Source organism: Lissotriton vulgaris, chromosome 4_1 (genome assembly GCF_964263255.1).
Source record: "Lissotriton vulgaris chromosome 4_1, aLisVul1.2, whole genome shotgun sequence".
In the NCBI taxonomy this organism is placed as follows: domain Eukaryota; kingdom Metazoa; phylum Chordata; class Amphibia; order Caudata; family Salamandridae; genus Lissotriton; species Lissotriton vulgaris.
Window position 1 is genome coordinate 891,212,911 of NC_141691.1, and position 288,358 is coordinate 891,501,268.

General features: G+C 45.0%; 1 protein-coding gene across 1 annotated transcript; it reads left to right on the forward strand.

The window, feature by feature from the left end:
* Positions 1–25,568: 25,568 nt before the first annotated feature.
* RAB12 (RAB12, member RAS oncogene family) lies at positions 25,569–224,798 on the forward strand. Its single transcript, XM_086965178.1, has 6 exons — positions 25,569–25,935; positions 139,238–139,298; positions 151,523–151,661; positions 177,162–177,251; positions 189,545–189,649; positions 223,177–224,798. Exons 1-6 carry the CDS (start codon positions 25,713–25,715, stop codon positions 223,288–223,290), a joined length of 732 nt encoding a protein of 243 aa, XP_086821304.1. The 5' UTR covers positions 25,569–25,712; the 3' UTR covers positions 223,291–224,798.
* Positions 224,799–288,358: the final 63,560 nt, after the last annotated feature.

Here is a 288,358-nt window from a genome sequence, read left to right on the forward strand (position 1 = left end):
CCCTCCGCGCTGCTGGCCCCAGCACTGGTGGTGGGAAGTGCCGCATCCGATGTTGTGACGCCTAGAAAAAACATGTCATATTTTTTTTGATGCCATACACCACCCCCTATTTCGTCTTGTAATGGAAGAGAAAATGTTAATACATAATACAATTTTTAATTATTGGGACTGAAGAAAAGTCACGGTTTTGGGGAGGATGTTAACTTATATGCTTAGCCATAACATGCAACACTTTTTGGCACAACTGATGAATGCTTGCTTTTTAACGTGCATCATTTTTCAAATTACAGACAGAACCAACTACTCCTCTTCACCACCAGGAGGACTTGAAGTTCCAACAAGGTGAGGGCTCCCGAGTCCCGCACAGTTACTTCTGACTGAGGTATTTGGAAAGTCGAACCGCACCTATCATCAACAATGTCCTATTTCTCTTGTCCATACTTCTGTATGTGCAGAATAGTCCCTGAAACCCTAGCGGTATGGTATGTGTGCTACTATCAAATCAAAAAGCCAACTACTAGCTTATTCTTGGTTGACATTGACATTTTGTTGCTGGAAATTGTCAAAGCACTAACATTAAGAAGACTGGAATATACAGCAAGGGCAACCCAGAGGACTGCACTCGGTGCCTCTAGAGCTATTGCTGGATCAGAGTTTTGTTTAACACCGTTTGCCGACTGGGCAAGCTTAGCTACCTACACAGACCGACTCATAAAAATAGTAAATAGTAGTAGCACAGAGAGTGATGGTAGAGAGGCAGGATAAGAATGTAGAAACAGTCTACAAGAAGATCAAAGACTATTTTGTAAAAAATAGAATTAGGAAACAGTTTGGAATGAATAGGAGCTGTAAAAGTTAGGGAAGTATAATTATATTAACAACAGAACAACTTACTGGGGCCAGCAGAAGAGGCTGCAGAGTACCGTTCCTGCCCACTTTCTTCCGCCAGAGTTTGGGGTGTACTCTTCTTGCCCCTGGGAGGTGCTGAATGTGAACATGAAATAAACACAAACATGGATGATTGTTTTTTTTAAATATTTGATTTCTTTGACCACAATCTAAAATTATCTCGGGGAAACAAATTACCAACAATTGCACTACATGTATTGACCTATCTGATCTGGTCAACTAGGAGGATACTAGTACAGTATGGCTGGATTCGCAGACCGTCTACTTGGAAAGTTATGTAAATCACTAACTAAACAAACAACAACAAAAAGGTTCTACTATGACTGCCAGCACTCAGCAGCACGCGACGTGACAGACACAGTCCGTCATCATGATTGCAGACCACTAAAAAATGTCCTACTACTAATAACAAGTCATAATATACTCAACCTATCAATCCACCACTATCTCTTCTTCTTAGTGGCAGCAGGAGTACAAAGGAAGGACTAGACTTGAGCCTCTAGTTTCTCTAGCATTACGCAGATCTGTAAAGTACTACACTCATACATATTCAGGCCAAATGAGCACAAAGTTGCAAACAAGTAAGCATAGTAGCAACGCCACTGAGGAGGCGAGCACCTGCAATCACAGAAGCTATTTAAACATTATTTTACCTGCAATGTAATCGAATCAGCAGCATTCTTGCTCTTCGGGAAAAACATATATTAGCAATATAACACAGAGCAGAAGAAAACAAAGTAGTTATTAAATTGCTACTCACCAAGGCCAGGGATCTCCACGCCTAGCAGGTGGACCAGGCCCTGCTCCCCGTCAAGGACGTCTGCCCACCGGTGCGTCGCTTGGTCATAGGTGCTCCGGACCCCCGACTCTCTACGCATGGCCCGGCACACTTTATCCCACAGTTGGCAACGCTCCCAGAGGCCATACCCTTGACCGGGCCTGCCCCCTGCAGCCACGGTCTTTGGGAGGTGGCGCTGAACATAAAATATAAGTGCAGCCACCTCCACCGCGCTGAAAATCTCCCTGGCCACCACATCCTCCCCCCTCAATCGCCCGCAAGGGAGCCGGGTATGGGGTGCGGGACCCTTCTTGCATTTCCCGACTCCCTCTGCCATGGTCCTGGACAGCTGGAAAAAAAAAATAGGAAAGAATAGGGAAAAGGTAAAGAAAAGAAAAGAGTTAAAAAAAAGTAGCTTTAAAGTAACCAAAAGTAGAAAAAAACACAAAATATAGATGTAGAAAAAGAGAGGGATAGATAATGAGTAAAAAAGATCCAAAAAAAGTTCAAAGAAACAAAGGATTGCAAAGATTAGGGATAGGATTGAAAAGCATGCCAAGAACCATACCAATGACTGAAAAACAAGATGGCCGTGCCCATTGAGGACCGCGTGGGTAAGTTTGCACGATATTTCCCCCGCGAGCACTCAAAAAAAACGAACGTGAACACGTAATCGCGCCCCGCGCACAACGCGAGCATGCAACTAGCGCCAGGAAATGGAAATACGCAACGCAAACAAGATGGCCACGCCCATGTACGACCGCATGGGTAACTTCGCGGTCGATGTGCTGCAAGCGTCCCACGAACACGCAAAAAGCCCCACAAACAAGCAAAAAACAAAAATCCTCAAATTCGCATGAATTCGCGAATATTGCGTATCGCAAATTCGCTTTTGCGTGAATTCGCGTACGGCGAATTCGCGCATTTCGCCCATACTTAATCTATACTATAAGATTGCATTTTGGTAAAACAAGCTGCTTTACACTCCTTCTGGACTAAGCCTGAAGGCTGCTCTCCACAGCTACCACTTAGAGAGCTTTCTAAGGTTATCTAAGACCTCTTAAATCACCATTAGGGTTGTCTGGACTGGTGCAAGGTGCCCACTTACATTAGTGGACATCATATACCATCAGCTTCTCATAATGATATAGAATTGCACCTGGTAAATAAGAACAACAGATTTTTCTCCTTAGGAAGTGAGAGATTTGTCACTTGGAACTAGCTGAAGAAGTTTACGTGATCTGCTGCTCGTGAGGGTTTTTCAGGTACATGAACCTCATTACCTCCACAGAAAAAGTTGTAATTGTGTGTTTTTCATGCAATAGAAGGGGTGCACACACTTCTGGAGAGATTCAGTGGTGAATATTTACCCTCCCACCCCACATATTCGGTTTATGGGAAAAATGAGGTGGCAGATTAGGATGAAAGTGTCATCTGGATGTCTTCTGGAGCAGAGGGTCCCGTTTTTGCCATTGGGCCTACCATTTTTTTTCTAAGACTCCAAATACATACTACTGTAAGTAATAATGGTTGTGACAGGCTTGAGAACCAGGCAAACCATTTTTAACTCATGCTATAGTACAAGAAAGCAGTGTGTTTGTGTCTAACAAAACGATTCTCGATACCTAAGGTTAACCTTACTACTGCCAACAGGTTAACAGAGCTGGGATACTCTACCACATTTTCCTTCTATGCCTTCTCCTAGTCCAGCCAACCACACTCTGGATTTACAGAAATCAGCATTTGATAATGATGCACTTTTTAAATTTCTTCTCAAGCCCAATCCGAAAATCAGAAAGTGACAAAATAGGACTATAAAATGAAGGGACATGTTACCACACATGTGCTAAGGTGCTGGGGGAGCTGCTAGAGAAGCGCAGTCTCCCCCCTGCATGAAGAGGAAAGTCCCACTCTAAGTGTCTTGGGAATTTCAGAGAATAACCCCTCCAGGGCTCAGCATGCATTTTAAACCTTCTGGGCTGGAACTTTGGTTCTTCAGCTGAAGGTGATTTGAAAAGTGCTTCATGGAGTGCAGGGCTGAGGTGGTGGATGTCTGGAAGAAGGCATCCCCTGGAGGTGAAGAGGTGTAATTGCACCACAAATGCTTTTACTAATGTTATTCTTTGTAGAGGGACTGGAGTTCATGTGTCTAATGTGAAGTACTGGTGCAAATTGATGGCCTAAGCAAAATGGGGTTATGTATCAGACATTCCTGCTAGGGTGTTTGGCTTTATATGTATAATCCTGTGATCATCTGTGATGCCTTTAGGGGCTGTAATTGCAATGCATCTTTAATGATATCCAAATGATATGAGTACTGGCATTCTAAAGTGTGCGTACACATGTATTCTTGCTGCTGCGCTTAGGTGAAGACCCCAGACTGTTAGCCCTTAAGATGTAGATGTGTATACTTTATGGTCAGTAGGAGATGCTCAATCAGGGTCATGTGTCACCAAGGCAGGTGTACCCCTGGTTAATGCTTGATGAGGTAATGGGGGGCACCGCTTGGATGGTACCAGTGCGCAGGGCCCTTGTTCCAAGATATGTTCATTTAATGCCCATTAAATTTCCCATGTTAGACTAATGTTCTGATTTGTTACCTTTGCCTCAAATTGTAAAGCGTTCGGATATCCTTCGGGATCAAGTTGGCGCTATATAAAACTTTATGAATAAATAAATGACGCACACGGACTAGAGGCTCATTAGCCAAATGTTAGGCACTGCAAAACAGCTCATAGCTCTACCTGGAAGACAACCATGTACCCACCACAGACTGATGCCAAATTTGCCCATATCTAACAACCACTTATCGATTGCTTGTCGTGCCTTGAGTATACCTGCTTCACACCACCCAAATTTAAAGGACTACAACTCTTTGACCAGAAGCCTCGTCCAGCAACCATCCCCCCCTCTGCTACCTCTCACACTGCCAGAGAAGCCCACTAATTTGACACCCCAGGGCGCAGTTGTAGCTTGGGGACTCTTGGTATACAATTTTGACCTACACTTGTTCTACTTTTTGGCTTCAATGTCGTTAGAATTATGCCAAGTATATCTCCCAGAGGTGCCCATCAATGGGTATTCTGCTGTTTTAGCGCTCCTGTGTTATTTGCATATTTGCGTATTACTGCTTGCAACTGTGCTAACATATCGCACTGTGTCATTGTGCTATGGATGCAGCATTCATGATCATATTCTATACTGTTATATTGAAAATCTTTAATAAACAGATTTCAAGCCAGGGAAGCACCAGTCAGACTTTTAGACTATACGCCCTCATTGTGGTTTTTAGAATATTTGGTTCAAGGAGATGAATTCTCAGTTTATTGACTGCTAGTTAGGATATTTGGGGGCCCTGTAGCAGGAACATTAACCTAACAAAATATTTGACATACCATATGTGAAAGGTGAGAAGAGAGTTCATTTAATACCCCTTGAATTCTTGTCCTCTCAACTGTGACTGTGATTTAGTGTTGCTACCACTTTTTTTACATCTACTCCTCACACACAACAGTGCAGCATCCCTCATGGGTCCATCACATACCCTCTGTTATTCAACATCTACCTAACACACTTACCAAACCTGATAAAATTATTCAACCTCATCTGTTACAACTATGCGGATGACACCGAGATCATTTTAAAAATAGGTGACCTCAAGGACTTCTGCGATTTAAAATGTGATGATAGCCTTCATGCAATAAACATGTGAATAATGAATAACCATCTGAAGCGGAATATAGGATAGACAGTATATATGACCTGGCAAAAATATCAGCCTACTGTCATATGCCCCAAAGAAAATGAGACCCCTCCTTCAGTATCAAGAGAACTCAGAAGCCCAGAACTCACCATGGATTCAGACCTATACTTGGTACCATATCTTAAAAATGTCACATAGAGTGCCTTCTAAACAATGGAAACACTATGTTGCATCTTCACATACCTTGGATACTAACAGAAGCTGCAAGAATCTTCACAGTCATAATCTCCAAGTTTGACTATGTCAACAGCCTACACCGTGGTGCATCTGTAGCCATCATATGCAAAATACAACTCAATCATATGCTGCAGCAAGACTTCTTCTGCCTTCACCCAAGATAACACATGACTCCAGTCTTGCAATCCACTGGCTACCTATATCTAGAAGCGCAATGTGCAAGACACTTTGCATTGTCCCCAGACTCTCTCAAGAACAAGCATTGAAAATGCAATAGGTCCCCCCTTTGATTAAGTTAAAACCATTTGCTTTGCTAATGGTATTGTATAGCAAAGCAAATGGCTTTAACTTAATAAAAGGCGATACCTATTGCATTTTCAATGAATAATTGGGGGAAAACCGGAACTGCCCCTAAAGAGCTCTCAGCCAGAGTGGCACAAGCTCCCACTGTAGTGTAGTTCCTAGTTTCCCACTAGGCCCTGCGCATTGGAATAACATAAACAGTAGTATCGACGTAGAAGTGCGGATCTTCCAGGCCTCCACTGACTATGCTAAACTTAATTGGGTTTGTTACCAACTAGCTCAGAGGTCACTGGAAACTTTCTTCTCTGCATAGGAAGTGATCAGCTTCCCTGGCACAGACAAGAAGGGATTCAGCTTTCCAACAACCGTGCAACATGACAACTTTGCTCCTCAGATCAAGAGTCAATCTCTAGGGTCGTGCGAAACAATAGACATGTATTTCACTCAGTCAGGTTAGTGCAGTTTACTTTCACGATATGTAGAGAATAGAGAGACAGGCGTTTGTCAATAAAGGGTTAACATTTATTGAACAGTCTTTCTTCTCGTACAAGAGAAATGTATTGCCACAATTGCAAGACTTGTTATGACAAAAAGTACGTACAGTAAGATAAGTATTGCGAAATAATACTGTAAAAGCATTGATATGGTTTCTTAGCCATACAATGGTTTAAAAGTAATAAAACATATATACAGTCATATATACATTAGGCTAACATACTCAACTGGTGCTTCTAACTACGCCTACCCCAGTGTGCCTGACCTAAGCCTAACACGTGGAAGGGGGGTAAGTAAGTAGCTTTAAGTTAAGTTGGTTTTGCCAAGGTTTGCTTCAAGGATTCTCGTCTAAGGGTTTAGTCAACACCATACCTCTGAATAGAATGATGGAGGTCTGGTATCTCCTTCAGGAGGCACTCGGTATCCCAGTCACCCGCGAGGGCAGACTAGAAACGCTGGAGCTGGATTTCTCTGTTCAGCGCGTCGAGGAGGAGGAGGGGGGACAGCGTCCGCGGGCAGCTTGCTTCTGCTGGATGTCTTCGCAGAGGGACGGCTGTTCAGCTCCTAAGCTCACCACACCATCGTTCGCGCTTTAGCAGCGATAATGGTATCAGTTGCTTCACCAACAGCAGCGGGGCAGCAGGCTGCAGCAGCAGTCTGCATACAGCATACAACAGCTAGCAACAGGGTAGCAGGCTGCAGCAACAGGGTATTGCTTAAGGCAACGTTGGTAGTATTTATACCTGACAGGTGCCTGGTTTGACGCAAGTTTGCTGGACATAAGACGTCAATTAAAGATGTCACTAGGAAGTGATAGCTATCAGTTGCTCATTAGAGTTCCATTACTAATCAAAACACAGAAAGCGGGGATTTCCAGGTTTGCTGAGTTTTTATCTTGTTGTAGAACTCGGAGTGTTAATCTAGGAATATCAGATAGTGACTTCTGCTCTGTCATTGCACTAATTGGTTGCAAAGGAAGTGGCAGAGAACTATTCTGGAATGTGGCTCTGTTCGTGTGAGGCCAGAGATGACTTTCTGAATATCGCACTTGAACGGTTATGCCAATATAGGGAATAAATGGATTTATAGCCGAATAGGGGCATAAGGTCGCAGTATCGATCAGGAACCTAGATAAACACACAACACCCACTCCACGTTTTCATGTCCATCAAATTACTAAAACTAGAGCAATAGGATGCATGTGTAACATTGCCCACCCCAAAATACATAAATGCATTCGAAATAGGCGTATAATGTAATACGTGAAATTTAGGTACTGTACTTTTTTGAAGCATAGAAATCATTCAAAAATTATTGCATATGAAATCAATGAACGATTATGCAAAAAGAATTACACATGAAATATCTCTGAAACAGAAGAAGGGCGAGATAAATCATCACATATAAATGCATTGCAATAAATGTGCTAGAGGCTGATGTAAGTTTGTTATGTCTCTAGATGTGTTTAGAAATAGAAGTGTGAAGCTTCTGTTCTCTAAGAATAGTTTTTACGTTAAGCAAAGAATTGTTTGTGCCAAAAAAAGGTCAATATTAAAAAATGTCCAATTCAAAAGAATTAATGCTTGAACGGGGAAATAGAGTTCCAACGCTTTTCGCAGTTTTTGTTGATCAAAACTGAAGGCCGAATTCAGAGTTCATGGGAACGCTGTGTGTCGGAAAGCTTCTCCAAAGTTATTGTTTCTGTACGGGTGAGAACATCGTATCAGACAGGCTCTCAAAGAATTGGTCTACAAAATCAGGTGACAGTTCAACCAAATTCGATGCTGTAACTTGGCAGGTGTGAGAATGATTGCTGTCATCATAGTCAGGAGCAGCAATGCTCACAGAAGGTCGTACCTGGGTGATGTTGCTTTTGTCACTCGCTCCACTGTTACCACCTAGTCGTAGTACAGGAGTCTCAACGAATGCCGTCATCAGGATTGGTAGCCGCTGGGGACAACACAATGCGTGAGCCGTTATTGGACTGAGCAAAGTATCGACGTCCATTGGTACTGCTGATGGAAGTGAAAGACAGATGTCCAACACGCATTCATCTCCGCATAGCATACATCGAAGTACCGGTAAGATACAGTTCTGCCATATAGGTCTGAATGAAAGGAACCAGGTCATGTTTAGATCTCTCAGCCTGGCCAATCTGAGGACGTTAGTTATCCTGTCCCGGTAGCGCATTGCTAGGATTGTCTCTTCCATTCCCATGGGAGCTATGTCTGAGCTTTGGCTTGCCATAACGAAGCAGGAGGGTAAAAAATAAAATCCCTGCTACGAGTCCCAAAAATAATGGTATGCCGCCAAAAACAGAGTGTACAAAATTAGGAACGATTCCCAAAATTGCCTGAAAAGGTGTTAGCAGTCCCGTAAAAATCGTCTTATATATGCCTGGGATGCTTGTGGCACTAGACATGTTAAGGAGTTGGCTAAGCATTTCTACGAAATGCACGGGGCAATTTGTTGATAAAAGTTCATGAACTTCAGTAGCTGTCCTTGCAACTAGAAGATCATACGTCTCTTTTGATGACGTTATAGGCACTGTTGTCTGCAAAAGCACAGACTTCATTTTGCTTAAAGTATCAATTCGTATAGAATAGAGATTCAGACAAGGCCAGATGGGAGTCACTGTGTCTGCAGGCCCACTCGGGAACAATGCTTGCATACAGCATTTGACCATGGATGTTACGCTTACTTGATAACTTTTCCCTGGCACAAGGCCACAACATCTGTGATCCGTTCTAAGAATGTAACTCCCGTTTGCGAGTTGCATAAAGAAGGGCTCTATCTGAGTTGCAGGTGTGACTAGCTGGTGGCATGAAAGGTTGTTAGAATTTCCATCACATGCTCCGTGTAAATTAATACCCTGACACAAAAGTATACCGCTTAGTGAATGTTTACAGTTGTCACCACTAAGAAATACATTTTTGTCGCTGTCACTATAGCAAGAATGTGTGTATGGTAATTTCCATTCTGATTTTACATATCCTTTACCCAATCGTTCATACTGGCGCTGTTTGCGTGGTCCAAAAATGAAATCGCGCAAATCAGCACCATCTTTTAGTAAAGACAAGTGTTGCTTAATTTCAGCCAGTGTGGATGATGTTAGCCATTCAAGGCAGAGTTTCCCTACACTGTATGTTGTTATTATCCCTGGATGTTGTCTCTGGGAGTATCTCGGGTCTAGTCTGGTCATTTTTAACCCCTGTGTTTTATTCAGGAATCTATCTTGACAGCTGTTTGTGTCAGTAGGCCAGATTAACCACTTTTTCCAATCAGGATGTGTTCTGTTAAAATGTAAAATTTGTGATACGTCTAACTCAATATCTGCAGTTGTATTTTCAGGTATTGGCTTTGGAATAGACGGTGTTTTAAGGTCTTTGATCTTAGCTAGGCCAAGACAGGATGTTTGGTGTATTGTGTCATTTAAAAACATCATTTGTTCTGGTATCATGCAGGTTCTAAATAGTGCTTCAATGCCTTGTACCTGCCAATCTTTTGTACCCCAAATTGTTTTCGTTTCAATATTATTTTTCCAATAATCAAAACCAAATGTCATCATTTTGTCATAAAATGCTTCTGAATATATCAATTTAGAATTTGTCAGCATTGTTTTCATTCCTGTTTTATCTAACAGTTTGTAATAAAACGTTTCTGCATCACTAGTGTTAAACCCTGAGAAGTATTTGAATTTCTCAAAAAATGCATTAGAACTGCTTTTAGGTGGTGTAGCACAATGTTCCCATTGATTATACATAAAAACATTTCTAGGCTGTGCAGATTTATGCAAGTAATGATCACCATAGTGTGTGTAACAGAATAACTGCTCATAACTAGATGAACCTTGTAAATAATCATGATCTGTGAATCTAGCTGACATTACTAAATCAGACATCATGTCATTAATACTGTTAAAGTCCCAATCATCAGAGAATGTACTAGGTGTTACAAAGTCACTTAAGGAAACCTTTAGTTGATGAGGATACTTCAGGATTTCGACCGGACCATAGATCTCATAGTCAGTTTTCTCCCATACTACCCCACCAGGTATTGGAATTGCTGTGACATTTACTGTTGACAGTTCTCTTTTCTTCACATGGGATTATCTGTGTGGTTTCAGGACTAGGTTGATGTTCTGACTTGCTGTGTCCATTCAATTGTAATAAACTTTCCTAAAATTAAAACTAAAATCAGGCATAGTAGGAGTATGAATACCCCTGAAATAATCCAATGCTCAATCAACGGTGAATCCAGATATAATTCTTTGATTTGTTGAAGGAGTCCTGTTGTATTTTCTTTAGAATACTTTTTTGTTTCTGGCATCACTTCGGGGTCGTTTTGATCTTCAGAGAAGTTGTCGAAGTTGATGAAATAACCAGAGGCAGTTCTGTCAATTGTTGGGATTGGATTTTCAATCTGTCTTTCGGTAGCATTTTCTGATGCCACATTAGTGTAGACTGGTGTTTCTTGACGAACTGTTTCAATCTGTGTCTCAAGAGGCACTAGTTCCATGGCATTATTGCATAGTCCTTCACTGTGCACTGCAGGCTGATCGAATGTGATTAGTCTTTCTGTTTGAACCTCTTGGATTGTTGCAAGTTTGGGTATTCTGTTGTTTCTTGGGAGTCCACTGGGCCTACTGTTGATTATAGGCCACATGCTTGTGGTTTTACCAGGTCGATGGACACGACTCTGTTCTCCTTTTTACCAGCAAGGGGCGGTAGTACTACTGATCTTGTTCCGGTGATGGCCAAGACAGGTACTGCTTTTCTGTAAGAAGGCCCAAATTCCTTCTTCACCGCGATCTTTTCTCTGACTAGATCCCCAATCTTTGGAATTCAGACAGGCCTTGCTGGGGCTGTTGCTTGTGGTGCCTCGTCAGTGGTAGATGGCTGTTGCTTTAACTTTATGTTGCTTAAGGATTTTCTTGTTTCATTCAGTTCCTGTAAAACAGCCAAACGATCTTTGATGTCAAAGTCTGTTGTTTTTTCTTGTACCACTGACATCTGACTATCGAGGTCCTGAATGTTCATTCTAATTCCGAACAATAGTTCGTATGGGCTGAAACCTTTAAAAGAATTTCTTGGCAAGTTGTTAAGACTAGTCTGGACACTTATTAAATGTTTGACCCACCCAGCGCCTGAACCTAATACCTTTGCTGTTATAGATCGCTTTATGTCCCGGTTTTTTCTTTCTACCACACTATTCCCTTCGGGGTGCGACGGACAAGAATACCGCAACCCAATTCCCAAGCTGGCCATGGCCTCCTTATAAGCTCGAGAGCTAAAAGCAGGACCCTGGTCAGAATGGAACGTGGTAATTGCGTATGTGCCGATAAAGACTCGCAGATCTCTCTTATAACAGTTCTAGCGTCAGCCGAGCGCAGGAGGCTACATTATTTAAGTGTGTTTAGCCTTAACTATTAATAGGACGCAGGATGGGGTGTAGGCAGCGTTACGCTCTTTCTGACTGGTAGCCGGTAGCATGGTTCATTACTGCGATCCCTATTGCAGTTTTCACAGTTGTTTGCATATATTTGGTGTTCTACACTCATTCCCGGCCACCAGTATACTGATTGTAAATCAGTCAGTGATTCCTTGATCTCTCTGTGCCTAGGACCCAAACCCATGTGTGCGTCTGCTATTAAAAATATTCTCCTGTTCGTGTTTGGAATCACTCTGTCCCCCACTCCAGGGATTCGAGCAAAAGGAACGGAGTTTGCATCGATTATGTATGCATAATTGAGTGGATAGTTTACGGGTAGTGCTGCACAGTCGCCTTTTACAGTCGTTTTTACTGCCAGCATGGTTTCCCCGTCTATGTATTTTTCTGTACGCTTTTTTGTGGCTACGGAAGCCGGGTTAGTTGCTCCGCTGTGGCTGTATTAGCCAATGAATTCCCTGCAACGTGAACGCCATCACGTTGAAGACTCTGTGCGTGTATCACGTAAGTCTTTTGTAGTTCTTTGTATAAAAGAGCTACCTGTTTCCAGAGCAATTTATGCTTTATTGTGGCACCTGTGTCATCTTTGTAGTCATTTTCAATCCACCTCTGCAATTTATTGTTGTAAGAGTTGACGCAAAAATGAGAATCGCACACGATAAGTGTCGGGAATTCACGTTCTGCATTTTCGAGCGCCATCTTTAAACATCTGATTTCAGCTCTCTGAGCCGAACAGTTTCTCAATGATTCAGTTTTTGTTACTTTCGGTCTGAATTTACCGCACAGCCAACGACCTTTAACAATCGCACAGGCTGCATCGTAGGATTTTCTCTCTACGTTGAAATGCTGTACAAATCTATCTGTATAGATTATACAAGCGTATTGTGGGAGAGGCAGAAGTTCGATTGGCAGAGGATATTCTTCTTCATACTCTAAATCATTCAGTTCTTCGAATTGCGGGGCGAAATAGTATTTCACATCTTCCGCTCCTAGAGAATCTACACACTGTATCCATTTCGGATCCAGTGACACTGTAGGCAGGTTTACTGGGCTGAATAGCGCCTCGAAGGCGGATTCCGCTGTGAGGATATTAATCCTTTTGCCGTGTGCTAGTTCTCGTTCATTTGCTAATGCAATTTGCACTGCTTTCACAGTTCTTTCTGTGTGACTGAATGCTTTTTCTGCTTGTGTGTACAAGTGAGATTTAATTGAAATTGGTACCTTTTCTCCCTCATTAGAGGTCAGGTACATGAATCCGCATCTTCCTGGGATGACTCGGATTACAAGATCGATCGTGTTGTCACGTGTATCTAATTTTGTTTTTGCTAACATGTCTGTTTGCAGTGATCTCAAAATTTCTGTGTGTTTTTGAGTCCAATTGATTTGTTTAAAATCAGGTTTTATTAGTTCGTAGAGAGGTTTAACTCTCTCTGCGTAATTTAGAATGTAAGTTCTTCCAAAATTCAGAAAACCTAGAATGGATTGTAAATTCTTCAGCGTTTTTGGAGCTTGGAGTACAGCGCACTTCTCTAAGAAGTTGTCGGCTAGGCTTTTCCCTTCACTTGATAATTCGTACCCTAAGAATAGTACTGTCAGATGGGCAATTCGAGACTTTTTAAAGTTGAATTTGTAACCCTCTGCTGCGAACCCAAGTATAATGGTGTTCACTCTTTTCAAGTGAGCATCCAAGTCGTCGTCTGTGAGATAGATATCATCTACGTAAGATAATGCCTCATCATCATATATTTGTAGTAACTCTGTTACTCTAGCTGAGAATAGTCCTGGGCTGTTCTTGAACCCCTGTGGGAGTCGACAGAATTTTTTCTGCGACCCAAATGCAGAGAAAGCGGTCAAATATCTGCTTTCTGGTGCAATGTTTTGACAAAAGAAACCATTAGATATGTCTAATGTCGTTTTATATTTTTTCCTAACTATGTTATTCATTAGGGCTGTACTATGCGAGTTTTGTACTGCAAAAGTTTTGCAACATGCATTAAGGTGTCTGTAGTCCAAAACTAGATGATATGAATTGTCTGGTTTGGAGACAGGAAACAAAGCATTGTTCATTTGAGAGGTGCATGTTTCAATCACCCCCTGGTATTCAAGTTGATCTAAAATCTCCCTGACTTGTTTTTTAGCTTCTTGCTTTATGGAATACTGCCGTTGGGCAGTTGTTTCACTTTTTAATTGGATTTTGTGAGGAGTTGAGTCCTCATCCCATCCTACATGATTTTTATATAATGCAGGTGCCTGGGCCACTGCCCATTTCCTAGCATATGTATATTTTTTGTGAATCGGAATGTGATTCGAGAAGGCAGGCATAATCACTTCTTCGCCACGAGGGCACTCCCTGACAAACTCTGGGGGCCAATCTTTTTCAGCTAACAGAATATCATAGCCTTTTGAGAGTTTATCCCAAAATAGACCCCTAATTTTCCTAGTCTTATCACCCTCTATACGCAATGTTATTTCGTATATTTTATGGGGCTCGCTAAGTCTGGTGTCGGCAGTTTCAACCTGAATGTATTCATTTGTGTCCACTGTCTCCAGATGACTCATCAAGATCTTGCGCGCTATACTGATTTCTGCTGCACTGTCCAACATTGTCAATGCCCACTCCCCGTTTTTCAACTGTGTCCTCAGTATTCTCGGCATGGTTGATTACTCTAATACTGGCTACCTTCTTTTTTGAAAATCGAGATTTTTTACTCTGAGCAGGTTCCTTGTCTTTGGACTTGGTGTGCTCTCCTGGGTCTGACCGTCCTCTTCTTTCCGAATTCTGTGGAAAAGATCGAGAGGGACGTGTATCGATACTTTGATATCTATCAGGTTTTTTCAGATTATCCCGATTTCTAAGGTTATATCTTTTCTCAGAGGGCTCCCTCTGGGGAGACTGGCGTTCTCGAGTCGGAGTTCTTTCCCTCCGTCGAGGAGACCTTCCTCTGGACTGGAAAACTTTTTCCTTGGGAGTGGATTGTTTATTTCCATCCCAGCTCTTTTTAGGAGTGTTTAAATTATTTTTAAATAATTTTTCAGGATTTTCGAGCAGTTGGGGCTTTACCGGTTTCCCACCCAAGCTGTCTCTACCTAATTCTTCATAGCATTTTTCTATGATTTTGGCAAGCTCAACTGGCTGATCTTTTATATCTGTTTCCTTCAACTTCTGGCGGATCGCCACAGATGCTGCTTCTCCCTTTATGTTGGCTAATAATATAGCCGAGACCTGCTTGAAGTCTTTCAGTAATTTCATACCAAGATTTAAAGCGGGCTCTGGACCGTATTCATTTTGAATCTGTTTTAGCACTTCTGGTATTACCGCCATAGACGGAACACCATGTGTTTTTGTGTAAATGGAAGCAAAGACTGTACCCCAAGTGTCACAGTCCTCTATGTGTGGTGCGATTCCCATAGGAAGGCAGATTGTCAAGATTCTGTGTTTCTCAATAGGGGTAGTATCAGGAAATACTGCCTCTATTTGAGTAATTTTCTGTGCTAACCAGAAAGGAATTTGTTCCCGTTTTACGGGTGTTTTACCAAGACATGACTGTATGTTCTGTGGTGTAATTTTATTAGTGTTCCCCTGATGAGGGGTCAGCTGTGGTACATTAACAGCTGGCTGGACTGTTGCAGTCCGCATTACATATTGGACTAATTGCCTATGTATTTTTATTAATGTTTTTAGCTGTACTAACAGCTCTTCCTTTGACATTTTTACAATGTCCGGATGTGGTGTGTAGCTGGCTAGAACCGGCCATGTTGCTCCTAGTCTACCTAGTGGACCGAGCCTAGTTATGTGATCATTGTGTTTTAGGGCGCCATTAAACCAGAGCAGGTGCTCTTGGAATTTAAGTGGAATTTCAATCTCCTCGAAAGGAGCGTACTCTTCCGGAGGTTCCTCTATTTTGTAATAGTGAAACTCTTTTGTTGTAGCGTTTGCCGCTGGAAAGTTTATCCATGAATAGAATACCTCTGTCTGCCGATACTCGTGAGCCTCTATCACGAAAATTACTGTACCACCTTGTGGTGTCAGTCCGTTTTCTATAAGTTTTAACGTTATAGATTTTCTTAAGTGGACCGGGATGATAATAGCATCCGGGTCTGTCTGTAGGAGACTCGAGTCCTCCTCTATTAGTAGGGATGCCAGTCTAACTGCTTCCCTTTCTTCTTCACTGTCTGTCATTTTTTATAAATGCAGGCTTTGCAGAGTTGGTCTCCAAGGAGACAAAGATTAGGTGCACAATATTTTGGAACACTGTATCCTTCAACGTTGAATAAACCAGAGCTTTACATAGGAATCTCTTCCTACTAAGGTCGGGCGGATTTTAACCTTTCACCCACTCAGACGTCTATTGGAGTATTTACGGGAGAAAGGGGTCTGTGTGAAATATGCACGACTGAGTTACTCTAACGTCTTGCGTTAGTTTATCGCCTTACCAAACGTTGGGCGCCATATAGTGTAGTTCCTAGTTTCCCACTAGGCCCTGCGCATTGGAATAACATAAACAGTAGTATCGACGTAGAAGTGCGGATCTTCCAGGCCTCCACTGACTATGCTAAACTTAATTGGGTTTGTTACCAACTAGCTCAGAGGTCACTGGAAACGTTCTTCTCTGCATAGGAAGTGATCAGCTTCCCTGGCACAGACAAGAAGGGATTCAGCTTTCCAACAACCGTGCAACATGACAACTTTGCTCCTCAGATCAAGAGTCAATCTCTAGGGTCGTGTGAAACAATAGACATGTATTTCACTCAGTCAGGTTAGTGCAGTTTACTTTCACGATATGTAGAGAATAGAGAGACGGGTGTTTGTCAATAAAGGGTTAACATTTATTGAACAGTCTTTCTTCTCGTACAAGAGAAATGTATTGCCACAATTGCAAGACTTGTTATGACAAAAAGTACGTACAGTAAGATAAGTATTGCGAAATAATACTGTAAAAGCATTGATATGGTTTCTTAGCCATACAATGGTTTAAAAGTAATAAAACATATATACAGTCATATATACATTAGGCTAACATACTCAACTGGTGCTTCTAACTACGCCTACCCCAGTGTGCCTGACCTAAGCCTAACACGTGGAAGGGGAGTAAGTAAGTAGCTTTAAGTTAAGTTGGTTTTGCCAAGGTTTGCTTCAAGGATTCTCGTCTAAGGGTTTAGTCAACACCATACCTCTGAATAGAATGATGGAGGTCTGGTATCTCCTTCAGGAGGCACTCGGTATCCCAGTCACCCGCGAGGGCAGACTAGAAACGCTGGAGCTGGATTTCTCTGTTCAGCGCGTCGAGGAGGAGGAGAGGGGACAGCGTCCGCGGGCAGCTTGCTTCTGCTGGATGTCTTCGCAGAGGGACGGCTGTTCAGCTCCTAAGCTCACCACACCATCGTTCGCGCTTTAGCAGCGATAATGGTATCAGTAGCTTCACCAACAGCAGCGGGGCAGCAGGCTGCAGCAGCAGTCTGCATACAGCATACAACAGCTAGCAACAGGGTAGCAGGCTGCAGCAACAGGGTATTGCTTAAGGCAACGTTGGTAGTATTTATACCTGACAGGTGCCTGGTTTGACGCAAGTTTGCTGGACATAAGACGTCAATTAAAGATGTCACTAGGAAGTGATAGCTATCAGTTGCTCATTAGAGTTCCATTACTAATCAAAACACAGCAAGCGGGGATTTCCAGGTTTGCTGAGTTTTTATCTTGTTGAAGAACTCGGAGTGTTAATCTAGGAATATCAGATAGTGACTTCTGCTCTGTCATTGCACTAATTGGTTGCAAAGGAAGTGGCAAAGAACTATTCTAGAATGTGGCTCTGTTCGTGTGAGGCCAGAGATGACTTTCTGAATATCGCGCTTGAACGGTTATGCCAATATAGGGAATAAATGGATTTATAACCGAATAGGGGCATAAGGTCGCAGTATCGATCAGGAACCTAGATAAACACGCAACACCACGCCCTCAGCCAGTGTGGCACAAGCTCCCACGCCCTCAGTGGAGTTCTGGACTAATTAAGGTCCAGAGGTGCCAGGGATACACACCCGAAGACCCCTGAGTTCTATCTGTCTTGGTGCACAGATAAACAGAAACACGGGCTTCTCAATGGTGGCGTCAAAGACCAAAGGTTTATTACTGCAGGGATACAGAAGTCACAGAAACTACACACGGGCAGATTCTAGGAGCCTGTTCGATTTGTACTAAGTGGGTTGCTCCTTAAATACACAATTTTTAGCTGTAGGCAACATTCTTCACATACTCGTACATTTCTTAAACTTTGTATCCTAAACAATAAATATTTGGCGTCAAACAGGAACAGTCAACGAAGTTCTGGTGTCAAACATTACGAATGAGGGGTTCCCACTGTTCAATCATAATCTCATGTCATCTTCTCATTCAAGAGCCGGACCGCCTCATCGTAAATTTCGTTACCTCCCCATAATAAAGGCCCAGAAGGAAAGGAGCAGAGCCAGGTGTAGGAGATAGAAAAGCAGGATAAGAGATGTTTGTGGGTCGTAAATGGGCAAGGCTACTGTTTTCGGCCACCTAATCATGATCAGGCCAACGAGCACGAGAACCAGTATAGCAGGACTGGCCTCAGGCAGAGGAGGCAGCTTCTGTCGAGTCATGCGGCCACAGCGTTTCTGAACTAAGGTTTACGTGTCATTAACAAGGTGCATCGCCGGGCTAAAGCCTACGTGTCCTTTAGCGAAATGAATTGATCAGAGGTCACTGTTTGTTCATTGTCTATGTGAGGGCAAGAATACAAGATGGATGCCGTATTCCAAAATGGATGCCATTGGTATACCGGAAATGTGCCCATAACAAGAGTGCTCTTGCTCATAGCATAGCGAAAACACCAGGATATACTATATGGATCATTTACGGTTCACTGGTACCGGAATTATAGGTTTACGACAATGTCGAAAACATGGGTTCGAATCGTCACGGAACCTCATCAGCCAGTGTGGCACAAGCTCCCACGCCCTTAGCTAGTGCAGCACAACCTCACACACCCTCAGCCAGTGTGGCACAAGCTCCCCCACACCCTCAGCCAGTGTGGCGCAAGCTGCCCCCACACCCTCAGCCAGTGTGGCACAAGCTCACACACCCTCAGCCAGTGTGCCGAGACCTAAAAACATGAACATTTGATCGCAAATCCTTTTGCGAATTAGATTTTTGCCTGTAAACCTCCTACCATCAGATGCATTCTTCCAATATGTGGTTTCTTTATAACTTAGAAAACATTCAGAAGTCTTTGACAATTGTGAATGTTTAAATAAAACTTTACGAAGTTGCAGAGCATAAATATTTTTCTGGGTCTCCCACTTTCAAGGTGTTTTCACACACTCCTCTTTCGACGAGTCACTGCAGATGAAAAATAAATGCCCCTATGCGACTCGCCTGCTGGAAGCAGAGACTGGCGTTGCCTGAGCTTTATTTGGCGCTTTGGTACCCCTGGGCCCAGATCAACTGACATTCACTAGGGCCCGTGAAAATGAGCTGCGCAATGTTCCGCGAATGAATAACTGCGCAGCGCCGTATTACGCAAGAGTCTTATCTGGTTGGGGTAGGGTGGGGGAGGGGGGTCTGGGTCACTGTCCATTCTGGCACTAAAAAAAAGGTTTTAGCACTACTCTAAAGCAAGTTCTACGCTATACAGGTAAGGCGACCCAGAGCTGCCTAGTGTAAGATATGTACTGAATGTACACCCCCAGTACACAGTTCAACAAGATCACACACGTTAAGGAGTAAACTAAATACAGAATATGCAATTTTGATGCGATTACACATCATATGAGCATGACTATCACTTATTAATGCATGTGCCCTTTGTTTGAGTCTGGTTTTACTGTGTGATAGCATTTTACATGAAGCCAGCGTATGCTATTTCAGTTGACCTTGGTTTATATGAATACCTATGTGTGTTTAGTCTCTACCCGCCCTTTTGTGGCCCAATGCATAATAGATTGGAGGTGCTGTACTTGCTTCAACACCCCAATGCAAATATATTTTGGTCCAGAAAGTTGAGCAATGCTGGCTTTTACCCTGATTTGCAGCGGTGAACGAGATGCTTTAGGGTTAGGCGTTTGTGTTGCTGGTGATAGTGCAAGGTCACTTTCCTAGGCAGTATGCACCTTATTGGGTTACCCGTTCGCTGCACACGTCTGTGTACAACTTCTGAGTTACAGATTAGCATTAAAAATATAATCGAGTTAAGGCAGCTGCTGCTCAGATGAGGATATATATTCACGAAGGAGCAGGTTCTAAATCCTGGACTCGTTCTGGCGGAGTTGAGCAGTCGCGCGATCCTCCACTAGTTAAACAGCAACGCCTATTGTTTGAAAGTCGGGTACATAATGGCATTTCTTTATATGTGCAGCCATAAAGGTAAGCCCCGGCTATCCTCCCTGCCCCAAATCCTGAACCTAGTCACCCCGGCATTCACAGGAAGGCTCCTTGGCTCAGGTACTCACCATTTCTCCGTCCATCCGGGGTCACGTCAGAAATGTGGGCACTCTTTGGGGGGGTGGGTTATATATTGTCTCTTATCTGTTTCCGAGTTAAAATAGTCCAGGGACCAGGCGGCATCGCCAAACATGGCAGTCTGGAGCCAGAGTTATACCGTAATACAGCTGCAATACGGCTGTGCAGTAATACGGCTGTGCGGGGGTTATTGGAGCACAAGGAGGAGGGAGGGAAGGAGAGTGGGTGAGGGAGAGGCGCTGTGGCAGCCAGAGAGGAGACTGACTGCAAGGAGAGCAGGCAGCGCCGGCACTATCACTTGTTATTATTGCACGTGCCCTTTGTTTGAGTCTGGTTTTACTGTGTGCTAGCATTTTAGACTAAGCCAGGGTATTCTATTTTAGTTGACCTGGATTTATGTGAATACCTATGTGTGTTTGAGCTCTACCCGCCCCATTTATGGCCCCATAAAGATAGGAAAGCTTTCACGACGCACGGAAGACAGACACGCCTGTCCAAGCTGGCCGTCTCAAAAAGAGAAAAGAATATCTGTCACAAAAACTCCTTTCCAATGGCTGGCCACCGTTTAGCATAAACGGTGACACCAGCCAATGGAAAAGAGGGGCATGGCTTAAAGCCCTTTACAGAAGTTACTGTAGATCATTAAAACTCGCCGAGCAAGCTGGGCATGTGCGCAACCACGCTAGTCGAGACCTAAAAAAGGACTGCTATACCTACAAGTTAAAATCAAGCAATACAAACAGTACGGGACCCTGCACTGCGGGCTTGCACCACTTATCTTCATACCATCTTACCATAAGAAATCTGTAGGAGGCACTGCTTTCTTAGTACACGCGACCAAACTCTGTAACGGACTACCAGCATTCATTCAAAGCATCCAGGAACAATTACACTTCAGAAGACAATTGAAAACCATGTCTATTTCTAATACAATTAATCCACTCCATATCCCAACAATAGAACACAGAAACACAAATGCACCCTCATACTCAGTCTTGAACATACAGTCTTCAGAATAGAAACAACCCAACCAGCAAACTACTTTCAGTTGGCAGGTAAGTTAAGGAGGTCTGACCTATGGTTGGATGAATAATAATATAGTTAGGTAATTTCAGATATAGCATTTCTGGCCCACACTTATACTAACACATAACACTCAGCTATTGACCTTCAACTGTAACTTACACCTCTTACATTCACATAAGACATATCTGCTGCAAGAGTTGTCCATCACCAGTACTGTGCATCCAATAAATCAGCTATCACCAATGAACAGCCATGAAATAAAAGGAGAGATATGTCACACACTGCTAGCCAGAGGACTTTAACCCCTTCGCTGTGGCGGGAATTCCCGCCGCAGCGCTAAGGTGGCGGGGGGGCCGAGCATGCTTGTGACGGAGCCGCTCCGTCATGAGCCGCGGTTGAGCTGTGCTCATGACGGAGTGGTTCCGCCATGGCCCGCCCGCTCAATGGAACGTCCAGCGCAGGCGCGGAATTTGCGCCGCGCAGGCGCGCAGAGCGGGCCATGACAGAACCGCTCCGTCATGAGCACAGCTCAACCGAGGCTCATGACGAAGCGGCTCCGTCATGAGCATAGAAGGGGTTAATCTAGTCAATGAGGTCCCAAATACGTATACACTATGGCTGCTTCTTTACATCTCACTATGACACTTAGATATGGGTTGATAGTATCCATGTCCATCCCAGAAGATCTCTCCACCTCTCTTTCCCTCCAGCCATGCCAGCTCAAGGCTCACAATTATTGACACATTTCTGATTGGCCAACCCATTGCAGTAACCAGCTAGGCAGACAATAATCATAAGAAATACCATAAAGTGATCTGATGCTCTTATAAGCTGCTAGCCTACTGAAAAAACATATACTGTGCTTCTGTGTCTCTCACACCTCATCATCCACCACACTGCTGAATGCTGAGTTCCATTAACATGATAATTGCACCTCACCACGCATGACAGAGAAACACTTCTCATATAGAATCAAAAAACAAAGGCAACACCCTTCCAACCACACACTTACATGGGGTAACTTGCTGCCTGTTAATAAACGCTATGCATATGTTACAACACAATACAATAAACTATTTATCATTTGTGCATCACCATGATTGGTATTTATCCTAATAAAATCTTTGTTTCCATCAGACTTCAGAGTTATAAAACAAAATATGCTTCAGTTGTGCTTTCATAACTGCTGATATATTTAGAAATATGTGTGCAGTCCATTGACAGGCATTTGAATTTTGATGTGTGGTAGAAAAATAATTGATACCCTACAGTCTTTCTTTTTGGACTCCCTGTACCCCATTGAGATTATCACAGTTTACCTTACAAAATCCTCTTACTTTGCAGTCAGAGAAAGAAAGGTTAACACCTCCATGTTGACAGGATAACAATCAATTTGCCAGAAGACATAGACTGACAATTGACCTCTGTCTTTGAATGCACAGCAAATGTGAAAAGATAAAAATAAAATTTAAAGGCATTTTTATTGATCATTCACTTTATGAACGCCATCATGGTCATGCAGTTTGTTTTGATAAACCGAGCTTTTATTAAGTCCTGTGTCAACTGCCTGGCTCATTTGGTTCACAGATTAATAGAGGTTGGCCCAGCCCCAAATACCCATATGTGGCTACATCCCTGGTTTAACACTGTAAGGCCAAAAACAGTCTCACTGTGAATGGGGCCTTCCTGGAAGCGTGGATAAAAGAAAGGCCATGTCCACGTGCAAATAAAATTACCTTACCTTACCTTACCATGTCCACGTGGCACTTAACATTTGACTGTGACGCGGGCTCCTTTGAGGTGCACCCTGTGTCCTTTGAAAAAACGAGCAGACCTTTTAAGCAGGATGTGACATTCGAGCAGGATTCCACACTTTAATGTGAAAAGGGATCATTACAGCGCCACTCTATATAATCTGTCATGTTCAGGTGGGTCAATTCTGCCCTATCGAGTCAGCCTTTTGTTTGGTCCTAGGAGCAAGTTCACACCTCATTCATGTCTATTCAAATACTGGCAGAAGCGTGAGAGAAAAATTCAGATTTTGATTCCTAAAAGTTACGTTTCTGCAATAGATAATTCCAACTTCACCATTTAATTAGATTTTTGGTAAGTATTAAAAATAGTTGTTTGATTATTTTTCTATCTCATTCCATTCACGAGATACAGTATTAGTATTTAATATTTCATCTCAGTGTTTTCCAATGGAATAGCCAGCCTTGCTAGAGTGAAAATAACTTTGAGGTGATAGTCACTGTAAGGACATTTAATATAAACATTTGCATATCTCACTTTCAAATACCATGCTCGCTGCCTGATCATAGATTGATCTTGCCTGCTGTGGAGGACCCTAGAAGACAGTTGTTAAGCCACAGTGAATAAAGACTGCAGCTAGTCATTCATGCAACCCATAGTGGGCAGAGGAGGTCACTGATGTCCGACTTGTCTCCCGTTCACTGGAAGCCAGCAAATCCTCATGTTGTTATCTAATGTAAGAAATTAGGTAGCCCTGACTTCAGAAGGTTGCAACCACATTGTTCGTGTATGCTCACAAGAGTTCACAGATGGTTCCCTTTTCTCTCCTTCTGAACTATTACTCTTGGAGTTTGCGGTTTTATTCTCCTTTTTGGTGGCACTTCTATGTATAATGATTTGAGTTGCTTCACTGCATTGGTTTGAAGAGACACTTGATTGGAGGTTGAGCTTGTAGTGATTTTACACCGCTTAAATCCTTGTATATACAAATCAGAGAAAAGACGTATTTGTTCCTATTAACAGCCTTGAAAAAGTTGTTCTTACGACGAAACACGTGACGGCAGTGAAGTTTCTACAACGTCGTGTCAAATTTTATCTACAAATATATGCTGCTTATTTCTTGTTACTTGGATTGGAATATGTTATGTTTCACATGGGACATTAAAACACAAGTTTGACCTGAGTTGATCAGAAAGTAAAACATTTTTGGGTGCTGTGCTCTGTTGCTTAATGTATTAGATTGTATGTGCTTAGAGGCTTTGCTTCTGCGCAGGGGCACATTGTGGATGACACAGTGTTTTAACATGGAGCACGCAATAAGACAAGCTATCTCAAAACATATACTGTAACAGAGGTGCTGAATGTCTTTGTAACTACCATTGCCATCATCTTTGCTGCGTCTTCTTAAGGAGACCTGCCTTCTAATACATTGAGCTTTCTCTATGAAAGCAGTTTAACCGGCCCATGATGGAATGTAAGAGATTGTTAAAACAAAAATCTGGCTCCCAGGCAAAGTTTGGTTCCCTGGACTAGATGAGCTAGTAGAATGCACATTGACAGCATGTCCATACTGTAAGGTGTCCAAATGTAGTTGATTCTCCAGCTCCTGAAATGAGGGAGGATATCCCTTCACACCTGTAGGTGAGAGCAAGTGCAGACATCTGTAGTTTACCTGATGGACACTATGTGCTTATAATAATCGATGATTATTCAAGGTATCCATAATAAGAGATTGTAAATTCCACAACTGGCAAAGAGCTAACTCTGAAACTAGAGGACATGGCCACCCAAGCCGGGATAAAGAAACTAAGAACAGACAACGGGTCTCCCTTTTCAGAGTCAAAATTTCTCAGAGTAACTAATGTCTTTTTGCTGCAAACACCTTAGAATTACACTAAGGTGGCTGCAGGCTCATGGAGAAGAGAAAAAATATTTGAGGTCCAGCACCAAGCCCATAAGGGCAGAATGTAAAACGGGACATCTGTGCTTCCCTCAGAGGCACTAGGCAGCAGGCTCCTCATGCCATCAGTGGACAAGCGCCTAGACAAGTGCGCCTGGGATTCATTAGTGACATACGTCCTCATCCTCACTCATAGACCCCTGATCCCCTTATGAAGAAATGACCAGGGCACACTGGAAAAGGAGAAATGAATAATAGAAAACCTAATGTCGTCGAATCAAAGACTGACACCATGGCAGTAAATGTTGACTCCTGCTTCTGATATCTCTTAGGGAGGTGATGTGTGTACAGTGTATTGTGTATTTGTGTACGGTGGCTGCCAGGAGAGGGGTAGGAGTTGTTTCGAAGAACATTTACATCTCCATCAAGTTTAAGGTACCAGAGGAAGGCCTTTGTTTGTGTTCTGTGTAGGCCGAGGTCTTCCAGCCTGTAGAGGGAGCCGCGCCGGCTCTGCTGCTCCCGCCGCCCACTCTTGCACTACGGCTCGCTCTCCTTGTCTGACTCTTGCTGGTTGCACAGTCCGCACCGCGTCCAGGCAGCGGCGGGGGATCACTGTGGGAGACGCGGAGGTCCCTCCCGGTGCTCTCGGCAGGGGCAGTCGTGAGCGGGGCCACCGCATGTGGCCATGGACTCCCGGGCCGGGCTGCAGCGGAGGGGAGCCGGGGGCAGCGCCGGGGGCTCTCCGGCACCGGGCAGCGCTCAGGCCCGCAGGGCACGAAAGCAGCCGCCCCGACCGGCCGACTTCAAGCTGCAGGCCATCATCATCGGCTCGCGCGGGGTGGGCAAGACCAGCCTGATGGAGCGCTTCACCGACGACACCTTCTGCGAGGCCTGCAAGTCCACCGTGGGTAAGAGCCGCTCCCAGACCGTTATCTGGCGAGGAAATACATGCCCGTCAGACAGCCCTTCCCGCTGCCGTGCATTAACAGGGGCAGACTTTGGAATCTTGCTGAGCATTGTGCTTATTTAAGACCTCTTTTCAGATGAGACTTTTTACATTTATTCGTATATCTCCACATGTCCAGTGCATGCGTAGGTACCTCATTCAGTCCTGTTTTTACGTCAGTTTGGCCCATGTAGTTTTGTCTTAAGTAACAGGATACGAATGAGACCGCAGGGCTTGGTGAGCTGCCCACGCCTGACATGGGACAGTCTGGTTCTCTGATCATTGCACTATCTGCTCGCTTTCTCACGACCTAATTAATAACTTCTTCCTCCTTCCACGGAATTAAAATTTCCCATCCGGAAGCGATAACTGAGACGGGGGTCACTTCCCGCTGAATAAAGTCATTGCAAGTTTGCTACGATAAAAAGTCATATTTTTCCAGCACGAGTGGGCACTCTTACCTACGAAAATATAAACGTAATTATTGTTAATTAACTGGCAGCTTAAATTCATGGGCTCCCTCTGAACTCTCTGCTTATATTGCAACACTGTTTTAAATAAGTTAGCCCCTGGTTTGTGCATGTGTGGCTCACGCATGACCGTTTCATGCTTGTTTTGCTGTCAAGCCTCAAAGACCTACCTTAGCTGTCCTTATTTTTGTGAAACGGTGGCAAAAAGTAGACGTAGGACTTGTATGTCATATAACAAGCTGTAGAAGCGTTCATGTAATGAAAGCTAACAGAACCTGAGAAGCTCAGCTGGATGAGAGATTTTTAGTGTTCTCGACAGACTAAATAATACGTGTGCATTTGGTAAGAGAAATGCATTTTAGTTCGTTTTATTTTCAAGTAAGTTCACCAGAAATTCTTAAATTGTCTTTGGTACAATGCTTCTAAAAGAGTTGTGAAATGTTTACAAACATAACTTGCGTAATACGAGATGGAGCGTCATCGTTTTGCTGACCGCACTTGAGACACAAATAGACATTGCAATGTTGTGGTGCTAAATTGATATAGACAGATGAAACTTTTATGTGAGGGATACACTCGTGTATTGCAACACTAAGCGCTGCACGTGTGTAAGTGTTGTATTCAACTAAACTGCAAGTAAATCCAGTGACGCTATTTCAGAGAAACAGTAAACACTGAGTAAGCTATTGAAATGTTTGTCATGGTTTAATTTTATGGTACTGGTGAACCAATTCTCACACTCTGCACAGCACAACAAGTTGGGTTGCACAGTTGGCCGCATGATCTGCAAGCAAAGATGTTCATTAAAACGTTCAAGTCTTTTTGACTGGACAAAAGAAAATTCAGGGGCATATTAGCAAAAAGTTGCGCTATTTATCACAAAACGCGATTAGCACGTTTATTTTTATCGCTGCGTATCGCCGAATATTTTAGCGGAGAAAACATGCTATTAGCAACGTTTATCTCCACTGTGCTAAAATATCCAGCGATGGCAGGGAAATGCCTGAATATTGCTGGAAATCCAGCTCCCATTGGGGTATACAGGTAATCGCGCTTAGCATGACTTTTTTTATCACTTCGCCAGCGTCGCTAATAGGCGATAGCTGTGTTAGCGACTGCTTTCAGTCGCTAACAGTTTGGTTATGCCCACTTTGCATGTCATTGGCGATAAATATCGCTGACATGCAAAGCGGGCCCCAAACCGGTCGCTATCGCCTGAAAGCTGTCGCTAACTGCTGTTGGCGACAGCTTGCTGATATGGCGATAGAAATATCGCTGCCTTAGCCTCAAAAAGAGCAGCTAAAGCGGCGATACTGCGCTTGCTAATATGCTCCTATGTTCTTTTTTCTTAAAAATTGCACATACTCACAATTCCTTGTGGTTATTGTGTGTTGTAGACATTTTTAATGGTGCACTCTGTGAAGTTGTCTGAGTACACCCTCATGAGCTATGTGGTAATGTAGAGTATTGAGATTGGATTTGTCTGTCAATTTCGTTCTGATTTTTATTTCGTTTTCGTTCATGTCCGGCAGCCAATCAGATGGTTCAAACTCTGCTCTCCCAGTCTAGTTGGTTAGAAGGGTGGACAATCAAATTACTGAAAGGGAGAAACGCTATAATACAGGATGCCCACAACTCTTGTGCCTGTCGGCAATCATGTGAATGCTGTAGGATCCTGCTTGCTGTGCATTTTTAGGTCTAGCCTAGGCAGTGCATGCGCTGCTGCAAGGCATGCTGTATTAGAATATGGCTTTGAAGCCCCTCCCACTCCGCCCATATTTGTCACTGGCTTGTGTCATTGCCCTTCATAAACGCTGGCTTGCGAATTGTTATGAAGCTGCGAAAAACAGGGGGTGGTGGGGAGGGATCAATTTCGGACTTTGTTACAGGGACTATAAACTCCCCCTACAGTGAGAACACAATTCTCAGTCTTAATTTATAACTTTTTTTCCATAATGAACACATGCCATCTAGTCATCAAGATCACCTATTTTATTTATGGCAATCTGTACTTCAAAAAAGTATTCTTTTTTTTTATATCTGTACAATATTAATGGCCATACAAAATACGCGTATATATATATATATATATATATATATATATATATATATATACACACACATCATTGTTTTACAATGAACAAAGAATCCTAATCAGTAAACAATATTCTAAAGTAAACTGATACATTTTTGTTTTCTTATTTTCACCCAAACAGTCATACATAATCAAAGAGGTGTCCCCCTGTAGGATCAGGTGGTACACTCAAGAGGAAGTCGTGTATTCACACAATCAGTTCAGCAGTTCTGAACCTAAGTTCAAAGATTGTGTACAGCCAAATAATTAAATCAGGTACACTATATCAGAAAGACTCCTCTTGTCATAATCGTATGTCGACGCGGACGCGTTTCGGCCTCCAGGAAACTTGGCCTCCTGAGGACAAGGGTGAATAAGCACTGCTCTCCCAATCTTAACTGTGCGTCAAAAAAGCACCTCAGGGACTCGATTTCTGACACTGACCGATTGTCACAGTTATGGCCTGCCAGCTACGGGCCCTCTCGCAGCGGACCACCGGCTTCTCTTTTTTATTTCTATGTAGTCCGGCAAATCTTCTCCTTCCGTGAATGAATCGCGGTCTGTAGTTTTCCACTGGCGTAATCAACAAGGGCACGAATCGTTATGAGGCTTGTTAATCCCTCCTTAGTACCGCCTTGTCTGCATTTGTAACCTAGTCAATCAATAGGAGTGTCAGGGGGATGGAAGGTAAGGCCGCCCCCCACTCAATTCAATAACAACACTATGAAGCCTTACCCCTTTACAGCACCTGTATATAAGACCTCTCGGAGGGATTCAATATGTCATAGTATTTCAAATCCCACGGGTGCATAATTTAACACTAATCCCTTAGGTCGAGGTGTATATTTCAAATAAGACACTAGTCTCAGCAGGTCATATCCAACTAAGAAAAAATTAGTGAAAAGAGAGATAGTGCCTCACGGTCGCAACACCCGAGGGGGTTCCTGTGTAACAATTACCAGTTTACCCACTTCTCATCATCGGTCACTCTCTCAGTGTGCTGTGTTAAGAAAGGAAAAAAACTAAACCATGTGCATAAATAAAACAGTTGGTGAGGTGCAATAATAGTGAACCGCGACCAATGTGTGCACCAAATATATAAGCACCATGAACCCCCAAAAAAGAGCCAAGTGACTCGGTTCACAAAATAATATAAAAATCAGGTAAGGTTTGCCGGCTACCAAACTTTATTCCAATGCTGCAAACACTTCCAATTAAAATGGTTAACTTGCATACCTTATTCATTTACTTAATGCCAACATGTTTCGTTGCTCCATATTCCAGCAACTTCTTCAGGGAAATATGGGGTTCCATATGATCGATCTTCACACTTAGTTTAGTCAAAGGACCTGATGGCTGCCCGGTCAGTACATACCAGCAACCAAAAGAAAAATTGGACCCCGTGTCAAACGATCACGTGTCACCCAGTGGCTCGGTGTGTCTCAAGCCCCTGCAGCCGCGTCCCTCCGGCGCCAATGTCGCTCCTTCGCGTTATGCCGGGGGCCGGGCTGCTTCAAAGAAATGAAAATGCGGGCAAGTAGTCAATCTGCGCATGTAAAGGCTGCTTGAATGCAAAATGGGTGTTAATTGCTAGAGTTCATGTTACACTGCCTGAAGTGAAAGATTTCTTATTTCTGCTGTAACTGCAAATGCGGGAGCTCATCTCAAAATGTTTGCTAGGTTGGCTCACTCACTGCCCATGGCCCCCCCCCTTCATCTCTCTGACTTGCTTCTTGTGGCTATCTTGTCTTTCTCGGTTTGGATGTCCTACTTAAAATTAGGCAATGCAGTGATATGTTGTGATTGTAAGAAGGCATGCTATTTCACTGATGTTTTATACTAAGGCAGGCAAAAAAAGCTCCATTCTTTTGAAAGCAAATCACAAGCATAACGGATTAGAACACATACACAATTTTGAAACATCTGAGATGCTAACGGTTTACAGAAGGGCTGCTTTCTTTACATGTTTAGTTCTGCATCTAAAAGGTAATGCAAAAAATGTTTCACCATCAAGTACCATTTCTTTACCTGATGATTCAATATATTTGTCTGCCCCATGAGCTGCATATCGTTTCTATAGTTTGCGTGGCATTTCACAATTGCATGTAAAACTACTGCCAACATTTGCTTCTTGCATTAATCTTTGCTCAAGTTGGCCCATCACAGAAAGTTTCAGCAAATCCCACTGGCCAAAATAGCTTCAAGATCAAGGTAGTAGATCAGCGCGGTATCTCCGCAATTAGGATGAAGGAGAGTAAACAAGAGGTCTTGATTTACTGGAGTACTGTAGGTGGCATTTCTTGGGGAAATAGTGCAAGGTCGGTTGTAAGAAGATGTTTGTAAAAGTTTAATTGCAAAATATTAAGGAGGATGCTTTTATCAATTGTTTTATTTTTTATAACCACCGTTGCCTAAAAAGTGCTAGCTTTGCCATTACATAGAGCTTCAACATTCTTAAAGCATATGAAATACCACAAAAAGACCTGCACAGTTGCTTAAAGCTGCAGGCGTACCGAAAAACGTGAAGTGCCCGATGTCTCAACCTAACATAAACTTATTTTGATTTGTACTTATGTTGGTTGCCTATTTACTTCTATACTATTGCACAACCTCATCTGATGTGTCTATAAAACGTACCTTTTATTGCCAATTTTTGTCCTGAATTTTGACCTTCTGTCCTGAATTTTGACTCTTCGTCCTGAATTTTTACACTCACCGTCCTGAATTTGCACCCATGCCGCTTGGTCACCCCATTTGAGCTATTGCCATTGTAAATGACAATAGCTCACACTCTCATAAATGTGAGACCTATTGCATTGCAAATGCTTGTTTTTCTATTCTGTGGTAAGCAGAAGCAGTTTGATCTCCACATTTCTTCCTGCTTACTTAGGACGTAAAACATGATCACCCCTGCTAACAAAATAATACACTATGAAAAAAACTCGGAGCTTTTACTCTAACCTCGTATCCAGAGCTTGCCTTTGGTCAGAGAGCATTCTGGCGAAACTAAATTTGGTGTCCTCATCCAATCCTCATTAATTGTCTGTATTTTAAATTTGGGAGGAGTGAAAGGAAGTTGAGGGGAGCAAGATTAAGGAACACCATTAAAAGAAAAACTAAAGGCTGACAAGGGTACCAGCTGCCTTTAAAAAAAGTTTAAATACATTTTTATATGGACCCAAGTCGTGGGGGTCCACTCTGGAGGTTGGCACCGTGGGCCCACCTCGCCCTCATCATATCCCATCATTTTGCTTCTTGGGTGTAAAAATAGAAAATAAATTAAAAGAAGAGCACCACCACGGTTACAATGATATGCTGATTCTTTCAAACATTTTGCTTACTTTTTTAAACAAAACTGCAGCTTTACTGTGAATTACCAGCCATGTCAATTAAAAATGAACACATCCTGTTCCTTCACAGGTAGACAACACTTAATGTACAAATACAATATTGCCCCCCCACACCACAAAAAATACAAGAGGCTTGAGTTGTAGATGGAATTGAATATTCACATTTTTGTTTTTAAGAGCAATATTAATTCTGTGAAGCAAAAACAAGGAGCTGATAGACGGAGCATTAAAACTTTTCAGACACTCACCACAGTCACAGATCTGGGTTGAATCCATCATCGTTCTTTAGTTCCCGTCGCCACCCCGGTTCAAACTCAATTTGCAAATCAGTCTGGACCCTGTTCCTCATGATTAATTTGCATATGGCTGGGCCTTATGCAAGTGAGCTAAAGAACGATGATGGATTCAACTCAGTTCTGTGACTGGGGTGAGTGTCTGAAAAGTTTCAGCCCTCCGTCCATCATCTGCTTGTGTTTGCTTTGTTCGCCCTATGTTGGCAGGGACTGCCTAGACGTAGTTCTCTTGCTCACTTTACCACTGGATTCAAGCTAGCCTTGCTGATGAGGGGTGTTACCCTGAAACTGGTCCCAGACTGCCTGTTTCTGGTCCAGGGAAGACCTGGCTTGGCAGTTCTGGCTGGACTGTTCCATGAGGTCAAGACTGATTTGCATATGGCTGGGTCTGAACTTGGTTGGCAAAGTGAGCTAAAGAACGAGGATGGATTCAACCCAGATCTGTGACTGGGGATGAGTGTCTGAAACGTTTCAGCACTACGTCCACCATCTCCTTGTGCCTGCTTTATTAAATCTGTACCATTGGTTCATTTCTGCATCTAAGAAATAAGTCTCACTGAGAAACTAGAAACAAACATAGCCATTTTTACTTAAGGTTACTGAAAAAACTGTAATATGGAGGAAAATTGATAGCCCAGGAAAAACGACTTGCAGTTATACACAGGCACCAATTACAAACCAAGCAGAAAAGCAGCTTCTTGCCTTCCTATTACATAGGGTCTGCATGTTTGGGATGTAGATGGTTTTACTAATAGCTTCAGAACTGAATGCTTGATCTGAATGCTTGCTCCAAGAGTCCAAAAATCCAAGCATCTGGACTCATTATGATGATCTTCTCAGTTTTACTAGAGAATCCAGAGAGAAGTTCATAACTTGCTGTCTTTATAATGCCATCTCTTTTCCACTCTGCAAGGTAAACTTAGACATTCAGGTGCATACACTCAGCACAATTAAACATGTGTATTTCTGCCTGTCTCTTGACATATCTGATCCTTAGCAGTAAATGCTGTTGAGATACAATACGGGGCAAGTTTCAAAACTCTTTACTTGTGTCTTTGAGAAGGTGGGTTTCTGCTATGTTTAGCCTTGATTCATTTTGTGGTGTTCCCTGCTCCAACCTTGATGTTGACGATTAGCTCCCAGCTGTTGTAGTTGCTGTGCTGCTTTCCCTGCTGTTTCCTCTGACTTTTCACAGTGGACATTGTAGAGCGAGATCCAAAACTGTGATTTGTTCTTTGCTAGCAATAAACGGTAGATGTCCAGCGTAAATATTCTCAACAGTTAGTTGATGGTGGTGACTGTGTCATATGAACAATCTATGTAATTGGCAGTCACAGCTGGGCCACTTAAGCCTCACGGTTACAATACTCTACATTTTTTAGACCCAGCTGGGTCTGTAGCGTCTTTGACTGAGCTGTGGCAACTTGGCCACCTTAGTTCTGCCTATCCTAACTTTGGAGCCTTTAGAGTTCCTTAAGGTATCACTACCCACAATAACCAGGATCTGGTCTGCGGTGTCAGGTCTGCACTTAGTTTTGAAGGAGGTGTGCTGGTTTGCTGGAAAAGTCCCAAGCACAGAACAGGCACAACTCTGCTAATGAAGAGATATTTCCAGTGAGCATGCAAGTCCTTCATGAGGGAAAACAGGTTTAAAGATGTGGGTGCGAAAACCTAGACTTGAGTCAATTTTACAGCCTTCTTTCACCCGCCCATTGACTCCTGAGAGCTTGGGAAAATACAGTAGCTCATTGGCTGCTGAAATGTTTGGAAACGTTGTCCGGTCACCTCAGTTGCCAGGAGGTCTCATTTCTAATGTTAGACAACATTTTAGAAATGTGACTGTATACGATTGAACATGCAGATATTATTTGTAGACTGACACATTTCACATTCACCCTTTTGAACTTTAAGTTTTAGAAAGAAAAACAAAAGTGGGTGCTTTTATCCCATCACCAGCAAAGGAAAGCTGTGCTCCATTATATCCAAAATATGTAATATTGCAGGGACTCCATAAGTACTTTAAGAGCAGCCTTCTACAAAACAGAGGCACCACCTGCACTCCTAGTTTTCATCCTAAGAGGATATGGAACCGTGCATATTTCCCTTTATTAGGCCCTTATTATGAGTTAGCCACTATCAAATGTGATAATTATTGCACCAGATAAATACTAAGCACCTTACTGTCGGCTTTTTTTTTATCAGCTGTGTTAAAAAATCGCCTATCGGAGGTTTTTGGAATATCATGCATATTTTGGTGCTTGTCACACCTAAACTCGCTTTTACCCATGATCAATTTCCCCATGATCAATATCTGCAGCTTTGACCTATCGATATTTATTTAAAAACTCACTATTTCGATATGTGTGGTAGCAGCAGTTAGTGCAGATTATCCGAATTTGCCTGCCAACTCGTAATGAGAGCCGTAGTTCTTTCCATCCTTTTCCCTAACAAAGTTCAGGCCTCTGCTCTTCCATCTAGTGAAGTCCACAGACAACTCAGTTTAAAAATTTGAATGCTGATATTTTCAGAGGGATTTTTCTTAAGAACCCCATATTCTAGTTTAGAATATATCTAGTCTGGTTGAAACCTCCATCTCTACATGCTGACCTCTCTCGTCCACTAGTTATCCATGTTTTTTCTGTTTAACTGCTCTGTATCTGCCTGCATGTATATGCCTGCATGTTACATAATATTATCACTCTTCTTGTAATCAATTTTTATTTTCCCCTCTATCATCTCATGTCCATTTATATCTTATTTCCTCTAAGTTGTCTCCCTATAACACCAATTTGTTATTCCCCTCCATAGCTTGCCCTCCTTGCTTCCTTTCATTCCTTGTGATGTTGCTTATTTCTGAACCGGTCTTCTAACCCGTAGGATTGTTTTTATTACTGAATTTGATGAGGGTCAAGAAAATGGTGACCACATGTTAAGCCTAGGGAAGAGTCAAGTAATTTAACATGGTTTAGTCCGTAGTCGGAAAACAAAAAAGCTGTGGTTTTGCCATGCTTTAGAGGTAGGGTGTTTCATATAATTATTACTCAAGATTGTCTGTATAGGTGAACACTCCTTATGCCACTAGGTTTTAGGGTGTCTTCCCTTAGATGTTAAAGTTTCCAAGGAATACAATGTGCTTTGAGATGGCAAGTGCAGTACTGCATCCAAGAGCAGTGTTGGAAGTCTTTGCCTCTTTCATGAAGGGTGGCAGTCATTCCCCAGGTAACTCTGGATGCACTTCATGATGTTTTTTTTTATATAGCGCATGTCTTCCAATTACGTAGCTCAGCAGTGTGTATTATCTTGTATTCATTTAATACTGCTGAAGCACTGTGGAATGTTGTAGTTGCTAAGTGACTGCTGTTGCTTAGTGAGATGGAATGTACATGTTTCAGAGAGACTCTCAACTGCTGAGCCTGGTGGAGCATATTTTGTGCTCCACGACCTTGTAATCAGAATAAACCAGTTTTAACCGCAGTTGCCTCCGGGTAAATTACTACAAGATTACTGGCGACAATTTTTTTTTTTTGTATTTCGCTGTGTTGTACAACCGTAGAAGCAGGGGCGACGATTTTTGATTACTTGGTGTGGTAATATCCTTCTTTTCTTTCTAGCATTTTCTTTGATGTCACTTTTGGAATTGTCTTATGTATTAAAGAATGTTACTCATGTAATGGGGAATGTTGCAGTGGACCTGAGTTCTAGATCGGAGAAGCGGTTGGAGCTGATCTGATCTAGACGCTTTGGTTTGTGCCCCAGTGGGTCCTTGGATTTAACTTAAATAAATCCGATTTTAAACTTATACTGCCTCCTCCGCTCTTTACAATGGCGACGAGGTTTATTTAATAATTTATGGACCCACTGTGTTGCTGAGCGTCTGTTAACTTTCTTCGATTTCATTAAAAAAAAGAAACGGACCTACGGTGCGATCTTTTTCTGGTGCAGTCTGATGGGAGCTGTTGACGCTGCTTTCTTGTGATCTACAAGGTACTGTCTTTTCCTTAAATATTAAGGATTGCGAGTCGCTGTCTTTGAAGCGTCTCTACGGCAGTTGGTCTGCTCGTGCTCCTGTGTGCTTCCAGTGTGATGACGTCTGTGATTTACAACTGACTCCTGGAACGCACTGCTTGTCTGGAACGCAGCGCTTGATAGCACGCAACGTCACAGCCATTTTGGGACTGCTTTACTGACTCCTGAAACGCATTGCTCATCTGGAACGCAGCGTAGCATGCAACGTCGCGGCCATTTTCGGAGTGCTTTTCAGAATGTCAGCTGTTCTGTGATCACAGCATCGGCGATCGTCAAGCAGTTTAATGGCGTTTTACTTACAACGTCTCTCAATCGGCAACTTGTTATTCATTATCATTTTCACTGAGTTTTACTTGCGAATTCAGTGATTCGCTCACTTTTATTTAAAATAAATATTTCCTTTAGTATACATTTCGGGAAGTAGAAGTGTGGTAAGCTGGATATTTTCTTCGATCCTTTGTTTACTTCCGTGATGTGCACACTTTATTATTTTCAGAAGTGCATGTTGCAGTCTTATTTGTACTGTGATTTGCACACAATTTGAAGGTCATTTTCTTCCTTCTCTTTCACATTGTTCTGCACACGTTTTAAAAAGGTATTTGAGTTTTATTCTTTTAATCTTTACTATGGCTACATCTCAGATTTGCAATCAACCCTCCATCTTTTTGGAAATACCAGGAAAACCGAAATTAAGGTGGAAGAAATGGATTGAGACTTTTGATAACTACATTGTTGCCATTGATGGTACTGGGTTTTCTGTTGCAAGGAAAAAGGCTATTCTTTTCAGTTATTTAGGCACAGCTGCTATTGAAATTTTCAAGAACCTTATACCCATTTCGCCACCAATTGAGGGAGGTGATGGATGGAATGTTTTTGTTGAAGCTGTTGCTAGACTTGAGATACTGTTTGAAGATGAACCTAATGTCATGATTGAAAGGCATTCTTTTCATAAGAGGAAACAGTCTGCTGACGAATCTGTTGAAGATTATGTAGCAGCTCTGAGGGTTTTAGCTGCAAACTGCGATTTTGGTGCATATGTTGATACAGCATTAAGGGATCAGAGAGAAAGGGTCAAGGTGCACCACTTAAACGTTTTTAGAAACTGTTATCTCTGTTAAGGTAAACAGTAATGATCACATCAACTATTTCTTGTATTCTTGAGGTTTTTTTATTCAATTCAGTTGAAAAGCTATACACAGGGTCTGTGTATAGCTTTTCAACTGAATTGAATAAAGAAACCTCAAGAATACAAGAAATAGTTGATGTGATCATTACTGTTTACCTTAACAGAGATAACAGTTTCTAAAAACGTTTAAGTGGTGCACCTTGACCCTTTCTCTCCAATTCCTTTTATAGTTCATGTTTTGAACCTACACTGTAACAGTGGGTGTTGTGGAGTGTGCACACAGACTGCCCCGTGTACTAGGGGGTGGGCCCAAAAACATTTTCCTGGAGAATCTTTGACTAGGTGCTGTTTTCTTGGGAACCTTCCACTGTTGTCTTTCTCTTCAAGCATTAAGGGATCAGTTTGTATTTAATTGTGCAGCTAAAAAAGTACAAGGACGACTCTTAGCTTGTCGTAATCCTACTCTGGCAGAAGTAATTGATTTGGCCAAAGGGATTGAACGATCAATTGAGCCATCTAAGGTCATTGCTGCTAATGAAAATAAGAATACTAATGACAACTCTGTTTGTGCTGTTCAAATGCGTAGTAAGGGTAATTTTCAAACCAATAGAGTTTTAAGTTGTGGCTCAAAAGCACATTTGGCGAACTGTCCAGATTGTCCTGCACTTAAAAAAAGTGTACTAAATGTGGTAAAATTGGCCATCTTACATCTTCATGTAGGATTCAAAGGAAAGGTGGTAAGTCTAATTCCGCTGTTAGTAATATTTCTTATGTTAATGATGATTTGGAGAATTTAGTCATCACTATTTATGATGATTCCTTTGATAGTCACATAAATAGTATTTCTCTTCCTTTCAAAGCTCCTTTAGGGATAGTTCATGTTGGTAAGATTGCCTTTGAAGCTATGGCTGACTCTGGTTCGCCGGTGACGATCTTATCAGATGTTCTTTTATGAAAAATGGAAAGGTGTCAAACTTGCTAAATCCGATATCAATCCTGAAGCTATTGGTAATTTTGACATCAAAATGTTAGGTTTCTTTGAAGATTCATTAAAATTTGAGACCCATGTCATTTTTACCAAAATTTATGTTGCAATTGATGGAAAAAATATTTTTGGGTGGTATGATCTTGGTAAACTTGGCATTAATTTATGCCCAGGATCAGATCGTTTCATTCAGTTGAGAGAAATGCCTGTTAACAATGTTTCTTTGGAATATCCTCTATCTTCTATTCTAAATAAGTATAAGAATGTTTTTGAAGATGTTGTAGGTGAGGTCAAAGGTTTTTCACACAGGATTAAACTGGAAAAAGGAGCTTTACCTGTACAACATAAAGTTCGTATGGTACCTTTGGGTGTAAGGGACAAGCTCAAATCACATTTGGATGGTCTCTGTTCTCAAGGTATCATAGAACCTACTGATAGCTCAGAGTGGGTTTCGGCTATCGTTATTGTCTTAAGAAGAATCAAGAAATTAGACTGTGTGTAGATCTTCGATCTCTCAATAAAAACATTGTAGTGGAAACTTATCCTTTGCCTAGAATACAAGAAATGTTGGCTGCTGTCAATGGAGCGAATTTTTTTTCCATTATTGATTTGAAGGCAGCGTACCATCAGGTTACTCTGGATCAGGATTCTAAAGATCTGACGGCGTTTATAACTCCATTTGGGTTATTTAGATTCTTGAGGATGCCTTTTGGCCTGGCATCTGCTGCCAGTGTTTTTCAAAAGTTAATTGAAAATTTGTTTAGTGGAGTTAAAGGTGTCCAGTCTTTTCAAGATGACATTTTAATCTTTGCTAAGTCTATTGATGAGCATAATGTCACTTCGGAAAAAGTTTTGAAGATCCTAAGCAGCAAGGGCATGACGGTGAGCAAGGAAAAATGTAGATTCTTAGTTAAAGAAATTGACTATTTAGGTCATAAAATTACTCAGGAAGGGATTTTCCTAAAAAAGATATCATTAGCAACCTTGAAAATGCCAGCAAGCCTCAGGACAAGGATGCTTTACGCTCTTTTCTTGGGTTAAGCGAATACTATGCTAAATTTGTGAAAGGATATGCCTTGGTTGTTGAACCACTCAGACAACTGTTAAAGAAAGGTTCAAGATTTGTTTGGACTGATGTTCATGATTCAGCTTTTCAGGGTGTGATTAAGCTTATCGCTAGTGCTCCGGGTCTTAAAACTTTTGATCCTGAAGGGAAGTCTTTTGTAGCTGTGGATGCAAGCACGGTTGGTTTGGGGGCTGTTTTCACGCAGATGGTTAATGGCAAGGAGAGAGTTATTTAGTTTATCTTAAGAGCGATTAGAGGTGCTGAAGTTCATTATAGTACAATCGAGAAGGAGGCTTTAGCCTGTGTGTGGGCTGTGGAGAAGTTGAAGAATTTTTTATGGGGTAGGCCTTTTGTTATGGTGACGGACCATAAACCGTTGGTCTGTATGATGGATGGCGTGAGGAGTGGTAGAGCATCTTCCAGGTTGGTTCGGTTAATAGCGAGACTGCAGGAGTTTAACTTGGAGATTCAGCATATTTCAAGTGGTAGGAATTTTGCTGCAGACTGTTTATCTAGGATACCTCCACTGGATGATTCTTGTGATGAAGTCACTGATCAGCAAGAGTGTGTTGTGGCTGCTTTGGATGCTGTAGAGTCAAGCAATTTTGGCATTTATGAGAATGAGTGCAATGATCATGTTGGTAAAGATAATTTGTTAGCTAAGGTCAAGTCTTATGTTGTTAATGGATGGCCCTCTGTTAAAAATATTGAATCATCGTTGAGAAGTTTTGCACAAGTGGCGAATGAGGTATCCATTGAAAATGGAATTTTGTTGAGGAATGAGCTGTTTGTTCCACCAGGTAGTCTCAGAAAGAAGATTATCAAATTAGCACATTCAGGGCATCCTGGTGTTTCAGGTACAAAGAGGTTACTTAAGTGTCATTATTGGTGGCCTGGCTTGGATACCTCTGTTGAGAAGTTTATCAATAACTGTGCGGTGTGTGTTAGGTCTGACAAGCACTGGAAGGTTTCTACTGAACCTTTGTCAATTTGTGAAGCTCCTACAGGTCCGTGAAGCTCCTACAGGTCCGTGGGAAAAGCTCTCTATTGACTTTTCAGGACCTTATGATTGTCTTGACAGAGAAAATAGATTTTGAATTGTTCTCATTGATGATTTTTCTAAATGGTTACATTCTTTTGTAGAGCATCCTAGTACTGATGTGTTAATTAGTTTCCTGGACAATCTTTTCAGGATTGAAGGGGCACCCATTTCCATTAGGTCTGACAATGGTGTTCAGTTCATATCAAACAAAATGGAAATGTTTCTTAAAAAGTTTGGTGTGTCTGCTAAGAGGGCTCCCCTTTATAGTCCACGTTCCAATGGTCAGGTTGAAAGGGCCAACAGATTTTTTAAAGAGGGGATCCAAGCTGCTTTGGAGAGTAATTTGGATGTTTTTGTCTTTTTGAAAGACAAAATTTGGAGTTATCATCTGACTCCTAACTCTTGTACAGGGGTTTCCCCTTTTTGTCTAATGAGAGGCAGACAAGCTAGATCTTTATTTTTGCCACAAATAAAAAACAAGAGCAATTTGTCAGAGTATTGAGTCTTCTATCTCTAAAGCTAGAGATAACATCACTTCTGCAAGGATGTCAGGAAAGTTCTATCATGATGATTTTCATCATTGTAAGAGCAAGGTTGTGAATGTTGGTGATTGGGTTAGGATTGTCAGTCCCTCTCACACACCCAAAGGTATGTCCAAGTTCAGTAAGCCCTTTATTGTGGAACAAGTTTCTGATTCCACAGTTTTTCTCAAGGGCAGAGGGTGGTGGAGTAAAAGTTCTGTTGTTGTTCTAAAACCAGGCCAAGAATTTTATTTTGATAAAAGGGAAGATGGTGAAGATGTCTGGTTTGATGATTCCTGTTCTGGTCCATTACGAAAGGAACAGTTTGCTTGTTCCGGTGATGGTCTTGATTCTACTCCTTGTTCAGAGTCTGATCCTGTTTTGGGTCCTCTTGTTTCTGATGGTGATGCTGGTACTAGTTCTTCTGTTCCAGGTTCACAGGTTTCTCTTAAAAGATGTGTTAAGTTGCCTAAGAGATTTGATGATTATATTCTGGATTAATCTTTCTTTGTTTTGTTTTACTTTTGTTTTGTTGTATTTTATTTTATTTAGTTTTATCTGTGGAAAAGATACATGTGGTAATATCCTTCTTTTCTTTCTAGCATTTTCTTTGATGTCACTTTTGGAATTGTCTTATGTATTAAAGAATGTTACCCATAATGTTGCAGTGAACCTGAGTTCTAGATCGGAGAAGCGGTTGGAGCTGATCTGATCTATACGCTTTGGTTTGTGCTCCAGTGGGTCCTTGGATTTAACTTAAATAAATCCTATTTTAAACTTATACTGCCTCCTCCGCTCTTTACACTTGGTCAAACTTAGAAGAACTTTGCGTGCTACAATAACAAGTTACAGCAGTGACAGCTATACTTCGACTATTCAAGCTATCACCTATGCTGCCTACTACTTTCCAGCCCAACCTGTTAGTCCTTCTACCTTCATCAAGATATTTCGCTACTCTTCAAGCGTTCAACTTGCTAATATCTACTGACAAGTGACTGGTAGGCCGTTTCTGCGCTGTTTATTACCACTGTTGTTTTCTTTTTATCTATACTTTCTGGCTCAGCAGCGCCCCACAAAAACTTGTTATTTCAATAGTTGCTGCATTTCACAAAAATACCTAGAAGTCTCTTTGTATTTTCTTTTGAACATTGGGTCCAAACCGCCACTCACCGTCACGAGCTATGTCGACGCTTGCGCTTCACTCATTCTTCATCCACACTGTGACGCTGCTTGTGCTGTTCACCAACGTCATCTTCCCCTGCCGCCTGCATTTCAGTGACACCGTACAAACCTCAACGCTGCTTCCGCCTTCTCATCAGTGACGCGGATCACGTCTTGACGTCAGCGTCATCTTCTCCATTGTTGTGCGTTCTACTGTCTTGGCAACGGAAGGTCAACGCTTTGTTTGCGTTCCACTGCGTCTCACACAGCTTGTCTCCTTCGCTCGTCGCAGCGCTCGCATACACCAATTTGCGCATCTTGTGGTGATAGGCACACCATAAAGTTCACAACGTTTCTACGTTGTTCTTTGCAGCGCCTGCATTATTTGATTCTGAGCTTCAAACATTGATCTTTGCTCCTCATCCCTTTTGAAATGAGATAATCGTCTAAGGCCTTATTCTCCCTTTCCAATTTACAAAACACCATTGTTATATTCTATGGTTCAGTGTTGACAGCCTATCTTCTTAGTCTGTCTCTTTGATATTTAGATTGTTGTTGTGGGGATTCTATGTTCTGGATTCGTGGCTTGGCAGTTACGCCAGACCTCTGTTCCAGGCTGTTGTTCTTGAGTGATGCTATGAAGGAAATAAGAATAAAGAAGTCTTTCTTCTGCCTACTTGGACTTCTCTGATTATTAATGAACCGGATTTAACATTGGCGACGATTGGGATATTTTTCCTTCATCCTCAAGTGTCCCTCAAACAATTTGGGAACTGAAAAGACTTCGGATTTACAGATCTTGCCTGAGCGCTGCAGCAGAATAAGATTCCTGGTCAGGTCGTATTTTCTTACTTTATCTCGACCTCCGACTTTCTTTCTCATCCGTCAGCGCATTTCCCGGCCTCCAACATCAATTTAACTGCGTATTCACTCACCATTCGCTGTGATTAGAATCCTCAACCTCCGGAGTTCTACGCCATCTTCCACTCCCTCACAGCCCTGCTACTCGTCATCTCACTTACTCTTGGATGACGTCATACGTAAACAGCGTAACGTGCCGCCATCTTTGATTGGGTTACGGCAGCAATTTGAAGCCTTCGTGATGATATGCACTTTAAAATTATAAGGCTCCTTGACATAATTCTTACCTTATCGACTTCTTCGCATTATTTCTGTCATTCAAGGTGCATTATTTCTTCACTATGATGCACACATCACTTCTGGTTTAATAACACGTATTATTTTTTGTGCACATCTAATTTTACAAATCTCCTTGACAGAACTTATGTGTATTTTCGATTTCTACGTGCATAATTTTTTCATGATGATGCACACATCTATTATTTAAAGTTTCTTACTCAAGTTGCATAACTTTACATCGGTGACGTGCACATCTGTGGAATTCTTTGCGCACAGTTTCATCACGATGATGCGCACATCTCAACTTTAAAATTACTTGTTTTTCAGCTGTTCAACACTCATTGAGCATTTTAATATTCTCCTCAGTTAATTGAAGTTTTAACATAATTTCATGTTTTAGCTTTTTACAACTATACTCTCTGTTCTCTAGTGTTTATTTTTATTTTTTGTGAATTTTAAAGTGATTGAGGTCATTAATTTATGATGGCAAGTAACATAGTCGCGCCCCCTTATTTTCTAGCAGAACCTGGACTTCCGAAAACTAAATGGAAACAATGTTTTAAAGTTTTCGGAAATTACGTTATACCATTGGATGGTCCAAAATTCGATCCTGTTAGGAAATTAGCACTCCTCTATAACAGTTTAGGTTCAGAAGGTCAACGCATCTTTGACCATTTACCTCCAGTTGCTCAAACTAATGAAACGGATTTGGACAGTTTTAAAGATGCTTCTTCCAGACCGGCAAATTATTTCACTGATGAAACCAGTGTTGTTGTCGAAAGACACAAATTCTATACTAGACGTCAATTCGAATTTTAATCTATTGACACCTTTTTGACAGAATCAAGAGTATTAATTGCTACTTGCGAATTTGATGGAAATATTGATTTTTATCTAAGGGATCAATTAATTGTGAATTGTTTCAACAAAAAAGTGCAGGAGAGGTTACTTTGTTGTAGGGATCCTTCTTTAAAAAGAAACTCTTGAATTAGCCAGGGGTATAGAAAGGTCCGTCTCTTCTCAGAAAGAATTAAATAAGAACAAAATTGAGTCTCTTACTGAAACAGTAGTTAATGCCTTGAGTACAAAACTTAAGTTCTACCCTAATAAGAATAAGGAATGTAAAAGATAAATAAAAAACCTAGTGCATGTTATAGATGCGGACCACTTTCACATTTAGCCAACGCAAAGAATTGCCCTGCCCTTGGTAAAACGTGTTTAAATTGTAAAAGACAAGGGCACTTCACAAGAAAGTGTAATCGAAATCCTGTAAAAGTTAGGGCTATATAAAATGTAGATGATGTTGCAGTAAATAATATTTGTACTGTCAAAGGTTCTAAGAAAATGGTTTTATATGTTGACTCTGATTTGGATAATGGGGGTCCTGTATGTGATGTCACCATTGGTAATGTGAACTTACAAGTAACTGTTGATTCGGGTTCACCTGTTACAATCTAAATGATATTCTCTTTGAGGAACATTGGAATTCTGTCCAATTACTCTCTCCTGATATTCATACAATTTCTTTTGGTGGTCATGACATTGATATGTTGGGTTTCTTTCATGACAGTATTAAATTTCAGGACAGATGCATTTCAACTAAGATATATGTATCCAAGACAGGGTACAACATTTTAGGCCGGAAGGACCAAGGTAAATTTAAAATGGTTTTGAGACCTGGCACTTCTTGTCCTATCTCTTTAGGTTTAAATCATTTTATTAAAGCACAAAAAGACATGGGGAAGGGAATAGGAGGTCAAGTTAACATGCAGTACAAAAAGCTAGACGTTGCATCGATTCTGAAGAAAAGTAGGGAGGTAGGCAGCCCCGGAGGGGTACAAGGCATAAGTCATAAGGCAATAAGGTAGTGCGAATGACCCTCCAGTAGTCCCCCCACCCCCCAATCAAAGCTGAGCTTGAGTAACGTCTCGCAACCCAGTGAAAAATACACCATCCCCCCAAGCCCCCCTACCCCGGAAAAAATAGAAAGAGGAAATGCAAAGGAAAAAAAAGGAGAAGAAAACAACACCCCAACATCCCCGTCCGAAGGTCAACATTAGAAGTATGTAACCCCGCCCCCCCCCAACCCCCGATCCCACCTCTCTCATTCCGCTGGAGCCGGCGGCGGCGTCAGCCGAAGGAGTCGTAGGTACCGTGGACATGTGAGCTCGCGGAATTCCGTGGACAGTAGTGCTAAAAAGGGGTGCCAAAGCTCTTCAAACTGGTCTACATTCCCAGCCACTGTAAGCGACATCTTCTCCATACCCAGCACCTGCCAGAGCCTGTGTAGCCAGCCAGTGATAGAGGGGGCAGTGGGGGTGCGCCAAAGTACGAGGATGTTTTGAACCGCTGAGCCTAGCGCAATCGCAATCTGTCTACCCCTGCGGGACTTCAGCGGGTACATCAAGTCATTGGGGAGGCCTAGCAGGACATACGCCGGGAAGCGCGGGAGTTCGATCTCAAAATGCTTATCCACCTCATCCAAGACCTCCTTCCAATAGGCCGTCAGTACCGGGCACGCCCAGAGAATGTGCGTTAGAGTACCCTCCTGTCCGCAGCCACGCCAGCAACCCTTATCGCTGATTTTGTGCATTTCGTAGAGCCTCTCCGGGGTGTAATACCAGTAGGTGGACACCTTAGTAAAGGTCTCCGTCAGCCCAGTGTGGTACGCAGAGTGCCTCGCCCGATACGCGATCCTGTCCCACTCCTTATGGCTCAAGGTCCTGCCCAATTCCCTGTGCCAGCGCTCCCTCCCTGGGTTATGGTAATGAAACGGCGGGGGCTGGAGAAACTTATATAAGTCGGTAATAAGCTTGGCATCCGAGGTCCGGGTTACCAGCCACCGCTCATAGGGCGTGATCGAACGGGCAGCGACATCGCGCACTGGGGGTTGAAGAGCCCAGTGGCGGACCTGCATATAACGCAGTCTGTCCCCCTCCGTCAGGCCAAACTCCTGTCGGAGCTGCTGGAAAGGGAGCACACCCTCCGGCCCGTAGATCTGAAAAAGTGTCCTACATCCCGCACTCACCCAGTGGGAAAAGGCTCCCGGTTCCAGACCCGGAGTGAAGTCCGGATTGCCAGCAATGGGTGTGAACGGTGATGGAAAAGTGGTTAGCTCGCGAAGCTCACATACCGCATCCCACACTCGCAGCGGAACCCGGGTGACAAAGGAGGCGTAGAGATTAGGCGGGCGATGAGTGCGCCGCAGGAACGGGACTTCCTGGAGGGTACGGCCCGCCACTGCCTGGTCCTGAAAGAGCCAGTGCTTGTCCGACTCCCACCGGCTCCACTCCACCAAGTATCGGAGCTGCGCCGCCTGAAAGTACTTCCGGAGGTCCGGAACACCGAGACCCCCCGCCTCCGGGGCAAGCGTGGAGAGAACCCGTTTCATCCGAGGCTTACGGCCCTGCCACACAAAGCGGGAGATGTCAGCCTGCGCCTGCCGTATCCAACCTACAGGGGGCTGGAGAGGTAGAGCGCGAAAAAGATACAGGATCTGAGGCAGTATTGTCATCTTCACCGCTGCGATACGGCCCAGCCACGAGAGCAGGCCCTTGCTCCATCGGCCGAGTTCCTCCTTAATCTTTTTGCCCAGGGCGGAATAGTTAGCTGCGACCATTTCAGGCAGCGAAGGTGCAAGCAAAATCCCCAGGTAAGGCACCGTGGAGGAGGACCATTGCAGAGGGAAGAGACGCTGGAGGTCCCGCCTGGTGTCGATAGAGAGTGACACATCCAGGGCGGCCGATTTAGACATATTCATTTTGAAGCCCGCCACGCGGGCAAAGGCGTTCAATTCTTGGACACAGGCAGGGAGCGACCGCTTGGGGTCATCCAGGGTCAGCAGGACATCGTCCTCGTATAAGCTAACAGTATGAGTGTATTGACCCATCTTCACCCCAATAGCGTCCGGATTATCGCGAATCCTCTGGGCAAACGGCTCCATATAGAGGGCAAACAAGAGCGGTGAAAGGGGGCAGCCCTGTCTCGTGCCGCGCTCAATGGCAAAGCTGCTGGAGCTGTGTCCGTTGACACGCACCGATGCTGACGGCCTCCTATAACAATTAATGACCATGGTGCGGAACTTCTCGCCGATCCCCAGTTTCCCGAGAACCAGCTCGAGGTACGGCCAATGAACCCTATCAAAGGCCTTCTCCGCGTCGACCGACAGCAGCATCCGCTCCCCCGGGACGCGTGAGGCCTTTTCTAGCACGTGCGTCACCCTCTTGGTGTTGTCGACCGTCTGTCTACCGGGTACAAAACCAGCCTGGTCCGCCTCCACCAGGCCCGGTAGGTGCAGTCCCAGTCTGGCCGCTAAGATCCCCGTGTAAAGCTTGAGGTCCACATTTAGAAGCGAGATGGGCCGATATGAGCCGCACAAAGTCCGATCCTTCCCCGGTTTCGGAATAACCGACACAGTCGCCGAGAGAAGGTCCGGTGGGATGGCCCCCGGTTCAGAGAAGGAATTGAACAAGCGAGCCAGGATAGGCGCGACAGTGGGACAGAAGGTCTTGTAGAACAAGGCTGTATAGCCATCCGGACCCGGGGCCTTGCCGTGCTTCAACAGCGCAATAGCGGAGATAACTTCCTCCACATGAATGTCCCTCTCCAGGTGGTCCGCCTGGGCGGGATCCAAGGCCGGGAGGGTCACTGACTCCAGATAGGCCTCAGCCTCTCCCGGTGGGGAGGGCTCTGCAGCGTACAGCGCCTCGTAAAAGGCACGGAAGGAATCCGCCACCTCCGCGTCACCGGAAACCGGGATCCCATCTGCGCCCACTAGCTCCTTTACTACGTTGCGTTGCTGCGCAGCCCTGAGCCGGTGGGCCAAGAGCTTACCGCATCTGTCCCCGCCGGTGTAAAAGGCATGCCTCAGGCGCAACGCCGCATATTCCGCCCGGTCCAGGTCCAGCGCAGAGAGGAGTTTCCTCGCCGCCTTCAGCTGCCTCCAAACTCGAGGAGCCCCCGTCCGGCGGTGAACCTGTTCAAGTTCCCTGACTTGCGCCATCAGTTCATCCCTCTTACGTTGCCGCTCCCTGTTCTCCGCCGAGGAAATGGAGATAAACTCCCCTCTGACGACCGCTTTCAAGGCCGCCCATTGCGTTGCTAGGGACATGTCGGAGTTGTTATTGTGGGTCAGGTACTCCTGAATGACCTCCCCCACTCGCTTCACCACCGACTTCTTATGGAGAAGCGTGTCCCGAAGCCGCCACATCCCTCTGGAGGGGGGGGCCGCCGGCCAAGCAAATACTCCGGAAACCGGTGCATGGTCGGACAGGGACAAGACTCCGATGTCCGCCGCCGTGGCGGCCGAGCGAAGCGGGCCGCTCACCAAGAGGTAGTCCAACCGCGAATAAGTACGATGTGCGTGGGAGAAATATGAATAGTCCCTATCGGTGGGGTGCATAGTGCGCCAGAGGTCATGCAGATCCATCTCTGCAATCTGGTCCTGCACCGCTCTAGAAAGCTCCCCCGTCTGCGGAAAGCGCTGGGCAGACCTATCCAAGGCGGAGTCGAAGACCATATTCAGGTCTCCCCCCAAGATAACATGGCGATCGGGCGAGGCAGTGACGTCCACCAACACAGATTCCAGGAAACAATCCTGGTGGTCATTCGGGCTGTACACGGAGCCAACCGTGAAGGCAACACCTCCCAGCCGCATGCGATACACTAGGAGCCTCCCCTTCTGCTCGGCATGTTTATACAACACCTCGCCCCTAAAGGAGCTGGCCAGAAGAATGGCTACCCCCGCAGTCTTAGTCGCTGCCGAGGAAAAGAGTTGCGTGGGAAACTTGGCAGAGCGCAACCTATGGCAATCTTTAGAGAGTAAATGGGTTTCCTGCAGGAGGCAGATGTCTGCCTGCGAACCCTCTAGCAGGGAAAGGATCGCCCTACGCGTAACAGGATTATTCAGACCCTTAACATTAAGGGTCACCACTTTCAAGGACGGCATCGCTCCCAGGGAAGCAAAGCGCTATGTAGCAAGCGAGGGATCAGTGGAGGGGGCGCGCGGGGCAGGGGCGCGGGGAAGGCCAGAGGCGGCCTCGCATGTGCTCGGACAACATCGGACGGGACCCCCCCAACATCAAACCAACTCTTGAACCCCCCCAAAACCAACCCATGGCAACCAGCCAAAACCAAAAACAGGAAAAAACACCCCATTGTCTCAGTCTAGCCCAAGCGGGCGAGTCCGTAGAAAACAGTCAAGTGGACGTCCAGCCACTCACCTCCAACCTCTCCCCCCCAACCCCCAGCCCCAACCCAGCATCGTAGAGGCTAAGAGTCTCTCCCCCCGGAGTGAAGTTAGGCCGTCTGGGCCACGCCATTAGAGTCGGGCAAGTTCCTGGCCGCAGTCCTCAGGGCCTCCGCCATATCCGCCCTGATGGTGGGGGAGTCAGGGCGGCTCGCCGTCGCCGACGATTGGCGCCTCCTCGATCTCCGTCGGCCCCGTCGCTCGGGGCGCCTCCATGCGGGCGTCGCCCCCTCCTCCTCTGTAGCTGTGAGTCCCAGCACCCCACAGACATCCTGTAAGGAGCGCAGCTGGTGTAGCACCCCATTCCATCGAAAGATAAGACGGAAGGGGTGACCCCAAGAGTAGGCCGTCTCATGCTCCCGCAGAAAGTCCGTAGCGATGCGGAAAGACCTGCGCTTCTGCAGCGTGATGGCGGACAGATCTTGATAGAGCGCCACGGGTCGTTCTCGGAAAGATAGTGGCTGCTTCCTGCGGGCCTCCGTCATAATGCGCTCCTTTAGGGGGAAATCCGGCAGGATATCAGGTGGGGGTGCCGATGACTGGCGCTGGCGGCCCACTCGGTGCGCTCTGTCAATGCGGATCGGGAAGTCCGCTCCTTCTCCCAAGATGTCTCGGAACAGGTCCTGCAGATAGGCCACCAGGTCCGCACCCTCATCCGCGGACGGGGCGCCCCGCACCCGGATATTATTCCGCCTGGACCTGTTCTCGAGGTCCTCAGAGTGGGCCTGGAGCTCAACACACTGCTCCCGTAGGCGGAGAACGTCCTGCTGGAGATGAACTATCTCCTCATCGCGGCGTTGGGCCGCCGTTTCCACTGTGTCGACCCGCTCGCCTAGGCCCTCGATTTCTCTACGCACTTCACGGACCTCTCCGGCCACCTCGGTCTTGAGAGTCTGGAATTCCTCCTTGAGGGAGCTGAATAAGTCCTCCATGAAGGACCTCGTGACTGGTGGTTCGCCTCCGGTGGCGTCCGCTGAAGCCCGGGAGGACCCCGGGGACGGCTGCGTCCTGTCTCGCAGTTGCTGGGCCCTGCTGAGCATGTCCGGCAGAGTGCGATCCCCCCGTCTCGCGCCTCCTCTCCCAGTCATCTTGGCCTCCGCGGTGGGTAAAGCTTAGAGCCGGCCGCCCATGGGCAGCAGATGTGAAGGCCTCGCCGAAGACAAGGGCGATGCGTCACAGGCGACAAAATGGCGGCACAGGCCAGGGCGAGACGACCATCGAGCCAGTCAGGGCGGTGATCAGGGGCCAGGCCGGAGTCCTTCAGCCGTGTACTTCCAGGGAGGATGGCATAGGCGTAGGCGCCAGGATGGACTGAGGCGCCCGTATGACAAGGGCGCGGGCAAGGGTCGCCAGTACCAGTCTCTCAGTGACAAGATGGCGGAAGGGCGGAACCCGGGAGGGCAGCCTAGGCCAGCAAGTCTGTGGGCGACCCTCGAACAGCCATGGGTCGGGAAGGTGCAAAACCAGTGTCCCCCGGTCGCATCAGTTAGTACACTCAGATCGGTCGCCGGTCAAACTCCGCCGTCCCCCGCCTCCAGGCTCGGGGTCCGCATGGCGTCACACACCAACATCCATGGCAAGGGGGTAGATCGCCAACGCAGGTCTGGGGCCAGTCGTCCAGCGATGACTCTGGCCACAAGGGCGCCAGCCAGGAAGCCTCCGCACTCCGCGGAGTCCGTCGAGTCCGCTCCCTCGGGATCAACAGCATTCAGCACTCGGCCCGGCCGAGGCGCGCGGGCAGCGCCGCAACACGCTCCGCCTCCAGGCTCTTCTCCTCGGGCCGATCCAGGCTCCACTCCTCGGACCGATCGTTGAACAAGCTTCCCGGGCACTTCCCCCGGGGCAACAGGAGTCAAAGTGGTATCAAAATGTGCCCCCAGAACTCCGGCACAGTTCTCTCGCCCGCAATGCAGCCGCGGGGGGAGAGAAGCGCAGAAATCGGGGCTCGAGCTGAGCTGGGCCGGAGGAGCTACGGGAGGAAGCGTCCGCTCACCCCGCCATCTTGGCCACGCCCCCGTCCTATCTCTTTAGTTGATATCACTACTACTAATTTTTCATTAGATCAACTACTCATTAAACATGATGAATTGTTTGGGGACAAGTTAGGTTTGGTGCACAATTTTGAACATCAGATTGTCTTAAAGAAAGATGCTGTTCCTGTTCATAAAGTGAGGAGCGTCCCACTTTCTATTAGGGCTCAACTTAAACAACATCTAGAGCAATAATGCTTAGACAAAGAAATTGAGCCTATTAATTCATCTGAGTGGGTTGCTCCGATTGTTATCGCTAAAATAAGGGCTCTAAGGATATCAGATTATGCATTGATTTAAGATCGCTAAATAAAAATATTCTAATTGATTGTTTTCCCTTACCAAAAATACAAGACATGCTAGCTCAATTAGGTGAAGCTAAAATATTTTCTTGTCTTGATTTAAGATCCGCCTATCATCAGGTGGAACTCTCTGAGGATTCCCGTTCTTTAACTGCTTTCAACACTCCATTTGCTCCCTAGAGATTTCTAAGAATGCCTTTTGGACTGGCTTCTCCCGCTTCTGAAAAACAGAAGTTAATGTTTCAATTATTTGGTGAGTGGAGCGACGTTCTTGCATATCAGGACGATATCCTAATCTACTAAGCAAATACTGATGATCACTTAAAAAAATTATCAGAGGTTCTTTGCATTTTGGAATCCAATGGTTTCACTGTTAAACAAGCATTGGAAATGCAATAGGGCTCGCATTAGGAAAGTTTTGAGCTATTGGTCTTATAAATGATTTTTTTTTTATTTATGTGTTATGTTTTAAAATAGCTAAATTAATAGCTTTGTCATTTACAATGCCAATAGTTATAACTTTCGCAAATGTGACACCTATAGCATTTGTAATGTCTCTTGAACGAAAAATAAATTCTAACCCATAAGTTGTGCATATCGTGGACGATGGAACATGAGGTCCGTGCTACTTTGAAAGCTGTGGTGTGCAATTAAGGTGCAACAACGAGCATGGTGCTCACGAGTTGGTCAAAAGGTAATAGAAACTCGTGCTAGAGCGTGGTGTCCTAAAGCTGGTATCTGGTGTGAAGAAACCGTCGGGGGAATTAACAGGGTGATGACTGAAGAACGGAGTTAGTTAGAACAAAGGAAACCGCGTAACAAGTGTTAAGGGGCCGGAAGAAACGTCTGCAGGGGAACAGAGACAGAAGAGTGATGCACAGAGACAGGGGATGAGAGGAAAGGGCGAACGGGGGAGACGCAATTGAAAGCTAAATGCAATTCTGCTGTCATTTAACTTGAAGCATTAGATTGGCACAATAACCAAATCTGTCTTGGTTTCCTGTGCGTTGTCCAAATACATTTTGTATTGGGGCTTTTATCACTTAGAGAAGTGAGTAGAGCTGTTGTACACATGGCATGACTGAGCATATAAGCCCACCTATAAGACTTTGTGAATTCAACTAAATACATCTGAATTCTGCAGCCATCAGCCTCTTCCATTGTTCGTTTTAGAAACTAGGCCAATAGTGAGCATAGGTTAATTAAATGTTTAAAAAGCTGTTCTGTGATACCCGACTGCAAACACCACCAATAACTCCAGGGGTTAATTGTAGAACAAGGAGAGTTAAGTGGTAAGGTAAAAAAGTGTCGTAGAAACAAACAAATGTAGCCGTGCCTGGGCAGTGAAAGGGGAGGAGGGAGGAGAAATGCGAGTCACGGCAGCAGCAGCCTTTGATGTGCCGGCCGGCTCACTAAAGTCTCTAACATGTCCACTTCGGAACCAGAAGACCAGAATTTTGAAAGCCAGCATACCCTAGTGAGCAACTAACTTTAACTGTTAGTACCACACCCCATTACTTGCCAAAATTGGGAGTAACTAAATATATTTTTGTTTGTATTAGTCCAACCGTGTAAAGCTCGTTTATTCAGTTGCTGCTCTTTACTTTGTCATGATTGTTTGACATCAGATTAATAGACTTCAGTCAAAATTAAGTAATGTTAGGCTAAACGTGCTTCCCTGCGGGGCAAGGAGAGTTAAGTGGAAAGGTAAAGAAGTGTCGTAGAAACAAACAAATGTAGCCGTGCCTGGTCAGTGAAAGGGGAGGAGGGAGGAGAAATGCGAGTCACGGCAGCAGCAGCCTTTGATGTGCCGGCCGGCCGTGCAGTGAATAATTAGGGGAGGAGAAATGCCGGCTGGGGGAAGCTTGAGATGCCTGGTGGCTTTGATGTGCATGCGCTTTTTGCCAATGCGCTTGCGCATTGAGCTTGTTTTTCTCGGGCACTGCAACAAATCGCAGAGATGGTTAAACTCTGTTTAAAGGCACAATATAGCTCGCCAGCTATGCGCAAGCGCATCAGCAGGCGAGCCCTAAAAAGAGAAGTGCAAATTCATGGTGAATAACATTGATTATCTTGGCCATCACATTTTAGGCTTGGCATTTCTCCAAAACAAGATCTTGTTAAAGCCATTGTTGATAGTCCTTGTCCCATTATTAAAGACCAATTGAGGTCTTTTCTTGGTTTGTGTGAGTACTACTCAAGATTTGTGGATTGCTTTGCATTACAAACTGAACCGTTACGGAAATTTCTGAGGAAAGGTGAACATTTCATGTGGGATGATTCTGTAAACAAAGTTTTCATTGATTTAAAAAATCTTAATGTAAATGCTCCTGCTTTACATTCTTTTAGAGATGACATTCAGTCTGTGGTTACTGTCGACGCCAGTGGTGTTGGACTTGGCACTGTACTTTCTCAGTTGGTTGATGGTGTGGAGCAAACGGTCGGGTTTGCGTCTAGATCCCTCTCCTCCTCTGAGCGACGTTATAGCACCATTGAAAGAGAAGCCTTAGCTTGTCTGTGGGCAACTAAACATTTTGAAACTTTTCTTTGGGGGTAGGAAATTTATGTTAGTTACTGACCACAAACTGTTAGTTTTTCTTTTGTCTAAGAAGGATCACGACAATGTCATTCCTAAGTTAGTAAGGTTGCTTTCTAGGATGTTTGAGTTCAATTTTTGCATTAGACACATTCCAGGTGGGAAAAACCAACGTGCTGATTTCTTGTCTAGGTGTCCTTTAAGTAATTCTAGTAATTCTTTTCTCCATGATGATGACATTGATTGTGTTGTTGGTTTGGTTGATGGTTTAGTTGTTCTAGAAAGTACCATTAACAGTGCAGAGTGGTTGGAATTTTCCAAATTTGATGTTGTTCAAAATTTGGTGAAAAGTCACGTCATCAAGGGTTGGCCAAATGAAAGAAATCTGGATTTAGGTTTGCAACAATTTTACAAAATTAAAGATGAACTTACAGTGGAGAATGATTTTCTCATGAGGGGAACCTTATTGATACCTCCAAACAAAATTAAATTGTTAGACTTGGCTCATCAGGGTCATCTTGGTTTAACGGGCACCAAAAAGAGATTAAGATTATGTTACTGGTGGCCTGGGATGGATGTTGATGTAGAGAATTTTGTAGGACGTTGCACTAGTTGTTTGGATGCTGACAAATCTTTAAAGCTTCGTAATACCCCTCTTCATCCAGTCGCTTTTCCTCATGGTCCATAGGAAAAGTTAGGTATTGATTTAATCGGTCCAATGTATAATTTGAAGTCAAATATGAGGTATGCCTTAGTTGTTGTTCACTATTTCTCGAAATGGGTCGAATGTAAATTCATGTCTGACCTACCACTGTTGCTGTTATTGACTTTTTAGATGAGTTATTTTTCAAAGAAGGTATTCCAAAATGTATAATATCTGACAATGGCGTTCAATTCAAATCTCATGTTACACAAAAACTTCTCTCCAACTTGGGGATTAAACATCTCACCGTAGCCCTCTACAGTCCTCAAGGAAACTGCATGGTAGAAAGGGTGAACAAAATGTTGAAAGATACTATTCAGTTAGTGTGCATGCAAGATATTTCTGTTTTCAAATCAGTACAAGAAATACTATGGAGTTATAACAATACTCCACACTCCACGACTGGGGTCACTCCCTTTGTTCTACTGAAGGGTCGTTTTGGTTCTTCAAAACTTAGTCCTTCTTGGGTTTTAGATCAAACTAAAGTTCATGATAAGTTGCCATCTATCGATCAAGTTTGTGACAATGTGGAATGTAAACAGTCTAAAATGAAAATTAATTATGATGATAAGCTGAAAACAAAGGAAATACAGCTTAATATTGGTGATTTTGTTAAAGTAAAAAGACCTTTTAAAGGTAAAAATCAGAAAGCAAAATTTTACTCTCCTACCAGAATTGTAAAAGTTTCTAAATATTCTGTTTTACTTGTTAATGGTAAGTGGTGGAGTAAGAGAAATGTTGTTCTTGTTAACCAAACAGTCTCAAAGAACTGTAAAGCCCATTTGAATTACAAAGTTTCTGACTGCTTGGCATCTAATTTTTCAATCCTCTGTTTCTTCATCCACTTGTGTTAATCTTCAGTCTGCCGGTAGTGGAGATGCATCTTCTTCATCTTTGTTTTCTCTGGAGAGCACAAGGAGATCCACTTTCGAATCTTCTGTTTCTTCATCCAATTGTGTTAACCTTCATTCTGCCGGTGGTGGAGATGCATCTTCTTCATCTTTTGCCTTCCCGGGAGACTACAATCTGTTAGGATAGTGATGTTTCTATTGAGAATTTAAATTGTCAAAATGAAGTTGTTTTTTCTTTTGATGTGTCATCTGCTCCCAGAAGGAGCAATCGCAATACTCATGCTCCCATGTATCTTAAAGATTATATACGGTAATGTTTTTTTTATTTCTGTTTTCTTTGATTTTGGAGAGTGGGGAGATGTGTTATATTCTATGGTTCAGTGTTGACAGCCTATCTTCTTAGTCTGTCTCTTTGGTATTTAGATTGTTGTTGTGGGGATTCTATGTTCTGGATTCGTGGCTTGGCATGTACGCCAGACCTCTGTTCCAGCCTGTTCCAGGCTGTTGTTCTTGAGTGATGCTATAAAGGAAATAAGAATAAAGAAGTTCATTATTATTATTATTCATTATTAGATTTTATAAAGCACGTAGTCACCCGTAAGTATCCCAGCGCTAAGATCCACACAACTGAGGGTCACTGGGGCGAAGGGGGAAGTCAGATCAGGGGAAAAGGTGCGTTTTCAGCCGCTTCCTGAATCGGAGATAGTCTGGTTCCGTTCTAAGGTCGCGGGGTAGTGAATTCCAAAGACGGGCAGTGTTAACAGAAAAGCGCCGTCCACCCGTGCGCACCTTCTTAACTCTGGGGATGGTGATAAGGTATTCCTGATCGGATCGGAGGGATCTTGGGGCTTTGTAGGGCCTGATGAATTTTCTTAAAATAGGGGGGCCTTTGTCTTGTAGAAGTCTGTGAGACAGATAGAGAGCCTTGAACTTCACTCGCTCTCTCACTGGAAGCCAGTGGAGGAGTTTCAGGGCTGGTTTGGCCGAAGCTCTGGCCGGGGTATTGGTAAGGATCCGAGCCGCGGCATTCTGGATCCTTTGTAATTTGTTAAGGGTTGCCTCGGGAGCACCTAGGTAGATGGTGTTACTGTAATCCAGCCTTGATAAAATAAGGCCTTGGATTAACAGTTTCTGGGAGGCAGGAGGAAGTCTTTCTTCTGCCAACTTGGACTTCTCTGATTATTAATGAACCGGATTTAACAACCATTCTTCGCTTTCTCTTTACCCTTACTAATCAAATAAGCTGTTAACGTTCCTTTCATGTAAGTGGTTTAGACATTTCCGATCCTATTCCAGGTTGATCCTGTACTAGTGTCAGAATATTATTGGGTTTGTTGCACTATAGTCTCTTGAAAAGCTGTCTCTGCCAAAAGTATTGTATTATATTGGCACTTGTTGATCACATACCTCCCCTTTTCTGTGTCTCAAAGCCTTTCCTGAGTGGTCAGATCATATTACTAGAGAGCTTCTGGCGAGGTCAAAACACACTCCAGTTTGCATTGGATTCCTAGGTGCTATTTGGAGAGTATGGTTGAAGGGTCCAGCCCAGCCGAGCTGATAGAGATATGGAGGAGGTGAAGCAGTTACTTGCCGCTCGGGCACCAAAGGATGTGCAATGGGGGATATAGAGGACCAACTAAACTAGAGTGAATACAATAACCTTGATTGGAGCTCTGCAGATGGGTGCCCATTCTTGCTGCCTCCTCCTAACCTGCATGAGTTGTTACTTTGGGTCCCTCCTATTGGAGCTATTGGGCTCGATGTCTGTAGACAGACAGAACAGTAATGAGACTCACAAATTCAGCGATAGAACAGTGGTGCAGGGCATTACACTTACGAATGCTTAGCTCCACTGTTTGCATCATGTGAGGTGCTTGGAAAGTTGTCTAAAATCATTGGATATCCCTGCAATGACCGTTCGCCCAGCTGAGCAAGGAATTGCTTTGTCAAAGGTGACGGATAGGTCTACTATCATTGGACAGTTAGAAATGGTTGTGCTGACCATCGGACGTATAGAATATTTGTGTTTGTAATGGGTAATTGATAGACCCACTGTCTGCACCGATCGAGGAATTTATGAACGGATGTCTCTGCTGTCCCTTGTAAGTGGACATTTGCTCTTTTGCTGCTGTTTCTGTGCAGATGAGTTTATTCGCCATGCTGACGCCGGTGTGTTCTCAGAACGTTGGCCAAAATGAACTGCAGGAACGGCCATGTTCACTTTCTCAATCCACATGAAGGTCTTCCTGCTCCCTTTTATTATTAAATACATTTTGAGTCTAGAGTAGCCGGGGGTAGAGCTAGGTCACTCATTTCCCTGAAGAGTTTTTATTTCAGGAAGGATACCAACACCAGGATTTGAGACATAAGCCAGTTTCTGGTAGTCTGTCATTTCTAATCCCAGGCCAGCAGGGCCTAAGCTGTTGGCGCTCTCCTCCAGGCCCAAGCTCCAGGTTTGACGGCTTCAGAAAATCCACAGATGTCTTGGCCCAACTATGGCTGTGCATACATTGAATTAGAATAGTGGGCATAGAACCCTCCCTTACTGCAGAATTTCTGAGGAAACATGGATGGAGACTGCCAGAGTCCAGGTCTTGGACCACAACCATACCTGCATGCAAGCCTAAACACCTACCCTACCAGTGGCCAAGCTTCTCCTCAAAGGCCAGTTTTTTTCTACGCCCTGGTCCTTCTGTGTCTTGGAGGCACCTTTACGCAGAGATTGTGAACATGAGGAAGTACTCAAAATGCGGCCTGGCACATCACAGTCTGGTAAGATCACAGCCATTCCATTCCCTTTATCACCAGGGTGCGATTTTTAGGTCTCCCGACCTATCAATGCGCGCAAGCGCATTGAGCGGAGCGAGAATTCATGTCGGCAAAATCCTCGTCAAACCAAGGGCTTTCAGCCGCGGTTTTCTTGAAGTTCACGTGAATCACGTGAGCAACAAGCACGCGCATTCACGCCCAGCACAGCACATCAAAGGGCTTCTCCTCCCCTAATTATTCATGGCCGGCCGCAGGCCAGCCTTACTCCTCTCCTCCCCTAATTATTCATGGCTGGCCGCAGGCCGGCCTTACTTTCAGTTCCCTCCTGTATCACTTTCCCTGACGTCACATTCCCCCGCCCTGCCTCCACCGTTCCCTGCAAATGTTGCCCTATTTGTTTAATATGTGTTGTGGTTTTAAGTCCATACTTATGAGGGTGCCTGGGAAACTGCAAGACCCAGAGTACAAAGCGGTTTTGTTCTATTGGCCCGCAATGTCTATTGGAGTCTCACATTAGACGGAGCCACTTTGCTATGGCAGCTCCGAGGTTATGTTTTTGCCTCTGCCCACTTGTGCCAAGAAGGACAGACATAGATTTTCAAACCTCACTGGCCCGTGTTTGTTGTACAGTGCTAAATTGTGCATGCGCGCATCCTCCCCACTGATACACTTCCTTACGTGTTGCGATTAACTAACTATCTGATCGCAAACACGAGCATGCATGCGCGCATCCTCCTCACTGATGCACTTCCATGTACTTGCTGTGGTTCACCAACGTCGCAGGCCCCAGACAGCAGAGCTATCGCTAGACGCAGCCTACGTTGCACGGTAAGTAGTTATAGGAAAATTGTCCCCTTCCATCAGCTCTACTTGGGGCACAATCGCCCCACGCCCCTTTCCCCACCCCCTAGCCCCCGGTGCAACTACTGTAGTTATTATAGCTAACCCTTGTGCATCAGAGACACCAGATAGAGGGGTGTGAGGAAACGAGCACTGCACTCCCGCGCGTGCTTCTGTGCAGCGCTTCCTTAGTACAAAGATGAGTGAGTGACAGTGACCCCATGCTCTTCTTAGGAGAGACTCCGTCCCCCCCCCCCCACCCAACACCCCACACACACACTATCCCTACTCTTTCGCTTCAGAGGGGAGTTCTCATGTTCTCAGAGTGGGCGTCGGGGTCCCTCACTGATACTACTGGCAAAGCTGGATGATGAAGCATGCTCACTCTGAACACTCACCCTAAGAGGTCAGACTGCAGGCCCACAGACAAACGCCTACACTAGGTAGAAGTGCAGACGGACAACAAGACAGACGAAGCCGGACTCGCCGAATCTCAGTCCTAAGTGGGTCAACACCCCTCGCAGCCAGCCTTTCTTCCTAAACATTTTAAAACAAGCACTGGCGTTGCCAATAGGTTTGGCTTTTTGAAAGTTCGAGCTATTGGTTTTGTAAATGACATTTTATATTTAAATATCGTTATTGGCATTGTCAATAACAATATATAAATATAAAATGTCATTTACAGAACCAATAGCTCCAACTTTCCTACTGCGAGACCTATTGGCAACGCCAGTGCTTGTTTTTTTTAGGTCGAAATTGTAACAGTGGCCATAAGATGTGGTAGAAGTGAGAATGTTATAATTTGTTGGGTGGAGTGTGGACCTTTTCAATATTTACTGTACAATCTTGACCTGTCCACATACACGGTGATATATATTTTTCTTATGTGCTTACCTTACCTGTATTGGAGACCTTTGAAAACCTGTCTTTGTATATGTATCTAAAGGATTAACTGTCTTTTGGCTACTTTCCAAATAGTTGCATTAGGGGATTTGCTAATTCATACTGAAATGCAGGCAGGTTTCACGACTTAGTAATTTGTTTTTGCATGTATTTAAATTGAAAAATTAGTTAATCGGGTACCAATGCTATTACAACTAACTAAATAAAAATGTCAAATATTGCATCGAGGCAAATGCAGAATATGTAAGAGTTTTCTGCTAAGGTGTGAAATTTTTAAAAATAAATTAGATCACCTCATTGATTAGATTTTTATCATCCTGTTGTATTTAACACGCCTCCAGGCACAAGATACTCACATCTGCCCAATTATTTCCACCAGCACTATCTGTTTGCCAAACAGTGAGTCATTTGTTGCTGGAAGCCAAGCTTTTTAGGTCAGTGCCCATGGTGCGTTTTGGAATTTACATAGGAGGGAGTGTTTGTATTTTCTTTGTGAAGGCTCGCAGAATCGTTTTATTACTACGACATTTTTTGCATGAAAAAATGCAAGTTTACCAGATATTTTATTTGTATTGCTTCTCTGGGAAAAAAAAGATGACGGCCATCTAACAATACATTTACAAGTGAACTTTTTTTAGTTACCATGTGTTATTGGTAGTCTTAAGAAGTACTTATTATGGAAAATGTTTACTATTTTTTTAAGTTAGTAATTTTTTTTTAGGTTCTCTTGTGCTGTTGAATAGACGACAGCGGACTGATTTTTCCTTGAAGAAATGTAGTGCCACCCTTCTTAGAACCTTTTTATGGTTTTCACTTGAACTGAGCACATGTGCTGTCGGCACAATCTATTGATTTTTTTAAAAAAGGCTTAGAAATGGGTTAGACCCACCCACCCACCCATTACTTATCAATACTTGCCATTGATTGCCTTTCACGTAACTCTCATCTCCATGCTTCTTATTGGCCATACCTTCTGCTTTCTCCCGGCTGCTCGCCGCCTCCTGCTTTCTTCCTGGGGCTTCCGTCCCTGCTGTGTAGCATGGATTTATCACAGCTTACTGTTTGCAGCCAACGTCCTTACTCTAGCCACACGCTGCTTCAGGTACTTTGTTTGCCATGCACTCTTAAGAGAGTGCATGGCACTGTATGGTCTCCACCGTTAACCTCCAAACCCCACCGCCCTCTTCCCGCTGTCGCTTCTCTTGCACCCTCCCATGCACCTCCCTGGTGTTGCTTCTTCCTCACTGTGTTTGTTTCTTCCATCCTCCCAACACACCTGCGCCTTTTAAGACATATAACACAGCAGCGCAGGTTGCTGTGCAACATGGCTTAAAGAACAAAATGCAATGAGGCAGTCAACACTGGGTTAATCATATTGTTTTTTTTATTTTTTTTTTACTTTAAGCAATGTTGCACAGCAGCCTGTGGTGCTGTGCAACATGTCTAAACACATTGAGAAAGCCAATAGGTCTCCCATAGGTAAAACTAAGTTGGGTTTGCCAATGCTTGTTGTTTAGTCTGGGGAAGGGAGGCATTGTGGGAGGGGTGAATGGCATCTCCGAATTTGTGCCCATCCTCTTTTATTTTTTTCTTGTATGTGCCCCCAATTCCCAGACTCTATCTCTGCTCATCTAAGGTTTTTTCTTTATCTGCATGCACCTGTTACACTGTGGTATGTTGACCTACTATCTGGTGCAGATAGGGAACAGTCCAGCTGCATGTTGGTAGTTCCTTGCCTTTCCTTGTGTGAGGTCTTTGTTTAATGCATCAAATAAGAACATAATCAACAAATTTAGGACTTTAAGGTCCAACTGAAAGTTAGTTAAAAAGCTAAAACTAGACTAAACAAAATATTTCTGAATTAATCAGAATAGGAGCAAGTGATCAACATTTATAGCCGAAACAAATTGATCGATAATAAGGTAAATAATTGTACATTTATTTAACGTATAGCGCAGGAAAGTATTTTCCCACCTTAAATGTCAATGAGGAGATGTCAAAACTTGATTTAAATACATGGCGAATAGGAAAATACCTAGTGTTCCAGTAGCTCTCCCAATGAAAATCATGCCTCACATATATAGGGGGCCTATTATAACTGACAGGAGAGGGTGAAATAAGTGACCATGTGAAGTCAAAGTAGTGTTAATGTGGTCTTCACTGGATCAGAGTTTTTGCCTGTTCCTGTCTAGCAAAATAGGACCACACACACACACACACACACGTGGGGGTATTATTTTTATTAGGAGCTCTGGTTGGCAGGTCTTTTTCCATTTGCCCGAATATCTGGAGGGTTCTGTCACAGAAAGGAATTGCTAGTACCTTGGACCTGGTGCTGCCGAGCTGATGGAGGTATCGGACCACGGAAATGTTGTCCATCTGTAAGGGGATGGAAAATGAGACCTTGTCTCTTGTGAGAGACCGCACTTCAAAGGAGCCTGTGAGCAGTTCTAAGCAATTGATGTGCAGCCCTCTTTCCTCCTGAAACCATGGACTTCTGGTAGACGTACCCCCACATCGACCCCCCCCCCCCCCCTACCGGTGAGACTGGCGTCTGCCTCGATTACCTAGTCTTTCGCTGAACTGAAGATGGCCATGTCATTTTATGCAATTATGTGGTCTAACCACCATTGTAGCTCCACCCTGGCCTCCGTTGAGATGCTCCTCGAGTCACATAGGACAGACCCCAGCAAACATGCACTGCTTTGAGATGCTGAAGGGCTCAATGTAGAGGCGGGGAAAATTCCTATGTATTGGGGATGTGAGAAGTCCCACTATTCTGGCTAGGTATACCTGAGAGAGACAAACACCTTCTCTAAGGCGCGTCTCCGCTCCTTGCTGATCATGGACACTTTCATGTGGGGAAGGTTTAGGGTCAGGTCTACCAAATTTATGAGAAATCCTAGGAAACACATAGTGCGAAGGATTGAACGTGGACATATGTTAGTTGATAATGAAGCTGAGAGTCTGCAGATGGTGGCTTGCTATCTCCAGCTGCTCTTGTATTCGGGCCTTGTCTTGATGCAGGAGTAAAATGTAATCTAGGTAAATTATCCACTGAACTCCTCTATATCTCAGGAACTCCACCGTTTTCAACACCATGGTGAAGCACCAAGAGTGGAAGTTAGCCGGAAAGGAAGTGCTACAACTTCATTGACCTGCCTTTCCGCCTTGAATTGTTGGAACCTGCGATGAGGTGGGAAGATCAGGATCATAAAATAATCGTCATGCAGATCTATTCTGGCCATCCAATCGCCAGGCAGGAGGATATCTCTCAATATGAAGGCCTTCCATCTTGAAAAGGTGATAGATCACCCACCCGTTAAATTCCCTCAAGTTGATAACCAGGTGCAACCTGAGGGATGCAAAACTGACAGGACGATGGCTCTCTTGGCCAGAAGAGAGGTAACCTCCTTGTGTGATCAAAAAACTGTCGAGTTCCGAAAAGGTAATGGGAGCCAGCCCTTTCCTCGTTACCGGAGACCCAACAAATTGTATCTAGAAGCTTGTGACTGTCTGCAGCACCCACGTGTTGCCCAAGACGGTCTCCAGTTCTGAAGAAATAAGCCTAAACGGCCCTCTACTTTTTGATGGAAAGAAAGGGTATTCCTCACCAGAGTTTCCTCATGGGGGCATTGGTAGCACCATGGAAGGATCCTTGTCCACCATGGTCCCTGTTTGGTAAGAATCTGCCGAATTGTTTCTGATTCCCGATAATAGCCTGTCAAATAAACAAGCTTGCCAAATACTTTCTTCACATACTGCTGGGCTTTATCTAGTGATTAGAATTTGGTCACAGTCTTGCTGCGTTCTTTCACAAAGGGGTCCACCAAGAGGTCCCCTTCAGCTACCGTTTCCGAAGTTGTCAGCTCCGTTAATTTAGTGTAGGGATCGTCTCCTCTCAATGCAGATGGCACAGTTAGCTTTTCCAAGGATACGTATGGTACGTTGTGATCATCCCGAGAGAATCTTGGGCAATATTAGGTTGCCAGTTTCTTTTGTCTCTTTGTCCATGTAAAGTATTTTTGTGAGGGGCTCTAAAACATTTAGGAGCTTGTCTTGGCAAGCCTTCCAAGACCGATCAATCTCCTTCTTGGGATCTTTAATGAACTTAGCAGCTAAGGTGGCCATCTTGCTGTCAATCTGAGGCATGCTAGCAACTTTGCTCTCCAGGATGGTTGTGGGCACTCAGCCCGTAGCAGCCCCTAACCTCCTTATCTATGGGCTTGTGTGCTCTGCTACCCATGTATTGCGGCATTTTGGCTGCCTAAGCACACTGGATCTGGGGTAGTAGATGTTCTCCAGGTCCAATATGCCTTCGATATCTGTAGAGCTTGCCGCTCCCTTGCCTAGAGAAGAATCAAGCTTGGAAAGTTTGGTCCCTCCTTCCAGCCAACATGGTCAACTGGCCATGGTACGTCAGAATCATATGGTCAAAGTAACTCAAATCTTCATCATAGTCTCAAGGATCATTCGAAGGGAAGCTGCCATAGTCTATGGGAGGTGGGGCTGCCCAGGCAACAGAGCATCCAATGGTGAATGAGCATGACTGACTCTGATTTAGGAATGCTTGCTGCAGCTTCTCAAAGGCGTCTGATGGAGGGGGAGTCGCGCTTGCGGGCTGAGTCGTGGCTGGCTCTTTAGGAAAGCCCTAGAGGTTCAACAGCCTGTTGGAGGCCCAAGTGTATGCTACACTGCCAACTGCTGTAATTCTCCTTTCAAGAGTTCCAACGCTCCAGACGTAGCTCACTGTAATGATATGTCCACTGCATCTACAAATATATATATATATTATAGTGTGCTGAGATGTTCTAGTTGGGAAACAGCATTAAACAAACTTTAGAAATTCACTGAAAGAAAGCAAAGGTTACAGTGAAATTATAGTAAAGCTCACATTTCACTCGTACAAAACCAGTGAAATTCAGCAGTTCTCAGTTAACTATAACTTACGCCCCGCAATGCACTGCTTATAGGCGTGAGTAATATATCACTCATGTTGAGTCCCAAGTTTGCTGACAACAACCTGGTTGAAGTGTTGACAGCCTGTCTGAGCTCTGCAGATCCTTGCCCGAGCTAGTTATTATTCTCAAAGTAATCGTTGCCACAGATATACATGTTTGGATTTCATTTATTAGCTCGTAAACTACTGAACAGATTTACACCAGATAACAAAAAGCACAACCTGTGGACCAAAAGCTAGCTTAGTCCCCTATGTGTAAAAGCAATGCCGGCTCCTGCAGGAGGCGAGAAACCGGCAGGGACCGCGGGGGCCTTTAGGTTTCCCCCTTGGTCCCCAACATGAGAAACTGGGTGCCCTGGTTCGGACCAGGCTACCCAGTACTGAGGCCAGGCCTGGGGTATGGGGTCCCAGGGCTGAAATCAGCCCGGGAGGCGGGCTGCGCCTCCTTTCTCAACCACTTCCTGGTCAACTACTGGTTGGAGGATGAAGCCCACTTTACTCCTGAAGGACTTTGGGAGCCAAGAAGCCCTCCTGGTACCTCCTGTTAGTTCTACACAGCGGGATTCCTTAGAGGCCACACCCCCTTGCTCCACCACTCTTCAAACGCGACTATTGCTTAAAAAGCCTTAGAAATTCACTGAAAAAACAAGGTTACTGGGATGTTCTAGTTAGGAATTAGTATTTACCCCACTTTAAAAATTCACAGAAAAAACAATGACTACAGGGACGTTCTAGTTAGACTCAGATTTCACTTGTACAAAACCAGTGAAATGCAGCAGTTCTAGTTATCTGAGCTAACTCAAACTCGTGCCTCCCGCAATGCACTGCTTATAACTTCATATATTACATCACTCATGACATTGTCAGTGACATCACTCATGAAATCTCAAATTACGTCACTGATGTCATCATCCACAGAATCACTGACGCACTCATTCACACCCCCATAGAACCTTACATGCACCCACTCCACCATTCACAAACCCATTCACTGACCCATACCAGTACTTGCACACGACTCACTGATTCATAGATCTACACACACATCCACTCCCTCACCCACACAGCCACTGACATATCCACTCATACAACCACTCACACACTGAGTCAGTCACCCATAGAGCTACTCACACACCTAGTCACTCCCCCATAGTCATTCACACATCCACTTACTCACCCATATCTCTCTCTCTCTCTCTCTCTCTCTCTCTCTCTCTCTCTCTCTCTCTCTCTCTTTCTTTTGTTGGGACTTTTGCAGTTTATTTTATTTGCATACGGGTAAAGGACATGCATAGTGGGAACCTAGCTACAAAGCAACAGAGCATGTCTGTGATGTGTTTTCTCTGTAATTAGGAAATGTTGTTTAATTGGTGTATATTGTGTTGTCATGATGTAATTGATGCTTCTGTCCGTGACAAATTAAGGAAGAGCCAGCTTGTGACATGTTCACCAAAACATTACTAGTTCATTAAGAAGAAGAATTTAATTTCGGGTTTATGAATGAATACCAGGCGTAAGTGAAGAACGAATGGAAGGCGAAGGCGACAACATCAATAGTGTGCGAGGTGAAGCAGTGATGAGAGCAATTATGGGGTGAGTCTGTATAGCTGGGAGTGATTGAGAATGGATGGGAGTATGGTTAACGTGATAGTGTGGATTCAGTGATGAGAGAATAGATGGAAGCAAAAGATTGGGGAGAGGAGAGGTGAGAGTTTATTAATGAGGAAGACGAATGGCTGAGTTAGCACTTGAAATTCAGCAGCACATACAGCATGGAAAACAAAAATATTGAGTGCTAACTTGTTTTGGTTGTTTTTTGGTACAAAACGTGATTTTACGTTTCTTTGTACAGCTGTTTTTTTAACTAACCTGTAATTGATGGGTCCTAAAATCGTGTATTGATGCCTGCAATATTTGGTTTGGAAATTTACTCGCTCATGTAGCACAGGACATTTTTGGTTGTTTTTTGGTACATAACGTGATTTTACGTTTCTTTGTACAGCTGTTTTTTTTTTTTTTTAACTAACCTGTAATTGATGGGTCCTAAAATCGTGTATTGATGCTTGCAATATTTGGTTTGGAAAATTACTCGCTCATGTGGCACAGAACATTTTTAGCGTCCTGGAAGGTAGAATAAAAGTAGGTCTGTCAGCAAAAATGGTAAATAAGATTTTATGTCACTTTATTTGCAACATGTGAATGTTGCTTGTTCTGGAGAACGCATGTAGAGTAATTTGTTCTGAAGAACAAGATACATTTCTGTGAAACTGGAGGAACTATCCCATCAAGCTTTAGTATTCATGTCATCAGTTCTCAAAGTAAAAATAATTTCAAGAGAGTGGACTTTGGATCAGCTCCCTTCAGCTTTTGGCTTCCTTGGTTCAGCCTTTGACCGCCATAGTTTGATGGGTGTTGTCATTCTAGTGTTGGATCAACCACTTCCACCTTTCTGATGTAACAAGGGTAATGGTGTTTACTGTAGTGACCATTTTGAAACTAGGTTACAATGTCAAGTTTGGCACCATATTAATTTCTGCTTGCTGCTACAGTACAGTATTCATTCATGGAGGGCAAACATTGATGAATTGGCATTGTAATAGCTTAGGAATCAAGGTAGGTTTGAAATACCCCATCTGTGAAGCCCCCTTTTCTACCATGGCAGCCAAGTATTGTCACAGTGCTACTTGTACCAATGTAGACAGTGGAAACTGGACCAAGGAGTAAGAGCTACTGCCCTGCTAAAATGTCAGTCTCCTGTTACTTGAAGGAACGCTTCACTAATCTCACCTCCCTTTTGGTTAGTGTGGCCTACATATATCAGGAGATGCATCATCCTCATTATTAATAAGGATCCCAGGCAAAAAAAAACTATTCTAAAGTTAGACACCTTCCCATGTTAAGAGACAAATTGAAACTTTTAATAAAAGAGTAATCTGAATAGTTAGGCTTATACTCATCTCACTGTATTTCCTCTTATTTTTTAGAGCGAACATACTTGACAGTCCAAGCTGAGTGGTTGCAAAATACCTTCATCCTGTCCGTTGCTTACCATTATTCTTTATTTTTGCTCTCAAATGTTTTGTTCTTATTCAATGGATTCTCGTATCCTACACAGTCCATTTTTAACACACCCAAATCCGCATTGGTACGGCAACTACTGTACACTATAGGTCTGTTACATTTCGGCAGGCTTGACATGCCAAAATGTTATGATTGTGGAGATAATGAACACATCCGATAATTATCGAACACATTTAACAAACCAATATTTATCTCCATGCTATAAATAACTTTCAAATTTTAAGTCTGACCCTTGCGCAAACAGGGGTTTACACATGGGTCGAAATACACTTACCCATGCGTAATCAGACCCTCATCATCCTATCAAATGGATTTTATGCTTTGACGTCACACACATGCTCCTGTCTGGTATCCCAGCGTTCTGTTGTGAGTTTACCAAGAACTTGCAGGAGCTTATAGCCCATCCATTGCTTACCATTGGTTGGCTTTGTTGCTCTCATTTGCTTATTTCTTATTGAATAGTTTTCCTTGTCCAAGCTTTTCCATCTTGTGTATGTCCCTTCCTTGTAGCATACCCTCTTTATCGTCCCTTTGATTTAATTGCTTCTATCCTTCCATTTCTCACTGTTAGGGAATTACTTTTTTTCTTTTTGGGTAAGCACTTCATATGAGTGCATGTGTTTTCCAGCTCTCTCCCTCATGCTCTTCTTCCCCTTCCAAATACCTGCCCCCATGACCTGTGTTGCTAGCTCTCTCGCATGTGCTTTTTCCCTGCCAACCCCTGTGCTCCATGTTGCTGCCTCATTCTTGTGCTGCTCCTCCACTCCCTGTTTCTTTCTTCCACCAGTTCCTCGGATGCCATCTCAGGGGTGTGGAATTTATTAAAATATCTACTTGTCCATGGGGCAGGTTGCTTCATAACTCTACTTGTCCTGTAACAAAATCCACTTGTCCCTTTGGTGCCATGTAGTGCTGTCACAAATTATGGCAGCAATCTCATTATATAAGAGCTCTTAAATAGCCTCTCTGATTATGCCAGGGCATATACCATAGTAGTGTATCAATACTAGTAATCATCTTATGTTGCCACGTTTCCGCAGATCTACATACTGGGACTTATGATGGTGGTAAGCAGTTGTTCCAGGGTTGGAATGCCCTTTTGAGTCTGTGCAAACCTACTAACTTGCATATTTTAAGGGTTTTCAACAAATTTTCTCTCATCTTTCTCATACTGAGAAATGTTGGAAATTTACTCCTGAGTGGCAGACGTAAACCTTCTTTCAGAGTTGGAAAAAAAAGTAGTTGGAGGGAAAATGAACTTTCAAACATCCAGGTTTTCACATGAGCAAATCTACACATGCTTATTTGCTCATGCTAAAATGCAGTTCACAAACATTTTGTAGAAGTACTATTTCTTGCCCTACTAATGTAAATTCTTGTGAATTCACCAAAGCCATATACCAAAGGTGCACGTTTGAGACTTTCTTTTTTACATTGGGCCCCTAATTTGGTCTGGCGTTAACTATGACCTATTGTGTTTAATAAATTTCTCTCTCTCTCTCAGTATTGGCTGGCTTCACTGTGAGTGACAGCATTCTGCTCTTTCGCAAGGAGCATATCAGTACACAAAGTAGTTTTGTTCAGTTCTAGTAACTAATGTGGCAGTGTGTGCTTTTTGAGACCAAAAACAATTTTTGTGTTTGCCAATGTTTGTTATAATGGTGAGGGCCAAGCAGCTCTCACATCAATAAGGTTTTACAAAAGCCATACCAAAACAAGTCACGTATTGCCAAAACTAAAAAGCTGAGCACCAATGTCAGACCTACTGGCTTTGCCAAGGCTTGTTTATTTTTGTTTCCCATAATCTTATTGAAACTGGTTACAAGAATTTTCCAATATTAATATTTTTGAGAAATACTAGCATGCATCAACACATTTTACTAAATGATGCTGCAATGAAATGGTACCTGAAATTTTACAGTAGTTTAGCAGAATGTTTTCTTCCCTACTTCCATTTTTTAGGAACATTTTATATTGAAAGCAAAGAAACCGTAACCTTGCTTTCAAGCTTCTGAAATATTTGCATCTAATCAGAGAGCATTCAGTGAGCATCATGCATAGCCTCATGTTGCTAAACTTTGAAACCGTGTGTACACATTTTCATTCTGGAACCACTGTCAGTAGTGCAGTCAGAACGTACATTTACTTAGAGCGCTCACCCTAATAATAAAGGCTTTCAATTAATGAACCATAAATACAAGTTTGAACAGCATTAACACATGCACACAAATATTAACTTAACTACAGGCAGTACCCTTCCCTGATCCTTAATGTGGTACTGCAAACTGGCAGCCAAAGGGTTTGTGCGTCAGGGGGTTGGGCCTACTTGCCCCAAGGACAAAATACACATTAAAACTTGTTGCCCTTGACCCCAAACAATATGTCCTGGGAGTCGGGCTATAGGAATTCCACATCCCTGCATCTGCATCTTTTTGTTTTTTAATTATTTTATTTTTCATTTATTTGTTTTATGTTGAAGGGAAACCGTGCAGCAAATTGCTTTTCTACTTCTTTTTTAATTTTTAGGTCGAGCCTAGAGCAGCGCATGAGCTGCTGCTCGACCTTTAGTAAGGGGGTTTTCAAAAGAGCTGCTTGCTGGCCTCAAGTGCGCAGCAGCCATGTGTTTCTGTCAAGGCTCATTAAGCCTTGTTTGCCTCTCTCCGCCTTGCAAATCCCCCCCACCCCCATTCTGGTATCTGGGGAGTTGTGAGCACATTCTTTCATCCTTCACACAGTGATGAGCAGAGGAGCCATCTGGCTTTCCTCTCTCGTCATGGTGTGCGCGCGATCACTTTCACTTTACTTTCAGGGCCATTGCTTGTTATTAGGTTGGAGCCCGCACGTCATGTTTAAATGTGGCATTTGAAACAGCCCGCGTGGGGTGATGGGCGCAGTTAAGTGCTCCTGGAGAAGTCACTTCTTTCTGCAACACACTTCCTTTAACCCCACAGAGAATTCCCCAATATTCAAAAAATCACTGAAAACTCGCAATCCCTTAGCATACCAGACCTCCGTCTTCTGGACTTCTGGATGCTACTTCATCGCAGTTTCACACAAGGCATCCGTGCAGTGAGATTGTGTTTTCAGTTGACTTACATACCTGTTTGTAATGAACATAATAGTGTGGCATAAACCATATATAGAGATGTATGTCATTATCCCCGTTGTTGATGGATGTTGACACCAATTGACCCCCCGCAGGCTTTGCTACATGTGAGTCATAGTCCCTTCTCTACACTGCACAATGGTAATAACCTATCACTCTGCGGACATGAATGCATAACATAATGGCAACGTTGTTTATTCACACAAGCACATAGACCTGTAGCATTCATCATTTCATCACTTTCTCCACTGCGGAGGAGGGTGGGCGCTTATAACTATAACAGAGATAGCCCTACTACAGAACTGGAGTTACAGTTAAGAAACTACTCCTTCTGTAGTAGGGGATCTCTGTGTATAGTCATAATCTAGTGAATAGAATGGCAAGCCCATCCAAAAACAACCCGGCAGTGGAGAAAAAGACAACACCACTATTATGCGAACGAATTTCGCAGCGAAGCCTGTCCGACCTGAGCATCTGCCCTGGCATCAGAGTCCAGATAGTAATGCTTAGCAAAGGTATGGACAGACTTCTAAGTGGCAGCCTTGCAGATCTCTGCAATGGGAACATTACGATGCAAAGCAGTAGTGCCCGCTTTGCCCCTGGTGGAATGAGGCTTAGGCTTACCCTCTAAGGTCTTATTCGCTTTCTGATAACAAAGCTGGATACACGATACAATCTACCTAGAGATAGATTGCTTTGAAGTAGCCAGACCAGTCCTAACCGACCCATAGTTGACAAACAATTGGTCGGATCTGCGAATGTCTTTGGTCTTATCCAGATAGAATTTCAACACCCTTCTAAAATTCAGGGAATGAAGAGACCTTTTCGCTGGAGTGAAAGAATTCTGGAAAAAAGTTGGTAAAGTTATCGTCTGATTAACATGAAAATCACAAATCACCTTGAGAAGGAACTTAGGGTGAGTACGCATAACAACCTTAGCAGCATGAAACTCAGTATTAGGTTCTTGGCAACATAACGCCTGAATCTCACTCACCCTGCGAGCCGATGTAATGGCCACGTGGAACGCCGCCTTCCAAGACAGGTGCTGCAGTGAAGCCTTGTGAATAGGCTCGAAAGGTTCCTTCATCAGCCTGGACAGCACCACATTCAGTTCCCATGCCAGCGAAGGAAGTCAAACAGGGGGGTACACCTTCTTCAATCCTTCCAAAAAATCCTTAATCACAGGGATCTGGAAGAAGGACGTCTGCGAAGGGTATTTTCTGTTTGCAGTCAATGCAGCCAGATGAACCTTAATGGAATGGAAATTAAGGCCAGACTGAGCCAGATGCAGAAGATATGGAAGGATGACCTCCTCCTTGCAGGTCGTAGGATCATATTTCTTAGACATGCACCAGATGCAGAATCTCTTCCATTTGGAAGCATAAGAGGTCCTAGTAGACTGCCTCTTAGCCTCCTTCAATATGTCCATGGAATCCTCACGAAGATTTAAGTGGCCATATTGCACTATCTCAGGAGCCATGCCGCCAAACTCAACGACGAGAGGTTGGGGTGCACCATCTGCCCCCCGTAATTCGTGAGAATGTCCGGCCGACACGGCATCCGAGGCAGGATCGAGCAATGAAGCCGGTCCGTGAACCACCACTTCCCAGGCCATTCTGGAGCAATGAGGATCATCCGCGCCCGGGACTGGGCCAGCTTGATGAGCACCGCCGGAATCAGGGGAATGGGGGGAAAAGCGTACAGAAAGCTTTTCGACCAGTTGATCCAGAACGCGTTCCCCAGAGTCCCCAGTTGGTAATACCTCGAGGCGAAGTCGCGGCATTTGCTGTTTTCGGCGGTGGCGAACAGATCCACGTCTGGAGTGCCCCACACGACGAAGATGTCTTCGAGCACCTCGTCATTTATGACCCACTCGTCTTTTTCTTGCAGCAACCTGCTAAGGGCGTCCCCCTGAATATTCTGAACACCGGGCAGATGAGTCGCCGTTATCGTCAGTCCTCTGGCTAGCAGCCAGTGCCAGATTGCCTGCGCCTCCTGTGACAGTGTGTGCGATCTCGAGCCCCCTTGCTTGTTGAGGTAATACATCTTGGTCGTATTGTCCGTCTGTACAAGCAAGGAACTGGTCTGGAAGGACGGAAGAAAGGCCTTCTGTGCCAAGTGCACAGCTCTGAGTTCCAAGAAGTTGATGTGATACGTGGACTCCGCCGGAGACCACCGTCCTTGGATCTGCAGATGGTCTGAATGCGCTCCCCAGCCCAGGAGAGACGCATCCGTCACAATAGTCCGAGTCGGGATATCCTTGTGGAAATAAACCCCTCTGAGTAGATTCTCTGCCGAGCACCACCATCTCGGGGATTGTTGGGCGTGAAGGGACAACTGAATCCGGTCGTCTCAACCCACTTTCCTCTGGTCCCACTGGTCCTCCAAACATTCCTGTAGCGGCCTCATGTGTAGGTGCGCGTGTGGAATGAGGAAGATACAAGAGCCCATCGATCCCAGTAGAGAAGACACTGTCTTCACTGTTGTAGATGTAGCTGCTATGAGAGCCTGAGCCTTCCGAAGGATGGTTAAGTGTCTCTCCTCCGAAGGAGACACGCTTGCCGACAACGTATTGATGGAGGCTCCCAATTACTGCAGGCACTGCACAGGAATCGGGACAGACTTGGACAGATTAATGTGCAACCCCAGACTGTTCAATAGGACGTCCGTCCTGTTTAAGTGCAACTGCGCTTCTTGGAAGGTGGAGGCTTTGATCAACCAATCATCCAGGTACGGGTAGACAAACACCTTGTTCTTTCTCAGGTGCGCTACCACCACAGCCATGCATTTCGAAAAAGTTTTGGGCGCAGACTTCAGTCCAAACGGTAGTACGGTGTACTGATAGTGATTGGTGCAGACTAGAAAGCGTAGTAACTTCCGATGTTTCCGTGCAATGGGCACATGGAAGTACGCATCTCGCAGATCTATTGCGCACAGCCAGTCTCCCCTCTGCAGCTGAGGATAGATCTGGTTCAAAGACAGCATGCAAAACTTTTCCCTGCAAATCCACTTGTTTGCTTGTCGCAAATCCAGAATGGGCCTGAACTCGTTCTGGTCATCTTCTGTACTAGGAAGAAGCCTGAGTAAAGACCCTTTCCCCTTTGAGACAGAGAGACGTCTTCTATCGCCCTTTTTTAGGTCTCGCCTGTCGATGCGCATGCGCATCGAGCAAGCGAGACTATTGCGAGTTATCCACTCTTTATCTGCACTGCAAGGAATCGTGGCGATTCCTTGCAGTGCACGATAAATTTAAGGTCAATGCGCATGCGCATTGAGCTTATGCGCATGCGCATTGACCTTAAAAGCGCGTGCGCGTGCACGTCCGTCTTTGTTAACCCCTCCGCCCCCTCCCGCCGTGTCGCATTTCTCCTCCCCCTCCCCTCTCTTCCTTCCGTCTTCCTGCCGTGTCGCACCTCTCCCCTCTCCGCCCCCTCCCCTGCCCTCCGTCTTTGTTAACCCGCTCCGCCCCCTCCCGCCGTGTCGCATTTCTCCTCCCCCTCCCCTCTCTTCCTTCCGTGAATCAAGCGGTATGGTGGAAGTCTGGCTGCGGCCAGACGCAGAGAACTGAAGCCTCTCTTGTCGCCTGCGTCCTGGAAATATTTTATTTCACGGCTACGGTTGGACCCCCATCAAAACTTGGACGAGGTATGAATTCCTTGGCGTTAAACGAGGTGGAAATATGCACAGCCATTTTGTTTGTGTTGGCCATCATAAAGATGGCCCAAACCTCCCAATGCTCTACCGGGAACACTGTCCAATGCAAGGCGCGTGCTACTGACCAGCCAGAAGCAAGCACGCTTAGGTGTCGCATCCACAGACCAGCCGTCATCCGCACTAAATCACTGGAGGGAAATATATTACCCTGACTGACCCTGCTCTGAATCTAGATCCAGGCAAGTGTATCACCTTGCCATTAAAAGGCAAACATTGCATAAACTTATGAGAACTATAGAGCGGGGTAGAGCTAAAACCTGGAAAGCACAGTTCTCAGAGGGAGTCCAGAAGTTTACTCCACAAAAGAGGTCTGTGAATTCTACTGTGAGAAAGAAAACTCACTACTCGCTTAATTCAAACCAAGCCAAACAGTAATGGTGGCAAATTAAATTCTGCAACCGTTTTCCGGGTACAAAGGACTTTGCACCATGGCGAACTTGCTTTTTTAACCTAAAAACCCATAAAACATACATAAAGTGAGGACAATGGTGGGTATTGAATTTCCGTGCAACATTAAAAGCGAAAACAATTCCATAAGTAGTGAGACATTTTTTATAACTGCCCTTCTTGATGGCTTTGCCTCCTTGCTCTGACCTCCCGCCGTGTCGCATTTCTCCTCCCCCTCCCCTCTCTTCCTTCCGTCTTCCTGCCGTGTCGCACCTCTCCCCTCTCCGCCCCCTCCCCTGCCCGCCCCCTCCCCTGCCCGCCGTGTTACGGTGAAAGGCTTGTTTAGTTTGCTGCCCCAGAAGTCGAACAGAGTTTGAGATTGCTCTGGTTGGTAAGCCTCCTTGTTTTCCAATTGCATGCTACCTTCATCATAGGGAGTCGCAAGTTTTTCTTTGGTTGTTCGATTGCTATATTTTTGCAGTCGGTGTTGGTAACTATATTTTGAATGTTTTAGAAATTGTGTAAATATCTACTAATACCGTTTCGCGCAGACGGTTGTCTCTAAAGGAAAGCGCTTGTCATTCTCACGCTCTCTTTTGGTAAAAGTTAACAAAAGAGTGAAAGTGTGCTCACCTTCGTAGAAGTGGTTGCAGTGCCAAAGTTTGAATGGGTTACTTGCATTGCTTTTTCCCCAAACCATTTTGTTGTGGTTTTGCACATTCAGGTGATGCTTTAGCTAGTAAATGTTCGTCTTCTATATATCTCTATGGTATATAACAGCATGGGAATTGACAACGACATATACTTTGTAGAACTAAGAACCCTAAACCATTATCCCGCACCGCCCCCCTCCACGGAATGTCCATGACTCGCTAGTACTTTCAATCACTTTTTGACGTAAATGATGCCTTTTTTATGTCTCCTCTTAAATGTTGGTTTTATGAAACCTTAAAAAGAATTAGGAAGACGTTTTACAGTGAACTTGGTTGTATAGTTAAGTGGTGATATTCCCTTGTCGCCTCCTCGTCGAAAAGGTTAAGAACGGATGTATAAAGTTGGGTTAATTCCTATATTCCCCGCGCATTGGATATGTTATTCACTGTATGCCGCCTATATACCGAAACAGTGTTTCCCTCCCCTCCTCACGTCTTTAGATTTAATAAGTAACGTTTTTTATATCAAGGAATAGGGGTAAAATAAAGCAAACTGTGTTTTTTATCTCGCTCTTGGGGCGAGGGGCCCTGACCCCTCTCTCACGGTCTTGTATGTTTTCCTTTGTTTTTCTTCACATATGGCGCTCAAAGGCCTGTTTACATTTCCAAAGTAGATAGTCTAGGTCCCCTGCAAGGCAGAGACATGCAAATCAGTTTCTCGATCTGCTGCAATAATTACTGGCAATTAAGGGCCTGGTTCTCCCTTCTTTGAGGGCAACTCTGCGACACTACGCCGCCCTCAACCCCTCACTCACTCACCCTCACTCACTCACCCTCAACCCCTCACCCTCACTCACCCTCACTCACTCACCCTCAACACCTCACCCTCACTCACCCTCAACCCCTCACCCTCACTCACCCTCAACCCCTCACCCTCACTCACCCTCAATCCCTCACCCTCACTCACCCTCAATCCCTCACCCTCAATCCCTCACCCTCAATCCCTCACCCTCACTCACCCTCAACCCCTCACCCTCACTCACCCTCAACCCCTCACCCACACTCACCCCCACTCACCCCCACTCACCCTCACTCACCCACACTCACCCACACTCACCCTCCCTCACCCTCCCTCACCCTCCCTCACCCTCCCTCACCCTCCCTCACCCTCCCTCACCCTCACTCACCCTCACTCACCCTCACTCACCCTCACTCACTCACCCTCAACACCTCACCCTCACTCACCCTCACTTACCCTCACTCACCCTCAACCCCTCACCCTCACTCACCCTCAACCCCTCACCCTCACTCACCCTCAATCCCTCACTCACCCTCAACCCCTCACCCTCACTCACCCTCAATCCCTCACCCACCCTCAACCCCTCACCCTCACTCACCCTCAACCCCTCACCCTCACTCACCCTCAACCCCTCACCCACACTCACCCCCACTCACCCCCACTCACCCCCACTCACACTCACACTCACCCACACTCACCCACACTCACCCACACTCACCCTCCCTCACCCTCCCTCACCCTCCCTCACCCTCCCTCACCCTCCCTCACCCTCCCTCACCCTCCCTCACCCTCCCTCACCCTCCCTCACCCTCACTCACCCTCACTCACCCTCACTCACCCTCACTCACTCACCCTCAACACCTCACCCTCAACACCTCACCCTCACTCACCCTCACTCACTCACCCTCAACACCTCACCCTCACTCACTCACCCTCAACACCTCACCCTCACTCACCCTCAACCCCTCACCCTCACTCACCCTCAACCCCTCACCCTCACTCACCCTCAACCCCTCACCCTCACTCACCCTCAACCCCTCACCCTCACTCACCCTCAATCCCTCACTCACCCTCAACCCCTCACCCTCACTCACCCTCAACCCCTCACCCTCACTCACCCTCAATCCCTCACTCACCCTCAACCCCTCACCCTCACTCACCCTCAATCCCTCACCCTCACTCACCCTCAACCCCTCACCCTCTCACCCTCAACCCCTCACCCTCAACCCCTCACCCACACTCACCCCACTCACCCCCACTCACACTCACTCACACTCACCCACACTCACTCACACTCACCCACACTCACCCTCACTCACCCTCTCTCACCCTCCCTCACCCTCCCTCACCCTCCCTCACCCTCACTCACCCTCACTCACCCTCACTCACCCTCACTCACCCTCCCTCACTCACCCTCACTCACCCTCACCCTCACTCACCCTCACTCACCCTCAACACCTCACCCTCACTCACCCTCAACCCCTCACCCTCACTCACCCTCAATCCCTCACCCTCACTCACCCTCAACCCCTCACCCTCACTCACCCTCAATCCCTCACCCTCACTCACCCTCAATCCCTCACCCTCACTCACTCACCCTCACTCACCCTCACTCACCCTCACTCACCCTCACTCACCCTCACTCACCCTCACTCACCCTCACTCACCCTCAACCCCTCACTCACCCTCACTCACCCTCACTCACCCTCAACCCCTCACTCACCCTCAACCCCTCACTCACCCTCAACCCCTCACTCACCCTCAACCCCTCACTCACCCTCAACCCCTCACCCTCACTCACCCTCAACCCCTCACCCTCACTCACCCTCAACCCCTCACCCTCACTCACCCTCAACCCCTCACCCTCACTCACCCTCACCCTCAACCCCTCAGCCTCACCCTCACCCTCACTCACCCTCAACCCCTCACCCTCAACCTCATGCTAAAGATTTACAAAAAAAAACATTAACAATTCTAAAAGCACTAACTCTAATGCTGCGAGACCTATTGCATTTCTAATGCTTGTCTTAACAGGGTATCGGCCTCTGCCTGGAGCTCGCGCAGTAGGAACTGCGAGCCGACCGCTGGAATTGCTGGAGGCGGGCTGGTGAAACGAAGACTGTATCCATTGCAAACAATATTCAGCACCCACTTGTCCTGAGTAATGTTACTTCAATCTGCCAAATAATGTTGAATGCTTTCACCCACCGGAGCGGGTAACGGATGAAGGGGAAGTAACAGCTCAGGGCCCAGACCCAGCCGGGCCTTTGGTCGGGGATGAAGCCTGCTGACCACCACGGCCCCTCTGGTGCTTTTGGAACAGGCGCCGCTGGAACTGCTGATGTTGCTGCTGTTGTTGTTGTCCAGCCTGGCGACCTTGCCCTCTACCTTGCGCCCCGTACCGTCTCTGGAACGAGCGGAAGGTCTTCTTCTGTTCCTTCGGCTTCTCCAATCAGACAGCCGTCAAGGTCTCCGCCACCGCGTTCATACGGGCCATCTCCTCGTCTGCGTGTTTTCCAAACAGGGTCCCACCAGAGAAAGGTAGATTGGCCACCCTCTGCTGCGCCTCGGGCTTCAAGGACGTCAAACGCAGCCAGGCGTGGCGCCTCAGGTTGACCCCATGGCAGTATCCGTGCGCTGCCAGGAGGGAGGAGTCCGCAGCCGAACTGATCACCTGGTTGGAGACCATCAGTCCTTCATTAAGGATTTCCTGGAAATCTTCCCAATCCTCCCGGGGAAGACGTTCCACGAACCGTGTTAGGGACTCCCAGAGGGACCGATCATAACGTCCCAACAAGGCCGAGGCACTCGCGGCCTTCATAGACGTAGATGCCGTCCCGCAGATCCGGTGCAGGGTCCAAGCGAATAAACGCAGGGGCTGGGTCAGGGGCCCGATACTTCTTTTGCAGCCTGGAAGGCACTGCTTTAGTAACCGCAGGGGTGAGGAAAAGCTCCATGGCGGGTTCCACCAGCCCTGGCACCAACGGCAACAAGGGGCGAGACAATTGCTTCTTGTGAAGAGTCTCGAAAATGACTAAAGTCGTGGGCGTAGTGAGCGTGATGCCCAGCTTAGCCTCTCCTTGCTGCAACACCGCCTGGAAGGAGACAATGTCATCTATCGGGGACACCCTCATCCCAGGGGAGTCCGACAGGGTCAGCGAGTAGTCCCTGGCACTGGACAAATCCGTGTGGCGGGATCTAGATCTGTCTCTCCTATGGCGCCGTCTGGACCTCGTAAACGAGCGATGGCGACTCCTGTCTCCGCCTTGAGCGAGACCTCGATCTCCACGGCCTTAGACGGTCTGCGGCCCGGAAAGGAGGGTGCTGTGGAGGCCAAGCCGGGAGCCTAGGTTGTAGAAGCCCCGTATGCGGTGTCGGCAAATGAGATAACGAGACAGACCTCGGCGGAGCCGGTGGAGGAGGGCAGTGATGAGGACCCGGAGGTGGTGGAGGCGTAGGAGGTTGTGGAGGAGGAGTCTAGGTATGCGGAGAAGGAACCACAGGTAAAGGAGGAGGTGTAGGCGACCTCGGTTTGGAGGGTGAATAGACTTGAGAGTACTCCGAGCCCGGAGACTGTCCCACTCTCCTTTTCTTCTTCTTCTGACCAGAGGGGGGTGACCTAGAGGCCCCCCCTCATGGACGAGCGACGGCGTCGCCGCGACCGCATGCTCGCTGAAGCCGAGGACCTCTGTCCTAGTCCTAGAACGTCTAGTCTTCCTCCTCGACGCTGAGCATCCTTTCGACGTCGACGAGTGTCTCCTTGACGTCGACGAGCGTCTCCTTGACGTCGACGACCGTTGTCTTGACGTCGACGACCGTTGTCTTGACGTCGACGACCGTTGTCTTGACGTCGACGACCGTTGTCTTGACGTCGACGAGCGTCTACTCGGCGTCGACGATCGGTGCCTCGACGTCGATCGTCTCCTCGACGACGGCGACCTCCTAGACGACGGCGACCTCCTCGGCGTCGACGATCTCCGTTTCGACGCTGATCTTCGTCTCGACGGCGAGCTCCGGCGGTGTCGCCTCGACGGCGAGCGCCGGCGTCTTGACGCCTCCCGACATCGATGATAGCTCGACGACGAACCAGTCCTCGACGTCGACCTCGGCGGAGGTCTCTGCGTCAGTCCCCTCGACGTCGAACGTCGACGGCGCTTCGACCCGGAGCCCCAGGGAGACGGGGAACAGACTGTGGTCATTCCTTTCGACGCCGACGTCGAGGGTATCGATGTTGACGGAGACAGGTGGTGTTTTCTGGCCTTTTCTTTACTTGGGAGCCCCCCCCCCAGAGGCCGACGCACGGGCAGAGGAAAGAGCCCCTTCATGCCCAGACCCACCTTGTCCTTGCTACCTTCTCAGCTCCAAGCCATGGAGGCTGGTCTTCTCCCCTTTTTTGAGGGTCCTTTGCCGATAGATATCACACTCTTCAGGAACATGAGAAGAAGGCAGGCACAGGATGCACACCCTGTGAGGATCCGATTTTGCCTTTTTCCTGGAACACTCAGGACATTTAACAAACAATGCAGGCATATTTGATAAAAGAGCAGCCAAAACAGCAGAGAAACTTCAGCCAGATGAGACAAGGCAAAAACACGGTGAGTGAACACACTAACACTTTTAAAAGTGCACAATTAGAAAACAAACCCAAAAAAGGGAGAGCTCAATGCTCCAGGGTCCTGCTAGCAGGAGCCGGAAAAAAGAACTGAAAGTGGAGGGAGTTGCTGTGCATTCTGGGATACCAGGAGAGTTCTGGAAAGTTTCCTTAAAGGCATGGTATCCCTTTTGAAGCCACATAATGGCAGCCTATGGGGGCTTGTCTGTCCTGTCCTTCCTCTCTATCTTTCCAAGGATATGGTGAAGGGGGGGAAGTGTTCTCCATGGTGAAACCTGGCAGCAGGTCTAAGTGGGATATTTGTGGAATATCCTTGCATTTCTAGTTGAAGTACTGGAAAGTGTAGCCATGCATGTATAGGCTGCATTATTTGTCTTTAATTTTCTCTTTAGTGTCTATGCAGTACTGCAAAGAAGACAGCTTAAGAGATTATTTTTGATTGCTCCAGGGTCCCCGCACATGAGCGGGACTATTTACTAGATTATGACTTTAACAGAGATACCCCTACTACAGAACTGGAGTTATAGGTAAGAAACTACTCCTTCTCTGTCTATTAGCCAGGATCGTTAAAAGCATGCTACTTACTAGCTGGTAGGTTGCATAAAATTGTCTTCCTCCCAGCTCATACTGGTGTGAAACACAGTTGACATGTTTTCGTGCAAACTAAACAAGTGCATAGGCAGATTTCTAGAAGACATTGATTAACGTCTTCTAATTCAACAGGCTTCTTCCCCATCACTTAGTGATTTAGTCCAGCCTTCTACCCCTGTGTGCCCATTGGCCCCTAGATCACAATTTGCTGCTTCGCGTTCAGTCAACCATGACCATTGAGAAAGACAACTGCCTGGAGTTTTGCCTTCTGATTTGAAGAGAACCTGAAGCTCTCCATCTATATCTCCTCCAATGCTTCCTCGACCTGGTTCCAAGTTCTGCATTACCCATCTATATCGAGTGAGAAAACTCGTTAGCGCTGTGGTAATAAACGCGAATCTGTGAATTTCTTGTCTGCGCCCCAGTGTCCATTACAGTGTCTTACTCTCTCCCTCTTCCTCTCTCTCCCCCTCCTTCCCTCTCGTTCCCTTCCTCTCTCCCTCCCTCTACCTACTTTCCTCCCTCCCTTCTCTCTCCTTCCTCTTTCTGTTCCTCCCTCTCACCCCACCTCCCTCCCTCCTTCCCTCCCTCCTTACCTCTTTTCCTCTCTCTGTCCTTCCCTCTCTCCATCAATCCCTCTTTCCGCACCTCTCTCTCCCTCCCTGCCTTTCTACGTCCCTCCTTCTCTCCGTCCCTCCCTCTCTCCCTCCGTTCCTCTCTCCCTTCTTCCCTCTCTCCTCCCTTTCTCTTTCCTTACCTTCCTCTGTTTCTCCCCATCTCCCCACCTCCCCAGCTCCCTCCCTCTCTACCTCCCTCTCTCCCTCCCTGCCTTACTCTCTCTCCCTCTCTCCGTCCTTTCCTCTATCCTTCTCTTCCTCCATTCCTCTCTCTGTCCCTACCACTCACTCCATCCACCCCTCACTCCATCCCTCATTCTCCCCCTCCCTGCCTCTCTCCATCCCTCCTACTCCCCCTCCCTCCCTCCCTCTCTCACTCCCTCCCTCTCTCAGTCCCGGTTACACGCACAGGCACAAGCAGAGGCGCCATCTGGCTTTCCTCTTGCTCACCCAAGTACACGCGCCTCGCTCCGCCTCTCTGTGCCCATATAAGTCTCCCTTCAGCAGTCACCTCCCTGCTTTTCGATGCGCTCATGCGTTTCACACTTGAAAGGACCCTTCCCCTGCCAGCCACTCACCCATGTCCCTCCTAGCATTCACTACTCGCCCCCTTGGCACTCACTCTTCCCCTCCATGGCACTTGCCCTTCACCCCCCTGGCCTGGCAGCTAACCTTCACCCCTTGCACTCACCCTTCCCCTCCCTGCACTCACCCTTGACCCTCCTGACTGTTATGTCTCACCTCCATGGCACTCAAACTTCATCTCCCTGACCTGGCACTCAACCTTCACCTCCGTGGCACTAGCCCTTCAGCCGCCTGGCCTGGCAGCAACCCCTCACCCTCAGACTTCCCCTCCCTGGCACTCACCATTGACCCTCCTGACTCTTACGTCTCATCTCCCTGGCACTCATTCCTCACCTCTCTGGCACTCACCCTTCACCCCCCTGGCCTGACAGTAAGCCATGTCCCTCCTGGCATTCACTCTTCACCTCCCTGGCACTCACCCTTGACCCTCCTGGCACTAGCCCGGATTCCCCCAAGAACAAAAAATAACCAGCATTGACATAGCCAATAGATCTCGCCTTTGGGACCTTATAAGTGTTTAGCCACGCAACAGTTGATGTTGTTGCACCAAGGATATTGTGCTGCATAACTAAATACTTATAAGGTCCCAAAAGTGAGACCTATTGGCTATGCCAATGCTTGTTTTAATTGTATCTATCTATCTCTGTAAATAAAAATAAAAAATGCAGCTGCGTCATTTGTGGGTTGTATATGCAGGGGTCTATATGCTCCCCTATAAAATGACGGAGCCGATGTGGCCGTGTTTTCATGTTTTTTTTATTTTTATTTAATACTAAACAGCATCGGCAAACAGCTTTGCTTTTTACTGATGCTGTTGAACATTACCAAAAAGCATTGGTAAAGTCTGTGAGACCCAACGACGAGAAATATTGGTTTTGCCAGTGCTTGTTTTTGTTGTGCCAATACTGAGACCGATTCCACTTTTTGACAAGCTCAACTCATCTGAAACCTCATATTTAGTTACTTATCAACCACTTTTTAAAGCTGTAATATTTAGTTCCTTATCAACCCCTTTTTAAAGCTGTTATTTACAAAAGTAAGTTTGACAATTAAGGTGATTTGGGACCAGTGAAATGTGAATATTTGTATAGGAATATTAATTTGACCAGCAGGGAACCCGCTACAAACGAGCTCCATTTAAAGCTCCCCGAAGAGGCACAGCACATGAAATGTTGCAGTTAGAGCTAAAGTATCCAGCGTGATATTGTAAGTGGATGTGGCCTAGCCCTTTCCTGCATCCTGCTGTCTGTTATTTTACGTATGAATGTTAGAAATTCGTACACAAGCCAAGAAACTGCTCCCTCAACAAGAAGTCGAGCGGTACTTGCTCAGAAATAATACATTTAAGTACTGTTTCATAAGTACCCTAGAATTTATGTTCCTCAGACAATTTAGCTGAATAACAAAGGGTGCTTGTATTTTCAGAAAATTTAAACAGTATCAAGTTTTCCTCGTACGCCCCTTTCACCCCCATCTTAAAGAATTTAACAGGGAGTTTCCTTTTGTTTCTTGATCGTTGTCTGCAATTCTTGCTTCCTCTTTTAAGTTCAGATTTATGGTATTTCCAGAAGTCTTTTTTTGTGTGAGTTTTTAAAACAAAAATGCTATGGAACCTAACCACAAGACATCACAAAAAAAATTGGAAATTTACTCAAATATGGCCACTAACTTTTTCTAAATTACGAATATCCAAGTGTACTCCTGAATATCTATTGTATGTTATTAACACTCAATTGCATAGTACATTTTGGATGTAGAAATTTAACAGGTGGGCATGTTTTCCTTTTTTCTCTCGGTATTTTTTTTCTGTTGTGATATGCTCTCTTCCCTACACCCACCAATTAGCTAATATTCCCTCAAAACACTCTTGCTGCTGCTCTTAACATTAATACATTGAGAAGCTTTTTCGGGGTGGAGAACTATCTGCAAAATGTTGGTGAACATAGGCAAGCTTGAAGGTTTATGTACATTAGCCAGTTTTACTCGCCTTTAGTAGTAGACTTGCTCACAAAGAAATTCCGTCCCTGTAATTGAATTTGTGTGAGCAAATGTTTGTTCACTCAGGTCAGACTTCCCCTACAAGTAGCTCGTGAGCGACTGGCAGCTCTCCAGGTACCTGTAAGTAGGTCACCTGTGTGCACCCCAGACTACTAAATTAGAAGCTTATATTTGGTTAAATTAATATATGTATACTAACCTCTTAGCTGGGTGCATTGGCCAACTGCCGCCGTGAGCACTACCTCGGTCGTTAGTGCTGCGCACGTCCGTTGGGCGACGCGGCCCCGCCCACTCATTTAAACCGCCGTGGTTAAGCGGCTAAAATTTGGAGTGTATAGCTGAGACAAAAATGTGTATATTTTTAGAAATAATAAGTCGATGACTGAGTTTCCAAAATATTTTTACGGCTCATATTAAAGTGATAAATAACATGGCATCCGGAAAACGTTTTACAAAGTTGGTGCTAGGGGCATTACAGCTATGGCTGTTATGTATTGCTCATGTAGAGGCATTCCATATTGACAAAGCTTTCTGTACATTACTGCTTGCAAACATCCCTGATGGATTTAGGGGATCGCTGGTAGTAATCGTGCATATGCTGGCCACTAATGTAATCTTGTTTGATGTGGTCACTATTACAGCACTAATAATAGAAATCGTCTAGTTGAGTTTTATTGAACATAAGTAGCTCTTATTACTGAAAGGTTTGGAGAACCCTGACTTAGGCCATATTTTCTTGTCCAGAAGCTTTTGTAAATCAGTGCACAAGTGATTAATACAACTACAAATGCAAAAGCATTATGAGACTATATTTATTCTTACAAGTTATTAGTGACCTACGTCCACATGCAGGCTTCAGTGTTTGTTTTTTTAAAATATATAAATCAACTGTATTGATTTTATTGAAACCAAACCCAAGCAATAATAAGCATCTAATGGAGAGAATATCTTTGCTACGGTTAGTGACATTCCTAATAATAAACATCAAATCAATCGCGCCCATAATCCCGCCATCTGCCCCACAGATCCTTGGTTTTGCGAGATCAACCCCTAGACTTGCAAATGTTTTTATTTTATTTAGCACACCAATCCAATGCCATACACCACTGCACAATTGGCTGCAGTTCACTTTAAGGCTGGTGGTAAACTTTCTTTGTTCCGATTGCGAAGATTACTGCAGAAGTCACAGAATGCTTAGCAAGCATGCCTATTTGGGATACAGCAGATAGTAGCAATTGAACATGACGTTGACGCTCACTGTTAATAAGCCACATTATACTTCCCACCGAATAAACAGAGGATAATTAATTTATTTGTTTTTCTTTATACAAAATGACATTCAATTATTAATACAATAACGGATTTTGGCGCAGGTTAAAAAACTACTTTTAAGACCCATATTCAACCATTACTGACGCGTTTGACTGGCAGTTAAATAACCAGCAGGTTTTTCATTTCACCATTTAGGAGTCAAAGTGTTGCAGCAAAACACTAAATAAAAAAAATGTGTTCTTTTTACCAGATCCTGATTTAAAAGTTTATTATTCGTAGTTACGTGTCTTCTTGGTGCAGGGGCTGTCTGTGGTCCTGCTTGCCTTCTGAATGACTTCTTCTTTGTCACTTCTTTGTTTATTTTTTTTTTCATCTTGTCCTATTTTGTTTGTGTTTGATTGTCTGGACTAAAGTGTGAGCCATTGCCTCCACCACCTTTCCTACCACCATCACTAATGCAACCTTTACCAACAACTCCGCTACCACCAACACCACATTGATTTTCACCACCACACTAATTCTGCATGCATTTGATTGCCTGCTGGACAAATAAAGCCAAAGCTGTTGATTTTTGCCAGTACTTGCTTCTAGCCACATTCATTTTTCTGTTGTCTGTGAGATGAAGTCACCCTCAGAAGAGTTGTTTTCTTTTCCTTTTGACTCTGCCTTGTGATTTTTAAAGTGACGAGTGCCAACTCTGAACCGCCTGATTTAGATAAAGTTGGTGTAGGGATCACACAGAGCTGGCTTTAAGCTTAACAATTTGTGAATGTATCTGATTGTACAAGGTATTGCTATATATATTTGTTGAAGATTTAGGATTATTTTCAAAGAAATTGCTTGTTTTTTATGTGGTGCTCTACGACACACTTGTGCGTTGCCCAACACTGCAGTGAACAGATGTTAGTTTTAACCAGTGTAATGGTACTCTATTTACAGAGCTCAGAATGATGGAGGAAGGAAAGGAGTCTGCTTTGATGAAATCCCTTTAGATGTCAATGGCAAGTGATGTCTCACTGACCTATCTTGCGGGTTTCTTTCATAGGCTATGCAATTGGGCTTTATGTGGGACTTCACCTGTGTACAATTGCCCAAACCCAAGTCCTCTTCAGCAATGCCTTGTTTTCAGATCAGGAAATGCTGTTTTTCTGTGCATGATGTCATTGTTATTTCAGCCCATCTTCCAGTACTCTAGCCAACAGTCTAGAGCTTGACTTTTTGACAGTGCTGTATATGTATGTATGTATTTATTTATAGATTTGACTGCCCTACGAGAAAGAAAGTGCACTATTGTTTTATTTTTTCCATAAAGACTCTTTATTTCTCCAAACGCCCTCAACAAGCCTTGTTATGCTTCTTCGCTGTCCAATCGGATATCAAAATAACAGCCTTCATCTTCTGATAAGAGAGGCTAACCCGGATGTCATTCTAGCAGAAACCACATCCTAAGGATACAGTGTGGGTAACTGAGTTTAAGCAGATTTGAGATTCAGTCGTTGAAAAGCTTGACCTTGCCAACCGCAAAGTCATTTCATAAATACTGGCCTGCGGAAAGCTATTGATCAGAATTCGGTTCTTTCGCACGTCAATGCAGAAATGCAAATTACTATCCCGCTGCACATTATTGCTACATGCGAAAGCTGCTCTCGTGACCCAGTTTCTTCAATGATTCCATTAGACATCATGGGTCTGATTTTCAAACTACATATATCCTTATGTGGAAGTCAACAATGTTTTTCAATACCAGCGAGCTTAGTTTCTCACTCTCAACTGGATTTACTCAATGGTTTTTGTGTGACCAGAGGTTGGAAGTGGGCATAGGCATATCGGGTCCCGTCGATTTGTGCGCTGCCACAAACGTACACATTTGTGGCACGCCATAAATATCACTTTACTTTCTGGAAACTGTGACAAATGTACACATGGGTGGGCAGAAATACGCGCACTTTCCAGTATGCTCCCCCAAATTTAGTGGAGTGTGTAGACGAAAGTTTTTATCCACGGAGAAAATGCTTTCCTCTTACAGAAAAAAAATATTTCCCACATTCCGGAGGCATTACCCGTTTGTACATGACGTACAGTTGCACTGATAGAAAAAATGCTTCTCCCTGTGAGAAAACGAGATTTCACAATCGGTTTCCACGAGGGCTCTTTGAAACCTGCAACTGTGGTAAGGTCTCCAAGCTTAAAGTCAAAAACTTTAGAATTTCGAAATAGAACAAATATACCTCTTTGCAATGTTGTAAACGTTTGGGCGTAGATTTAACCATGTATTTATTAATCGGGCCCAATGCTATACATATTTTTTTAACCTCTGCGTATGCCAAGACTGCCATTCTCTGAAGTTTCTGTTTAATGTGTTCTACATTACCTCACACTTTTTCTTGCACATGTTTTTGAGATTTCTCACCTGTTTTGGAATACATGTTCATATTCCTCAATACTTTCAGCTCCATCTTTGTTTGCACCGCCGCTTTTACAACAGCAGGTGACGCGCACAAACCTTTTTCGGCTCATTGCTAAATAGGTTTCTTTACAATATCGCCAGTATCTGCTCGAAGCATAGATGCCCTTTTCCACTGCAAAATTCTGGCAAGTCTGCTATGCTGCTAAGGCTGCTAGTCTCTTGCTGCGCTACTCGGCAGCTCCTTCAGATATTATGTACTCAATGCATACAAAGCTTTTACTGGGACTTACTGATGTCTTTTAACATTCATAATGTGCATCTCTCACCTCACGAGAACTCTCGCCAGAGGGACTATCAGCCTTATTCATGAAGGGGCCGTTTTGCGAGCCCCTAATAGCGAATCATAGCGATTCGCTATTAAGGACTCGCAAAACGGTAATCATGTAGGAATCGCATAATAAAATGCGATTCCTACCGATTCCTTATTTGCGAATAGCAAATTGCTAATCGCAAATAAGGAATAACTCGCCATTCATTCCTATGGGCCAAAAGGCCCATAGGAATTAATGGGGAGTATTCCTTATTTGCGATTAGCAATTAGCTAATCGCAAATAAGATTGCGATTTGAAGGGTGCCAGGGGTGTCCACAGGACACCCTGTAGCACCCCTCAAATGAAATTTCACACAGGTGTTGCACACACACATGTCCAAAGGACATGTGTGTGTGTAACATGCAACTCAGAAAAATGCATTTAAATGCATTTTTCTGAGTTATCGCAATTTACCGCGAGGTCTGACCTCGCAGTAAATTGCGGCAAGAAATTGCGATTTCGCAAATTTAAATTGGATGCTGAATTGCATTTAAGGAATCTCTAATAGAGATTCCTTAAATGTAATTCCTCGCACATTTGCGACATCGCAATTAGCGATTTTTGCATTTGGGATGCTGAATCCCAAATGCAAAAATCGCACTCGAGCCGATTTAGCCTTCATGAATAAGGCTGTATGAAACGAGCATTGGGACGGTCAATTTTGAAAATGACCGCTAGTCTTTTGGCTTTGTCAATGCTTGTTTTGTCATGTTTTGTGCAGAACGTAATTATGGAACCTACAGGCCCTTATTATTTCTAAAAAATAAAAAAAAAACATTGTTTGGTCTGAAAAAGCACGCATTGCTATGATAGCCCTGGAACTGAAGGGAACTATTTTGTGTGTGGTTATGCTCCTTGTGAAAGGGCTGAATGCTGTCACTCATAGTGAAGTTTGCCTTTGGAAGAAGTGAACTGATCCATTGCTCCATGCTATAGGGGCGAAAGGAAAATTTGTATGACGCAAAAACAGATCAATAAATGAAGAGTGCTAGTTTAAAGCCTCTGTGAGTAGGTGTTTAGATTTATATAGCGCAGCTTATCACACATGATGGTATCCAGGCACTGCCCATGGGCATGGGAAGGTTAGGTGATTAACCCAGAATCACAGGATGTTGCGGCAACACAGAGACTCAAACCCTTATCCCCAAAACCTGAGTTGACGGCTCCGGCCGTTGCGCCACATACCTAAGGGCCCAATTGCGACTGGTGATGTGAGAGCGGGCTTCTACCCCTGCGCCCCGCTCCCAAACCGCCAAAGCCATCCGCACGCCATCCACCAGATTACAATTTTCCTTGTGGTCTGGCGGGTGGTGCATTGGCAGTCCCGCTGCGGTGCAATTCTAAGGTCCATATGTGAACCTTAAAACTGCAGCGCAGAAGGAGTGCCAAAGCCTGTTCCTGCCTGGCATGGATTGTGCAGTGCACCCCCATGCAGAGTGGCACCAGGAGGCCCTGTACGGCCCCTTTACTTTCCTAACCACCACACTTGTCATGGCGGTCTCACCACCATGAAAGATGGAGGTCTGGAAAGTCGTAATATGCTGGGCGGTGCCGCAGTGGCACCACCAGCATATTGCTGCCCCCAGACCACTGCCGAAGGAACGCAGATCCCCGGCGGTTGCGGCTGTCCCATGGTGGTCCGACCCACAAAGTTGTCATAGGGCAGAAGGACCGCTAAACTCCTAATCAGGCCCTCAGTGTGTTACAGAACCAGTGATTTTAATAAAAACAAAAGTTCTTACCTAACACTAGACCTAAAATTAACATAAAAATTCCACACCATCGGCCTTTAATCATGCAGAGTGTGAATGGGTCCTACAGCATGAACGATCAAAAGTAGTTCATAAAGCATAGCAAAGCCAATATTAAGTATAAATATGCTCTCTCTGACATGTACTGTTTTGCTTAAAACATTTTTTCTTAATTTTACGGTGAAAGTAAAACACTTTCAATCGGATTGAAGCGTTCCATCTTGCACTTAGTTAAGCACCCTCTTCTCTGAACAAGTCCCACTCCCTTCCTGACTGATTTTATTCTCCAGTAAACACACACTTTTACCGAACAGCATTTCTATTTTGAGCGAATCAGTTCAATACTATGCACATGAAGTAATACACGGTAGATGTTGTAGTAAGAGAAAGGCATCATCCTCTAAAAACGATGGCTAACTATATTCAGTGCTATCTTGGTAGGGCATTTCATATTTAAAAGTTGGTGTGTTAACGGCTAAATGCTAATTGGTTTATGCATAGCGCAGATACTGGTGAGATGTGCATGTGATAGAACATTTGTTATAGATGCTCTGTTGCATCTGATTCTTTGTATGATGGCTCAAAATGTCTAAGGACGATTAGTGCTGCTTATGCACATACGGAATCGTGGGGGGGGGGTATTTGAATTTCTTTGCAAATGAGGACTTTTTTGTTTAGTATTCTTTTAAGGGAATTATGGTCTGAGGCTCCTCGATTCTACATGGTAGGGCCTGCTTGATTGATGTCTAAAATATACGTTTTGAGCTAGCTCAAGTCATTCTCTGTTTCTGTTAACGTACATGGAATGATCACAGAAATGTGTGTTTGTTTGCGTAAAACGTTTATTTAATCATAATATGTATTTCATCTCTTCTACCTTTCCAGGGCAAGGGTGGAATTTGTATAGAGGTAGCATTCGAGCTATCAAAAGTATCAATATCAGATTTAAATAAAGAGTAAAGACAGAGTTGTAGTTGGCCATATAGTTATTTATTATTGTAGTTGCTGTTTCCCATTCCAATGTTGTGCAGTCACTGTTCATCAGAAAAACTGAGTAATAGCTTGAAGATTAGAGCGGTGGTTTTTGTAATGCATTAGTACACTGCATCAGGACTTGTCTCGGATGTTGCTTATGTGTTTGTTAAAAAGAAAAAGTGTGAGCTGCGTCATTTCAATTTCCACTTTAAATTTTGTAGTTTAACTGAATATTTCACTGATCTAGCAGTACGTCTGAGATTCAGTTTTTGAAGGGAAAAAAAGCTCTCAGAAGTAGTGGAAGAACCTTATTTAGATGCTATGTAATTGTCAAGACTGATTCCACTGTTTCCTAGTTGTCAACCTACCCTACCCACCCTTACTCCCAATAGCTCACATTTATAAACAAACGTACATGTTCTCCCCTGGTCTGATTAGGTCCCGGTCTTGGTACTCTGACCTTCATTGGTTAGATCAGTATGGAAAGGGTGCTTCTCTTATTCCGATACCTCGGACGTGGATCCTCCTTTGTCTGCTACAAGTGAAACAAAGAAACACAAGCACACCATGCGACTGTGCAAAGTGGTGGCTAGGTGCATCAGCCAATCCCCGCTGTAAAGCCCTTTGGCCATGTTTTTTTTCTAAATAGGATCTGTGAATCTGGTGCAAACTACGTATCCAAAAGATTGCATCGGGGTAGTCCAATTTGTGAATCCCCGACACTTAAACTTGCATCCGGCGACCGCAATATCGATTCAACTACTGTAATCTGTGGCTGCTGTTTTTGGTGTTGGGAATTCGCAAGTGAGAAATTGGTCTCACAAATCCCATGACGTTTTTTTTTTTTTAACCTATGAAAGTGTCCTATTAGGGTACCCCACTGTGGCCAGAGAATCAGTGTGACTACATTGCTCCCTCATAAGCCATTGGTTTGTGGTTTTTTTAATGCAGGACACTGGAACTCTGCCAACGTCCTATAGTGGCTGCCATGAGTGTTTTTTCTTTTGCGGCAGCCAGTCTGATTTTTATAATCTTCTGTAGCAACTCCAGTACCACAGATCAAAAGTTGATGATGGGAAAAGAGGCTCCTTCTAGTATGATTTTTTAATATATTTTTTTAATCTGGTCCTTGTTAATTATTAATACTAAAAGGCAGAAATAGACAAAAGTGTTAGCACCTTTTTTAAATGCCAATATTTCAAAAACTACTGAACAGATGTGCTCCAAAATATCCTATGAGAGCCGAAATGGAAAGCACTTATGTTTTGTAGTCGCAGAGGATGCCCATCGCTACTCAAGAGGAAGGTTTACTTTATGGCAAACCACAACTGGTGAATTTAAATGGTTATTACGTTTGAGCTAGAACTAGAACGCTGATTTTAACCATGGACCGATCGATCGACCGATCGGTCTGTCTGTCTGTCAGTCTGTCTGTCTATCTCGCAGTTCCATCCGTTAGGTGTGAGCTTTAGACCCCTGTCATGCCATTCAGTAACTTCTCTCGTCCTATACATAGCACTTAATGACACATCCTGCTGTATTAGTTGAAACTATCACGAAGTTTGGGTTACAAAGGGGTGCTGTAAAAATGAATTTCTCTTATTAATAGAGTTGACAAAGGAAAACATTTGGAGCATCTAATCTATCGTAGCTGTTAGGCGCCTTGTGTCTTGTTTATTTTTATTTTACTCTTTTTAGGTGTGGCTTTACGGTGCCGATGTCACTTGACCTCCACAGAAAAAGAGCATTGAGAAGCACTACTGAGCGAGGGACTTGACTCCGTCCTTGAAAGCCTTTGATTGGGCAGAAGTTGTGTACCTACATTGAAAAAGAGTCCTAATGTGTAACTTTTTCCTTTGTGGGAAAGCGTATATTCAGTACAGCATGACTTGATTGTTTAGCATTACCAGCCATTGTTCAAGACTATAGACTTCATCTGTTTATAGTGAAAAGTTGCGATAAATGGAGTTGGACTGACGCTTACTAAAAAAACCATATATTAAAACCAATAGACATTTAAGGGTGGTTTTTTATTACACTGTACTAAATCGTGCAGAGAGATATTTTGTTATATGGAATGTCATAGATCACTGTAGTGTGCAAGGGTGTTAATTATTTGTCTGACAAGCCCTTGGAGTGAAAAACTTGCACTATGAACATCCTTGTTAAGCCTTCTAGTGAGGGTTATATATTGTTTTGCAACTGTAATTTTGTATGCGTTAGTAATTTTATGACTGTATGCCTGAAGGTTGCCTTATTGGAAAGCCTGTGTGCATTACTTACTGTAGGCCTGGGTGGGTTTTAGTGATAAGCCACTTCTTTTAAACTTAGGTGACCATGTTGGAATTGTATTGTTCATAGTGCATCATTGTTTTATCATTCTAGAAGGTCAACATATTACATTTAAATGTGGCGGCCTTGTTCGAACTTTAAAATAATGATACATTATGTACGCTACCAACACAGTATGGTCAGCCTTTTCTGTTATATTTTATCAAGCATGTGTCCCCTCATTTAGGCGGTATCATGTATTCTTTTTTCTTCTCTTTTATTTCATCTTGAATATGTATATTGTCCTATCGTGAATGGATTAATGGGTAAATCCAAGAATGAGAGGGTATGTTAATGAACGATGCATGAGTACACAGTGCATTTATAGTGAATGGAGCGCCGAACCCGCCATCGACCGAAAAGGTACTTTTATTTGTAAGTCTGACCTATTGGCATTGCCACTGCTTGCTTGTGATTTCCGATTGAGTAATGAATTAAAAACATGGAGATATTTTGCCCAGTTCTTCTGCTAACTCAGAGAAGAGTGATTTGGATTCGTAGAGCGCCCCCTTTTGTGGATAGAAGAAACCAAGGTGTGACTGTACTGATTGTGTGCTGTGGCCTACAGCTGGGCCAGTGAAGCGAAGAATGCACTTAACAGAAATGAACAACCTCGCATACACTTCAGACATATTTATAGTTGTTGTGAAGCCTTTTCAGTGTGGCAACAAGACATCCATGGGCCGCTTTATGCAGCGCAAGAAAGCGAAAGGCAGAATACAGCAGTGACTGGCTGACGTTGTTGGGACAGCACTGAACTCTGGAAAATAGCTCACAACGAGAAAAATAAAGCAAGTCAGACCTAGGTTGCAAATTCCCCGTTTCTTTATGTGCTACCTCACTGTTCTTAGATATATTTTAACACAACTGAAGCAAGACAGCTTTGCATAATACATTTTATTAAGATAAAAATAAATGAGTGCGTTCATTTTTTGTCACAGTACAGTAACTGTGCGATGGTAAATAGACTTGATTTGTTTTCTTTGTAATTGTTTTACTCTTACCCGAGCGCATTGGTCGTTTCCTGGCTTGTGATTCTCACAGTGTGGGCGTGTGGCGTAAGCAGGGGTTCACTCCTGCCAGCACCCAAACAAACGGGCATTTGTGTGCCCCGAGGCCTCTTGCTGACAATTGTTATATTGTGTCTCCGTATTCAGTCCCTAACATGCAAGAGTCTCGGATCCAGTTGAATGAACTACTCCAAGCAGACGAACACGCGGCGCTGTGGTAAATATAGACCGATGCCACAGCAGGGGCGCAGCTGTCACGAGCCCTTGGAGGTGGCGAACAGCTGAGAGTCAGCAAAACCAAAACAACTCAGTACTCCAATTACAGAAGGGTTTTGTTAACGTATTGAAGTGGTCGAAAATCTGGATGTTCAGCCGCTAGGTACTATTGTGCAGATGTTTAAAACGTTGCCAGAAAACTTGGGTTGTGACCGTTTTTTATTTGGCGCGGTTTCTTCGCAAAAAGCAGCCACCTGTCTGTCACATCTCACAAGATTAACCCATCCTTCTATTGAGTACCTCAGTCACCAACTTGACGATTTCTTGATTGACTTGTGCTTATTTTTAGGTCTTGCCTGAGACAGTTCATGCGCTGTCGCTTGTGAAACATTGTGTTAACCTTAAGGGGACTTAGAGCCTGCCCATTGCGTACCTTTGGTTGGCTTCGTCACTTTTCCAACTTTGAGTGTCCTGCTGCTGGTCGCCCTTCGACAGCTACCATGTTTTTTTTTCTTTTGGAGTAAAAACTCCATAATACTACATTTTAAGGAAGCACTCCATAATACTGCAACTGTTCGAAGGCCAACTCTTTGCGTCCGGCTTCCGCTTCAAACACACTTCTCTGTGACAGAGAACGTTTATTTTCAGAATTCACATGTCCATTGTATTCTGAATTTTACTTGTGTTGTACTGACACACGTTGTTCTGTGTTGCCTTTGCACCTTTTTTTCTCTTCATCCGTCTTTCACTGCTTGAAACACGCTGCACCAGGGCCGGTCCTAGAACTCCTGGGGCCCCGGGCGAAAGAGAAGATGTGAGGCCCCTCTAATTTGCATATATCTTCCAGTCGCAGCCGGCATGACTCGCGGGTGGAGGATCTCGCGGGAGTTCGGAAGGGGGGGTGGAGAACAGTAAGCAGGCAGCCTCCCTCCCCTCCCCTAAGCCAATCATAATGCTGCAATGGCAGCGTTGTGATTGATCAGGATGCCGACCAGCCAGGCGCCTATTGGGAGGCCATTTTCCCCATGTAGGCTGCATTGCAGCCTACATAGAGAAAGGCCAGAGTGCGCATGACTGGTTTGGCCGAACAGTCAGCGCCCTTAGCAGTTGGCAAGGCAATCCTCTTCTGCCCTAAAACAGACCCGCCCGCCCCCAACGAAACACTTCTGCTTTCTCGCAGTGCTAGAAGCAGAAACATAAAATGGTCGTTTTAGCATTTTGTGTTTCTGCTTTTGCGAGAAAGTAGTGGGGCGTCGCTCCTCCGCCCTAGTGAAGGAGCCGCCCTTGGTAACATCACAAGAAGTGACATCATAGAAAGTGACATTGCAGGACTATTGATCTTACTTGGCATCCCTGAAGAGACCTAACGTGGATATCAGTAACATGGACAAAAAGATAAATATACAAATGAAATAAGTCCATATATTTTAAAACTGTTAAATGGATTACATTTGTCTCATTAGATGGAAAAGCTAGGTGCAGGTCTCACAAAGATGTATATTAATGATCACCGGAGTTTCATGACATTTTTGTTGTGGCTGAAAATTCCTGGAGACCAGGAAGGAGGCAGCAAGTGCTTTTAGAAACATAATATATTCGCAAACATGACCCAAAGTCAGCGCTCAATGCGATCTCACCGTTTGCACCGCCCTAGAGCCTCCCTGCTAAAGGGTCCTGTGACCTCAATGACAGAGTCACTGTTGCTCTAGGGTGTGCTGCTTCGTAGGCCTGCCCAAAAGACTTCCGGTGGGCTTCAATAGGAATTGTGGTAGACAGGCCTTCAAGGTTAACCAACACTTGCCACTACTCGGGTTCACCTGCTGGTGCTAAGAAAACAGGGCTTCTAAGGTCGTGCGGGTCCTTCCAAGGTCTAGCATGGAAATGTGCTCCCTCAGGGAGATTGGTCTGGTGGACTGGTCATGAAGGCTGAACCTGGCTCCCTAGTTCCAAATTCAGCAGCTCTGACCATAGTGCCACATCCTCTCTCCACTGAACACCATACTACCCCACTGAGAGAAACTCGCACTGCCTTCAACTACAACCCAATTGTGCCCCGCTACTAACACCTAGAGGCGACTCATTTCAAATTACGCACTAGACAAGAGCAATATGCTGCCTAAAAAAAAAAGTGACAACATTCTGGAAAAAGCAAACTCTCATAAGGAATGTAAGAATAATTAAAGCATGTGAAATGTAAACAGGAACAACATGGTTACCTTAACGCTTTAGCACTTATTCAGAAATGAATGAGTGCTTTTGCATGAAAAGTTAAGGCCATGACTACAGGGCTGGAATGGACCTGCTTCAATGCCCATTGAATATATCCTTACAAAACAAAAGCAATATGGTTTAAAAAGACCACATTTGTGAATACAGAGCAGCGGTATGCACTTTATTTTCCAGTCCGCCCATCAAGGAGGTATTGCAGTACATCCAGAAATGGTGCACTTCCCCACCGGGGAAAACAATGCTGTTTAGAGAAAGACAAGAAAACAAAAGTAGCTCTTCACTGGTAAACTCTGTGTAGTGGCACTAATGTGATTTGGGTGTAAATAAAATCAATCTGGCCCCTTTTCGACCAACTCTGTCTTGCTTTAGTTATTTTTTACAGTTTGAATTTTTTATTTCTCTCTTTCCCAAGGCTGCACTTTGGAAGTGAAAAATGTCACAAAAAAGATGACCTTTCCAGCAAAAAAGTTTTTCTTTTTTGGATTCATTTCACAGGGGAACAAATAAAGGAAAGGAAAAGAAAGAGGGAGTAGTGGATACAAGGCGCTGGGAAGGGGGCCCCCACACCCTGACCTTGCAGATTTCTATAGTGCTTAGAGGCCCAGGGAAAGGGGGCCCCACACCTGGACCTTGCAGCTTGCTCTAGTGCTTCGAGGCCCAGGGAAAGTGGGCCCCCTCCCCTGGGCCTGAAGCAGTAAAAAGGCCTTTCTTAAAACACTGCCCCAGCTCCAGTTTCTCAAGCTGCTCCCTCCTCCCCTCACCCACTGCTCCTTACCTGTGTCCGGCTGGCCCTGGAAACAAAGGGGCCTTCTGTCACCTAGCAACAAAATGCAGACAGGGAATGGCTGGTACTTAAGAGAGGTGTTGCCTCGCCCCTGAGACTCTGAGCCCTAATTGCTGGCCCTGCCGCTTTTACTTCCCCACTCTGTTTGTCCCTCCCCCCCACCCCTGCACCCCCAGGAATGCCACCACGTGGTCGTCGACACCAGACATCTCTGATGTGTATTGTAATGTGTGGGGAGGGGGCCCTGGTGGAGCAGGGGGGCCCCCTTCCTCTCACCTGAGCGCGAGGCCCTGGGCGGCTGCCCATACTGCCCATGCCTAGCGCCGGCCCTGCGCTGCACCATAGTTGAAAAACTTTGTTTTCGGAGTGTACGTGACACTTACAATTCTCTGACTTTCGTTGTTTTAGTTGCAGTGCAGACATTATCTTCCTTCGTGCTGACCTACCTCCTTCTTTCCGTCCATGTTGACTTTACCCCCTCCCTCCCCCAATCTGTTGTACGGCTTTTGACCCTTTATCTCCATGTTAGTTACTGCTTCAAACAGGCTATAACCCAAGTTGACAAAGTTTATTTTCAGAGTGCTAATCCCATTTTTCTGACTTTTGTTGTATTGCAGACATGGTATTCCTTGGTGTTGCCCTTTTTTTTCTCCGTCTGAACGTGTTGCCTTTACCTGCCACCCTTCCTTCCACCCTCCTTCTCTGTGGATTTTAACCCCTTCCTCTGTTACCTTACCATACTATACTGCGACAGGCCATGCTGTACCATTCTATAATACCAGGCCATGCCATAGCATACTATACAATGACAGGTTGTACCATACAATGGCCAGCCATACCATATCTTATTGTACAATGGCAGGCCATGCCATACTATACAATGACAGGCCACATCATACCTTACCATACATAGACCCGCAATACTGTACAATACAGTGACCGGTCTCACCATACTATACTATACAAGGACATACCATACCATACAATGACCGATAATGCCATTGATTGCAAGCCATACCATACAATGGCAAGCCATACCATATTATACAGTGACCCGCCATGCCATACAACATGGCTAAACAAATAAATAAACCACCGGGCATTAGCACGACCTATTGGCTTTGTCAATGCTTGTTTGTTTACAAATTGAATTTGTTTTATTACTCGATCCCCAAAACCGGGGCAGGGGGTGGGGGAAAGGCCTTTGTCTGCTTAGCACCTATTTGGAGCCTTCATTTTCTTTAATTTTCTTGAAGGCTGATGTGGCTGTGTACAGGAATTGTGAAGAGCTTTTTTGTGAGGACTTCTTCTGTAACCTACAGCAGACTTCTGTCAGCGTGATGTGTATGGTTGCTCCTGAGTATTCACTGATGGATGGATGTTAGCCCAGAGACTTTCCCCAAACTTTACCAGCCCAACTGCCTGACACAACCAATAGCAAAAGGCATAGGTCTTGTATTTGGGACCTATTGTCTTTGCCAATGGTATTAGCTATACAGCACAGCAGCTGTGATGCTGAGCCGCATGGTTATAGAATGTTAAAAAAAACGACAAAAAACTTTTGAAGTGGTTGGCTGCATCATTTTGTCAGCAAGTGCACCCACAAAATGCCGGAAGTCATTTTTTTTTCTAGTAACCGATCTGAGTTGGGCCTGTAACTAAAATGGAAAAAAAAAGACATAAGCGTACTTTTTTTTTTTTTTTTTAAAGCGTTTGGCGAAAGCAACATGTTGTGTGGGAGGGGAATCAAACTGGCGAAAGAACAACGTGGAGATTATTATTATTATTATTATTATTATTATTTGGAATCTTGTATAGCGCACGGTTACCCTTGGGCATCCCTGCGCTCGTTCATGACTCAAGGGAATGGAGCTAAGAAGACAGCATTAAGCGGGGAACAGGTGGGTCTTGAGTAGCTTTCGGAACCGAATAGTACCAGTCTCTACCCGTAAATTCAAAGGCAGCGCATTCCATAACTTGGCTGCGTTCACCGAGAATCTTTTACCGCCCGTCCGGGCTCTTTTCACTCTGGCCACTTGTAACAAAGATTTGTGGTCAGAGCGTAGGGCTTTAGTAGCCTTGTAAGGGAGCACCATATTACCCAAAATGGGAGGACCCTTCCCCCGCAGGATTTTATGCGCCGTACACAGAGATTTAAATTTTATCCTCTCCCGTACCGGAAGCCAATGCAATGCTCTTAATGCCGGTTTTGCTGACTGTCTCCTAGGAATATTAATCAGCAGCCTTGCTGCTGCATTCTGCACTTGTTGGAGTTTATTGAGCGTTGCTTCCGGAGCGCCCAAAAAAAGCGCATTGCTATAATCCAACCTCGAGACAATCAGCCCCTGGATAAGAAGTTTCCTGGAGGTCGGAGGTAGAAGGGGTAAAATCTTACGGGCTGATCGGAGCAGAGCAAAACAGACTCCGGCAGTTTTTTTGCATGGGTCTTGAAAGACAGGTCTTGTTCAAGCCACACACCCAGGCTTTTGATCTCCTTTTTGGGGCTTGGAGAATTGCCAAGACAACTCGGCCAGCTGCCTGTCGGCAAAGAAGGCCCAGCATGTCCCAGCAACATCAGCTCTGTTTTAGAGCCGTTCAGTTTTAATGCTGAATTGCCCATCCATGTGTATACCTTGGACAAGCAGGAATGCAACAGGTCCAGATGATCCACCAATTGGGAAAGGGCCACCACCAACTGGGTATCATCAGCGAAGCTGATAATTTTGATACCCAGTTGTGCCACCACATCCTCCAATGGTGCCATATAGACATTAAACAATGTGTGTCTCAGGGAGGAGCCCTGAGGCACACCACATTGAAGGGGGATGGGGGCAGATTGTGCACTACCTTCCCAGACTTGGTAGGTTCGTTGGTGCAGAAACGACGCGAGCCACTTTAAGGCCATTCCAGTCAGGCCTACCTCTGACAGTCGCTGGAGCAACACCTGATGGTTTACGGTGTCAAAAGCTGCACTAAGGTCCAGAAGGATCACTGCCACTGATCCTCCTGAATCCAAAATGCTCCTGGCTTCTTCCACGACTGCCAGAAGGGCAGTATCAGTGCCTTGGCCCGGCCTGAATCCAGTTTGGGAATTCCGCAACAAGCCATTGGACTCCAGGAACTGTGACAGTCGCCTGTTCACCAGTCTCTCCGTGATCTTACCGAACCCGGGCAGCAAGGAAATCGGTCTGAAATTAGCCAGGTCCGATCGATCTAGACCAGGCTTTTTCAGAAGGGCCTTTACAACCGCTTTTTTCCAACTGGGTGGAACCACTCCCTGCGCAAAGGATGCATTGATAAGATCTGTTACTGGTACAGCAACAGTGGTTGCAATCTGCTTGAGATATCTCATCGGAACAGGATCCCTAGGCGAACCACTCTTCATGGCCCCTAGAACCTTGAGAACTTTGTCAGTGGTCACTGGACCAAAGACGTCAAGCTTGATCTGAGCATCACCTCGCTGTTCGCCTATATCTGATTCCTGGGCTGGTCGTGGTAAGGAACTTACGATGTTTTCTACTTCCATGTGAAAGTAGTTAGCCAGTTCCTTACATTTCCTTTGAGGACTCTCATGGCTCACTGGCGGTTCCGGAGTTTTCAAGAGGTCTCTAAAGACCTTGAAGGACTCTCTAGAGGAGTTAGCCGAGTTGCCAATTCTCTCCTCATAGAACTTGGCTTTGGCGTCCCGGAGAGCGGCTTTATATCCTCTAATTGCCGTACGATACTCATTCCGGGTTGCCTCTCCCCAATCCTTTCTCCAAATCCTCTCTAGCCTTTTGCAGCCTTTCCTAAGAGTTCTTAACATCTGGGTGTACCAAGGGGCTAAACCCACTCTCTTCTCCCTCTTCGGCATTCTCTTTTGAGGGAGAATGGCGTCCAGGGACCTGTTTAGCCAATTTTCCAGGTTCACATCAGCAATTAGTGGATCCAACACCGGGCGCGGGCAGGTAGCATCTAGGTTAGCAATCCAGCGCTCTACTGGTAACCTGGACCAAGCCCTGTCAACCGAGTAGTTCCTAGGAATAGTTACATCCGTCAAATTGTATTGCCACTTGAAAGGAACCAGAAAATGGTCTGACCACGGTAAATTGAACCCGGAACAGGTAAAACCTGCTCAAGTGTGCACTGTTCCTAATGAACTCACTGTTCACATTTCTATCACATAATAAATTCCAGTATTAAATTATACTTAAACTAAATATACCACAAACTTCACTTATGTTTGTACAGTTGTTTACTTCATTATCTTTTTTTCAACATTTAGTCATATAACCTGTATTCATGCTGATCCTCAGTAGTTCAACATACAATTGCAGTTACTATGTTACAATGATTTTCCATATTATTTACATTCATATGCATTTCCTCATTGTATAATTTAACATCATTTTCTAACTAATGAACCACGTTTAATTGATGGCCCAATGCATTTCGGAACCAAGGTTCCTTCCTCAGGGGCTGTGTTCTGTAAATTAAAGAATTACAATTACTAAACGCATGTTACAACCATTGATATTTACAATACATGAATGCTAGAGCTTTTTGGAATCTAACAATGCAATGATCAAACCTTCACTTGCGTTCACAATATTATACCTAGATATCTCAGTTTGCAGTCTGTCAGTTCATTACTCCAAAAGAACATTAACATGTGCACAGTTCCTCATATTGGATTGTCCTTTAAACCTGCAATGCATCATCTTGCCGATGTCTGTCTAACTTATAATAAACAATCAATAATAGCTTTACACCCATATAAATTATACTAAACAACCAAACAATAATATTGCATCAAATCAGTAATATGCTGTATGTTCATTTGACAATGGATGCCTACCTAATGTACCCATCAATTTGCGTGACCTATAACATGCATGGAAGAACCTTTTTTCTAATTTCATAGCCTCATTGAATATTTGAACAAACATATGCAACTAGCCTTAAAAACTTGATGAATTCAACCCCAATAGGATGGTGTTGCTTCATAATAGCTTGCGTTGTCAACTGTTGGTAGAGTGATAACTTACTCTAGTGAGGGGGATACGGCTCGTATAGCAACCTAATAGCATGTGCGATGTAAGAACCCGGTCGTCAATTCCTCCTAATGACGTGCTGTAAAAATAGACGAGAAGCTGTTGTAGCTTACTGATTAAGTTGAATTTTAAAGAGTCTAGTAACTAATCTTATATGATGTGCACTTACTTGTGTGCTGTCGTGTGTTAAAATGGTGTTCAGCGTTCCGCGTCAGAGATCATGACGGAAGGCGTGCATACGAGTCGGTGTTCTACACGTGCTGAATTGAGTAAATAAATGATCGTATTACAGGCCGCCTGTACATTTTATTAGGTATTTTATATACCTTGTTGAAATAATTGTACTTACACGAAAAATCGCTCTGTTAAATCTCAGCTGTATGTTCCGTTGTCCTTCGAAAGACAGACGTCTTAATTGCTTGTAAGCTTGTGGAGGATTTAATTAGTTTTTTGTTTCTAGACGTGCTAGGCGAAAAAATAAACAGAAACCGCTATTACTGACTAGCGTTGCATATTGCAGTTGCAGCGTGGTGCCCTATTTAAAACTGTTTCAACTTACTTCATCTGTTTAGTTAGCGGCGAAGTTAATCCGCCCGGTGGGTAGTCCACGGAGTGACTGCCGTCCTAATGGTTTTTCGCGCCAGAATAGTAAGCCCCTATCTGCCCGACTGATTGTCATGTGAATAATGGGATTGTGGGATATGTAGTTTATTGCTGACTGATCTATATAAACCCTATATACATATGCTTTTAGGAGATAGAACCTAGTGTCTGATCATTTCTAAATCATGAGCGGAGTACAGTCTATCGCAAATAAGATATAATATATGGATTTTGTCCCTAAGGTCACGAAGCTCATATGTCAATAATAACGATTTCAGTGAGGCTTATGTATTCCACATATTATCATCATCCTTTCATCATGTTACACTTTGCATATATCATAATGCTCAATATGTTCATTTTTCAGTGAATCATGCATAAATGGCGTACTAAACATATAAAGAAATTATATTAAAACCAATCGAAGTATAAACTTTCATATGAAACGTGGTTTCTAGATAAATCCAATAGACAATATATTATTGTGTCACATATCATGTTGTCTCTTTCTCCCATATGAAATTATATATGAAGAACAAATTTTGTCAAGATAAATCAAATTGACAACATACTCTAGTGTCACATATCATTTTATCTCTTCCTAACATGTAGAATGGTATATCAATAACGATTCTTATTGCCATAATAGACTAGCTATATATATAGCTAACAATACAGTTGATCAAATAGACAACATACTATTATGTCACATATCATGTTGTGTCTTCCTGACATATAGAATGGTACATGGATAACGATTCTTCTTGCCATACTTAACTTGCTATCTGTATAGCTACCAAATCAATTATCCATACTCATACTGTCATAGTGGTTTACACCTCCTTATTAATTCCTTTTTTTTACCTGTGGTACTGCTACCATTATCACTTCACTTATTTGCGATAGACTGTACTCCGCTCATGCTTTAGAAATGATCAGACACTAGGTTCTATCTCCTAAAAGCATATGTATATAGGGTTTATATAGATCAGTCAGCAATAAACTACATATCCCACAATCCCATTAGTCACATGACAATCAGTCGGGCAGATAGGGGCTTACTATTCTGGCGCGAAAAACCATTAGGACGGCAGTCACTTCGTGGACTACGCACCGGGCGGATTAACTTCGCCGCTAACTAAACAGATGAAGTAAGTTGAAACAGTTTTAAATAGGGCACCACGCTGCAACTGCAATAAGCAACGCTAGTCAGTAATAGCGGTTTCTGTTTATTTTTTCGCCTAGCACGTCTAGAAACAAAAACGAATTAAATCCTCCACAAGCTTACAAGCAATTAAGACGTCTGTCTTTCGAAGGACGACGGAACATACAGCTGAGATTTAACAGAGCGATTTTTCGTGTAAGTACAATTATTTCAACAAGGTATATAAAATAACTACTAAAATGTACAGGCGGCCTGTAATAGGATCATTTATTTACTCAATTCAGCACGTGTAGAACACCGACTCGTATGCACGCCTTCCGTCATGATCTCTGACGCGGAACGCTGAACACCATTTTAACACACGACAGCACACAAGTAAGTGCACATCATATAAGATTAGTTACTAGACTCTTTAAAATTCAACTTAATCAGTAAGCTACAACAGCTTCTCGTCTTTTTTTACAGCACGTCATTAGGAGGAATTGACGACCGGGTTCTTACATCGCACATGCTATTAGGTTGCTATACGAGCCGTATCCCCCTCACTAGAGTAAGTTATCACTCTACCAACAGTTGACAACGCAAGCTATTATGAAGCAACACCATCCTATTGGGGTTGAATTCATCGAGTTTTTAAGGCTATTTGCATATGTTTGTTCAAATATTCAATGAGGCTATGAAATTAGAAAAGGTTCTTCCATGCATGTTATAGGTCACGCAAATTGATGGGTACATTAGGTAGGCATCCATTGTCAAATGATCATACAGCATATTACTGATTTGATGCAATATAATTGTTTGGTTGTTTAGTATAATTTATATGGATGTAAAGCTATTATTGATTGTTTATTATAAGTTAGACAGACATCGGCAAGATGATGCATTACAGGTTTAAAGGACAATCCAATATGAGGAACTGTGCACATGTTAATGTTCTTTTGGAGTAATGAACTGACAGACTGCAAACTGAGATATCTAGGTATAATATTGTGAACGCAAGTGAAGGTTTGATCATTGCATTGTTAGATTCCAAAAAGCTCTAGCATTCATGTATTGTAAATATCAATGGTTGTAACATGCGTTTAGTAATTGTAATTCTTTAATTTACAGAACACAGCCCCTGAGGAAGGAACCTTGGTTCCGAAATGCATTGGGCCAGCAATTAAACGTGGTTCATTAGTTAGAAAATGATGTTAAATTATACAATGAGGAAATGCATATGAATGTAAATAATATGGAAAATCATTGTAACATAGTAACTGCAATTGTATGTTGAACTACTGAGGATCAGCATGAATACAGGTTATATGACTAAATGTTGAAAAAAAGATAATGAAGTAAACAACTGTACAAACATAAGTGAAGTTTGTGGTATATTTAGTTTAAGTATAATTTAATACTGGAATTTATTGTGTGATAGAAATGTGAACAGTGAGTTCATTAGGAACAGTGCACACTTGAGCAGGTTTTACCTGTTCCGGGTTCAATTAGGTATATACATGTGGAGCCAACACATGTGTTAAGTGTAGCACCCTTGTCAAAGAGTTAAAGCAGGGAATACTATTTGAGTGCGCCTCTCAACCCCTTGTGGGTACACTTCTGACCACGGTAAAGCCAAGGGAGTCAAGGCTTCAATCCGGTCCATATTCGAAAAGACTGAATCCAGTAAGTGACCCTTGCAATGCGTGGCCCCTGAGTTGATTAGCCTCATATCAAAGGCTTTCAAATCACCCTGCAGGTCGACCGCGAGTGTGTCAGCAGGGTCGTCAAAATGGAGATTAAAATCTCCGAGTGCCACAAAATTAGCAGTCAACGATGCCAAGAGCGTAACAGTTTCCACCAATGAACTGGCGAAATTGCCTACACACCCCGGTGGGCGATACACTAGGAGGCCTGATATGGAGGTCGTGGCTGACATCCGTAGTGAGAATTGACAACTCTCACAGTCACGCACCCCCCCGTCCTGGGCTCTGCAGACCAGCGTGTCCCTATAAATAATAGCAATACCACCTCCTCGTCCAATAGGCCTATCTAGATGATAAATTAGATAGCCAGGGGGGAGTGCTTGCACCATATCTGGGCCCGAACTGGACGTAGTCCAGGTTTCTGATAAAAACAAGATATCCAACTCATGATCTTGTACGAGGGAATTGATTTCGATTGAATGACTAGGAAGGGACCTACAATTTGGTGAGGGGAAAGCACGTGGAGGAGAAAGCATAGTGGGGGCTGGGAGAAGCACACAGTCTAACAAGAGGAACACAGTATGGTTTAGGGGGATAAGTACACAAAGGGAACAGTGTAAAAATCCATGCAGTATTATAATGTGTTTAGAGAAAAAGAAGGTAGCACCTGAAAAACCGACCAGTGGAAACTCATAGTAATGAGTCCATGCAGCAGGGGCAAACACAAAAAGAAGGAAAAGTGCCAAAGCTGAACCAATAAGAAGCAAGCAAATGAGCTAGAGGGAAGCCAGCCAATGGTAAGCAATGGGCAGGCTCTAAGCCAACTATGGTAAGTGTCTTGCAACAGCTAGCGGATGCGCTGTCTTAGTTAAGACCTAAAGACAATCCCAATTCTGAAAATGTGGTTGATCAAGTCTATGTGACAAATTTGCTTTTCTCCGTTCAAAACATCTCCTGATGCAGTTCTTTCCTAGAGGACTTTGCAGAGAGGCTGAAGTTACAATTAAAGCTATGTAGGGACATTACTGACAAATGACAGCCTCGCAGTGGGAAAGGTAGTGCAGGGAATAATTAGAATGCTCTAGGCAGAAGGAACAAAAGCATTTTCGTTTAATGGGTAAATGTGTACATACGCCCATCCCAAATTAATGGGAAATAGTGATGCACAAGACAGATTCTGCAGAAAAGAATGAGTTGTAGTGTGAGAGGTAGCTGGGTGTACTCTGTTACAAAAAAAGTTAAAAGCTTCATTTAAAAACAATATAAAAGATTTGTTAATGTCTTTTAATATTTATCTTTGGCTTTCTAATGTAAAGTGTGGCTATAATGATTATTGCATCCTTTCTTTTATTCTCAGTATTTCAAATTTCCTTCATTCTTAGATTTTAAAATAATGATCCAGCACTATTTACATGTTGAATGAGTTTGGAAAATTTTTCTTTCCGTCTAGGTTTGTGGAATAAATTATCATTTTTTGATAAGGAAAATAGACAGTTAAATTTAGAGCAGCTGCAGCTTTCATTTAATTGCGGATTTGTCTGTGCGGGCATTTGGCATAAACCTGCAGGCTCACTTTCCAGTCCATGGCTGAGGTTTTTTCCGCAACCACAATTGTATATCGTCAATGTGTGCATTTTGTTTTTCCAAAGGTGGTTCTCTGGCCTGGGCTGCTCCATATCGAAGAGACAGCTGATGCAGCATTATATGCAGAGTGCACCAAGTGGGCTGCTCGGTGCCTGGCAGATAATGACAATGTGCCACCCAGCATGGTTTCTGTTAGACATGGGATCCTTGGTTGGCTGAAGTAGGTACATTAGGCCAAGTAGGGACCCGCGTTCCATCGTCAGGAAAAGGATGGTCACCTTTTTAGAATGCCCTGCCCACCCCCTCAGTAAGCTCCCTAGGGGTAAGGTTGAACACCCCCTTCAAATCGTTTGCCATACTCACCAACACTCAGTCATCCAGTGCGCGCTTGTACTCCTCCACACTTGGCACTGTCTGTACGCTGCCACTATTCAAAGTGAGCTCTGCCATTTTAACATTCATATCCCGTTCCTTCATGCTTAAATCATGAGCTAAAAGAATCTTTCAGGGTGGGAGCATTCCTGCTCGCCTCTGCTCGCTTTTCACTCTCAATAAGCAGCTTCTTTTCCTCCGTCTGAGTTTTGTTTCAACACCTCCAACTCATGCTCTCTGACCCTTTGGTTTTCCTCCAACTCCTCTGGTGAAAACTCCTCCCTGAATGGCTACTACCAGCCCCTGATGCTGGTCCCTCCACTGGCAAATCCTGTGGCCCAAATCCATTCCTTGGGTCATCCCCATCCACCTCCACATCACCCGCCTCCTGAGTCCCTTTGGCTTCCCACCAGGCGCTTCTCTTCATGGGACATCCCAAAACCCTGCAGAATTGCATCAACTAATCAACCTTGTAGGTAAGCAATACCTAAATGTTGTGCAAAACAAAACCAACAAATCAAGAACACAATATGTTGTTGTGTCATGGTCTGCGCTATTTATGATGTACACCAATCACTGTGAGTGAATTTGCGAATGCACATTAAAATCCCACACCGCTGACCTCCAAATGTTAGACCCGGGATCCCTGGTTGGCTGAGGTAGGTACCTAAGGCCAAGTAGGGACCCGCGTTCCAAAGTCGGGGAAAGGAATGTCAAATTTTTAGATAGCCGCGCTCACCCCCTTGGTAGCTTGGCACGAGCAGCCAGGCTTATCTTCAAGACAAATGTGTAAAGTATTTGCAACCAACAAATAGACTCCACACAAGTTTTATAAAACCAGTATATACTCTATGTAAAAAGATATATGATAAGACCACACAATATAAAACCAACATATGAGGTTGTGTAATATTTCTCCTGGGCGGTTGTTAGGCCTGCCAGCCCTTGTAAGTTCTGACGGTGTCAATGAGCACTTCTAAACATTCTCCTGTACTCCTAACCACATGTCATACGGTTCGTAATGCTAGAATCAGGTACTTTTGCAATGTAAAAATACTGTAATGCGTAACGTAGCAATCCGACACGCTGTAAAGAAAAGAATGCAATGCGTAACGCAACAATCAGGCACTTTGCAAGGTAAAACAATGCAATGCGTAACCCAACCACCAGATATGATGTTCTGCAATAATGAGGCAATGCCTATACGCCAATCGGGTAATTCGTTATGCAACAATAATTCCATGAGCAATACGCTAATCAGGTAGTTCGTTATGCAGGAAAAGGGCAATGCGTCCTATGACAATCAAGTAGTTCTTTATACAGAAATGTTGCAATGTGTAATACTTCAGTCAGGTACTCAGCTCTTGGAAAAGGAATACTACGTAGTACACTCTGGCCCATATCACCAGGCCTTAGGCGGTCTCTCCGCCTCCTCTTCTGACCTTCAGTCAGCTCTCACCGTTGCCCCCAACACAGTACAATGTAATTCGAAAGTTCAGCTCCGCACTCCGGCCCTGGTATCACCACTCCTTTTGGCAAAACGGGCAGCAATACGAGCCGAAGCAGAGGCTCACACTGCTAACACGAGAGAGAGAGGCCAAGAGTGTCTCCCTCCAAGCCCGCGCCACGCCCCAGGAGTCAACACACGTTACCTTGTGGGCACGAACCCACTCTCCTCTCCTCGTCCAGCAGCTGGGCCTCCAAGCAGCTTTGTGGAATGGCAACGACGGCTCGGGCCGGCAACTTAGCTCCTCTGGGACTGCCGGTTCACTTACGAAGATCTCAGGCTGCCACAAAGCACACACACACAACTTCGCTGAATCTTCCTTCACTCCGAGTGCACGATCACTGAGCACTCCACACACGAGTCTCCGGCTGCTTGAAGATCACACGCACAGTACTGCTGAGACTCACTTTACTCTGGTGCACACGATAACACTGCAAATCCTTGTGAAGATCTCCAGGTGTACAACGCACCAGCACACAACGGCGTTGAGAATCACTTGGATTCCAGTGCACACGATAACAAGGCGACTCCTTCGAGGGTCTCAGGCCAGACAGAGCACACGCACACAATGTTTCTGAGAGTCTTCTTTGGGAACTTTTGTGTTGCTGTGTTTGCGAACAGGGAGCCAGCTCATCTTGGGCCCTTGGGGATAGTTACTTCAGGACACCGCACACCACAAAGTCCTTTAAGCAGGGGGACAGCACACAGAAAAATCCCTTTAGCCTTTCCTTGGTTCAAACAGCAAACTACAGGCCAGCCCCAGAGCACATAGCAAGACCAATCCTATCCATCAGGCTCTACAGTTGTTTTTTCCTTCGCAAAGGTCCTCTTGACCACGAAGTAGATCCAGTCTTGTTCACACTTGATCAAGCCATTCTAAAAAGTTCAGGGGCTTCAGCTCTCGTAGTTATACCCCTCAATGGCTTTGAAGTCTTTGTGCTTCAGGGGGCACTGACTCCTGTCCAAACCAGTTCTGGGTGCCTCCCTGCCAGTGACACCTCTCTTCCTTTAATTATTGGCGGTCTGGATTCTCAAACACTCAGCAGGAGATAAGCCAATTGTTTAATAGCAGCAACCCAGGCCTCTTCACCTCTAAGGGCTTCTCTCTATCCTACACTCCAGATGCAGGTCAGCCGGTTGCTGTCTCACCTCCTCCCCTGGGTCAAGACATTTCCCAGATCATATCGCTTTCAAATACAGTCAATCCACAGCCAGGCAGAGAGACACAGAAATGTTAGAGCACAAAACTCAGCCACTTCTAAAGAGTAGCTTCTGAACGCAGAATGCAAAAACCACCTACATAAAATATGTGTAATTACATTGTGAGTTTAGGCATGCTAAACTTCGCCTTTCCATCTTAAGCCTTTGAGAGGACAGGCTGGAAAGCATATTACACAGCCCTCCCAATCTGTCCTATGGGCAAGATGGTCTTTCAACAGTGAAAAGCGAAATGGAGATTATTTCACTGTCAGGATGACAAACACCTTAGTACATGTCCTACCTTTCACATGCACTACACCCTGTCCAGGGGTGACCCTAGATCTACCTACCATAAGGGTGTCTTAGGTGCACAGAAAGGGAAGGGTAAGGTCTGGCAAGTGAGTGCACTTGACAGAACAACATGGCAGTTTCACAAAATGCGCACAGGCCCTGCAATGGCAGGACTGAGCTCCCTTTTTAAGGCTACTTGTGTGGGTGGCACACATAGTGCTGCAGGCCCACTAGTAGCATTTGCATTACCAGCCCTGGCACACACAGTGCACTTTACTAGGCACTTCACTTAGTAAGGCAAACATACCAATCATGGACAATCAATTACCATTACTTTACACAGGGAACACTTACACTTCGACACTGGTTAGCAGTGCCAAAGTGTCCAAAGCATCTAAGTTGGCAACACTATGTCAGAAAAAGGTCTAGGGGGAAAGCATAACGTTTAGGGACTGTAGCCAAAAAGGGCCAAGTCCTACAGTTTTGGTGTAAGCGGCCCTGCTCACCTTTGCTGCATTCTCCAGCATTGACCAAATTGACATTTCTGCCTCCAAGGTAGTGGGCCACCGTTTTAGTAGGCCAGACCCTTTAATGCCCAAGGCAGGCTGTAGAATAATGTGAATACATTGTTAAAGCAAGATCCCTCAGACACAATGACGTTTCTGTTCCTATTTCTCGTGTTAACATTGCCACCATCCTGGCGCTATAGCGGGGCAGAATGATCAGTGACTGGCGAGAGAGATGATCTGGAACCCTTTCTGCAGTTCATAATGCAATGACAAGCGCTTAGTCCGCTTGTCAGTTTTATTTTGGGTCCGTAATTTCTCTGGCTGGACCTGTGACAGTCCAGAGGTACGTCATCCTCTACCACCAATGCAGTGCCCCACAAAGTCTGCTCATAGCTGAACAGAAACAAGAAGCTTCTATTTTCATAACCTGTGATGACACGTAAGCAGTTTTCCTCACAGAAGTTAACAAAATATATGTAGAATAGCTGAAAATAGCACATATGGCTGAAGCCTGCTTTTCTTGCATGTGCTGAAGACAGAATATTTCATGCCTCCTGAATGCACAATATATGTTTTGTATTTCTGGCCTGCAACGATTGCCCAAACCTACAAAGCTCTCCTACCAGAATCCACAGCTGTGGCTTGCAGATGCAGTGCTTTGCCACAGGCCATTTAGAATAATTGAAACTGAATTAAAAACTGAGACTGGTGAATCTACACAGATGTCTGCCGAAAGCTTAATATGGCGGGGTGTCACTTCAGATCTCAGGTTCATGGCCATATTGATGACATTTCCCATTGCTAGCTAGTACTGTGCTGTATAATTGTGCATTCTCATGGCTTATTCACACACCATCTTGCGAAATTAGTACTGCCTATTCATACATTTTTTTTTCTTCACATTAACTGTATAAAAAAGCCCACGTTTTCGCTAATAGCGGGGAGAATTGCTCTACTGGGTTACATTCCGAAGATTTATGTGGCCATTGACTTTGCACAAAAGTGGTGACTGGCTCATGGAATGCAGTGCACCAAAAGGTGTTTGATGCTCTGTACATTCTCACGCAGGGGCGCAAAATAATAAAGGATTCTGTTAAATTGTTAGAAGATGTCGGTTATTTTCTTTGCATTCTTTTTTATTTGTTTTATTATCTATATAATATTTAGCTATGATTCTTGCTATGCAAACGAGTGCATCTTAAAATGCGTGGGATACCAAATTGTATTGTTACTTGTCTTATCAGAAAAAATGTTGGTGTGGGCGCCTAGAAGAAACCTGCTAGTTTGCAGCGTTTTGCTTCTCACCCACTAGCTTGTGGCTGACGCATTCACTCCTGGTGTCTGTTTGAATTCATGGTCACAGGTTCGGTCTCTTCAGCCTCTTATCCTTCAGTGGTCGATAAAACGAGTGTCATTGAATTGATTCACACCTAACTTCTGTTATAATGCACCACAGTTCCATGTGTGGGGAACATAGGTTCTGTCCCTGGCAGGTCTGTGCTGTCTGCATAATGAATCCTCCTGCGTAATAGTACACATGTGATTCAGGGGAGCCACTACCCTCACCGCATATGGTTTTTCCTCTCACAGACTATCCGGAAGCCAAACGAGTTCTATGGAGAGAGCCAACATGTTAGACTTACTCCAGCCGTCATGTCTTACAGCTGATAGACTCGACCAACAGATATTGCAGTAAGGAAGCTCAGTCAGTAGAGTAATAGTTTAGTATGCAGCCATATTTAGTATTTGTTCTGAGCGGCTTTGACAGGTTCCTATTATTAAAATTTAGATTGAGGACAAAGCATAGGCTTGTATCTCCCCAATTTGAATGATTGGGCAAGTAAGTTACAACCATGCTCATGTGATAACTCATTGCCCCAATCGTCTTTACACACTGTTTTATTATGTAAATTCTATACGGAGGTAAGAAAGATCTGGATAGTCCCGATATTACAGAAATGGGAACTGAGACAATGCCGCCCTGCTTTTATCAAGCTTCAGCTTCTAGAAAATGAACATGTTGCCTGCAGGATATCCATGTTTTTAAAAAAGCTCTCCACCTGAGAAGGTGTATTGTCATTTAGGACTTAGGTTGTGGCCCTTTTTAGATACATCTGCATTCATTCTTGATAGTTTTTAAATATGAGATATATTTTAGTTGAAACTCTTTTTATCTGGATATTGGGTCCAATTCACAGAACTAACTTAAGACAAAATCCTAAACTTACTACCATTTGGTGTTCTTAGAAGGCACTTACTCATTTTGGTATTCACAAAAGGCACTTACTCATTTCGGTTTTCACAGAAGTTAGGAGTCCTAACTTTAGGACTCCTAAATGCCGTCTGTGAATACCGAAAGTCTTAAAATTAGGATTTTTCTCCGTTTAGTACTAGTGAAGTTAGGACTCCGAACTTTAGGACTCCTTAATGCTTTCTGTGAATACAGAAAGTCTTAAAATTAGGATTTTTCTCAGTTTAGGAGTCCTAAAGTTAGGAGTCCTAACTTTACTACTCCTAAACTGAGAAAAATCCTAATTTTAAGACTTTCGGTGTTCACAGAAGGCATTTAGGAGTCCTAAAGTTAGGGCTCCTAACTTCTGTGAATACCGAAATGAGTAAGTGTCTTCTGTAAATGCCAAAGTGGTAGTAAGTTTAGGATTTTGTCTTAAATTTAGTTCTGTCAATCGGGCCTAACGTATTTAAACTCTCTGATGAAAATTTCTTGTATTCATTATGTATTTTAATTGAGCTTTTTATGATTTTATCACAATCGAAATAAAGCTTTATTCTGATTCAGTAGAGTAATATTCCTTCTGTAAACCTCTGTGTTCAGTTAGGAAGCCACCCGTTCATCTCTTGTTGTGGTCAGCTCTGTGCTTTTAAACATATTTAGCCTAAATGAGAAATGCAGGGGTGTATAATGTTACCCATTTGTAGTGCTACTTAATTGGAAGGCTGGTAAAAAGTGACACTTTAAAAGAAAGTGCAAATATCTGCGGATGTGCTGCTGTGTATACATTCTGTGTTCAAAATGATTGCGAGCGCGTGTGGCTTTTTAGGTCGAGGGACCTATAAGCTGCGCAAAGCGCAGCTTCCGGTCCGGAGATTTAATGTTACTTAGTAGGGCTTTAGAACCCGCCTCCCTGCCCTGTCTCTCCTCCATTGGCTGGCTTCCTAAACGGAGGCCAGCCATTGGAGGAGAGAGCCGTCCCTCCAAAGAAGCTCCGTCTTTTTCGGATTCGGGGGCGTGGTTTTTTGCGTTCTTTAGCCCTGTGACGTCATCTGTCACTCAGAGCGCAAAAAACACGCCCCCGAATCTGAAAATGGCGGCACTTTTCTTAAGGCCATTTCACAACGACCGCCGCCCCAAGAAGTCGCCGAGTCCTCGCCCCTGCTGCTGCATTACTGCAACAGAGCTCGCAATGGCCGGGGAGTTAGGCGGAGGCAGACAGATGACACGCACAGGATCACAGGTACGGAGCGGGAGCCAGAGCGCAAAAGCAGCAGCCTCACCACACCCCGTCCTGCAGCGCGCACAGCCTGCACTCCCCATGGCCACCAGCGAAACTTTTTTTAATAACACTATTTTTTTTTTTTTGGTTGGTCTCCTTCCTTCTCCGTGATTGCCGCCCAAGTCCCTAACGAGCCAAAAGAACCAGAAAAGGCACAAACCGGCTGACATTATGCCCCCACGGATCTACAAGAGGCCCCGTCATGCCGCAGGACCATGCCGCCGCCTCTTCTACCCAGCGCACATCGCGCTGCAGCAGTCTCGTTGGGCAGCGTAGGGCACACTGGCACCCAGCATCCTCCACCTAACAGTCTCTGTGTGCCCAAGAGTACACATCGCGCCGTCTCGTTTTCTGTGGGCAGACAGGCGTTTAGAAGCCTGACCGTAGCACACAGCCCTGGATGCTCGGTCCGATTCCGGATCTCCATGGACTCCGACCCTCGCTGCCCCGGACGTGCGCGTCCTTCAGCCTCAGGAGCACACATCGCGCTGCAGCAGTCTCGTTGGGCAGCGTAGGGCACCCTGGCACCCAGCCTCCTCCACCTAGCAATCTCTGTGCCCAGGAGCACACTTCACGCCGTCCCGCTCTCTGTGGGCAGCGCAGGGCACCCAGCCACCTCCACCTGGCAGTCTCTATGAGCCCAGGAGCTCACATCGCGCTGCAGCAGTCTCGTTGGGCAGCGCAGGGCACCCTGGCACCCAGCCTCCTCCACCTAGCAGTCTCTGTGTGCCCAAGAGTACACATTGCGCCGTCTCGTTTTCTGTGGGCAGACAGGCGTTTAGAAGCTTGACCGTAGCACACAGCGCTGGATGCTCGGTCCGATTCCGGATCTCCATGGACTCCGACCCTCGCTGCCCCGGACCTGCGCGTCCTTCAGCCTCAGAGGGACCCCGCGGGCAGCTGTGCTGCGGGATGTGAGGAGGGGGGGAGCCGTGAGTATCAACAGTGTTAGGTCCTGAGATGTCCCACCGCATGTGTGCGTCTGTATTTACATGTACCTGTGCTACACGGGTATGCTGAATGTGTGCGCGTGGTTGTACCAGTCTCTGCATGTTTGCCAGTATCTGTGCCCATACGTGCGTGTAACAGTGCATCTGCATGTGCACGTGTGTGTGCAGCTGCGCCAGTCCATCCATAAGTGTGCCTGTGCGCGTGCCTGCGGCGTGGTGTGTCAGTATCTGTGCCCATGCCTCCGTGCCTGTCTGCTGTGCGAACACTCCTGTAGCTGTGTGCCTGCGCTTGCACGTCTGAGTGTGCACGTCTGTTTGTTTGTGAATATTTGTGTCTTCATGTACGTCAGCATGCTGGAAGGGACAGGGGCCGCAGGGAGGGCGGAGGAATAATGAAGATAGAGTGGACAGCGGGTCCGTTTAGCATTACGGTTTTCTAGAATGTTATTTAAACATAATGTACTGAGTTTGATCTGTCTTAAATGGGCAACCATAGTAAATCCATACGTCATTGTTTGTTCTTAAAACGAAATGCAAGCCGGGGCCAGTATGGGAAGCAAGTGTTAAAGGTGGTGGTCAGGACTTGTTTCATCCGGTGCTCAGCTTTGTTCTGATACGTTGCATGTCCTGAAACCTGGACCACATGCATTTAAATCATATTGTTTATGTTGCCTGTGCGCCAGTGAAATAATACAGACCAGGTGTAACACTACAGACACCAGCCAAGGGCTACTTTGAAAATATATATGGGCATGTTACATTTACAATGCATCCCGTAAATTAAAAGAACATTCTCTAGTCATTGTTTTAAACGTGGTCATATGTATAACTATACATGTGGAATAAACAGATTTTGGAAGTTACCGATAATGTAATCTAGAATATGTTTCAACTGTTCCTAACTTCTTGTGTAGCAGTCTGCATCACATGGTAGCCGTATTGTCCTTGCTAGAGGAGTCAGTTGAGCCCGCCTTGCCAAACTGGTTAACCAGATGAGCCAGCAGCCTGTGAGTGGAAACACAGATCCAGTCATGGAAAGGAGCTGGAAAATTGACATTCGTGTCAGATTGCTCGAAAGTGATGCTTACTTGGCGGATTCCACGCTGAGATAAATCGAGGCTGGCCTTGAGACCTGCAGTTGGAGCTGCTTTGATCAAAGGTGCTGACCGTGCTTTCAGCTACTGATGAAGAAGCTCAGGAATTTCGGTAAAATGGCTCAAACACGTTTGCTGCATGGAAAACATTTTTACTGTAGAGAGTGGATGTTCCACAAACTTCAGCACTGCCTCCAGGAAAAAAAACATCTGCTGTAGCAGCTCTGGTGTGGATCCATCTCCCGGGTCTCTTTCTGGGAACAATGCTACTACCGCCCCTTCTGGGAAAGGGACGGGTTGGAGGGTGCTTTTGGTTAGGTGACCTGGGAGTGATAAGACTGCGCTCATCACGGAGTTGTTGTGGCCTAGCTCACCAGCTGGCTTCCATTTCTCCAGGGCCCAAGACTCTGATACACTGTGCCTTGGAGGCTTCATTCGAGGACTGGTAGCTCAGATCAGCAAAAGCGGGCTCATGTCTGGTTATGAGGAGAAGCTAAAAGACCCAGCCGTTCAAAGTCTCCTGCAACCTGGGGAATGTGAGGGGAATGCATCAGAGGCATTTAAAAGGTGCAGTAAGGCTTTCTTGTTATAATAGTGCAAGATTTGCCTTGCATGCAGTGTTCAACCTTTTAACCTGAAAGCTTTTTTGCCATTACCTACTAATATGAATGAATACAGGTGTTTCAGCGCTCTCAATCATTGGTCTGTTCAGGTGTCTCTCATATATTTCACTTTGCCCGCCTCATGGTACCCATGTTGCAGTGGGTCAGTACATTTCACCCATTTGCTCTCTTGCACTTTCGATTGGCAGCATTTTGCTTGATCACATGGCAGAGCTCCCTTAATACCTTGGCTGCTAGAGCCATTTTCCTCCTGTGCTGAATAATGGAATATCTCATTGTTCATGACGAGCTCAGCTCGTCATGAGCACAGCTCAACTGTGCCTCATGACGAGCTGAGCTCGTCATGAGCAGCGAAGGGGTTAAAGTAGTGCACTTCAGGTCTCTCCTTTTTTTTTTAATGTTATGCAATATGCAAAATAAAGTGCCAATGTTTGCTATACAGTTAAATGCATAAACAAAATAAAATGTTGCTTGCTTGCCAAGGCCAGACCATTAGACATTGCCAATGCAGGTTTTCTTATCCAGTTTCTACATAATTAAATAGGCTAAATTGGCTGCCAAGACATCTTAATGGCTTAAGTCGTATGTAATTGGTTTGGATGGTGATTTTATGAATCATTTCCCATGATGTATGTCGTAATGCATAGCCGTGGGTGAATATAACTATTTACACTATTAATATGTGTGTGGCTCTGTGTGTGTGGCTCTGTGTGTGTGGCTCTGTGTGTCTGTGTGGGGCTCGGTGTGGATAGCTTTTTTTGTAGGTGGCTCTATGTTTGGGTGGCTCTGTCTGTGTGAGGGTGGCTCTGTGTAGGTGGCTCTATGTGAATGACTCTGTGTGGGTGGCTCGTGTGGGTGGCTCTGTGTGGGTGGCTCTGTGTGGGTGTAAATGCAATAAGTCATGTATTTGCGAGCGATTAAGCTATTGGCATTGTAAATGACAATGCCATTTATTTAACGATTAAGCTATTGGCAATGTAAATGACAATGCCATTTATTTATGATTTTAAAAAAATAAATAAAAATAATGAGCAATGCCAATCGCTCTACCTTTAATAATGCCGATACCATTGCATTGTAAATGCTTGTTCCCATATGGCTGGTGGTTACACACCTGATCTTGCGTTAAACAGAGGTGGTAACTCCAGCCAGCCCTTCAGAGGCCGGCACGTTCAGTTCCCGGGGAGGTGATGGAGTCCTAATCCTTTTAATCAATTTGACGCCGAGAAGCAAGTAATGGGTAATCGAGTCACAATGGACGGCAGTTGTGCTGTTAACATGTTAGATAAACACATTTGGAGGAACTGGGTTGCATTTTACACTGATTTAAAAATTATCCTATTTGAAAAGCCGGACCGTCGCTTTACAGGTGACGGAAAACAGATTATTTGTTATGCAAGTGGAGTGTAAAATGCCAGCTCTAAGTTACAGCGTTTCCACTTTTTTTTTGCTGTCAAAATGTAGACATTTCCCTGCTTGGACTTTACAAAATATGGACCATAAAAAGTATGCCTGTTGCCTTGTAACGTTTCAGTGGAAAGTTCAGTCCCTTTCAGCGTGGAGTACCCTCGTTTAAACTTTGGAATGCCAGGGCCCAGGGGCTGCGGGGCAGCGATGACACGTGCAGATGGATGGCGACATTTCGATCGCTGGCTTAATTCGGTTCTCATGTGAGTAGCCTAGGGGGTGAGGAGGCGGTGATTCTCCGGTCTGCTGAGCGAAATTAATTTATTTGAATAGCTGAGTGTTCCTCTGTATGTACCTTGCCAAATGTCGTATTGATTGCTAGTCGCTCTTATTAAATGGGAAATAAATAGATAGTTAAATAAAATCACATTTTGCCCCTTTACTGCCTTTATAAAAAGGTGACATTTAATTAGCATATTTCAAGACCCAATAGTCCTCCAAATGTGGCCCTGAAAGTAAAAGTGATCTGCACACAGAATCACAGTTAATCTCCATTCTCTCACTCATAACAAGCATTGGGTAACACTTTTTTTTACAATACTGTACAGAATGGCTAACCAGTATTTGCAATGTAATAGGTCTCCCATTCACAAGAGTTTAAGCGATTGGCATTGTAAATGACGATGCCTTTTATTTCTGTTTTGATAATTAACACATAAATAAAAGGCATTGTCTCTTACAATGCCAATAGTTCAAACTCTATTAAACGTAAGACCTATTTCACTTCAAAGAAGCCGCCGCAATTGTCCCAGGATGCTTGGAAAGTGAAAGAGCGCATGGCGCGCTGAATGTTGCAGGAAAGCTGGTCCTGCCTACAGTACAGAAACTCATTAAAGAAAATAGTGCTTACAGACCAAGTAAGATATTCCGTGTAACAACACAAGTAAAAGGGCCAGTCCACATGGGAGGTTACAAATGAAGACAAGCCGGTACTAAGGAGGGACTAACAAGCCTATTAACAAATCAGAAGCCAGCATTTACTAAGGACAAAGACACAAGCCAATGAAAAATATGGATGGAGAGTGGGCGAGTTTAAGTCCATACTCAAATACAGCGTGCCTCGCAAAGCAGCATATGAACTTCCAAAGTTCGACCTAAAAATGATTTTTTAAAAGTGCTATTACACGCAACGGGTGGTGGCTGGGAGTGGACGGGGCAGCAAATGACAACAGACGGGGGCAGGAGGGGCGAGTGAAGCTATCTGACAGAAGAGGGCTGGTGGGAGGGCTTGGGGCTGAAAGATAACTGAGGGTGGGAGGAGTTGAGTCACTAAGCCTACAATGGAGCAGGCAATAAGGGCTAGGACAGCATGCTGACAACAGAGGGTAGGTAGAGCAAATGGACAAGGAGGTGGTGCGGATGCAGGTACAGCAAGGGAAGGTTGGCAAGGAGGAAGTGGGATGGGCAGGTGAGGGAGGAAAAGAAATAGGAACATAGAGGGCGGAGGTACACAAGGAAGATAGCTGTAAAACAGATTCTTATAGAGTGCTTTAACCATAAGAGAAAAGTAGTACCTGAAAATTGAGCTGTGGAATCACACATGCAATGCATCCATGACCTGGGGGAGGGACAAACACAAGAAGTGGAAAGAAAGCCTACGGAGGCTGACAAAAGGCAAAATAACGAGTTACAATGAAACCAACTAATGGCAAGCAGTAGGCGGGCTCTAAGCATGTGGTAACAGGTCTCGTAACAGACTGCGCATATGTTTTAGGCAAGACTTAAAAACAGTAAGGCATGCAATGGCCAGTGTTAGATTTGGGGGTCTCTAGTTGGCAGAGATGGGTACCTTTGACCAAAAAGGGACCCTTGCGTCTAGTCAGGGTAAGGGGGGTACCCTCCTAAAATAACCCCTGCTCACCCCTTGGTAGCATGGCATGAGCAGACCGGCTTATCTCAGAGGCAGTGTGTAAAACATTGATGAACACATACAGTAACCCATTGACAACACTGCAGATGAAATAAGTATTTTTATATAGACTTCACACACGACCACAAACGCCAAAAATCCACAATACTGTACTTCAAAAATGGTAGAATTAGCTTAGTTCTCTTAAGATGGTTAAATGCGACACTTTAAGTTCAATGTACCTTTGGATGCGTAACGCTATACAATGAAAGTGTTGCAGGGAAGGTGATGCGTTGGTTCCTTACACGCAAGAACGGTGATGCGTCGGGTCCCTATTGATGCGTAGGGGATTCATCGGTTCTTCTCGGAGTGGGGAGGTGATGCGTCGGTTTCTTACGGCGCTTCCGTGGCGATGCGACCAGCAGCGCCATGATGCGACGAAGATCCATTGCAATGAAACAAAGATGACGTCTTCTTCTGGATGCAACACGATGCGTGCACGGCCGGTGGCCGTGCGGCGACTCAACGATTCTTCTGAACGGCAACAGGCCCTGTGACATGCTTCCTGGTGATGCAGTGGCGTCTAATGCAACATCGATCCTCTTCTCTGGTAATGTGAGGCGCTTCGGCGATGTGATGCGACAGCTTCAGCGGCGGCGACACGCTTCTCCGTTGGTGTGGCGGCATCTGATGCAACATCGATCCTCTTCTCCGGTGATGTGTCGATAGCGGCTGCGGCGACAACACGCTTCTTCTTCGTGAGTCATGCTTGCGACACGCAGTCCCTCAGAAAGCCCAACACAACAGCAAGCACTTCCAAAGAACTCTTGGGTAGCTGGTTGGTGAAGTCTGTTGTCCCTGAGACTTCAGCAGGAGGCAAGCTCTATCTCAAATCCTTGGAGATCCTTCACAAGTTGAATGAAAGTAGTTAAAAAGTACTTTCTCCTCTCTTTGGCAGTCAGGCAACCACTGCAGGCCAATCCCTCACGCTTTGGGATAGTGTCTCCTCAGTCTCTCTGGTTCCTCTCCTCAGCAAAGGTTTCTTCTTGCTTCCCAAAAGTGATCTAAAGTTCTGAGGTCTGGGTCCCCCTTTTTATACACAGTTTCTCTTTGTTCCCTGAAGGCAGAGAAGCCTTTGCCTAGTCCAAACCAGTTCTGGTCAGTCCTGGTGCACTCTGTTTACATGACTCCTTCTTTCCTTTCACTGTGCAGGGCAGGGACATCAGATGCACCACAGGAGGTGGAGCCAGCATTGTGGCGGAAAGGCACCACCCTATTCAAGTCCCAGGTGCAACTCCTCCCACCCATCTACTTGCAGATCTCTCTATTCAGCCCTGTGCCGACTCACCCTGTCTCCTGGAACCCCCAGTCCCTGTCACTCAAACTCCAGACAAGGATTATACAACCTAGCAGAGGCAGGCTTGGATAGTTAGGCAAGAAAATACATACTTTCTAAAAGTGGTATTTTCAAACCCAGAATGTTAAAACCAACTTCACTAAAAGACACACTTCATCATTCTGAGTTCAGGCATACTAAACTCGAATTTCTATCTAGTTCCCTGAGTCAGTTAGGATTATAAGATGTAATAATCAAACTGCCCATTCTGGCCTATGGGGACCAGTTAGCCTTGCAATAGTGAAAAACGAAAATGACTGTAATTCACTATTAGGACATGCCACACACATCAGGGCATGTCCTACCCTTTACCTACAATGCAACCTACCCTTGGTCCTACCAAAGGGGTTACTAATATGCAGAAAAGGGAAGGTTTAGGGACTGGCAAGTGGGTGCACTTGCCCAGTCAGCATGGCAGTCCCAGACTGCACACAGGCTCTGCAATGGCAGACCTGAGACACACACATTTACAGGCTGCTTCAGTGGGTGGCACAACCAGTGCTGCAAGCCCACCAGCTATGTCCTTATTCCATTGGCTTGAGGTAATATTATACCCTCAATCTTCTGGCCATCACAGTTAATGCGCACACACAATATATTCACCTTGCTTCAGATTCCAGCATCGGTTATCTCTATGCCTCCACCACTTCAAACTACGTCCGGTTTTTTAATCTTAAATCAACCACCTTGCCTCGACCCCCGCAATTTAGCCCAATTCGTCCTCGCCTACGGCCACACTGCACACTGTGCATGTTATTTCACTTGTATTTGTTCTCTTCTCTTTTCCCAAAATAAATGTGCATGAACAGGACTTTCTTCCACGCCCATATCTCGCAGATAAACTAAATCTGTCCTTGGTATGATCTCATAAATGGGACTATTAATACAAATGACATGTTGCGCTATTACTAGTGTTGAGTATGATCGCCTAATGTAACCGTTATCTTTGTCTTCTTTTCACTCCATTTTTCCTTCCCTAATTCCATCATGATTTTAGTATGTTTTCTGTTCTGTATTAAATGTTATCTCAGGCTTACAGTATTACAGTCCTGATGATGATCCCAGTTACCCCCGAAATGGGATCGAAACGTCGTAGACCTTAAACAGCGTGCACACAAAACAATTATATTTCTATGTGTCACTGTTGTTTCTACGTACCATGCTTGTCTCATCATGTATAATTAAGAACAAGCAACCTTTCTGTTTCACCTGATTGTTTTACATTTTGTTTTGTTCTTTATGATTTTTTTTGTTATAATTATCACTTGGTCACCCTGTCACAACTGTTTGTGTATTGCTTTGCTTTGGATACAGGATTGTATCCTACTGGATATTGCAACTGTCCTTTGACAGAAAATCCATTTATTTACATTACATTTTCTATTGTGCTGGGTAGATCATATAGAAATGACTCTATTCTATATTTATTGCTTGTTTTTGATTCCATTGCATTTACATGGACCACTGTTCTATGAAATTAACTGACACCCTAGGTCCTTGGTTACCTTTTAGGGTTCCCTTGTCTTTAAATAAACGCAAGTCCACCAGCAGCATTTGGTTTACAAGCCCTGGGCACTCTCAGTGCACTGTACTAGGGTCTGACAAGTAATCCAAACAAGCCAATCATGGAGTCACTAATCCATACATCAATTTACCATAGGGAGAGCATATGCACTTTAGCACTGATCAGCAGTGGTAAAGTGCCCAGAGTCATAAAACCAACAAAAACAGGTCAGAAAAAATACAGGAGGAAGGCAAAAAATTCATGGATGACCCTGCAACAAGGGCCAAGTCCAACATGCAGACTTATTGACGTTGCCAGTGCTTGTTCACAAATGCCTTTTATGCTTCCAAGATAGTTAATTGTTGCTTCTAGAAGTGTGTACGATGCATTGTGATGGCTAATGTCATGAAATTGCTATTTGATATACTTGCAATGCCTGGCATCTGCTGTTGCTACTGTAGTGAAATGCTCCCTTTTTAGGTGCAAGAATTAGACTGTCATTCTGTGGGTGTATACACACTTTCGGAATGAACCGATATGGCCCAGTACCATGGTAAAGTTTATACCTGACAATTGTATGCTAAGATTTCTGTTTAAATACACTTTATTTGCTAGAAGTTTGTAATCAGTAATACACTTGCTGTACCAGACAAGTTCTAACAGATTGAGTGCCCTGCAGTGAGTCCAGACTGTCATGCACCAACACTACAGCCGGTGGCTTAAACGCTCGTGCTGAGACGTACAGTGATCAGAAGGTCATAAGTAAACCGGAGAGCCTTCTATGGTTCCGAGGTGGTTACATTGAGTATCATTACACCCAAGATAGATATGTGTGTGTGTATGTATATATATATATATATATATATATATATATATATATATATATATATATATATATATATATATATATATATATATATATATATATATATATATATATATATATATATATATATATATATATATATATATATATATATATATATATATATATATATATATATATATATATATATATTCGCTCCAACCACAAATTACAGCCGGATTCGCATAAGAAGACGAGGCAGACCCAACTTGGTGCTATTTTATTTTCTTAAAACGCCACCAAAACCCTCACGACGCGTTTCGGCAGATTCCTGCCTTGATCACATGACAACATAGTCGTGAAGCACACACCCTTTTAAAGTGCAAGTGCAATAATAAACATAAAAGAAATATTCACATGTTCTATGGTCTGGTTTTCTTTCTCGGGTTACATCAACCTTTTGATTATTAAAAAAAAGAAATGTTAAATACAGTATGTAATTTCTGTGATATACACGTAGATAGTATTTGTAAAATACATTGACAGCAAATAATTGTAAAATACAATTAAAAGGTTGTGCTGCAAAAAGGAAGAAGGTTTGGTGATACCTGTAAAATACAGTTTTTCTTTTTTGTAATGCTTTGCTTAAATGCACAGTCATATTGTCAGCATCACCCAGTGTAACATATATTTATTTTTTGTATGTACACATCGCCACTACCATTTTTATCTACAAATAAAATCACTGACTGATTTCCCAAGTACATGTGTTTTTTCAACTTTTCTTGTGCTCTGCTTCTACAAAGGAAAACCCAATGATTCACCATATTGGTGTCTTATAAGTGAAAAGTGCTGAAGTGCATAAATAATAAAGTGCATATATAACAAACTATCATGTTTTCTTCACCAGTATATGATCGTACTGATTGATAGGTATTATCATAATCTAGTACTTTCTCTGACTTTTTGATCGTCTTATTTCAATGTCAGCTAGTCTTTTTCGCAGCAACTAGGAACGCAGGCCAAATGGACAAATCATTAGTTTTATCCTAGTTCAAGGACATGATTCCCACAATTAGTTAAAAACATCCTTTGTGTTGAAAAAATGTTTTAAAAAACCAATTCATGTCCTAACTAAGAAAATTAAAAAATCCATTTATCCTAAAGTTATATACAATATAAAAAACCAATTGAAATCATTGTTAAAATTCATCAATTAATATCATCATCGACTAAAATCCTTAATAATTTATATACGATTTCAAAATAGTATTTGTGCAAATAAACCATTTTTAGAGACGTCATAGACACATATAAATCCATTTCCCCCCCCACACACATTTTTTTTGGGAATGTGGCCTGACCTTATTCCTCTTGATCAATCTGCTTGCTCATTCTTCTAAGACTGATATTTAGATTGTATGGCAATGTTGGTATAAGCGCTGATTTGTTCTTATGCTGGTTGCTAGTCTAGATATGTATATAAATCTTCACCCATATTTAACTCATTGGGCTGTTTACTATCCAATAGTAAAATATAGTGTGTTTCCAGACGATGCAGCATCCCCTCCCTGTCACCTCCTCTTCTTTAGATGGGGACACTATCTATCAGATAGTATTTTAGATCTCTTGTTTTTCCCCCATGGTGTTCCTTGAAGTGACGGGCTACCGGGTAGCTAGGGTCACTGTTGGTTATCGCCCTAATATGCTGTAATATCCTTTGGTGCCCCGGCAGTTTCGTGCTTCCAACATATCTGAGATTGCAGCTACATTGCAAGATGTATACTACATATTCGCTTTTGCAAGTTAAATGTTGTTTAATCATTTGGGGTTTTGAGCCAAAGGCCGTCATATAAGATGTTTTATTTGTACCAAATGTACATGCTTTACAGCTGATACATTAAAAAAAACCTTCCTTGCCTTAAGCCAATCTGTACTACTTTTACATTCCGGGCTACTGGTTACTAGAATATCTGCCATCGATGTAGACTTTCTGAATGTTATGGCAGGAAATTCAGGAAGTGAGTTGCCAATGACGGGGTCCTCCTTTACTATGTGCCAGTTATTCTGAACTATTTGGCGCAATATATATATATATATATATATATATATATATATATATATAAATATATATATATATATATATATATATATATATATATATATATATATATATATATATATATATATATATATATATATATATAAATACACATGTTATTATTATAACAAACAGTTAAGGGTTTTATAGTAGGGTGTCTGTGTAGGGGAATCTTTTATACAGGCGTGCCACTTCTTGTTATAACTTTATTGTCTTTCAAGCTCTACTTGAAACAGACTCCTTCACATATTTTACCGCCACCTGTCCGAAGGATAGCCATAATGCTAATGTTACACCACAGCCGCTTATCAGAAAGGTTGCTATGGTGGTAATGTGGCAGTACTGGCACTTCTCAGCCCTCCAAACCCAGTGAGCATGACTGCAATCTTAAATAACAAAAGTGTGCTGCCCGAAAACCAATGTTCAGGCACAGAGGGTCAACATGGCCATTTTTAAAGGGTTTAAAGTGTACAGGTTAAACGTATTAGAAAAGATTTTCAATGTACATTCTGTATGTTGTTTAACCGCATTTGGATGGGTGGTGGCATAGGGAAGCGTACAGGGATGACAGGTGGATAAAACATGCACTCTCATGGAGTGCTTTAGAAAAAGAAAATCCAAGAACAGAAGCACACTCGGTACAGTAGAAGGAGCCGTTCGGAGAGGTGGTAAAGAGGCTATCCTTTATGGGCGGGACAAAGACATTCTGGGCAGTCTAAAAGAAATAGAGCCTGCGAATAGAAAGTAGTTAGACAGTTGTTTCGGCTGGAGGTGCTTTAGGATTAGATTCTCAACGAAGAGGTCGGCCACTGGCCCTTCCATGCGCTTCGGAACTCCAAGGATGCGGAGGTAGTTGCGTCTAGCGCGTCCTTCATAGTCGTCAAGGAGCTCTCCCATCTGTGCCTGTTGCGTCTGCAGCTGGGACACTTGTTGCTGGAGAGTGGAAGTGTCATCTACAAGCGCCGCGGTCTTGACCTCCACATCTCGCACCCTGGAGTCCATTTTCCGGAGATCTGCTCGCAGCAGGGTAACTTCAATATTGACAGAGTCTATTCGGGTCTCTAGCGACGAGCGAACTCTGGCTATCGCCTCCATCACATCTTTTAGGGCAAGCTTCATTCGAACAGGTGCGCAGGGAATTATCTGAGCGTGTTTAGGAATGTCGCTTGGAGCAGGTGCATGGGGCGGTTGACAGCGAAGTTGCCATTGTTTAACAAAGTTTATTCTTGTTGACGGCATCAACTCAGGCTCACAGGAAACGGCTAGATTAGTTCACGCCTGGAGGTCACAGGAAGTTCAAGGTTATGTAGGAAGTCTACTTGGGGACTGGTTAGTAGTTGTAGTAAAGGGTGTATGAGATTAAAAGTCACAGTTACAGTTACTGAGCGGGTACAATGTTACTGTATTAAGTTATTTTGGGGGACGGAACATTTTAGCGGAGGCGGTAGATTAATATAGGTGAGTTAACTGTATAGTGAGGTTTTAGTTTTGTTAGGCAAAGGCCTAGTTTGTGTTGTTCACCTGTTTCAATAAAGACGCCTTTTTCACACAGCTCTGGTGTCAGTGGTCCGTGCTGCTCCCCTCTTCCCCAAGTGAGAGCACTGTGAGGAGAATGGCATTTACTAGGTTTACTTTTCCCAATGTATATAGAGCTAACTCTGGACTTCCCATTATATGAGAATGACTTCTCAAAAGCCTAATTGGTTGGTGAAGCAGAACCCAGGCCCCATAGTGGTTTTGGCTCTAAAAGTTAGAGCTCTGCTGGCAAACACTCAATTTTGATTTATTTGGTAGCATGCAGATTCTTGGCTAAAAAGTGCAAGTGCGATGGGTGGTTACGTTTCTGGCAAGCTGTCCTGTGAAATCTGTTTACCTGAAACGTCTTTTGACCTTACATGCCTCAATTGTGTCCAAGAGAAGGCACTAGGCACCATTTCCCAACCGATATCTGAAGCGCGAAGTAGCTGAAGCCATTTCTGATCTTGAGATTGGTAAGGTAAAGAAAATGCTTCAAAAATTCCAGCCAAATGTGTCAACGTTGTTCGGTATGGCATTTCTAACTATAGATGAACACTTCACTGTGAGCCCTATGTGATTCAAGTCGTCACAAACCAATGGTTGAAAAAGGCTGGTTGAAAAAAATCAATGGTTGCAAGGAGCAGACTGAAAGCCAGAAATATATATATATTATTTTTAAATTGTGATCAAGAGGAAACAAAATATGTAGGAATAACAATATATAACGAGTAAAGTTTAATACGTTGAATATTTTAAATGTACAAGGGTTAAAATATCGAATTGACAATATTCTAAGGTGCAGTAAACTGGATCACAACCACTGGGCTAAACTTAATACATTGAAAATATGCTTTTAATCAAAAATGCATTTTTATGTATTAGGTCACCTGTGTGTATCTTCCAAGTATTTATTGTACAAGTATTCAGAGCAAACCTTCATGTATTATGCCCAGAATGTCATCTGTTAACCACTCTTTTCAATCAGAAAGTTTAGGATTCCAACCTCCAAAACAGGATTTGGGTTTTCCTACCTAAGAATTGCCATATTTTATTATGCCTGTACTAGCTAAATTTTACGTCCAAGTGATTAAGACCTGCTCAACTGAGCCTGCAGAAAAATGTGCCCCCTCGAGTTACTATTCACAATCATTATTGCGTGGCTCAGTGGTTAGAGGCGGCAGACCCGGAAGCTGAGATCGGCCGTGGACCAGGGTTCGATTCCCCGCCTCGGCGGGTCTCGGGCTCAAAAATTCCACGGAGTCGACAATTCTCGCTCCGGTGCCTACTCGACTCACGGGGTCACACTCTGCGACTCTGGGCAATAGCTTGCTTAATCTCCACTACGGCCCCTCGCGGCGGGATGCCTGGCTTTCACCTTGTGGATACCTGGCCGGGATATCTCACAGGGGAATACCAGGACGTGTTCCCTAAGCAAGCGCCTTGGGACCCCTGGGTTAAAGTGCGCTATATAAATCGAAACACATTTACATTTACATTTACATTATTCACAGCTGATAAGTTCAAAGTTCATCTTTGAATTCTATTTGCAGTTGAGACAAATCACTTTACAGTCTTGTATATGTGCAAAAGTTAAGCTAGACTATAGATTACTCATGTTTTATTTGAGCCAATACTGCTTTGTTGGTAAGAGATTACATTAGAAATAGTGGATTAAAAAAGGTATACTTGTATTGAGCCACATAATGATTGTTTCACCGTTTCACTGTTTTTCGTAAAACGCACGATATCCTCTGCGTTAAGTTTGTTTACATGGACACTGTTTTCTGTAATCTCCCTGACATGAATCCAACTGGTGTTTTACTCCCTTATACCTTCATCAAGATTTATCAGTATGCCTATCTATGATAGACCACTCTGCTTTAAAGTTTCCCTTGCTTTGGATATCCAGTGTCTCAAACACTGCATGCATGTCATCCAGACCTGGATGTCCAGCACCTCCTTGAAGCGCAAACTAATAAAGACAGAATTCCTGTAATTTGCCAAGAATAACAAACAAAAAACAGTACAAACCTGACTCAGTGACATGTACCTTGACTTCTTCTGTCACTGAATGCAAAGTCACTTGGAGTCCCCCTGGACACCACCCTCACGTAACGCTTTGCCCAAAACAAAGAATGGCTGGTACCAGCTCTCTTCTAACGAAAGTGAAACTAGATCTTCCATAAAATGATGTTTATGCTGTTCCAAGTCTTTGTAGTCTTGATGGTGGAGATATCTTGCTCCATGTTTCCCAGACTTCATACTGGCACAATTTGAATTCATCCTGCATGTTGCAGCACATCTCATTGAGGACCCAAAGAACTATGACCCCATCACACTCATCTTGATGGGAATCTATTGGCTCTAATTGCATGCCAGCACCATTTTCAAACCTACTGCATTTTTTGCAAATCCATCGTGACCAACACCCCGCTTATGTTGCAGATAAACTCATCTTTTGTGGTTCTCAGCAAATCTAAGCTAGGACACCATCAGACTGCAGACTACGAAGTTTAAAAAAAAAGCAAAAAAGGATATTGTCTTTGCATTTATACACCCGGGATCTGAAACAACTTTCCCGTATCATTCTGGCCCTCCCTAACGCTGCTCTAATTTAGGAAAGAGTTGAACACTCCCCTCTTTAGGGAGAATACATCACAAGGTATTAACCATAACGACCAAGGTACCTCTCCTTTGACATTTGACTTGTATTTTACCCTGTACAGTTCTTTGCTGCCTTTTAGTTTGGTTTGCACTTTAGAAATACCACATACATACATACATATATAAGTAGGGAATTTAATCATTTTGCTAAAAGTTCTAATGGACTGTTCTACTCAAACGCAAACATCCAAAATATAAAAAATTCATCTCAGTAAATAGCACATAATGTTTTGAAAACGGGGGAACCAACTGAGAAATCGAAGTCTGAAATAGAACCTCATACGTGACTTCGTCAATTTACATTTGAATTGAGACAATTGTTATACATTTTGTATTTTCAAAAACTTTTTTTAAATCCTGCACCCTTTCCAAACAGCTGATGCGGAATAGTCGTCCAAACTATAGTGCGATGTAAGGGGAATCTACCAGATCTTCAAGAGAGGACCTTTTAGACTGCCAGCGGGTCCAGAAGTGAATGGGAGGGTGGCCCTCTTGCCACCGCTTTCTACTACCAACAGGGTTTATATGTATTCTCACTAGATGGCGCCAGGTGCTGTGGGCTTTCCTGACCTCAGCAGGCCAACCTGCTGGACTTCACAACTGTGAACTGGTCGGTGTCTCTAGAACCAGGGACCTTTGATTTTCACCAACACACATTCTGTCCTTTAGTGCTATAGTAGACATATTTACCCCTGTTCTTCAAATTACCCATGTTGGGCAGGTAGTAAGCGAAAACGGTATTTATCAGGGAGGAAATGCACTTACTAACTTAATTTTCTATTTTCATTTTTGCAAAATTAAATAATTGGAAAGATTTTCCATTCAGCTTTTTTTTATTCTAGACAGACACAAATAGATGAACATTTTAGAACGTTGTTACTGCATTAATAAGAGCTCCACTTGCCCCCTAATAAACCAGTTTCGTTCGAACCTATGTATTTGTGCATTTTCGCCCACTTTATTTTGACTTGTGATTATTCGGAAGGCTGTGTGGCTCACTTGACTATAATTAGCGCTTTCACTGTGGTTCCTGCTGACAATATTTTGTCTGCTGTTCGTTTCATGAGACAACTACATATGCTCATGCTCGCCTTTTACAATGTAGGGCCTAAAATGATCTAGTTGAATTTTCTCAGTTGTAGTCTTAAGGCAAAATATATCTTTAACGTGGAATGCGAATTTTCCTAGTCTTGGTGCTGGTAAGTTCCAATTCTATTAAGGACTCTGAGGCGAGGATTATGCCATTCTTTCATCGCTTTATTCTCTACAGCAGCAAGAAAAAATAACACAACTACTTTTCCCATGAACATTCGGGGGAAAGAATAAAGTCAAACATGAGTCCTATTACAGTGTCAATGTACATGTGTCTCCCATCATGCTCCACTGTACTTGTCTCCTCCTCTTTCTTCGCGCGAAGCCAGAACATCCGTCCACTCACGCATCTTGTTTAGAATTATCTGCTCTTGCAAAAGAACACACCATCAGATCCATCCTATATCAATAGAACGTCAGCTTTAAAACAGGAAGAGCAGTACACCGCAGAGCCATAAGCGCACATTCGAAAAGAACATAAACGCTTTACTTACATTGTATACGGGGAGGGTACACTTCCATGAAGTCACTGGGGGGGATAATCCTCGCCTCCGAGTCCTTAATAGAATTGGAACTTACCAGCACCAAGGCTAGGCAAATTCGCATTCTATGTCAGGACCGGAGGCTTCGGATTATGCCAGTTCAAAGCTTATCGACCACCAATCTGGCCACATCAATAACTGGCTTGAAATAGAACCTCTTGAACGTGGAGTCCGAGGACCAATCGGCCGCTCTCATCAGATACTCCAACCGAGCCCCAAGGGCAAAAGCTTTAGACACCATGGCACCTCGCGTGGAGTGAGCCCCAAACTGTTTAGTATCAATCCCCGCCTCCTGCATGATCCAACGCACCCAACGGGCGATCGTCAGTGAAGTAACTGCCTTATACGGTTTACGCAGGGCAATAAGCAGCTGCCGCTCACCCGGAGGGCGAGTATCTTCTGTCATATCCTCATAAGCACGGAGGCACTGCACTACGCACAGCTTAGGGGAGCCCTGAAAAGCCGGGTACGAAATGACCCTAGTATGCGTTTTGGTCCGTCTGCTGACGGTAAAGGAAACTCCTTCAGGAGAAAAAACCCTGGCCGTTACATCCAGCGCTCGGACGTCCGAGACACGCCTGCAGGACACCAGGCACAACAGCATGGCCAACTTAGCCGTCAACTCCTTACGTGTTAAAAACCTGTTCGGTTGCCAGGAAAGGAACAAATTCAGCACTCTGTTCACATCCCACAGGGCGGAATACCGAGGCTCCGGCGGCAAGGCAAGCCGTATACCCCGCAAGAGCCTACAGACTAAAGGGTGTTCGCCAACCGGGGACCCTTGAACCAGGTCGTGCCCCGCAGACACCGCCGACCGGAACGTGTTGATCGATCGATAGGCCAGGCCCTGATCAGACAGTTCCGCCAGGAAATTTAAGACACGCACTACAGGTGCTCCCACGGGATCCAAACCCCGTCGCACACACCAACGGCTCCACCGGAGCCAAGCCGATCTGTAGCGTTTGGTCGTGCTGTCGTCCCAAGCCGTGGAGAGCAAGTCCTCTGCCGTTCTCGAAAGGCCAGGCAACGTCCAGCGTCGCCGGAGAGCCTCCACGCCATCAGGCGCAACGAACCCTCCAGGACTAACCTGTGGGGCGCTCCCTCCGGATTCAGCAGAACGTGGGGAGACTGGGGGAGTAGGATCGGAAAATCCCAAGAAAGTTCCAGAAGAACCGGAAACCAAAATTGCGACCTCCACCACGGAGTGATCATCACTACCTGTGCCGACTGGCGGCGTAACAACGCTGACACCCGCGTTATCATTGAGAACGGTGGAAACGCATAGCCCTGTATTCCCGACCAGTCTTGGAGGAACGCATCCGCCGCCTCCGCCAGAGGGTCGGGGCGCCAGCTGAAATACCGCGGGAGCTGGTGGTCCAAGCGGGACGCGAATAGGTCCACCGAAAACGGGCCCCAAAGGTCCGAGAGCTCCGCAAACAGGGTAGGGTCTAACTTCCAAACGCTGGCGTCCAGGATATTTCTCGAGTGCCAATCGGCCACCTCGTTCTGACGACCCGGCAAATATTCCGCCGTAACCGACACCTGGCGGTCCAGACAAAAGTGCCAGAAATCCCTGGCCAGGTCCGCTAACATCTTGGACCTGGTACCGCCCAGGTGGTTGATGTAACGGACCGCCGACACGTTGTCCATCCTCAGAAGGACGCAGGATTGCACTCTGTCCTTGGTCCAACATTGCACTGCGAAGGAGCCCGCTAGCAACTCCAAGCAGTTGATATGCAAGGACTGCTCGAGGGCAGACCAGGCGCCGCCCGTGGAGAAGTCTCCGCACCGCGCTCCCCAGCCTGAACGGCTGGCGTCCGACTCTATCACGATATCTGGGGCGGAACCGAAAATCGCACGGCCATTCCAGGCTTCCATGTGCGTAAGCCACCACTGCATTTCGTCCCTCATGTCCTCGGACAAAGGAATCAGTTGAGAGTACGTCAGGCCCCTCCGCAGATGGTACGCCTTCAAGCGCTGCATGGCGCGGTAATGAAGGGGACCCGGGAAGATAGCCTGGATTGAAGAGGACAACAGGCCAACTAGCCTCGCCAGGTGGCGCAACAAAATCATCCGCTTCGCTAGGGGTTGTCGCAACTCGTGTCTGATCCGCGCCATCTTCCTGGCCGGCAGGCTCAAGGTGGCCGCCACCGAGTCTATGGTGAAACCGAGGAACGTAGCGCACTGCATGGGAACCAAGAGAGACTTCTTCTCGTTGATCACGAACCCCAGGCCTTGCAAAAGGTTGACCGCAGACTGCAACTGTGATCGCAGTCTCTTGGGGCACTGGTCCATGAGCAGCATGTCGTCTAGGTAGACTATCATCCTGACCCCCTGAGCCCGCAAGGCCTCCACCACCGGCCGCAACACCTTTGTGAAGCACCACGGTGCTGAGGAGAGCCCGAAAGGAAGAGTGGTAAACTCGTAAACCTGACCGTCCCTCCTGAACTGGAGGAAACGCCGATTAGGGGGAAAAATGGGAATCGTTAGATAAGCGTCTTTCATGTCCAGCCTGACCATCCAGTCGGACTGTCGCAAGACGTCGCGCAGTAGATGTATCCCTTCCATTTTGAAATGCCGATACACCAACCACTCGTTGAACTCCTTCAGATTTATTACGGGGCGACTGCCCCCATCGACCTTGTCTACTAAGAAAAGATTGCTTATAAAACCTGAGGGGTGCTCGCAAGCGCAACAAATCGCCCCTTTTTGGAGGAGGGCAGCGACCTCTTCGCTCACCAAAGCCGCATCGCGCTGGGAAAAGGTAATGGGGCGAGGACGCTGTAGCTGACACGGACGGCCATGGAACTCCATTTGGAAGCCCTGAACAGTCTGCAGCACCCAAGCATCGCTGGTAAGGGAGGCCCATGCAGGAAGAAACTGCGCCAAGTGCCCCCCCACTTTCAAACTCGCGGAAGGCAGAACACTCACCCCGGCCACCGCCTTGCTGTGGGCCACGCTGACCTCCACGACCTCCGAATTTCTGCCCTCTCGTGGGGTCGAAATTATTGAACTTGGCCCTGTCCTGGTACTGGCCACGTCCGGAGCCTTGACCTCGATCCAAGCTGGCGCCCCGGCCGAACGAGCGGCTCCTGCCTCGTCCGGCCTTGTCGAAAACCCGGGCGCGAAAACCTTTTTAATATTGGACTGGGCACGATCCAGGGACGTGAAGGTGGCCACAAACTTCCCCAGTTCCTTGATGAACGGGTCACCAAACAAGCCCCCCTGGGCTACAGCACCCGCCTCCGACGAGGCGAGGTCGCCCAGCTTGGGATCCACCTTGATAAGCAGGGAGCACCTCCGCTCCATAGAGAGGGCGCAGTTGGCGTTGCCAAGGAAAATAATGGCCCTCTGGGCCCAGTTGGAAAGGACCTCCGGGGAAATCGCGTCACCCGACACCTTGGCCTCCTCCGCCATATCCAGGATCTTGGTAAGGGGCCCGACAGCATCCAGAAGCTTGTCTTGGCAAGTGCGCCAGGATCTGTCGATACCCTTCCGCGGGTCCTTGACAAATTTCTGCAGGAAGGTCGCCATCTTCGGATCGATGTCCGGGGTCATGGCCACCTTGCCTTCCAACGACGGCCGGGGACACTCCGCGCGCAGGCGGCTCCTAGCATCTTTGTCCACCGGCTTCCTCAGCCTATTAGCGACGTACTGGGCCACCTTGTCACACGGGACCCACTCTGATGAACGGGGGTGGACGATATCGTCCGGGTCTAGCATGTCCGACGGACCTGCGGAGGATGAGGGCTGAGAAGGGAGCCACGACCTGGAAGAACAGGCCTCCTCCTCTGAGTCCGGAGAGTCGTCGTCGTCGTCGTCGCGCTGCGGGTCCAGAGACATCGCAGGTGGAGAAAGCGGTGGAGCCTCCGACGGAAGAGGAGCGGGAGGCTGTGCGTCCTCCAGGGCCTTGAAGGCACTCTTTACCCTGGCGAAAGCCGCCGAATCAACCCCCTCAGTGCAAGGCTTCTTGGGAGGAGGCGGGGTAGGGGACGAATCTGGCCCGGAGGCCGGGACCGGCGCCGGAAGCAAGGCGGCAAACTTGGCATAGGCCTCGTCCAGGCGCGCCGAAAGAGGTTGTTCCAGGGGGACCATAGCCTGGTCGACCGCGCGGTAGATGGAATCGTCGACCGCCTGGTAAAAGTCATCGTCCAACGAGACATAGTTCAGGGGGTCCTCCTCCGGATAATTGTCTGCGTTCCCCTGCATAGCGAGTTAAATTAGGCTCTAGCAACGGGGACGGCAGACAAGACCAATGACCCTCCTCAGGGCGCTCTATTGTCTGGGGAGTCCCAGCGATATGGGTGGCCAGAGGCACACAATGAACGGGCAAAGCCCTGGAAACGCTGCAGCCCACAGATTCTCGGGGCGCCTCCCGGCAAAGCGTTCCCACAGCACAATTACGACCCCGTAGGGTGTTCGTCAAAAGTACAACCCAAAGGGCGTTCAGAAGCAAAGGGGAAACCTAATTGCGACCCTGCAGGGTGTCAGAGCCGGGAGGCTAGGCACGAGCCCGCTGGTGACAGGAGCGCGCCAGAACACTCTAGAAGCTTCTGGGAGCGCCCCTTCAGCAACGAGACACCGGCCCCTGGTGGCCGCGCCACCACACCGCACACTACTGGGCAAAGATCGCGTAAGGAGCGCACTAGGCGTCCCGCGACCAATCAAGGGAATCTGTGGAGAAAGAACAGAAACCCGACACCCGGCCCAAAGGCCAAAGGCACCACTCAGAAACCCAAAACCCAGGAGAGAAGGAAAAAACCAACTTAACTTGCTGCGAGCAGCGAAGAAAGAGGAGGAGACGAGTACAGTGGAGCATGATGGGAGACACCTGTACATGGACACTGTAATAGGACTCATGTTTGACTTTATTCTTTCCCCCGAATGTTCATGGGAAAAGTAGTTGTGTTATTTTTTCTTGCTGCTGTAGAGAATAAAGCGATGAAAGAATGGCATAATCCAAAGCCTCCGGTCCTGACATAGAATTTGATTGTCTGTTTTGAACAAAATACATCTTAAAATGTTCATAGTTTTAAGCATATGGGTGAATCGCCGATTGCGAACACGGTTTTGACTGGGTCGATTTGCGTGAATATAATTACTTTACACTTAATGCCAGCTCACCATGAGGACTGCTCGTTGTAGAGAAAAGACCGGCCATTTATTTGCTGCGCCTTATGTATTGAGGGAAGTGGGGATTGAAGTCAGACTAAATTTTACATTACACCGTACACCCTTCTCCATTCTTTTTGCTGTGACTTATTTCTGGAAATGTCTCCGTCATTTGTGCTTATTGTTTTTCATCTTTTTTCAGGTGTCGATTTTAAAATCAAAACCGTGGAACTCAGAGGAAAGAAAATTAGGTTACAGATCTGGTAAGTGATGCAAAGCAGCATGCTCTGGTGCGTGTATACCAAATACCTGACCTCGTACCTAGGTTAATCAAGTGCCTCAAACCACTTCCCCATTTCTGTTTCTTAAATTAATTCATTCCAGAGGCACAACTTTGCAAGTTTTAAAAAAGCCTATTCAAACCAGCATTGGCAAAGCTAATCTGCCTGCTCTTGGCAAACTGGTGCAATTGTTATATATAACTAAGGCCAAAGAATGGAAAGAAAAAGCATTAGCAATGTGTTTTGTATTTGTATATATTTTAGCACATGAGGATAGTGAGACAGTTGAAGTGTTAACAGATGCGATCTGCGCTATTGTGGGCTCATCAAAATAGTGAGAGAAGAGTGTCTAATGTAGAGGTTTCTGCGAGGTTGCCAATCACTTGAGAGGTTTTTGAAGATGTATTTACTGGTTACTCGGGAAATCCTAAATTGTATTGAAGAGGCGTAATAAGCCTGTGGTTTGACAGTGGTCCATTTCCTGTTTTGCAGCGTGAACCTATTCTAGAATCACAGACTGTGTTATTCCTCACTTTAGTGGTTAGGAAAATATTCAGTAGTACAATAAGAAGTTGTTTTGGCCATTGTCCCTACGTTGAACCATCTTGCCCCCTAATTATTTTGATTCTAAGTCCACTATGCCCCTGTGCATGACCACAAGATTTAGGTAATTTTCTTCCACTGGTGGCTTCAGAAGTGAGGAGGAGAGCTACTGTTGGTTTTAACCAATAAAAAGTTTATAAAGCAACGAAATACATACAGATCTTGTCAGTGGAGACGCTAGATCCTGCCCTAGGAAGCAAACCATTAAAAAACTAAAACTAGACTCGATTTTCAAAATTAGCACACAAAGAGGTCCAGGTTGTAGAATATGAATGGTTACAGATATATTTTCTATGTTTTTTCTTTTTCAGTGCCTTTTCAGCATATTTAGTTATGGAAAGAGCACCCTTTATGCTTTGTCATGGAAAACTTGTCACGTGACATGCAGATGATGTGCAACTCACGTCTTTTTTCTGAAGACATGGTCAAGGATTACTTTCTTGTTTAAAAATGAAACCACATGCTCTAAAAGTGCCTCGTGAGCTACCAGTAGCTGTCCCGCTATTTGCAAGTATCTATTTTTTATGCAGCCCATCCTACTAAATTAGCAGCTTTTGCTTGATCTAGTTAATATGTATAAACCAAAATCTTGAGTGTATTCGAGATAAAAATGCGTATATTTTCAGCAGTTATGAGCTGATATTTGACTGAAATCATGTGGCATAGGGGAGACCTAGGCAGCAATATTACCTTGGTCTGCCAAATGCAATATAGCGGTTATGTATTACTCACGTAGAGCCACTTCACTCTGACAAAGCCTTTTTACATTCCTACTGGCAACCCTGCCTGGTGCACCAAGATGCTTTCCGCTACTAATCATGAATAAGCTGGCCAGCAATGTCTTCTTGACTGATGTGGTCACTATTACAACACTTAGTAGCGCAGGATGATGGTCTTTGCATACAAGTAGATCTTATTGCAGAACTGGTTGGATATCCCAGCTCTAAAGGCATAGCGTAAAAATCTGATCCCAGCAATCTTTGTGCATTCGGAGCTGAACTTGCAGAAATTGTGTTTTGCCTCTGAAGAGGGATACAATAATCTCGAAATGGGCAAAAGAAGCATAGGGTGAAATTGAAGCCACAGTGAAATTCACAAATATGGAGATTTTTTTTTCAAAAGGCTTTTTGTCACTTTCAAAAAATACTCAAACTGGCAATATCTAAATCTGACTAGCCATTACTGTCGAAAAAAGATGGTTTCTAAGCACAACATAGCATCTGCAAGATTGAAAACTACATCATTGGTTGAAGGCTTACAAGAACTTGTTGATGCTGTTTTTTTTTTAAAATATGAAACCCTTACTAACTGCAAAATAAGACGTATGAAAGATTACAGAGAAGAGCCACAGCACCACCTCCGCAGACAGTGAAACCAGAGGGTCATGCCTGTACTTCAAGCGAAGATCGAGGATAGTGGGATTAAAAATGGAATGATCCAAAGAGAACTTACTTATTTCATGAGGTTAGTAGTCTAACCAAGAGCAACTGACTTAAAAAAAGTTAATAAAAACATATTTTAAAAAGCCTATGATGCTTTCCAGCGGTACCAAAAAAAGGCAGGTCACAACAGGCAAACAGGTGATAGTGAGAATTACCAGCACCTACAGTAGGTTCCTTAACACCTTCTCCCCCCTTAGACATAGATGGAGTAGGTTGACGTATAGGGTGATCATACTATACCCAGAAGGCCTAACACTTGAAGATTTAGGAGGAGACCAGTAAGGGAGCAAGTGCATGCAAGCTCGTCTCAGCATGACAAAGAGACTTCTCTTACAAGACCATCTCTGCTAGAGGCCTTGTTGTCTCAACATAATGTCTTCAAAAGTACTGCAGACCTGTGGAGTGCAAATGGAAGAGGAAGTGGAAAAATCATGCTTCGCCATAAAATGCTGCACCCTCTACAAAACAAAACGATACTAATTGCTCATGTTATCAGGTTTAACACTGCAGGGTAGTAGGATACAAGGGCAGAAGTCTTTAGTATGCTGTGGGCCTTCTTCTGCTGCAGCCTGGCAAGTTTAGGTTGTAAATAATTAAACAGGCATAAAAAGTTGTCCCACTTCCAAGACCAATTTCCATGTTTCAAATGGTGCTTTGGAACTGAATCTTAATAATTTATTTATCCTTTGCAGGGAAGTATATCTTCAAGTATTAATATTTGTGCATGCGAGAGACTGATGCAGTTTGGTCACACACAAATCCATAGTGTAAGTGCCTTACCATAAAAACAGTGACGTTTCAGCAGTTTTCTGGATGTCTTACTCAAACAACTGTGATGAAGAGTGCCGTGGTTTTAGGCACACTGATTTTAACACAGCCGACTGCTCTGCATACAGATTTGGCTGTGTGCTAATAGTAGAGCTCTGTAGTGCTATGTAGTCTTGACAGTGCCCTTTTGGTTCTCGATCTGTTTGTTGGATCCAGACATGGACTTTTACTAGGAAGGCAGACAAAACTGTAAACTGTGCACAAAGACCACAAATACTATTTGCTCTTCTGACTCATCTGATTTAAATGAGTAAATCTCTTAAAAACTACCCCTTCAATTGCGGAAGATTAAATTAGAAAGCAGTACGGCTTTAGGTATGTGCGGCATACCAGAAATTGATGAGAAAAGCCCTATTGTGGCCTTTGCTTACAATGGACAGATTCTGCTTATGCATGCTTACTAGGGTTACAGACCATCCTGCTGATTCCATTTTTTTGTGGAAAAAGCTTCACCTAGTTTTCATAAGACCTTTCTCATGTAAGATCCCTTCTCTTCTCTCTGCTCACTGAGGGAGCTGGGACATGTTCTGTTGTACTAGTTTTGCCTGCAGGGCATACTCTTTTTTACATGACACAACAGAATTCATGTCTTCCTCCTGTGGCTGACAAGTTCATCATCATTCTGAATCAAGAGCTTTTTGTGATTGGTCTGAGAAAGGTAGCTCTCTCACTTTGTTAAAACCAATGGCTGACTTTGGATTATTAGTATAATCATATATATCATGTTATTTGTGCAAAGACTCAATTAGATCCTATATTCAAATCGGAATACATTATTGGGGGACTAATAAGGGTAGGTTCCAGTTTTTCAAGGCTAAAGAGAGACCTCTCTTTCTCATAATATCACAATGAGCTTTGTTCAAGACAGACCAAGAAATAGAGGTTAAAACTGACCGGATTGTTGTCCGACCAAAGTAGCTGTGTAACATCAGTGAAAGAAAATAACTTTGTAGGGGTAGAAACATAATCGAGAATATGGGCAGCTGAGTCATTGAGAAGAATAATACATTATTTGAAATCGAAAATGGCACATAGCTCGTGCAGCTGAGCTTCCTCGGGATGCCTGGGTTCGTCAGCCCAGAAATTATTGTTGCCCACTAGCAGAGAAGAGGGGACTTTGACTATAAGAGGAGCTAAGAAAAACAGTAAATCCATACCTGGTGAGGGTTCGATAAATCAAACAAGCATTTGGCTACAAGAGTCCACTGTCTTGCTTTGAGCAATTAGAAGTTCACCAGCCATTAAAGGCTGTAGTTGTGATAATAGAAATCCATAAAACCGCACGGCTCATAATAGTGATATGGCCAGCCTTTTGGGAGCCCTGGTCCACTGTAAAAGTTGAGTAGCCTTTGGGTACTGCAAGCACAATGTATGAGTCATAAACGTTGTGCAGCCACGTTTCAGAAGTCTAATGATATTTCCTCAGTGAGACTTTTTGTTCATTGAGTGTTCTAAGAATTGGAGTATATGAGTGATCAGGACTGCCTGTGAGAAACTAAGAAGGTTGAAGGCAATCGAGGGGGATTTCTGGGCATCTAGAAATGTTGACGTAACTACCATGTCTGGACAAGTTAGAATACCCAGAGGAAGGTTACTAGCCTAAACACCTAGAAGCGTGGAAGGGTAGTAGTTTTAACACATACCAAAATCAATGTCCATGCCTTGTGGCTTGTACAGCCGGTGTATAAATTGGCAAAGTCATTCTTGACAGAGGTGGGCTAAAGGCATGACAGTGACACGTTTGCTGTACTATTGCACACGCTGCATTTTTATTTTACTGCCAGTCTTTAGAGAAGGAGACTTCTTGACCATCGTTGGTTGCCACACCACCAGTATATGAGGTGGAGAGGAGAAAACAAGGGAAACAAATGTAATCAAAGTGGAGTCCAGCATCTCCTGGTGCAGCCATGAAGCTCTATTCTTACTGCACCTACTGGAAAAAAAAAAGATTGCTAGCTAAAATAATTGTGAGAAACTGAGTAAGTTGCATGTATAAAGGGTAAGCTAAAACAGCAAACGTGCATCAGTTGCTATAGCTACAACAAGCAACATAATCAAGGGGGTGGTGGCGGCAGACACCAGAACAGTCAAAAATATGAGTATTCCACAGTGGCTGACATTTGTTTTGCTGCACATTGGTTCTCGGTCAACAGGTTTATGATGCAGCGCTGTTCAGAATCTCAATCTACAAGTGAGTTTGTATACTGTTTTTCTATGATGTTCCTTCTGGATTTTTAAGTTACAAGGGGTTTCCCTTCATACCTACCTCATTTGTATTAGTACTGCGATATACTCCTTCAAAGATTAGGAATTTGTTGCAAAAAGAATCCATCAAAAGAACAAGTTTAATTTTATTTTGTAATGCTATTTCAAACTACATGAGAATCCCCTAACAATCCATATTGGTTGAGTTTTTTCCAGTCATTTTGAGAGTGGTCTAATGGTCACTTGCCCAACCCACACCAAAACTTGGCAAGTCAATATACACATGTAAATATGTACGATAAGAGGTTCTTTGAATAAGCAAAAAGGCTTCTATCAATCCATATAAAAAACCAAATAGTTAAGGCCCAGCATTTATTAGACCTAATGCTCTTAATCTTTCTTATCTCGATTCTTCACAGAATATTTGCTCTCTTGTTTTAGGATAATTCTATTTATCGTGTTTAATCCCTCCCAGGAAATTGGTAACATTCTATGAACAAATACACCATTTGCAGAGCCAGTGACTGGTGTTTTTTTTTTTTTTTAATCGAACCAGGTTTTTTGTTGAAGGGCAGTGTTCTACTCTGAGCATGTCCTACTTGGTGACCTGCCCTACCTGGTGTCCCTTTGTCGCCATGTGTAGCCACTGTTGCATCAATCACGTTTCGGTCTGAGAGGGTAGGCAAGGACTGCTGAGTTACTCAAGGTAAAGGAGAATATGTTTGTAATACAAACAATCTATGTCTGACTTCAGGAAAATGTTGGCTGAAGCTTGTGCCATTTTGACATTAAAGTCTTACACATAGACATCTGCAACAAGGTATAGGAAGAAGACTAACAAGATTATTTAGTCTTTTTTTGTCACAGCAACACATTTATTCAAGCACCAGATATAATATTGTGAGCAGTCATAATGTCTTTGAGCCTTTTAACTCCTTCATGTTTCAATTTGTTTGCCTGTTTTCTCCGGAAACCGTTTTGTTTGTGCTTATAACCACTTTGTATTGTGTTTTGTGCCAAAGATTAGGTTTCTCATATCTTTCAAGTTAAACCGCAAATTCGGTGTACGCAAAGAAAAATGGCATGCTGAATGAAAATGTATTGTCATCTGGTTGTCAGAAATAATGTAATGTGCCGCATATATGAAATATAGTCACTGTATCTTACTAACTGCTTTAGAATGTCTCCCACCTGAATGTTTTGCTGTGTTCATGATTTGCACCCGTCCTGGTTAACTACTTACTCTTTCGCCTTCACCCATTGCTTGATTATTTGTAGCATGCCTTCATCCCTCATCTGTGTCCCTGTCTGGAAAATTGTGGTCAGAATATTGGCTGTTTGAATAGCTGAGGTTATGCTGGCTCTAAATCAGGTAATATAATGGGATTTTTCTTCTAATCTATGCCTACCACAGAACCTTTCTTGAGACAGAAGAAACAATATTCAGTTTTGTTTAAGTAATGTGTTTGCTGGAGAATGAGACTGCCCTATTGCTCATTATATATATATATATTGTACTTTTTGTATCCTCTATTCTTCTCATTCAAAGATGTTGATGTCTATTCTGGTTGCCGACCTCAACCCGCATTTCAGATTTCACCTTCAGGTTTCTCTTAAGCCTAGCACTGTATCTCGTTCTCAGACATTTGCCTCTTAGCGTTATTTTCCTTTAGGTACCAAGAAGGTACTGGGCATCCAGATTTGGTCCAAAGCCAAATATCCTGACTGTTGATACATTTGAGTGTACATTAGGGCAGACCTCCCTTTACTATCTTGGTTAAGTAGGCTGGCGTTGTCTGTGACTTGCCTTGGGCTTTACATCACATTGTGGAGCATGTCATGAAACACTTCAATGGTACCATATTAAAAACTTAAGAACAAACCTTTATTTGCATTGCGATACATGTAAGTTATTTTAATGGCTTTTTTTCCGTGTAGCTCCTTCCAATTCCATATTTTGAGAAATCCTCAAGTGGCCATTTTCAAAATGATCGATGGTTGATGCTTGGTGAATTTCTTGCCTTTTGTCAGTTAGGTGCTTCCGAAGTCTGCTGACTGTAACTGCGTTTTGCATTTTTATGTCTCGCTTGGTCTGAGCAGGGCATGCATTGCTCTCGCCATGCGAGGGCTTCTTGGAATCGATAAGATTCCAGAAGTCGTGTCGCGGCTCCACCTACAATTTTGATTTGTGCGCGTAGTTTTGCATAATGGATGATGCAAAACACAGTGTAATGATTGCACCGAAGGCAATCCTTACACTGAGGGTTACCACCCTGTTCGCTGTTGGCTCAGATCACCGGGATTTGATCTTTTACTTGTGGCGGGAGACAGTGTCTCTTAATTAGCCGCTAAGCACTTTTTTTTACTAGTACTGAGTTTGCCTTCAAAAATGGCTGACGCCCTTGACCATATGTGCATGCTTTCTATGATGCTGTGTTCAGCGTCCACGTGAGCACGGAGTGTCCAATATTCAAAGCTTTCTGCAGAAACGCAGCGCTTTATAAACGTGTTCCTTTTGACAGATTTACAAACAAAAAAAATAGTCTCAAAGTTCAGCTGAAGAGTTTCTGTCAAATACTTGAAAATTGAGAATAATTCTGATCTGTAAACAAACGTGCCTCTAGGAGCCCAGTTCAAGATCTGGCTGCGGATTTGGAGGGTCTCCCTCGACTGCCCTTGAAGGCCCTCCCCCGACTGCCCTTGAAGGCCACAATGGCAATACCCCTGCTGCCCTCTCCACTGTACCCGCTGGAATTTTGCCACGTACGGGGTCCCAACCAGATATGGGGAGTAGTTGTGGAGTAGTGCCTGAACTGTTGACTTTGGAACAGAGATGCAAGGTTTGACATGCTCTGGTTCTCGGCAGAACATTAACACCCCCCCCCCCCCCCCCCACCCACCCTCTAGAGCACTCTACATGAGCTCCAGTTACGTTACATAAGGACACATGTATTCTTTAATAATGAATTGATGTGCCCAGAATCACAGGATGTTGAGCGTCGATGCCAAGACTCAAACCTGGTTCCCCAGCTCCAATATCGGCAGCTCTAGCCGTAAGGCTACATCCTCTGTCAACATCACTCAATATGCACGAAAACAAAGGGATTTACAGCGAGGCACGCTACATTACTTTGGAAAATGAAAAAGACCAGTGGAGCCGCTGATGGGAAGGGGAGCGAATGCAATTCGACCCCAACGTGGCCACAAACTCTTCCTTATTTTAGACCCCCTGGTGAGTAGGCGGAGCCTGCAAGCAAAAGCTTAAGGTGTTGGCTGGGTGTAGGTTTTCCATCTTCGTCACGTGTTTGCTGCAGGGGCGATGTGCCCACCTCAATATCAGTAAGGACCGTTGCGAGACAGGACTGAGGCGGGTGTAAACATCTCATGGGTACCATTTAGATACGATGAAAAGCCAAGCATACAATTGTTTTTATATGTTTTCTGAAGTGTACCACTACCCAGGTATGGTGCGTCCAGGTGCCGGAGCTATAGAGAGAGACCAATATACTAAAATGACGAGATGGCAAAAAGTATAACGGGAGGCTTTTAATTTCGTCTGTAAATTGTAATTGTATCTATATAGCGCTTATTGTCGTATCAGGGAACCCTCCTGCCCCCTACACTGCAGTCTGTGTGCACCGGAAATTTGAAAAATTCACCAGTTCAGTTGCTTTATTTAGAGATTTGCAAGTGTCCCTCCTCCTACAAAGGGGCGGAATTTGCATCAGAATTTCACGATTTGTGCTTGGTCAGACTCCTGCTGCTCGGGGTGAACCTGGGCAGTAAAGAAAAAATAGACCAGGGATAGACATGAGGGCATTTGCCACGAGAGAGAGGCTGCCAGATGGCTCTGTGATCAGTCCCTCAGTGTCCCAGTTCTGGACATTCACAACAGTCCAGTGATTCTGGGAGCTGTAGTCCAGGTTCATCTCACTGCAACCATTTGGACTGAGTCTCAAGGTCCTACTGATTTGCAGAAGGAAAAACGCATATGGGATACTTATTTAATTAAATTTATGTATATGTTTTATAAAAACACTTCTCATCGAGGTCACTGTAGCGGGTTTGAGCAAACAAGCATTTGCAATGCAATAGGTCTTGCATTTTCGAAACTTTGACCTATTTGTATTGTAAATGACAATGCCTTTTATTACAGGTTTTTTAAACACATAAATAAAAGGCATTGTCATTTACAATGCCAATAGCTAAAAATCTTGCAAATTCGAGACCTATTGCATTGCAAATGCTTGTTTTGCTTTAGGCTGACTAGACATGACTGGGTCCTGTAGTGCTGTTGTGTTATTTTGAAAATGTACTCTGCTAACGACGTTCTCTTAAGTTTTACCATATGTTATTGTCTTGCGAGACATTCTTTTGTTTTCTTGTTGTCTTTCATTGAATGCTTGTCAGCTCCAGTTCTATAGCGAAGAAGAGTTTTCTACCTAGATTTGGAGGCCAAAGGTCTGGGCACTGCTGTCAGACCTTCAGGTGGGCTACATTAGGCTGTCTCATGCTCTTGGACATGGGTGCGAGACTTGGAGCCTTGGGTCCTGCCCAACCGTAGCCAAGAAAATCGTCTTGCATTCAGGAACATGCTACCGATAACCTTTTCTGTAGATCTTTCATGTGGGTAATGAAGCAGATTTCACCTTCCTGCATCTACTGAGTAACAGTCCTTCAGACTTATTATCTCTGTTCTCTGAAGGAATTCTACAGATATGCTTACGGTGCTACGACAATAAAATTGCAAATAAGATTACTCCACGGAATATACAGTTTGGAGGAAGCAGTGGCCTTCACCGTGTCATTTATTATGGTTTACAAATAATTTCTTTTGTGAGCTTCCTGACAGTTCTTTAGCTGTGCTGGACATTCCCTTTAGTAATACCTGCAGAAGGCCACAAGAGACCTAAAACTCAAGCTCCTTAAACCAGTTGGGTTTGTCAGGGTGCACCATGTGAGAATTAGGGCAAGATTTCCACTTCTCCCACTTCTAGGGAAACACGTGGACAAGCAGTCATTTAAGCAACCGATTAAGGTACCTTTTTATTGGCTTGAGAACATTCGGTTTCCTATGTAAGTGGAAACTGCAGGCTCGAAACACCAGGACCCTAAACTGGAAGACGCTTTATTTCCAGTGTCAATGTATAGCTCCTTGACATTTTACAACTCTGAGCTCAAGCTACAGCAGAACCCATCACAAGGTGCGGCTTTGCTTTTTCTTTTGGAAATCTATGAGATCCCAGAAAGTGTAATTTCTATTAAACTTTTGAGTTTGGTCTTTTGTACCAATGGCACTTGTGGCTCGTTGTTGGATCAGCACTAGTGTGGTAGCCGATTGGCAGAGATATTGCTGTTGGGAGTTATTTGCAGTATCAAGGGGTACGGAAATGTAACCGCATGCGCGCTAGCGGAATTCCGCTCCTGCGCTGAGATTTTTAAAAACGCATGTTACGTGACGAGCTGGGCTCGTCATCAGCGTGCAAGGAGGCTACGCCATGACGAGCCCAGCTCGTCATCAGCGTGGAAGGGGTTAAGGGATTATTAGCATATCTGAGGCCAGTCTGTTGCTCTCATACATAGGATCTGTTACTCTTGGTTACTATCGATCCAAGCGTATCGGGAGATCAGTGGTAGCAGTAGTAGTCCCCAATTCCTTTTATAAATAGTAATCCTACTCCCTCCTTTTAGGATCCGTAGCTCTGATTTTAAAAAAGTTAACAAGAGTTGGAATGGCGCTTATCTAGAACCATGAGTAAACATGATCTTTGAACAACAACAAAAATGGAAGTACAAGAAGTACTGTGTTCAAAATACCATGTCTCCCAAAGGAGTAAAACAGACTGTTTCTCAAATAATTTACAAATCTTTGCGGGTTGAATGCAGCAAATTCTTATTTTACTTAGGGCTGTTCGGTGTACTTTATGGCTATCTAAGAACTACACTTTCCCTTTGCGGTGCTTCCCTTAAATTGAGTCCCGAATAGTTATGACTTTGACCAGTTAAGACATGGGTGGTTGCCCTACTGAACAAAGCAGTTTTCAGGGATGTGCATCAACTCCTGTAGGGGATCTAAGTTGCATAACCTGCATTGAATAGTTATTATCTTTTAAAGACCATCTGTTTCAGAACTCAAAGCGAGCGTTTTACTTCACTCTGTGTATTGCTCCCACCTAACATTTTCCTTTGTCATGATTTCAGTATTCCAAATAGTGGGAGGGGATTGTCTTGTAACTAATTGATAATAGTGATTTACCACCCTAGTTCTGTGTGTGCGTGTGACTGTGTTCTTATCCTTGCTCGCACTAATAATGAGCCAACCATATTAAACCAGCTAAGCATTAATCTAATGTAATGTGTTTTTTATGTTTTATCCCACATTGTCATCCAACTTGTAACCAGCAGTCTAATACTATCAAGGACGTGCATGCTGTTTGTCCTATTGATTTGCCTATCACTGTCTTTGTCTTTCATATCTTAACAGACTGCATGTTCATCACTCTCCTTTAGACGTGTCCTTCAGAGTGCAGATGCATCCACCAGCAGTATACGGCAGCCGCTACCACTACTGCTGTTCCTGACGATGGTTGCACTGTAAATTGTAAATTGTAAATTGTAAATTGTTGTGTCTTATAAAGCGCACTGCTACCCGGAGGCCTCGTAGCGCTATAGACCGCTGGGGAACCCGTCCTGGCTTTCCCTGTGAGATAGTCCCTCCTGGGGGTCTCCAAGGTGAAACCAGGCATCCCCGGCGTTTGTGTGGGGCCGTTGTGGAGATGAGGCAAGCTAATGCCCAGAGTTGCCGAGTGTGCTCCCTGGTCGGAGTAGGCACCGATGCGAGAATTATCAGTCCGCTGATCCTGATCCAAGACCCTGCCGCGTCGGGAATCGAACCCTGGTCCCGGGCCGTTCTCTGCACTCGGGTCTGCCGCCTCTAACCAGTGAGCCACACCTCTCCACCTGCACTGGTCCTGCATGGTCGCATATTAGCTGTTACATGGGGCAACATATGTGCTTGACCATAATATATTTTGGTATTTATGAACGCTAAAATATGAAGATTGAGTTGATCTGTTTTGTTCATGAACTCCAAGAATGCCTGTGTCAATGCTGGCTGCTATATTTCAGGGACACTGCAGGTCAGGAGAGATTCAACAGCATTACCTCAGCCTACTACAGAAGTGCCAAGGGAATTATATTGGTGTATGATATCACCAAAAAAGAGACATTTGATGATTTACCAAAATGGATGAAAATGATTGATAAGGTATGTAGGGTGTCATTCGTTTAACGATCTGTTTATTTAATATTAGTGCTTTTACAGTATTGTGTGATTGTAAAATGCCCTATGAAATGTGACTATGACCATCTCCAAATATTTCCACTCAATTCTATTCCTGACTGAGAATTCGGTAGTGAACTGCTGACAGTTCAATGCCCTGTGCTTCCAATGGATCCCATTCTTCTATTCCTTTTTTTTTTTTAATGTACTTCTGCCTCTACACGCATTTTGAGGCACATCTTTGATTTTTCAGTTCCAACATCTTGCTCTCCAAATGCATCATTACTTGTATTACTACATCCAGGAGTCTTCTGTTTGGAAATGAGTACTTGGCAGTTCGCTGGCATGGGGCCAGAAACCACCGCTTGATTGGTTAATAATTAAATGTGTGCGCAAATGGTACTGTGCACAAGTCCTTACATCCAGTCCCTTCCCTCGGACTTTCAGCTCCTTTGATTGCACAAATGGAAAAAACTTACTTTATTCCATTTTGCTCTTGTCACCTGAAACCTGTTTTTGTGTTTTAATTTATTTAGTGCCTCCCTTTTAGAGTGTGTAGAATGAGGGGCTTTGGTGTTCATTTTTTCTTTACCTATTTTTTAGCATTTTGTTTTACTATTACCTACATTTGTTAAGGTCCTGCTGTATTTATGCTGTTGTAACAGCCAAAGATCAAAACTTGACATAAGAAATAAGAATATGTTTTACATCCTTAATTTAGAGACACAACATTTGCTTGTGACGCTTAAGTGACCAGCCCTAAGCTCTTCATATAGCATTTCTTAATATAATTCTCAAAAGTGTCATCTAATATTGTGACAAATCAGGGGTTAGTAACTGTATGAGAAACTGGCCAGCGGTGGAATTTGAAGGGGTTCTGAGATCAGTATGCCATTCTTGATCATGAAAATATCTGGAAAAAGGCAGGTTTAGAAAACGAATACATACATCAGCATTTATTAATGATTCTATCTATTAAAGGGACATCATTTCAGTTATTTGACTTCTTTGTGGGAGTTATTTTTTCCCCACAGTGCATTAGGAACTTCAGTTTGAGATACCTGCATTGCATTTATCATGTTGGCCCATGCATGCTTAATATATTTTCTTCTTTTTTCTATATATTTGCATCATTGAACATCAACAAAATTATTCTTCCAAATAAACCTCGACATGGAATATTAACCATGGCATATTTCCAATCATACATTTTTATCTTTCTTCACCCAAAATAATAATGAATGATTCATTAAAATTGAATTGTCTCAAAACCTTCCTCTGGATCAGTGGACGTTTTAGGATCCTCCTCCCATTGCCATATCCAAAAAATCCAGCCCAAACTCCTGGCTTTAGATTATTTAGTTAATCCTTTTTCTTGCCTAATTGCAACATTGTGGTGGGATTTTAGCCATGCTCTCATTGTAAGTTTACTAGTATAAATCTCCCCATCATTGTTGATTCAATCCTAGTCTGGCAAATGTTTGTTGCATATCTGCATTTCTCACAATAAAAACACTGCCTAAAAGTGCAAATTCAGGAAACAAATGGAAGAACCACGCTTAGATATTTGAATGATCAGAAGTGTAGCCTGATTTTGGTTCTATTCACAAGCATGCTATAGATGCTTATATTCACCCTCTAAACCTTCTCTCAGAGCTAGGTTTTCCCATTAGAGTCCACTCAAACTACCGCTCAACCACTGCAAAAGCTTTCTCAACATCAAGGAAAATAACCAACCATGACCTTTGTTTTTCCTGAGCTATGTCAATTAAAGTAACAACTGTATTGTTATGCTTAAAACAGTAGCTGTTGGTACTGAAAACCATGTTATGTTCGACACCAATGAGAAAATAATAATACACTATCTGGAAATGGTTTTGCATGCATTTCTGTGTCCATTTTCAATTACGAAATTAGGGCTCAAGGAGGAGTCATTTGAAAGAGGATTTTTAATGGTATAACTTGCTTTATTGTTTGCTGTATTCTAGCATTTGGGAATCGGCCCCCACCCCGTTACGTCCCATCACATTCTTAAAGCAATGCTTGACTTAAATATTCCAGACAATAATTTGTTATTTATATATATCACTCTCGGAAAGTATCACTTACTCACAAACCTCGCGCAAGGAAAGTACCTTATGATATCTTTCATCTTATTCACGGTGATCTGTTATTTCTGTGCACTCAATATGGATTTGAAAGTTCTAGGCATAACAGTTAACATTTTTTTCCCTTATACTTGGTGCGCAGAGTGTTCTTACCAGAGTGGGTACCAAATTTCTAACATTGTAAGTCCATGCTCCCTGTCCGGCACTTATTTTACTTAGGAATTACTCTGTTCGTGGGTATGCTTCCTTGACAAACTTTGACTGAAGTCTAGACGTTAAATGTTCCCTAAAAACAGTAAACATATGATGTGCAACTTTTACAGCATCATTTTGTTTCTACACCACTTTTGCTTGTTCAATTTTAAAGGTATGCTACTCCGATTCCTCTTCTGTATCACTTTTCAAATCATTTAGCCCTTATGAAGTTATTGAAGCAAAGAATTTACTCTGAAGGAGGCCTTTGTTTTCCAAACCGTTAGTAAGAAGGCTGCTCCTTTATTCCTCTTGCAATACCAATCTGCTAAAGACTTCTAGCTGTAGATTTCTTACCTTAGAATTTTCGCCAGGCGTCAGACTGGATCTGGAAAGTTTTGTTGTGAGTAGTACCCATGCCCACCGGTAGGTGGCATATTTCTGCGCCGCATGGCGTCTACCTTGTCCGTCGCAGAAATGACGTGTTCAGTGCCTATCTAGTTGACACCCCAGTGCACTGACGTCAATTCTTTTCTCTCTGCGCCAGGCAGCGCAGATCTGGAAAAGAGCTACTCCTAGTCACTTTTTGACTGACCTTTTTCGACCTTTTGTCGAAGATTTGTTGAAGACCTTGTTTCCTGGTGTGGAAGGGATGTCCAAGTGAAAGGCTGGTTTTAAACCCTGTGACACCTGTCACCCCCAAATGTCCTTGACAAATCCACACCTAGTCTACCTCTAGTGTCTTGAGCACGACCATGACTCCAAGTCCTGTGTCAATAGTCGCACTATGCAGCCCAAGGTCTTGAAGGAGTGGTCCCTCAAGCTCCTTGCTGCTTGACGTGCGATGCCGTGATAGTCTTGATCCCAGTCGAGAGGAAGGTCCTAGGATCTGTCAAAGTCATCCGTATAAGTGCCATAAAAAGAAAAAAAAGAAGCAGAAGAAGTCTTCAGCTACGCCCTGTCTGACAAAGTCATCTGATGAGATGAGGGAACATCTGCATTCGAGGCCTGGCTCCTCAGTGGAGCCAGTGCCTGGCTCATCACTGTGCCTCCCCAAGTTTTTTGCAACAGAAGCAAACCCTGCCCAACTCTGAGTTTTATGAGGCCATGCACCTCATAGTTGGGCAACCAGCACCCACTGGTGTGCCCTCAGGCCCCAGAGGTACAGGAAGGGCCTATACGGTTTTACACCTCTGGGTTTGCTTCTGGTGCCAGTCCGGACCCATGGATCCATGGACAGTTCTGGACTGACGCCTGCCTGGCCATCTCAACCTTTGCTGGCGCCAGCCCCACTGCAGACTTCCCCAGAGCGAGTGGCTCAGACACAGAGCAGAATGGGCAACAGACTTCAACTGGAGGGATTCCATCCAGACCAAAGCCTGAGCCCTATAAATATTGGCTTCGACTTGGGGAGGATTGGGAGGGGCCACTAGATCCTTATGAATACCAGTCCCTAGACCCCAATGAGGACAACTGGGGTGAGGATTTAATGGAGGCCAGGGCATTGGCCACCTCCCCAGATACTGGCTTAGTCTCTCCTCCTACTGGGGATACAGATGAGCGAGCCTCATTTTTAGTGGGGAGGGCGGCTGAGGTCCTAGCCCTCCAGCTTCTTGATGGAGGTTCTTCAGTTGGGAGTCGCCCCTTCTGAACTGCTTTTCCCTTTTAATAAAGCCCTCACAAACTTCCTACTCTGAGCCGGGTTCAAGTCCTGCAGAGGGGCTCATGTGATGGGACAATTGCCAGCTGCGGTCGGCATGCCCTAGGGGTCATCAACTTCCTCATCCAACACCCCACCACGGAGAGATTGGTGGTCCAAGCCTCCACTTCCAAACGAAATCCTGGCACATTCCCTACCACTACACCAGACTGGGAATCCAAGAGGCTGCATACCTTGGGAAAGAAGATGTTTTCTTCCACCTGTTTGGCACTGTGGTTGGTGAACACTGTGTGCCTTTTGGAATGAAACTCCCACTCACTCTGATACTTCGTTGTGCAGTTGCTACCTATGGTCTTAGAGGAGGCCCAAGACATACTCTCCCAAGCTATTCCTTACAGGAGGGATACAGCTAAGTTTGCCATACCCTTTTGAAAGGATACTATGGTCTCACTAGGCAGAATGGTTTCATCGTCGGTGGCCCTTAGGCACCACACCAGGGTGAGAACTGCTAGCATTTCGGGGATGTCGGGGCCTTGCTCATGGACATACCTTTTGATGGTTCCTGTCTCTTCGTAGACAAGCCAGACTTACCAGAACTCACCAGAACACTGTCTGATAACAACCCACTGCTGTTTACTATGCATTTGGATGGCGGCAATGTCTGCCATCCCTACTTGGTGTCTACGACCTGAAACATTAGAAGATCCGATTTTTCAGAGAGAAGTGGGTGAAGGGATAACACATTACTTTACCGAGAATGCTGGCACGGCATCCACAAGGGCGATGGAATGGGACGCCTTAAAAGTGGTGATACGGGGGCTCTGCATCGGTAAACATGTAGGGGTGAGGAAGGTACTCTTACAGGACGTAGACCGGGCCGAGAGTAGATTGCGAAAGGCGGAATTAGCATGGCCTGGACATCCTGAAGTTCAAGCAGAGGTAGTTGCAGCTAAAGAAGAAGTGGCAATCGAGATAGAGAGATTGTGTTGCTTTGACCATAAAACTTATATCACGAAAGCACATGCGGAGTGGGATAAGGCGGGGACATTGCTAGCTTGGCTGGCCAATTCGACGAAACGGGGCTCACCTTTTTTAGCACTGGAGGATGGAGATAGGGAGGTGGTATACCCCCAAAGTGCGATATTAAATCAATTCTTGCAGTACTATGAGGCATTATATAGAAGTTCATTTGCATTTGTGGCGGGGGACTCTGAAATAGACTCCTTTCTGGAAGAGATATTACTTCCAGGGTTAGAGGAGGAACAAGCGAAATGCTTGGGCTGCGGCATAACGATGGAGGAAATTAGGAGCGCTATCAAGCACATGGCACGTAATAAAACAGCGGGAGTAGACTGGTTGCCGGTAGAGTTCTACTGGCAATCTGTGGATTTATTAACTCCACGGCTATTGGAGGTATGTAGGGAGGCAAAAGAACTAGGGCAGCTCCCTAGATCGATGCGAGAAACACTCGGAGTCCCCCTATTGAAGCCTGGCCGTGTAGGAACAGATACAGCCTCCTATCGCCCGTTGTCCATGCTGACTACTGATTACAAGATTCTGAGCAGGATTTTGGCGACTCGACTCTTGCAGCATATGACTGGTCTGATCCACGAGGATCAGGCTGGGTTTATCACGACAAGGAGCATGGCCTCTAATGTGCGGAGATTGGTGAGGGTATTGGAAGAGAGGCAACCGGAAGCTCAGCAACCTATGGTGCTTTCAGTGGACATAGAGAAAGCCTTTGATAGTTTGGAATGGCTGTATCTATAGAAGACGCTAGGACGCTTTGGAGTTGGGATTGACTTTGTGGCCTGGACAAAGGTACAATACACATCTGCAGTGGCTAGAGTGAGGGTGGGAACATTGATATCACCCCAATACCCAGTGGCCCGTGGGACGAGACAGGGGTGCTCGCTCTCCCCCTTATTATTTGCTCTAGCAATCGAACCACTGGCAGCAAGGGCCAGATTGGGAGAGAAATATAACGGCCTGATCGAGAGATCTGCAATATATTTCGTTATATGCTGACGATTTGCTGATGTTTCTGGAGAATGCAGGGCGGGCACCAGATGGGACTGCGAGCTTTCTCTCAGAATTCGTAGATATCTCAGGCCTGCGGGTGAATTGGACCAACACGTGTCTGTTTCCTGTGAGGCCCGGAGAGCTACCACCCACTACATCTAGGGAAGTGCGATGGGAACCGACCTGTCTGACATACCTGGGAGTACATATTTATCATGGAGCCAATGATATGCTGAAGGAGAATGTTGGGAGATGCGTGAGAGCATTGAAGGGTAGCATGGCCTTTTGGGCTACTCTCCCGCTGTCTGTGACAGTTCGGATAGCTCTATTAAAAATGGTAGCACTGCCTAGGCTGTCAAATCTTTTTAGAACGCTGCCTGTCTGGATGCAGTGCTCGCTATTTAAAGCATTGAAATCCTTGATAGTGGGGTTCCTTTGGGGATCTGGTAGACGGAGAGTGGCCCAAGCAACTTTAATAAGAACAAAAGCAGAGGGCCGACTGGCGGTCCTCGATTTCGAACTGTACTATCTGGCGGCCCAACTACAGATATTGACGCAGGCAGTGGCGAGGGAATTTATGGGCCTGAGCACTTGAGAGGTCATGCAACAAAAGCTGGACCTTAGGGATCTCTCTATGGAGGAATAGACGCTAAGACTGTGCTGGAATCGTGCACAGCGTAGAGCATGAGTTTTACATCCTTATGCGCCTGAAATCCCGTTGGGGATGGCTTCTGCGTTGGTCCCACGGAGGCGATTGGTTCGTCTTTACAGGACTGGGAACAGGCAGGGATCCAGGTAATTGGGGATCTCTATGAGAACGGGGCACTGCTGCCTTACCAAGCATTGCAAGAGAGATACGACCTGCCTAGGGGAGGATTCATAGTACACGCTGCGCTCGTTTCTGCACTCCGGGCACAGTGGAAAGAAGGGCTCACGGTACCTAAAACAAGAAAGGCATGTCCATATACAATGATGGCGGCTGGGACTTTTAAGGCGGTCACATGCCTATATTCTAGGATGCTGAATGAAGGGCTGGCACCACTGGACACATTGAGAGCAAAATGGCAAGCGGGTATTGGGAAGCCCATACCGGCGACAGCATGGGAACAGATAATGCGTAGGGCTTGGAAAAGCACGAGGAATGCAAGATTTCAACTGGTGCATTTCTATATACTACACCGAGCATACTTAACACTGGGTAAGATTAGGAAGTATTTTAAAGTGGAAGAGGCAGCGTGCCCCCGGTGCGCGAGCGAAGGAGTAGAGCTTGAACATATGCTATGGGAGTGCCCTAAATTAGGGGACTACTGAAAAGAAGTGGGAGACATACTGAACATAACCACGGAGCAAATTTAACTTTTGACATAGCGACATGCATAGTGCACTGGTTCCCTCACACTCCCAAGACCAAAGTGTCGAGTACATTTATAGATATGGGGTTACTGCTAGTGAATAGAGAAATAACGAGGCATTGGAAATCGAAGGATGGCCCTAATAGTAAGAGGTGGAAGGCTGAGTTCTTAAAATGTGCAAGCAGTGAAAGTGCACTTAGGTATCAGCAAGCGCTACGGCTAAATAATGACAAGGCACTAGAGTCAGCAAACGCATGGGAATCATTGGTACAATCGTTATCTGATCACCGGGCAGAGGAAGCATAGACGAAGGGAAATGGGTTCTGTGGGGTCCTCTTGCAGTTACGGGTACACTCAGGAATGCTTTTAGTAGTAGCTTCATCGCGGTAGGAGACTGAAAAGGATACTCACAGTAACACACACCGGTGGGGAGGGAGGGGGGGTGGAATGTTGGGGGTTGGGGGTAGTTTAATGTGTAGTTGAGGATTCACAATTTGAGATCTATAGTATGACTGTGTATCAATCATTAATGCACTATGTTATTGCATCAATATCCCACTTGATGGTTCATGTGGGTTACGGTGGGGGAAGAATCTTAAGATGTTTGATTTATGATGATGTTGAAGGGTTATGAATACTGTGAGATGCACATATGAAACCAATAAACTATGTTTAAAAAAAAATATATATTTGTTGACTTTTGTGAGAATTTCTATTTTCAGGTATTGCGAAGGGACACTTGTATTTTGAATAATAACTAGTGTGCAACTATGTGGTGCTCACTGTAACTAATACTTTATTACCAAGTTCAACAATTGCACTGAACAGTGTTTGTTTCCTCCATTTGGTTTTAGGTGCTTGTGATATTCTCTTGATGTGTGTCCTTTCTTTCATACTTTCATTTGTTCTTATTATATTATTTAACTATTTAAAAAAAAAAGAAGATGCAAAATATAACTGCACCTCCTGTTTCTTTTGTCATCTCCCGAGATCCTCCCATCAGATGGCAAAAATGGCATAAGGTGTTTGAGAGGTATGCGAGAGTGTGTGGGGCTAGTTTATGTGCAGAAAGGAAGACTGCATTATTGTTAGACTGCCTAGGTTCAGAGGGTCAGGAGGTATCCAATCACCTTCCTGAACTGGATGATAGAAGTTTAAATGAGTATGAAGTTTGTATAGCTAAACTTGATAAACATTACCTCCCAAAAATCAGTACCATCTTAGAGAGATATCATTTTGGTTGCAGAACACAACTAGATGAAGAGATCATTGAGAGTTATGTAACTGCACTAAGGAAACTGGCATCCACTTGCAAATTTGGGGCCGCTATTGATGAAAGAATAAGGGACCAGTTTATGCTGGGATGTAATATTGAACTTGTTAGGGAGGAGTTGTGGCAGAAAGATGAGCCTGGGTTGGATGATGTTATTACAATAGCGAAAAGAATTGAACATTCTATTAAATGTGTGAAGGTTATAAAAAAGAATGGAGAAAGTAAGGAGAAGAACTCTGTTAATGTTGTCAAAACCATACACATACATAAAGATGTCAGTAGTCAAAAAAGTGTCAAGAGAGAGACTTCATCTAACAAGATGCCTAGTGAGAAACTGCCAGGTAGATTTGACTTTTCTCAAATTAAATGTTTTCGGTGTGGAAAGATGGGACATTTTGCTAACGATAGGCAGTGTCATGGGTGGAAAGCCACATGTGGTAAATGCAAAAGGAAAGGACACTTTTCGGTTGCTTGTAAGGGAAAGAACTACAAAGGAAAAGTAAATTACATTTTTTATGATTTTGATGAGGCGAATGATTGTGGTCAGATTCTGGTACAAGCAATACATAGTCCTGAAGGAAAAAATAAAGCTTTTGGGTTAGTTTTGGGGAATGATCAATTACAAGGGAAGAATGGCCAGCACAAAAATCTAAAAATTACTGAAAGGTGATAGCATTTTGAGTTGGTTTGATCAGAGAGACTTGGGTGTAATATTAGACCCAAATTCCTCTCCTCCCATTGTATTGAAAGAGCCATTTGTTGCAGATACAAGAGTTATTTCCACGGTAGGTCAAGATGCAAGTAAGGATTTTCGTAGGAAATTGAAAGAACATTTTCCGAATGTGTTTTCGGAGGAATTGGGATGTTTAAAAAACTATTGTCATCACATTAGGTTGAAAGAGAATGTTACACCTGTTTGTTGTAAGGTTTGTAATGTTCCCATCACTGTTAGGGACCAAGTCAAAGCGGAGTTAGAACGACTTGTCAAGGAGGGCATCATCGAAGAGGTAGAGGCAACCCAATGGGTTGCTCCGATTGTAGCCGCCAAGAAATCGGACGGTTCTCTTCGTCTGTGCATTGATCTCAGGGAGTTGAATAAGAGTGTCGTGGTAGACCGCTATTTACTACCCAAAATTGCTGACATGTTAATGTTACTTAAAGGGGCAAAGGTTTTCAGCACAGTGGATTTAAAATCGGCTTACCACCAGATTAGACTTGATGAAGAATCAAAAGATTTGACAGCTTTTGTAATCCCGTTTGGCCTGGTTTCAGCCGCTTCGGTTTTTCAAAGGGCTTTAGAAAATGTCTTAAAAGGTTTGAAAGGTGTTAGAATATACAAGGATGACATTCTTATATTTGGATAGGATGATAAGGAACATGATGCTAGGCTTACCGATGTCCTCAACCATTTGAGTGAGTCAGGTTTAACAGTCAAAATTGAGAAATGCAAATTGAAGAGGGATTCTATACATTATTTAGATCACACTATTTCAAAAGGAAGAATTTCACCCAAAATGAGTTTAATTGCGACAATCTTAAAGAGGTCGTCTCCAACTAAGGAGGAGTTGATGAGTTTTTTTAGGTATGGCGGAATACTACAGTAAATTTATAAATGGGTTTGCTTCTTTGTGTGTAAACATGGGATCACTGTTGAAAAAGGGTTGTGAATTTGTCTGGAGTGATAAATGTGAAGAAGAAGAATTTATCATTCTTAAAGAAAAATTGAACAGTGCTCCAAAGGTAAATAGCTTTGATCCTGAAAGGAGGTCTGTTTTAATAACTGACGCTAGCTTGAAAGGGTTAGGGGCGGTTCTTGTACAGGCGGTTGGTGGGCAGGAGGTTGTTATCTTATTTCTATCAAGGAGCCTGAGGGGTGCTGAGTTAAGATATTCTGTTGTGGAAAGAGAAGCACTCGCAGTGCATTGGGCTGTGAGAAAGCTTAAAAATCTCTTGTGTGGAAGCACTTTTGAAGTAAGAACCGACCACAAGCCTTTATGTGAAATTCTTAATACTAAGGAAATTGATGCGGTGTCAGGTAGAATCACCAGGTGGGTTGTAGGTCTACAAGACTAAGATTTCGAGGTGAGGTATCTCCCAGGTGTAGAATACAAAGTTGCGGACGCTCTGTCCTGCCTTGTCCCTGGTGATGAGTTGTTTCAGGATGATGATTTAGAAGATGAAGAAGAAGAAATGGTATGTGCAATAGGTGAAAAGGTGATTGATAGAAACAGATGGGTAGAGGCGTTACAGGAAGATTTGAACCTTATGGAGGTTTTGAGACTGGTCAACGTAGGGTGGAAGGTTAAACCCAAGAATTATGAAAAATTAGAGACATTTTGGCATGTCAGAAACCAACTTTCTGAACATGATGGTTTACTTATAAGAGGTACTAGGTTTATTCCACCTACGTCCATTAGAAATTAACTTATTTCCTTAATGCATAGTGGACACATGGGCATTTCAAAGACTATTGGTGGCCAAGCATGGATTTGGAAGTGGACCTGAAAGTTAGGGATTGCATGGAGTGTGCTGTGAGTGAAAGAGTAGCAAAACTCAAGGTGCTGCCTATGATTATTAGAGACAGTACAGATAAGCCTTGGGAAGAGGTAGGCTTAGATATCTTAGGGCCTATATACTCTTCTGGGTGTGAATGGTATGTTTTTGTTTTAGTTGACTTCTTTTCAAGATGGCCTGAGATTGCCATCACTCTGGGCATTGAGACCAAACATGTTATAGCTTTTCTGGAAAAATTATTTGCTAGGGAAGGTATCCCAAATACCATTCTCACAGACAATAGCCAACTTGTTTTTAGATAGATGGAGACATTTTATTCCAAGCATGGTGTAAAACATAAAAGGTCATCTTTGTACCACCCAGAAACGAATGGCACTGTGGAGAGATTCAACCGTGTGCTCGAGGAAACCATTAGAATGGCTAAATCTGCAGGTTCTGATTGGAAATGTGATATTTGCAAGAAGGCTTATAGGCTATCACCCCCATGCTAGTACACGTAGAACACCGTTTGAACTTTTCAGATGTAGAAGTGCTAACATTTTGGTAACACCTCCTTGGGTGAATGACATGCATTTTAAGACAATCTCTGAGAGTGATAATTGTAAATGGAAGATGACCGAACATAAGAAAATTTAAACTAGGAAAAGACTTCATGGTATGAGGAAGAGTGTTAAAAAACAGTGGTAAAAGTGGGAGATTGTGTTCATCAGCATCATTTTTGAAACCTATTCAAGTCATCAAGGTTTTTGATAATGCGATCAAAACTGCAGATCATCGAATTTGGAATTTGAACAGAGTAGTGGCGATCAAGAAGGCCTTTGTACTTAAGTCTCTTGTTTCTTCAAGCGCGTTATCTCAAGTTCCACGTCAGATGAAAGGGGATTCTAATGTACGTCTTCACGATACATCTCACCAAACTATGGGTGTTCCACCCAATACAAGGAAATCTACGAGGGTTTCTATGGGTGTTGCACCCAACATAAGGAAATCTACAAGGGTTTCCCGCATACCTGCTTATTTGAATTTCTTTGTAAAATAGAACAAAAGTTATAATTTTGTAAAATATAACTATTATTTATTTGTTGTTTGTTACTGTAAGAAGGGAGATGTGTGGCATTCTGATGCTAGTTGCTAGGTGCTTTGGAATACTCTGTACTGGTTCTAGGATTGTGATGTTGAGAGTAAAGGCAGTTGAAGCTGGTGGTTTGTACAGGTGACAGCTCTCCTGTGGATGGGATCCCTAATGCTGAATAAATACTCATTTTACCCTAACCTTATCTTTGGACTACTTTACACAAGGTCTCTTTCAATTATGGGGAGAGCCTTGGTTAGATCTGTTGAACACTGCAATGTCTGCAGTTTAGCTCGCTGGAGTTTCCAGGGCGGCTATCGCATGGGGACTGTTTTTGTTTTGAGTGGGGCTCAGGCCTCCTGTACGCCTTTCTGCCCATACCACTCCTGCCCAGAGTTCTCAAGAACTACCAGGCCCAAGTCCTCCTTGTACTTCCGGACAGGGCTCAGATACCCTGGTATCCTGAGCTGTTGAGCATGGCCATTGATCCTCTAATAAGGTGCTCCTTGGGGAGGATCTTCTGTTGCTGCAGCAGGGGAGGGTTCTCAACCTGAACCTGTCAACACTGCCTTCATGCGTGGAGATTGAGCAGCAACAGTTAACCGCTTTCAGCCTTCTGTCCGAAGTCTGTTATGTCATCTTGACAGCCAGGCCTCACTCCACCAAACGGTATACACCTGCCATTGGAGCAAGTTTGTGGCATGGTGTGCATGACGTCTGCTCCAAGGTCGGTAGTCTAACAGGTGCAGTGTTGCCTGATGTAGTACTGCAGGTCTAGTCGTGTTTGCGTGGGCCAAGCTGCTCAGTTTTATAGGGTCCAAGCCCACGAACACTCCCCTTTAGGGTCGCTGACATTGCCCGAGTGCACATTGATAGAAAATACAGACCCCGCAGAGTGTGAAGTTAAAACTAAATATAGACCCCTTAGGGTGTCAGGCAGAAAAGAGGTGCACAAGGCGTAAGTCTCCAGGCCGGGGACAAGGCTCTTGATGGCAGCTGAAAGCCACGCTGAGGAAAGCTACATGTGGAGGGCGGAGGACCGCACGCACCATCCCTCGAAGCAAATTAAACGGACTGCTGCGTAAGGAGTGCATAAGCTTCCCACGACCCACACCGAAAAGTAAAATCCGCTCACAATATCGGGATTATTCACAGCTTTACACCATTCACATGCATAAGGGAGCAGTATCAAAAAAGGATTTAAATGTGGCTGCGAGCAGCGAAGAAAGAGGGAGCTTCAATACTGACAAGGGACTTTGTTTGGACTGTTGATTCATAATTGGTTGTGAAGGTTTGATGTATTCCCAAGTACTTATGGGAATGTTCGTTTTTTTTGTACTTGTTGAAACGAAAATGACTGCTGATTGAAATAGAGGAAAGGAAGAAGGCATGAGCCTCGCCTCCGGTCCTGACATAGAATTCCATTTGAGCTGTTCCTTTAATTGTTTTTCTTTGACTATGTAAACTCTTTGTTGATGAACATCGGTCTGCCATTTTATGGGTTTCAATTGCTTCTTTAGTAATTCCCTTTGCCAAAGCGGGCAATTGTATCTCAAACGTCGGGTATACCATCAGACTACCCATGCTGTTGGTCGTATAGACCTTTGTTAGTCGACATGGAGATGGGATAAGGAGCTGTCAGTTCAGTTCAAAGCTTTATTCGAATTGAATTTACAATTCATAAAAGTATACAGATGCATTCAAATAGGAGCTCACTGTGCTAATGGTAAGGCAATCATCTAAAGTCCTTAATCTATTATAGGCATCTCTGGCTTTTCTTAATCCCCAGACTAATAAGAGAGGTTTCAAAATTTGTCGCCTGGGGTGGCTGTATAAAGTGCAAAAAAGAGTGCAATGAATATTTAATTTGTATGATGTATCATCACAAGGACAGCGTATTTTTTCTCTCGCCCAATCGTTACAGATCGGGAATGTTACAAGTCTGTAAAAAGTTTCCAGGCGGAAGTACTTCAGGAGCCTACGATGATGCAGGGGTTGGTCTAATACAAGATACAGCTGAGTGCCCCTTTGGGAGGTCACCTCATCGTGGCTCATGACAGTTATTTTAGTCCTTTCACCCTTCCATCTTTGTAATTCCAAATGTTCTAAAAGAGTCTTTTTTTAGCATGGATCGTGAGAGCTGTTCCAGTGAGGCCGGATTGGAGAAATATTCAGGATGACCAATCTCACTGACAAAATTCTTGATGTACCTGAACCATTTAATGTTTTTTGCCCCATCACAGGCTAAACAGTCTTCTATGCTAGATCTATTCAATTCTGTGGCTGGGTTAGTCCAGACATTATGCCAGAGTAAAACAGGGGCTAATTTTATAGTATCTGTGATATGAAGGAGGGCAACTTCAGCGTGTAGCACATATATGGCGGTGTTCTTTGGTGTGGCTGTTAGGAATCGTAGAAATCTGTTCTCGATTCGCTGTATTGCATCTACTTGCTGCCAACCCCAAATACCCGCCCCATAAGTACCAGTGGCCACACATTTGGATTTGAATATTTGGAGGAGCTCCCTGACAGGCCTAGTCCCTATTTTATTTGCAAAATTCACAAGAGCATCAGTTGCTCTATTGAATGCTATGGCCCTTGCATTCACAGCGGGCTTCCACGTGCCCCGCCTATCAAAGTGCACGCCTAGATAGCAAAAAATATTGGCTAACTCCACCCGCCGATCGTCTAATTTAATTGGACATGGTGTTCTTTGTTTGTTTGGGCCACATGAAATGGTAAATGTCTTAGACATTTACACGTAGACCCCTGAGCTTCATAAAATTTGAGAAGCACTGTACTGCTTTTTGGAGGCCCACCTTTGTCTGCGAGAGGATAGCCGCATCGTCGGCATACAGGAGGATGGGGATGGGTTTGCCTTTGATTACAGGATAATCATAATACTTTTGTACTAAGCAGGAACCCACCCCGTTGATATAGAGGTTAAATAGCAAGGGGGCTAGTATGCACCCCTGCCTTACCCCTCTACTGATCTTAAAAGACTCTGTGCATTCCCCCCTCCTGCCGTATCTTACGTGTGCACCTGCCCCAGCATAGAGTTCTCTGATATAGACAATTATTTGGCTATCCAATCCAATGTCCCTTAAGATTTGCCAAAGATTGTCATGCAGGACGCAATCAAATGCAGAGCTGAGGTCTACAAATGTCACGTATAGGTTTTTTTTTTTGCGTGTATGTATTTGGAAACAATTAGGGAAAGATTTAACCTTTGCTCAATTGTCCCCCGCCCTCCCCTAAACCCATGCTGGAAGGGCGATAACACTTCCAGACCTTCCATCCAAACCTGAATACGAGCGAGAATGACCCTACCTGCCATCTTCATAAAACCATCTAACAATGAGATGGGCCGATAGCAGGCAGGATCATTCCTGTCCCCCTTTTTATATATCGGGACCAAGATTGCCTCCTGCCATGACGAAATGAAACCTCTTTTGTTTAAATGGTTTAAGACTCTAGTGAGTAAAGGGGCCCACAGGTCCGGGAGCATTTTAAACACAATAGGGACACAGTCGGGTCCTGGTGCTTTAGAAGCTGAGCTTTCCCTTAGAGCCTTATAGACCTCTTCCAGTTCAAACTGAATATCTATGGGGAATGGAGGGTCTGCTCCCTCAGCGGTTATTGCTGGTTGGTGGGGGCTGCTGGTGAAGCTAGCATGCCATAAAGGGCTTGGAAGTGGAACACCCACTCCTGGGCCGTAATAGCATTGTCTATACGCGGGCCCTGGTCATCTTGATAAAAGGGAGCATTCACAGCCTTCCAAAAGGCAACAGTGTCCTTTTGTGCGGAGGCTGCGTGAAGCGCTGCCCAAGCTTCAGATTTTATGTCTTTCTTCCTTCTGGCCAGGGCGACACAATAGTTTCGCCTTGCCATTTGTACCTGTGGTCTATCTATTGGTGTAACATGCAGAGCTTGTTTAAGTTCCCTCAGTGCCCTAGTGCAATTTGGGTCAAACCACCCAGGGGTTCTCTTAGCTACATTGCACAGGTTTCTTGTCAAAAGCTGTTTAATTGAGGAGCAGATTTATTTAAAGGAATCCAAGACGAGCTCTTCATCCTCTTCTAGGGTCAGCCACGTATTAATTTCCTTTAGGGAGCTAATTACTAGGTTTTTTAGAAAAGTAACTGGAATTACCTTCTCCCATTTAATGCAAAATCCATTTTGCTGACCAAGAATGGGATTAAGGTCATAGTTATAGTGAGTATTATGGGGTTGCACTTCCCGGTTTAATTAAAAAGTAACTGAGATAGGATAATGATCACTTATACCACTGGTAAGTGTCTCCCAATTAGTGACCAGTGGAGCATAACGGGACGAAAGTAAAGTAAAATCAATGATTGTTTTTGCCCCTCTTGCGTTGAAAGTGGGGGTGAATAATTTAGGCAGGGAGCAGGCCTCAATAATAAATGCCAGGGAATGATCTGCTAGTAGATTATTAAGCATATCCCCTAGTTTTGTGTGGGCAAAATGGCTAGACGCCCCCTGGTTTTCATCTTCCCAACCACACACTCCATGTAAGCTCATTGGACATAATGGACAATTAAAATCCCCTACCCACAAAAGAGCCATGTCCCCCGGGCAACTATCATCGATGTTCTTAAGGGTGCCTGACAATTCCTTAATGACAGTTTCCAGGTGTGCCATGGGGATATTGTTATTGAAATTAACAATAGCAAGATTTTTTAAAGAGCCCCATGTTACCATTAGTATTTGATAATAAATACTATCCAAAAAGCTCTTAAGGACAGTGGGGCCGGTGTGAATCGACGAATATATAGACAGCCCTCCCTTCTGTCTACCCCTTTTGCTAGGGACCACCGAAGTAAAAAAGGTTTTATATCCTAACAAATGGGATTGCTCGATGATAGAGTGGGACATAGTTATTGATTGCCAGGCCGCGTCATTGATTTTTGAGGCGAGGCCCGCTGTATTCCATGAGATTATGCTACCGGGAGTTTCAGTGTTGATTAACCATGTTGAATTAGTAGATGTTAGAGAAGCCAACACTGAGAGTTCTCACGGGGGTGTTAACCAAATGGGGGGGATGATGGTATTTCTTCCCCAAATACTTGTGTTTGAGGCTGAGGGACTATCTCCTTGTAAGATTCCTGTGTACATATGATTTGTACAGGTACCAAAGTTTGTTCTTGGGAGTTTAATTTAGCTTTTATGTCTTTATTCTCACCAGTCGGAGACATGTTAATAGAGAACCCCGTCCGTCATTCGCAGTCATCAAAACCTGAAAAGGCTTCGAATCTGTTAGCGACTTCCAGTGGAGTGAATGGCAACAAGTGATCCATTCTCCTGTTTTCTTGCAGGTGGTCCATGTTCCTAATACCATTACTATGTCCCCTGTAGGGTACAGTGTCCCACCCAAATACATTTTTAATAATCATAGGATTGGACAGTATAGGTGCCACCAGGGATCTTGGGTAAAAATAGGTCAGTTCACAGGAAACGATAGAATTACCAACGTTCCCTGGAATCCAATTTAGGATGTGTCTGACCGCTCCAGGATCTCTAAAGTTTATAACTATTAAATCGCCCTTGATGTCTTTCTCTCGGCTCCCCAACCAGGAGACTCGACGAACATGCATAATCTCGTCATTCATGTTAAAAGGGAGCGGTCTGTTTTGGCTGAGCCAATGCATGGTTTTATTTTTTAACTGGGTGAACCCTTCCCTTCTGCCCTCCTCTAATGTGGGAACACCCGTGAGCACAACTACAAATGGGACCGCTTCTGGGGGTAATTCAACTTGGCGGCCCCTGTGTTTCTCTGCTCTAGCCGGACTTGCCCCTCCCCCTTACCTCCCGCTTATTCCCAGTGACAGAGTTTTTCCCCCCCCTTCGGGGTTTCGCTAATAACAAGCGGCACTGGATGGTGGACTGTTTTAGGAGGATTTGCCCTCTGCTGGTTTCGATTCATGGGTTTACTAGTTGGATTTAGGCCCTTTTGGACAACAGGGGTAATAGGTATCTTTGTGGCTGCAGGGGGTAGGGCTGGTTTCACATTATCTTTGGGTAACCTGGCTTTGTTACTAATGGCCAATTCCAAGTCCCCCAGCCGTTGCTCTACCTTCTTCAACCTCTCTAATATGGGTAGTGTGAATGACCTGAGTAGGTGTTCAATACTTTCAAGGGAGACAGCAGACAATGGTTCATTGGACGTACAAAGCAAGGAATTTGGTGAACCAGACGGGAGTGCAGTCAGTGTAGGGGTTTTTGGGGTTGATGTTATTTCTTGGAGAACCATTTGGGTTGAATCAGGTATTAATCTCGCCTTTGGTGTGGATACGGATGTTACACTGAGCTTTGTAGCTTTACCAAAATCAGAATGGCTGATCTTGCCTCTTTGTGGGACGCCACCCCGCCTTCTTTTATTTGGTGGCGGACCATGAACTTTGGGCACAACTAATTTCCCGGCCTTCTTTTTGGTCGTCTCAATTACTACTCGAGAGGGCTCGGGTATAACATCTATCCCCATATTAGGGTTACTAACGATAGATACATTGTTTGTGTCCATATTATTGAGTGCATCCGGTGTGGGGGCGTATCTCGCAAAAGTATGGGAATACCCTGTGTATATAAAGGATCCTCATTTTCTGTGGCCAGGCCTGCACCAGATGGACTAATCTGAGGTGCTAGGGCCAAAGGAGGTCTACTTTTAATACATTCAATAGAGCGTCGTCGCTCCGCCCTACGCTCGACCAATGCGCACTCCCTTTCCATATCAGAGGCAAACTTTATAAAATATTTATCAAGTGTGCCTTTACTATTTCCCCCCACATTTGCAGGTGTAGTTATTTCAGAAGTAGTAGCCATGGTAGATGATCAACCAGATGTTATTCCCAACTTAATTTTAGAGCGGGGCTGCAGATGTTTTTATACTTCTTCTAAGTTACTTTCCTCCAGCACAAGCCACATGCAGTGGTGGCAAGGCAAGACCCCAAGTGATCTCTCCTCAGCGGCGACGCTCGGCTTGTGGAGTTTACTCAGGAAGGCAGCAGGGGGGGGGGGCGGACAGGGAAAATGTCAGCGGTGTGAGATAGTCTTTGGGAATTATTTTCCACAGATGGACGTATCAGGGCAATAGCTTGAATGGGAGCAAGAGAGTGGGCCCAGCCCGGCCTCCTTCGGCCACCGAACGGCCAAACAACGTCCCGCCCTTTGCTCGGGCTTCGCCCGGCGCCGCCCACGAGCGTCCCGCGACGCGAAGGGGGTGTTTGTTGTTATAGCGCCTCCTGGCGCGACCTCTGCCGGAAACGGCACTCTGGCCGCAAGGGCACCTGGATAGTGTACTCTGCCCCTCGGTCCCTCCCCACTGCGGCCGCACACGAGTGTTGCTTGCTGTGGCGGCAGGGAGAGACCGGTTACGGCGATGGGCGTTGGGCTTGGCAAGTTCAGATGCGGACCAAATAAATCTCCGGCAGCAGGATGACCAAAGGGAAAGTAAGTTCAATGAGGCCCCCGCTCCACCAAGGGGGTGTTCGTTGTTATAGCGCCTCCTGGCGCGACCTCCGGCGGAAACGGCACTCTGGCCGCAAGGGCACCTGGATAGTGTAGTCTGCCCCTCGGTCTCCCCCGCACTGCGGCAGCGCACGAGTGTTGCTTGCTGCGGCGGCAGGGAGAGACCGGTTACGGCGTTGGGCTTGGCAAGTTCAGATGCGGACCAAATAAATCTCCGGCAGCAGGATGACCAAAGGGAAAGTAAGTTCAATGAGCTGTCATTTATCTTACTTTCCATAAACAGTGGACTCCTATTGGGGTTTCACAGAAATCAACAAAGAGATTTAGAGTGAGTTTAAGATGTATATTAAAAAAAATGAGTTCAATTCAGATCATTCGTTTATTTAGTATTCAAAGTTTAGTGATCATTGTTACACATTTCAAATAATCTAATAATCGATATCTGAAAATATAGAATTACAAATATAATGCAGATTATATAGCAAATAAGTCCCATGAAGGAAATTACCTAATCTAAATTAAAGAAGGATGGCCATAAAGGCCTTTTATTCTTAAGTAAGTAGGATAAGGTGTCAGTTCAAAAAAACAAATTAAGATTTTTGATAGTGAATAGGAATGCATACGCATGACCCATTAGCACTCAAGCAATGGTGATTTGCAGGGCCGAAAAGGTCTTTCCAGCTCGAAGTCCGAAGCATTTCTTTGATGTGCCCGCTAAGTTCTGTAGCAAATTATCTCTCTAGTCTGAGGAACACACGCTAATATAATTCAACAGAACTCTACGTGCAACATGTTGTTTTATTCCTACTTTCAGGAACCAATTGTTCTTCTCTAAAGGCTGGAAACAGGCAAATTTACCAGTTTCTTACGCCTTCACAGTGGATAATTCACAACCATGTCCTTGACTTGTTACTTGGAAAAAATCTTGTGGTTCAGACAGTTCTTCTCATGAGTCGTACTTCCTACCATCTCCTGTCCACCCGGTGAGAACCTTACTATCAGTTGTCTAATACATAACAAAAAACGATTCATTAGTTAACTGAAGGATTTTGGAAAAGTAAAGCATCTGCAATGGGAAGAAAGAGAAAAACATCTCCTGTACAACACCAGTTTAAATGCGAAACAGACTTCTTAACCTTAATGTGTAAAGTCAATATTCAAAATGACATCGGCAGTTAAGCTAACTTAATTAAAATATATTAAATTTAGTGTTTGCTAATAATGGCTAATTGTGATTGCCTACTTCAAATGTTGCTTTAAATGTGTGTTATTTCGACATTGACGTTAGAACATTATGGTTAAATGTGTTTAATCTGCATAATGAGAAATTTCACTCTGTCACTGTCTTGATAGTTCATAAGCTTTCTGAATCACTTTTTCAATGATATATTCTCTGTAACCTCTTTTACCGAAATTCAAACAGAATTTTTCAAGTTCTTCTAGATGTGTTTAGTTGTCCAGTATGATCTTTTTCAATTGCTTCATATGAAAATTGTGAACGTGATTTTTCAAAAAATCTGTAGGTAAGTCTATAGCACGGGAAACAGTGTTTACAACACGGTCGCTACAATGAACGCGGTGTTAGTACGCAATGCCATTACATCGCAAGTCATTACAACGACTTGCTGTAGGGGGCGCACCAGTATTGGATTTAAAATCCAACACCTTCCCTGCTGTTGCACAAACTGGAGTAGGAATAGTAAATAATACTATTCCTAAGTCCAGCACACCCCCTACTGCAAATCGTTGTTATGACTTGCGATGTAATGGTATTGCATACTAACAACGTGGTCGTTATAACAACCGCATTGTAATGGCATGTCCCCCAAAGTACATCGACAATCCCGTTAAAATTGGATCTGGGAAGAAAATGTATAGAGGACATAGCAAGGCTACGCCCTCTCATATATTGGAGACGGATTATGGTGACCCCAGAACTAACCCACTATGCAGCGGCATTGACGGATGTCATTAAATTTGACCACTTTCATAGTATTCCATGGTTAAGGGAGCTTCGGGGACTCCTTATAAAATTGAAACTGGACTATCTATGGGACACTAAAGATGTAACTTGCTTCCCTACGAAGGCAAAGTTAAAAGACCTATATTGGGAAATGGTTTATCTTACAATGTTTAGTGACAGTACAAGCTCAAATTTAACATCTCGCTTTTTAAATGTAAAAATGTACCCTTCTTGTGAACCTTTTTGGGATATTATTGAAAAACCCCATGATAGAAAACTTTATTTTCAATTCCGCTTAGGTACACTCCCGCTGAACGCGTTTAAAAAGCATTGGTCGTCGGCATGGGATGATCATTGTCACCATTGTAATGAACAAATTGAACACATTTCCCATTTCTTGTTCTGTTGTCCACTGTACTCGTCCCCCAGACGTAAATGGTTAAAACCTGTGTGCTCAAACTTGGGAACCCGCAGCCAATCTGCAGCCCTCAGGATACTTGAAACAGATTGTTCCACATTGCTTGTGGTTGGGGTAGCAAAATTTCTTGCTTGGTCATGGTTAATCCGTACCCGATCATTAATGGCAATTGCATCATAATGAAACTATGTATACCTTTAACTTTGCATTGTGCCACATGGATTATTGCACTTTTTTTTTACAGAAAATCTATTTTTAATGAATTGTGACAATTTGATGTAACTTGATGTATTTTATAATCATGTATTTATTCGACATTTCATGTTTAATATGTATTTTTAGAGTATTTTTATATGTAGTATTTATTGTATTAGGGCTAGGTGAATGCTTTTATGACAAATGTCGAATAAAGCTTTAAAATGAAAAATGTAATGGCATGTGATCAAATCGCATGCGTTGTAAGGAGTTATATTCCTATAGCACATACATGGTAATTTCTATTCACCTCTTTAGTGTACAAGTTGGTTATCCACTTGCCATGTCTGTATGTTGAACGTACCTCCATAAAATCAGGTTGTCAGTGCCCAAAGTTATACAGAAATGAGATTTACATTTTGTAAGCTCTTACTGGCAACCCTCACCAAAATATATTATTGATACATTGAAAATCAGCTTTTCTGTTTTCTTTCCACCCTTCTCGTCAGTAAATTAAGGCCACTTTAAATTTTGCCATCAAAAGATTTGTGCAGAAAGTGGCTAAATTAGAGCCCACAGAAATGCCAGAGGTTTTGAAAAAAAAAAAAGTTTACAGCCCCTTGGTAGCTACTACAAATTCCATCATCCAACCGTTATCGATGTACACTGATTGGTTCACTTAATAGTTGTATATTACTTCAATATGCAATGTGATTACTCTTCTCTGTAGTACATGCATACCAGCAGTCGTCAGTGTGTGTCCTGAATACATTTGCCAACAGGGGCTAAGCACTGAATTATTATTTTAAATACTTTATTCCTCCAGTACAGAACACCTTTCTGATATTCTATACAGAATGGCACCTTTGTTTACATAAAATGCTGATCTATAGAAATCCTTCTCTGCTTTGATGAGCCCCACTGGAGCACATTCCAGTTCTATGCGTGGTTGAATACCAAGGTATGAGCTTAAAGATTGCTGCATCCTCCTCTGTACCCACCAGTGTTGCTGCTACACAGTCTGCTCATTAGTTTCTAACAAACAGTCCTTTGAGCACAGTTGATCACTCATGATTTGCAATAGCGAACTGCACCGTTTCTCCTAAATGTGCCTTGAGTGATTGTCTGTTCTATTGTCACTTCACTTATATCCTTGGAGATTGTTCGCAAAGCTTTCATTTTGCAATTGTCTTATGGGGAATCGGCAAGTTTTTATTGCTCATGAATGCATGAAATGTACACAGTTTATAGAACAATTCTGTAAACCACAATAAAGGCCACCACTACAATGCTGTTTGTACACTGTCAAAGAGTATGCCCCTTAATCCCTGATGTTAATCTTAGACGACAATCTTGATAAGGGCACCAAAACTGCAGAGTACTTTGGGAAGAACCTAGTCAAGTGGAATGTCTTGTTTTTGCTGCCAGGCATATGTGAATATTACGATATCCATGTGTAATATTAATTCATTATGTGAGAGACAAAGACACCATAATGTGATCTTCCTACAACAATTGTCCTTAGTACATTTTTGGTTGGTTGAAGACCTTGGCAGTTGGATACAGAGTTCAACAAATACATCATCTGGCACTATTCATTTCTCAACCGGCTCATTTGTCCTTGAAACTAGAAATGTAAGAGCAGTTAAAGAACTCTATTGGATGAGAAAAATCCCTTTTGTCTACCTGTGACTAGAATTTTACAGCACTGCAAACTGGGAGTGGCCTATGCAAAGTTACAGAGAACTTGCTTTCTCAGTTTAGCTAAGTCGCCACTCCAAATCCTGCTCCCCAGCTAAGGCCCCAAGGATCTTTTTAATCTGGTCAGTCCCGCAGAGCATTTAGGTGTTGAAGCTAGTGCACAGTCTCTGGTCATCCCCTGGACTATTTCACACCATGGGACTATCACCCGAGGACGGGCATATGCTTGAATGAATGAATGAATGTGTTATGGCTGTAAAGATAATTATGGATGGCATGTTGCTCTCTAAAGGAGATGATATGCTTCATTGATAGATCCTTACCCGAAAACTAGAAAAAAGCCGCGGGGCTGTATCTGTTGCCTCGAACTGAGCACTTGTGCTGTGTATCAGGGTTGTAGAAACAGAAAACTCCACTTTATAGCAGTGTTGCTTCCCATCATCGCAAGAGTATGCACTAGTGCTGCTAGGATGAACTCTGGCATCCCCTGCAGTCACCCTGATGTATCCAACCTCCACTGAATGCCACTGCCCGTGTCTACTATTGAAGGCGAGTGCCAGAGCAGCAGAGCTCTGCAAGGAGACTGTAGTTCTACATGAGAAACTTCTGCGCTTTTAATTTTAGGTCCTTTACTACATTGATGTACTCTTCACCTAAGTAAGCAACTGCTGTGCTCACAGTGCAAAAATAACAAATGATGGACAGAAAGCAGAACAATGTCATACATTCACCCCAGTACAGAGATCTGGGCCTAAATCCATCGTTCTTTTGCTCACCATGTCATTCCAGTTTGGACCCAGCCATATGCAAATCAGTCTTCACCCATCACCCAGTGGGAACAGTCTAGCCCGAATTGCCAGGCCAGGTCCTCCCTGGACTGGATACGAGCATCCTAGGACCGGTTTCGGGTTTCACCCCGCTTCAGCCAGGATAGCTTGACTCCAGTGGCATGGAGAGCGTTGAAACAACGTCTGGGCATACCCGTCCCACTCTGGGTGACAAATGAAAAAAGAATAATTGATGGACAGAATGCAGAACAAATAGGGTGGGCAAATTGGGTCCTACCTGGACTGGAAACAAGCATCCTAGGACCAGTTTCGGGGTTTCACCCCTTTTCAGCCAGTATAACTTGACTCCAGTGGCATGGAGAGCACGGGACCCACGTCGGGGCATACCTGTCCCACTCTGGGTGACAAATGCAAAAAGAACAATTGATGGACAAAATGCAGAACAAATAGGGTGGACAAATTGAAGTTTGAGGATATCTGCCCAAATAAACACCACTTTCTTTTGTTTTTTTTTACAGAACACATTAGGGCCCAGTATGAGTGGCCCAGTAACTGGTGTGATATTTATCACAGCTGATAAAATCTTTGGCACCAGTAGTCCTTTTCCTTTTTATTGATTACGGCATGTTTTGGAATTTACTTTTATGTTTGTATATCATGTCCTTACACTGATTACGAATTTTCTGTGAAATAATTGCACCTATCTACCTGGCTGTGAATAATGATGCGATATCCCTCACAGTATGCCTCTGAAGATGCAGAACTTTTGCTAGTTGGAAATAAGTTGGACTGTGAAGTTGACAGAGAGATTACACGGCAACAAGGAGAAAAGGTACAAGCAAAATGTTTTATTTAAAAGTTGTGAAAGAAAGAATTTGTTAAATTAACATGATGAATGCGAAAACCTAGTTTATAGCTATATTACTGTGTGGTTTGCACAGGATTCAGTGTTGGGGTATTCTCTGGTAGCAGATCTCATTGCATGAAATGTAGATCATGTTTTAAGTTGTGGACTGTTCTTTTCCTATTCTCTTGCAGGATTACCCTAACTGGATAGCTCCCAATTCACAGAAGCATACATTTAGATGGAAAGCTGAAGAGCATGTATACTTTGTCTACTCTCTTTCCCAATCTGCAGGCCCCGATTACTTCAATACTTTTACACTCCAGATTGTGTGATCTCATCTGCCAAGGTGCGCATTGTTCCCTGAGCCTCCTTTTCTTCAGTCACTGGGTGCTTCCACCTTCAGCATTCCACTGTCCTCCACATTTTGTGTTGCAGTTCCTCAGACTGCACAGTTCCTCAGACTGCACAGTTCCTTCTGCGTGGTCTCTGAAAGCCAGTATTATTTCATTAGCTTTTTATTTCTTATGACTACTGCTCCATAAGTTTAAGCAGGAATGTCTGTGGTGTGGCTGGTCACAACCTCATCAGCATTGTCCATTTCAAAACAAAAGTAATTAAGGTGTGCCACGTAGTCCAAATTAATGCCAATCTTCCAGACTTTCTAAAACTACTTATTCAGATGCCAATGTCCACTGGTGCACTTATTCTAAGGTGTCAACTGGCGGCTCTTATTAGATCCTTTGGAATGGCACTAACATCGGACGCAGTTGACACCCAAATCTTGGTAACCATCAGCAAAAATACATTAACACCAGTAAACAGATTTTGGGACTGTATGACAGCAGTCCGCTCATGGATGAGTTTGCACTGCCTTAAGCTAAATTCCGGGAAATCCGAGGGGTTTCGGTTTGGTAACTTTTCCCCTTCCTCGTCCCAGATTTGGTGGCCAGATGACCGGGGAATAGCACCTATCCCAGTCTCCAAAGTAAAAAACACAGGTGTGATTATAGACCAGAAACTGGACTTTGAAGCCCAAGTTAAGTCAGTGCCTTCATCAAGTTTCTTTATTCTTAAAACAATCAGGAAAATCCTACCTCTGATCCCAACAGAAAGCAGGAAAACTCCCCTTGTCATTTCCAGACTAGACTGCTGTAATGGATTGTATCTTGGCATACCCAGGAAGCAATTGCACAGGCTCCAGATGACCCAGAATGTGGCCGCAAGACTCCTTTTAGGGATTCCCAAATTCCAGTTGGTGGGAAGCCATCTCCAGAGTCTGCATTGGCTGCCAATTAAAAGTCGGATCAAGTTTAAAACCCTGTATATTCCATACAAGGCACTACATGGGACCGGCCCTCAATTTCTGAAACGTGCACTTCATTGGTACTCTCCAAATAGATACATGAGATCACAAGAGGCAACAGTGATACTTTCTCATAGGTTTTTCAAATCAAACTGGGGTGACAGAAGATTTGTGGGGGGAGCCAGACCGCTCTGGAACTCCCTCCCGTTTAACATCAGAAATCTTCCCTCCCTGACATTGTTCAGGAACGCTATCAAGACATCGCGGTTCTTCGATTAATACTTGGATTAATGCTTCTGCTTGCTTCTCGGTTTGCTAGCGCCAATACACCATTGGTATTCTATATAACATAACATAAATCTCCAAAAGCCCTTGGAAATGCTAAACCTCACCCAAATATACTGGATAAGGAGGTGAGCGACCCAATATACCCTTGCGGGCTCGGGCAAAACTTGTTATAAGGAAAATGGCCAGCAAGGGGTTTTATTGTTTTCTTATTTCTCAGCCCTGTTAGGACCTGTTTTGAATAATCAAAGTACCTAAACCTGAGTTTAATCAGTAGCTGTTCTGTGTTATCGAATTTCAAGAAAAGTCCCACAAAGTCAGAGCAAAAAGTGTTACCACACTAACACCATATGTACAATAAATGATTAATAAAATACAAAAAAACAGGATTTTGTGTTGTCTGAAAGTTATTTGTTTTCAAGACAGAATTTATATACAAAAAATGAGCATTCATGTAGAATAGGGTACATACATGGATATTATTTAGATATTCAAGGTATTAGTTATTTCCCCTTTGACATATCCAAATATTAAGTCCAGACTGCTTAAGCACAGTAGTTAATTGATTTCAACTTATAATCAGAAGAAAATCAAAAGATGACATAAAACAAAACGTGCAGAGTTGGACTAGAATAGTCGACGTTTCGGTCTTTTTTGAAGTTTTCATAAGACCATCATCAGGACAAAACTAGTTGTATATACAATTGGTGACCCTTTTTACTTTGTTAGAAAGCACTTCAATTTAAATTCAAGACTAGCCTCTACCGGATTCGTTTGAAGTTTGTCGGCGCGAGATTGAAAAAAATTTACAAGTGATTTGAAACTGATTGATTTTGGACAAATCCGTCAGAAATTGTAGACTGCACTCCTGTATTTAATACGAGTGAAAATTTGGGCATACAAGATTTACTTCTTTGCCCCACATCTACGCCACTATTGAAAGTGCTGCTGCCGTCTTGAATTTAAATTGACGTGCTTTCTAACAAAGTAAAAAGGGTCATCAATTGTATATACAACTAGTTTTGTCCTGATGATGGTCTTATGAAAACTTCAAAAAAGACCGAAACGTCGACTATCTAGTCCAACTCTGCACGTTTTGTTTTATGTCATCTTTTGATTTTCTTCTAATTATAAGTTGAAATCAATTAACTACTGTGCTTAAGCAGTCTGGACTTAATATTTGGATATGTCAAAGGGGAAATAACTAATACCTTGAATATCTAAATAATATCCATGTATGTACCCTATTCTACATGAATGCTCATTTTTTTGTATATAAATTCTGTCTTGAAAACAAATAATAACTTTCAGACAACACAAAATCCTGTTTTTTGTATTTTATTAATCATTTATTGTACATATGGTGTTAGTGTGGTAACACTTTTTGCTCTGACTTTGTGGGACTTTTCTTGAAATTCGATAACACAGAACAGCTACTGATTAAACTCAGGTTTAGGTACTTTGATTATTCAAAACAGGTCCTAACAGTGCTGAGAAATAAGAAAACAATAAAACCCCTTGCTGGCCATTTTCCTTATAACAAACCTCACCCAAAGCAAAACATGGCATTCCACTTCATATAAATTGTTCAGACCAGCTCCATATGTGGAGGATAGGCCTAATTGCATTAGGCAAAATCCCAAAGTGTCAAATAAGGCTTAGGTTTCTTGAGGGAAACTGCCTTTACCACTTCACCACACATCGATTACCACGCGATGCATTTTCCATACGTTTATACCACGCATTTGCTTTTACAATGAAATTGTAAGTATAAGTAACGTAAGTCTGTGTGTGTGTATATGTGTATATATATGTGTGTATATATATGTGTGTATATATATATATATATATATATATATATATATATTATACATCCAACAGCTAGTTAGCATTAAAACCCGCTCCGCTTGCAATGGCCGGATGTGGCAAGGTCGCAAGCCCTTTTTTATCCAACGAAAAAGTGCCGTCTCAACATATCAAAAGACAACACGCCGTGGCCCAAACTTTCTTAAGCGTGATATTTATTGCAGGAAAGTCACCCTACGCATTTTGGAGCGTCCGCTCCTTGCTCACGAGTAGTGTGAATGCAAAAAACAATAACATTATATAAACAGATCATGTGACATTCAAATTCATAGTGAGTGGAAACAGACTTCTTGACATGTTTCTCCTTTTAAACAAAGTTTACAGGAAAGCATAAAGGCTATTCTGCCATAATCAAAGCAACATTACATTTTTAGGATTTGTCATTGCAATACATTGGGTTATTTACATTTATTTACACATAGATGGTTGCAAGTATGTTCGTGGTGTTCAAACGGACTCCCACTTACAAGCCTCTAATCTACTTGTGAACTGCATTATCTACAATTCACTCTGGCATGAAGAAGGACTTGTGGTTGACAATGCCTTTCTTAATTGCATCCAGCACCTGGTACCAAATTAAACACGGCAACCGCCGCTACATCACGCTGTGACTTACTTTATTATATAAACACAACAATAGTCCCTGGCAAGAAAATAAGTGCCAATGAATATAGACTCAATCAGTACTATATTGGTGAAAACGTACCCAGCCGGGCAGAGGTTTTCAAAGTTTATGTTTCAGTCAAGAAAATGTCAAACATATAAACACCTTCAACAAATCACGTAGGTGGGGCACAAGCCTGTACCCAACCACGAACATACATAGACAACAACATACACAAAGGGCTTGCAAGGCAAAACCAACAATCTCTGTGAAATTCCAATTATGAACAGAGAATTACTTGTGGGTACCATTACATAATTATACATTGAGAGTTCCAAACGTATATGGTACACAGTGGGTCGACGACGTTTCGGACCCCCTTGTTAAATAATGGGGTCCATCATCAGGACAAAGCAAAATTCGGGCCTAAACCAACAAGAGGACTGGACAACACTAATCTGATTATGGACTTCATATTTTAATTACGTGAATGAACAGTCTGGCCTTCGCCGTAATACTGATGAAAAAATCAATGTACTCTGATGTAATTAATGTTGTTTGTAAATTTCACAGTCACTACCTTCACTAATGTCACTGCGCCACTTTTTCTCTATGATGTTTTTTACCCCCTTTTTAACCTAACTTCCTCCGCCCAAGATGGCTGCTGACATGGTCCCTCATTTATGTCCATCGGACTTTTTCAACTAAATCTAAATTCCCTCATCCATAATGTCCGCTAGTATGGTCCTTCGTTTATGCCCATGACCCTTTTCCAACCAATGGCTGAGCGCGTTAAAAGTACTCCACCCACATGACCTCACGAACCAGGAAGTCCAGCATTGCCGACTGATCCGGTATGCCCCGGTTATTCTCCCTGCTATTTGGCGCATAACTCTGCCCAAATGCCCCGTACTGACTTTTCCCCCCCCAATTCCTCTGTAGGCTTTCCCCCCCTGGTTCCAGGAATCCAGCGCGATTCGGCGCTCCCGGCAATTTCCGGCTCAAAAGGTAAGCCCATCTCGGTAATTACCGACTTATGCCTCTGTACAACTATTTTAGATTCCCTCGGTTTAGTAATGCTTTTTATGCAGGTACAAGCGGAACGATCCTCCTCCGCCCCTGGACACGTGAATTTACTTTTGGACACGTGGAATTAACCCTTGGTAAGCCGCCCCCCTGTCTTGCATTAACGCCCAAATTAATGAAAAGTTGCTCCTCGCCCTAACCTTGCACAACTTTTTCTCTCCCAGAAAAATCCGACACTCCGGATTCTCACTCTTCTGATATAACGAACCTCCAGCGCGCTTTTATTTGAGCCTGCCCAGTACCAATCTGGTGAGCCCCCTAACTCTTGTAAAAGCAGGATAGTTATGGATTTCTCACCACGACTCATATCGCCGTTTTTTCACCCGCTTTCATCGAAGCACTGTTGAGTTTTCGAATCTGCCAACAATCAATCCCACTGTAATTTCTTTAAAATTGAGCATGGTGCACCCTGAATATAATCTAGCAGCAACCTCCGCCTTGGCATTATTTTCACTTAAAATTGCTCAGTATCACCGCGTCGTTTTTCACCTGAATTTAAAAATCACTCACACCTAAAACAGTATGAGCACACTTTGTCACATGTCTCTTGACACTGGAACTAAGTCACACGCTATCTCCACCAGGATATTAGCGTTTTGGGTCTATAAGTCACGGCACAATGTCACCTACATTTAACATGTGATTTAAATGTAATGGACCTGTTTCTTCATCTTATTTCCCCTTAGGCTAAAGAGGCTTAAAATTAAAAAAGGCAACCATTGCTTTGTCCTGATGATGGACCCCATTATTTAACAAGGGGGTCCGAAACGTCGTCGACCCACTGTGTACCATATACGTTTGGAACTCTCAATGTATAATTATGTAATGGTACCCACAAGTAATTCTCTGTTCATAATTGGAATTTCACAGAGATTGTTGGTTTTGCCTTGCAAGCCCTTTGTGTATGTTGTTGTCTATGTATGTTCGTGGTTGGGTACAGGCTTGTGCCCCACCTACGTGATTTGTTGAAGGTGTTTATATGTTTGACATTTTCTTGACTGAAACATAAACTTTGAAAACCTCTGCCCGGCTGGGTACGTTTTCACCAATATAGTACTGATTGAGTCTATATTCATTGGCACTTATTTTCTTGCCAGGGACTATTGTTGTGTTTACATAATAAGCTCCCCGAGGTCCCTCGCTGATACTAATTGGGGTCCCCTTGTTGTTTAAAATAGATAATTTGCGCAATCGCTTGATTGCAAGGGTCTTCTTGTTCCCTTCCACTTCACCTAAGTGGGTCCTCCCCTCCCTGCCCCCCACCCCCCTGTGGTTCACTGCTCACCGCACCTTGTTATGTCTAACGACGCCCCCCTTTATTCTTTAGAGTATATTAAAAAAATCTGTGAAGGCCCATCTCTTTTCACTGATCTAGAGGAACCCACAACGGTTGCAAGTACTAATCTCAGTGAGGATTTGGAGAAACAGAAAAAGAAATATGTCCGATTGGAACTCATGACTATTATGCTGACAGACTATTTAAGGTCCAATACAATTCCGCTAGGTCTCCAGGTTAGAAATATACCAGGTGTGTTCACTGATAACCCTAAGTACATTCAAGGATTTAGCAATATAGGGACTACTTGTTCCCGACATTGGCTAGTTCTAGGGATTGAAACCGCATCCGAGGAACTCAAAAAACTAGATGAGATAATCAAAGATCTAGAGAAGCAAATATCCGAAAAAAACACCAACACTGAAGCTAAGAAACCCCTTGAGAAAATTGATAAAACAGTACAGGAGTTCCATAGAATAGAACAAAATAAAAAAGCCAACAAAGTAAAGAAGGATATTAAATCCTTTACCTCTGAACGGGCATACCCCTACCTTCAGAAGGATTTCTACACTAATAGGAATCTCAATCAAACTCAGTTTACACCCAGACCTTGGGGCCGCTATAATAGAAGAAACACAGTTGTTGGGTTCACAGACTCTTCAGCCGATTCTTCGGATAACTCAGACGGTGGGGAAGGCCCGAGTGCAGGCCCACAAAGACAACAGAATCATTTTTTTACCCAGAGGCCAACAAGAACCCCCCAGGAGAGGCCGTGTAAAACAACAAGCACGATGGCAGAACCCTCCGGGAGAACGACAGACCCGGAACAGATTCTACCAATGGGGAGAGAGGCAGTGAATACAGAACTTACAATTCCTCTCTTTAACCTGTCTAGCCATACACTTTCTTCTCATGAAATCTCTGTCCTTAGTAAGGGCTTATCTTTTGTCCCTACTACCTACCCTAATTTTCTTGATCTACAGTCTGAACTCATGTCATTCTTTCGGAAAATTAGGCTACGGGCATATTTTGAACTCAATCCTTCTGACCCGAAACCGGTCTCTACACCATTTAGACCACCTTCCAAATTTTCCCCCATGGCTGGGATGATTCCAAAGGAAATCCTTACCTTTGAGAAGGTGATTCTCAAAGAAACCACCGAATTGGCCAAATCTCACATCTTTGTCACATATAATATCTCGGTAGATGAGAAATCAGCCATCTCTACCCTCAAGAATAACCACAATCTAATCGTTAAACCGGCTGATAAAGGCGGTGGAATTGTACTACAAGACATTGATAATTATAAAAATGAGTTATTCCGTCAAGTTTCCAATACAGATCACTACTGTAGACTCTCTACAAATCCCACCAAAGAAATTCAAGCACAAATCAGAACCATCACAAATGAGGCTTTGGATAATGGATACCTAAGTAAACACGAATATGACTTTCTAAACACTCCTAATCCCAGAACACCAGTAATTTACACCTTACCCAAAGTGCATAAAAACCCTTAACCATCCCCCAGGACGCCCCATTGTATCGGGTTGCGGCTCTGTCTTGGAACCTTTGGGTCATTATGTAAATTTCTTTCTGAAGGACTTTGTCCCGACAACCCGTTGTTATATTAAAGACAGCACCCACATGATCAACCTTGTTGAGAATTCTCCATTTAACCACAACACTGAGACCCTCTGCACCCTTGATGTTGAATCACTATATACAAACATTCCCCAGAGAGAATCATTGTTTGTAATGGAAACCATCCTTAACCAAAGAACTCGTCCTCATAGAGTCCCTACACTTTTCATAATTCAGCTCCTTGAAGTCTGCCTGACACAAAATTTCTTTGTATATGATAACCAGTACTTCCAGCAGATCCGTGGAACCTCCATGGGAGCAATTTTTGCTCCCACGTTGGCTATTCTCTACATGGACTGGTTGGAGTGTCACACGATTCTGGTTGACAGTAACCCATTCCATCAAGGTATCCGTACGTGGAGACGTTATATAGACGATATCTTTATGATATGGGATAATGACACCGATGCCTTCCCAGCCCTATTACATTGGCTTAACAACAACTGCAGTGGGCTTACATTCACATTGACTCACAGTAAGACCTCTATCCCTTTTTTGGACCTGACTATCCAACACGAGAATGGCCTACTCTACACCTCGCTATATCACAAGCCTACTGAGAAAAACACGCTCTTAAGTTACGACAGCTGCCATCCTAGGGCCCTAAAAGATAGTCTCCCTTACTCACAATTCCTTAGGCTGCGCAGGAATAATTTCCATAAAGAGGATTATTTCCATGAAGCAGGTCTCCTAGCCACCAAATTGAGACAAAGAGGTTATCCGCGCCGCCTCATAAAAAACTCCATGAAGCGAGCATGGTATTGCCCACGTGAGACTCTTTTGACAACTAAACCCAAACCTACTACTAATAAATTGGTGTGTGTCACAACATTGTCCAGTGTGTCGAATAAAATGACAAAAACCATCAAACATAATTGGCACATTTTGAATTCGGGTCAATTAAACTGGGAGCGCCCATTGTTTGCTTTCAAAAAGAATAAAAACATTAAAGATCATTTAGTGAGGGCAGCTTTACCCTCCCCTGCCCCACTGAAAAGAACTATCAATGACCATTGGACAACTACACCGCTTAGGGGCCATGCGAAATGTGGTACATGTGTGGTATGCGAGTTTACTATTGAGAGCAAAGAATTTGTGTATAAGGAATGCAAAAATGTTTTGAAAACTTTTACAAACTGTAATAGTTGCAACGTTGTGTATGCGATACTTTGCCCATGTGACCTCCTTTATGTTGGTCAAACCAAGCAAAAAGTTAAACTACGAATTTCGCAGCACAGGAGCAGAATACGGTGTAAGACCCCTAATGCTCCCTTGGTTGAACATTTCATCTCCAAAGAGCACACGGAAAATGATATCCGGTGGACCATTATAAACCAAGTGACATTGCCACCAAGAGGAGGTGATCTGAGTCTCCTTCTCAACAAAGAGGAATTGAAATGGATAATACGGACTGATAGCCTGAATTCGGGCCTAAACCAACAAGAGGACTGGACAACACTAATCTGATTATGGACTTCATATTTTAATTACGTGAATGAACAGTCTGGCCTTCGCCGTAATACTGATGAAAAAATCAATGTACTCTGATGTAATTAATGTTGTTTGTAAATTTCACAGTCACTACCTTCACTAATGTCACTGCGCCACTTTTTCTCTATGATGTTTTTTACCCCCTTTTTAACCTAACTTCCTCCGCCCAAGATGGCTGCTGACATGGTCCCTCATTTATGTCCATCGGACTTTTTCAACTAAATCTAAATTCCCTCATCCATAATGTCCGCTAGTATGGTCCTTCGTTTATGCCCATGACCCTTTTCCAACCAATGGCTGAGCGCGTTAAAAGTACTCCACCCACATGACCTCACGAACCAGGAAGTCCAGCATTGCCGACTGATCCGGTAAGCCCCGGTTATTCTCCCTGCTATTTGGCGCATAACTCTGCCCAAATGCCCCGTACTGACTTTTCCCCCCCCAATTCCTCTGTAGGCTTTCCCCCCCTGGTTCCAGGAATCCAGCGCGATTCGGCGCTCCCGGCAATTTCCGGCTCAAAAGGTAAGCCCATCTCGGTAATTACCGACTTATGCCTCTGTACAACTATTTTAGATTCCCTCGGTTTAGTAATGCTTTTTATGCAGGTACAAGCGGAACGATCCTCCTCCGCCCCTGGACACGTGAATTTACTTTTGGACACGTGGAATTAACCCTTGGTAAGCCGCCCCCCTGTCTTGCATTAACGCCCAAATTAATGAAAAGTTGCTCCCCGCCCTAACCTTGCACAACTTTTTCTCTCCCAGAAAAATCCGACACTCCGGATTCTCACTCTTCTGATATAACGAACCTCCAGCGCGCTTTTATTTGAGCCTGCCCAGTACCAATCTGGTGAGCCCCCTAACTCTTGTAAAAGCAGGATAGTTATGGATTTCTCACCACGACTCATATCGCCGTTTTTTCACCCGCTTTCATCGAAGCACTGTTGAGTTTTCGAATCTGCCAACAATCAATCCCACTTTAATTTCTTTAAAATTGAGCATGGTGCACCCTGAATATAATCTAGCAGCAACCTCCGCCTTGGCATTATTTTCACTTAAAATTGCTCAGTATCACCGTGTCGTTTTTCACCTGAATTTAAAAATCACTCACACCTAAAACAGTATGACCACACTTTGTCACATGTCTCTTGACACTGGAACTAAGTCACACGCTATCTCCACCAGGATATTAGCGTTTTGAGTCTATAAGTCACGGCACAATGTCACCTACATTTAACATGTGATTTAAATGTAATGGACCTGTTTCTTCATCTTATTTCCCCTTAGGCTAAAGAGGCTTAAAATTAAAAAAGGCAACCATTGCTTTGTCCTGATGATGGACCCCATTATTTAACAAGGGGGTGCGAAACGTCGTCGACCCACTGTGTACCATATACGTTTGGAACTCTCAATGTATAATTATGTAATGGTACCCACAAGTAATTCTCTGTTCATAATTGGAATTTCACAGAGATTGTTGGTTTTGCCTTGCAAGCCCTTTGTGTATGTTGTTGTCTATGTATGTTCGTGGTTGGGTACAGGCTTGTGCCCCACCTACGTGATTTGTTGAAGGTGTTTATATGTTTGACATTTTCTTGACTGAAACATAAACTTTGAAAACCTCTGCCCGGCTGGGTACGTTTTCACCAATATAGTACTGATTGAGTCTATATTCATTGGCACTTATTTTCTTGCCAGGGACTATTGTTGTGTTTATATAATAAGCTCCCCGAGGTCCCTCGCTGATACTAATTGGGGTCCCCTTGTTTTTTAAAATAGTGACTTACTTTATTAACACAGTCAAGCCCCAGTGGGCATGTTTGTAACTGCAAATCCTATAATGGGCTATAACAACAAATCAAGTCTCAGTGGACAGATTTTTACTCGTAAATTACACCTCTACTGTCAACTTCTCCCAGTTCAAGCCCTAGTTGGCATTGTAATGCCTGGTGTATCAGTGAAATTAACTATCCCATTTCAGAGTAGTCATACAGCATAAGTATTATATTCTTCTTCTTATTCTAGTCTTGGTAGTTCAGAGAACACGGTCCTAAACCAACACTGTACAATTTGCAACACCATCACAAATCTATTCGTCCAAATTTTAACCGCAGTGGGTGTATATATAAACAAATAACACATATTCCAAAAAAAAAGTCCCTCAATACAAGGGTAGTAAGTACCCCATAAAAAAAGAGTCTCAATTGCTATGCAACTAAGTTGCAACACCCTTCCGGCAGATATTTTGCTCCTTTCGCCTTCCACTTGCTAATGAAACATGTCTGAAATCTGAAAATTTCAGACTAAGATTATAGCAAGACAGCCCTTCCGGCCATGAATGTGCTAGCCAGATTAGATTTAAGACAGAGTTGTGTGTGTAGTCATACCAGTGATTCTTCCAGTTCAATATATTAGACAAACTTCTAAAGGTGATACATTTTGCTCTCGGAATAGGAAGTCAAAACAAATTGAAGACCAATAAAAGGAACAGGAAGATGGTTACTGCTGCCTTCAAGCATAGGCATCTACATATTACATTTCTAACTATAGCTCGCCTGCCTACTTTACTAAATGAAGTGTTTAGTTCCTTAGAATTCTTTTCATTAACATATAATAATTTTGTTGAAATGTTACTGGGAATGTAGCTGACTAGCTGGAAACACAACCCTGTGAGAATAAGACTACATGTTCACATCTTGATTGTTGTTTTTCTTTCCTTTTTAGTTTGCCCAGCAGATAACTGGGATGCGATTCTGTGAAGCAAGTGCCAAGGATAATTTTAATGTGGATGAGATATTTTTAAAACTTGTTGATGACATCTTGAAAAAGGTAAACCGCTAACTGTGCTGGGAAGTCTATTTTAATTTAATCTAATTTATGTAGCTGCGATGTGACACTCTAACACTTCAACGGGATCACGTGATCGTTTAAAAATAACAGTTTTAATTCGGCACCTGGCAGATCATGTTCACTTCAGTATTGCTCCTCAGTGGAAATAGATGCCATAGATATTATTGTATTGCATTCTTTACTGACTGACCTGCTGGCTCTGTACTTCTTGATTAGTCTTAAGATCCATAACTTTTTTGCAAGGGTAGTCATAAAACTTGCCATTTCTTTTGATATTTTTCTGTGAGAATTTTCAAATTTTAATTTCTTGAAAGACTTTTATATACTAAATATCTGTCTGGGAGACTAACCTTGCTTTCAGTTGGGTAATTTAAAGGATTTATTTTTCTAGTGGTGCCTTTTGAAGTCTTCGATTGTAGTGTTAGTTTCCTTTCCTGAAAACACGGTATTATGTGCTGTAGTTTTAGTAATAAACCCATATATGATGGTGTGTCTTTTGACTTGTTGGAGCAGACGTTTATTATTCAAACTAGTCTGTATTTCTAGGATTCAGCATGGCCTGCTGGGTGTAAATTTCCACCCTTATCCTATGTGGAAAAAGTTTGGAGAGTAGTTGGTAATTACTCTCAATATGTTGTTGTGGATGTAAGCAGACTCACAGGTCATTCCAACCCTGGGTAAACTTCTACGCCCCCTATCAACCCCTATATGGCCCGATTATGAGTCACACGGTACAGGCAGGTCGGTACTCACCTACATACAGTCCCATGCAGTAATACTTTACCAGTACAATGCGATTACAAGATTATCCTCCTGGAATGGGTTATAACTGTTCAGAACCGCTCTTACCGGGCGGAACTCTGCACACTATTCCTTTTTCTCTGGGTATTGTTTTTCTCATTTACCACTTGCTCAGAGCATGGGGGCTGCTGTAGGGCTAGTGGGGAGGATAGTGAGCAGAGTGGAGGAGGGCACGGGAGACTGCAGTCTGGAAGGGGAGAGCACTACATGCTCCCATTGTGCCATGGCTGAGGGTAGGGTGGCGGCAGGAAAACAGCAAATTCAATGTGGGACTTCTGCTCTGCTTCTAATTGGGACCTATAAAGATTTACATAAAGGTGGCAAAATCAAAACCTTGTTGGGAACACCCAACTTTGATATAACATGCACCCTGGCATAATCAGAGAAGCTATATATACTTGCTTTTATATACTGAAAATGCAGTCATAATTTCAGTCCTCTGCATGGCACCAAAAGGAACATGTAGATTTTCTTACAGGACGGGTAGATATCAAAAGTACCTTGTCCATTTGCCAAGTAAATGTTTTAGAAAATCCCACTCACCTGCTTGGTAACGTCTATGCCTTTCTTTCCGCGTCTTCATACCAGATCCAGAGTTCACCCCCAATTTTTTCTTTGTGGGGGAAAAAGCTTTTCCTACCATATCTACCTTTTCCAGTGTACAAGGAAGCTACGTCCCTCCTAAACCTTGTTGTGACTCTTGTACGCAGATATTTGTGACAGATCTGCATGAGGTTTGCCACTGATGGTTGGGTTTGGGGCAAGACTTCAAGTCCTGTGAGGGGGTTGCTCTTATGAATCTGAAGGTGATTCTGGAACACTGAAAGAAGTCCCTGAAGTTCTGATCCCAATAAAAGTTGATGGCATGGGCACTAGTGGGTGCTCGGCAACATGGCTACGCCGTAGTGCAGCTCCGCCAGCGGACTCACTAATCAGCCCACTATCCTGCTCCCTAAACGCCATCCGTGACAAATAATGGAAGGTAATCGAAACTGGATGGAAGGACAGAGGGCTGAGGTGGTTTGTTCACGGGCATCGGTCCGGATTGCTGAGTTCTGCTGATTGCTGCGATTGTGGCATGGTACGAGACATGGCGGTCCTGTGATATGGCTGGGGCCTTCACCGTAGTCGAGCAGCTGCATGTGGATCAAACTATGTGTTGAGCTGATTTGATAATACCCATGCAACTTACCAGCGTTGTGAGCGGATCCGGACACCAGCAGGAACCTTGTGTGGAGCCGATCAGTACAGAGCCAGGGCATGAAACACTATTCTGAAGCGTGTCGGGTCCTCTCCACCCCTGGCAACTACTGCGTAATGCCAGAGGGGCTCTGCGAGACAATCGCATGGATTCAAGGTGAGGAGGACAGGCTTGACTAATTACGTGCCATGGAACGGGCCCCTTTAACTGCACTGAATCTGCAGGGTGGCACTGAATACGCATGACTAGCCCAGGATTGCTGAGTCCATGTGAGGGGCCTGCGTCTATGGACTGCATGTTTGTGGAGGCGCCGTAAGATTTCACTCCAGGCACCGCATTTCACTGCTGCACGACACCCTGTTGAACACGAATAAGCCCACTGGCAAGTGCAGCGACTCAAAAGCCTGGGGACCCAAGCTGTTTGCAGTGCGGTTTATGAATAAAGTTGCTTGTCACCCAGTGCTGTATGTCTGAACTGGTTCTCACATTTAGTGCTGTGGGCAGTTGCAGGGATGGCACTATAAGTGTTGCGCTGACGCTGGGTGCATCTCCCCTCCCCCAACCTGGCATTCGCACGGAGGCTATGAAGTACTGTGGTGTCACACTTGGGGAGCGCTCGTCCCGCAGGTGCAGGCTTATGCTAATTGCTGGAAATTGCTTCGGTCGCCAACGGGAGAGGAACCCAGCATGTTGCATGATAATTTGACACACTGCTCGCGGAGACGATAGGCACGGCTGCGCTGTACGGAGGGGCAAATATGGGTAAGCAGGTCAAGAATCAACCACGCCTCAATTTTGAATTGCAAAAACCTGGTCGTTGCAGAGGGCTACAAAGAATTCTGAGCTGGATGCACCTTCAGAGCATCCATTGTTGCTTGAGGCAACGCTCCTTGCTATGCAGAGCAGTCTGCAAACTATAGATGGCTAAGTTGATGCTCTTAACCTCCGGATGGATCATATGTCTGTGAAGCTAGACAAACATGCTGCCAGGCTGGGAGAAGCTGAAAAACGTATATCGGATGCTGAGAATGGCACACAGCATGTGGCTTCCAAATCTCTGGACATGGAGAAGGTGCTCGCTGTTATTCAGGCCAAAAATGAAGATTTGGATGCTCGGTCCCAGCGAAATAATTTACGAATTACTGGCTTACCGGAGTCAACTAATACTGGTAGGCTGGAGACCTATGTCGATGACATGCTACGGGAGATCTCTGGAGCGGAACACCTGTCTCTGTTGCTGATTATTGAAAGAGCTCATCACTCCCTGGTGGCTCCTCCTCCTCCAGGGACCCCATCATGACCGATTATTGCCCATTTGCTAAACTACAGGGACTGTGATTCTGTGTTGCGTATGTCCCGTGAGAAAGGCACCATAAGCGATCATAACTATTATGTGGCTTTTTATCCAGATTTCACCACCGCGGTCTAGGCGGCAAGAAAGAAATATCAGCCTGTGAAAAAGATGCTAATGGTGGAAAATGTGCAATATCCCATACTGTATCCAGCTCGGCTACTTATTGGACCATAAGGCAAAGCCAAGATCTTTACCAATCCCAGGCCGGCTCTGGTATATGCAAAATCCATCAAACGCAGCAAGCATGCGGCCTCTGATGCACCGGTGAAGAGCTGTAGCCTCGGCAGGACAAGTGCCTTGATGTACAGTAAAACGAGGTGAGACTGACAGTTTAAATAATCTATATGTTGTCACGGATGTGCTACCGGGATCTTAGCTCAATGTATTTCCCGCCTTTGTCCACGACCCAACTGAATACCAACGGGGTTGTGAGTATTGTAAACCGATATTACTGAATCGTTAAAATGTTTGTATCCTTCACAGACCTGATTTTAAAGTAGTTGAGGGAGACTTTCTAGGATGCTTGGCCACCTCCCTTTTCATCTAGGGAGTTAGATGTGCTCTGGCGTTCCCCAATGGCTGTACCCCGCATTTAATTATGTTCACATTGTACATTCGGATCTGCTTTTTAGTTCATGGTATGGCTTTGGCAAATTGGATATGCTGAAGTGGGTGGGGGGAGGGAGCGGGAGACCACGCTATAGGGGTAAGTTGTATGTAGTTGACTGGAAACCAAGATCACCATCACAATACTGCTCTTTGTCCTTGTACACGGGTGAAATATTTGTATCATCAGATAGTTTACATAACAATGCTGGATAAGGAACCAAACACTTGCATGACATGGAATGTCCGTGGGTTAAACCCCTCCCCCCCCCCCCCCCCCTCCCCAAAAAAATAGGGCAGATACTAGCTTATCTTGATAGGCATGGGGTCAAGATTGCCCTCTTATAGGAGAATCATCTGACCAAACAGACCAAGACCAAGATTGCCCTGACGTGGGGAGGGTATCAGTTGGAGTCTTCATATGGAAGAGGGGTCATTACACTCCTAATGAAAGGTTTTGCATTCACCATTATCAAAACATGCAAGGATGATGGGGGTCGATACACTATTGTTCATAGTAAGCTGGGGGATTCGCTTATAACCATTGTTAATGTTTACGGGCCCAAAACTGATAAACCCTAGCTCTTTCCAGACATTCTCATTGTGCTACGCGATTGGCCTGAAGCGGAAATTCTGTGGGGAAGCGACCTGAACACACACCTAGACCCCAACAAATATAAATCAAGTAAGCAGGACAGACACTCACCTAGGGCTGCCTAGATCATAAATGATGGAATGGTTGAAATGGGACTTGTAGGCACGTGGCTTTTCCATAACACCGATAACCTAGAAGGCATGCACACAGCAGCGCATGGTAGCTGGTCCCGGCTGGATTATTGGCTGTTAAGTGAAGGGGCGAATGCCTGGGTATCTACCATAGCTGCGTTACCCAGAACTTTATCCGATCACAACCCAGTCAAACTCCCTTTACATATCCCGACGAGTGGCCCTTGCCAGTTCACATGGCGGTTCCACTCTGAAGCTCTGCTAGACCCGCTATATACTACTAGGATTAGAGAAGCTATAGTCCACTATTTTGACTTAAACAAGGGATCTGTGGATAGCGCTGCAACTCTTTGGGAGGCCTTACTATCAGTGGCACTTGCATCAGTACAACTGCAGGTATAGTTAAGGATATTAGGGGTCAAATCACTAGAGTGGAGAAGGCGCTGACGAGACTTGAAGGGGATTATGAGTTGCTTATATATGCCCATACATTATCCCAAATTAAAGACCTAATATTAGAGCACAGCGAGTTGCCAGCGGGAGAGATTCAGTATCTTTCCAAGAGACGTGTAGCTTGAGCATACAGCGAGAGAGGCAGACCAGGGCATAACCTAGCCTCCAAGATTAAATATAGAACTGAGCATCATGTCCTAACAAAACTTACAGATGATACAGGTAATGATCACTATACACCGCAGTTAATAGTTGCACCGTTTCGAATCTGCTATGCTGGGTTGTACACTTCACAGGGTGATTCTGACCCCCAGGAATTAGATGATTACTTGGCAGATATCGCTTGTGCGTGGTTAGCTAAGGGACATCAAGATTAATTAAGCCAGACGATTGAGGCCACTGACATTTAAGAGGCAATTTGTTTGTTGCCAAACAAAAAGGCACCCGGACCAGATGGCCTCGCATCCGAATACTATAAAGAGTTTGCAAAGGAGCTAATACCTACTTCTGTTAGACATGTATGAGGAAGCATACGAGGAAGCATATGAATCAGGCAGGCTACTGCCAACACTTAGACAAGCCCTGATAATCACCCTTTAAAAAAAAAAAACAAGACATCTTCCTGCTGTGAATAATGCGGCCCCTGTCACTTATTAATTTAGATACGAAAATCCCTGCAAAAATTCTGGCCAATAGGCTTCTACCTCTAATGCCGAAATTGATCCTACCGGATCAGTCAGGTTTTATTCCAGAAAGATCCAGGTAACACAATTTGCGCGCGATCTTTGCGATATTTCATTTGTTCAACCCCGATCTCCAGGCTGCCGCAGATATGTTGGATGCGGTCCAAGCATTTGATGATTCTATTGAAAGGAGTTATATGTTACAAATACTTTAACACATGGGGTTCCCTGAATTTTTTAGTAGATGGGTGCGTTTGTTATACACTGATCCCTCTGCGGGGGTACGAGTAGATGGACTTGCATCTGAGCCATTTCAGATTAGCTGAGGAACAAGGCATGGGTGTCCTCTTTCACCACTTCTTTTCTCCATAATGCTGGAGCCGCTGGCTTGCATTGTAAGACAGAGACACAGAGAGGCCCCCCTCCAATTTGCACATCGTCCAGTAGGCATATTGTTTTTTTGCTGATGATATGGTGCTGTCCGTAAAGGAACCCAAGAGATATTTAGCACCTATTCTACGTGAGTATATTCGATTTGGTCGCATTTCGGGGATCAGCATTAACTAGAATAAATCTGTGTTGGTGCCTCGAACAGCGAATACTATTCATCATGCTCTGGAATACCATCACATGTGGTCGTCCGACCCGATTAAATACCTGGGAATATGGGTGCATCGTGATCCTGAGATAGTGGTCAGGGAAAATTACGGCACTGCATGCACTGTGCTGGAGCAACAGGTGGACGGGGATCCGGCTGTCCTCAGCTGATCGCATTGGCCTCATTAATATGGTCGTTCTGCCTCGCTATTTGTACCTGTTCAGTAACATACCAATAAAAGTGACCCAGCAGTTCTTTACTAATGTGCGCTCGCTGCTGGTGCAGTTAATTTGGGGAGGAAACAGCCCTGTGTGGGTTGGAACACACTTACCCTTGATTATAACAAAGGCAGCTTTAATGTGCCGGATTTGCATCTGTATTATCTCTGTATACTATTGTTATAGCCATCATGAATTTATTCCACATGTGGCGCTGGAGGATGGAGATGCACACCTGATTCCATTTAAGTATATACTGACACATTCACGTCGAGTTACCCCTATACATGAATTCAACACAATAAACTCCACAATTGCAGCTTGGCAGTCTATAGAGTAACTTGCTGCGAAGCTCCTACTGTATGCCCCTTCGCTCCCACTGGCACACCATGCAGCACTTTTGGTCACACAAGAGGAGGGTGCAATGCACTCCTTGAAACTGGCTGGTATAGACACAATGCAGGACCTGTACCCAAATGGTAGTTTTCTCACGGCATAGGAGCTGTGCTTGTCATCTGTCGGGCTGTGACATGGATGTCAGTACATACATTCACAAGCCTTCACAGCCAGGTCCCAAAAGATGGCATTTCGCTAGTTCGGACCTCCATGACTTTTTGGTGTGAGCCAACTACAGGCTCACCGCCTTCGGGAGGTACTGATTTGGTGGCCAATCTGTAGGTGAGTAATCTTCAGTCAGAGATATCATTCAAAAGAACAAGTTACTTACCTTCGGTAACACTCTGCTTGAGGCATATGAGCTGTAGATCATATGCTATGCATAGATCTCCATCTAGTGTTGGGTCCGGATTTTTGCACTTTGTTTTTGTTAGAACAAGTCTTTCCCGTCACAAGGTAGGTGACTCCTCCTTTCGGTGATAGTGCGCATGGACATCGACTCCATCCTTAGATTGTTTTTTTGAGCCATTGAGTTTGGATGTGTTCTTCTTTCCCCCCGGTTCAGCTCAGTTTCTCGGACCCCTTCGACGCGCAATCCACTACCCTCGACTATATTGTTATCGATCGCGGTTCTCTATTCGTCGCGTATCGTCTCACCTCAAAAACTTCAATCGGAAAACTCGTGGCAGGCCGTTGGTCCTACCCGCGCCGACCGTACTAGCAGTCGATGGAACGGACTCCCTTAAAGTTATGTCCCGGGTGTCCTGCTAAATTTCCACACACCGACTTGCACCAAGTGTGCAACCTTTACTTGTCCCCGGAATACGACAAGAAAGACTGCGACACGTGCCGATTGTTGCGATCGAAGAAGATACTTTGTGACCATCGGGCTCGAGGTCACGAGATGCAACAACAAAGCGGCTCTGCACCGGATATCTTCAGTGAAGATACCGACACAGAACATCAAGCTCACTGAGCCGAGGAAGAACAACATATCTCCCTGTCTGAAGTGAACTCCGACATGGAAGAAGAGGAGCAGGTTACTCGGGGACAACAAAGGCTCTGGTCCCTCCTCTGCCCTCGGGCCAAGGTCGACACCAACAAAAAGTTTCCGACGCCCCTCCCTCGGGCCCGGATCCGAAACAGAAAGAGAAGCCTTCCGGCTTGGGCTCGAGCCAACCCCACTCCGCAACAGACCCAACACCTTTAGTGCCGAAACTCAAATCCTGACATGTGGTGGTCACAATACCATTGTTGCTGAAGATTCCACCTTCCACAAAGAAAGGCTCAGGGCCCAAACCTTCGATACTGTCTAAAGAGCCTCAGACAGATGCCACGCCGTCGGATCCGAAGCAGAAAAAACTTGTGATCAACTCTGAAACAGGACATATTCATGCCACTCTTCCAAAAAACGGAAGATTGACCTACCAGAGGACTGCCATATTCCTCTTAAAAAGAAGAGTGTGGCTATTAACCCTTCTCCTCCTTACATTCCACCTCCTTCTCCCACTGATCCCAATTTGATTATCACACCATCAAACTCACCATCACTTTCACCTGACCAACAGGATGACTGGGATGGGGACGAAGATCAGGATAGGCCACAGGACACTGTCTCTTGGGAGGATTACCATGCTGACCCAGATACAGACAATGACCCTGATTTGTTACCCTGCCCACCTGATAATAACATTGGGTACATTGAGCTTCTTAACGGGGCTGCTCCATATCCTGGGGTGGAGCTCCATAAAGAGCCTTTATAATAGGATTTCCTCCTTGAAACACTTACTACTTCTCAAAGAGCAACTCCTACCTTACCAATGTTAAAAGGCATGTTAATACACACAAATCAGGTATTTAAAGATCCTGTACGGGCACGAATAATTACACCTAGGGTGGACAAAAAATATAAACCTGCACCCACCGACCCGGTTTACATTCGAGGCCAGCTGCCCATAGACTCTCTTGTCGTCTCCAACGCTTGCAAGGGAGCCAACTCTCACACCACAGGGGAGGCTCCTCCTCCTGATTAGGAGTCTAAGCTTATTGATGCCTCGGGCAAAAGAGTGGCTTCACAGGCTGCAAGTCATTGGCGTATTGTCAACACTCAAGCTCTACTGGCTCGTTATGATAGGGCTCATTATGATGAGTTGGAAAAACTCATACAATATTTACCTGACAAACACAAATCTAAGGCTACTGACCTTATCCAGGAAGGTAAACTTATTACTAATACATCCATTAATTGTGCCCTAGATGCAGCAGACACAGCAGCGTGTGCAGTGAACAGCAGAATACTCTTACACGGGCATGCTTGGTTAAGAATATCAGGCTTCAAGCCAGAGGTACAAGCCTCCATCGTCAACCAACCGTTCGATAAGGAGCATCTTTTTGGCCCAGTGGTTGATACCTAGCTGGAAAAAATGAAAAATGACATGGAGGTCGCAAAGTCCATGGGGCCGTTGCAGTTACCTGCCTCTAGAGGTTCCTTTAGCTTCTCCTTTTACAGGGGTGGTTCCAAAACTGTAGCTACCGGAAAATCCCTCCTCCTCTTATAAGTGCAACAACCAATCCCCCTCTTCAAGAGGTTATTTTAGAGGACGTTTTAGAGGAAACAACAATAAGGGAAGAGGCACGGGCAACTCCACACGCAGTGACTTGTGACTTCCGTCCGCTTACCCCCCCCCCCCTCCCGATCCTCCCCCGACAGGGGTGAAATGTCCCTCTCAATTCCTACGTGTCTGGAATTCAATCATCTCAGACAAGTGGGTACTACAAATGATCCAATATGGTTACTGCCTGGAGCACAGACACTCCAAATATTCTTCTAAGATTATATACAATGTCACCTGAGCTTCTTACCCTTCTAAGGCAAGAGGTTCTTTCTCTCCTGGACAACCACGCTATAGAGCCAGTCTCATTATATTTACTTTTTAATTCCGAAAAAGGACGGCTCTCTCAGGCCTATACTAGTCCTCAGAGAACTAAATCTGTACATTCAGTCGGACCATTTTCACATGGTCACACTCAAACAAGTGCTCCCACTCCATCAGCAAGGCGATTTTCTGTCAACTTTAAAACTAAAGGGCACCTACTTCCAAATTCCCATCCACCCTGCTCACCGGAAATTCCTCAGATGTGTGATGGACGGCCAACATTATCAATTCAAAATTCTCCCATTTGGAGTTACTACTGCACCCAGGGTTTTTTAAAAATGCCTGGCAGTAGTTGCGGCTCATTTAAGAAGACAGCACATTCACGTCTTCCCTTACTTAGAAGACTGGCTAATAAAAGCCAGATCGCAGCAAAGCTGCCTACGCCACACTCAAAAACAATCCAACTGCTTCATGACCTTGGGTTCACTGTAAACCTTCCAAGTCTCATCTCCAATCGTCCAACACACAAGTGTATCTAGGAGCTACAATAGATGCACAAACAGCTCTAGCGTGTCCCAAGCCACTCAGAATCCGCAACATGCAGATTCTAATTTCTCAGTTTCAGCCTCATAACTTGTTACCAGCTCGAGTGTTCATGCAATTGCTAGGAATCGTCTTGCATTTTAATTGTTCCTTACACAAATCTTCAAATGCTTCCCCTACAGGAATGCTTGGCATGTCATCAGTGGAACCAGGCTCAAGGTCAGCTATCAGATCTAGTGTTGGTAGACTGCCGCACCTATCGCACTCTGCAATGGTGGAACATACAAAACCTTTCCAACGGGCGGCCATTTCTCGATCCAGTTCCACAGATAGTGCTAACAGCAGACGCATTGTTCACTGGTTGGGAAGCTGATCTACAAAAACCTACCATTTTAACTTCATCTGGTAGGCAAAGCTGTCCTGATTCATACAGACAACATGACTGCAATGTATTAGATACAGAAACAGGGGGGGGCACTCTCTCCACCTCTCACAGCTAGTCCAGACCATCTGGAGATGGGCCATACCTCACAAAATTTATCTCCTTGCAGAACACCTTCCAGGAGTGAAAAACCAGATTGCATATCTGCTCAGTCGTCAACGACCACAAATCCACGAATGGGAACTCCATCCTCCGGTTCTCCTCCCATTCTTCCAAATATGGGGCTTTCCAGAGATAGATCTGTTCACCATCCACCTAAACGTAAAATTCCCAAACTTCGCATCCAGGTATCCACACCCATTGTCTAAAGGCAATGCACTATGGATGGATGAACTGGTCAAGGATATTTGCTTATACTTTTCTGCCTCTCCCACTCATTCCTTTAGTGCTTCTGAAGCTCAGACAACAGTCCCTGACACTAATCTTAGTTGCTCCAACATGGGCCTGTCAACCCTGATTCACAACCCTATTAGAGTTACCTCTAGTTATTCACCAAAAACTACACCTTACTCCCAATCTCCTCACTCAGAACCATGGAGGGATAAGGCATCCAGATCCCAGCCATCTCAACCTTGCAATCTGGCACCTAAAATCCTAGAGTTTGTCTATTTTAATCTTCCACCAAACTGCATGAAAATCATCAAAGAGGCTAGGCGCCCTACCACAAGAGCATGCTATGCAGCAAAGTGGAAGCGATTTGTGATTTACTGTGACAACAATCACATCAATCCACTCAACGCTTCAGTACAGAACATCATTTGTTATCTATTACATCTACAGCGCTCTAACTTAGCATATACATCCATATGCTTACATCTTGCTGAAATAGCTGCATATCTGCAAAACAGACCGCACTTGTCTCTCTTTAGAGTGCCTGCTATTAAATCATTTATGGAAGGACTTGTCATTCCCCCAGACTCCCACCTGCTCCAGTGTGGAATTCGGTCTTGCAAGGTTAAAAGGTCCACCTTTTCAGCCATTGCACAAATATGAACTACAATTTCTCACTTGGAAGGTAGCCTTTCTCATAGCCATCACTTCTCTGAGAAGAGTGGGTGAGCTTCTGGAGCTAACCATACAAGAATTCTTTTTACAAATACACCAAAACAAAGCGGTTCTTGGGACTAACCCCAGATTTTTACCTAAAGTCATTTCTGCCTTTCACATCAACCAATCTGTCTTCTTCCCTCAGCCAGATTCTGTGGGAGAACGTGCTCTTCACACGTTAGATGTCAAAGGAGCATTACTATACTACATTGAAAGGACAAAACCTTTCAGGAAGACCAAGCAACTTTTTGTTGCTTTTGCTCCACCACATAAAGGCAATCCAATATCAAAATCAGGTATTGCGAGGTGGATAATTAAGTGCATTCAAATATGATATGCAAAAGCAAAACGCACATTGACAATTCCTCCTAGAGCGCACTCTACCCGCGAAATTGGGACTTCTATGGCATTTTTAGGAAATATATCCATAGATGACATCTGCAAAGCTGCAACATGGTCTACATCACACACATTCACAAAAACACTATTGTGTAGATGTGTTAGCAAGACAGCAAGCTAGTGTGGACCAGGCAGTTTTACGGACACTATTTCAGACCACTGCAACAGCTACAGGTTAGCCACCACTTTGGGAAATAACTGCTACATAGTCTATGCATAGCATATGATCTACAGCTCATATGCCTCAAACGGATCATGCTACTTAACCAGTATGCAACTGTTCTTGGCATATAGATCTGTAGAGTCATATGCGCCTCCCCGGGTACCTTTACCTGTTGCAGTTACTTAGATACACTATACATGGACATCTCTCTTTACTACTCTTACTAACTCAATCATCACCCTCTGTGGCAAAGCAATCTAAAGATGGAGTCGATGCCCATGCATACTATCACCGAAAGGAGGAGTCACCTACCTCGTGACTGGAAAGACTTCTTCGAACAAAAATAAAGTGCAAACATCCGGACCAAACACTAGATGGCGATCTATGCATAGCATATGACTCTACAGCTCTATATGCCAAGAACAGATGCATACTGGGTAAGTGGCATTTTCCTTTTGGTGAACAGTGATCTCATTAGACAGATTTGCATGAAGCTCAAAATAGGAAGACTAAGCTAAACATAAGTGTCTGCTCAGCGTTGTGCAGGTCTGTGAAACTGCACAGTTATCAGCAAATAATTTTTCTTTTTTTTTCTTTTACTCCCTCTTCTCTTTCCCCCCCCCCCCCAAATCTAAGAATACTACATGTAGATTCATTTAACGGGATCAAAGTTATTAGCACATGAACATGTTTTACCTCCTTTTTAACTTTGCCCTCTCCTACACCGTTTTGGCTCTGCGTGAAACTTGGCTATATCCATAGAAGAATATAGATTCTAAGAATGCTGCAGTTTTTTGCAAATCAGCATATTTGTGAGACACTATTTTAACTGTACCCCCCTTGATAGGCCAGCACACATTTAAAAACGCACAACATAAGCTAAACATGATAATAGCCTGCCTTACTTCATGCAAATTTGTCAAATGGCACTGATAATTAAAACCTTTTCAACTGTCAGTATTACTCTATATTAGAACATTAGAATAATGAGCACTCCATTGCAGACAGTGGAGTGCTCCGGGCTTCTACGGGCCAGTAGAAGCCCGCAGAGCAACATTCTAATGTTTTTTTTCTCATTCACAGCTACTGCTGTAAACAAACCCTCTCGAAGCCCAAGGGGATTTAAATCCCCTGGGGCTCCGGTAGGCCTATGTTTAATTTGCGATTGAACAATGATCTAACAGCCAAAAGACTAGAATGGAGAAGTTTAAAAAGCTTGTAAGCTGCGAAGTAAAGCAGCAGCCTCCTCTGTCTTGTTTCTAATGAGATTGGGACTCTGTTCCATAGCCCGGGCTATTTGTATAAATCTGGGTTCCTCCTGCAGACGAAGGCTCCTCTGTCTCCTTTTACTATGTATGAAGGGTATGGAAGACTTGGGCGGTTCCCCCGCCGCCGAGACCCAGTAAGTGGGTTATTCCGTTTCTTCAAAGCAAAGGCTCAACTATGAGTAAAGTTCTAGTTACATCTCAGGTTTGATATAATTTTCATCAGTTTTCTGTAGTGGGGAGTAATTTTCCTGTTGAAGGTAACATGGTAGACACTCAATTCTTCTCCCTTCTTAATTTTTTTGCCCATTTGACAGTAGGTCATGCAAAGCTAGAAAAGGAAATAATTATATATTCTTATAGAGACTTCAAACAGCAGATTCCTCATCTTGTGAATATTCCTCAAGCATCCAGCTGGATCCAGATACTTGAAAGCTATACTCCTATGCTCCAGTAGGAGGCGTTGTGCATCTCTGTGCCAACGTTCTTCCTCTCCGGAAGTGATGAGCGGAGTTGCATGTAAGCACCACCCTTGCATGCTAACACCAGTTCCTTTTCTGTGCCTTCATACGCGGAAATGGAGTTACTCCTGGGTATTTTCAAGACCTTTGAAAACCTTCCTCTTGTACGAGGGAAAATGTCATCCCCTAGGACAACAGAGTTCAAGTTATGTAGGGACTGTTGCAAACAGATGCCTATGACAGTACCTCACAGAGTAGGTCTCTGGTGCCTTGCGTTGAAGCACGATTCCAGGGTCAGTGGTGACTACAGGCAGATAAATCAGAAGGCCATACAGGACCACTTGGTGAAAATGTTCATGCCAAACTTCTGAAAACTCCACCTCGTGACCTATCAAAGTAGAAAGGATGGACCCATTGCTGCTCAGAGTTAAACGCTATTCTTGGACTTCAGAAAGGGTTTCAACCTGCCATCCAGTCTCGTTCCCAGTGCCCATCAGAATTAATCCCAAGTCTAGTCTTGATCTTGATACCTTTAGAATTTCTGGGTCTGTGAGCAACGTTACAGCAAGCAGGGTCCTTCAGGGAGGTGAATCTATGCATTAATTGCACTTTACCAGCTACTCTCTGGTGCTCTTTTGTACCCTCTAGAACCCACAGAGGCCTCCAGTCAGGCTTCTGCTGGCAGGCCTCCTCTTGGCGCAGTTCGTACTCCTCAGCTCTGCAACTGGCGCAGCACCGGCCCCGGCTTAGGTTTCAGCACCATTCTTCGCGCTGGTTCCTGTTGCATCAAAGCCAGTGGAGATGCTGCTGATGTCAGGGTAGGATTTGCAGCCCATTGTGCTCCCCGATTCAGAACATAATCCACCTCAACCAAGGCCGTGCCTGGCTCCCACTGAAGATCAGCCAACAGGCAATTCTTCTGCTACTGTGCTCTTACCACGTTAGGGCCCAGAATTTGTGTCCTCTTTTCAGCACTGACTCATACAATGATCATTTTGATGACATAGATGATTTTGTTCCCCAATATGATGAGGAACACTGGTATGAAGAACTCCAAGACTTCTCCGCATACTGGCCTTATTTCACCTCTTTGACCTGCTACTGAGAAAAGACCCTCCTTTGCTATTATGCGCAGGGTGGTAGAAGTCTTAAACCTACCTCTGCCAACTACAAAGGTGAAGACTAATGGTCCGACAGAGGTTCTTCAGCCTGGTCAAATTCCGACAGAATTCTCTTACAGTTTACCGAAGCCATCACGGATAACCAGTTTGGTTATCCCATGGCTAATAGGCAGGTCACTCACAGCCATCGTTCAGCACCAAGCGACCCAGCTTTTCATATACAACATCTATGCCAGAGCTGTAAGGTAAATCCCAGTACATTCCCTACCACCCCACATGATTGTGAGTGAAAGGGAACAGACATTTTGCAAAGGGATTTTTCATCCCCAGCATTACTCTGTGTTTTTATGTTTTTTCACTAACATTTTGCCTTCAGACCTCCTATATTGGCTGACTTTGTTTTTGCTGGCCTTAGAACTGCACACTTTATCGCTACGGACTAGTGCTAAGTGCTTGTGCTCTCTCCGTAAAACATGTGGAATTGACTTATACCAAACTAGCATATGTAATTTATTTGTAAGTCCCTAGAAAAGTGGCACTACCTTTGCTCAAGGCCTGTAAATTAAATGCTACCCTTGGGTCTGCAGTACTGATTCTGCCACACACTTAAGTAGCCCTCTAAATATATCACAGGTCTGACACTGCAGCGCTTGTGTGTGTAGTTTTTAAACTGCCTTTTCAACCTGGCAAAATAAACCTTTTGCCAACCCCAAACCTTCCTTTTTTTAATACATAGGAGTGCCCTTAAGGGAGGCCTTGGACAGCCTCAAGGGCAGGGTGCAGTGTATTTAAAAAGTTGGACATGTACTTTTAGGTTTTGCATGTTCTGGTAGGGAAAAATGCTTACATTTTTCAATACTGCAAGGCCTACCTCTCCCACAGGATAACATTGGAATTACCTTATTACTATTGATAAGTGTACTTTTGAAACAGGAACAGGTTAACCCATAATGATTCGGGTCTCCGGAATCACAACTTAAAATCCTAACTTATGGTAAAGTCAGATTTTAAATTACAATTCTGGAAATGTTCCTTTCAGAAAGTTGCAAAAGAAACAATTGATGGAGAGAATGCTGGACAATGGAAACATTCACCCCCAGTCACAAGGATCTGAGTTTAATCCACCATTCTTTTGCTCACCACACCACCCCAGTTTGGACCCAGCCATATGCAAATCAGTCGTGATTATGGTAATAGTCCAGCCTAAACTGCCAAGCCAGGTCCTCCCTGGACCGGAAACAAGCATCCTGGGACCGGTTTCAGGGCATCACTCTTAATCAGCCAGGCTAGCTTGAATCCAGCAGTGTAGTGAGCACGGGAACCCTATCTGGGCATACCCTTCCCACATAGGGTGACTGTTAGATTTGGGAGTCACTAGTTGGCAGAGGCCAAATAGGGACCCTTATGTCTAGTTAGGGTAAGGGGCTACATTCCTAAAATAACCCTTGTTCGCCCCCTTGGTAACTTGGCACGAGCAGGCAGGCTTATCTCAGAGGTAGTGTGTAATGCATTTGTGAACACATACAGTAATACAGTGACAACACTACAGATGGACACCACACAGGTTGTGTTATATAAATAAGTATTTTTATACAGACTTAACACAAGACCAAACGACCAAAATCCACAATATTGTACTCAAAAATACAGTCTAAAATAGTTGAAAATAGCACAGTTCTCTCAAGTTGTTAATACGACACTTTACTCTCAATGTACCTTGAATGCGTAACGTAAGGAAAACAAAAGGGGTCGCAGGGAACGTGATGCGTTGGTTCCTTGCACGCAGGGGAGTGGATGTCTCGCTTCCTCACTGTGTGGGGAGGTGATGCGTCGGTTTCTTACTGCTCTCCGGTGCGATGTGACAAGATGGCACCTCGATGCAATACTCTTCTCCAGTGTTATGGGACACAATGGCATCTTGCTCGCGGTGCGACAAAGTGGATGCGATGCGTGCACGCCCGACGGCTATGCGGCAACTCGATCTTTGAAACCACGACAGGCCCTGCGACTCGCTTCTCCGGTGATGCGACCGCGACCTCTGCGGTGGCGGCTTGTTTCTCCGGTGATGTGCCACGCTTAAGGGATGAGAAGATGGCAGCAGCGGCTCGCTTCTTCGGCGATGCGACGACAGCTTCTGCGGCGGCGACACGCTTCTCGACGTTGTCGCTCTTCCAGCTCTGAGTGACATGCAGTCTCTCGGAAGGGCCAGCACAACAGCAGGCACTTAAATCCCCAGCAAGGGAATTCAGGGGGGAGCTGGTTGGTGAAGTCTTGTATCCCTGAGACTTCAGGCAGGAGACAAGCTCTAGTTAAAGCCCATGGAGATTCTTCTTCAAGTTGAAGAAAAGCACTCCGAGTCCTCTTCTCCTTTCTTTGGCAATGAAGCAACCACTGCAGGCCAACCCCCAAACACACAGCCCAGGGGTAGTCTCCTCCTTTAGCTTCCCGCTTCTTTTCCTCAGCGAAGGTTGTCTTCATTCCCAGAAGTTATCTAAAGTTCTGGGGTCTGGGTCCCATCTTTTATACACCCAAATCCTTTGTCTCTACAGGCAGAGCGTGTCTGCACCTATTCCAAACCAGTTCTGTTCAGTCCTGGAGAGCTTTTTTTCACAGGACTCCTTTTCATCCTTTGACAGTGTTGGCCAGGGACATCAGACATACCACAGGAGGTGGGGCCAGCATTGGCGAAGGCAGGCCCAGCCCTATTAAGGTCTCACGTGCTCACCCCCACCACTCTACATGCAGATGGGTCTATTCAGCCCTGTACTGACTCACCCTGTCTCCTGGAATCCCCAGCCCCTGTCACTCAGACTCCAAACAAGGAATACACAACCTAGAAGAGGCAGGATTGGACAGTTATTCAAGAAAATACCTACTTTCTAAAAGCGGCATTTTCAAACAAAGAATGTTGAAACCAACTTCACTAAAAGATGCATTTGATCATTCTGAATTCAGGCATACTAAACTCGAATTGCTACCCAGTTCCCTGAGTCAGTTAGGATTATAAGAGGTTATAATCAAACTGCCCAATCTGGCCTATGTGGAACAGGTACCCTTGCAATAGTGAAAAATGAAAATGGCTGTAATTCACTATCCAGACATGCCACACACATCGGGGCATGTCCTACCTTTTACCTACAATGCACCCTGCCCTTGTGCCTACCTTAAGGGTGACTCATATGTATAAAAGGGAAGGTTTAGGGACTGGCAAGTGGGTGCACTTGCCCAGTCAACATAACAGTACCAGACAGCACACAGGCTCTGCAATGGCAGAACTGAGACACACTTCACACTCTGTTCTGGCGGGTGGCACAATCAGTGCTGGAAGCCCACCAGCAGCATGTGATTTGAAAGCCCTGGGCACATTCAGTGCACTGCACTAGGGTCTGCCAAGTAAACCAAACTAGCCAATCGTGGAGTCGCTAATCCATTCATCAATTTACCATAAGGAGCACTTGCACTGTGGCACTGATTAGCAGTGGCACAGTGCCCTAAAGCATCTAAAACCAGCAAAAACATAAGCGGCAACAGCAAAAAATGGAAGGGAGACCCATACCAATGGTGCCAGGTCTAACAGCGACATAAGCAAAAGTTGACATTTTCTTGACATAGTCACTTTGTGCCTGCAGCCTGTCTCTGGGTCACTTTACTGGGTGTGGGTGACAGTTGGGTTTTGTATATTCCTCCTGACCGCAACCCACACTGGGGAGCTTAGGTGTGACTGGACGAGCCCTCACTGACAGGCTGGGAGGTAGGAGTTGGGTCAGCCCCATTAAAAGTTGAATAAGCTGTGGTGGTCCCCGCACAAAGGGTTGCATAGTCTGGAATACAGGACTAGGGAAGTAGGGCACCTGTGCTTTTCAAAGGAATGTGTCTAGAAGCTTCTCCCCACTTCAACGCCACAACTGGGACTGCTGTGCTGCTACAAAGATTTCCACTTTGCTGGACTGTTGCTCTGAAGTAACTGCTGCCCTGCTGTGCTAACCTGCTGCCCTCTTGCCTGGTTGAGAAAGGCTGGACCTGTATCTCTTGAACCCTGACTGACCCCTAGGGCTAGTTGGCTTGCTTCCTGATCTGAAGCCTCAGGGGCACAAACGTCTTCCAACAACCTTACACCTGCTCCTGGACTCTGCCATCTGTGAGTCTACCCTGCCATGTGTGGCCACCGCAGTCCTGGACCCCTGGAAGTGGGCATAATGATGCTCTCCCAGCCTCTGTGGATTCAGCTGAACCAACGCATCTCCTCTGCTGTGCAGCGCAACACCAAGCCGAACCGGTGCCTCTCTACTGTTCCATGGATTGGACCAGTAGCAAAGACAATCACCCTCCCTCGCAATGCCTTTGGAACCGCCACTGCACGACGCATCCTCTGCACAGGCCATCAAATCCCTCGTTGATGGCAGCCTCGGCAACGACTGACTGCATTGTAGCTCTTCGGTACAGATTAATCCCCGACTGCGTGCCCCATCCTCCACACCAGACTTCACATTGCAAGCCACGTCGATGCGATCCTGGACGATGATGCATGCCCTCTCATCGCAGCCTTGCCACATCTCTAGCCAACGGATTGCTTCGCCTGCACAACACATCGTTGCTGATACTTGCAACGCTCCGCAGACCAGGATTCAAGGTACTTTGTTCTACAGGCCTAAATGGGTGCCTGTAGCTGACCCACGCTCCATTGTGTTAGACCTGAACTTGCGACTTTATCCTGGTCTCGAGTGACCAGGTATCCACAGTTGGTGCTCTGTGCTTTTTGGCGTTGTTCTTACTAAAATCTTTAAAATTGCATATCTCTGGTTGTACTGAATTTTTGTCGTTTAGGTCTTGTTTTATTTATTAAAGAAAGTTCTACTTATCTAACTTGGTGTGGGGCTCCTTTTTGTGTGGTGTTTTAACTTTTTTACTGTTTGAAGTGTTGCACAAATACTTTACACATAGCTTCTAAGTTGAGCCTGACTGCTCTGTGCTAAGCTACCGGAGTGTTGAGCACAGGTTAATTTAGGGTTGGCTTGTGCCTCACGCTGACCAGGGTTGTGGTTGATGCTTGGCCAGGACTCCCCAGTCAGCTAACAGCACAATTTCTCTTACTATGCGGTCAATAAATGTTAGCTGTCTTCTAATTCACTGATCCCGTGCCCTATGGGACATGGTGACCCAACTTTTACTGGCAGTTGTTGATGCTCTTCTGTTATCCCAAATCAAACCTATACTAAATGGCCACGATGCAGCAGAATTCAAAATACTCATGCGGGCTCATTTCCTGTCTGCCCCAGACTTTGGAGCCTGCATGGTGAAGTTGGACCAGCAGGACGCTTATTTCCACATACCCGTCCTTCAACTCACAGCAGCTACCAGCGATTTGCAGTAGGCCAGGAGCCTTTTCAATTTGCAGTGTCCCTTTTAGCCGCACCAGTGCCCCTTGGGTGTTCACAAAAGTGATGGTGGAGTTTGTGGTGTCATCTTCCACTATCTACACAAAAAGGAGCACAGAGGGAAGAAAAGAAACAGGTCGCCCTCCACTCATAAAGCCATTCAAACTGCAATGACCTGGTTCAATATGGCACTAATCTTAATTCCTTCTATGGATGCACAATACGTTGGAAATAATTCCTTTATATATATTTTTTCCAACACTAAACCCCTATCTCAAGGATTCCCGGGGTAACAAGTACATCACCATTATGCCAAAAGTTTTAAAAAAATTAGCCACAGTTCCTTTTCAGACAGTCGTGACACTTAAACACCACATAACCTTGTATATTAGTGAAAAAAATGTGCAAAAGCAGGGTGACCCCTTACGGGCGATTTGTAGTGGGCCAGGAGCCTTTTCAATTTGCAGTGTCCCTTTTAGCCGCACCAGTGCCCCATGGGTGTTCAAAAAAGTGATGGTGGAGTTTGTGGTGCCATCTTCCACTACTAGTTTTATAACCATCGGTCGCAGCACGCCGCATCCTGTAAAGGGGTGCGTGGACCCCAATGATGAAGCATGACACCAAGGGGCCTGTTGGTGTGTGATGGGTACCCAAAAACACCTAGTGTGTTCCCACCCACTGTAGGGACACCTTCTTCCCACTTCCTAATGGATTCCTTTTGTTTATAAAACTAACTCTGGGAGAACGAATCCATTTCAAGGTAATTCTCTCTCTCCCCTTTTGTTAACATTTTTGCCATCTTCCACTACCTCATCAACTATAAGTTGAAGGCGGGATTGCGAACCTCCTAACATCATTGGGGTTCACTATCAATGTGTTAAAATCATACCAGACTCGTTCTAAGATGCTTGCGTTCATCTGAGCCATTCTAGATAGGGTATGGCTTTGTGCCTTTTTCCCTGGAGTTGAGATTCCAGGACATTGTCCTGGATCTCAGTGCAGAGGTCTCTAAGGCTGCTGGGATGGTTAGCTTCCTGCATCCTGCTGACGAAACATGCCAGATTGTATATGTGGAGTCTACATTTGGTCCTCAACTCCCTGTGGGCCCAACACCAGGCGAATCTGTCAGATTGTATCGAGATTTCAGAGAAAGAAGACTGCAAAAGATCTGTAGTGTTGGCTGCTGGACTGAAATTTGGTCAGTGGCATGCCCTTCTCTCTACCCCACCCAGACTTGGCAGGGGTGAGGGAAGCATCACTTCTGGATTGGGGAGGGCACCTGGGAGTGGTAGAGATCAGAGGCTTCTGGTCCCTAGCGGAAGCGGGGGTGTAGAATTTAATAAAATATCTACTTGTCCGTGGGGCAGGTTGCTTCATAAATCTACTTGACCTGTAACAAAAGCCACTTATCCCTTTCGTGCCATGAAGTGCGGCGTCAAATTATGGTAGCGATGTCATTATATAAGAGCTCTGATATAGCCTCTCTGATTATGCCAGGGCGCTCATACCGTAGAAGTGTTTGAATACTTGCAATCCTCTTATGTTGTCTCGTTTCTGCAGATCTACATACTGGGGCTGAAGGTAGTGGTAAGCAATAGTTCAAGGGTTAGAATGCCCTTTTGAATCTGTGCAAACCTACTAACTTGCATGGTTTAAGGGTTTTCAACAACTCTTTTCTAATCTTTTCCCATACTGAGAAATGTCGTAAATTTACTCTAGACGTAAACCTTCTTCCAGATTTGGGAAAAAAGTGGTTAGATGGAAAGTGAACTTGCAAACACATATTTGCTCATTCTAAAATGCAGTAGACAATATTTTGTAGGAGTAAATATTCTTGGGAATTCACAAAATCCGTATAGCTGCACTTGATGCCAGGACATATACCATGGGTGCATTTTCAGACTTGCTTTAATAACTGGGCCCCTAATTTGGTCTGGCGTTGACTATCACCTTTTCTATTTATTACAATTCTGTCTCACACTCTCTCTGTATCGGCTGGCTTCACTTTGAGTGACAGCATTCTGTTTTTTCACAAGTAGCATATGGGCACACAAAGTAGTTTCGTTCAGTGCCAATAACTACTGTGGCAGTGTGTTTTTTTAGACCAAAAAAATCTTTGCATTTGAAAATGTTTGTTATAATTGTGAAGGCCCGGCAGCTCCCACACCAATAAGGTTTTACAAAAACCATGCAAAAATAAATTAACACATTTGCAAAACTAAAAATCTGACCACCAATTTCAGACCTACTGGTTTTGCCAATCCTTGTTTATTTTTGTTTACCATAATCTTATTGAAACTGTTTACACTGATTTTCCGTTACAAATATTTTTGTGAAATACTAGCATGTATCAACACTTGTTATTAAATGATGCTGCAAAGAAATGGTACCAGAAATTTTACAATAGTTTAGCTAAATGTTTTTTCCCCTGCTTTCATTGTTTTATTAACATTTTGTTTTGAAAGCAAAAAATCATCAATCTTGCTTTCAAGCTTCTCTAAATATTATTTGCATCAAATCTGAGCATTCTGGGAGCATTATACATAGCCTCATATTGCTAAACCTTGAAAACGTGTGTACACATTTTTATGTTGGAACCACTGTCAGTAGTGCAGTCAGAGCTTACTTACATTTACTTCGAGCGCTCATCCTAATAATAAAGGCTTTCAATTAATGACCAATAACTACAAGTTTGAACATCATTAACATATGGACAAAAATATTACCTTAACTGCTGACAGTGCTCTTCCCTGATCCATAATGTGGTAATGCAAACTGACAAAGTACACATGAAAATTTGCTGCCCTTGACCCCAAACAATATGTCCTGGGTGTTGGGCTATAGGAATTCCACATCCCTGAGAAGCTCAAACCCACATCAATTTGTTGGAGTTGTGTGATCCGCTTAGGCTTTTGAAGAAACAGACTTCCTCTACAGGAGAGATGGGCTTTTCAGAGAAAGAGTAGGTTGTAGAATCCATGGAGGCTCGAGGTGAATTCACTCCATTGCAGAGACTGGATGTGCGCTGTGAACATTCAGCATATCTATTTTAACATTCCAGTTGCAGTGAAACAACATTTTGTAGTGTTTTATGTGGGCAGCAACCATTTTCAATGAAAGGTCCTTCCATATACTCTAAAGTATATTCTAAGAAAAATTGTAACTGCTTGGCAGTAGTGGTGGCACATGTAAAGGGGATGTGAGATTTTGTTTAGCCACATCTTGACAATTGGTTGATATAAACTCCTACCCCTTAGCAGGTCTTTCATCATTTCATCAGTTGATACCGTCCTTCGCCTGAGGTTGTAAAAATTTGTTATCAAATCAAGCCTAACTCCAGTTCTGTCCCCCCAGTTTTGTTTACTCAAAAGGCAAATGTGTTTCCTTTGGAGGGGAGACTATATTCTATCTGTCTGAATTATCCCAATATTCAGAAGCTAAAGTATCCAATAGACAATTTTCCTCTCTACTAGGGTTGATAGTGTCATGTATTCTTGAGTTCCAAAATACTAATCTCTACAAATTAGCTCCAAATTGTCTTGAAGTCCAATTGTTCCAGTGGTAAGGCAAGCGTGAGGATATGGTGACGATTGCAGCATTGTTCCAGTCATTCCCACTGTGGTGGCTGTCAAGCATTCTGTTGTACAGTGTCCCTATTCACTGGGATAGCCCCACCCAGATAACTGTGACTCACATATCTCTTTAGGGATTGGGTGTGAATACAAATCACCTGCAGATTTAGGTTATGTGGTCTCAGAAAACTGTCCTACCACATCAGTACTCCTAGGTGTTCATCTTGCTCTTCAGTCCTTTTGTTCAAGCTTTTAGAGTAAACTCTTTTCTTGTGCATACTGACAGAACAAAACAATGTACTATTTGAACAATGAGGGAGGCACCAGTTCACGATTTCCATCTCCGGAGGCAATTTTGAAGTGGCTCATAGACCTTCAGATCGTCTCTGTTCACCTTCAGGCATGAAGAAGGCAGAAGTGGGCACACTCATCATGATCTCTTAGGATAATCACATGGGGATCCTAAATTACCATTTTAAATAACTTTTTCAAAAGGAGTTTCCCTCAGATCTCTTTTTTTTATGCCAAAAGTAAGAAATCCTTCAGATTTCCTCCAAGTGCGATCAACCAGAGAGGAGTGCCATTTTGATATTTTATTTTATTTTATTTATTTTATGTTCTTGTAGAGCGCCTGACTCGACCCCCGGAGGGGTATCTCCGCGCTTTGCCAGTAGGAGGAATACAGATTGTGCTGGTCCATGTTCAAGAAGTGACTGATTGGATTGAATAGGTGGTTTTTAAATGTTTATGAAAAGATGGGTTTTAAGGGTTTTTCGGAAGGTTAGGTGGTTAGTAATTTGTTTCAATGTCTGGAGCAAAGAGTTCCAGAGTACAGGTCCAGTGTGAGCAAAGCACGACCTCCCTGCCTAGATTTTTCTATTCTGGGTACCTGTAGTAGCTGGAGGTTACTGGAGCGTAAGGAGCGCCCTGGGACATAGGGTGAGAACGCTTTTGTGAGGTACTTGGGCCCCGTACCTGTCAGACATTTATGAATGGTACATAGGATTTTAAACTTAATGAGTTGCCGCACTGGGAGCCAGTGTAGTTTAGCCAATAGGGGGCGGGAGGAAGTCCTAGGTGGCGCGTTAAGGACTAGTCTTGCCACAGTGTTTTGGACTATTTGCAGTTTGTTAAGGTGTTCTTCATTAGTTGATAAGAGAAGACCATTGCAATAGTCCAATCTGCTAATGACTAAAGCCTGGACCAAGGTCTTCCTATGTCTGTCAGGTAAGTATGGGAAAACCCTTCTCAGCAGTCCAATGGCCCTGAAGCAAGTGCCGGCAACTTGGTTTACATGATCTTTTAATGTTAGTGCTTGGTCTAATAGCACTCCCAGGTTTTTAACGGTCTGTTTGGGACTGGGAACAGGTCCCAGTTCCAAGGGCCACCATTCGGGGGACCATAGTGTCAATGCCTCCCCAAACAACAGTACTTCCGTTTTATCTACATTACACTGTAGGCAGTTCTTGGCCATCCACTCTGACACTGCCCTCATTCCATCTGCAAAAGATTTTTTTTAGTGCAGGTGTAAAGGTTTTAAAAGGGAACAGAAGTTGGGTGTCGTCGGCATATGACACCGGGGTGAACCCAAAGGATCTCACTAAGTCAGCCAGGGGGGCCACGTACACATTGAATAATGTGGGGCTTAGGCATGAGCCCTGTGGCACTCCCTTGGTGAGCTCCCTAGAGATGGACTTATGGGAGCCCAACCTGACTTCTTGAGAGCGGCCTGAGAGAAAACTCTCCATCCAGGACAGAGCCACACCCCCTAGTCCCACATCCCTCAGATGACCGAGAAGCACTTCATGTGACACCTTATCAAAGGCAGCGGATAGATCCAACAGCACCAGAATCATCGACCCCTCCATCCAGCGTCATCCTGATGTTATTGGTCACTGCCAGGAGGGCTGATTCGGTGCTGTGGTTGGGCCTGTACCCAGATTGTGATTGGTCCCGGCCCTCTGTTGCCTCGATATGTTTGGATAAGTGGGTGTTCACATGCTTCTCAGTCATCTTACTGATGTGTGGCAAGAGGGAGATGGGCCGGAGGTTTGAAAGGTCTGTCCATGGGGATGCCGCTTTTTTCCTTATTGGGTTCACCACTGCTTTCTTCAATTCCATTGGGACTTGTCCTACTGTCAGTGAGATGTTCATCACCGACTGAATGGAGGTTCCTAAGAGGGTGATCAGAGGGGCGACCATTTTAGCAGGGAGGAAGTCATTGGGGACCCAGATTTTATGTGGCTGATGAGAGGGGGGAGATCTATGTCACCGATTAGCGGGAAGGATAGTAATAAGTTTTTGTTTTGTATGGGTGAGTTGTATGGGGGAAGATCGTACTTCCTACGCTGCTAGCGGCCATAATTTTGTCGTAGATGAGATTAATTTTATCCTCAAAGAACACCGAGATCTCATCACAGAGAGTTTGGGAGAATTCATCGGGGCTCTCACAGGCTGTGGGTTTGACAAAGCTCTGCAGTATTTTAAACAGCTCCCTTTGACTATTACCCGCCTCTGTTAGTTGTTGGGTGAGACTGTTTTTCCTAGCTTGATTTATGTTTTTATAGTAGGCTGACTGGGCCTCTTGATACATTTTCCTTTTCTCCTCAGTTTTCGATTTCCTCCATGCTTTTTCCAATCGCCTACATTTCTGCTTCTCTGTTCTGAGTTCTTGTGTATACCAGGTTTCTTGCTTGGTAGAGGGATATTGCTTATGAAGCTTTAGAGGGGCCAGAGGGTCGATGGCTAGCTGAAGTGAGTCATTAAATTTTGCTAATGCAGTATCTGCTGAGTCCTTATCTGTGAAAATTGGTTGTATCCAGCTTTCCCGCAACTTTTCCACCGATATTTTGTGCCACTGTTGACGCCAGATAAGAGGCAGTGGCGGCGTTTTGTGCAATGATTTAATTGGGCCCATTAATAGGAACTCTATCAGAAAATGGTCTGACCATTGGATTTCTTTAGCAGGTGAGCATCTTATTTTAGTGCAGTTAGAGAATAGTGAGTCTAAAGTATGACCACCTATGTAGGTAGCACCGCTATTCATAGCTTTTAACCCCAGGCTGGACAGATCTGCAGTTAATGCGATTGTTTCGGGGTGTGTCAGGTTGTCCATGTGCACATTAAAATCTCCTAGGAGGATAAAATCCTCCTTGGATTTGAAGTGGGGGGCTAATCACTCTAGAAGGGAGAGAGCAAAATCCGGATTGGATCCTGGTGGGCGGTAAGCTAAAGCGCCTTTCCAGGAGATGTGGCCTGCTGAAGCGATTTTAAAGATCATTATTTCCAGTTGTGGACAGGACCTTTGTTCTAGTATTGTTACTTTGAGTATGTCCCTGTATATGATGGCTAGGCCACCACCTGTTTTGTTGATTCGGTCAAAGTGTAGAATCTTGTAGCCCGATGGAAGCCCTAGTGTTATTGCTGTAACCGTGTGAGGTTTCATCCATGTTTCGGTTAGAAAACAGATATCTGGCTGTGTGGTGTAAACAAGATCCCATACCTGATGCTTTGGGAGAGACCGAACATTTAAAAGAAAGCACTTCAGTCCCTCCGGGGGTGCTATCTTGGGAACGCTTTCCTTCGTGCTCATATTTACTACAGATGATTGGAAGCGACATTTTATACATGAAAAACAGCCCTCAAGACTTTGCCAGGGTATTTGAGTGCAGCATTCTCCAGAAGGTTTTAAATCTAGGAGGGTTTGGGCGGGGTATCTGATTTTTCTAGTATCTGTAATATCGGAGTCCAAAGGGGTAGAGCCCATTGCCCCTATGCCTCGTCCTGTCGCGGACGGGCGCAGACGGGCACCTCTTTGGCTGGTCTTTGGCGCCGCTGCGCGCGATCGCTGCGCGCTTGCAAGGGGGCGATGGCTAAATAGGCCTGCGAAAAGCATACACTAGAGCGCTAACCGCTCAGGAAGTGCCACCACAGGAAGTGCCTGGCTCTCCCTGACCCGCCCTCCGCGCAACGGTATTGGCTACCGCGTCGGACCGGGGCGGGCAAGAGTGAAAGACGAGCACAGTATTCCTTTGTTGACAGTGAGTGTTTCCTCCCCTTTTACTCAGGATTGGAAGAAAGGTGGTACAGATAGCGTCAATCCAGCAAGTGTGGCGTTTTTAGAGAGTGCTGATTAAGTGAATTTTAAATTTTAAAATTGAAAGTCAAAATAAAAAGTTCCATTTTTCAAATTAACAGAACACCATCGTTTTTAAATCAACAATGAGTTTAAAAGGTATACAGGCAATTCAATTCTCTTACATGCAGCAGTTCTTAGCACAGCGCAAGGCACATTTGTATTACCTTCAGCGAGCAAAGCGGAACGGGGACTCTGCCACCGTCACCCTTCCGCAGCTTGCAGATGATTGGGCTCCGCCTAAATAGGCCTGCGAAAAGCATACACTAGAGCGCTAACCGCTCAGGAAGTGCCTGGCTCTCCCTGACCCGCCCTCCGTGCAACTGTATTGGCTACCGCATCGGACCGGGGCGGGCAGGAGTGAAAGACGAGCACAGGCTTCCTTTGCTGACAGTGAGTGTTTCCTCCCCCTTTTACTCGGGATTGGAAGAAAGGTGGTACAGATAGCATCAATCCAGCAAGTGTGGCGTTTTTAGAGTGAGTGCTGATAGACTTTTCAGGTACGATTTTGTATGTATTTCTACTTCTCCCCTTCCAGAGCAGTGCTCTGGAAAGGACGCACAGTGATTGATGGACCAATTTGTCCTGTCAAACCAAGCATACATGAGCGGCTGTGCAGACAGCATCATCTTCACAAATTCTGAATCCCAAACTACCACCATTGAAATTGGAAACTTTGGTCCTGAACTCATACAATATGGCCATTAGAATCTCCCATAAGATCAAGATTTTAGGAATATGCAAAGAGAATCCAAGCCTTCATCCAGCAGAGCTTCCTTCTTTTTAAATCAAAGAGGCTTGCATCTGGTGCAATCGGGAAGACGATAATCCAACCAGGCGCCAGAAAGAATTGGTACTATCTTAATTGGCGAAGTTGCAGTTTTTCCCCATAAATGTACATTATGACCTATAGAAAATGACGTTACCAATAACTCATTTTCAAAATCCCTGTAATTAAGAACTTCCTAGTGGGTGTTTAAACTCCTTTCCCATGATTAGGTGACCCTTCCCTCTCTGAGAGCTCAATATAGTCCTTTAGAAACTGTGTCTCCCGTTCGACTCGAACCGCAAAGCTTCTCCACAACATCTGATAGAAAGGTACTTTCCCGGTAGTGTAGACATGTGCACAAGGAGTTAATGAGATCCAAGCCCTAAGCTCCCATGAACAATACACTATATTCCATAAGGGTAAAGTGAGTTAGAGAGCGTATCCACATTTCTTTCCTACTGTTGTTTTGGACTTCAATGTTAACCAGTCGCTTTCATTTTAACATTCTTTCAGTATGCATCCTCTCCAGCAGAAAGGTACCCGCATACACTACTCATTGGGAGAGTACTGAAATGTTAGCTAGACAAAACAAAGTGCATTCGTGAGATCACACAATTCTTTGTAAATTTTGGGCGTGATCGAACATGTTTATCCACTTTTAGTCAATCTACTCTCAGATGGATTATATGATCAAAAAGCCAGCAAAGCATTACTAGGCAAACCTATGATTCATCCCTCAAGAGGTAAACCAGGCACTACTGCTTTGTTGAGGAACATCCAGAGGGCAGACATCCACAAAGCAGTTACTTGGTGGTCAGTTCATACTTTCACAAAATAATTCTGTCTCTGAATCCGACACGCAAGTGGGCCAAGCCTCTACAAGAATACATTTTAGATAGAGAATGGCTTTTTTCTTTGTCTCTATTCTTTCACCACCATTTATCTAGGAAGGAGTTTGCACGATATTCAGTCCTTAAATCATCTTTGGAAAACGTCTGAAAGAGAAGACCTAATTACCGACCTGCAATCCTAGCTCTTGTATAGGAACATCTACTTTTGAAATCCTAAGCAAATTTACCTCCTCTCTGGTGCAAGAAGAGAGACATTGCTTGCCTTCTATGCAATGTTTTAAGTCTATGTAGAAAATAAATGGAGCAGCTGCTATTGGCGGCACGTAATGCTATACTGATGTGTTGTGCTTTGCTAAAAAGTACAACAGTGTCAGTTTTCCTGACCTCTGAATGCTGCTGCCTTTTTTAGCATCATTGCCCTTCCTTTCTCTTATTTTTTTTAAAAAAAAGGTCTGCGAGTTTTCTTGTGACTTTTACTAGACAAGTGATAATCTTTAATTAATTGGAGTCTAGTTTTAATTAGACTAATTAATTTTGGCCAGTAAAGACTGGAGGTAGCCTTCTTAAATTGTTAGATTTTTAGCATTGTCTTTATTTCAAAAAGCCATGTGTTTTTTGGTCTTTTTAAAAAAAAAAAATTATAAGATAAAGAACAATGAGATCATGTGTGTGAACTTCACATTTTAGTGCTCATCGTTTCAATGAAGCTGCCCTGAAGGAGAACTAGGATTACAGATAAGTAACTTTTATTTTATAGGTCTCGCTTAGGCAGCGCTTGCTATGTCTCTTCGAGACAAGCTGTATTCAGGATCTGGCAAACACAAGGAGATGATGGACGGGGTGCTAAAACTTTCCCCCAGTCACTAAACAGGGGTGGCGTGGTGAGCAAAAGAACAATGGATTTAACCTTGATATCTTGACTCAGAGTGAATGTTTGATTTGCTCTCCATCCCATCCTTCATCTGTGTGTCTTTGCTTTCTCGCCCTAAGTGCTCTAGGTATGCCCAAATTGGGTCCACGGCTCACTGTCACTGGATTCAAGCTAACCTGGCTTATATGGGGTGATGCCCCGAAACCGGTCTCGGGATGCTTGTTTCCGGTCTAGGGATGACCTGGCTTGGCAGTTCGGGCTGGACTGTTCACATGGGGAACTGAATTAAGACTGATTTGCATATGGCTTGGTGTAAAGTGGGGATGGCATGTCAGGCAAAGAACGATGGATTTTACCCAGATCTTTTGACTGGGGTGAATGTTTGATTTGAATTGAATTGAATTTAAAAGTATTTATAAAGCGCACGTACACCAGCGGTTTCATGGCGCTACAAGTAACAGAAGATCTAGGCAAAAGGACCGGAGCTGGGGGAAGGAGAGACAAACTGCTAGTGGATCAGTTGAAGGACTTCGTGAAAAAATGAGCCTTGAGCTGCTTTCGGAATTGTGGGTATAGGGTTAAGGCTCTGAGCTCGAGAGGCAGGGAGTTCCAGAGGAGGGGGGCAAGGGTCGCAAATTTCGAGCCTCCCCATTTCTTTCTCCTGAACCGAGGGATTGTAAGAAGGGACAGGGTGGATGAACGTAGTTCCCTAGTGGGAACGTAGGGGGTGATCTCGGATGAGATGAAAGCCGTTGCCGTGCCCAGTCGAGCTTGAAAGGTAATGGAGGCAAGCTTAAACTGGACACGGGCTCTGCATTCCGTCGATCATGTGTGTGTCTTTTGCCTTAAGTGTGCCGGGTATGCCCAGGCATTGGTCCTGGGTTCACTGTGCCACTGGATTCAAGCTAGCCTGGCTGATGAGGGGTGATGCCCTAAAATCAATCTCAGAAAGCTTGTTTCTGGTCCAGGCGAGGACCTGGCTTGGCAGTTCGGGCTGGTCAAGACTGATTTGCATATGGCTGGGTCTAAACTGGGGTTGGATGTTGAGCAAAAGAATGATGGCTTTAACCCAGATCTTTTGACTGGTGGTGAATGTTTGATTTGCTCTGCATTTCTTCCATCATCTGTGTGTCTTTTGTATTCAGGATATGGGCATGAAGATCCACCCACTTTCCACCCATCTTTTTAAGTGGCTTCTGTCACTGTCCTTTGTAAATGCAGGCTTTTCATTGGTCAGTTGGCTTAGTAGCCCCTCCTTAGTACCGTCTTTTCTCTTCTTGTAACCTCTTCTGAGGAATCCACCTCTTACATGTGTTGTTACTCCGTAGGTTTTAATTGCAGCCTCGGAGCACTATTTTCTAACATGGCAGGCAGGACACTCTCTCCCATAATGCTTTTAAAATAAGAAAATGTTAATGTACCCCACGCGGCACCCCTTGGCTGGTATAACAGCGGGCACACCTTTCTTTTGTTATTTGCGGTGGCCTGCAGGCCTTTTTTTCTGTTTATTTACTTTTTTTTTTTAAAAAAACATAATATTGACATCTGATATATGTATAGACAATCAATATGTTTATTTACTTTTGTTATAATGGCAGCACCCTTGCTATACATTTAAACATCTTAAGCTAAAGTGTGGGTGCCGCCATTGCTTTAAAAGTAAAGAAATAAATAAACAATAGTGCTTTTATTTTTCTATTTCTTTACTTTTGAAGCAATGTTTGCACCCGTTCTTTAGCCTAAGATGTTTAAAGCTAAAGTGCGGGTGCCGCCATTGTAACTAAAGTAAACCAATAGGGGGAAAAAAGGCAAGCAGTTGCCATTTTATTTTCAATTTGTTTTCTTTTGTAGACCAATACATTTGTCTATTTCTGTACTTTTGAAGCAATTGCGGCACCCACGCTTTAGCTTAAGATGTTTAGAACTACAGCGTGAGTGCCGCGATTGCTTTGCTATTGAATAGGTCTCACATTACTGAAAGTTTGAGCTATTGGCATGCTAATAATGCAACGCCAATAGCTCAGACTTTAAGTAATGCGACACCTATTGCATTGCAAATGCTTGTTGTTTATCTTGCCTTGCCAACTTATTTTGTTTGTTGTGATTATTGTGAAATTGGAAAGGAATGCAACGAAACAATCTGAAAGGGGGATGTTTAAGTGTGGCAGCCATCCAAAAAAAGGTTTCTACAAGAGCTCTAATGAAGGCAAGTCACCGGCAACATAGTGTTGCATATAGCCCCGCAAATTAATGAGCAATGATTGTTTGAATGTGTCCTCAATCTGCTCAAGCTAGTGTACTTCTAGGACCAGTGCAGGTGCACAACATCAAGAGAAAGACAACTTCCACCAATGTTCTCACCAAAGAAACTGCACTCTACCTATTCATCATCCAAAACAGGCTTTGGATGTGGGTAGACTGTTTGCTCTGTAGTGTATTAGTCCCACGTTCGCCCCCATTCTTTAACATTTTAAGAGCACGAAAATACCATGGTGTCACAAATGGAAATACATTATTTCATTTGTTTTGCTACCTGCTGAAAATGAATACCAATTAATGGGAATGTTGTACTTCCTCTAGATGCCTTTGGATTTAATGAGAAGTGAATTATCGAACAGCATCCTGTCCCTACAACCAGAGCCTGACATCCCTCCAGACCTTCCGCCCCCTAGACCTCCTGTCCGGTGCTGTTGACGTTCTCCTGTATTCCGCCGTCTCAACTGAAGGGGAGGAAACATCTCTACGCTATTCTGCACTACAATCATTTGGCATTTTTCATTTTGCACTTTGTTTTCCGAATCAGAGCTAGACACTAACTTGTAAATATGCAATCCGGGCATCCTCCATTGGTACAGTAAAACTGTAATTCAGACTTTGTGCAGGTTATCGGGGATACGCAGAACTCCTGGACTGACAGAAAAAGAAAGACTACCACTTGTCTTGATATTTGTCGACAACCTCTGGTGCCTGGTGGCAGATAATCATGTCATTCTGTTCTCATGTTTTTCTCTGCATTGATGAATGTATCTGTCTTTGGTTGACAAGGTATCATGAACTTCACAATGTGCCCTGGACAAAAGTCTCTGGAGGTGAGTAATGTGTGCATTCCTCAGGACTGGAGGTTTCCCTCTGTAATAACAAAAATATTGGGCGTTTATATTAAAATTGATGTGTAGGGTGCTTTGCTTAGCTCGTTTACCAATTAATTTTGATAAATGGTCTTTAGTGAAAGGAACTTTTCTGAGCAATAGTATGTTTTTTTTTGTTTTTGTTTTACTTCCTATCTAAAATTTCAAATAGGAATTTGTTTTTGTTTCCTGGTCAAAGTCACCTTCTTTATTACTTTGAAGTTGTTTCTCTGCTCCAATCTCTTAAAACGTTGGACTTCTGTGATCGCTTGTGCTTTGCCTCAAAGAGTCACCGCCGTCCTTGCTGCTGGATTGGAAATAAATGCAACATTGTGCATTTGAAGTGATCGTCTGTCACTCACCATTCAAGACAAAACAATATTGGTTTTGGAAACTGGAGAATCACTAGTGACTGTTCTTTGTAAAAGTGAACGACTAGCAAGATGAGTTGCTTTATTTAACCCAGGTTCTTCTACAACAGATCATTATTACTCTTTTCTTTAACAAACTATATATTTATTAATATTATATTTTAAAATTCTTTTGCACAAGTGTTATTCTGCCACGGATCAATGGTTGCGGCACCGGGCTGCCAGCTACCACTCAGCGCTTCCAGAAATACATACACCATTAGAACAGTTAGCAGGGATTTGAAAGAAAATGGGAAATTGATTTCAAATGCCCCATATGAAGGAGTATGCTGTTCACCCGCCCCTTAACTAATCCTGTTTCAAGGAATAGCAGATGGCAAACACAATGTAACACACTTTTCCTGCAACAAGGAATCTCTGTATTTGCCTGTAAATCTTTTTTTAAATAGGAAAATAATGCATTTATTTCTGGCAAAACATATTTCTGTAAGACATAATGTTACTTTGTGTCAGGTAGTGAGTTTGTGTACTATATCTTTGTTATATCTTTTATTAAATGCACCGTTTGGTATAGCCCTGGTGAATTTGTAGCAGTTCTGCATTTGGCTAACTTGGTGTGTCATGAAAGTTGTGGTATTGAACAACATTGTGGTCTTTATAAACTAATGAAGTGCCAATAAAATTTTGTATTTATGACTGAAAATTTAGTTTCCAGTACTTGTGTTCTTGGGTATATATCAAAGAATAAAAGAAAGCATGTGCACTGCACCTTAAAGATGACTTCCATTTCCTTCTTCACAAACTCCCTTCTCTATAAACTATCAACCACTTTCTTTTTATGCTGATGGTCTGGGCATTTCTTGCACAGCAAAAAGCATAGAAGCTGTTCAGAAGTCAGTTGACCCAGTGGTGCTTGCCAAGCTCCACAAGCCTGCAATATTCATCTGGCCGCTGAACTTTCTCTCTTCTTAGGGGTCTAACAAAACTTTTTGCAGTTAACTTGGTATCATTTGAAGCCAAAGGTGCACTTCTAATGCCAGCTTCCTCCATAGTTATTGTGCTCCCACTTACACGACAGATCACCAATTCTATGTTTTTGAGCAAATATGAGAGTCTTCCTTTTTTTTAGGCCTCTGGTCTGAGCCTCACCGTCACCATTGAGAATCCACGCTGAGGAAAGTGTGGACTACCAAACATTCCTTTTAACCAGAATTGTGACTTTCACTTTGTGTTTTGTTTTTCTACCTCTTCTTTTTCACACCATCTCATTGTCCATCTTCTGGAATGCTTGAATGCCTTTTACATCCTTCAACTGTCATTGGACATAGTGTGGTCAAGGCACAACATGTTTTATGTCCTTTCAGCCTACTTACGTTTGGACATTGATCAATCGATCAAGGCATTTGTAGAGTGCGCTGCTCACCCGTAAGGGTCTCAAGGCGCTGTAGAATGGAATGGAATGGAATGAGGAATTGTAAAGCGCGTTGGCTACCCAGGGGCGTCCCAGCGCTATGAAGAGATTGAGTTGAGTTGGAATAAGAGAAGCTAGATGAAGAATTAAGCCGAAGTCTTGCTGGAAAGCCAAGTTTTAAGACGTTTACGGAAAGTGAGAAGGTTAGGTTCTGATCTGATAGGGAGGGGAAGGGAGTTCCAAATCCTGGTAAGTTGTAAGAGAGCGAGCGGCCTCCAAACCTGGCCTTCCTAATGCGTGGTACTGAGGCGAGGTGGGAGGTCGCGGATCTGAGTGAAAGAGAGGGCTGGTAGGCTTTCACCAGGGGGGAGTTGATAGAGGGACCTGTTTCCCAGTAGGAGCGGTGTGCGATGCACATGCTCTTAAATTCGATTCTGGATCTCACCGGGAGCCAGTGAAGGTCCCTCAGTCTGGCTCTGACTGATGTTCGGCGAGGAATATCCAGGAGAATTCTTGCCGCGCAGTTATGAATAATCTGGAGTTTGAGTGTAGATTGTGGGGCCCCAAGATATAGGGCGTTTCCATAGTCGAGACAGGAGAGGATCAATCCTTGAACCATAATCCGTCTTGAATGGAACGGAAGGAGAGGGAGAATTTTACGGAGTAGTCTCATCAGCCCGAAGCAGGTGGCAGCAAGTTTGGTAGCTTGATAGCTGAAGGTTAGAGTATGGTCGAGCAAAATGCCTAGGCTCTTGATTTGCTCCTTGGGTTGCGGGGGACTTCCTAAACAGAGGGGCCAGATAGGATCAATGGATTTCGCGATGTTATTTCCAAGGAGCATTATCTCTGTTTTGTCCCCATTGAGTTTAAGACAAGAGCCAGACATCCAAGCAGCGACGGCTTCCAGGCATTTGTATAAACTGTGATGAGAGTTCAGGGGGGGGTCCAGTGCTACCACTAGCTGCATGTCGTCCGCATAAGTGACGATCTTCACACCAAATGGGCGGACGACATCAGCTAGGGGGCATAGGTAGACATTAAAAAGGGTAGGGCTCAGGGAGGAGCCCTGAGGCACTCCACAATTGAGGGGTCTACTGGCAGAGGTGAAATCCCTCTCAAAGACTTGGAAGGATCTGTCTGTGAGAAAAAACCTCATCCAATTGAGTGCTGTGCCTGACACTCCTATTTTGTCAAGACGATGGAGTAGGATATTATGATTGACAGTGTCGAAGCGGTACTTAGGTCCAGTAGGACGATGGCAGTGGACCCGCCATCGTCCAAGATCCTTCTTGCCTCCTCCGCCACCGCAATCAATGCAGTCTCCGTACCATGACGGGGCCTGAAGCCGGTCTGAGAGAGGTCTAGTATGTTATTGACTTCCAGGAAGTCAGTGAGAACGGTGTTAACATGCTTCTCGAGAAGTTTGCTAAGCCATGGCAGGAGGGAGATGGGTCGATAGTTAGCGGGGTTAGATTGATCGAGACTGGTTTTTTTTAGTAAAGCTTTGACCATTGCTCTTTTCCATGGAGGTGGAACAATACCAGTATGGAGGGAGGAGTTGAGCTGGTCTTGGATGGTGGGCGAGATCAGATGGGTTATCTGGGTGAGAGTATTGGGAGGAGCTGGGTCGATAGGTGATCCGGATTTAACCTGTCCCATGAGTTTTCCAGGTTAATAAGTTCTAATGAGGGAAAGCTATTGAGAACATGAGGGGGAGCTGTCGTGCAGCCTATGTTGACGGAGTCTGTCGGCAAAGTAGCAGGGGGCGGAAAAGAAGAGTTGATGGTTTGTATCTTCTGGTAAAAGAACTCAGCTATTTCCTCACAATGGGTCTGAGTGTTATTATGATGCTTTGGGGCCTCGGGAAGTTGCAAAAGGGATTTGGCTATCTGATAAATCTCCCTAGGTTTAGACGCTGCCTTCTCGATCTTGAGTTCAAAATATTTAGCCTGAGCTAGATGAATATCTACTTTGTAGTTTTTAATTGCCGTTCGATAGCTCGTTTTGTCTGCTGGGAGGTAACTGAGGCGCCATTTCCTCTCAAGTCGTTTACAGACACGTTTGGCCTCTCGTAGATCACTGGTATACCACGGGGCTGTAGGATTGCCCCGTTTAAGATGGGAATTTTTTAGTGGTAATACTATATCTAGGGAGCTGGTGATCCATTTGTTATAGTTCTCATTATCTTGCGTGGGGGTAGATGTGTTGATGGGTTTGGTGCTTTGTAGGAGATCCTGCCATTCAGATAAAGGGAGTTTAGACCAATTGCGGGATCGTTGAGACGTCAGGGGTTTGAGGGGGAGGTGAATGGGCAGGGTCCAAGTGAGCGGGATGAGGAAGTGGTCAGACCAGGGAAGGGGGGAAGGATTTCCAACGTGCAGGTTTTTGCAGTTGCTGATGACGGGGTCTAAAAGATGTCCTTTTAGGTGGGTGGGCCCAGTAACACGTTGGTGTAATTCGAGGGCAATTAAGCTAGAGGATAGTTCTTTGGCCAAAGAGTCGTTTGGGTCATCTAGGTGGATGTTAAGGTCACCCAAGATTGTAAAATTGGCAGAGCTAACTGCGAGACTTGCCGCTATCGAGGCAAGATCCGGAAGAAACTGTCCTTCTGGTCCTGGCGGACGGTATATGAGCATACCTGAAAAGGTATGTGTGGCGCTGAATTTTATAAAAAAAAAAGGAAGACATTCACAGTCCAGGAAATTTACGGGGTTGCTAGTGACAACGTAATCTGATTTATAGATTACTGCTAGACCACAGCCAATGCCTTTTTTGCGGTCGAGGCGGAGTATTTGATAACCGGGTGGAAGTGCTTGTACCAGGTCAGGTTCAGAGTGTTCCTGTAGCCATGTTTCTGTGGCGAAAAGAACGTCTGGGCTCATCTCCTCCAACAATAGGGCGATTTCCATGGAGTGTTTGGGGAGTGAGCGGCAGTTAAGCAGCAACATCAAAATTAATGTGGGTTTCTTTATACTGTGGGAGAGATGAAATCCACACTGATTACAGGCGGAATGTTGGATAGAGGGGTCCCATGTGTGTAAACAGGGTGACCCAACTGTCTGGTTTAGTTGGCGCAGGAGCTGCGAATGGTAGGTGATGGTCTGGCGTGATGGCTGAACAGGGGGGGTGTCCCCTGGCCCCGGTCGGTCGCGGACGGGCGCAGACGGGCTTGCCTTCGGCGCGCAAACGTCGCGCCTTTGGCGCGCAAACGTCGCGCCCGCTGCGCGACTGGAATATGCACATGATTTATACCACTCCGAGGTTGTAGACTGTGGGGGCGTGGCCTCAAAAGGGGCGTGGCCTCTACTCGTGGCGAGATGGCGCCAAGGAGTGTTTGGTAATTAGCGTGCTGCGTGCTGTGAGGGGAGGGGGGAGGGAGTGCAGCTACTGCTACAGCCGGGTCTTTGGTCTGCCGTAGGAGGATGGGGAGGGCGTTCCAGGACTTAGCAGCGAGGTAGGAGAACCATTAGCCGCCGGTGGTCTTTCTTTGGATGTGGGGGACGGTGGCGAAGTCGAGGTGAGTGGAGCTGGCGGTTTGGGGTGTAGAAGGTGAGTCGTCTTTTGAGGTATGTTGGTCCGGTGTTGTGGAGTGCCTTGTGTGCGTGGGTGAGGAGCTTGAAAATTATCCTTTTGTTGACGGGAAGCCAGTGCAGGACTCTCAGGTTAGTTGTGATGTGGCTGTAACGAGGGATGTCAAGAATCAGGCGTTGCAGTCGTTTCAGCAGTATGCCCAGGGCTCCTACATAGAGGACGTTTCCGTAGTCCAGTCTGCTGCTGACGAGAGCCTGGGTGACAGGTCTTCTTGTGTCGGTGGGGATCCACCTGTAGATCTTTTCGGAGCACGCAGAGGGTGTTGAAGCAGGAGGATGAGATGGCGTTGACTTGCTTGGTAATGAAGAGTGTTGAGTCGAGAATGAATCCAAGGTTGCGTGGGTGGTCGGTGGGTGATGGTGCTGCGCCCAGGGCAGGCGGCCACCAGGAGTCGTCCCAGGCTGAGGGGGTGGAGCCGAGGATGAGGACCTCTGTCTTTGGCAGAGTTCAGTTTCAGACGGATGTTCTTCATCCATTCAGCAACGGCTTTCATTCCTTCGTGGAGGTTGGTTTTGGCGGTGCAAGGGTCTTTGGTGAGGGAGAGGATCAGCTGTGTGTCGTCGTCGATTATGTTGAGGTCGTGCAGTTTGGCGACTAGGGCGAGCGGGCCATGTAGATGTTGAACAGGGTCGGGCTGAGGGATGATCCTTGGGGTACGCCGCAGATGATTGTGGTTGCTTCGGATCAGAAAGGGGGGGGGGGGGCGGACGCTCTGTGTTCTGTCGAAGGAGGTGGTCCAGTCCAGTGCTTTGCCGCGGATTCCTGCGCCGTGATTACATTCATTGAAGTCTCTAGTTATAACTGGGATATCTGGTGAATTTTCCACTAATACTACTTCATCTCTTTTGACAGGATCCTCAAATGCCTCCCCAACTGCACCTATGTAACGCACTCAAACTCTGTAGAGAATAGAAGATCGAATACAGATATGTATTCTGGGTAACCTTTTAAGGATGGCTGTCAACTATATACACTTTTCTCACATCTTAAAGAATATTGCTGCTGCCTGCTTTGAAGAATTATTGGACCCAGCTTTCCCTCTAGATCCAAGCCATGTTTATGTGGTCCTCAATTTTGTCAGAAGTCTAGGTTCACAGTTGTTGCAAAGGCAACCGTTCAGGGATCCAGCAAACGGGGAGTGTTACATCTCATCGTTGCTTCAGTCAGGAATGTTTTCTGCAACTTTAGAAAGGTGGAAATTATCTATCCTTGAAAGGAATGTATAATTTGTGCATTGAAGGTATAACAAGTTCCATCAAATTGTTTTGCTATATCTGCACCTCATTGTTTTCAGGTTGTAATTGTAAGATGTGTAAAGATACCAGCTTCCGTGCTGAACAAATCTTTTGGTCAGATGCTGGATGCGCACAATACAGTTACGTTGTGTCTACTCCAGGAACCACGTTGCAACAACTGCCAGGGTCTGCACTTTGATGTGACATGTAGGCTAATCCATCTACAATAAATGTGCTTGAAATGAGAAGCACACAAAAAGGTTAGTAGTCCTGCTCGGTTTGTAACGTCTGCTTTAAAAAATTGAGGATTGTAAAATCCTACAGTGACCGTCAGCAAGCCTCTCTTGAAGATTGGGGGACTCCATCTCATCCCGATAGGGCTAGGATGTGCAGAGCATTTGTGACTGCACAAATTATTGCCCTCAACGTGACAGAACAGCAAACACCAAGACAAAAGTATCAAAGGTGTTAGAAAAAAATTCTTCACGACCCATTCTGCAGAGAAAGAATTTCGAAATCCGTTAGCTACCATAAAGAACAGAGATAATCCACCCTGGTGGAAGGCAGTTTTTTGGTTGTGGGCAAAGGTTCAGACTGCATCCTACTACTACATCATCATTTTATGTCCTCTGGCTTCCTTCAAATAGGGACTTAAAGTTAGAAGCTTTTTCAGCACAGAGTCATGAAGCTAACAAATCCTGCACTGATCAGCTATTATTTTTGTTCTAGCCCCTTTGTGGTACTGTAAAGGTTACAGCAACTTTCTGTTAAGTCCCAGTAAGTCATGCAAAATGGCAATCCTGGTGCACAGCATGTACATTCTCAGCTAGGGAAGTCTCACCAAATAGCAGCCATGAAATATTTCTCCAATTTGTGGCCGATAGGTAACACTTTGCTTAAGAAATATTCCCTTCACGCCTCCACTAAGAGTCTTCGCAATGGAAGTTTCAGTGAAATTCCCAGCTTTTAAATGTCTAGATATCTATCCCTCCCTAGGAGACTGGTTGGTAGTGGCCTCCTTACCCCCAGGATCTACTATACTATTGCAGCAGTAAACATTGTTGCTTTGCAGTCAGGGAGGGTGTCTATACAAATCATACACGTTGCTCATCCCATCCTGGTAGCTAGAATTCTTTGAAAGATATTTGGACTATGTAGTGAGGATGACTCAACCTTCTCATTATGATGTCTTTGCTACCATTTACCATACACTTCTCCTCATTTTGGGGCCATGTTTTTCACTGTGGTTACAAGGAGACCTGGTTCTAATTGCACTATGTTCCCAGTGTGGATCCTAGTGTTTTGTTAAATGTACTTCCTGCGTTCTGTTGTAGTTGTCCAATCATTGGCATAAGGTGTTACATCTGTAATCTCAGCTGACGCCTTTCTCGGAGGAAATCAGTTTAATTTGGAATGGTGGATAATGCTCAACAACCTTAGCAAGACTAGCAAGACCGTGAGACTCCATACCATTGATTTCAAAATGAAAGTGGGCCAAGACATTTGGACACTCAGTCCTGTTTGGATAGGGCTCTCTATACTAATTTAATTCTATTATAGACCTCTCTTTGCCATTGATGCTGAGGTAGAATGTTCAAGTCTTTTCCTATATGTAAGTTGAAGCATTGTTCTGTGGAGTCCACACACAAAAGAAAGCACATTTTTTGTCAACGCGATAGCTTGAAAGTCCAAATGGAAAGGGAACGGGATAAACTGTTGCAAAAACGGAAGTTAACATTTGTTTTTCTGAACAAGGTGGGAGATAAATTATTCAAAAAGTAAGCAGAGTAATCCAATCAAGAGAATGCTCTAGCCACTTGTTGACCGAAATAGTTTCTTACACTCAATTTCAAAAAGCAGATGAAACTGTTAGGAGCATGTGGATAACATTTGTTCTAGAGAGGGGTTGTTCCTCAGACTAAAGAGTGGAATAAAGAATCTTTTTGAACGATACGCTATTGCAGAAGAAGCTTGTGAAGCACCAACTGGTGATGGTAATTACGTTGAATCTTGTGAGGCTTTCCATTGCTCTTGCAGTAGCGTTTTTTAATAACTGCAGTTCACTTATAAGATCGTTTGGACCAAGCAAAGTGTCAAAAAGGGAGTTAATGACAGATTTGACAATCAAGAGTTTACTTTCTGGCGTTGTCTATTGTTCCCAAGATGCATGATTTGCCTGAAATAATGCCCTTAATCTGCGGCTGCAAAGAATGTGCTGTTTCAGATCTAAGCAGAGGGCAACTTGGATGAGCCAGCTGCTTAATGCATGATTTGTCTTTGAGAATTGTGCGAGTGGATGGGCTGTATTTGCTTAAATCAAATAAACAATTCTAATGGTTGATGATGGTTTGCTTCAAGTCCACACTAGCTATTTCACTAATCAAAAATAACTGGCAATCCCTACTCTCCGTCCAAATATCGCCTCTTTCTCTCTACTGACTGATATCTTTACAGTCCTTGAATAAGGACTTTTACATTTGCTTATTGGCTACATATTCTTATATACACGTAATACTCTATAGTCTGGTTTCTGATGAATTTGGGCCTCCTCAGGTATCCATATTCCTCAGCTCTGCACAGACACCCAACTCTTCCAACCTTATCATGACTGATCTTTCTGCAGCAGTTAACACTGTGAATCATAACATTGAGTTAGGTACCATCAACTCCTTAGGTATCACAAAACCTTTTGGTCTCTTCCTAACTCACTATTTCCTAGGCTTGTGCTGCTACCCACACACTAGAGTTGTTTTCTCCCCAGACCCCAAACTTCAGTTCTTTCTTTTCCCCATACACCACCACCCTCTGTTATGGGACCTCTCATTTAGCTCCTCTAATCACATTACCTCATAGCGTACACTTAGTCATCATTTTTTTGTTTGAATATATTTTATTAGTTTTTCAACACTTATTTTCAGTACACAATTATGTATTGAGCAAGGGGAAATGGCACACATCTGCATAACATCATAGCGACAACACAGCATAATGATAATACATAGTGGGTTATTGAACTCACATCACAGTGCCTTCGGCGAAGCTGATGGGATACATGAAAAGAAATGGAGGCTTTAGGGAGTGTGATGTCGCATGGTGCTGATAGCAGTGTGGCCTGGGGTGCGGGGATGAGATGTGATGTGAGGCGGCATGTTCTTGCGATTGCGCATCATCCCCGGGTCTCTCCCGATAGCTAGCATGTAGTGTATCTCCCATTATGAGGTCGTATCAAGAATGTTGCGGGTTAGATGGTTATTGGTAACTAATACAATATTCACTACTTTGTAACCGGCGTGTCAAAGGTGAAACTGCTTTGACACCTGAACTTAACCAATAGGGAGAGATTAAGTTGGGACAAAATGAAGAGAAAGAACTCTCCATCGTTATGGGGTGTTGGGGGAGAGGCTTAAAAGAAAAGATAGCTTAAAGAAGGAGGATGAGGGTAGAGGGCTAGTGAATTGAGAAGAGTGTCAATGTGTCTCTGCGGAGGTAAGCCTCCTACTCCAGGGCGAGGGCATGGGGCGAATGAAGTCTGTAGGGTGCGGGTCTTTCTCGGGGGGGGGGGGCAGCTCAGCAGTGTCTAATAGGCACCAAGGTGCCGGTGCCCGGAGTGTGGGGCTTCTGGGCCGTTATCGTGCTACGACTCTGCAACAGCACCTCACAGCATAGGTATAGGTTATGTCTTTCACATATCCGAAATAATGAGGTATCGATGGGGGCATGAGGCTTTCTGTCCCATCCGTTGTCCAAGGCAGGCTCAGAGAAAGGCATCATCTAAATGATTCCGCAATCCAAACTCACCTGTTGGAAGGATTTCAGGGTATCATCCCAGAGTTGCGCAATGGGGAATTTCCTCCCTGTGTAGTATGACGCTTTCCGCCCTCGCCCAGTTATCAAAAGAAGCATTCCAGTGTTTGGCATGTGGGGGTTCGCCCTTTTTCCAGCGTTTGGTGAGTAAGCGTTTGGCTGTGAAGAGTCCCAGAACCTAGCCGGTACTCTGTTGAGTTTGGTCCTCTTGTATAGCCCCAAAATACAAGCCTCCCATGTGTGTGGTAGGTCTCCGCCAACATTCTGCTGTAGTTCTGCTGTAGCAGGGTTGTCACCGTGGTCCAATATGTCTGTATAGTGTTACAGGCCCAGAGCATGTGCAGGAGGTCCGCACCGACCAGGGAGCATCTTGGACACGCAGTGGTGGTAACCGAGAAGTACTTGTTAATCTTGTCTGGCAACAGGTATGCGCGGTGTAGTATATAAAATTGTATAATTTTGAAGCGGGAGTTGCGTGGGACGTTAACTGGGCTGGCCAGTATTATTGCCCATTCTTTATCCGTCCATACCCTCCCCCTATCTGCCGCCCATTTGTCTCATAGTTGTTGGGTGGAGTGTTGTGTGTGCATCAGGAGAGCCTGCGCTAGCCAATGGACTACGTGGATCCATTACCCATAACATGGAGGTATTGTACGAAGTGGTGCGTTTGCAGCTCTTCGGTCATGTCTCCCCAGGGGTGCGCAAGTGTGCGTATTATAGACGCGTGTAGGAGAAACTGCCCGGCTGGCAGGCCTGTGTCCCTGACCAACTCCTCAAAGGGAAGCAGGACGCCGTCCGCATACAAATCGCCCAGGGTTTCCACTCCAGCTTGCACCCACCTTTCCAACACAGCCTCCGCCACCACTCCACCGTCTCTGAGGGTGCCCAGCAGCGGAAGCGCTGGGGCATAAGGCTTCACCTCACGAGTTAGTTTCAAGCTACTCAGAAAACACCTGCGAGATACTGCCACGTGCAGTTGCGACGGGCAGGGAGCCCTGGTCAGGGGGTGAAACAGCGTGCAGATCTGCGTATGGGTCCAAGTTGTAGCATCCGTGGCGGTATCTCCTAAGTTTCTACCGCTCAGCTATCCCGTCACCCATTGCAGCTGTGCTGCTAGGTAATACAGTTCCAGGTTGGGAACCGCAATGCCCCCTCCTCTGTGGGCACATAGAGCTTTGCCAATGCTACGCAAGGTCTCCCGGTGTTCCAGATGAGGCTCCGTAGTGAGGTTTCTTGTTCCCGAAATATCCCGGTTGGAACATATACTGGGATATTGGCATAATAGAATAATAGTCGTGGTAAGACTATCATCTTCGTCAGTGCAACACGGCTGGGCACGTTCAGAGGAAGGGTCTTCCAAAAGGTCATCTGTGCGTGTAATGAGGAGATAGCCCGGATCAGGTTTCCCTCCAGGATGTCAGACTTGGTTCTATAAATGTGTATTCCAAGATACCGAAACGTGGTAGGGTACCAGGCGATCCTGCCGCCATTGATGTGGATGTCGCACTCCTGCGTGTCTGGGCTGAAGGAGTACGCTCCAGATTTGACCCAGTTGACTTTGAGTCCCGACATGGCCTCAAAGGTACGAAAAGTATCAGACAGGGACTGCGGTATACGGGTCAGGTCTCTAATGTACAGGAGCAAATCATCCGCATATAGCGAGACCGCATGCAAGCCATCCGCCAGTGGGATCCCCCACTCCTCTCCCTGCGTTCTTAACAGTGCTGAGAGAGGTTCCATGACCATTGAGAAAAGCAACGGAAACAGGGGGCAACCCTGTCTAGTTCCTCTTCGCACTCGGATTGCGTAAGATAACAGCCTGCCCGTGCGCACACGTATGGTTCGTTTTTTATAGAGTAAGCCCACCATGTTGATGTAGTCGTCCCCAAGGTCATATTTCTCCAGCATTGCCCTGATGTAGGGCCACTCCACTGAGTCAAATGCCTTCTCGAGGTCCAGCACGAGACACCCCGATCGGGGCCATTCGTGGGTGGCATAATGTTTCCCTCGAAACAGTCTACGGATTTTATGGAAGGTGCTGCGTGTGGGTACAAAACCGTTCTGGTCATGGTGTACGAGAGTTGAGACCAGGGAGGCCAGACGCTGAGCCAAGGTGGAAGCAAGTATTTTGTAGTCCGTGTTTAGCAGGGCTAACGGCCGGTATGAGCCCATGCGCGTGCCGGGTTTTAGGATGGAGATGAGTGTGGCTTCGTTTAGCGTGGATGGGAGAGAGGAGTCCTCGGCGGCCGCTGCATACATTTTTAGCAGCTCGGGAATCAGAATGTCAGAGCAGGCTTTGTAGTGTTCGGCAGGTAGCCCGTCTGGGCCAGGGGATTTGCCATTCGATAGGGCAAAAATGGCAGTGCGCAGCTTTTCGGGCGCAAGCGGCACCCCCAGGTCGCCCTGTTGCGCGGAGGTCAATCTCGGTAGCTGTATGTCTGAGAGATAGTCTGTGATGTCCGTGGCGGAGACCTTCAGTTGGGAGCGATACAAAGCCCGATAGTGACCTGTGAAAGTCATATCTATTTTGTCTTGTGTGTACAAAACCTCGCCCCTGTCAGTGCATATCGCAGATACAGGCGCTGAACGATCTTCCTGTTTAATGAGCCAGGCCAACAATTTCCCAGGTTTATCACTGAGGTGATGCGTGCGCGCCGAGTTGGCTGCATAATTGATGTGGCAAAGCCGTTCCGGTAAACGCGCATGTTCTGCGCGTGCTGTAAGCAATGGTCTATCTGCGCCACCTACCACCTCTTGCTCCCGTTGGAGCCGGTCGGTCTCTGTGCGTCAGTTCTCCCTCTAGCTGTTTCTGTAGGTGCCCCTGCGTTCCCAAACAGTGTCCCCTGATTACGACCTTGAAGGCGTCCCACTCACCCTGGGGGGAGAACGCCGTGCCGGTGTTGTCTTCGAAGTATTGTGCTGTTTGTGCAGAAAGGGAGTCGCGGAAAGGGGCATCGAGGAGTAAAGCTGGCTGTAATCTCCAAGTGGGGATGGGCGGGTGTGGGCGCTCCCATGCTATGTCTCGTACGTGCGGGTTGGGATCGGAGTGGGTGCGGCCCATATAGTATGTGTCTATGACAAGGGAGAGAAGTTCCGCGATACCATGTACCTATCTAACCGTATGTGCAAGGTGTGTGCTCCTGAGTAGTAGGAATATACCCTAGAGGCGGGGTTGCAAGTGCTCCAAATATCGTGCAAGTCCCATTGCGCTGCCCAGATGGTGAGAGCTTTCATGGCTCCATGCGCTAGTGTGCCGGCTTGGGGTGGGGAGGAACAGTCTAGTGTGGCATCAAGAATGCAAATATAATCGCCTCCCAATACCCAGGGGACACCATGCCAAGGCGCCAGCTTCGTAGACCGCTGCGCAAAGAAATCTCCCTGGTCCGTGTTAGGGGAATATAAGGAAGCCAGAACCACCGGTTGCCCGTCCAGTCTGCCTTGGACGATCACAAATCTGCCCTCAGGGTCCGTGTGGGAATGTGTTACCGTGAAAGGAGTTCCGGGTCTCACCCATTACAGCGCTCCGCGGGCGTAGGAGTATTCCGTGGCATAAAGTTGCCCGCGCCATCTGCGGCGTAGTGTTTGCACTTCTGCCTTACTTAAATGTGTCTCCTGTAGGAGTGCGATGTGGATCTGGTGGCGCTTAAGGTAGGAGTAAATTTGATACCTGCGTGATGGTGTGTGCATACCTCTGATATTCCAGGTACATATTTTTATCGCAGTCATTGTACTACGCTAGGTGACCCCCGCATTTGCTCCCCGCCACAGGAGCCCGCCCCCGGAGCCTCCGCACATTTCCACTGTCTATACACAAAGACATCTTCATTGACATTAGGGTTAAGTTCTCAAAAAAACAAAGGGATTGTGGGTTTAAGAACATAACAGACCATAAAAGGCCAAACCAGTGAAAAATGCCAAAAGGTCGGTTGCTGAACATGCCGCCGTCCAAACTCTCAATTGAGATAATTAACCTTTCAGTTCAGGGGGTCGCTATACATTAGGCACAGCTGCGGTGTTATAACAATATGGCCAGCAAAGGAGGCTTCGCCCCTCCCCAGGCCTCAGGTAGCAGGCTTTGTCCAGCAAGAAAACCTATTAATCTATCGTGGCATGGCCCGCTATGCATATGCCTATTCGGGGCAGGCCGTAGTTGGGTAAGTTATACAGGTCCACGCGCTTCGCATGCGGCTGGGCTACCAATAGTCAAGGCCCAACATCTGGGGGCAGCAGAGGGTCAGCACTAGTGTGGCGTCATGCCACTGTTCAAGCATCGATGGTAGTACTCACTGTGTCCCGTGTCCGTTGTTGCATGGTGAGGCGGGGACCCCGCCCCGGGCGTTCACCAGACCACAATCCAGCAGAGATCTATGCTAAGTTCAGAATCAGAATGTTACTGTTCAGACGCTCCCCGTCAATGTCCAGTGGCACCTGTCAATTAATCAGATCCGCTGTCTGCGGTGTGACATCCGGTTGCTCCATTGACATCTGAAGGTCAGGTAGCCCATAGATAGCCTCATCATCACTCGGGAAGGCCCGGGGCTGGTGTCCGGGGCAGGATTCGATGTTGGGGAGCTGCTGATTTCTGTCACTCTGCGGAGAGCATCCAGTTGCTCAAGAAGAAGTTCCACAGGTGGGGAGAGGTCCATCGTCACCTGTGACTGGTGGGCTGTTGGTGATTTGTGTCTGCGTCGCCGCCGCGGTCCGCGAGTGCGTGTCGTTGTGGCGGACCCCAGTACCTGTCTGGGTGCTGTATCCACGCCGCTGTCCAGCCAAGCCTCAGTTTCCTCAGGGCTAGTGAAGAAGTGTGTTTTATCCTGCGCCACCACCCTCGGCTTGGCAGGGAAGAGGAGGGAATATTTGAGGACTATGTGGGCAGTCGCTGCTTCACAGCAAGGAAGGAGTGCCTCTGGCGCTGCACCTGGACAGTGTAGTCGGGGGAAAAACATTCTTTTAGCGTTGTCGATCTGGACATCCACAAGTTTCCTGGTTTCGCGTAGGATGGAGTCGCTGTCACGGTAATTCAGAATCCGAAGGAGCAGTGGTCTAGGATTAGATCCAGTGGGGAGAGGCCTCGTCAGTACTCTGTGCGCACGTTCCACCACGTAATGTGGCGACAGGGCACCCTCCCGTAGCAGGGTCCTCAGCCAGTCTTCCACGTGCTGCGTAGGTTCTTTCCCCTCCCATCGTTCCGGCACACCTACGATTCTGATGTAGTTTCTCCGTGCCCGCCCTTCTGCATCCTCGGCACGGTCTTCTAAAAATTCCACTCTGTTCAGGAGATCCCGCACTTGCTTATCTGTCTGGCTGACTCGTGGTTCAAGATCTGCCATTGCGTCTTCCAGAGACGTGGTGCGTTCTGCCAGCTTCTTGTGGTCGGCTCGAAGATGGGTGAGGTCAATCGCAACGCTATCTATTTTGGTCTCCAGAGAGGTGCGGGTTAGCTGGAGCGATTCTTCAAGCCGCTCCATGGCATCCAGCATAGTGTCCAGTTTCGTCGCCACATGGTCGGCGTCCGCCGATTTCGGTAGCTTGTCCATTTTCCCCTTTAGTTGTGCACCCCCAAGGGTCACAACTAAAGGGGAAAGGGGAAGGTGTCAGCTAGAACCCCCAGCGGTAGGGATCTCTTCAATTAACGACCCAGGCAGCGCCGGGCCAAAGGCGTGGCGGCTCTGGAGGGTCTCTGGGGCGGGTGACGCTCCTGATGTGGCTACCTAGCTTTGTCTCCAACCTCAGATAGGTACAACCACTGTGGTTCGAGGTGCTGGGCGTCGTCTACGGTTTTGAAGGCGTGCCTGCGGAACAAAGGCAACTACTCAGTGCGGTTGCATAGTATGTGGGTAGTCGCTGTGTCGTGTGTAGCTCTCACAGGCGCATCTTTTTGCAGGGTCCGCCAGCTGTTGCCCCCCCCTGCTGCAGGTATCAAAGTGTTTGTCAGGGTTCCCCGCAGGCTACAGAAGTCCCCCAGCCGGTGAAGGGGGGGGGAGGCGAAGGGTGACCTGCTCCAGTGTCCAGATTTAAAGGTAGGTCGCGGCGCTTCGATGTGCGCGCTTCGCAGCAGTCGCGGTATGGGTTGGTGCTATGGTCCACCCCTGTCAGTATTGGGCTCCGTCCTGGTGGGTAAGGTGGTGTTGCGCTCACTGGGGAATCGTACCTCTCTCAGCTATGGCGCTCTATAAGTTCCTGGTGAAAACCCGCCCTTCGGGCCTCTTCCAAGCTTCGGTTAGCAGGAGGTGCGAAGCGTAGAAGCGTTGATGTGTGCAACAGCTGCTGGGACCCCGGGGCACAGGTACGCTCGCCCAGGTTTGATCTCGGGTCTTCAAGGGGCCTCGAGTGTCTCGCGTTGTAGGCCTCGCCTTTAGGCCCACTACCCCGGTACAATCCCTGGCCTCTCGTGGGCCGGCCAGGCGGCGCGCGATGCGGCAGTGGTACCACCGAAGGGTCCAGAGCTGCTGGGAGCGCTCACATAGCGCCAAAGCCGGCAAGGGATTACAGAAGGGGGTTGAACCCATGCAGTCACGGGGACCTGGGCGTTGTGTGGTAAATGTATAGAAAGGGTCCCCGTGAGGAGAACGTGTCAACATACAATAACACAATGACAAATTGGAAAAGACTAAAGTAATGATTCAATAGAGAATGTTGTCATTTATTCAACAACACTGCATTAAGATTAGGTGAAGCATTATTACAAACACTTTAAGGAAAGTGGAATTTTAGAAAATGAAATAGCCCCAATATGGGAAGGGAGTGAAGGAAAAAGTGGTGCTCGAGGGCTGTGAAAAAGGTTAAAGATAGTATACAGACCTAAACATAATGTACATCAATACAAGAATCAAAGGAATTAGGAATTATTCCAAAAACAAAAACAGCCTATGTAGATTAAGGCAAGTATTGAAGACACAATTCAACTGTGGACATTCTACGGTCACATATGCAATTCAGTGTGATCCAGGGAATGTGCCGGACGTCCCAAAGTGAAGAGGCGTCGACGTTTCGACCCCTATTTATAGGCTAGATTAAGTCCTTTTCCGGGGTCTTCATCAGGACCGTTACAGTGGGGGAAGGGACGAAGTGGGGCCGTCCTGTCTGTAAAATTAAAAACCAATATCAAAAACTGGGGTATTGAGTTAAATATCACAGTCACTGTCCTGTAAACCGTAAAGGTTGATTAATCAAGGCAGAATAATACCATGGGGTCCGGGTCATAAAGACCTCTGGACAGAGGGAACTGGGAGGTGAGTAAGCAGTATGTCATGCTCAAGCTCAGTGGTATGCATCTTCATCGCAACCCTTGAGTATCGAGGGAATCAGTAGCCAACTAGAATATTTTAAAGATATATACAATGTTATACAGTATAGTATATAATGTCTACAGGGGGCTCACTTGGAGTAGAAGAGAAACAATGCAGTTGCCCATCCAAATGGGGTACTGCTCCAGAAGTGTGGATAGAACCACAGGTGTTCATTAGTCCTAGTATCAATGTGTCGTGGTAAAATACCAGTACACGGACAGGGTTAAATGAATACAAGTTCGGAATGGACAATTAAGGTAAATTGTAGGCAGGTATGAGATTACCTTTGGTCAAGTTAAACACACTCCATCCAGATAAACATCAGCAAGAGGAATGGTAGCCGAGACTGGTGGGCAGCGTGCCGGTATACTATGGAACTAGCTGTCAAATCTAGGTCAAACCAAATATTTCAAGTTATTAAAATGTGATGACACAGGTGTTAAATGATCTAAGTCTCAGTGGGTCCAGGTAAAATGCCATTACACAAACATGATTGACTGGCTATTTACGGTAGAATGTGGGCGGGTATAAAATTACCTTTAGTTAGATTAAACACCCTCCATTAGGATGAACATCAGCGAGAAAAATAGCTGCCGAGACTGGTGGGCGCCGTGCTGGTTTGCTGACGAACTAGCTGTTAAATCTAGGTCAAACCAAATATTTAGGGGTTTAATTGGATAAGACGCTATGTGTCATTTGAATACATAATGAGAGACTCTACATTTGTTGAAAACATAAAGGTTGATGTTGGGCTATGTTGTTAACCCATCACAAATCCAGAGAAATTGGCAATCAAGGGCCTAAGGTCACTGGGGACAAGGTATGCCTAAATCACAGTGGGTAAATACCTTGTGAAAATCCACGCAGCTTCTATGTGGACAGGAAAACACGGGTGCACGCGGCGGTCGCCATGGATAATCGGTCGACTGGGGGCCTTCACGATTGCTTCCTAGAGAAAGGGAATAGTGATGAAGGAACGGGTTGCCGTTTCTGTTAAGTATGAATCCAGGGCGTCTGATTGCAACACTTACTTAGTGCACAGGGAACGAGGCATAAGCCTTCTGTCCGATAGCGATCCTCTGAACTCCGTCAGCCGCTACGCGGAGTTTGGGGGCGGAGCCTACGACATAGCATGGCTAATGAATATAGAAGAGCTACTAATCAGGTTGTGTCCACTACGCGGAAAATTGGAGCGGAGTTAGGCAATGATAAAGTTTCGTCTTGCCAGTGAAATTAGAAACAACAGTAACATTATGCTAACAAAAGCTCACCAAGAATATTCAGAATATTGTATCCAAAATTACGCTTGATACATTGCGCACGCGCACTACCCATGCAAGGGAGTGTAGGCGAGCTAACAAAACGTAAATATTTAACATTAAAAATCACAATTAACAAATGATTTCACATGTATGTTGGGAAGATCGAAATATATTAAACTCAGGCACTACCCAAACATGGGAGTGAAAGTGAGTCGGCAAGGAATTAAAGTCATAGTACTCGTGCACCTGTCATACATGGTGGTGTAGACGAGTAACCCATGGATGTAGCAAGGGCAAGTTAGTGTGAGTGAGCGAGCGAATTATTTGGGAGAATGTATTGTGGCTCTCAAATGACAGTATGGCTGGTGTACAGTGTGGAGGATTCTATCATCTTAATGCAGCCAATTGGGCAAAGCTGCCATCCTGTTCGTTCAAGCTATTTTTGATGGAGTCTAGGAGAGACATCCATTTGCACTCTCGTAAGTTAAGCACAGATGCTAAATTCCCACCTCTCCTGCCTAGGGAGACCTTCTCAATTACCAGCCACTTTAGGTCTGCCAGTGTGTGTCCAGTGTTCTGCCAATGGTCCACCAGGGGGGCACCCAGGACCTTGCAACGTAGTCTGCTACAATGCGCAGAAATGCAGATTTTATTTTTTGCTGCGTTTGCCCAACATATACTTTATTGCACGGGCATGTTATTATATAGATCACACTGTTGGTGTTGCAGTTGGTATGGTGTTTTAATGTGAAGACCTGCTCACCATGTGTGAACGTTTTTGTCTGGATGGTGGTCTCGCAAGCTGTGCAAGCCCCACATCTAAAGTGACCTATCACAGGTGGTAATTGCCATAGGCTTGTGAGTGTTGGAGGGCTCTCGGGTTCCAAGTATGAGTGGACCACCATATCTCGAATGTTTTTCGACCTTTTGAAAGAATGGAGAGGAAGCTGTGGTTGATCAATCTCATCAGCTATTAGAGGCCAGTTCTTGTTGATCAGTTGTTTGACCTCGTTACTCTTTGTAGTGAACGTTGTGACGCAAATCATCCGGTTCATCTCAGGGTCAACACGAGCTTCAGGATTCAGCAAATTCACTCTCGGGTTATACCAAGCTCGCTTTCTAGCACGTCTCACCATGCGAGCTGGGTAACCCCGTGATACGAGGCGCTCTTTAAGGATCTCCGACTCCTTGATATAGTTGGTCCGGGTAGAACAGTTTCTTCTGATTCTCAGAAACTGGCCTACAGGAAGGTTGTCTCTGAAGCCTCTCGGATGGTGGCTGCCATATTGTAGCAGAGAGTTCCTCTCTGTCGGCTTTCTATAAAGTGTAGTCAGCAGGTAACCATTTTCCACATAAATGGAGATGTCAAGGAAGGGTATGGATTTATTGCTTGATTCCAAAGTGAATTGGATGTTAGTGTTCCGTTGATTCAGCCAAACATGGTACTCTTTTAGTTGGTCACTATTGCCTTGCCAGATGCACAGGACATCATCGATGTATCTGACCCAGAGGGTCAACATGGACGAAAAAGGATTATTTGATGAGAAAACGTGTTCCTGTTCGAAGTGGTCCATATAAATAATGGCCAGATTGGGGGCAAATGTTGCGCCCATGGCTACGCCCTTTGATTGTACATAGAACTTTTCTTGAAAGATGAAGAAATTTTTCTTCATGGCAATGTCCAGTAAATCAATTATAAACTCTGTTGGGACTTGAAAAGGTGCAGGTCTTTCGTTCAATGCCACCTCCATAACATCCAGAGCCTCCTGTTGGGGGATGCTAGTATAGAGTGATATAATATCACAAGTTACCAAGAGTGTAGTATTGGGGTCGAATGGTCTTTCATCGATCAATTGGATCACTTGGGTGGTATCACGTAGATACGCTCTTGTGTTCAGGGCAATGGGCTTCAGAAAAAAGTCTATGTATTTACATAACGGCTCTAGCATGGAACCACAGCCGGACACTATGGGACGTCCTGGAGGGCTGTCAAGATTCTTGTGAACCTTGGGCAAAGTGTAAATAGTTGCCAACCTCGGAAATTTCTGGTTCAAGAATTTGAACTCTTGGTCACTCAGGAAGCCAGCTTCCAAGCCCTTTTGTGTGATGGATAGAATCATGAGGGCTAAGTCTCTGGATGGATCACTGGATATCTCTTGGTAACTGACACCGTCGTACAGTTGTCTATGAATTTCTTCTTTGTACTTGGACAGGTCTTGGACAACGATTGCCCCGCCTTTGTCGGCGGGTTTGATGACAACTTGTTTGTTGGTAGACAGATCCGTAAGTGCTTGTTTTTCTTTTTTGCTGAGGTTGAATCTTACAAACTTTTTTGTACCTAAGGTTTGCTCAGCTGCTTTTGTGACTATATCTTCAAAAGCCAGGATTCTAGGGCTCATAGCATAGGTTGGTGGGAAGAAAGTAGATGGTTCCCTCAAGCCAGTGATGGATCCTTGTTGTCTGGTTGTCTGATTCCGAAAGAAATACCTTAATCGAATCTTTCTAAAGAATCTGTATAGTTCAGTCCTTAATTGGAATTTGTTTGCCGCAGCCGTGGGCACATAGGAGAGGCCTTTACTTAGTACCTTGATCTCTTCATCTTTAAGTTGGTAGGACGAGATGTTAATCACAGGGTTGACCTTAACAGCATTGGTGGATGATACCACGGGTACGGTATTGGCTGTTCCCATCACCACCGGTAGGTGTTTCTCCGAGTCGAGATTTCGCCATGTGGCTCCGCACGGAATGTCACTTGTTTGGGTGATTTGCCTCTGCTGCCGTCCCATCCTTGGTTCTGCTGCTGCCCTCTCCTCTGACCTCGGTTCCAATTGGTACCACGTCCTCGGGGGGGACGCCATTGTCCCCGGCCCTGTTCTAAAAAATGAGGTTGGAATTGAGGGGGGTACTGTTGGTAGTTGGTGTCTCCAGGTGGGTAATTGTACGAGGTGCTGGGTCCTGCCTCAATGTCGCTGCCTGAACTATAAGAGGAATCCGAAAAGGTGGAAAAATTCCGTGTTCCTCTAAAGCCACTGCGGCCGCGGTTGGAAAACCGACCTTGTGTGTCCTGCTTGTAGTAGTCGGGCTGCAGGTAAGGGTACACGGATTTCTTATCAAAAGTTCTCAGGTCTCTCGCCAATTTCTCCAATTTTTTAGTTTGGGCAGTTATGTCAAAATCCTTGATCGATGCTTCCAGATTCTCAAGAGCTTCCTTGCTTTTAGTCAGAGTGCTGTCCCCTAGGATCTCTGCTTTGAGGTCTGCAATTTCCTTGCTGAGTGAAACCACTTGTTCGGCAGCCGTCTCCACTCCCAGCACCATCCAGTGCCGGGAGCAGTTGTTAGCCACGTAACTAAACCCTTCTTTAAATTTGGGGACGTCCACAAAAATTGCTGGCTCGATTTTGATTTGTAATCCTACTGGGATAATGTTCTCTTGTAGGTACTTGGTGAACAAATGTCCGTGTAATCTGGTTCTGATGAGCTTCTTCTCTAATCTCTCTAACCGAGATATTTTGTCATTCAGAGTGACATCAACTATGGGTGCGGTGGTAGACAAAAAAGTGGTGGATAAATCTTTAGTTAGTTGGCTAATGTATGCCTCTGTATAGGATAAGATCTCGGGTTCCGCCATGGTAAGGTAGAATTAATCTACGGAAACCTCGCAGGTAAGCACCTGCTCAGAAGACATTACAGAAGGGGGTTGAACCCATGCAGTCACGGGGACCTGGGCGTTGTGTGGTAAATGTATAGAAAGGGTCCCCGTGAGGAGAACGTGTCAACATACAATAACACAATGACAAATTGGAAAAGACTTAAGTAATGATTCAATAGAGAATGTTGTCATTTATTCAACAACACTGCATTAAGATTAGGTGAAGCATTATTACAAACACTTTAAGGAAAGTGGAATTTTAGAAAATGAAATAGCCCCAATATGGGAAGGGAGTGAAGGAAAAAGTGGTGCTCGAGGGCTGTGAAAAAGGTTAAAGATAGTATACAGACTTAAACATAATGTACATCAATACAAGAATCAAAGGAATTAGGAATTATTCCAAAAACAAAAACAGCCTATGTAGATTAAGGCAAGTATTGAAGACACAATTCAACTGTGGACATTCTACGGTCACATATGCAATTCAGTGTGATCCAGGGAATGTGCCGGACGTCCCAAAGTGAAGAGGCGTCGACGTTTCGACCCCTATTTATAGGCTAGATTAAGTCCTTTTCCGGGGTCTTCATCAGGACCGTTACAGTGGGGGAAGGGACGAAGTGGGGCCGTCCTGTCTGTAAAATTAAAAACCAATATCAAAAACTGGGGTATTGAGTTAAATATCACAGTCACTGTCCTGTAAACTGTAAAGGTTGATTAATCAAGGCAGAATAATACCATGGGATCCGGGTCATAAAGACCTCTGGACAGAGGGAACTGGGAGGTGAGTAAGCAGTATGTCATGCTCAAGCTCAGTGGTATGCATCTTCATCGCAACCCTTGAGTATCGAGGGAATCAGTAGCCAACTAGAATATTTTAAAGATATATACGATGTTATACAGTATAGTATATAATGTCTACAGGGGGCTCACTTGGAGTAGAAGAGAAACAATGCAGTTGCCCATCCAAATGGGGTACTGCTCCAGAAGTGTGGATAGAACCACAGGTGTTCATTAGTCCTAGTATCAATGTGTCGTGGTAAAATACCAGTACACGGACAGGGTTAAATGAATACAAGTTCGGAATGGACAATTAAGGTAAATTGTAGGCAGGTATGAGATTACCTTTGGTCAAGTTAAACACACTCCATCCAGATAAACATCAGCAAGAGGAATGGTAGCCGAGACTGGTGGGCAGCGTGCCGGTATACTATGAAACTAGCTGTCAAATTTAGGTAAAACCAAATATTTCAAGTTATTAAAATGTGATGACACAGGTGTTAAATGATCTAAGTCTCAGTGGGTCCAGGTAAAATTCCATTACACAAACATGATTGACTGGCTATTTACGGTAGAATGTGGGCGGGTATAAAATTACCTTTAGTTAGATTAAACACCCTCCATTAGGATGAACATCAGCGAGAAAAATAGCTGCCGAGACTGGTGGGCGCCGTGCTGGTTTGCTGACGAACTAGCGGTTAAATCTAGGTCAAACCAAATATTTAGGGGTTTAATTGGATAAGACGCTATGTGTCATTTGAATACATAATGAGAGACTCTACATTTGTTGAAAACATAAGGGTTGATGTTGGGCTATGTTGTTAACCCATCACAAATCCAGAGAAATTGGCAATCAAGGGCCTAAGGTCACTGGGGACAAGGTATGCCTAAATCACAGTGGGTAAATACCTTGTGAAAATCCACGCAGCTTCTATGTGGACTGGAAAACACGGGTGCACGCGGCGGTCGCCATGGATAATCGGTCGACTGGGGGCCTTCACGATTGCTTCCTAGAGAAAGGGAATAGTGATGAAGGAACGGGTTGCCGTTTCTGTTAAGTATGAATCCAGGGCGTCTGATTGCAACACTTACTTAGTGCACAGGGAACGAGGCATAAGCCTTCTGTCCGATAGCGATCCTCTGAACTCCGTCAGCCGCTACGCGGAGTTTGGGGGCGGAGCCTACGACATAGCATGGCTAATGAATATAGAAGAGCTACTAATCAGGTTGTGTCCACTACGCGGAAAATTGGAGCGGAGTTAGGCAATGATAAAGTTTCGTCTTGCCAGTGAAATTAGAAACAACAGTAACATTATGCTAACAATAGCTCACCAAGATTATTCAGAATATTGTATCCAAAATTACGCTTGATACATTGCGCTCGCGCACTACCCATGCAAGGGAGTGTAGGCGAGCTAACAAAACGTAAATATTTAACATTAAAAATCACAATTAACAAATGATTTCACATGTATGTTGGGAAGATCGAAATATATTAAACTCAGGCACTACCCAAACATGGGAGTGAAAGTGAGTCGGCAAGGAATTAAAGTCATAGTACTCGTGCACCTGTCATACATGGTGGTGTAGACGAGTAACCCATGGATGTAGCAAGGGCAAGTTAGTGTGAGTGAGCGAGCGAATTATTTGGGAGAATGTATTGTGGCTCTCAAATGACAGTATGGCTGGTGTACAGTGTGGAGGATTCTATCATCTTAATGCAGCCAATTGGGCAAAGCTGCCATCCTGTTCGTTCAAGCCATTTTTGATGGAGTCTAGGAGAGACATCCATTTGCACTCTCGTAAGTTAAGCACAGATGCTAAATTCCCACCTCTCCTGCCTAGGGAGACCTTCTCAATTACCAGCCACTTTAGGTCTGCCAGTGTGTGTCCAGTGTTCTGCCTATGGTCCACCAGGGGGGCACCCAGGACCTTGCAACGTAGTCTGCTACAATGCGCAGAAATGCAGATTTTATTTTTTGCTGTGTTTGCCCAACATATACTTTATTGCACGGGCATGTTATTATATAGATCACACTGTTGGTGTTGCAGTTGGTATGGTGTTTTAATGTGAAGACCTGCTCACCATGTGTGAACGTTTTTGTCTGGATGGTGGTCTCGCAAGCTGTGCAAGCCCCACATCTAAAGTGACCTATCACAGGTGGTAATTGCCATAGGCTTGTGAGTGTTGGAGGGCTCTCGGGTTCCAAGTATGAGTGGACCACCATATCTCGAATGTTTTTCGCCTTTTGAAAGAATGGAGAGGAAGCTGTGGTTGATCAATCTCATCAGCTATTAGAGGCCAGTTCTTGTTGATCAGTCGTTTGACCTCGTTACTCTTTGTAGTGAACGTTGTGACGCAAATCATCCGGTTCATCTCAGGGTCAACACGAGCTTCAGGATTCAGCAAATTCACTCTCGGGTTATACCAAGCTCGCTTTCTAGCACGTCTCACCATGCGAGCTGGGTAACCCCGTGATACGAGGCGCTCTTTAAGGATCTCCGACTCCTTGATATAGTTGGTCCGGGTAGAACAGTTTCTTCTGATTCTCAGAAACTGGCCTACAGGAAGGTTGTCTCTGAGGCCTCTCGGATGGTGGCTGCCATATTGTAGCAGAGAGTTCCTCTCTGTCGGCTTTCTATAAAGTGTAGTCAGCAGGTAACCATTTTCCACATAAATGGAGATGTCAAGGAAGGGTATGGATTTATTGCTTGATTCCAAAGTGAATTGGATGTTAGTGTTCCGTTGATTCAGCCAAACATGGTACTCTTTTAGTTGGTCACTATTGCCTTGCCAGATGCACAGGACATCATCGATGTATCTGACCCAGAGGGTCAACATGGAAGAAAAAGGATTATTTGATGAGAAAACATGTTCCTGTTCGAAGTGGTCCATATAAATAATGGCCAGATTGGGGGCAAATGTTGCGCCCATGGCTACGCCCTTTGATTGTACATAGAACTTTTCTTGAAAGATGAAGACATTTTTCTTCATGGCAATGTCCAGTAAATCAATTATAAACTCTGTTGGGACTTGAAAAGGTGCAGGTCTTTGGTTCAATGCCACCTCCATAACATCCAGAGCCTCCTGTTGGGGGATGCTAGTATAGAGTGATATAATATCACAAGTTACCAAGAGTGTAGTATTGGGGTCGAATGGTCTTTCATCGATCAATTGGATCACTTGGGTGGTATCACGTAGATACACTCTTGTGTTCAGGGCAATGGGCTTCAGAAAAAAGTCTATGTATTTACATAACGGCTCTAGCATGGAACCACAGCCGGACACTATGGGACGTCCTGGAGGGCTTTCAAGATTCTTGTGAACCTTGGGCAAAGTGTAAATAGTTGCCAACCTCGGAAATTTCTGGTTCAAGAATTTGAACTCTTGGTCACTCAGGAAGCCAGCTTCCAAGCCCTTTTGTGGGATGGATAGAATCATGAGGGCTAAGTCTCTGGATGGATCACTGGATATCTCTTGGTAACTGACACCGTCGTACAGTTGTCTATGAATTTCTTCTTTGTACTTGGACAGGTCTTGGACAAAGATTGCCCCGCCTTTGTCGGCGGGTTTGATGACAACTTGTTTGTTGGTAGACAGATCCGTAAGTGCTTGTTTTTCTTTTTTGCTGAGGTTGAATCTTACAAACTTTTTTGTACCTAAGGTTTGCTCAGCTGCTTTTGTGACTATATCTTCAAAAGCCAGGATTCTAGGGCTCATAGCATAGGTTGGTGGGAAGAAAGTAGATGGTTCCCTCAAGCCAGTGATGGATCCTTGTTGTCTGGTTGTCTGATTCCGAAAGAAATACCTTAATCGAATCTTTCTAAAGAATCTGTATAGTTCAGTCCTTAATTGGAATTTGTTTGCCGCAGCCGTGGGCACATAGGAGAGGCCTTTACTTAGTACCTTGATCTCTTCATCTTTAAGTTGGTAGGACGAGATGTTAATCACAGGGTTGACCTTAACAGCATTGGTGGATGATACCACGGGTACGGTATTGGCTGTTCCCATCACCACCGGTAGGTGTTTCTCCGAGTCGAGATTTCGCCATGTGGCTCCGCACGGAATGTCACTTGTTTGGGTGATTTGCCTCTGCTGCCGTCCCATCCTTGGTTCTGCTGCTGCCCTCTCCTCTGACCTCGGTTCCAATTGGTACCACGTCCTCGGGGGGGACGCCATTGTCCCCGGCCCTGTTCTAAAAAATGAGGTTGGAATAGAGGGGGGTACTGTTGGTAGTTGGTGTCTCCAGGTGGGTAATTGTACGAGGTGCTGGGTCCTGCCTCAATGTCGCTGCCTGAACTATAAGAGGAATCCGAAAAGGTGGAAAAATTCCGTGTTCCTCTAAAGCCACCGCGGCCGCGGTTGGAAAACCGACCTTGTGTGTCCTGCTTGTAGTAGTCGGGCTGCAGGTAAGGGTACACGGATTTCTTATCAAAAGTTCTCAGGTCTCTCGCCAATTTCTCCAATTTTTTAGTTTGGGCAGTTATGTCAAAATCCTTGATCGATGCTTCCAGATTCTCAAGAGCTTCCTTGCTTTTAGTCAGAGTGCTGACCCTAGGATCTCTGCTTTGAGGTCTGCAATTTCCTTGCTGAGTGAAACCACTTGTTCGGCAGCCGTCTCCACTCCCAGCACCATCCAGTGCCGGGAGCAGTTGTTAGCCACGTAACTAAACCCTTCTTTAAATTTGGGGACGTCCACAAAAATTGCTGGCTCGATTTTGATTTGTAATCCTACTGGGATAATGTTCTCTTGTAGGTACTTGGTGAACAAATGTCCGTGTAATCTGGTTCTGATGAGCTTCTTCTCTAATCTCTCTAACCGAGATATTTTGTCATTCAGAGTGACATCAACTATGGGTGCGGTGGTAGACAAAAAAGTGGTGGATAAATCTTTAGTTAGTTGGCTAATGTATGCCTCTGTATAGGATAAGATCTCGGGTTCCAACATTCGAGATATGGTGGTCCACTCATACTTGGAACCCGAGAGCCCTCCAACACTCACAAGCCTATGGCAATTACCACCTGTGATAGGTCACTTTAGATATGGGGCTTGCACAGCTTGCGAGACCACCATCCAGACAAAAACGTTCACACATGGTGAGCAGGTCTTCACATTAAAACACCATACCAACTGCAACACCAACAGTGTGATCTATATAATAACATGCCCGTGCAATAAAGTATATGTTGGGCAAACGCAGCAAAAAATAAAATCTCGTATTTCTGCGCATTGTAGCAGACTACGTTGCAAGGTCCTGGGTGCCCCCCTGGTGGACCATTGGCAGAACACTGGACACACACTGGCAGACCTAAAGTGGCTGGTAATTGAGAAGGTCTCCCTAGGCAGGAGAGGTGGGAATTTAGCATCTGTGCTTAACTTACGAGAGTGCAAATGGATGTCTCTGCTAGACTCCATCAAAAATGGCTTGAACGAACAGGATGGCAGCTTTGCCCAATTGGCTGCATTAAGATGATAGAATCCTCCACACTGTACACCAGCCATACTGTCATTTGAGAGCCACAATACATTCTCCCAAATAATTCGCTCGCTCACTCACACTAACTTGCCCTTGCTACATCTCGTATTTCTGCGCACTGTAGCAGACTACGTTGCAAGGTCCTGGGTGCCCCCCTGGTGGACCATTGGCAGAACACTGGACACACACTGGCAGACCTAAAGTGGCTGGTAATTGAGAAGGTCTCCCTAGGCAGGAGAGGTGGGAATTTAGCATCTGTGCTTAACTTACGAGAGTGCAAATGGATGTCTCTCCTAGACTCCATCAAAAATGGCTTGAACGAACAGGATGGCAGCTTTGCCCAATTGGCTGCATTAAGATGATAGAATCCTCCACACTGTACACCAGCCATACTGTCATTTGAGAGCCACAATACATTCTCCCAAATAATTCGCTCGCTCACTCACACTAACTTGCCCTTGCTACATCCATGGGTTACTCGTCTACACCACCATGTATGACAGGTGCATGAGTACTATGACTTTAATTCCTTGCCGACTCACTTTCACTCCCATGTTTGGGGAGTGCCTGAGTTTAATATATTTCGATCTTCCCAACATACATGTGAAATCATTTGTTAATTGTGATTTTTAATGTTAAATATTTACGTTTTGTTAGCTCGCCTACACTCCCTTGCATGGGTAGTGCGCGAGCGCAATGTATCAAGCGTAATTTTGGATACAATATTCTGAATATTCTTGGTGAGCTATTGTTAGCATAATGTTACTGTTGTTTCTAATTTCACTGGCAAGACGAAACTTTAACATTGCCTAACTCCGCTCCAATTTTCCGCGTAGTGGACACAACCTGATTAGTAGCTCTTCTATATTCATTAGCCATGCTATGTCGTAGGCTCCGCCCCCAAACTCCGCGTAGCGGCTGACGGAGTTCAGAGGATCGCTATCGGACAGAAGGCTTATGCCTCGTTCCCTGTGCACTAAGTAAGTGTTGCAATCAGACGCCCTGGATTCATACTTAACAGAAACGGCAACCCGTTCCTTCATCACTATTCCCTTTCTCTAGGAAGCAATCGTGAAGGCCCCCAGTCGACCGATTATCCATGGCGACCGCCGCGTGCACCCGTGTTTTCCTGTCCACATAGAAGCTGCGTGGATTTTCACAAGGTATTTACCCACTGTGATTTAGGCATACCTTGTCCCCAGTGACCTTAGGCCCTTGATTGCCAATTTCTCTGGATTTGTGATGGGTTAACAACATAGCCCAACATCAACCCTTATGTTTTCAACAAATGTAGAGTCTCTCATTATGTATTCAAATGACACATAGCGTCTTATCCAATTAAACCCCTAAATATTTGGTTTGACCTAGATTTAACAGCTAGTTCGTCAGCAAACCAGCACGGCGCCCACCAGTCTCGGCAGCTGTTTTTCTTGCTGATGTTCATCCTAATGGAGGGTGTTTAATCTAACTAAAGGTAATTTTATACCCGCCCACATTCTACCGTAAATAGCCAGTCAATCATGTTTGTGTAATGGCATTTTACCTGGACCCACTGAGACTTAGATCATTTAACACCTGTGTCATCACATTTTAATAACTTGAAATATTTGGTTTGACCTAGATTTGACAGCTAGTTTCATAGTATACCGGCACGCTGCCCACCAGTCTCGGCTACCATTCCTCTCGCTGATGTTTATCTGGATGGAGTGTGTTTAACTTGACCAAAGGTAATCTCATACCTGCCTACAATTTACCTTAATTGTCCATTCCGAACTTGTATTCATTTAACCCTGTCCGTGTACTGGTATTTTACCACGACACATTGATACTAGGACTAATGAACACCTGTGGTTCTATCCAAACTTCTGGAGCAGTACCCCATTTGGATGGGCAACTGCATTGTTTCTCTTCTACTCCAAGTGAGCCCCCTGTAGACATTATATACTATACTGTATAACATTGTATATATCTTTTAAATATTCTAGTTGGCTACTGATTCCCTCGATACTCAAGGGTTGCGATGAAGATGCACACCACTGAGCTTGAGCATGACATACTGCTTACTCATCTCCCAGTTCCCTCTCTCCAGAGGTCTTTATGACCCGGACCCCATGGTATTATTCTGCCTTGATTAATCAACCTTTACGGTTTACAGGACAGTGACTGTGATATTTAACTCAATACCCCAGTTTTTGATATTGGTTTTTAATTTTACAGACAGGACGGCCCCACTTCGTCCCTTCCCCCACTGTAACGGTCCTGATGAAGACCCCGGAAAAGGACTTAATCTAGCCTATAAATAGGGGTCGAAACGTCGACGCCTCTTCACTTTGGGACGTCCGGCACATTCCCTGGATCACACTGAATTGCATATGTCACCGTAGAATGTCCACAGTTGAATTGTGTCTTCAATACTTGCCTTAATCTACATAGGCTGTTTTTGTTTTTGGAATAATTCCTAATTCCTTTGATTCTTGTATTGATGTACATTATGTTTAAGTCTGTATACTATCTTTAACCTTTTTCACAGCCCTCGAGCACCACTTTTTCCTTCACTCCCTTCCCATATTGGGGCTATTTCATTTTCTAAAATTCCACTTTCCTTAAAGTGTTTGTAATAATGCTTCACCTAATCTTAATGCAGTGTTGTTGAATAAATGACAACATTCTCTATTGAATCATTACTTTAGTCTTTTCCAATTTGTCATTGTGTTATTGTATGTCAAAGCCGGCAAGGGGGCAGGGCAGGATGTCCGAGCACTCCGCCCGCAAGTTACAGTTAGTTGCGCTCTGATGGGCGCTCCTCTCAGTGGTCACTGTGTGGGTCGATGTTGCGGTGCACCCCCGTCCATATAGGGCTCTAACCTGGCCGGTGGTGTGGAGTGCCTCCCTCAGCTGTGGTTCCCCATAGGCGCCTTGTGTAGCTCGCGCTCTGGGTTTCATCCAGGCTTTGATCATCTGGAAGTGCGGGGCGTAGGGGCGTTGATGTGTGCCAGCAGTAGCTACTACCCCGAGGTCGCAGGCACGCCCGTCCAGGTCTGATCCCGGGCCCGCAAGGGGCCTCCGGCATCTCACATTGTGGGCCTTGCCTCCAGGCCCGGCACCCAGGTGTAATCCCCAGTCTCTCGTGATTGCGCCCGCCGACCAGGCGGCGCACGAGGCGGCAGGGATGCCCCAGAAGGGTCCGGAGCGGCTGGGAGCGGTCAAACTGCACCAAAGTTGGTAGAGGGGCGGAGAACGATGTCCGAACGCTCCGCCTGCAGTTTGAGCCGGTTTCGGAGAACTGTTTCGGAGTTGCGGCCTGGGGAAGGGTTGCTCAGTCCGGAGCTCTACCCTTGTGCATCTACCGCCATTGCATGCCTAGCCACGCCCCCGTACACTTAGTCATCATAGAGCGAAAGCCATTTGATACTGGATTGCCTTGACTCGTTCATGTTGAACTCCTCAAAAAGACCAAATCTACTTCCATGCATCTTCCTTCTGTCACCCTGTCTGCTTTATTCGAGCCTATCTGATGTTCTAATGGACAGCCAGGAATTTTGGTGTGCTACTTAAGTGTGAGTCACATTCTTTCATCCCTACCAGTACTAAAACCAGACAGGTTTCAGCCACTAAATATCATCCAGTTCTGCCCTGCCCAGGCAGCCAGATCCCATATTTGTACCGTGTTTATGACCAAACTGAATTACAATTGCAGGATCCTTAGTGGGGTATCACAGTATCCTTTCTTTCACTTGAGCAAAATAGATCTCTTAACCAGATTCACAACTCTATCGCCCAAAACTCATACCTCTCTGCAGGCAACAAGCTATCTGGCTGTTTGCCGAATATTGGGTGCAGTAGATATTCTGCTCCTTTGCTTTCAAGATAGTCAGTGGCACGACTCCACCCTGATATGTTGTGATTTGACACGCCACTGCCCCTGCTTCCAAACATGTAAATGAAGTATCTTATTTCATGAGTGCATTTTCATCATTGCTATCACAATTATCCCCCATCATAAACTAGCCTAATGCCTATGTTTCTATGGAATGTGTTTCACTGTGGACTATTGACTACAGTAAATACAAATATTTTATATCCTGAATCCTTTATTGGAGACCAAAAAGACTCTGTGTACACAAGGTAGGCCTTCAGTTTGGTTCTAAATGTCTGATAGCCTTTTTTTGCCTATGGTGGTCGTATACAAGGCAAAGAGGGTCCTATATAGATAGGTTTGTGTTTGTAGTGCCACACAGTCAGGGGTTTCTCCTCCAGCAGCCTAAGTACATGCTAATGAAGTTGGGGGCAACTATTTCTTTCAGCATTAAATTCTGCTGGATGTTCATCTGTAAAGCAATAGACTTTTTTAACACCATTTGATGACCATATATCGTACAATGGCAAGTTTGGTTAATACTTGCTTAGAAATGTTTTTCGAGTAACTACTGGAGCGTCCATAGTAGATGGCTTGTGCAATCTGGAAGAAAGACTTGAGGCCTAAGAGTAGGTGCAAGTTAGACACTATAGTAACTTTTGCACATAGTCCTCCTGCTCGCTTTACTCCAAACCACCCAACTACAGTCTCTAATATGTCTCTATAACTGGTAAATGTACTATAGTTGGAGGGATGGCCATTGGAGCTAGATGAAGCTGGTACCCATTTGGACCCTACCTTCCAACCTTTTTAATTTTGTTCTGTTGTTCTAATGGGCTCATGTTCACATTCTTTCAACTGAATGTTCAAAGATTCTGGTGGAATCAGAGCTGTAGGGCTGGGAATACATGAGTCACTATGGAAAGAAACCTGCATATTCTCTAAAAAATATCATTCCATTCAGAACCCTGTATCATCCTGGATCAGCCAGGTCTTAGGTTGAGCTCACTTTCCATCAGTTGCAAATTTAAAATAAACTTTTCCTGATGTGCTTAAGAAGTGGCCATACCAAGTACCAATTATAAAGCTGTGCCATTGGGATGTAGAGCAAATCGTTCACTCTCTCGTACCTTAAAAGAAACAAAAACTCTGACCTTGTCTAATGTAATGTGATGCTCATGTAAAGCGCTCTGATGCCTACGGGCCAAGTTCACTCTATAAAACTGCAAACTCTACTGCCTATTCTTCACCAAACTTATTTTTAAAAAGCAAATATTTCCTTTAAAATTTTTACAAACCTATATTCCAGTTATGATTAAATTATTGTTCAAAGTAGTAGAAGATGTGTTTGGATGTGCCAATGGATTAGATTTAGGAATAAAGAAAGACAAGTGATACAAGAATTGAGTTTGTCTGCCAGACTTTTGTCCTGTTAGTAGATCATTTGTGCAATATTTAACTATAGCAATCAAATCATAAATCTTTATTTCGGCATTTTAGCCATAAAAGAGAGCCAGAACATAAAAACAGAATATACATGGATGACAGATGATTCATTTTTGCAGACATGAAAAGTTAGTAGCATTACTGTAGGCTAGTGGGTATAAGAAATAGACAATAAATATTATAATATAAAAGCATAAAAACATGCAGTATTTCAATAATTTTAAAACCATTTCTTACAGGTAGCTACTATACACAATTTAAGGGATGGCAATTAAGTGCCTTCGCTTATGCCACATAGCAGCCAGAAATTGCGAAACAGCAAATACAATTGGTCCGGTTGTCTTGGTTTTGAATACTCTAAAAGCATGCATGCACTGTACCCAAGTTCTTGCACAGGGGTACAAGCCAGTACCTCCTGGACTTGTAGTATGCAGGACAAAAGAAGAGAATGTGTAGATCATTTTCTATGTCACAGTTACAACCAGGACAGTTTTTTGGGGTAGAAGAAGGCCATCTATTAGTAAAGGCTCTTAACGGTAGTGTACCATATCTCCATTGTAAATATAGTTTCCTAGCTAAGATGGGGTAAATGTCATCCATGGAATGCTCAAAATATTAAGACTTTAACCGTTCAAAAAGAATCAGTTAGGGGACCAACATGGGAATTATAAAGAACAGCAGTGAGTTTACTATCATTAAATATCCTCGATAGGTGCTTGCGTGAGACCGTATTACAACCCCTCTCGGGGTCATACCATAGGGCAGTTACTCCTAGCCTCACGCATTCATTCTTGATAAACAGAAGCCAAGGAATTATCCCTGCACTAGGAAAGGTTAGTATTTCTTTAGGTTCCAGCCTGTAATTTGACAGCTCCAGTGTTGTCCAGAGCCTGCGCCAGAACCTTAGGGGTTTGAGCGCTAGCTCCTCATCAATAGGTCTCACCCCCAAGTCAAGCCTCAAGGGAAGGAGTGGAGTACTAGATGGTAAGGCCAGTAGTTGTCTTAAAAATTTGGTTTCTTACTAATGTCAGCCCTACAAGAAAACCCCATAGTTCGCCACCATACATTATCGGCCCCCTTGCTTGCGTTTTATAGATCTCCAGAGGTGGACCAACGGGTTTGATAGTCGACCTATTGGAAAGCTTGAGGATTTCCCCCTGCAAGTTGGGCCAGTTTTGATTGAGATTTGATTTGCTGGGGGCCCCACGTCAAGCTCTCGTTAACGGTTACCCCAAGATAATCAAAGGTCTGGACCGTTTCCAGAAGATCATGAATTTGGTTTTAAGAGCATTTACCTCCAAACAACGTCCTCTGCAGAATGCCTCAAATCTGTCCAAAATGCGCTGTATCCCCATCGGGGACTTGGACAGCAAGAGGGTATTGTCTGCGAACATAATCGCAGGTACCCTACTAACCGCCAACTTTGGGGCATCGTTGTTCCGCACTCCGTTTAAATGGGCGATTACCCCGTTGACATAGAGGCAGAACAGGGTGGTTGCTAATACGCACCCCTGCCGTACCCCCCTGTCAACGGGGAATCTAGATGAAAATGCACCATTCTTCCCACACCTGACTTGAGCGAAGTTCGCCTCGTGTAGCCTCATCAGCATAGTTAAAAGGTGAACCGGTATGCCCAACTCAAGGAGCACAGACCATAGTTTCTCCCGTGGAACGAAGTCAAAGGCAGAGCGTAGGTCCACGAACACCATGTAGAGGCTGCCACCCTCTAACCTCACCGTTTTCCAGAATAGTAAAGACAAACGGTAAATTTGGTCCATGGTGGACGTGTTCTTCCTAAACTCTGCTTGATACGGGCTGAGGATTGAGAGCGCCTCTATCCAGTCCTGTAAACGATCTAAAAAGAGTCTTGCAAAAATCTTCTGCGGGTCATCAATGAGGCTGATGGGCCTGTAGTTGGCTGGGAGCAGAGGAGAGCCCTTCTTCAATATGGGGACTATCTCTGCGCCCAGCCAAGTACTAGGGACCGCCATGCCTCTCAGGATTGCATTAAAAAGAATTTGTAAATATGGGCCCCATATCTTGGGTTCATGTCTGAAGAGGTCTCCCGGGAGCTTATCTAAACCCAGGGCTTTTCCTACTGTGAGTTTAGCAATTGCGCTACAAACCTCCTCAGTAGTAAACTCTACCACCTCGGGTTGCTGTGCGGGGACTGGCAGTACCAGTTCTGTTCCCCAGGTTTCCGGACCGGCCTCCGTAGAGTACAGGGCGCGGAAGTGGTCTTCCCAGACTTCGGCTGATATATTTGGTTCAATAGCCGATTTGGGTTCGCCAGAACCAGTATTGACAATCAACCAAAATTTCCGGGAGTCCCTAGTAGCAAGAGCAGCAGTTAAGCTGGTCCCACTCTACCTTTGCATACTTGATCAGCCGTTTGTAATCGGCTCTCCTAGCTTGGATTTGTAGTTTATTTCTCAAATTTAGAGCCTGTAGTAGCTCTGCTTAAGCCTTTCTGCAAGCTTCGTTATACCATGAGCTTGTGCGAGCCCTTTTATTCTTTATGACAACCCGAGGGTTGAATACCTCTCCCAAATTGGTTCCTAGATCCGTATGCAGTACCTGCAACTTTATATAAGAGTCGGGGAGGAGAGGTTGAGTATTTAAAACATCAACCTCAACAAACAAGGGAACTATCCAGGAATATAGGTTACAAACTTCTTCTGGATGTGCAGCTATTTTGTCCCACCTGACTCTACGTCTATCATTAGATAAAGTAATCCTACTATCAGGGTCCGCCGGGACCATCATACTGTCCTTGGTGGGTCCGGGCCAACCCAACTCCAAGATTAGAGCGTTATGATCGCTCTCAGCTCTTGTAATGACCCTTAGGTCAATGACCCTAGGCCATAACCGTGTTTCAGCCAAGATGTAATCCAGACGAGACTCTTGTCCAGGCTTATTAAATGTACACTTGGCTGTAGTGTCCGAAGGCGTACGGCCGGTACAAGCCCTTATCGAGTATTTAGAGTATTTAGTATTTTAGAGTATTTAGTATTTAGAGTATTTAGAGTTAGAGCTGTTATCTGGATGGCTAGAGGGGACCATGACCTTGGAGAAGGAGCCTGAGTCCGTGGTATCGCCCAGTAGTCATCCTCTGCCAATAAAGCGCCATCCCATATGCCTCCTAGAGGCTCGAAGTGGCAATTCTGATCACCCCCTACCAAAAAATGAGAATCACTTGAGATGGTGAGTAAAAAAAGGGACAATTCCTCAATAGTTCTTGATTCACTGGCTATGCTAACAGGTCGAGAATAAACATTGACAAGAGCAATCTTAAAAGCGTTTGGCCATTCAAGAACTACACATTGGACATCTTCGGAGTGAGTGGTCAATGTTTTGACCATACATCCCAGGTGGGTACCCACCCAAATAGTAAAACCCCCTGACGGTCGTCCAACCCCCCCCCCCCCCCCCCCCCCCCAGCGAGCTGGAACATTAAGTGATGCATAGCCCCCTCGCAGTTGTTCTTCTCGGGCCCAGGTCTCTTGAAAGAGACATACATCGTTTTTATCTATAAAAGGACTCCACTCTGGACAGGCCATTTTATTGGGCAAGCCTGCTACATTCCAGGACAGTATCATTAGTATGTCTGGGTTGCAGCCCCTATCAGAGCTGCCCTCCGCACCCCTTAGGCCCCCTTCAGAGAGTCGTGCTCCATCTAACGAACCCAATGGGTTAACTGCCGTGTTTAGACCAGAAACAGGTTCATTGGGGCAATTGCGAGTGAGCTTGCGGGGCTGGAGAGTTAAGGGTTGCTAAACTACTACCTACGATGTTATCACCTTCATTATGTATGGAGCTCCCTCTCAAGGCAACGGCTGGGTAGCTCCCTCCGTCTACTTGCCGGAGCTCCGATGGATCCCCCTGTTTGTGCAGCAGTCAGTCTACCATATCCAGGCAGCTATACCTATTTTGGGTGGGAATGTAACTAGGTGTATCTGAAAGAAACACGTTAGTATTAGATTCCTTACCTTAGAATAACCCCAGGCGTCAGTCTGGATCCGGAAACTTTTGCGTAGCAGTACCCCTGTGCGTCGGTAGGCATCGTCTGCAGGCGTCCCCTGCGGCTCCGCGTCCGTCGTTGGCGTCGTGCGCCGTGATGACGTCGCTGGAGTATATAGACGCCGCCTCCGCGCACTGACGTCAGTTCTTTTTTCCGCGCCAGTTAGCGCAGATCCGAAGAGCAGTACTCCGGTCTTTTGACCAAGTTTTTTGATCTTTTTTGATCTTTGAATCTTCTACGGTGCCGGTAGGATGCCCGGTTTTAAGAACTGTGACGACTGTGACCGGACGATGTCGGTCACGGATCATCACCGACTCTGCCTCCGGTGCCTGGGCCCCGACCACGACGTGGACGCCTGCGTCGACTGCCGGGCCTTGACTAATAAAGCTAGGCGGGAGCGGTCCCGCAAGCTGCTCGAGCTCCGGGTGTCGGCCCCGCGTCGAGAGCGGTCCCGGTCCGGCCGGAGGTCGAGGGAGCGTTCGAGGGAGCGGTCGCGGAGCCGTCACGGACGCTCCGGGAGTCGTCACCATTCTTCTGGTTCCTCAGGTAGGAAACACAAAAAGTCGGGGCGTCGTCATCGTACCCCCGACTCCCCCCGACGCTCGCACAGACGGCCGGGGTTTCGGGTGACCCCACCCCCGCGGCTCCGCGTGAGTCGCCGACGCGGCCTGCTCCATACCTTGCGGTCCCTGGGCAAGGCGCGTCCCCCGAGGAGATTGAGGCGTTCATCGTGGCCATGAGGGCTCTTTCTTCTCCGGCGGGTTCCGCGGCGCCTTCGGGCCCTGTGAACCTGTCTGGGGGCCCTAGCGGCTCGGGTGACCCTGCCTCGACGCCGTCGGGTGCTCCGGCGCCGCCGACGGCTCCGATCCCGGCGCCGCAGGGGCCCTCGGGGTCGACGCCGGCTGGTCAACCGGCTTCTCCGGCGCCGATTCCATCGGGGCAACCCGTGGCGCCGCCCCCGCGCGGCGCCGGTTCCCCGGCACCGGCCGGAGCCGGCGCCGGGGAACCGGCTCCTGGCGGCGCCCCCCCCATTCCCTCTCCGAATCCGGACGCGGAGTCGGACCGGCGTCGATCGACGCCGGGCTACACGCCGATGGGGCATGTGCACCCCGAGGAGCCGGTCTACATCGTTGACTCCGAGTATGGTGAGGATGTAGAATACGGAGAGGTGTGGGAGGGGTCCGAGGACCCTCTGACACGCGAGTGTCAGTATGACATGGACTGGACAGGTGACTTGGGTGACGCCAGTGGTCTGGATGACTCCCCCAACCCTGGTTTTGTCTCGCCTCCTAACGTGGCTACGGAGGAGGGGGCTGCCTATTCAGTGGTGTTGATGAGGGCTGTCAAGGCCTTACACCTTGAGCTCCCCGTCGCGGCCGTGAGGACTAACATCCTCACCGAGGTCCTCAAACCGCAGTCATGCCCACAGGAGCCACTGCTGCCGTTTAACGAGGCCTTAACGGACGTTCTTTTGGGCACGTGGTCCAGGCCCGCTTCAGGTTCGCCTGTTGATAGGAACGTGGCCAGACGCCACCGTCCGTGTGCGGACGACCCCAAGTTTCTGTCCACCCACCCCACCCCTGAGAGTCTGGTGATCCAGGCCTCCACCTCCCAGACCGCATTCCCGTCGGCCCCGCCCGACAGGGAATCGAAGAGGTACGACCAGTATGGCAAGAAGGTCTTTTCGTCCATGAGTCTGGGACTGCGGTCTTGTAACACCGCGTGCCTCTTGGGCCGTTACACCCACTCTCTGTGGGACACGGTCGCGGAACTGCTGCCTGAATGCCCCGCGGAGGTACGGGCCAAGCTCGGCAAAGCCATGATTGAAGGCCGAGATGCAGCAAGATATTCCATCAGGTGTGGTCTTGATACGACCGACTCGCTGGGCAGAGCGATGTCCACGACGGTGGCGATTCGTCGCCACGCCTGGCTGAGATCCGCCAACTTCTCGGCTGATGTCCAGAATGCTTTGATGGACATGCCGTTTGATGGCAGTCGCCTGTTCGGCGACAAAGCGGACCACGCGCTGGAGCGCTTCAAGGACTCCAGGGTCACGGCCAAGTCCTTAGGTCTCTCGACCCAGCGCCAGCAAACGGGTTCGTTTCGCTCCTTTCGTGGCCAAGGAAGGGGCGGTCCCACACGTGCTGCCAGCCACGCGCCGCAACAGAATTATCAACGCGGTGGCGGCCGTGGAAACCGCCGTGGTGGCGGTCGGGGACAGCGGCGAGGTCAGGCCACACCTCCCCCGCAGCATCTGCCACTAAATCCTCCTAGTCCGAGCTTTCAGGCCCATGTGACGCCGGTGGGAGGCAGGGTTCGCCATCACCTCTCCCACTGGCGCACAATAACGTCGGACAGGTGGGTGCTGCAGATCGTCTGAAGGGGCTACTCCCTTCTTCTTCGAGACAACACCTCAAGCCATGCCACCGCAGAACCACCGTGTGTTGGGGGACCACTTGGCACTTCTGAAAGAGGAAGTTACGGCCCTCTTGGCCAAGGGGGCCATCGAGCGCGTTCCTGGGCCAGAAGTAGGTCGTGGTTGCTATTCCCACTACTTTCTGGTACCCAAGAAGGACAAAGGGGGCCTACGTCCTATCTTGGATCTAAGGAACGTCAACGGCTTCCTCCGGAAGGAGAAGTTCAAGATGTTGACTTTAGCTCAGGTCTTGGCTGCTCTAGACCCACAAGACTGGATGGTAGCGTTGGACTTGCAGGATGCGTACTTTCACATCCCCGTCCTGCCTGCCCACCGGCGTTACCTGCGGTTCACAGTAGGCCTCGAGCATTTTCAGTTTATCGTGCTCCCCTTCGGCCTTACCAGCGCCCCACGGGTGTTCACCAAAGTGATGGCGGTGGTCACAGCTCATCTGCGCAGATTGGGGGTCTCAGTCTTCCCCTATCTAGACGACTGGTTGTTGAAGGCGGGCTTGCCCCAGACAGTCGTCGTCCACCTTCAGATGACGGCAGATCTCCTGCACCAGCTGGGGTTCTCCATCAATGTGCCGAAATCACACCTGTGCCCCTCTCAAAAGCTCCTTTTCATCGGAGCAGTTTCGGGTCTATCCTCCGGAACGGCGAATCCAGGATATACAGGCTTTGATTCCCATCTTCCAGCCGTTGTCCCGGGTTTCGGTCAGGTTGACGCTGTGGCTGCTGGGGCTGATGGCTTCCTGCATCCTTCTGGTGCATCACGCCAGGTGGCGGATGCGGGCTCTGCAGTGGGACCTGAATTTTCAGTGGGCCCAGCATCAGGGTAACCTGTCCGACCATGTCTTGATCTCGGAGGGCACTGCGAGACAACTGCAGTGGTGGCTTACGGACCGCGATTGGGTCAGAGGCAGATCCCTCTCCCTTCCCCAACCGGAGCACGTTGTGACGGACGCGTCCCTCCAGGGCTGGGGAGGCCACTTGGGAGAGGCAGAGATCAGAGGCATCTGGTCTCCGGCGGATTCCCGGCTCCATATAAACCTGCTGGAGCTGCGGGCGATTCGTTTGGCACTGAAAGCATTCCTCCCCTTTGTCAGCGGGAGTGTAGTGCAGGTGTTCACGGACAACACCACCGCCATGTGGTACTGCAACAAACAGGGCGGGGTGGGGTCGTGGACCCTCTGCCAGGAGGCTCTGCGCCTCTGGCAATGGCTGGAACGTCAGGGCGTGACTCTGACGGTTCAACACCTGGCAGGTTCTCTGAACGCCATGGCGGACGAACTCAGCCGTCGGTGCTCGACGGATCACGAATGGCGTCTGAACTCGGACGTGGCGCAAGGCCTCTTTCGGCAATGGGGAGAGCCTTGGTTAGATCTATTTGCCACAGAAGAGAACGCGCAATGTCATCAGTTCTGCGCGTTGGAGTTTCCAAGACGGCACTCGCACGGCGACGCCTTTCGGCGCGAGTGGAGTTGCGGTCTGTTATTCGCCTTTCCGCCTATACCACTTCTGCCCAGAGTGCTGAAGAAGATCAGGCGCGACCGGGCCCAAGTCATCCTTGTGGCTCCGGACTGGGCTCGAAGGTACTGGTATCCCGAGCTACTCAGCATGTCAGTCGGTCCCCCGATCCGCCTGCCCCTTCAGGAGGACCTTCTGTCGCAGCAGCAGGGGACGGTCCTCCACCCGAACCTGTCCAGCCTCCACCTCCATGCGTGGAGATTGAGCGGCGGCAGTTGAGGCCATTTGACTTGCCTCCTGAAGTTTGTGATGTAATTCTGGCAGCCAGGCGTTCCTCCACGAAATCGGTATACGCCTGTCGGTGGAACAGATTTGTGGCATGGTGCACAGCAAAGGCTGTGGACCCTCTTTCTGCCCCTCTTTCTGAGGTTCTTCTCTTCCTTCTTTCTCTTGCCCAGCAGGGCTCTGCTCTGGGCACTATCAAGGGCTACCTTTCTGCCCTTTCAGCCTTTCTAAGGCTACCTGATCAGCCTTCTTTGTTCAAGTCCCCCATTGTAACACGTTTCTTGAAAGGCATCACTCACATGTATCCACCTGTTCCGTTTGTGATGCCTCAGTGGGACTTGAACCTGGTTCTCACGTTCTTGATGTGTGCTCCCTTTGAGCCACTTCATTCCTGCCCTCTCCGTCTCCTGACCTTAAAGACGGCCTTCCTGGTTGCCATCACCTCTGCCAGGAGAGTGAGTGAGCTCCAGGCTCTTTCTGTCAAACCTCCTTTCTTGTCCATCCATCCAGATAAGGTGGTTCTGAGAACTAGACCTTCTTTCCTGCCCAAAGTTGTCTCTGCTTTTCACATCGGGCAGTCCATCACCCTCCCTTCCTTCTTCCCGCCTCCGCATCCTTCAAAGGATGAAGAGCGGCTCCATCGTCTGGACCCAAAACGTGCGCTTTCATTTTACATGGATCGCACACGCCAGTTCCAGGTGGACGACCAACTGTTTGTTGGCTACGTGGGTGCGAAGAAGGGACGGGCGGTACATAAACGGACCATCTCTCGGTGGGTCGTTCTGTGCATCAAAGCATGCTACTCTTTGGCTCGGAAGGAGCCCCCTGTTGGGGTGAGGGCCCATTCCACTCGGGCCACGGCGGCTACTACTGCCCTGGGCCGGGGAGTCCCCTTGCAGGACATTTGCCAGGCGGCTACGTGGGCCTCGCTGCACACCTTTGCGAGGCACTACTGCCTGGACAGTCAAGTCCGGAGGGATGGCTTCTTTGGCCGTTCTGTCCTCCAGGACTTTCTGGTGTAGGAATGTATTGGTTCGCAGACCCACCGCCGGGGTTGGTATTGCTGGGGTATCTATTCTAAGGTAAGGAATCTAATACTAACGTGTTTCTTTCAGATGAACAAGTTACTTACCTTCGGTAACGATATATCTGTAAGAAACATTAGTTAGTATTAGATTCCTTACCGACCCACCCATCCTCCCGGTTCTGCGAACTGATACCTAGGGTTAAGGACATCCCTTTCAGGGCCCTAGTTTCAATGGCACCAGTGTTGGTTCTCACATGGCTCTGCGTGTTCTGGCGCGGAAAAGCTGTGTGCAAAGAACTGACGTCAGCGCGCGGAGGCGGCGTCTATATACTCCAGCGACGTCATCACGGCGCACGACGCCAAGGACGGACGCGGAGCCGCAGGGGACGCCTGCAGACGCCGCCTACCAACGCGCAGGGGTACTGCTACGCAAAAGTTTCCGGATCCAGACTGACGCCTGGGGTTATTCTAAGGTAAGGAATCTAATACTAACTAATGTTTCTTACAGATATATTGTTACCGAAGGTAAGTAACTTGTTCATTGGGTTGTACAAACCTGTCCCTGGTTGACCTGCCCACCCCTCTAGATTCCACTGGCCTCCATTCTGTTTCTGCATCAGAATTATCGCATGGAGGACCAGGAGGATAAAAGTATGACAGTGGGAGTGATTGTATAGCTATCCCGGGATTGTACTGCATCCAGTCACATATATGTGCTACAGTCCATGGGTCCCTGAAATTTAGCAAAACACAGTCGCCATTGATGTTCTTTGGCCGGTGACCCACCAAGGACACCCTGCGAACCATCAGAATTTCACTACTGATGTGGCCTGGGAGCGGTCTATTTTTGTTTAGCCAATCTGCGACTTTGTTTTTTAGGGACATAAAGGATTCCCTACAAGGGTCGCTTAGCTCGGGAACCCCTGATAGGACCACCACATACGGGCTTGATTCTGGGGGTAGATCAATTCTGGTTTTCTTAAGCGGGGCACTTCCCTGTTGGTGTTGGTGTGGTTCATTAGACTTCACCTTCTTAACCATTATTGGAACAGTTTCGGGGGGATCAACGGCTAAGTCCTGATTAGGGGTGGTCACACGTGCAGGGGCTGGAATGGATTGTAATTCATGATTTTGTAACAATAATCCCCCCTGGACCTTTTCAATTTACACTTTGCCCAAAGTAACTATTAGTCTTTAAGCAGTCCGCTGTTGCCAAAGTTACTTTTTCAATTTTTGTTAGCCTTATCTCTATCTGGGAGAGTCTTGTTTCCAGTGGTTGGAGTAGCGACCTTAGGAGTGCAACCCGTTTTTGGGAAGATGGATCCTCCCTTGTAGCTGTTAGAGTAGTGACATTTGCCTCTCCTGGAATAAGTGTAGGTAAAGATGATATTGGGCTGTTATCCAAAACTGTGGGATCCTCCGTGATCTTGCCCGGGCCAACAGGGTCACAGTTATTAGAGAGTTTTGCAAGCTTTGGCTTCCTCCCACCTGGCGCTTGGGCACCACGCTTTCTTTTGGATATTGCCCCCTCGTGTCTCCCACGTAGCTGCCGGGTATTGATCCTTTCTGGGCTATCAACTTCCAGATTGTTGTTGGGGATTATTGCTGGGGTGATCTCTACTATTGGTGGTAACTGTGACTCGCCATTTAGAGATGATGTACCCAAGCCCTGTACAGACTCAGAGCCTTGTAGAGTCTCAAGGGCTTCAGGGTCTTCTGTGGCAACGATTTGGGATGTATGCTCTGGCGTGCGTGCAATCGCTAAGTATCCCAGCGAAGATCTTTTTGCGAAGGCAATGTCTTGAGAAAGCCGACGCTCCATCAGATTTATTTCATGATCCAATAGTGAGTTAGCTCTAATGATAAAGGTATCCAACGTCCCTGCAACATAACCACTCGAGGTCAGTGCTTTCGCGCCCAGGCATTTCCCTGAAACAGGTATAAGTACAAGCAAGAACTTACAGAGTGCCGGCTTAACCTCGGTGTGGGACAGGCAAGATGAAAGAGGGGAGGCCCGGTCCGATCTCCTCTGGGCTGCAACGGGCTTAAACGGGCCCGCCCTTGGCCCGGCTTGCGCCCGTGAGGTGGTGGCTGGGGTTAATTATGTACCAGCAGGTGTAGGCGGGAAGAGGACACAGCTGGTGGCAAGAATGGGCTGCTGGTCCTCGCAGTCCCGTCAACAACGTGGAGCAATCACTGAAGACCCAGGTGAACTGCTGCGAGCGGCGCCCGCGGAACAGGGGCCGCAAGCAGTCTTTGTAGCGGCAGGCAGGGGGCGGGAAGAGGACACAGCTGGTGGCAAGAATGGGCTGCTGGTCCTCGCAGTCCCGTCAACAACGTGGAGCAATCACTGAAGACCCAGGTGAACTGCTGCGAGCGGCTCCCGTGGGGCTTCAAGGTGAAGCCAGGCATCCCCGGCGCTGAAGGGGCCGTTGTGGAGATTAAGCAAGCTATTGCCCAGAGTTGCAGAGTGGAACCCATGGTTAGAATAGGCATTGAGGCGAGAATTATCGAGCCTGCCGACATTTTGACCCAAGACCCTGCCGTGTCTGGAATGGAACCCTGGTCCCGGGCCAGACCTCTGCATCAGGGTCTGCCGCTCTAAATCTTGAGCCACGCTTCTCTCACCTGTATTTCTAGCACCTACTCCTCCAGGACAAAAAGGGCTACAGCCTGTATAGAGAGCATGTAATATATCAGCAGACATTAACCCAGCTAGTCAAGGTAGGATTGGACTGATGCTTCAATTCTATTTCATGGACCAGAGCAGAAACTGTGGATTCTGTGGCCGGGTCAGTGAGCACTGTAGCAATTTGATGCCATGGATAGATTGTATTGCAGCATTTATAAATCTCTTACCCCCCGCCATGTGGGGTGCTGAAACGCTTGCCTACAAGGGTAGCACATTACACTGTGTAGGGTGTGTGGTTGGAAAGATGTTGTCTTTGTTTTGATCTTATTTGGGAAGTGTTACTATGTTGTGCGTGATGGCCACCAAGGTGCGGTATGTAGTAGTGGGGCTGAAGAAGTGTGAAAGACGTGTGCAGATTTATGCTTTTAAGTATGCTGAAGTTAAGAGATATAAGTTACAATTTGCTGCTGACCGTGGTGTATTATGGTCTTAGTATTATAGTGGGCCATAACTATTATGCGTGCAAGTTCGTAACTATACAATGCCAATGGGAACCATAGGCTGCTTCTTAGCTTACTTGTATATCGAAAGCAGTTTGCTGGTTGAGTTGTTAACAATTCGTGATTTGTGAGCCGTGGATTGCGCTTGAGGGTGCAAACATTTTCTGGGCTCTGTTACCAGAATGAGGGTGGTGCAGTATCTAGGAAATAGCCATGTTTTCAATGGTCTTTAGAAGTGTGTATGCTCCTCGGTGCTTCTAGTGCTGGCTGGTAGTAAATTCCAGAGTTTGGTGGCTTGTACTGAGAAATCCGTGCCTCCTAAGGATTTCTTATGGTAAGGTGGTATGGTGATAAGTGGCACAAGCCTGGAGCACAATGTTCTGTTTGGTTTGAAATGCTTGAGTTGAACTTGCAGATATAGCTGTTTTTTTTCTTGGGAGGCTATGTGGACATTGAAGAGTGACTTTAAGCATGCCCTTCTTACTATAGGTAGCCAGTGGAGCAATTGCAGGATTGGAGTTGTGCGTTCTCATAGGAGAAGGCGGAAAATAAGCCTTTTGGAGCATTTTAGATGAGTTGTGTTTTGTGTATGATTAATTAGGGTGCTCCAAGGGATAGGCTGTTGGCATAGTCAAGTTTGGAAATTAGGAGTATGAGGATGACTTGCAGTTTATGTTGGTATGCAAAGTATGGGATGATACGATGTGTTTTCATTGTGTAGAAGGCTCTATGTGACGTTATTAACATGTGGTATGAAGGATAAGTCTGAATCTGTGGTTACTCTTAGGTTTCTAACTTTTGTTGTTGTTGGAGGGCCTTCAAGTCCCTTAGGCCATATGGTAGTAGGCTGTTACTATTAGTATTTTCAGCATGTTATATTCTTGGTCTTTGCAGAAATTGAGCTTCAGGGGATTATTCGTCATCCATGTGTTTATGGCACGGAGGCAGTCTTCAAGTTGTGAATTGAAGATGTCATCAGGGCTATCTATTTTTTTTATGATTTGGGTGTCTCCTGCATAGTGGATACATCACATTTACAATTTACTGGAGTCAGTCTTTAACTAGAGTAACTTTAGAAGCCTTCCCATTAATAGAAACACAACTGTTGTGATTTTCCCTGACCGCACTCCTGCACTTTAAAAACTTATAACATCACTCACCACTTTGGTGAGACTCGTGCTTTGTCTGCCCCCGACCGCCATCTTGGGTGAGGGACCAGGGCCTCGAGACGCTCCCAAGACACCATCTTGGGTAGCGTGCTAGTGTTCCTGTGGCATTCAGCAAATCCTATTTAAGGGCTCAGGAGGCAGGCGTGCCACTCTGTACTTGCTGTAACGCTGCTGCATGGAAACGCTGCTCGTTTGTACTTCTTGCACATTAAAAAAAATTGTAATAGCGAAATTTGCACATTTGTTTATACTTCCTGACTTTGCTGCTCAAAACTGTTGTGATTTTCCCTGACCGCACTCCTGCACTTTAAAAACGTATAACATCACTCACCACTTTGGTAAGACTCGCGCTGTCTGCCCCGACCGCCATCTTGAGTGAGGGACCAGGGCCTCGAGACGCTCCCAAGATGCCATCTTGGGTAGCGTGCTAGTGTTACTGTGGCAATCACCACATCCTACTTAAACACCTCTGAATGCAGGCGCGCAGCATGCGGGCCCATGGCGCGCCGGAGGTGCGCCAGAGGTAAGCCCGTCTACGCCCGTCCGCGCCAGGACGGGCCTAGGGGCGACCGATCCTGCCCCAGCTGTCTTTGCTCACCACGGTATTGTTACCACTTATACCAGGGAAGAGTTAAAACGGCTTAGATACCTTCCATCAGCACAGTGCACTACTTGTACATTGCAGATTCATAATTTTAACTGCACTCATTGTGGCTTCTCCATGGGCAGGATGTCTCTGTGCAACCAAATGAAACTTTCTCATAAACGGGGTAAACCAAGGGGTAGAACGAGGGGTCTTAAATCTCCTCTCTTCTGCCCCACACTCCAGTTCTGGAGTTTAAATTGTAGGTCACTTCCGAAACATAAGAATAACATTTATGACTTCTTAGTTGACGAAAAACCTGAAGCCGCGTTTCTTACGGAAACCTGGCTTCATGAGAGCTCAGGGCCAGATATTGTCATGGCGATTCCTGACGGCTACGCGGCTACGGGTCTTCTGATTTACCGTCCTCCTGGGAATTCTAATGCCTGGACGATGTCCTTTGCTGACACCATTGCCCCTCTGTCCTTGAAGGCTGCCAATTTTACCATCCTTGGCGACTTAAACCTTCATTTGGATGATGCTCAATGTAGTGTCAGTAAACTGTTCTTATCCGAGCTAGAAGCTCTTAACATTTTGTTACGTAATTCAGGACCAACACACTCTGCAGGGCATTTATTGGACCCTGTTCTCTCTAATCTCCCATTTGAATGTTCTCCCTCCGCCCGTCCCCTGGAATGGTCGGACCACTATGCCGTACATTTTGCCTTACCCCGGACTAAAACCCTGACCAATGACAATAGCAGTAAGGATGTGCTCATACGTCGGTGGAGCAAGCTCGACATAACCGACTTTAATATGCTTCTGATGGATACCCTTCCAAACACTGATACGTCCTTATCTGTGTTGAACACTGAAGTATCCAAATGGTTGAGCACTGCTGTCATCAAACTCCTCCCCTTAACATCTAAGAACTCCGCACTTCATCGACCTCCTGCACCCTGGTTTTCTGACGATCTAAAGTGCCTGAGAGCCAACTGTAAGACTTTTGAAAGGAAATGGAGACGCTCTTACTCCGCTTCCCGAAAAGTGGCCTATAAGGAAGCCCTTAAAGACTACCATAATCAATGTAAAATGGCCAGAGCCGCCTATGTTGCTAATACGGTTTCCAATGCCCAAAATTGTCCTCGTACTCTTTTCTCTGTTGTGAAAAAATTAACAGGAGCGGACTTGGCACCGGCTCCCCCTGCCCTAGACGAGACTCAATGCAATTCAATTGCAGAATTTTTTATAGCAAACGTAGAACGTATCTGACCCACTGAGTCCCTCTACATCTGATGATGCGCTGCTGCCAGAGCTAGCAGTGACCCCAGATTATTTGCCCTCCCCAACGGCTAAACTTACAAACTGGTCACCCTTCGACGATGCTTCCTTTTCTTTCTGCCTGAATAGCATTAAATCTGGCTCCCCACGTGACCCGGTACCGGCCAAAATTTTAAAACAACTTGTTCTTGGTATACGCCGTGTGCTAAAGCAACTTCTCAACTCCTCACTATCCGAGCCTCATGTCCCACAGGAGTGGAAGCATGCTATGATTGTTCCTCTACTTAAAAAGGCTGGAGCTGATGTTGCCAACTTGTCAAACTTCAGACCAATTTCACTGCATCCCGTTCTCTCAAAAATCTTGGAAAGGCATATTAATACACAATTAACCCATCTTGTTGAGAGCTCAGGATTTTTACATCCGTCCCAGTCAGGCTTTAGAGCACATCATTCGACCGAAACCACACTTCTAGGAGTTACCGAGAGTCTGCGACACAGTGTCGATCGCAGAGAGACATCCGCTTTTATTCTTCTCGATTTGAGCGCGGCGTTCGACACTGCGTCTCATTCCATTCTCCTTGCGACACTTCGGTCCCTGGGAGTGGAGGGCGCTGCTCTAGCCTGGATAGCCTCTTTTTAGGTCTCGGCTAGTAACGCGCTGAAAGCGGGTTCTCGCCAGAGAACTATTGTCGGCATCTCAGCAGTCTGAGAACATCGAAGTGAGACAAGACCTGGCCGCGCGCAGCATTTTCCCATAGGATAACGTTGTGCGCTCGGCCAGGTCTTGTCTCCACGGCATTGCAGAGCAGACCGGATCGGGTCGCGCGCCTCTCTGGAATGCATGGGTGAGTCTGCAGAGAGGGACACGGCGCTGACAGAAGCTTCGCTGAGCGGCCCCCTCCTTCCCGTTGCTGGAGCGGCTCTGTTTTCTTCTTGTATTAATACGTCTTAGTTCAGAAATGTTGGTTGTGGACAAACATGGGTTGGGATTTGCAGATGTAACAAGATGTGCTATATATAACAACATAGCCTAATGAGATAAGTAAATGGGGACAATAGGCAACATTTAATAAAAGTGCAAAGATGGATGGCTCGCACATTTATTGAAAATTCTGTGAGCTGCCTCGATCTCTGCGCTGCCCCGGTTCCGGCACGCATGGCCCCGTCTCGTATCTTCAACTCTGATGGATTCTGAGCTCAGAAGTTAGGACAAGTCGCATCTTCCCGTCCCCGCCCCGCGCCGCTTAATTGGGGTGCCCGGGTTAATCTAAATTAAAACTTGAAGTAATAGATGTCGCGTGAGGCACTGGGAACACCTGAGTGAAACAAATGGGGCGGCCAGGCCCAAGCTCGCCTACGCCGTCTCCCAAGCGGCGGCCAGCGGGAGCCGCTGCCGGCGCCCCACGCACCTCCGGATTCGGAAGCAGGCCCAGATTGGCCGCCAACTGCTGACACCCGTGCACGGCGACCGGCAGCGCCTGGACCAGTTGCCAACATCTGGAGGCACAACGGAGGCACAAGCGGGGCTCCGTATCCCCCTCCGCCGGCCCCCATCCACAGACTCTAAATATGGTGCTTAGAGCCGGAGAGGCCTTAATCACTTAGCGCCGCCTGGCAGTGGGGCTCCGACAGCTTATCGGAGCCTCGTACAACACGCTTCGACATCTGCTTAGCCGCCAGGCAGCTACACATTAATTTTCCTTTCTTTGCGTTTTCCCCCTCCCTCCTTCTTTCTAGTTGTCCTCCTTTGTTCCGAAATATTTCCTTGGGGCAGATGCTCCGTGAAGTTTGCCCCTCCGTCTGTTTTGTGTGAGGCCGGGCCCTTGACAGGCAGACGGTGGCACCTGTCCTTCGGTTCGAGTAGGACTTGGCAACCATCGGTGCAGGAGCTAATTCGGCGATAAGATGGGAAGGAAGCAGCGGTATGTTCTCTGTCACCTCCCCGTCAGATTGCTTCCATGAAGGGCACCGAGTTGTGTGTTCGAGCAGGAAGCGCCAGGGCTGAGTGATGGTCGGCGTCCACTGTGCCGTGCGGTGCAGTCAGCGTGCACCCTCTCCCCTGGGCAGTGCTCACCTGGAAACTTACACCTGTGTCAACCGTGCTGTTCATACTAACATGTGCCCACTTGTTCTTTTACTACTTCCCAGGATGCCGTGGGATCAAGTCCGTTAAAATTCCCTGACATCGATTCAAAGACAGCTGGGGGTGGAGGCAGGGCTCACGTGGAAAACGAGGAGCGCTGAACTTTTTATATGATGCTGCCCTACCGCATAGGTGTTAGAGCACTCCATAGTACAACAGCACTACCTGTTAGCCAGGCCTACAGTTATAGTTGAACAGATCTTCTTGCAACAAGGGATTTGAGCAACGAATAATAACATGGTAATATGGGGGGGGGGGGGTTGTTAGGGACTGACACTAGTAAACAATTGCTATTTGTTTGTTTAAGATATACAGGTAAGTGCTACATTTTTATGTGTTGGTAGATAGCGTTTCTACCTCACCCTCACCCTCTCTCTTTCTATCTCACTAACTCACTTTCACTCTCTTTCACTACCTCACTCTCTCTCTCTATCTCACTACCTCACAACCTCACTCTCTGTTTCTATCTCACTACCTCAGAACATCCCTCTCCCTCACTACCTCACTCTCTCTCTCACTACCTCACTCTCTCTCACTACCTCACTCTCTCTCACTACCTCACTCCCTCACTCTCTCTGCTAATGCAATAGGTCTCGCATATGCAAGCAATTAAGCTATTGCCAATATAAAGGACAATGCCATTTATTTAGGGATACAAAAAAATAAAAAAATGAGCAATGCCAATAGCTCTACTTATAATATTGCCGAGACCATTGCATTGTAAATGCTTGTTTAAGTGGTCGCTCTTTTCAGGTCTTCTCTGCCTCTGCCTCCTCAGTAACTTGTCCATCGGCGTACGGCGTTCCCCAGGGGTCTATACTTAGTCCTTTATTATTTAATATTTATGTTAGACCCCTGGCCACTGTTGTGGAGGAAGCCGGTCTCACTTTATACTCCTACGCCGACGATACACAAATTATTTTTTCTCTTTCTAACAAAGAGTGCAACAATACCTCTGTTCTGAAAGAAGGTCTGACTCGAGTCTCCGATTGGATGAAGACCAATGTTTTGAAATTAAACGGTGACAAGACCGAGGTTGTGATATTGGGCAAGGGTAAGGATCTTTGGGGTCCCCACCATTGGCCCAAGGACATTGGATCTACCCCTCAGCCCACCACTGTAGTACGCAATCTCAGGTTCCTCATCGATGACAAACTCACAATGAGACAGCAGGCTGTGAAGGTAGCCTCCATTTGTTTTGCCACTTTGTGATGGCTTCAAAAAATCCTGTGGATGTTGCCCTCCACCACACAAAGAACCGTAGTCCAGGCGTTGGTTGTTTCACGCCTGGATTATGGCAACGTCCTTTACCTTGGAGCCGACCTGACAACCATAAAAAAACTCCAGGTTGTTCAGAATGCAGCTGCCCGGCTCCTCCGAAATGTTCCTAGGAGAACGTCCGCCTCTCTTGCACTTTGTGACCTTCACTGGCTCAAAATCCAGAGCCGAATGAAATTCAAAGCCTTCGGTCACGTTTTCAAAATCAAACAAGGCTCAGCCCCCAAATACCTTCAGGGCCTCATCCAGGCCTATAAGCCAAGCCGAACTCTGCGATTCTCAGGGAATGGTGATTTTTCCGTTCCCAGATTTAGGCTAGCAAAAATGGGAGGCCGCTCTTTTGCCCATCTGGGTCCTAAATTCTGGAAAGCTCTTCCTGTGAGCCTGAAGACGGAAACCAATCTCTTTTGTTTCCGCAAGGGACTTAAAACTTGGCTTTTTCAGCAGTGAATAGAAGTTTCTTATCAGTAAAATTAGCATGCAAGTTCTTCTTCTTCTTTAGTCTGTCCCTGAGTGCCGGGAAACCCACTGCGGGTAGCTGCGCGCTTTATAAGTTTAAATAAATAAATATGCAAAAGCAAATAGATTTTTTTTTTAATTAAACGTTATGCGTTCTTTGTTGATGATTTATGTGGAACTCTCAGTGGATGGTGAGTGCTTTTCTGGCGAAACCCACAACTGGGAATCCTGCTGCGATGCAAGTCTATCCAAACCCAATGTGTGCCTACGTTTAAATTCTAAGCCAACACTGTGTGTTATAGTGCCGCTCGAGAATCCAGTGGGAGAAGTTAGGGGAAAGAGAGCTAGAGAGAGAGAGACCAAAGAGTACAGTTGAAGTGGAATGTTATAATCCATGAACCCGCAACTCTCAGGGTTTGTCATTTCATCACTTGCATATATATGCAGCACTGTTAAGGTAAAGATGGTGATGGTGAGCAAAAATATGATAAGTCAGCAGTTTACTGTAAGTGTGCCCCATTAATTAGTCAATTCTCCAGTGTCCTGTTAATTAATCGTGAACTCCGGTCCTACAAGCAGTGTTACGAAGACCAGGGGGTTGGTTATCTGCAATTTCTTGCATAACTTTCCCCCAGTTGCAGTACTTCTTAATTTTGGACCAATGGAATATTCTACTACATCAGCGATTCAATTTCTCTGTAATTTTCTTTCATATTATCTACGTGCATTTTAACCAGTTGACACAATCCGTGTGGTAGCTACCATCGGTGCCATGCGATAACGGCCCTGAGGAAGACATTTCAGACAACACACGTGCTGGCTGTGCCTTCATTCATCTAAAATAAGCACTTCATCCAATTTAATGTCATCATATATATTAAGAGCGAAACTGACGGATTGTGATTGATGTCTTTTGTGGAATGTTAGAACTCCAAGAACAAATATCTTTAGAAACCACTGCACTTTGTCAATATCGGGAATAAATAATGTTTCCTTTCTCTTTAGCCTCTTGCATGCTCATGACGAGCTCAGCTCGTCATGAGCTACAGTGCCCCTGTGCTCATGACGAGCTGAGCTCGTCATGGCCTTTAGAACGCACGCACGCTGGGCTAATTCGCCTGCTGTGCGAACATCCTAAAGAAACGGGTGTGACCGTGATGAGCTCAGCTCGTCATGAGCACAGGAGCACTGTACTGCATGACTAGCTGAGCTCGTCATGAGCATGAGGGCGCTGTGCACGCCCCCCGCCTCCCAGCACAGCAGGGGAATGTGCGCAGCAGGGAAGGGGTTAAAATTCCAACGTCTATTTTATCTCAAATTTGTAGGTGCTCCAGGCGTCAATAATTTGTTGTAGAAGTTATCATTTTTGCAGTTGACTTACTTGCACCTCATTGCTGAAGGGGTGTAGTCTGTGGTAGCACTGTGCAACATTGCCTTTTCTGTACTGACCACATCTATGGGGAGATACGTTTGCGGTCCTATACTTTTGATTAGGTCCCTACTTACTCAAAGCTGCCTAAACTACCACACATGCCCTTGCAGTAGCAACTTGAGACAAAAGTCAGAAAGCAGCAGTACACCGAACTTGATGAGCCCCATCTGCTGCCAAACCTCCTTAATTTAATCTGAAAGTTACCCAGTAGACGTGTGGTGTGAAGGGTGGTGAAGTTTCTTGGAAGTGTAAAGATTGTCAGACCATTGAGTTCCTAGAGTTTATTCAAAATTATTACTCTTTCACTTTTTCCGACCCCAGGAAGCCGCTGCCTATCCTCACTCCTCACAAAGATCAAGATGAGCCTGCTTTTGTCACAAGAAGTGGTGCTTAATGGCTCCCAAGGAAAGAAGGGTACTTTATACTCTTATCAATAAATGCATTAAGGATAAGAAGTTAAAGGTGGTTACACTAGCCCAGTTTACACATGCCTTGGAAACTGATGACTGCCTAATTCTACTTCTCCACAATGCTCATTTTGATGATCCATCAGGTAATTCCAGAGAAGTTGTGTGATGTTGTTCAGGGATTTATGGTATTTTTTGTTAGGATTCTTTCTGCGTGGCCTCACGCCAATGACATAAGTTCTTACCAAAGTCATGGAGATAGTGGCAGGACACCTTCACCGGTAAAATTCTTTGTCTGCCCAATACAGGTTGCGGTTGTGATAGCAGATGTCGTAGCATCTCAATTGAAAACAAACCATCTCTTGCACGGTGTGGAACATGAGCAACTGTCACTTTCAGTCGCAGAAACCCCAGGGTTTCGGGTGATTATAAATAACAGCAAGACATTGCAGACGTTAAACTAATATGATTCCAGTTTTAAGCAAGGCACAAGAATAAAAGCTTTCTAGTTCTCTTCTGGAATGGTAGGAATCACTATTTATTTATTTATTTATTTTAATTTTGAAAGTTTTATATAGCGCGGACAAGATCTTTGCAGATATCAGAGCGCTTTACATAGAAGGGGTAGTGGAAGAGATAAGCCTGGTTTCGGGAGGGAGTGAGTTCCAGATCCTAGGCGCCATTCCTGAGAAGGAGCGCTTATATGTTTTTTCCTTCCGGAATTTTCGAGGTTTCAGCAGAAGATTGTTTGTGCCTCTAGTGTTTCTAGCTCCGCCAGAGATTGTTAGCTTCTGAGCGAGGTAGCCGGGTTAGTTTAGGTGTACCGCCTTGTGTGTCATGCAGGCGATTTTCAGATGTATTCTGGCTTCAAAAGGCAGCCAGTTCAGGGATTTCAAGTCAGGGGAAATATGGGAGTGCTTTTTTGACCCAGTGATGAGTCTCGCTGCAGCGTTTAGAGAAGCTCTTAGGGGTGCGGTAGTAGTTAGGGGGAGTCCGCAGAGGGCGATGCTGCCGTATTGGAAGTCTTTGGCTGGGAGGAAGGGTTTAAGTTTCCTCAGAGTATTGATTTGGAAGTTCGCTCCCTTTGTTGCCTTGCTGATATGTTGCTGCATGTTGAGATTGGTGTCTAGTGTTATGCCTAAAGATTTTGCTGAGTCCACGATGGTGGGTTGGACATTGAGTGCGGTTAGGTGTTTAAGCCAAATTTGAGTGGTGGAGATCTTCGCTGGAGGTGAGATCAGAAGGAACTCTGTTTTCAGGGCATTGAGTTTGAGATGATTATCGGCGAGCCAGGATTGGGTGCCTCTGATCTTTGAGTTCAGGAGCAAGATGTCTTTGGGGGATTGTAATTTGAGATAAAGTTGGGTGTCATCGACGTACATGTGAAAGTGTACATTGGATGCTTGTAGCAAGGTGGTGGGAGGATCCATAACTAGGTTGAACAGAGTTGGGGATAGAGAGGATCCTTGGGGGACGTCTAGCGTTGCAGGTATTGGCGAGGACATCCGGTTGTTGCTCTTGAATTTCTGCGACCTGTTGTGAAGAAAGGAAGTGAACCACTTGAGAACAGTTCCAGATAAACCCATTCTTGTACTTAGTAGTTCTAGTAAATTCTCATGTTTAACGGTGTCGAATGCTGAAGAGAGATCAAGAAGGATGAGGAGGCAGGTGCCGTTTTTGTCTAGCATTTGAAGTGCGTCGTCAATTATGTGAGTTATAGCAGTTTCTGTACTGTGTCCTGCTCGGAAGCCTGACTGGTGAGGGTTGAGGAGATCAAATTGTTCAATGTGTTTAGTCAATTGTAGTTGTGCGCATTTTTCCAGCAGTTTGGCGAGAGTGGGAATATTGTTAATGGGATGGTAATTGTTGAGATCAGAGGGGTCGGCTGTAGGTTTCTTTAGTAAAGGTGTGACTTGTCCAACTTTGAGGGAGTCAGGTATGCTTCCTTGTTTGAGAGAGCTGTTGATAATTTTAGTCCAGAGTGGGAGAAGCAAAGGGGTAAAGTCTTTTACAGCGGTAGCAGGAAGGGGGTCCGTGAGGTGATTGGATGGTTTCAAGGTGCTGAGCAGTTTGCCAATGTCTTCTTCCGAATATGTGCCAAAGGTTGACCATGTAACATTGTTTTTTGGTTCAATGGGTGCTATGCACTGGGGTTTGGAGTAGAGGCTTGCGTCAATGAGGAGATCGCTCTTTATGTTGTCAGTTTTTTGGATAAAGAAAGCAGCGAAGTCTTCACAGGAGGGTGCTTCACGCACAGTGCTGAGTGGTTGGGGTTGATCCTTGGATTGTGATCTGATTAGCTCAAACAGTTTTCTCGGGCGGTTTTTTGCTTGGTCGAGCTGGAGGCTGAAGAAATCTGATTTTGAGCTTTTTATTTTCCTGAAATAGGCGTTTCTCTTTTTCTTCAGAGCTTTTAGGTGCAGTGCAGAGGGAGCTGATCTCCAGGTGCGCTCTGCCATTCGCATGTCTCGTCTATCCTCATTGAGACTCCCGTCGTACCATGGATTGGAGATTTTAGTAGAGACTATTTTTAGCTGCATAGGTGCAGCCTCATTAATTATTGAGGTCATAGCGTTGAGATAGTGGTCAGTCAGGGTTTGAACGTCCGTAGCGCCTGTCGGTGGGAGTAGGAGATTGCATCTGTTAGGAGGCAGAGAGCCTGGGTTGAGTTTTTTCATGTCTCTTTTCCAGACTTTGGGCTTGGAGGATTGAGCCGGGTTGACTTTAACTTTTTCATTGATGAAGAATGTGACAATGTGATGATCTGACCAGTCACAGGGTTGGATGGACTCGAGTTGGATAGAGTCCTCTTTGGAGATGATCAGGTCGAGGATAGAGCCTTTCTCGTGGGTCGGGCTGTTGCATATTTGGGTGAGGTCAAGGGCATCAAGGAAATTTTTAAGACTATTTACCACCGCGTCATTGGGATCGTTCCAGTGGAGGTTGAAGTCACCAAGGTATATTTGGGTGAGTTGCCGTCGGGAATTGGTTGAGATCATGTCCATGATTTGTCTGGAAAAGGTGAGGTTGTCCCTGGGTGGGTGGTAAATGCTGTGAAGAGAGCATATCGGTTTGCCCTCACTAATAATGTCGAGGCAGATGTATTCCCAGGATGTTGGGGTTGGTAGGGAGGTGGAATTGACTTTCAGAACAGAGAGGTTGTTCCTGTAGATGCATGCGATACCACCACCTATTTTGCCTGATCTGTCAAGCCTGATAATGTGGTAGTTGGGAGGAACCAGAATGTCCATTATAGGTGACGAAGATTCAGTTAGCCAGGTTTCAGTCAGGATGATTAGGTCAAGGTCCAGCGATAAGAGGAGATCAGCAATGGCGGCGGAATGTTTTGAGGCCGATCTGCAGTTGAGGAGAGTGCATTTGAGACGGGGTGTGTTGAGGGTGGTAGAGGGTTCTAGAGAGAGAGGGACTTTTCTAAGGTTATTGGGGATGGAGAATCTGCTGTTTAGTGTGGGGGGTCTAAGGATATTTGAGTGTATCGTGGGAATGGTGAGGTGTGAGGTGGTTGTGTGATTTTGGGGGGCTGGGTCATAGGAGCGGAGAAGGGTGAGTGTGTCGAGGTCAGAAGTAGGGTTGTGGGTGCGACGAGGGCGGTTGTTGCGATTGCGAGCTGGGATTGAGGTCCAGTGTGGGGAGAGTTGAGTGAGAGAGTTAATCGGAAGGGTGGGGGACAAGTTGGGAGGGGAGGTGTAGTTGTGAGAGGGGTTGCAGGGGCGACGGTTGCTGCGATTATGAACAGCGATTGACGCCCGGTGTGGGGCGTGTTGAGTGAGGGAGTCAGCCGGAGGGGTAGGGGACAAGTTGGGAGGGGAGCTGGAGGTGGGTGAGGGGTGTATGAGGTGTGTGGAGAGTAGTTCTTTGATGTGTATGTCATCTTTGATCTGAATGAGGGTGGCCATGATGTTGTCCATCGTGGGGTAGGTGGTGGAGGTGGGGGTGGCAGTCAGAGGTGAATGACTGACCAGGGAATTTGCGTGCAGGTGGGCAAGTGGGCTGGTGTTCGTGCAAGGCTGCGTTGTGTTAGTGTACGGGATGGTGTTGGGAAGGAGAGAGGTTTTGGGCGGGAGGGGTGTGGATGAGGTAGGGAGGAGGTTGGTGGTATGAGTGAGGGCATTGATGGTAGGCGGGGAGATCAAGGTGTAGGCTGGGAGACTGATAGTAGTGGTGGGGGTGCAGGAAGGGTAATGGGGGCTGAGTAGGAGGGGAGATGGGATTGGAGATGGTCCTGTTGTGGGGAGGGGGAGTTAAATTAAGAGAGGAGGTGTGTTCTGCGTAGTTAGTTAGAGGGTAATTAGGACTGAGAATGGGGGGGGTAAAGGGAGGGATTTGTCGATGTGCATGTCCTTCTGGTGCTGAACTAGGTTAGATGTGTTGTGGGTGGGAGCTGTGCTGTCAGGGGTGAGAGGAGTGTTAATGACAGCTGTAGGTGTGAGAGGAGTGTTGATGGTATGTGTGGAGGTCCGAGGGTTGGTAGAAGGGGTGGGGGTGTGAGTGGTGTATGAGGGGGAGCGATCTGTTTCTGTGTTTGAGGCGTGTGTGGCCACTGCCTGGTGCTGAACTGGGATAGAGGGGTTGTGGGTGGGAGATGAGAGGTCAGGGGTGGTAGGTGTGTCCCTGATTGTGGAGTATGTAGTAGCTAACTGGCGCTGAAATAGCATAGAAGGGTTGTGGGTGGTGGGAGCTGTGAGGTCATGGTTGGTGGGACTGGAGGAGATATGAGTGTTGGTCCGCGAATTGGAGAGGTGCGCTTTGAAAGTGGGGAACAAGTTGTCTAGTAATTCCAGGTTCCTGTCTGTGGATTGAGATAGGACAATTCCGTTATTGTAAATAGTGATGGTGGCTCTGCCTGGGAAGAGTTGGCATGGTGTGATGGAGAGAGTTAGGCTGTGAGCGGATTTCCTGGTGGAGGAGACGGTGAGTAAGGTGAGGAACGCTTTTCTCCATTGAGCTCTGCGTGTGGTGTGGAAGATTATATTGGTGTTCAGGGACAATTGATGCGATAGGTCCATTGTCGTTTAACAGCTCTTTGGAATCCGCTCTTAGGCATTGTGTCCAGTTTATTCTCGGTTTTGGAGGGACTACAAAAGATTGAAAATGGTAGTGAAGTGTGCAGAATCTCCTCATCCGATAACTTAAATTCAGAAACTGAATCTCATTATGGGATATTTGTAACCAATACTTCCTTACAGCAAGCTGCAGCTTCTACTCTTATCATCTTACCCCTGTGGACACCACCACACTTAAAATGTAGCAGCCAGGTGCACCATAGTATGATCAGAGTAAATCTCTGGCCCTTGAACAATAGAGAAAATGCATCTTTCATAGGACCTACTCACCAGGTGCATTGCCTTCACGACCTGATCTTTGCAAATCGCTCGAACAAGATAATAACTTTATAAGTCCACATAAGGTGCAGCTGTGCACCATGCCAGTGACCGTGATGATCAGTGGCTTATGGTTAGAAACAGGGCCCCTTATCTCCAAACCAACTTCTTGTACCTGTGAGCCATCTGTTTGGCACTACTGGCATCAAACAAATCCATAATACCATCCACTGACTTCTAAGGGCAGAAAGACTAACATGATTGTGTTCACTGAAATTGTGGTTGCATGTAGGCGGTAGGGAGGACGGTGGCAGTGTCTCTCCCGATCCGTTTTTTGTGGTGTGGCCATTTAAGGCAGCATTCTTCTCTCTCTTTGCCGAGTTGTTCTAACATTTGAATTTTGCCATTTTTAATCGGGGAATTTACAAGGGGGGCTGCTGTCACTTACTTAGTGTGTGGAAGCCTGGGCTCAGTGTCTGCTCCTGCCTGCCCCGGTCCGACGCGGTAGCCAGTACCGTTGCGCGGAGGGCGTGGCAGGGAGAACCAGGTACTTCCGCATCAAAGCGGTTAGCGCTCCAGTTGGAGGCAGAGCGGGGCTATTTAGCCCTCGTGCCTCAGCGACCGCGCAGCGGACGCACGCAGCGGAAGCACGCAGCGGAAGCACTGAAGATGCGCCAAAGACAAGCCCGTCCCCGGCCGGGACCTGGGGCCAGAACCCCTGTCGGGCGGGGCCCAGGTCTGCAGTATAGCTCTCATCAACTCTATGCCCTGTGCCCTGAGATGTGTGTGGAGTGTAAACATAGTATGAAGGCAGATGGTAGTAACAGGAAGTGCAGTTACTGTGCATATAGGTGCAATTACTGTGCGTATAGCGTAAGCCCGCAGTTGATTTCTAGGGAGGTCGGCCTGAGTTTGAGCTTCTCCCTTATTAATTGCTGATCCATGAGAAGGCACAAACTGGACATTCATGACCTGCTATTAGAGGGTCAGTTAGATGTCCTGTTCCTCACGGAAACATGGCTCAAAGAGGATACAGACCCTGATATTCTAGAGGCCCTTCCTAACGGTTATGGTATTAGTAGGGTTGACAGAACCACAGGGAGAGGTGGGGGGATTGCGATAATTTCTAAACACTCTATACAGTGCACACTGGAACCCACTAAAATCGTGGGCGGTGAAGCGGGCTTCTTCTCGATAACTGTCTCTAATAACTGTGATAAAAGGGATTCTGGTTTATAGACCCCCAGGTTCCTTTACACAACTTAGTGAATATCTAATCCATCCGGCCCTCCGGTATGAGAAACTACTGGTGTTGGGAGATTTGAATCTGCACTTTGATGATGCCTCTGACTCTGGAGCGCAGGGGATCTGACAGGAACTGGAAGCATTCCAGGTGATACTTAAGTCGGAGCACCCTACGCATAGACAAGGCCATTTACTTGACCCAATCTTTGCTAATTGGGATGCTCTTGAAATTGAGAAAGGCCAAATAATACCTGGACATATTGGGTAATTAGGACTAAGTAGCGAGCAAGTCATAGAGCTGTCGGTCAATCGGTATAGCGAGTATGGAAGGCTGTTTAAATCAGACATGCACTAGAGGAGAATAGGGGGCACATGGGGTTGGGAAAAGGAAAGGAGGTCTAGGTCTATGTCTGTAACTCCAGAAAAATGGATAGCTAGGTACGGGGTTAGTGGGGATAGTGAGGTTAACTTGTTAATCAGAAGAATCTGAGTAGGACTCTACCATCCCCCCCTTGTTTGAGGCAAGACCTGTGAATTTCCTGTATCTATCTATGATAAGTAAGGGTCACTGTGAAGATATATGCGCACAATAAGTCAGACACTGCCCACTCCCACAGTATACATCACATGCTCAGACCTGTGTCTGAGCACCCCCAGTGGGGTGAAAGGGAGTGTTAGGGTGGGGAGGGTGGATGGGAATGGTGGTGGGTGTAGGGGGGAGGGATTGAGGTGGGGAGGAGGGTTCAATAAAGGGGGGGAAACAAAGATAAAAAAGTTTCACTATACCTGGTATAAAGTTTTGGTCAGAGGGATCCATGGAAATTGTATGAGGTGTTGAAAAGGAGAGAAATGATATTAGAGTTTAAATTACAAACACGTAATGGGGAGACTTAGTATCTGCTCTGTTAATGTCGGGGGTCTGAATGACTGAGGTAAAAGAGGATGGGTCAATACATTAGTCCAGCCAAATTGATGTACTCTGTCTACAAGAGACCCATCTACCATGGGCCAAGAAACATCTTTTGAATATAAGAGGTTACAAGCTCTTGGCTAGCTCCTCTCAAATCTCCAATATTAGAGGAGTTTCTATTCTGGCTAAACTAGGTTTGGGGGGGGGGGGTAGACAACACCTGGCAGATGCTCATGGTCGCTGGGCAGTGATTGAAATGGAGCTGGGATTTACATTATATACCATATATGGATTGAACCATGATGATCCCGAAATTTTTGATGGTCTCGAGATTATATTGTTGAATTGGCCCTCCCCTCTTGTAGTATGTGGGGACTTCAAGATCTCTGCGGATTTTACAGAATCAGGGATAAATATCCCATATCATGGATGGAAGCCTAGGATATTTCACGCTATAACCGCATTAATCAAAACTCATGGGCTGCAGTATGTCTGGGGCGCGAAGGAGCCTAATAACCCTGGATATATATATTTTTCCTTTCCTGCTAAAAAGTTTTCTAAACTAGATTATTTCCTTGTATCTGTTTTGGAGGCAAATAGGGTAGAAATTAAGAAGGTACCAAAAGTAATCTCTGTCCATAACCCATTGATACTCCAATTCCATATTGATACCCTGATTAGACCATCATCAAGGTGGACTTTTGAAAGAAAGTTACTAGCTGACAGTAAATTTCTCGACCACCTAAAGAATTGGGCCCAAAACTTCTTCGATATCAATCGCTATAGTACATCTCGTAACATGGTATGGACTCATTTAAAGCGACCTTATTAGGGGAGGTAATTAGTTTTTCTGCCAGGCTTAGGAGGGAAATCAAGGTCCATAATGAGAATCTCCGGAATCACTTAGCGTATGCAGAAAAACGATTGGTCAGAGCTATAGTCAAGGGGCGGGAGATCACAGAAACGCAACAGAAAGTTATGGTTATTAAAGCAGAGATAAATCAGTTGATAGCCCAAAGAGCGGCCGATCAATATCAAACAGATAGGGGCTCATTGTACGAAACTGGGGAGCAGGCGGGTAAATTATTGGCTCTCAGAATTAAACAAAAGAGTAGTCAAAATGTCATTAAAAACATTTGTGAGGGAACCCAGAATTACTCCGAGCCAGAAGAGATCGGAGAAATCTATAAAAAGTACTATCAGGCACTGTATAAAGAAGAGACCAGGTCGGATTTCTCTAATACAAGCTGGGACGATATGAGGCCGAAACTGACCGAACAGGATAGACTTGGGTTGGAGGAAGAGATATCAAGGGAGGAAGTATTCGAGGCAATAAGGGACCTAGCATTAGGACAAGCCGTAGGACTAGACGGTATTCCGTTGGAAGTCTATAAATATCTACAAGATATTATAGTTCCCTTACTAAGGGATCTATTTAATGGGATATTTTATACTATGGATATCCCTAATTCATGGAAGGAAGCAAACATAGCAGTATTCCATAAAAAGGGTAAACCTAAGGATGAACCCAGAGCCTATCAACCAATATCCCTCATAAATTCTGATACGAAGATCTACGCCACAGTTCTGGCTAATAGATTGGGGAGGGTCATCGCCGGTCTGGTGTCCCCTTGGCAGCATGGGTTTATCCCTGGTCGGGGAACAACAGACCATGTGAGACGGGTAATCGCTCTATTCGATATCCATGCTGCCGAGGGGGATCGTATGGCGATGATCCTCCTCGACGCCGAGAAGGCATTCGATTGCGTTACCTGGCGGTTTTTATGGGGGATATTAGTACGAAGGGGTTTTAGTCCTAAAATAATCAGTGCAGTCTAAGCGATGTATCGCGAACCCAGGGCCCGG

What these genes read in the sequence shown, in the direction of transcription:
- RAB12 (XM_086965178.1), top strand. Translation starts at nt 25,713, where the DNA reads ATGGACTCCCGGGCCGGGCTGCAGCGGAGGGGAGCCGGGGGCAGCGCC. An exon ending in GGCCTGCAAGTCCACCGTGG is followed by an intron (nt 25,936 to 139,237) that starts GTAAGAGCCGCT and finishes ATCTTTTTTCAG; the next exon opens with GTGTCGATTTTAAAATCAAA. An exon ending in CACGGCAACAAGGAGAAAAG is followed by an intron (nt 177,252 to 189,544) that starts GTACAAGCAAAA and finishes TTTCCTTTTTAG; the next exon opens with TTTGCCCAGCAGATAACTGG.